The sequence below is a fragment of the Dreissena polymorpha genome, chromosome 5 (assembly GCF_020536995.1).
Source record: "Dreissena polymorpha isolate Duluth1 chromosome 5, UMN_Dpol_1.0, whole genome shotgun sequence".
Lineage (NCBI taxonomy): Eukaryota > Metazoa > Mollusca > Bivalvia > Myida > Dreissenidae > Dreissena > Dreissena polymorpha.
Window position 1 is genome coordinate 120462566 of NC_068359.1, and position 251882 is coordinate 120714447.

The window sequence follows — 251882 nt, forward strand, 5'->3', positions numbered from 1 at the left end:
ACAGTTTGGATCCTGATGAGACGCCACAGAACGTGGCGTCTCATCAGGATCCAAACTGTTTGCTATTCTGATAGTATTCTTTGAAAAAAATCGAAGAATATGCTTATTTTAGAAATTCGGCAGACAACATTTTAGCAGATGACAAATTTCCCAGCATTCAAATGGTTAACTGACCAGCAACACAGATGATGAAGAAGTCCTCAAACTCCTGCCGTATAAGCCTCACAAGGTCCGAGGAATAGTTGAGGCCGCCCGTCTGGAATGTCCAGTTGCCCTTCCCATCTGGGGGGTCTGTGGGGACAGGAGACATAAACATGGTATAAACAAATGTGTCACACAAAAACAGTGATTGACCATTTTGTTTTCTTCACCATTTCGAAAATTGGGAGTTGCAGGGCTCAACATTAACCTAAAAACCAACTCGCCCTGCCGTTCAAGTACTTAGAAAATCTACTTGCCCTGAATGTAAAGCCACTTGCCCAAACATGAAATATCACATTAACTGTAACCCTCATATTTTTAAATAAAGATCAAAATCATACACCATAAAACCTTTTTTATTTTTGCACATTCAACAAAATAATTACAGCAATTTAAGTCTATTTTAAGTCTAAATTAAATGCTCTTTGTTCTTTTTTTGCACTTGCCCCGGGGAGACAACTAGATTATAAAATAACTTGCCCAGACCCAACTTTTACTAGCCAGGGGCAATAGGACAACTGTTAATGTTGAGCCCTGTGTTGTGTTGTTGTTTTTGCTAACATGTACTTAAAAATTGAGAACAAAAGTGTTTTCAAATACTATATTTGTTAAGGTTCAACTTACTGAGCTCATTAGACATATGAACTACTTTTGCAATTAATTTAAAAAAGAAACAGATGGAGGAGCTAGGTATTAAAAGTGCAGCACACACATGATCAAGACATCTGCAGATTGCAACACACATTGTGATAGATCTGTCAAAAAATAATACCAAAATAGCCACTGGCACCCAAAAATTACTTGTTGCTAGCTAGAGTTTTCACCATTGAACGTGACTTATACCCCCACATAACATGTTCATCGAGGGATAAAATATATATTGTCTGCAGCTCATTGGTATGAAGGCTTTATGGTGATATCATATTTGAAGTTTCCATTTAATCGCCTGTGAAATGTGGACATGTTTGCAACACGACATTTTACAGAGTGACCAACCAAAAAAGTGCCGCAGTGGCATGACACTTCACATTTCTGTAATATATGAGATGCGTTCTGAAAAAAACTGGGCTTAATGCATGAGGGTAAAGTGCCATCCAAGATAAGCCTGTGACACACAGGCTAATAAGGGACAACAATTTCCACCTTCACTGGATTTTCTTTCAATGGAAACATCTTGTACACGAAATTCGTTAAAAAGACAGAAAATGTTGTCCCTGATTAGCCTGTGTGGACTGCACACGCTAATCTTCGGCAACACATTATGCATAAGCATTAAGCTGAATTTTTTCCACAACATGGCTCATAAAATTGACCATGTCTGACCTCCTCTAAGGGCCAAAAGATTCCTGATGCCCAAATCCTTGGCCTTCTGCAGATTGGCCTTCAGCTGCTCCACAGACTGGTCGGCACACGTGATGTGGAGCATAGTCTCCAGTCCACAGTAGTTGAGCATGGTCGACGCCATGCACAGGGAGCTGGTGGGCTTTGAGACGTTGCCTGGGTCACCTGCTGGGTGCCATGTGATGTCACAGAACAGCGGCTTACCTGCTCCCATGCTCTCAAACCTGTGAATTATAGCTCTGTGATCTCAAAGTGACATTGTCTTTCGTTCCAATCCCATTCAAACATGTTCATACAATTAATTTTGTATGTAATTCAATGTATAAACAAGGGCAATTCTTAAAACATGCATGCCCCCCTATATGGGCTATAAGTTGTAGTAGCAGCCATTGTGTGAATACGTTTTTTGTCAATGTGAACGATGGTGGTGGTGGTGGTGGTGGTGGCGGTGGTGGTGGGGGGGGGGAATAAAATTTAAATATATTACAAGGGAGGCAAATGCTGCAACAAAAAGAACATGCATAAACAGTAGTTGTTTCCCTTGTTTGAACCATGCTAAATCCTTTAAATGCCTATTTCCAGTAACTGTGACCTTCACCTGTGACCTTGACCTAGTGACCTAAAATTCAATAGGGGTCATCTGCGAGTCATGATCAATGTACCTATGAAGTTTCATGATCCTATGCCCAAGTGATCATCTGACAACCACCTGGTGGACGGACAGACAGACTGACAGACCGACTGACAGTCCGACCGACATGAGCAAAACAATATACCTCCTCTGCTTCGAAGGGGGGCATAATAATATTATTTGTTTCAAATGAATATGTTTAACGAACTTGAAAGAACTTTCATTGATAAACAAAGTTTTGGAATAAAAACAGCTACATTTAATGTACAACACAAACAACCAATTCAATTTGTTTCAGTACACTTTTTACAAATATTTTATGTAAAATCATAATTATTGAATAATATCATGATTTAATGATTGAACAGAATTCCCATTCTGATGTTAATTTTCGTGTCATGTAAGGACCAGCCATCTTCCCCTTAAAATTAAACCCGACATAAAACTTTATTTTTGTTATTAGCAATAGCATATATTTAAGTCTAAACTGCAACAAACACTCAAATTCAGGAAAATGTCAACAATCTACAAAAATAATTCCAATTTTTGCACGCTAAAAGTGGGTCAAATATTGTCGGTTTTTTCTCTGTGCTATATTTAGACCCATGTGTTGATTCTAAAAATAGACGTTCACGCTATTACCACCATTTTGGATTACAAATTAATAGTCCATGCGAGATTGCACGAAAAATGCAAATGCACTGACCTTGCAAGTAAATTAACGGCTCCATTTACTGTTCTAGCTGGAAAGTATTCCAAAGAGAAAAACTTTGAACCGTTGTTGATTCGTTTGTTAATGCGATCTATCAGCCGCTTGTAGCGAGGCCCCTTAGGGGAATGTGATTTTCCGTTAGTTTTCTCTGCATGTATAGTCGCTAAGACATTACATGCGTTTGAATCTGCACATTCTTCCGATCCCGGCATGACTATCGGTGTTTATCTCTGCAATCAAATGCAATAACATACACGTATCGTATTGTGAATTTGTTAACTGATTTTTAAAACGCAATAATTATTTTAACACATGCCGGTGAAGTATTGCAACTGAGGATAAATCGGTGAATTTATTTTCACTTGAGCATGAATGACACATGAATGACACACGAGTGTCAATCCGTCAGTTGTGGACAAGATAATGAAGAAGTATTCAGTTTGTATATGTATATTATAACACATGTAAGTTATTAAAAACATTGCATTTACAGTTCATATTAAACACAAGGTACAATACACAGACAATAACAATTAAGTGACAATTTTATACGTTGATGTAAGAGTAACATTAATTGCAAATATTTTCAAAATAAAAACATCTTTATTTTTAATGATGTTTACAACAGAAAACAGCTGATTAATGTCAAACACTATACTTGCGTGAAGTTACTTATTTATCCAATAAATCGACATCAAAATCTATATTGCATAGAGAATTACGTTTACAAGTGGCATACTTCACGAGTGTGGAGCACTGCTGGACTTTAATTTCCGTACACAACACGATGATGACACTGATATACAGATTCATTCAGCATGCACGGAAATAAAGCATAGCCTTCTCGTTGCTGTTTTGCAAAGCTGAGAGACTGAAACTTTGTAAATACCGGCTTATATAAGAACGGTTGACCAATCAAAACGAGCCAATCATTTGGACGGTCCAATAGTAGGGGTGTACAGAGTGAATACAGTGTCTTTGTTATAGCAGCGATTCTTCGCATTTTGATGTACAGGAGTAACACATATTTATATACATATTTTAATAATGCATCTGCATTTAAATGTTCGTTTGGTATCAAAAACTTTGGAAACACAATTAACAAGCTTTCATCGGTCGAGTTCATATTTTACAAAAATAACTACAATAGGGGGTGTATGAGGGATAATCGCCGAGCGTAGTGTAAGTGCACGATCACAACGGATGAATCAATTTAAATGATATTTGTTTTCATTAATCGGGCTTATATAATCCTATAAATAAATAATTCATCAAAACAAAACGGTTATAGTCTAATATATTTTCGGATCTTTAAAATGCATCGTAATTTATTTAACTCGTGAACACAAATGAAACAAAATTAACTGAATTAAAATAATGAAAAGCGTTTTCAAATACTCACGCACGGGTTTGTCAGCTATGAACATGGGCATATAACTCGGGAACACATCTGTATTACTGGACATAGAACACCTTTTTATGCTACTGTCGTGCACATGACTGAGTTCAAGTTCACATAACCCAGGAATGTGCGGAAAATTGGTAACGACAATTTGTGTACATCGAAAGCCTTGGAACTCTATCGAGTCCGTTTCACGAGGAGAGCCATTACTTCGTGTTTTAAAAATCTTGATAACGTTTCTGGAGAGAGGATCGAACCTGCCTCTTAAAGCACAAGTCTCACTATTGCCGGTAGATTTGCTAACGCCGGTCGCCCGGCGAGAACCGGGATGATTCGAAGAATTTTTTTAACGCGGTCTCACTATTTCCCGGTTCCGCCCCGGTTGAAGCCGGTCAACAGCCCGGCAGAGTCCCGGCAACCCCGAACTGAATACGGTTTATCCCGATTAAGCCCCGGCAGAGCCCCGGTTGTCGCCCGTAATGCCCCGGTTGAGCCCCGGTGAAAGCCGGCAGCGTACCGGCAGAACCCCGGTATACCGTATCTCCACCGGCACTCACTGGGGCTATACCGGCATCAGGCCCCGGCAGAACTACGGCAACGCCCAGGTTTAACCCCGGTCGTCGCCGGTAATGCCCCGGTGAATGCCGGTGGCGTCCCGGCAGAGCGCCGGTTTACTTATGTAACGTAGCTATACCGGGTCTCTGTCGGCATTCGCCGGGGCTCCACCGGGGCGTTGCCGTAGCTCTGCCGGAGTCTGTATGGGCCCCGTTGGAGCTTCGGTGCCGTCCCGGTTGTTCCCGGTGCCGTCCCGGTTGTTTCCGGTGCCGAAGGTATTAAACATTTTAATACTTTCCCGGTGGAGCACCGGTTGTCCCGGTTCATCCCGGTTGTCCCTGGTGGAGCCCCGGTTCATTCCGCCGGCATCATAGAGACTGGGCCGTAAGGTAAGCACCATTATGACGGTATTGCAACCCATTTTATTTTGCGTTTAACGAAGATTAAATATTTAAAAAAAAACATGGATCTATTTTATTTATTTTTGAGAACACATTTTGGTTATAAGATGAGTGAAGGGGTAAAGAATCCATGTGTATGACAACTGACTTAATAAAGCAGATGCTGTCCGTATTATGCCCATCGAGCACGTTGGCAATGAATGCTGTATTCAAAACGACACAGTGTGATCGGCGCCTATCCGCGCAACACGTTCACTCAACATGGGAAACATGTTACATGTATCAATGCATGTTATTTTACCAAACAGAGAAAATGTGTTCTTATTTTTGGCAAACCTGCAACATGCTGAACATGTGCGGCACGTTAAAAACAATAGTCCAATGACGGATACTATTGCAGTTTGGTCAATGTATATGACGTTTTTGACCGTTTGCCCCTACGCGAGAACGTGGCCATTGGATAAGAGACAATGGTCTTTCATGTGACCCGTCATCCCCACGTACATCGTGAACATGCAGTTGCGACAAAGGGAATGATGAAAATACTGTCTGAAAAAGCACTGCTATGCCCTAAATTGATTCCGATATCCAAGTGTTAAGCTTAAACCTATTTAATTTAGCTAGATTACATAGAACGCCTAAGGCTCATTTGAAACCATCGCGCGTCCGTTTCATCCAAAGAACGCTCCCACAGTTGAGATCGAACCCGTGACCCCCCGATCACTAGTGTTACTTTGACCTTATGCTCGAACGGTTAAACGCAATCGTCGAGCGGACAATTTCAAACTTCGAAACAAAGGAAACATTAATTAACGAAATTGAAAATCGATAAGTATTGATAAGTTATGTGTTTAGTCAGAAATCTGACTGAACATACTAAATATATTCATCTAAATTGTGTTTTGAGTTATTTACGAATGAGTAAGTGTCCTTTAAAGTTGTATCTTGTTTTATCAGAGATTGTATTTGTTACATATTCTAAACATGGAAATAAGTGTAAGCAATTAGATATATTGGCCTGTGTAAACAGTTATTGATTGGCTGTACCGTGAAACTTATTTAACCTTAAATCACAAAGTATATGTGACCTGACCTTAAAGTACGGGAAACAGGTCTTGCGCGAACCGCAATCTTTACATGCTGAGAATATGCGGTACCTTTATGACAAATATTGTTGCAGTTTGGTCAATTTATATGACGCCTTATTTGACCGTTTACCCCTAATCGTGAACTTGACCTTTTGAGAAGGTCAGTGGTCGTTCACACGAAAGGCCATCTCCACATCGGGAACATTTTGTAGAAAATATGCAAGATGAGATTAGATTCATGAAAAGGTGCTAGGCCCGTACGCAGGGAGGGGCCCGCCCCCACCCCCAGTTGGCTGTCAAGTTAGTTTTTTTTAAATAATGGACCTTCACCAATTTTTCTCTCATGAATGGGCGTACAGTATACTTCCCCTCCATACAAAGAGATGTGTTTTATTGTCCCTGATAAACAAGAGGATTAGCGCTATTTTACTCGCCAGTGGAGATAAGCCCCGAGGCAATATTTTCTTATGGCCTTGTACGTAAATCCCCTATCAGTCCCCTTGTGATCCTGAATGCTTCATCTATCGATGGCTGATGTAACACTTTTTTGATTGGCCAAGGAAAGAGAAGCAGCGAGTGGAAGCAACAAATACAGGAGGTCGTAGGTCTGAATATTGCTGACGTTAATAATTTGTGGAAAAAAAACAAATAATGTTGGAAGCAATTAGAGAGGAAAATTATTCATTACTTTGAATTAGCAAGTTTCTTTGTCAAAGTCCAAGGCCCATAACTTCGCCAAAACTCAATGGACCGGAACGAAAGTCATACTTCATCCGAAAGTCCTGTAGGTAGACTCCCACACCAAATATCAGGTCAATATCTTAAAGCGTTCATGATGAAATGCCGGACAGACGGACGGACAGTCCAACTGCCATATGACAGACAGACAGACAGACAGACAGACATAGTTTATTCAGACTTATACAATAGTACATCGTCTTAATACTAAAAATACACATCATATTCTGTCACGTGAATGCGAATAATAACATAACATTATATAACATAAAATCAATACAAATAAACATAATATATGGTAAGAACACATAAGTTCTAACTAGGGGTGGTAAAAACTATTCAACAGTATTATTTAGGATTGTATTTCTTACAACTAGAGCTTCTTTTATATATTTGCATACATTGGAAATTACTAATCTATCACAAGAAACTAATAATTTGTGAAATTTATACACAGATGGATTAATATAATATGTATTACTTATATATTTTTTTCTTAAATCGATGTAACATCGGCATATACATATAAAATGATATTCGTCTTCTAAATCAGTGTCATTACAACATAAACAATAACGTTCATTGCGTGGAATATTGTGTTGGGCATATCTGCCAGTTTGAATTCTCAACGGGTGTGCAGAGACTCTTATTCTTACAAAAAATAAACGCAGACGTCTAGGAAGTAAGTCCAAATATTCTTCATATTCAAAAGAGGTTTTAAAAACTTTATACATATCTAATACAGGACTGCTATTCAGTTTACCATACCACTCTTGTCTAAAATTGTCAGCAAGTCTACATTTGAATTCTCTAATAAAACTATTTATTTGCACAACATTTGGATTTTCAAATACATAACCAAATCCATAATTATTTAACATGTTTTTTACATGTGAGACCCAATTTGTAAAACCTTTATTACAATCGTTTAAAGCTTGTTTGTAAACAATTTGCATAATAATATTTTCACTGGTTAAAATTTTAAACCAATATTTTATAATTTTTACAAACCTGTTTACATACAATGGATATCTACCTAATTCTCCATAAACAGCAACATTACATGTATTTATTTTAACTTGAAGTAATCGTTTGCAAAATTTTAAATGTATGCGTTCAATGCCATCTGACTTGTTAAAACCCCATACTTCTGCGGAATAATTTAATATGGAACCCACAAAGGAGTCAAACAACTGACATAATATTTTTGGTTTAATATCGAAGTCATGACATTTTATCAACAATGTATTCATGGCTTTAAGGGCTTTACCAATCAAATGTTCTTGGTTTGATTTAAAACTTCCAGTATAATTTAGTACTGTGCCTAAATAATTAAAGTTATCAACAACTTCAATATCATTACCATTGTATGCCCATTTTTCATTTTGTTTTAAACCTCCTCTCTTCCGAAACACCATAATTTTTGTTTTAGCAGTGTTTACATTTAAACCCCAAGAATTGCAGTATAAATACAATCTATCTAAATGTGACTGGACTTCAGCAGGTGACTTGCCTAAAATGGCCATGTCATCAGCAAATAATAGTAAAATCATCGTAATATCATCTATACTCAAACCAGAATTAATGTTGTCTTGTAGGTACAATTCAAGATCTTCAACAAATAAAGAAAACAAAATCGGCGACATAACTTCACCTTGCCTCAGTCCAACCGCATAACTAAAATAATCTGAATAAGATGAACATGATTTAACACGCGATTTAACATTTGCATACATATCCTTCACTATTCTAAGCAATTTACCTTGTATACCAGACTTAAACATTTTCAACCATAATGCATTGCGGTATATACTATCAAAACATTTTAACATATCGACGTATATAACATACAAACGTTTATTTTCATTTAAATAATTTTGAACAATCGACATCAAGATATAAATAGCATCAACAGTTGAATATCCTTTCCTAAATCCGAACTGAGCATCCGAAATAATAGTGTTTTCGTTGCAAAACGTTTCAATGCGTTTGTTTAGGATAGTAGTAAATAATTTTGAAAAGCAACTAACTAAAGTAATGCCTCTATAGTTATTTACATCATTAACAGCACCTTTTTTATGCAAAGGGATTATAACACCTTCTGTCCATTTATCGGGAAAAAAGCCCGATACAAGAATACCGTTAAAAACATCGCACAAATGTGCTGACAATATATCACTGCATTCAAGAAAATATTCATTCAAAATACAATCAATACCTGACGATTTATTTCGTTTTAAACGTTTTATTGCATTGTTAACTTCTTCGACAGATATAGGTACGTCAAGTTCTGGAAATACAGAATTTTCTAAGTTAAAATTATTATTTAAACAAAAATCTTCTGCTTCATAATTACAAAAATCAGACTCATTGTTACTAAGCTTTTCGAAAAAATTTGTAAATTCTTCTAAGGATATTTTATTTTTTGTGGAATTATTTTTTGATTTGAAAAATTTCCAAAAATCTCTTGGTTTGTGTTGTCTTAAATTTTCTATCTCCAACATTTTTTGCCGATAGCAACATGCTTTCTTCTTGCGGATTAAGTCTTTATAATACCTCTTACTTGTGCATAAACGTTCTCTGTTTATATCTGATTTACTTGAGTTAAAAATACGTAAAGCGTCATTGTACAAATGTTGTGCATTAATACATTCGTGATCAAACCAATCAGCATTCTTTACACCGCTATTTGCACGGAAACTAGGATTAGTTTTGTAAACACATGTTTGAGAGAATAACGGATCAGCAACACTGCGGATTGTTTCAGTAAATCTATTTAAAATGTCATTAATTGACGCTCTACTTGAACAATCAATATTTTCTACAATAGAATTAAATACAGGTAACATACAAATAATACCTGAACGAAATTGGCTGCGTAACGCATCGTTCCACTTATATTTAACATCGGTGTAAGACTTATACTCAGACGATGCGTTATTACATAATAATGAAAACTGTAATGGGGCGTGATCACTAAATACGTTAAAATCATGCACGGTAAAATCTGAAATACTTGTAAAGCTGTATTCATTTGCCAATAAATAATCGATTACAGAAGTACCGTTAGTTGAATAAAAAGTTAGCTTACAGCTATTCCCAACTCTACCATTAACAATACGCATACATGTGGATTTACATAAATCTAGTAATTTTACTCCATGATTATTTAATGAACTATCTACTGAGGCCCTTACAGAGGCGTTGTCTGGGTGGTAATCTACATCATCATTAACAGTATTAATTCTATCATGTACAATATAATCACATTTATTACCAACTCTACTATTGAGATCGCCAGCAACAAAAACTTTACCAAATTCAGAATAATAAGAGATATCATTTTCTAAAATTTCAAATAAATCCACATTAAATGTGTTATATACTGGAGAGTCGTGTCCCCATATGCCACCCTACCAGGAGCATAATAATCAGCCTTAATATCTGAAGGAGTTGCGAAAAACTCCTCAGGAAAACGGTTATTATAGTGAACATTTATTTAGTGAAAAGGCCCTTAACTTCGCAAAATATCAATGGGCCGGAACGATTTTCACACTTTAATCTTTCGGTCATGTAGGTAGATTCGCATACCAAAATCAGCTCAATATCTGAAATAGTTCCGTAAAAAAACTACGGAAAACGATTATTATAGAAAAAGTGCCAAGGTCCAATCTAGTGTCAAATTTGTTGACAATTTTGATGGTTTATTTGTGTTGATGGTAAGAAAGTAAAACTGTGTAGTAGATGATAAACATGTTTTTATTAATTTACTTTGAAACTTTAGAGGAGGCTTGTATTCAAAGAGAAAATAGTATTATGGTTATATGTCAGTCATATTTTATGATACATTTCTTCAAAGGTTTTTGATTTTCAAAGTTTGCTTTTCTTCTTCATCAAATATAATGCATTTCTGGAAATGCCCTCACACCAATAATTAAAGCTTTAGACTTCAGAAAGATGCTGATTTACTTGTTATATTCCATAAATTTGTATTACAATATAAGTTTTGCGAAGCATTAAAACTCGCCTTGAAAAATGCGAAATTGAAAAAAAAATAGGAAGGGAAGACCCCTCCCGCACGGGAAGACCCCTTCAGCACCCACCCTAGTCAAAAATTCCTGCGTACGGCCCTGGCTGCATTGTGCCTAACTTTGGCTCTGATATCCAAGTGTGACCATTCCCTTTGAGGAGTGGACACGTTTATAAGACCCGACACACCATCTCAAAATCGTGAACATTTGTGGTACTGTGATTTACTTAAAATCGCATATATAAATGGCAAAGGTACATTCTGGACAGGCTCGGAAGGACGGACACACTCAAATATACCGACAATATTGTGGCATAATGTTTGTACATGGATACGATTGTGCACATGTGTATGTTACAAATACAGTTATAGTGCACGTGCAAGTGACTTTAATTACATGTGTTAATTGTATGAATATGCAATTCAAGTCTAGCATAGTATTCCGTTTATGTTATATTCAAACATAAATATGTTCATATGTGTTAAAATAAACTAGTAAGAATTACACTGTATAAATAATTCCGTCAAATGCCTGAATGTATGCACACCAAATGTTAGCGTTAAGTAGGTTTAAAAACATATACTAATAAAAATAATAATAAAATAATTAATAAAAAATATAATTCTTTATCTCTAAAGAAAATTTTTTCCTAAACATTCGCACTTATACGGAAATCATTTACGACAGTTCTTTCGTGTAAAACCTTCTAACAAAGGTCGGATTGCCATTTGAAAGTCAGGTCCCAACATATGCTTAAAAGGAATTCATTTCCAAAAAGGGGAAATAAGTTAAATATCAGACATGAAACGGCGTCCGGAAAATAAAATAATCGTGATTTATGTTATATTTTACTGTACACGTGCGTTAATACTGTGCTTATATTAAAAAATTATATGTGTAAATCCAATTATTCGAACGTCACGTAAGAAGACAACAAATGTGTTGTCGGTTTTCATTCAATAACTTTTTTATGCCGACGTCTACGACCCTTAAACCGAGGGAAGCACAAGCACCGTAGAGCCGAGAGGACGTATTTAATTAAAAGAAATACACATATGAAGTACTAGTAGCTTACCGGATGAAAATATCCGCTACTCCTTCACGAAAAACACGAAAACGACTCCATCTTGGAAGTAAGTTCCAACTAACCCCACTTAAACCCAGTATGCTCCAGTTTATGCATGCCCTCCCCACCGCCCCCTGTTGAATCCAGATCATTGACCTGTATGCATTAACAGTTCTTGACTTGATGTAACGTATCCGCTTTCCCTTATATCACAAAGAGTGACCCTGACCTTAAGGTGCTACGAACACAAGTCCAGTGTTAACCTCCATCTCTTCATGATAAATATTCGCGATACGTTAATATTATTATAAAGTTGTCCAGGGACCTATACAAACAAATGTTTGTATAGGTTCCTGAGTCGTCTGATGACGGATAATGTTGTTGATGGTCAATGTATGTTCTTTTACCCATAAGTACAACCTTTACCCCTAGCTTGAATTCGACATTTTGGAAGGGTCAGTTGTCTTTTAAGCGAAATGTCATCTTTTCATCGTGAACATTTGTGGTAAATATGCAAATTTGACTCTGATATTCAAGTTTACAGTTTGTGGTACTGTAAGTTACGTCAGAATTGCCCGATGAATAGAGAAATGAATGCCCGGACGGACGAACAAACGCACATACACCGACCAGCCATAGTGAAAGCTTCACTTATAATCTTTTGTTTTGACAATGTAAAATTGTGATTTTGTACAGTTTTTTTATGTACATGCATTATTGTCTGAGAAAAACAAATGATTTACAGAAAAAAAGGATTCACTATTTACCCGGTAATTCATACATAATTATGCAATATACATCGAGTTCTATAATCAGATGTACATCCTTTATACTCCTGGCAATAAGCGCAAGCTTTTGAATTTTGCGTTATTTCGTTTTTATACTTTTGAGAACATGTTTTTATTTTATGCTTTCCGGTGGTTTATAGAGAAATATCAGTGAATTAAAACTGATAATTTCACTGTTTCAAACAGTGAAAATTATCAGTGAGAATTATCGATAATTTTCATTGTTTACTGTGAAATGACGTCATTTTTTTGACGAAATGACGTCATTATCCCAGCAAAATTCGTTAGTTAAACTCTTGAACAATGTATATAAACTGTGAAAAATGCATTAAATAAAAAGAAAATTTGTTGGATTCGGTGGATTATCAACTTTAATTCACTCGTGATCATAGAAAACATATATTTTCACTCGTGGCTGCGCCACTCGTGAAAATATTATTTTCTATGATCACTCGTGAATTAAAATCGATAATCCACCGGATCCAACAAATATCCTCTATTTATTTTATGCTTTCCGGTGGTTTATAGAGAAATATCAGTGAATTAAAACTGATAATTTCACTGTTTCAAACAAAACAAATTATCAGTGAAAATTATCGATAATTTTCACTGTTTATGTTAAATGACGTCATTTTTTGACGAAATGACGTCATTTTCCCAGCGAAATTCTTTAGTTAAACTCTTTAACAATGTATATAAACTGTGAAAAAAAAGCATAAAATAAAAAGAAAATTTGTTGGGTTAGGTGGATTATCGATTTTAATTCACTCGTGATCATATAAAATATATTATTTTCTATGATCACTCGTGAATTAAAATCGATAATCCACCGAATCCAGCAAATATCCTAGAGCTATATAATTAAGTACTAATGTATACGTATACGTGACGTTAGTACTCGTGTAAAGATACAAACTAATAAAGTACTAGTGATTTGGTTTTTAACGAGGTGATTGTAAACTTCGAGACAAATGAAACTTATGTGCACGCTAATGAATTTCGACAAGTTTGATTCGGGACTAAAATAAAAAGTATATTCATCGTTATAGTGTTTTGATATTTTGATGTACAGGGGTCAATGACCAATACATTATTGTATCCGAGACTAAGCATGCAAAGAAGTTGTGATCAATATGCTTGTAAAGCCGAGTTCACTGACATGTGGGCGTTAAAGGGGCGTTTTCACAGATTTTGTCAGGTTTTGAAGTTTGTCATTAAATGCTTTATATTGATAAATGTAAACATTTGATACAAAAAGCTCCAGTAAAAAATCAAGAATAAAATTTAAAAAAAAAATAAAAAAAAGGTAACCCTCAGCAGGGCTCGAACCACTTACCCCTGGAGTCCTGGAGTAAAAAGTCTATGACTAAGACCACTCGGCCATTCTTCCAAATACAATGCCAGATGTATTTAATACTTTATATAAGCAATCCTCGTAGTTTCACAAAATATAACGCCAACAACAGAACTCGCCAAAATTTCGCGTTGCAACGCTTTATAATTTTCGGGTTTTTAAATCGTCAAAAGATACATATAATTGCTATTTTATAGCATGGTAAATGTTCAGTATTACTGTCTCCTCACAAATATCATAACTAAAACGAAAATTTGCGAATCTGAAACAACTTTTTTCAATTTTGTCAATTTACCCAAACGTAAAAAAGGTCCCGATAAAGACTATGCAATCAATAAGAGGGATTAGTCGAGGTCACTAACCTTTAAATAGCATAAAACGTTATTGACTTCAGGTAACAGGAGGTTCTCTTATCAGGGCCGTACCCAGGAAATGTTGACTGGGGGGCCCAAACGGGGAGTGTGCGGGAGGGGTTGCCCCTCCCGAATAGATTTTTTTTTATTAGGCACTGTTCAAGGTGAATTTGAATGCATATAGAAACATATGTTGTGTTATAAATTTATGGATATATAACAAGTAAATCAGCACCTATCTGAAGTCTAAAGCTTTGACCATTACGGGCCGTCCATAAAGTATGTCACGCTCCAGGTGGGGGAGGGTGAGTAAGAAAGTGACAGTTTGTGACATGGGGGAGGGGAGTCGGGCCATGTGTGATGTCACACATTTATTTAAAAATATTGTATAATTTATTTATTATTTCTTAAGTAGAATTTAAAAATAATTTTCAAAAATTTCTGAAACACTTGAATTAGTTTTATGTGAAAGTAAGACGCATTGCGTATCTCATGATTCTGTTGTTCGAATGTTTAATGGGCAACTTGGCTGGGCCGGCTTATTCAATAGGCACAACCTCTACACAGATTTCAATGACGAAATAATTGGACTGTTCCATTTTTAGTTAGTAAAGGGTTGAAAGAAAATCTTAATTATAATTTCGTTTTTATTAGAGGTTAACTAGTGGATAAATATTCATACTGCTCATCGTAACAACCCTACAGTTATACAAGCCTGTAATGTGAAAGTTCTTTTACCGGTAAGTGAAATTTTAATACGGTTTTATAGTGAACTGAGTTTTAGGTTAAATTTAAATTAAGTATTAATTTTAAAAAAATGTTCGAAAGTGTGAGTTTGTGACGTACTTTAGGGAAGGGGGTCCAACAGTTTGTGACATGCCGGGGTAAAAATGGTAAAAAAAGCGTGACATGCTTTATTAACGACCCCTTGGTGTGAAATTCACACACATGTTTAAAGCTTTAGATTTCAGAAATGTGTTACACTTTATAAAGAAGTAAAAGCAACCTTTGAAACTAAAAAACCTTTGTTATGAAATGTAACATAACGTATGACTGTAGAGGAGGTTTGATTTCAAAGAGAAAATACTACTATGGTTATATGTCAGTAACTACAAGACAAGATTTCACAGAAATGTTTAATAAGCTATGACTCTAGAGGAGGTTTGAATTCAAAAGAGAAAACACTATTATCGTTCAAACCTTCGACCTTCTGTATCAGTTCCATCCATTCGCTGTTTCTCTTTCCTTGTCCAATCAAAAGACGTGTTACACCCACCATCAAAAGATGGGGCATTGATCACAATGGGTAATTGACAGATCGGGGATGTGTGTACAAGGTGATAAGAAAACAATGCCTAGGGGCTTATCTCCACTGGCGAGTAAATTAGCGCTGATTCCCTTGTGTATCAGGGGCAATAAAACACATCTACACATTTGTATTGCAGGAAAGTGTACTGTGGGACCTATTATGTGAGAAAATTTGCAGTAGGCCCATCATTAAAAAATCATAACTCGACAGCCAGCTGGGGGGGCCCGGGCCACTGGGCCCAGTGCCTGGGTACGGGCCTGCTTATTTATATATTTTATAAACAGTATTTATGTATGTTATCCTTATTTATTAAAAACAAACAAACACTTTTTGTGTATTTTATCCTTTTTTAAAGAATATTTATTTATTTTATTTTTTATACATTTTTTACAGACACTATTTATGTATGTAATCATAATTATGTAGTTATTCAGTTAGCTGTCTGACAGCCTAAACTCTGGTTTACAATTCCTTTCTTGATATTAATGCCTCGGTCACACTGTCACGAATCAGAGCTACGAATGAGCCACGATTCAATCGGCTACGAATGACTACGAAATTGTCAAAATTCGTAGGCCGTTACGATTTCAGTACGGAGCACAACGAATCTACCACGAAAATGTTGGAAAACGAACAAGGAAAGGTACGGACTGCTACTGATCGACGCGATTTAGTACGGAGCGCCACGAATCAGTACGATCAAACTACGAATCCGCTACGGTCTTTTACGATTAAGTACGATGCTACGCGAATCAGTACGATCTAACTACTGATCCGTTACGGTCTAGTACGGGTAGGTACGAACCAGAACGGTCCGCTACGAAGCATTGGGAATTGCGACGGACTGGTACGGACAGGTAGGAACGAACTACGATTGAACATTGCACCCACAGCCTCTTGTATTGTCATAACACATAATGCCTCCCAAAAAGACAACATGCAAGCGGCAGCAACAGCGCGTAATAGAAATAATGGAATCAGTCGTGTCTGGGGAAGAGTCTATACCTCCTCCATCTAAATCCAAGAGCCGAGTCTTAAAAGCCAATCTCTTATCCACCACCTCATTTTTCTTCTCTGATCTGATAAAGTATGTAATTATTGAAGTAGAAATATAGAGTATGCTTAGGAAAGTATGATTAATTTTGTATTTTATTATGTCGGCTATTTATTTAACAATAATTATTAAATCACGCAAAAGAAAGAGCAGGATTCAAAAGGCATTTGAGGCAGAAACTTACCTGCAAATAAAAAAAATGTATTACTAGTAAGTTCTAATTCTTATATTTTAAAAATACGTAACATTTAGCACAAAGCTATACTAGTTATACGATATTGAATCATTATTGCCTCTGTGCATATCGTCAAGCAGCTCGACTACGGCCTCTGCATGTTGTGCCATTTCAATATCCAAGTGTAACAAATTTATCACAAACGCAATATGCTGGCGGTTCATGATTGTGAACTCAACACATTGGTTGCTTTATAATTTCGATGATGTATTTCAGTAGCAATTTAATGTAGTGGACCGTGCATTTCCGTACTGTTTCGTGCTGAAATGTAGTACATCGTACACTGTACACGATCGTGAAAATTGCTGCCTATCCGTAGTAGAACGTACTAGAACCGTGGCTTTCCTTAGTACTGTATATCCGTGGAATAATCGTAGCTAATACGTAACGTAACCGTACCGCTCCGTAATTCTTCGTATCAATCCGTAGAAGTCCTTGAAAATCTTTGGGCAAAGGTAAGGACGACTTCGGTGTCGTTACGAACTAGTACGAATCAGTACGGTTTAGTACGGACTGTTACGGTCGAGAAATTCGTAGCAATTCTTTAAACATGTTCAAAATTTGTCAAGAGTCGCTACGTACATCCAAAAGCTACTACGACTGATCACGGATCAAGTACAGAGATCCACGGTCCAGAAGGGTTAGCTACGAACTGTGCCGAAAAGTATTCGTAGCTCGTTCGTAGCTCTGATTCGTGACAGTGTGACCGAGGCATTAACTTTAGCATACATACCAAATAAATAAATTGCGTTAGCTTTGTAGTCATGCATTCTTATACATAAAAGAAACCGGTCTAAAGAATTTCTTACCATTAGTGTCGCGTATTGTCTGATACTGTCGTATCTCAAGGCATAGCGTTTTACATAATATCACAAATTGAGATATAATGTTGCATATGTCACTTATCAACACATAATTATACATACTGCGATATATCTAGACATAGCATCGAATATTGTCGATGTATATCAAGACCAGGAACGCTCATTGGCACATATGTACACAACAGAACAACAAAGTTAATTACACATAAACCTAAAAGTCTCTAGCGTCAAACAACTTGATAGCAGAAAATGTACTAACACTCTATGTGAAGTTTTGCAGAAATACTGTAAAAAGATGAACTTAGCATTTTGTGATATGTCATGCAGACATGTCTTATATACAAAAATAGTGTAACATATCCAGACATAGTGTTATTTAATATAAATAAATCCTGACATCGTATTACATACTTCACATATTCAGTGTTACCTACTGTAAACTAATTATTCACATATATAGTGTAACATAATGCAACATATCCAGACAGAGTGTAGCATTCAGTCAAATATCCATGGATAATAATGTAAACTGTTACATATCCCGACATAGCATCGCAAACTGTCACATAAACTCCGTACATTCAAGTGTTAGACAAATATTTTATCTTAATTACGCGAAAATGGAATTATAGCAGAAATATTATAAATCTAGTAATATACTAACTGTAAAATATCAAGGGATAATAATACGTACTGTCACATATCCTGAGTTTTATATACCGTCACATATGAGCAGAACATAACATAACCGAATTTTATCGCATATAAACTTCTCAGATTCGAACGTAAAATAAATAATAACAAAATCTATGAATATAGATTATGATTATTGCAGACATATTATAAATCCAATAATAGATCAACGTTTCACATATATTTTTCATGCAAACATTTTTCATATACAGACACAGTGTTACATGCTGGTACACATACAGAAGTACTATAACATTTTGTTATACCCTGTCATATTGACGCATACCGTCAAATATCAGGTGCATATCTGGTTATACTGTTACATCCTGCCACATATCTGGTTATTCTGTTACATCCTGTCACATATCTGGTTATACTATTACATACTGCCACATATCTGGTTATACTATTACATACTGCCACATATCTGGTTATACTATTACATATATACTGACACATATCTGGTTATTCTGTTACATCCTGTTACATCTCTGGTTATACTATTACATACTGCCACATATCTGGTTATTCTTTTACATATATACTGCCACATATCTGGTTAAACTGTTACATACTGCCACAGTATTTCTACTCAAGAAATATTGATGCTGACTGTTAATATTGTATCCATTTTTAACATGCTTTCACCAATCAAAGTGAAACCAGTGTTACACGTTTTCGCATATCAAGACAAATGATTGCATACTGATTTATATTCTGAATTATTGTTACATGCTATCAACTATCAAGAAGGTTGTCAGCTTTCGCATGTCAAGACATTCTTTCATTTGCATGCGTTCACAAATCCATACACATAACTACATGCCGGTTACATATAGTAATTGAGCCATGATATGCAAAAATGTCTCTAAAGTACGGAATCCGGAAAGGGCCAAGTTGAGTGTCGCGTGTCGACCTTTGAGGTCGACACACGACATTCTCGTGACATTCTCTCGACGCTCAATACGACGCGCGACAATCATGCGACAATCAATATTTGAGTGTCGCATATCGCGCTGGATTTTAGAAAAAAAATCGCAGAAAATCTTGACTTTCGACTGATTTATCGCGCGTCGTATTGAGCGTCAAGAGAATGTCGCGAGAATGTCGTGTGTCGACCTTCGAGCGCGACACTCGACATTCTCGCGACATTCTCTCGACGCACGACAAATCAGTCGACAGTCAATATGATATATCGCGAGAATGTCGCCTGTTGACTTAAAAATCACACGACAGTCTCTCGACGCACGACATTCTCTCGACGCTTAATACGATATATCGAGCCAATATCGCGCAATTGTCGCTTGCCGACCTAAAAACCCCTAGGTCGACACACGACCTTCTCTCGACGCGCGACAAATCAGTCGACAGTCAATATTTGAGTGTCGCATATCGCGCTGGGTTTTAGAAAAAAAATCGCAGAAAATCTTGACTGTCGACGGATTTGTCGCGCGTCGTATTGAGCGTCGAGAGAAGGTCGTGTGTCAACCTAGTGATTTTAGGTCGACAGGCGACATTCTCGCGATATATCTTATTGACTGTCGACTGATTTGTCGTTTGTCAAGAGAATGTCGCGAGAATGTCGAGTGTCGCGCTCGAAGGTCGACACACGACATTCTCGCGACATTCTCGCGACGTTCAATACGACGCGCGACAAATCCGTCGACAGTCAAGATTTTCTGCGATTTTTTTTTTCTAAAATCCAGCGCGATATGCGACACTAAAATATTGACTGTCGACTGATTTGTCGCGCGTCGAGAGAATGCCGTAGGTCGACAAGCGACAATTGAACGATATTGGCTCGATATATCGTATTGAGCGTCGAGAGAATGTCGTGCGTCGAGAGAATGTCGTGTGATTTTTAGGTCGACAGGCGACATTCTCGCGATATATCATATTGACTGTCGACTGATTTTTCGTGCGTCGAGAGAATGTCGCGAGAATGTCGAGTGTCGCGCTCGAAGGTCGACAAACGACATTCTCGCGACGCTCAATACGACGCGCGACAAATCAGTCGACAGTCAAGATTTTCTGCCATTTTTTTTTTCTAAAACCCAGCGCGATATGCGACTCTCAAATATTAACTGTCGACTGATTTGTCGCGCGTCGAGAGAGCGTCGAGAGAATGTCGCTTGATTGTCGTGTGTCGACCTTGAAGGTCGACACGCGACACTCAACTTGGCCCTATTCGGATTCCGTACTAATGTCATATGCACAAGCGAATGTTTGGGGAGCGTAGGAGTTATCCTGTCCGCTATTAAGTCACGCAAAGTTTCGTCGCGGACAGGATAACTCAAGACCAAACTCCAGAAATGTGCAGGCTGCTCTGAAGCTACTGGTCGCGTATGACATATGACATAAAACCCATTTTCGCATTTCGAGACTCGTATTTTCTATTAGCTAAAACTGGCGAGCTATAGATCTACAGACTCATCGATCACGCGTGACCTGTCGTATGACCTGACAAGTTTGTAAACCAATAAATTATCATTTTCAAGATACAAGTTTCTTAAATTTCTCTTTTAAGCGTAGATCTATAAATTACATATCCCAATGTCCAAAATCATAGACCCAGTGGGACTTGCTACAAATATTTGTCGCCGGTCGTTGTGCATGTGTCACATTTAACCCTTTGCATGCTGGGAAATTTGTCGTCTGCTAAAATGTCGTCTGCTGAATTTCTTAAATTGGCATTTTCTTCGATTTTTTTCAAAGAATACTATCAGAATAGCAAACAGTTTGGATCCTGATGAGACGCCACGTTCTGTGGCGTCTCATCTGGATCCAAACTGTTTGCAAAGGCCTTAAAAATTCGGTTCCCGCATTGTAAGGGTTAAGATCTATCAATGAAGAGAGAAAACATTAATGCAATTTAGCAAACAAATATATTCTAGAAACTCTATCAAGAGAATTATTCTTGTTTTCATCCTCTATAATTATATAACAGACCAACAAGTGAAACCTTACAGTGATGTTAACACTTCGGGAGATCTAGCGGCTGTCTGCTAATCTGGCGTTATCACGCATGACTTCAGCGTCTCATCTCTTCTTCATCTTAGCCTGAAGTCTGGGACACAGGCCACAAAAAACAACATCGTTGAAATTCTAAGGTTCTCCAGGTGTACCCGCGTCTTTCTCATGTACACTCGTTGTATTCAAATAAACATGTTTTATGACTAATCACCGATGAATCGAAAACAAGTGAAACACTACAATTAAGTATATTTAAAACGCGATTCATTAGTAAAACTGATATCAGAACAATACAAAACTTATGTATCTGCATCAATGTGAAGAGCACAAATATTAAAAAAACAATAAAAAAACATCTTAAATTATTTTAAAAAAAAGAAAGACTTTATAATTGTTATGTGTTGTTAAAAATGTAAAAATGTAGTGAACAGATGTTTTCCGAAGTTTTAATGAAGGCGAAGTGTCGAGACATTAATAAAAGGAGGATATTCGGAGAATTCTGGAGAAATCATTGAGCGAGACTGTTTGAGATTTCATGCCGAGACACATTTTATAACTGAAAAGTACAGATCTAATCATCATCAGTCCATTGACACGAGTCTAGGCGTTGGAGTGGGTGTGGAGGAAGATGGGATGGGGGACGACGACAAATAGATCCTCCTCTAGTCAAAATCGAGTAGTTCATCCGTGAGGAGGGACGTCCGCTCTTTCAGATTTTCCATCCAGCTTTTCTTCTGACGGCCTCGACGGCGACCTTATAGCTTGCCCTGGAGCACATTGCACAGAGTCGTTCCGTGACGTGTCCAAATCAAGCCAGATTATGTGTTCGCCAGGAGGGGTTATTGTGGGTCAACAAGTATTGCAGTCATGTTCCGGACGTATCCGTTGGTCTTGTTCTCAATGTGGGAGCTGTGGAGCAGTATCACCTGGGCTCAAAGGCCTGTATTATGCGCTCTGTGTCCGCGAAAAGCGTCCAGGTCTCGCGGCTGTACAGTCGGATGGAGATTTAGAGTGACTTAAAGAGTCTGTAATTGCATGGGAAGCTAATGGAGCTGCTTGTCCACAACCTGTTCAGCCTGGTTAGCGCTACAGTCGCCATGGCAATTCCTACTGCACCTTCTTGGACAGGGTTGCTTCCAAGTACTTGCAGCTAGTCACTTCATTTTGTGTTCACCTTGTTGATGCTTGACTTGAACCGTTGCGGCGCCAGTATGAAATCGATCTGCTTGTGTACTTGCCCATATATGGGAATGCCAGTTCGCTGCTCTGGACGGTTTTTTTAGGGGATCAGCGTGTTGGCCAGGGTGAGTGGCAACTGGCGAACTCAAAAAAGTCACTTTTATCTCCTTAGCCAAATCTACCTACTGTCCCTGACCAGTATTGGCTGGCGTGTGGTCCACCTTGGCGATCCAGTCTCCTTGGACGATGAGGTGGTCTCTCTTCGGATCCTTGGCTATAATAGGCTTCAGTTCTTCACAGAATTGTTTAATATACTCGTCTTCGTAGTCTGATGTTGGTGCGTAGACCTGGATGTTGATGATGTTGTAAAGTCTAGCTGAGATACGGATGGAAATGAGACTGGGGTGCAACTGATGACTACGTTACCTCGGCTAGTTCTTTGATGTCCCAGCGGTAGCGCTTCAGCTCGTGCGTCAGTTCATGGACCTCGCCGCACGCATGGAGTATAAGAACGTTGAACGTTCCACGTTCCTATGGTTGATCCCTTTATCGTTAACTTGATCGATGGATTAGCTCAAGTTGTCGCATCCGCCATGGAGTCCGGCAGTAGAGTTCGCGGTCGTTGTTGTTACGGGAACCGACCGATCCGGCTTGATATTCTATTGTTTTGTCCTCATTTCTTTCTTTCAGTGAGCTTAACTCAATCTTTCGGCGCCCTTCTTCTCTCCAAGAACTTGTAAAATGTCGCGATAAACGTGGCGGTTACCAGGGTGTCGTTGGGTCAATGCCCTCGAACCAGAAGTGAGAGTTGAGTATCAGGTGAGAAAAAGGCGTGTTCTACATTTGCGATGGAGCTGGTGCCAAGCGACAAAGTACTGTCTGTTTGTCTCTACTCTGGGCATCCCATACAAAACTGATATGTTAAAGCTTTTAAATGGAATATAATTGTCATTGTAAAAATTCTTCAGCGAATTATTTTTTTTTAAATTAAATCAATAAAAGTTGAGCAATTAGTCGGAGACCTGTTCGGCCTGGTAAACAAGAAATGTACTTACATTGACGTCTTTATTCAGTTTCTTGAAATGTTATACTAATGTAATCACGGAATTACGGAGATGTGTGTGTGCTCAATTTAATAAAGATTGCAGTGCACATCTGTCTTTGTCTGAAACCGTATCATTTCTTACGTAACATTTTTGATAAGTAATTAAGTATCATGTAAAATGTTATATACACATCTATAGCTAGAAGTGAACGTAATTTAACTGAAACGTTTCTGAGTCGGACGGGTTAACGGTACGTACGATTTTATCGAAGCCGGCATTCAGCTGGTGCAGGATTGTGGTATTATATCTTACGATCTTTTTTTTAAAAACCTACTTAATTTTATATAAAAAATAATTGATTATCAAAACCAACTAAATTCGCCCGTCGAACATCACCATAAAGATCGCGGTGGTGTAGTGGATGAGGTGTCCGCCTAGCGATCGGGAGTTCGTGGGTTCGCTCCCCACTCGGGGAGCATTCTCATTATCTCTTCCATAGACACCTAGTACTGGTACTTCCCAGGAAACGGACTCGATAATGTCCCTCTGCCTTTAATGCTCTAAAGGGCGCCTGGCAGTATATATAGATAGATAGATGGATAGATATTCGCCATAACTATAAGGAATTAACATTAATGCCAATAAGGATAATGCTAATCTAGAGATAATAGGAATGCTGCAAAAACCATTTTGATAAAAGGCAAACCACTACATAATCCATTAAAAAAAAAAAAAAAAAAAAAGCATCTAGTCACATTAAGGTCTCATTGGCCATCGTGCCATGATGTATAATATGACCTTATTTTCTCCCCTGAAGGGTCACAGGGGCAGGTCGATACATCTGTAGTCGAGAAGACGCTGGACGACCTGTAAATAAATCTCAAATACACACACACACTAGATATTCGCCATTAACACGAACACATATTTGTCTTAAGTACTGCTTACATTATCAATCCCTTACATGTATAACATTTCCATTATTCAAAGTTAAAATCATGTACATAATTTATAGGTTTATTTAATGTAGATCTACCAACATGATGACAGAAATAAGTTTATAAGAAATTGACATGGTCACTTATAGTGTCTATCCGAAGTTAACAATATTGTAACAGAACTATTTGTAGCCATTGGGGTGACACAGAACACAGAAAATGACGCAAAGATAAAACATAATGTGATTCTTATTGTTTGTTAGCTTAGGTATTCTTTATAGCTTGAGTCATATTTATACGTGACTTATTATCAATGTATGCCTCTGCCAGTAAGTAAACTCGTGTCCGTCATAAATGCGAGTGATTGGTGAATGCTTTAAAATGCATCTGGTCAAAATGCCGATTGTTTGAAGCTGATACATGAATGACAATTATGAATTTATTTAAACCACTTTTAATTTATAAACTAAACAATCAGCGAAATAAAAAGTCCTTATATTTTGACTTGGTAATCATTATTTACTTGAAATTTCTCTGTAATGGAATTTTTTCAACATGAATCGTATTTTTTGTTTTGAATTTAGCGCCTCCTTTCGGTCTCGTTTTCGATCAGCCAATCGCCAGCTCCGTTGCTGGTCACGTGACCACGCCTTCCTCCTTTGGCTCCGGCGGACCTCGTGAAAAACTGACATTTTGTTGTGCTTGTTTGCGCGCTGTTAACACTGAAAGTAAAGCTCAAAATGGCAAGTCCGAAACCCGAAATCGCTCATGATGGACCAACACAGGTAAATGCAAAGACTGGTATGAAATCGCCGCTTTTTCAACGAGAAATTTGAAACGAAACTTTCCGTTTTTTGTCTTGCAGCGTAATGGTGTGTTTTTGCAAATATGATGACCTAGAGGACAAATTACCGCTATAATATAACCATTATGTCATAGAATTTTCAATCGTTTGTCTTTTCAAATGATGTTCAAATATTGATTATCGTTATTATCATATCAATTGACGTAAAGCTTATCCGTCTGTGAGGTGAAATCCAGTTTAAATTGCACATTGTGTGTGTAATAATGCTTTCAATATGGCTGCCTCATATGTAATAAGATGAATGAGATCAAAGCACATTACAATTGTCTGATACATAAAAGTTCAAAAGTCAGTTTTGTTTATTGACCAAGTTGTCAAATGAAGTTTGAACACTCTGTTTGAAGTATTAAGTATGTAATTAACTAAAATAAAAGAATTACACAATATTCAATACCATGCCCCTTCACTTTAGGATATGTTAAGCACAAAGGCTTCTAACTATCCTTCTCTCCTATGGTTTCATCTATTCCTGCAGATTCAACCAACCCCATATCTCGGAAGTTATGTTGTATTTCTCGTTAAAACTAATGATTTATCTTTATTTAGAAAATTCTATTAAATAGCATTTAAAAAATAAAAGTGAGTTTAAGATTTACCTTGAACAGATGTAGGTAAAAATATTAAAATGTGCTTCACATGTTGTGGAAATGCAAACACACCGTTATTTCGAACACCGATAATCCGAAGTCATTGTTATTTCGAAGTATATAAAAGGTCACGATTTTGATTCTTGTTTGTTTAAAGGGGCCTTTTCACAGATTTTGGCATTTTTTTTAACTTATTCATTAAATGCTTTATATTGATAAATGTAAACATTGGATCATAAAAGCTCCAGTAAAAAATCAAGAAAAAAATTAAAAAAAGGAAAAGAACATTGCCCGGAGCAGGTTTCAAACCAGTGACCCCTGGAGTCCTGCCAGAGTCCTGAAGTAAAAACGCTTTAGCCTACTGAGCTATTCCGCCGAGTACACATTTTTGACGTATTTTATATCTTATATAAGCAATCTTCGTAGTTTCACAAAATTTAAGGACAAAAACAGAACTCTCCAAATTATTCGATCGTTTCGCGTTGCAACGCTTTATAATTTTTAGGTTTTAAAATCGTCAAAAGATGCATATAATGGCTATATTAGAGCATGGTTAATGTTCAGTATTACTGTTTCCTCACAAATATCATAACTAAAACGAAAAATTACGAATCTGAAACAACTTTTTTCAATTTTGTCAATTTACCAAAGCGTGAAAAGATCCCTTTAATGTAAAATTTCATTGTTAACCCGAACTTCGTTAAACCGAAGAAATCGTTAATTCCAAGTGATTCTGTTGGTCCCAACACTATAATTTGCACTTATTATCAATCTTTAATCCGAAGTCAAAACTGCAAAATACTGAGAGTAATTTCACACCTTTGTAGTGGCGCGTCAAAAGCTGATAATTACACCTTTGTTGTCTGCGCGAATGCCGGTGTTCAGAGAGACATCGCGTATTATTAAAAAAAGGTTAATTCATTTCCGAAAATGTATTCATATGTATGTATGTCTAATAATTTGTGCTATTCGTTTTATTTTATATGATCTGTAATTAGAGAAAAATAAAGACAAGAAAAAGAATTGTTTTATTCCCCCGTTTGTTACGAGTGGAAATCTATTGCTATCTGACTAGATAAAGTTTTTAAGTAAGCGTGTAAGTAAGCGAACCATAGGAATTCCACAACGTTTTATTTTTAAGGAATCAAAGAAGTCTGTCAAATGTTTATTTCGAATTATCATTAATCCGAAGTTTTTTTAACGGTCCCGAAGTCTTCGAAATAACGGTGTTGAAGTGTAATTGTATAAGTATTTACTTTTCTGCTATTCTACTTTACTTCTAAAAACCTTAATTATTTGTAGTTACTTAATTACTGTGTGACCTTGTTTATTGCATGGTTTGATTCATGTATATAAAAGTAAAACGATTTAATGATGTAAAAGGACTTGTTCATAGATTTTGGCATGTTTTGAACTTCTTTAAATTGGTAAATGTGAATAACGGATAAATAAATAAAGCTCCAACTTAAAACAAGAAAAAACAAGAGCGCCGCATGACGGAGCAATATACGCCCGATTCGTGTGCCATTGGAGATACTGATGATTGATGTATTTGTTTTGGAAATACGCAAAAAAAACAACAACAACTTATATAACTGATATATTCATATATATGCATTGATATCAATAAGTGTACACTTGACCCTATGACCTAGTTTTTGACCCGGCATGACCCATATTCGAACTTGGCCTATATATCAACTAGATGCAACTGCTGACCAAGTTTGGTGAAGATCGGATGAATACAATTTGAAATAGAGTCCGGACAAAGTGGCCCCTTTGAAAATGCACTTATTGACCCTATGACCTAGTTTTTGACCCGGCATGACCCATATTCGAACTTGGCCTAGATATCAACTAGATGCAACTACTGACCAAGTTTGGTGAAGATCGGATGAATACAATTTGAATTAGAGTCCGGACAAAGTGGCGCCGTTGAAAATGCACTAATTGACCCTATGACCTAGTTTTTGACCCGGCATGACCCATATTCGAACTTGGCCTATATATCAACTAGATGCAACTGCTGACCAAGTTTGGTGAAGATCGGATGAATACAATTTGAAATAGAGTCCGGACAAAGTGGCCCCTTTGAAAATGCACTTATTGACCCTATGACCTAGTTTTTGACCCGGCATGACCCATATTCGAACTTGGCCTAGATATCAACTAGATGCAACTGCTGACCAAGTTTGGTGAAGATCGGATGAATACAATTTGAATTAGAGTCCGGACAAAGTGATGCCTTCCGCCCGCCGCCCGCCCGCCAAGGGGTTTCACATAATACGTCCCGTATTTTATACGGGCGTATAAAAACAGCGATTTTCCTTGTCCAATTGGGAAAAGTACCCGTACCGGTCCGATTGGGAAAAATTGAGTCGTGAAAACCTCAAAATTGGGAAAAATCGAGTCGTGAAATCCTGAAATTGGGAAAATCGCGTCGTGAAGTTTGGGTCTTATTGAATACATCATACAGTTCATACTTAATTGAACATACCCATTTAAATAATCATTTGCAGGCATGCCTTAATGACCATTAAGTTATAAAGTTTATATAAATAACAAAATATTATAAAGAACACACCAAATCAATTACTAGTTGTTTTAATCTCTTTTAAAGCAATGTCTCTCTCTTTCATTTTTGTGAAATTTCAACAATCTTTGATGTTTAATCATCACTCAGTTGCTTGCATCCCTCCCTGCACAGCATCATTATTGCTGTCAATGTGTCCTGTGATTGATGGTTCCGATTGGTTTTTTGGCATAATATTTGCTATTATGACTCATTTCAAACTACGATAAGGTTACAAACCGACGTAAAACAGTACGCTGGCTGCCTGGCAAAAGAACCGGAAACAGTAACAACTCTATTGATTGAATGCGCTGAATAATAAAACCCGAAATTAATCGAGCGCGTGGTTACACACAACTATACGATTTTCTTTGTTCCCTCGCCGAAAGTTGGTTTTTTTACGAAACTTTCTATCGTTTTGAGAAAAAATTCGGACGCTGATTGGGATTTTTCCAGATGCCGATTGGGAATTTGGGAATTTTCGCTCGATTGGGAAAGTACCGTTTTGGGAATTTGGGAATTTTCGTTCGATTGGGAAAGTACCGTTTACCGGTACTTTATAAAGAAGGAGGAAAATCGCTGAAAAAGAAAAAAAGATCTCCAAACCGTGGCTTGAGAACCACTGGCCCTTTCAGTAAAAGACAATCACTTATACCACTTGGCCATCTGTGCTAGTACTGTATGTCCTCTATTTTATACTCTTTATAAGAAATCCAGTTAGTTGCACGAAGTTACTTCTTGGGTTATATTTTGTGGTTCAAACGCAAGACAGCGAACACTTAAAATATTGAGTTCATTAATGTTCTTATATATACAGATGACTGTAATAATATTCAATGAAGACATCCAATGTAGATGTTGAGTTCGATACAAGGAACAGGGCTTCCCCTGGCCCAAAAATTTCTGTAGCCAACATTTTAGCCAACTGGATTTTTTTGTAGCCAAATTTTAGAAACTGTAGCCAAAGTATTAGCAAAGCATTCGGAACCGCCTGTTGTATCTAGGCTACAGTAGTGTTAAAGAAGAAACTAAACAAAGAAGCTTTAATATGTTTATTACTATAATCATCATGTGTGCATAACAAAAAAAACACAGTTGTGCAGCAAAGTACACATTAGTCATAGCCGACACACAGCCGCTTCACTTTTGGATATTGCTGCAGCCTGCGCATTTGTCATAGATGTTTTCAGACTATAGACGCTTGTGAGGCCTCTTTGCGATCTGAAATAAACAAAATCAAATATGCTTAATTTCAAAACAAAAAGCTCATTTTGAAAAGTGTCAATATATATTTATTATGAACATAAATTATTATTGGTATTTTTAATATATTATTAATAATATAAACAATATTCATGTATATACATTTTAATATTAATGATTGTCATTCTTTTTTATTACCTTTTGATTTTTCGTGTTTTGAAATGTTGTCTTTTTTCAACATACTACACCCAGGTGTGAATGAATTAGATTTTTGAAACTGTATGCATATTTTGCAAAACATCGTTTTTGATTTTGCGTTATAATCTAACCACATGAATTCCGAAAGCCAAATATCTTTGAACGATCTATTGTCAGATTTGATTTTTTTTAGACCGATTCAATACATTCGTCAGCGTCCAAAGGACGCTTATTGCCTAAGGTTGCCATAGTGGAAAACGCAATTCTGACAATGTTTAGGCTTATATTCCCATAAACCTGTCGTCATTCACAATTGCAACACATTAAGACTATGATCTTTAACAAACATTGCAAACAATTAACAAACTACTTGAAATCAAAATCAATTATCAATTTCTTTACTTGCGCTCATTGTGTGACTTAGTTGATAATTCGCTAACTGCTATTACTCAAATTGATTGGAATCGGTAGCAGTCTTTAATCAGTGTTTATTGTTTATCTTAGCCGATAAGATGTACGATAACACCTTTTGTTTTCACACCAGCAAGCGTTCTATACATAGATGGTGACGTCACTGCCAGTACACAATGCACCAGCAAGTTTGCTTTGTTTCGATGACCGGTTCTGACCGGTGTTGCAGCAGACTGCGTATCAAATTTTCTGGTTAATAACACGATGATGTATTGACGCACAGTTGACGGTTAAAGAGTTTACTATCTGGGATGGTACTTGACAGGCAAAAAACGTTTCGCAGAGCATTTTCGCCAACCGAGAATTTCATTCGCCGAATTTTAAAAACGTTTCGCCGAGCATTTTCGCCAACCGAGAATTTTATTCGCCGAAATTGCGAAACTTTCGCCAACGGCGAATTTGGCGAACGACAGCGGAAGCCCTGAAGGAATACATGTAACACTTAACACTTATATAACAGAATAGTAGAGCAATATAACTCTTTCAAGAAGAATACATTAGACATGTAGTGTTTTTCCCAGGAGGGCAAAGGGCAGGGTTTTTTTTCCACTTTTTGGGAAGATAGCCCATGGCTTTGGAATTGGGAATTTTATCGGCATTTTCATGAAATTGGGAAAATAAATTCATTAGCCTTTTTTTCCACACGAAAAGTCCACTAATTAGGGAAATACTAAATTTGATTTAACTCTTTACAATCATTCAAATTAAAAGAAAAAAAATCATATAAAACTTTGTTAGATGTAATTGAATTAAAATTGAGATACAATACACATAAGACTATTTTGTAAAAAAAAAAAATTATTATTATTTTTTTTTTTTTTTGAAATTGGGAATTTTTTGCCACATTTTGGGAAAAAAGTATACTTTTTGGGATTGGGAACATAGCCGAATTTCGGCTTTAAAATCGGGCCAAAAAAAACCCTGAAGGGGCATGGCGCATTACTTTCAAAAAGGGCATTTTAGCGCGCAGTTTAGGCCAAAAAGGGCAAAAACGTTCCCTGAATACCTAATTACAGGGCAACATGTAATCGCATCTGAAGTAGTTGTGGAAAAAATAACATATAAACAAGCACATTTAATGGTAATTGATGTATTTAACTTACTATGATTTATATTAATATATTTACCTTGCAATGTACATTTTAGTTCCATGCTGTTTCAATAAACTGTACAGAACGACAAACATAATAAAGCAATATATGCATATGAATCTGATTATACACAGATCCGATAACATATAAATTAAACCATGTTTATCTTATCCCATTTTCTAACAATAATCTTGCCAGATGTTTAAAATAACATTGCGAGTAAATTGATCGCTAACAATATGCAGACACTAGTTTCCGTGACATACATCCACCAAGTAGATTACAAATAAATAAATAATGTTGTTGCTATCTAAAACATTTTTATGCATCGTTGATTATCACAGACATTTCATTAATTCCTTCTTAATGTATAATCTCCATCGTTAATTCGATCGTTTACGACGTTATTTGCCATTTTTGCCGAGTCGCAATTTAATTCTATATAGTCCGCCATGTTGTTCAAATGTCAAATGATGTAAGCGACAGGTGCGCACAGCAACGTTAAATCGTATACGCGATTCGCATTTTGTTAAATTAGTATACGTCTCGGTAATTTTTCAATAATTAGATCTAGTTATCTTAATGACGAAAGCGATAAAGAATAAATTTGTTTGTGTTTTTAAATGTTATTATGCGTAAAAATATATGTTTTGATTTAACTGAATAATGCATGTAATGCACAATTGCCACGAGAATAAAATCGAGTTTTTCATCAAAAGTCTTCGAAGTAACGATATCGTGGAGGAGTACACATTGCTGACCGAAAAGTGCGCTTTTTATAACAGCCTCTGGCATTATCGATTGATACTGACACGGGGTTATTCACGCATGACTAATTCACAGCTTTGGAGCAGTCTACCTATAAATCGAGCACTGTAATAGATTAAATCTGCATAATATAGTCGATTAGACGTTGACGCCTCTCGAGTAAATCAAGCACAGTTGGAGCGTCACAGACAATCAAGGACGCTGATTTTGCGGACCAAGTTAGATCGTAAGGCAATAAAGATGTTATCGATTAGGGCGGGTGGCGAAATTTGCCTTTGAAAAGAAGGGCGCGTGGCGAAATTTGCCTTTGAAAAGGGCAGCGTGGCGATCCGGGAGGGCGGCGTGGCTTTTCGCCACGCTAAAATGGCCTGGGAAAAACACTAACATGTTATAATAAATTGCAATATCAATGGCTGATACTAGTGGCCAATACATATTCACAATTTAACAATAAGAAATTATATTAATTAAGCAATCATTCAATACATACATAAAAATAACTTAGACAATTATACATTGTACAAAACATATAACACTTCAATTTACATCCTCATATTGACATGAACACCTATCTTACCAAATTGTGGATTCGGCTCACACATACATCTCTATGACAATCTCTCCCAGGTGTTGTAATATGAAATTAGAAAGTAGTAAAAGTTAGAATTAAGTGTAAATATATGCATCAAGTGATTGTTACAAAAGTAAGTAAGGGCAAGTTGCCATTTTCCCTCGGACTGAATTAATCTCGATCTCCAAATTGAAATATAGTCAGCATATGTAGAAATCGATGCATGGATAGTCCAATTACATGACGGAGTTTTCCCATATCCAATTGACCCATCTGTCATTTCTTATATTTGTGTAAAATCTCTAACAATTTTTTTGGTTAGAATCAATTCTACTGCATATTTCATAAGACATTCAAACATTCTGATTTTTTCTGCGTAGCTGTATAATTTCCATTTTGACCTTTAATCATCATTAATAAAAATGCACGCAGCTAGACACAGATAAATACACTTCATTTAGTCCATTGGCTGATTGGAGAAAACCACTAGAACATTGGCAACATGACCGCGTCTTTCTAACACTGTTTTACTGCGTGTTCAGCATGAACATAAGCATTATCTCTTATGAAAAGGCATGATAGATAGAATAGTTTTACACTCAACTGTTCACATCAATACAGTTTGTGCATACACCTTCTTCTTACAAGCAACACGATATTTCATGAAATAAACGAGTAAATGCGTGTTCAGCATGAATTTACTTTATCTCTTATACAAAGGCGTGAGGGATATAACAGTTTCACACGCAATTAACTAAATCAACACAGTTAACATTTAGAAGATTGTCAGCGCCATAGCGTTTGTACTTCTCATATTACCGTATTGCATTCTGTGATCACGTATATTTTAGATCATATAAATATTGATGTTTCCTATCCTGATTTTAGTTTTGATCAAAATATGTTAATTGTTTTCTAAACACCTGTAAAAACGTGTAAAAGTATAAAGCTTTGAACAATCCTTCTTTCCAGCAGTGAAATTGTTACCCCACTTCAATGCATAGCATTCCATCTCGCAAGGCATAAAGTTCAGTTTGGGGTCAGTTCAAGACTCATTACATAAATTCTATCGCATTAACCCGGTGAACATGGCCGGAAATATCTTAACTGCAGACGGCGATATAATTACGGTATGTCAATAAAAGATTATGTTCAATAATTCCATGATAAGATTTTAATTAATTTAATAAGAATTATTCCGCCATAGTGACCAATTTGTTAAGCATGAGCAAGATGATTCAAGATACTATTTACAAAAGAATCCGAACTATGTCCGAAACCCCACTTCAACATGTCTGTTCTAAGAACGCGCACATTAATATTTCAAATATGTACTAGGGGTTGCTGAATTGTTCCAGACCCACTCGCCCTGCAGGGGGAGTAAGCCTTACAATCCACTCGCCCTTCACTTTAATCTACTCGCCCTGCATTAAAAAAATAGATATCTATATTTATAGTTATGATCAACCAGAACCTTCTAAACCTACTTAACATAGTGACACTTAACTGCAATCAAATTATCTACATTATCTGATGGATTATATTTGCTTTCCTTACGTTTTCTGCACCTCTTTCCTGTTCTCAATTCTTTCCGCTTCTCGTTTTGACGACCTTTCTAATTCTTTCTGTTCCCTGTCGCCACCACCTTGCAGATATTTTTAAAAAGAACCCTTTTCCATTTTAGTATTTCAGACGAACTTTTACTGAAAGACACGCATGATTGACAAACGGTTACAATATGGTAAATTTTGCCTAAGGCTTCTGATCACGAAATCAGAATTATTCTGTTTATTAATAATTATTTTTTTCTGTTTATTTTTAATTAAATATCAGAAGTATTATAATTAACCAGTGCTGTATTACTGTTTTATTGATATTTACATTAAAATTCACGGAAAGACCAATATATTTAACAGTTTTGTTTCACTTTCAATCGATTAGCTAAGAGCACTGACAACGAAGAAAAGAGCGCAGCTGATTTCGAGAATTATTTTACTGTGGACGTGACGTCATTTTTCATTGTCAAAACGAAAGTGCAGTTTCTTTGTGTACTTAACGTATGTTTTGTTTGTTCGAAAAATTGTTCGCAAATTGTATCGACATGAAAAGAGTTCTGGAATTGAATTTATATTTCTCAACTTGAAAAACAGCACTTGCCCGGTCGGTTGAGTATTTAACAAATTTTACTCGTCCGACCGTCAACTTCACTCGCATATGCGAGCGGTCTTGCATATGCGAGCGGTGGAGTGGATTCTTCAACCCCTGTGTACGGTTGATTGTTGTGTGGCCATTGACTCGTATATTTTCATTTAATTTTCATTCTTCTTGTGTATTTCTGTTATATATATATATATATATGTATAGATATATGGTCAATGATATCTAATAATGCGAAATAAGCCACGAAATCTGGCGGAATGCGATATTTGCATGTGATACTTCTAAGAACTGCGCAGAAAAAGGCATTTGCTATCTCATTGATGCAACTCTTTATATTTCATCAACCAAAACCACAATATACACCGTATATCTTTTAAAAAGATATTTCTTGTTTAACCTATTGGCTGATTGGACAGGCTCTTATTCTGCAGGAAGGGGACGTTGTTGCTGAGAAACCAGCTGTGAAGAAGGAGGGAACCATGGCAGCCACTGCCAAGGTGAGTGAAAGGGTGCAGAGATTGGAGTTGCACTGAAGTAAAATGGTTGGTCAATCTTTACTTTTTAATATTATATATTTCTGGTTTTGAACCATTTTTAAGCTTGATTAAATTGCAAGTGTTAGGCTTATTGAATCACTCTTGGGTATTGCATATTTATGTCCTGGGTGTCCACTGTTATTTTTCGTACTTCTTAATTCAAGCATTGACCTACATCACAACAATTTGTCCAGATCTGTGTAAAAAAATGAGGGTTTTTGTACTCATAAGTTTCTCTTAATGACTTATCTTTTAATTTGAGCTGTGTGTTTTAGGCACTTCAAAATAGGTTTTACTAGCTTGAATAAGTAAATTTGCAGCGCCCTCACACTACTTTGGGGGAATGGGTCCGCAGCCCTTAGGAGGGGGAATTTTTGCGGTGTTTCCCTTTTTGGGGGATTTTTTTACTTTCTCTCTCATTATTTCATTTGTACAAATGTTCCCCTTTCCCCAAAACGGGAAAGAAAGTATACTATTCAGGTGGGGGAATTTCGGCGGCAGATTTAAATTTAAATAGATTGAGGGCCCTGATTTGGTCTTCGGAAAATATTTTCTGACATGTTCTCAGAGCTGAGGACATCCAAGTTGCATATTTGAGAGGGGTAGCCATAGCACTGTTTTTACACCATTTTTGGAATGGGGCTGGGTCCGTTTGGATTGGGAAAATTTGTGGCGTTTACACTTAAATTTGGAAATTAGTGTTGTTTTGCTAAATAAATGCTTAAAATTGAAAATACAAGTGTTTTCATTATTTTATTTAATAAGGTTGAACTGATATGGATGGGAAATGAACAGAATATGGAGATTTTCTTTTCTTTTTAAACCTTCCACTGGGAATTTTTAGCTCCCATTTAGGAAAAAGTGTGCTCATGGATTGTGCTCATGGTGAGCTTTTGTGATCGTCTTTTGTCCATCGTGTGTTGTGCGGTGTCAACATTTGCCTTGTTAACTCCTTAGAGGCCACATTTATTGTCCAATCTGAATGCAGTGCTCACTCTGGCCTTCAGAAAATAATAGCCATAATTTTTTTCCTTAAAAAAATAATAGCCAAAACATATGCGGACTTTTCTGCAAAACGGTACTGAAGGCAAAAAAAAAAGAAAAACAATGAATCTCATTTTATCTATGTTTTATGAAATGTATTTCTATTGGTTTTAAGTTATAATATAAATATATACTTAAAAACAAGCATAATATCAGTGTGTCATTTTCTTATAAAATATTATCATGGCTTTACAATAAAGAATACATTCAATGTTGTGGGTGTGACTTAACAAACCAGATCTAAGCTCCAGTTACATACACATAAGAATTAAGGGCAGATGCCCCAACCCACCCAGAGCCCTGGGCTATACTATTTTTTATAGTTTTTCCAATTGCAATTTTTGGTGAATACAACTCGAAATATTATCAACCACACCTTCCGTATCACCGCATGTGTATTTGTCATTCTATTTTTGCTATTATGAACTTCGAAAATAAATCATAATCGATGAAAAAATACAGAATCCGAAAACGGTAATCCGAAAAATTGTACGCGTTTTGCACATGAAAAATGCATAATATAAAATATTAATATGCATAATCTAAAATGTGCATATCGTTCGAGTACTTTATCTCTTTATACGACGTTTGCCATCGGCCGCAATATTGTAGGCAGAGGCCAATATCAATTGTAAATGATTTATTCCATCAATTAACGTCACAGCGCGTGAGTTAAAATACACCACCTCAGTGTAATTCCAAACACATGTTTGCTGGCCATGGAATATGCCGGGTCCCTTTGAATTGGAAAAACCAGGTTACTTGGTTAAAAATTGAAATCATTATGTTAAAGCAGACGACAACAGCGGTAATTACGGGGATAATTAGTTGATGGTGATTAAATAATTATTTCATCAAGCAATGTTCAACGTAATCTAATTGCAGAAAAAACGGCGTGAAAAACTAAACCAGCCGACAATATAAGCGGCGATTTCATGACGATTAAATAATAATTGGCGAAAATTTATCAAAGATCTAACAGTTACCGATAATTGGTAAAGCACGGGGAGATTAAAAACGTTTTTTCCGAAATATATCACTGCTGTCGGACACTGATTGAGAAAAACGCTCCAGGCCACAATGTCGCAAAAGTTATTGACTCGTGTATGACAATACACAGGGTCGAGTGTGTACACAGGTAATCTCGTTTATCGATTTTCCTGCTTGATGGCCCGATTTGCAGGCGTTTCGCATTCGCCGAACAACATTAAGAGGCAATTGTTTTTTGATACACAGGGTCGAGTGTGTACACAGGTAATCTCGTTTATCGATTTTTCCTGCTTGATGGCCCAATTTGCAGGCGTTTCGCATTCGCCGGACAACATGAAGAGGCAATTATTTTTTATGATGTAGGAGGATAAAATAATCGCCATTTTTTCTAGACAATTTTAAGAAATAATAGCCAGTTGGATAAAATAATCGCCATTGGCGATAATGTCTGGCAGCAGCGTGAGCACTGTGAATGAAATATGGTCAAAAGATTTGTCTTATTGATATGTTGGATGAGTTCGAAAATGGTTACGTTTGCTTGAAAAACATGGCTGCCAAGGGGCGGGGCATTTTTCCTTATTAGGCTATATATATTTATAGTAAAATCTTGTTAACACTCTAGAGGCCACATTTATAGTCCGATCTTCATGAAACTTGGGCAGAACATTATCCCAATAATATCATGGACGAGATCAAAAAATGATGCTAGTTGGTTGAAAAACATGGCCACCACGGGGGCTGGGCATTTTTCCTTATATGGCTATAGTAAAACCTTGTTAACACTGAAGAGGTCACATTTATTTTCCGATCATCATGAAACTTGGTCAGAAGATTTGTCCAAGTGATATCTTGGATGAGTTCGAAAATGGTTTTAGTTGCTTAAAAACATGACCACCAGGGGCGGGGCATTTTTCCTTATATGGCTATATATGGCTATTGCAGGGGGTTTTCTGCCTATTTTGGGAAAAGTAGTCTGACCAAATTGGGAATTTTTTATCGACAAAATTGTCCATTTTGGGAAACTTTGCTTCGATGAAACGGATCATTTTGGGAAACATTGTGAATTTATCATGCTTAAATAAGTCAGAGGTTTAACAAATAAATGTGTTTTCAGTGTTTTTTTTATGGTAATTTCGGGGCTGATGTACGGCCCCTCCAAAAATAGTATATATTTTCCCCCATTAAAAAAAAAAAATCCCCTCCAAAAGTAAAAAAAAAATGTTTTTTTTTTAGAAACAACTGCCCCATGATAGATATATATTTCAAATTCATTTTATAAACATCTAACAAGGTATATAACTATAATTTATGTGATTTTTTATTATTATAAAGAGTTATATTAAATTAGATTTTCCCAAATCAGTGGACTTCATGAATTAATTTTTTTTCCAAAATGGCCAAGAAAAGGCCTGATGTATCTATATTGTGTCAATATTTGTTGATAAAAACATTCCAATTTGGCCCATTTTATTGAAAAAAAATGCTTAAATTTGCCATGTTATTGATTATAAAAATCCCAATTAGACTAAATTGGCTTGGAAAACTGATACTGTGCATGACGGCTAAACTGACTGAAACTAATGTTGAACAAATCATTAATATATATAAGAAAAAGAACAGAGACATTCAGCTGTGAATATTACATTCATACAAACATGTGTATTCATATAATAAATATCATTACATATAAAAGAATGACTTCTTAATCAGGGCTAGCGCTGGCCCAAAATAACTTTGAGCCACCCAGATCTAAGGGGGGGGGGCCGAGGCCCCCCCCCCCCCCACCCCCCCCAAAAATAAATAAATAATTGGATCCTAGATTGTCTGTGGTGCGTTTTGGGCCTATTGCCAACCAGTTTTCGTTTGTTTCAAATAACAATATATACAGTATACTATAGATTGTTCATATTTCTTTTGATGACAACAAGCACATGTCACATATCATAATATACATCACATCACAATTTTCATAGTAATAGAGATATTTTCATACAACACATTTTTTAACAACATGATGAATGGGCATGTAAAATATAAGCATACATTTCATTCACAAAATGCATTGCAAACAAATCCTGCTATATACAGAGAACAAAGTCATGACATGTATCATTATTATTTCATTATTATTCTGCGCTGTTTTTTATCAGCCCACAGTTTGTAGATCACTTTAAAGTCAACATCTTTGCAGTCTGTTCCTTCAATTGAGATTTTCATGAGATGTTCCAAATTTTTTACAGTCAAACAATTTCTTAGATCAGTTTTGATTACATTCTGCCTACTGAACCCTCGTTCACAATCAACTGTAGACAATGGGGATACAAACAACCTTTAATTAAACTTTAATTGCAATTAAACCGCGCGTGTTTTTCACGTTTTGCTTTGATTACAATACGCTGCTGTTAGTTTGCATACTGTGTGAGTAAAACCATCAAATTAATTAATTATCATCTTTTCATTTCAATCGAAAATCGGCAGAAAGTTGTAACATCAACGACATAGAACTAATTATTTAATTATCACTCTTTAATTTAGATCGATAGTCAGCTTGGAAAAAATTAATTTATTGTCACGCTTATTTTCATTTTTAATCTTATAATACGACATTTGCGTCCGGCCGCTATTTTGTTTGCAGACGACAATATTAACGGTGTATTCGAAGCTCCACCCATTTTTACGTTTCATTCAACGTCATTTCATGTGTAAGCGAGCTCAGTTTTGATTGGCCAGCTACCATGTGCACTTCAATAATAATAAGGTCAAGCTATGTCTCGATACAGGTGAAGACCGGTTTTCATTCACTGTTCAAATTGCGAATACTTTCATTGAAACAAAGAGAAAAATATTGAAAACCAGTTTCGGGTTAAAATGGCGGCTGTTTTCAATGAAATTTTACGAGATTTAAGCATTTTCGCAAATCGGATTTTTCTTGAGCCAAATTCTCAATATTTTCGCAAATGGCTCAAGTGGCGAACGACAGCGCAAGCCCTGCTTTTATTTATTTCCCATCTTCCTAAAAATATATATTATTTTTTTTGGAAATTGGGAATTTTTGTTATAATTTCGGTTTGGGATCAGGTTTGTTTGCAGGGGTGGTGAAATCAAATGTCCGAGTTGCCAGAGTCGTACATTTGCTTGTCTGGGCAACTGATTTGTTTCAATTAAGTTGTCCGTGGACAACAAGTTTGTTAAAAGTCGGGTCCAAGTATACAAAAAAATACACTGTATTAAAGCCGTAATTAAGTTTTACAAAACCGATGTTGACATGCGATTACATTGTCAGTGCTATTTGCGGAGCAATCAAGCTAAAATACGGGCACTCGACTGCGCATTGATCTCCCTTATTCTATAAGAGACCAGGAGCATGCCGCATTTTAAACATTCGGCCCGACTGTTAGACAGTGTACAGACTGCTTTCTTTATTTTTACAATCAGACAGAAATAAAAAGTATCAAAGTAAGATAATCAAAACACGGTCTACCTTGTTATTTAAGACCACTTTAATGTTAAAAATGGAACATTTAGTTTTTTTAAATCTTCAACAACGGAGCAAAAGCCCGAAGCTTTGAGCAGTCCACCTCCCAAAAAAACTAAGAAAGATTATGATAAAAAAAATGATCTAAGTAAACGCACCAGAACTTTTCAAGAAACTTGGCTCACAGATTTTCAATGGTTACCAGTTGATGATAATCAAATTGCTACCAGTAGCGGCGCAGAGCCTCAGTCTGATGAGGTCGACATATTGGACTAGTTTAATTTGTTAAGATTACGATGTACTTATGTTCAACACATGTTATAACACTAGCTTTGCAAGATTAAAAGTTTTAGAAAGTCTTTATATTGTTTATAATATACTGCTATAATGAATGTACTATTGAAATACAACTATAAACAAAACTAGCAAATCATACTCATTTTGGTATATTCCACATTGTTTTACATTAATCAATAAATGTGTTTATAATTTATATAAACATTAACGGACAAGTGTAGTTCAGCAACAAACAAGTTAAATTTCCTAAATGGTTGTCCGTAGACTAGTATAGTTTTTTGAGATTTCGCCACCCCTGGTTTGCATTGGGAATGCTTCCGTTTTCCGGAGGCGCAGACAGTGCTGAAAAATCCCTGTATTGTAAATCTTGTTAACACTCTAGAGGCCACATTTATTGTCCAATCTTCATGAAATTTGGTCAGAAGATTGGTCTCAATAGTATCTTGGATGAGTTCGAAAATAATTACCTGTTTGCTTGAAAAACATGGCTTTCAAGGGGCGGGGCATTTTTCCTTATATGGCTATAGTAAAATCTTGTTAACACTCTAGAGGCCACATTTACTGTCCGATCTTCATGAAATTTTGTCAGGAGATTCATCCCGATAATATCCTGGACGAGTTCAAAAATAATGCCGGTTGGTTGAAAAACATGGCTGCCAGGGGGGGGGGGGGCGGGGCATTTTTCCTTATATGGCTATAGTAAAATCTTGTTAACACTCTAGAGGCCACATTTACTGTCCGATCTTCATGAAATTTTGTCAGGAGATTCATCCCGATAATATCCTGGACGAGTTCAAAAATGATGCCGGTTGGTTGAAAAACATGGCTGCCAGGGGGGGGGGGGGCGGGGCATTTTTCCTTATATGGCTATAGTAAAACCTTATGTACACTGTAGAGGCCACATTTATTTTCCGATCTTCATGAAACGTGGTCAGAAGATTTGGCCTAATAATATCTTGTTATCTCAGGTGAGCGACTTTGGGCCTTTCAGGCCCTTTTGTTTCCATTGGGAATTAGCAATAAAGCTAATGTTTTTTTAAGAACAGTTGTGTTAAACTTCAAAGCAGTTTTTTGTCTGGATATATTTTAGGAGGGCCAGAGTCTGCTTGAAGGAACCAGTATTGACCCTGATGCCACGACTCGCGGCCAACAAAAGAAACTCGATGAGATAGCAGAGGAAGCAGCTGCCTCACCCGCCAAGAAACCCCGCATTTCAAAAAGCACCACCATGGTTAATACTGCCAAGGTCAGTGATGCTGTTATCATGCATGGTCGCTTTCACAAATTTTCATAACATTAAATTCGTATGCCATAATATCCAATCATAGGACATTGATAGCACATGTATAGCGGTTCAATTATTTTTTTATACAGCCAAAATGCATAGGAAAACAAGAATAGCAGGCGCCATATTGAGATCCCGGTGGTGTAGTGGATGAGGTGTCCGCCTAGCGATCGGGAGTTCATGGGTTCGCTCCCCACTCGAGGAGTTGTCATTATCTCCTCCATAGGCACCTAGTACTGGTTCTTCCCAGGAAACGGACTCAATAATGTCCCTCTGCCTATGATACTCGAAAGAGCGGTTGGCAGTATACAGAGATAGATAGATAGATAGATAGATAGATAGATAGATAGATAGATAGATAGATAGATAGATAGATAGATAGATAGATAGATAGATAGATAGATAGATAGATAGATAGATAGATAGAAAGATATTGTCAACGTGTGCACATTTGCATGCTTCTGTCCACAAACCCTCTTACATTTTGGTTGAAATGTTTATCAAAAATTAACAGAATATTTCTTATCACTACAGTAAATGAGTGATTTCCCTTCTATTCAAATTACATATACATGCTTCTTTGCAAAACTGTTTTTATTTTGCTTTAACTATCTGCAAGTGCTGTGGCCCACACTGTCAAGGTTGCATGATTGGGTTACTTTAAATTAGTTGTTGCTCTTGGTTAAAAATGATATTGTTTCTTAATTTTTTTATCTCAACTTCTTTATGTATGCTTTTGGTATAATAAACGATGCACCCATGGTGAAAGGTGCACTGTCTGTGACAGCTTCTTATTGACTTAGGAACGCATGCATTTTTAAAGCACAAATGTAAATGTTTTTGTTCTGAAATAAATGGGTATTTATAGTAAAAATAAAGAACAGTTTAAAACCCATCAATCCTTAACAAAAGCATAGGGTTAACAACTTAAGTTGTTTAGTCAAGATTCTTTCTATTAGGTCACATTGTAATAATATAACTGTAATTTATGTATGTTTGTACATTCTCAGAGGACCACGTGTAATATTCAACAACATATATTACATTTCTACCTAAATGTTCCATGCCCCCCCCCCAAATATCTTTAATATTTTCATTAGCTGACATCAGCAGGTTACTGCACTCTTCCCTTTGCATTTACTAATTGATCACCACTGATAGGGTAGGATTGCCTTAACAAAGGTAGAATACAATCATTTCGGAAGGGGCTGTCAAATTAAGAAAGCTCAAACTTGACCTTACAATGCAACCTGTATCCCAATATCCAGGAAGCTAAGACTATCCTTGGTAAGGATGCGCCCGATGCAGACGCCCTCACTAGGGGTCAGCAGAAGAAACTTGAGGATATCCAGGCTGAGAAGCCATCTCCAAAGAAACCCAAACTATCCAAACATACAACAATGGCTGCTACAGCCAAGGTATCAAATCATTTCTGTCAGATGCCCGCTTTCTTCCACTGTTTTCCCAGTCAGAAATTTTTCACTTTTCCCAAAGCATATTGTAGCTTTTTTCCAATACTTTGACGAATTTCTTCTTTACTATTCCACCAGTCATAATATTTTACCCTTTCCCAAACCAAAATGTAGCATTTTTTCCAATTATTTTAAGGGGCCTTTTCACGTTTTCCTAAATTGACAAAATTGAAAAAGTTGTTTAATATTTGCAAATTTTCGTTTTAGTTATGATATTTGTGAGGAAACCTTAATACTGAACATTTACCATGCTCTTAAATAGCATTTATATGCATCTTTTGATGATTTAAAAACTTGAAAATTATAAAGCGTCGCAATGCGAAACGATTGAATAATTTGGAGAGTTCTGTTGTTGTCATTATATTTGTGAAACTACAAGGATCGCTTATATTAAGTATAAAATTCATCTGACATTGTATAAGGAAGGATGGCCGAGTTGTAACATGCGCAGACTTTTTACTCCAGGGGTCAGTGGTTCAAGTCCTACTGCGGGTTACCTTTTTTTATAAATTTTATTCTTGAATGTTTACTGGAGCGTTTTAGATCAAATGTTTTCATTTATCAATTTAAAGCATTTAATGACAAACTTCAAAACATTCCAAAATCTGTGAAAAGGCCCCTTTAACAAAAAAAAACAAAATCCAAATAAAAATGACTGAACATAATTAAAAAAAAAGTTCTTTCTTAATGAAATGTCATATAAACCTATAAACCCACATTTTAGCTAGATACTTGTACTTGGAAATAAAAATGTCAGAGATAGGCCTACTTGCTTCCCAGAATGGTGATAAATACTTTGAACTTTGCAGATCCAGAAAATTCAAATTCTAGTTATTGTCTCAACAGATAGAAACCATAATGCACTTATTCAGTTTTTACATTTTAAATCCCCCAAAACTATTGTTCATGGCTTATTTTCCATTCATTTAGAATCAATATAAGGCTGGCCTTAATAAATTGTTCATTTGGAGTTGCTCGACCGACTCACTCCAAAACTTCTGTTGGTGCAATTTCTGTTAAAAATTCCCTAATTGTCAAAGGGCCTGTATTTGTCTTCTGCTAAAGAAGGAAAAACTGATGTTGCTGAACAACTGTATAATACAGTGCACAACTTCAGTCAAGCAAACAATTGGTAAATTTAAACAACTACCTGTTACAGGAAGGAGCTGCCCTGCTAGAAGGCGAGAAACTGGGGGACACACGCCAGGAAACCAAGAAAGCTGCCAAACCTGCTGGTCCCAAACGTAATGCCACCATCCAAAAAACACTTGAAGAAGGTATGCTTTATTTAGCTTGAATTACATCGAAAGCTTAAGGCTTATATAGAACGCCACCATTCAGAAGACATCTAAAAAAGGTGTGCCACTGGTGCTGATTATATTTGAATGTATACCTTTATTTATTATACCCCCACTAAACGAAGTTTAGGGGGTAAATAGGAGAGTGAGCTTGTCTGTCAGTCGGTCCGTCCGTGTCCGCTCTTTTATTCAAGTAGTTTTGATCCAATCTTCACCTTACTTGGTCAGAAGTTGTATCTACATGATGTCTAGGCCAAGTTCGAACATGGGCCTTGCCAGGTCAAAAACTGGGTCACGGGGTCACTTAGTGCGTTTTAAACATTCAGCATGTTGTCCGCTCTCTAATTCAAGTAGTTTTCATCAGATCTTCAACAAACTTGGTCAGAAGTTGTAACTAGATGATGTCTAGGCTAAGTTCGAACATGGGTCATGGCAGGTCAAAAACCAGGTCATGGGGGTCACTTAGTGAGTTTTAAACATTGAGCATGGTGTCCGCCCTCTAAGTAAAGTAGTTTTCATCTGATCTTCACCAAACTTGGTCAGAAGTTGTATCTAGATGATGTCTAGGTCAAGTTCGAATATGGGTCATGCCTGGTCAAAAACTAGGTCACAGGGTCACTTAGTAAGTTTTACTTGTTCAGCATGGTGTCTGCTCTCTATTTCAAGTAGTTTTCATCCGATCTTCACCACACTTGGTCAGAAGTTGTATCTAAATGATGTGTAGGTCAAGTTCAAACATGGGCAATGCAGGGTCAAAAACCAGGTCACTGGGTCACTTAGTGTGTTTTAAACATTGAGCATGGTGTCCGCTGTTTTTTGTGAAGACAACATGCAAAATATTCTGTGTCAATGCGGCATTTGGGGGTATTCGTCACGTCTGTGACAAAGCTCTAGTTGACATTGAAAGATTTTGGCTTGTAAAAACTTGTGTGTATGTTTTCTGAGAAGAACCAGTTCGTAGTGTCTTGAGAAACTGAGAATGCTCCCTTAGGTGAGATTGAATCGGGATCCTTTCAGTTGCAAGGTTAACATCATCTTCTCAACAGTTTCGCCATCTTTTCTTATCCCCTCCCTTCCCCCTCTAGCTCTTTTTGTATTAAAAATACGAAATATGAAAGAGACCTTTGGGCCATGTGGTTTCCTTGTTGCTACTTGGAAAATATCTCCTTTTATGTCTACTGTTTAAAGACAAGTTTAAGTTACTCTAGAAACAATTAAAGCTGACACTTCTTTTTAGCTCACCTGTCACAAAGTATTATGGTGAGCTTATGTGACCATGTGATGTCCGGCGTGTGTGCGTGCATCTGTCAACAATTTGTTTGTGTAGATAGGAGAGGTCACAGTTTTCATCCAATCTTTATGAAATTTGGTCAGAATATTCATCTTGATGAAATCTGGGTTGGGATTGTATTTGGGTCATCTGGGGTCAAAAACTAGGTCACTAGGTCAAAAACTAATTCACATAATAGGTCAAATAATAGAAAAACCTTGTGTAGACAATAGAGGTCGAGATTTTCATCCAATCTTTATGAAATTTGGTCAGAATGTTTATCTTGATGAAATCTGGTTTAGGATTGTTTCAGGGTCATCTGGGGTCAAAAACTAGGTCACTAGGTCAAAAACTAGGTCAAATAATAGAAAAACCTTGTGTAGACAGTAGAGGTCACAGTTTTCATCCAATCTTTCTGAAATTAGGTCTGAATGTTTATCTTGATGAAATCTGGGTTGGGATTGTATTTGGGTCATCTGGGGTCAAAAACTAGGTCACTAGGTCAAAAACAAGGTCAAACAATAGAAAAACCTTTTGTAGACAGTAGAGGTCACAGTTTTCATCCGATCTTTATGAAATTTGGTCAGAATGTTTATCTTCATAAAATCTGGGTTGGGATTGTATTTGGGTCATCTGGGGTCGAAAACTAGGTCACTAGGTCAAAAACTAGGTCAAATAATAGAAAAACCTTGTGTAGACAATAGAGGTCGCAGTTTTCATCCAATCTTTATGAAATTTGGTCAGAATGTTTATCTTAATGAAATCTGTGTTGGGATTGTATTTGGGTCATCTGAGGTAAAAATCTAGGTCACTAGGTCATATAATAGAAAAATCGTCAACAATTTGTTTGTGTAGACAGTAGAGGTCAGAGTTTCATCCAATCTTTATGAAATTCGGTCCGAATGTTTATCTTGATGAAATCTGGGTCGGGATTGTATTTTGATGATCTGGGGTCAAAAACAAGGTCACTTTGTAAAAAACTAGGTCACACGGGCAAATAATATAAAAGCTATTCACAGTTTTCATCCAATCTTTATGAAATTTGGTCAGAATGTTTATCTTGATGAAATCTGGGTTGGGATTGTATTTGGGTCATCTTGGGTCAAAAACAAGGTCACTAGGTAATATAATAGAAAAAACTTTCGTAGACAATAGAGGTCACAGTTTTCATCCAATCTTTAAAAAATTTGATCAGAATGTTTATCTTGATGAAATCCGAGTGGGGATTGTATTTAGGTCACCTGGGGTCAAAAACTAGGTCACTAGGTCAAATAATAGAAAAACCTTGTGTAGTCATTAGAGGTCACAGTTTTCATCTAATCTTTATGAAATTTGGTCAGAATGTTTATCTTGATGAAATCTGGGTTGGGATTGTATTTGGTTAGTCCTGTGAGCAATTCAGGGCCATCATGGCCCTTGTGTTCATTGTATATCTTTACGTATATTGTCATGACTTTTTCTTCCGATTAAAGTTCTTCAAGAGAATCTTTTGTAGATGCATAGGTCTCAGAACATGCAATAATTTTGATGATTTATTTTTCTTGGACATGAAATTTACTTATTTTTCCAAAGAAGACTTGCGTGTGTTTGAATAAATACAAAGAATTGTAATCTTAATTGCTGCTTTTACTCATCTGAAAATGAGATATTTGCTTTTACAAAGTGTGAATTCTGTCTGTTGCAGCAAAACATTTTGTAGATGTTGATGTCAATGAAGGTCGCCGCACACGCTCAGCGGGAAAACCCAAGCCAGAACCCCCGAAGCCTGCGATGAAGAAAGCAGGAACCATGCAGAAAACAGCCAAAGAAGGGAAGGAATTCCTCAAGCGAGGAAAGAAGTCAAAGAAAGCTGAGGAAGAGGAAAAAGTAGAAGAAGAAGATGAAGAAGAAGAAAAAAAAGAAGAGGCCGAAGAAGACGCAGAATAAACAATCTTATTGTTAGGCCAAAGTGAAAATAATGTGTGTCCGAGGTGACAGGCTCCAGAAAGTTCCGTTCTGTAGAGATTGCTCCCATTTAAAGTTCATTGACTGCATTTCAATCGTTACAATGGCGGGATTTTTTTTCCATTTATTTAGCAGAAATCAAGATAATTTGATGCATAACAGATCATGCTTGTTTATCACAATCAACTCACTTAAAACAAAATCACACAATTTAAAATTTGGTCGTTAATATAATTTCAGGGTTGGATGTTATTTTCCTAAATACTAGTGATTTGCCTTGAGCACAGAAGATTTTTTCTTTGGCCTTATTGAATGTTCATAGCAGGCCTGACCAGGTGTAATATTGAGTAAACTTGTGTATGTACATAACTGAAATTCGTTTTTGTTAGTCATGATTGGGACTTTTGTCAAAGTGTAGCTGTTTTGTCTGTGTATTAATTGTGGATTTAGGTTTGATATGATCAATGAGAGCAACTATAAATAGCATAATTTTAATTGTTTGAAAGCCGTATTACTACCATGCTTCTTGTTTGTTCAGGCTGTATAAGGACATTGCGGCTTTTTTTTTTAATTACATACATTTTTAAACATTTAACTTTGTGTGAAAATTGTACAGTGATATTTTTTACAATGACTTGTCTTGCACATTGCCAAGTAATCGTTGTGTACTACAAAATTGCAGATGTTTTTACTCTGTAAACAGATGACTTATCAAATAGACACATGAAACGTTGTCAAGCGGTTAATTGATTTTACACAGTAAAGTTTGCATGTATATTTTGGGGATTTTAGCATTTATAAATATTTATCACGCTTTTTAGCACTATTTTCTTACATATCGAGCACTGTGCATACCTCTTTCAAAATAATAAAATCTCTAGCACTTGAACAATATCTTTGTAATGTAATTTGGCATCTTAAACATTCAGATGGATTCAACTTAATTCAATGCCATTCATTTCACAAACCTCGTCAGGTATATATATTTTATGAGTATTGTAGAGCACAATTTTTAAGTGAACTATAAGGTGCTGGTTAAAAAAATGTATAATTTACTTTTGTATGCTTCCTTAAGAATAAACAACTCTTTGATGGCTATATATTTTTCTAGGGATCCAAGCTATAGCGTTAAGAAGTACAAAGTGAAATTTGCTAATGAAGGTTGTAATTTACCATTAAGGTTATTAAGTACCACACAGTACTAACATTTTAGCACCAACCTTCTTTAGGTTATTTGAATCCCATTCAAAGTATGAATCTATCTGATGTTAATAAAGATATTATGAATAAAGCTTCTGGTACGAGTGTTAATTTGTAATGTATCTGATTTGTTTTTTTAATTGAATATTTGTGGGTGCTGCCACTTGATTCTGCATGCCTCGTTGTAAAAAGTGCAATGTGGATTTACTTGTCATTAGGAACTAGCATTCAAATTGATACAATTGTTGCCTGTTTCTTACATTCTTACAAGAGTGAATCTGCAAGCCTAGACTATTTGGAAAGCATATTGACAACTTGACCAATATAATTCAGATCATGAGTTTAAAAAGCTTTCAAACAATCACTTTGAAGTTTCAAATATCTGATTATGGTAATTATGTTATTTTATAACTGAAATGTGCTTTGAAAACATCTCAAGTGCATTTTTCTGATTGTATCTGCTTGTTCTGAAATGTTGTACAGTTTCAATACGCGTCTTCTAATGTGTTGTCTGTATTTTTAAGGTGGAGCATGTTGGTTGATTTTAATGTACCATGATTTTACCTAAATTGTTCAGCATAATTAATTTTGATTACTAATTCTATAACATACACAAAATAATTACATAAAATTTGAATCTTGTAAAAAGATTACATTCCAACAGTCAGACCTTTTTAATTTAATGAATGTTCTGGATTGTACAGAAGGAGTGATATGTGTTATAAGCTATATTACAATCAAATAATCAAACCATCACAATATTAATGGAATTATTGCAAAGTAAACAAATGACAGCGCTATGAAATGTGCTTGTTTACTAATGTGTTTTTATCATGTTTGAATGGATGGTGGCATTATTTTTAAACTCAACTTCAATGTGTTCCATATTATTAATGTTCTATTTTGTTTTTCATCATAACGCGTCTTACAGGTATATGTTTTTCTTCTTTGTTCACATGTACATTTTGATGTACATATTTTAACGGGCAGCATGTTTTTGTCATTTTACAGATGTATGTGTAAGCATGTACATTTTTTGAGAATAATATGAATATTTAGTCATTTTCATAGCAATCATGTTCTTCAAAATAAATAGTATGTCAGTTGTAATGAAGTGAATCAAATGTGTGTAATGAATGTGACTAGGCTACAGAAACAGCGAGTTGATAATGATTGTCATTGTTTTAAAGCAGCATTATGGTTACCATGGAGTTTAATTGTTAAATATAATTTTTCTTTTTCAAATACTAGTTTAACGCTTATATTTGTGGTAATTCTATTCTTTCTTGTGAACCTTTTTATTCTGCGTTTTAATCATACAACATTCTGTGTAAACAAACGTTCTGTCTTGTACAACAATTTTAATTTTCATTATGTACAACATTGCCATATGTAGATGATTCATTTTCATGTAAGTAACAAATAAAATGTACTTGTTGACAACTGGTTTTTGGTTTTACGTTATACATGTAACAAGAAAACAAAACACAGCATATGCACGAGTTATTATTTATAAATATTCAAATTTGTAATGCTTAAGATATGCTTGTTTAATATACATGTTTGCTTTAAAATATCAAAGGGGCTATATGTAATTGTGTGCATATACTTCGGGGATAAGGCTGTGGATTGTACTAGATTATGTATGTGACTGGGGCAATTACCGGTAGTTGGATACATTAAAATCATGTATATTTGCGTTCAAAAGCAATATTTACATCACATTTTGATCGGTATTGCATCAAAACTGTTTTCATAGACCGCAGAAAGCAGGCCTATTAGTCAATTGAAATACAAATGATCAATACGGGGGATCAATATATTAACAGTGAAATGTTACGAATATTTTATGCCATTATCTTGAATTTTTGATACCAAATTCAATTTTGACCATTCGATGACCATACTTAAACAATTCAGTTGCATTACGAGAACTTTTACTTAAATATCAAACTTCGAGATGCAGCTTCTGACTACCCTCCACCAAGCAGGTTCCCATTACTCTCACATGTATTAAGTTTAAGGTACCTTATGATATCACTTTGATCTATCAACATATGCTTTTCAAAATTTGTAAGTGCTCTGTGTCGTTATACAATTAACTATTTACTAATGTTTCAAATGCGTAATCGATAGTGACAACACAAGGGACTTTAAGCAGTTGCATTTATATATTCATTTAGACTTTCAAATTGGTAATTAAGATAACTAAGACTAAAAATGTCCGAAACTGCTTCTAAGTGATAGAGCATGGAATTGTCTCTATAAGACAAAATCAAACTGACTAAAGAGTCGGAGATATTGCCAAAACCTACACTCAAGATGCTCTCAGCGAAATATCGGGTAGGAAAGTCGACGATCGGGGATATCGTGCGAAAACAGTCGGCGTACATGTTTTTCAGTGTGAAAAGGAACTAAATTCACCTAACACGTGCATGCATGTATAAATTTTTTTGGTTTTCCAGGGTGCACTGTTTGATCTATTTTGTGACTGATATTGCTTTCGAATCAACAGATTAAGCTACGTGTTTTTCTTATGTGATGCAATATGAATGAAAGTTTGATATAAATAAACTATGAACATATGCTGAAAGTGGTTTTTTCCACAGTAGGCTATGTAATTGACCTTCTGAAAGTAAAAAAAAAAGTCAATGTCCCCTCTAAACCGGAATCCTCTCTAAACCGGAATTTCCTCTCGATTCCGGGGGGTGTCCGGTTTAGAGGGGTTCCACTGTAGATAGACTACATGTCCATAGCCCTTCAGGATGGATACCTTGAGTACAAGTAGATAGACTACATGTCCATAGCCATTCATGACTGATACATAGAGTACAGGTAGATAGACCACATGTCCATAGCCATTCAGGACTTATACCTTGATTACAGGTAGATAGACAACATGTCCATAGCCCATCAGGACAGATACCTTGAGTACAGTTAGATAGACCACATCTCCATAGCTCTTCAGGACTGATACCTTGAATATAGGTAGATAGACTACATGTCCATAGCCCTTCAGGATAGATACCTTGAGTACAGGTAGATAGACTACATGTCCATAGCCATTCAGAATGGATACCTTGAGTACAGGTAGATAGACTACATGTCCATAGCCCTTCAGGACTGATACCTTGAGTATAGGTAGATAGACTACATGTCCATAGCCCTTCAGGATAGATACCTTGAGTACAGGTAGATAGACCACATTTCCATTGCTCTTCAGGACAGATACCTTGAGTACAGGTAGATAGACTACATGTCCATAGCCATTCAGAATGGATACCTTGAGTACAGGTAGATAGATTACATGTTCATAGCCTTCCAGGAAGGATACCTGGAGTACAGGTAGATAGACTACATGTCCATAGCCCTTCAGGACTGATACCTTTAGTGCAGGTAGATAGCATAAATGTCCATAGCCCATCAGGACTGATACCTTGAGTAAAGGTAGATAGACTACATGTCCATAGCCCTTCAGGACAGAAACCTTGAGTACAGGTAGATAGACCACATGTCCATTGCTCTTCAGGATATATACCTTGAATACAGGTAGACAGACTACATGTCCATAGCCCTTCAGGACAGATACCTGAAGTACAGGAAGATAGACTACATGTCCATAGCCTTTCAGGACAGATACCTTGAGTACAGGTAGATAGACCACATGTCCATAACCCTTCAGGACAGATACCTGAAGTACAGGTAGATAGACTTCATGTCCATAGCCTTTCAGGACAGATACCTGGAGTACAGGTAAATAGAGTAGAGATACGCCTTCATATCTGGATTTGGTAATTGATTATCTAACATAGGTCTTTTTAGAAGATTTCCATTTCTTAATCCGACAGTTTTTACTGAAAATTTATGAAGGTGTTTGTGGACACAATATAAGCCAATTATGACTTATCACATAAGGCATATTTCAGTTGCGACCTTTAAATTATATAACATTAGCTGTTTCAGCTGTTTTTCTCTCTCCCTTTCCCAACAGTTTTTATTGGATTGTCACCAAAAATGGGCACACATTTGCATTTTTTGTACACATAAGGCTAGAAACTACAAGGTTATGACTTTTAATTCATTTAGAATGTTCCTGTTGAGCTCACTTAAAGCGGTTATATACGATTTTGTCAAATATTTATGAATTTATATAAAATGTGTAAAAAACTAATTATATATATATTTCAATATAAATTAAAATAAAATCTAAGAAGAACATGTGTCGAAAAATGCGAAATAAGCCAGATATTTAATTCTCAAATTGAAAACGGCTGTACAGCCGAATTCGCCAGCATGTATATCATACATGTACAATGTGAATCTAAACTTAGTTTAACGGTTTATTTGAATTTCTGCAACGATATCTATTCATACGACACACGAACTCCAATCCTAATACAAAGACGAATGCTTCGGTTATTGTAGGAAAATATGTTCGTCACAATCGGCTCGGGCCGCTAATTTGTCTTTGCTGCATTTTATGAAATTCGGCTTTAATGTATAATTTTTCTTGTCTATTTTGTGTAATTGTAACATATTTTATCAATATATTACAAATAAACACATATAAAAAATCGTATATACCCGCTTTAAGCATGACATGCATTGTCAACTTTAGATTGTTGCCACTGTAAAAGCCACACATTCATGAAACTTGGTCAGAATCTTGGTCACATGTGTCAAATATTTGGTAACCAATTCAAATCTTAGGAAAACAATATTTCCACTCCATAGGCCACATAAACTTGATAAAAATGGTCAGAATGTATATCTTGACAATATCAACCCATGTTTAAATCTGGGTCAAGTTGGGTCTAACACTAGGTTACCAGCTTTAAACTGTTGACCTTGAACCTACACCAGCGCTTCAGGGCCTTCTTGTTAGTACTTAACGTTTAGTATGTCCAACAATACTATCATATGGCAAAAAACATTGGACCTTTAGGCCCTCTTGTCTTTTTAGCTCACCTGATTGCTCAGATGAGCTTTTGTGACCGGTCTTTGTCCGTCGTCCGTCCGTCCGTTCACATTTGTTCGTAAACACTATAGAGGCCACATTTATTGTCCGATCTTCATGAAACTTGGTCAGAAGCTTTGTCCCAATGAAATCTCGGTCGAGTTCGAAACTGGGTCGTGCAGGGTCAAAAACTAGGTCACTATGTCAAAAAAAAGAAAAAACTTGTTAACACTGTAGAAGTCACATTTTATGCCCAATCTTCATGTTACTTTGTCGAAATGTTTGTCTGAATGATATGATGGTTGAGTTCAAAAGTGGTTCCGGTCCGTTGAAAAACATGGCCGCCAGTGGGCGGGGCAGTTTTCCTTATTTGGCTATAGAGAAACCTTGTAAACACTCTAGAAGTCACAATTTTTGCCCAATCATCATGAAAGTTGGTTAACACATTGGTTTTATTGATATCTCGGACGAGTTCGAAAATGGTCCAGATTGGTGAAAAAACATGGCCGCCAGTGGGCGGGGCATTTTTCTCTATATGTATATAGTGAAAACATATGAACTCTAGAAGTCACATTTTTGGGCCAATTTTCATGAAATTTAGTCAGAACATTGGTTTCCTTGATATGAGAGTTGAGTTCGAAAATGGTTCCGGTCAGTTGAATATCATGGCTGCGGGTGGGGGGGGGGGCAGTTTTCTTATAATATTGATATAGTAAAAAAAGCTTGTGAACAAGCTCTAGAAGTCACAATTTTTGCCCAATCAAAATGAAACTTGGTGAAAAGATTGGTATTATATATATATCTCAGATGAGTTTGCAAATGGTCCCGATCGGTCAAAAAACAAGGCTGCCAGGGGGGTGGGGCAGTTTTCATTATGTGACTAGAGAGAAACCTTGTGATCGATCACTATAGAAGTCACATTTTTTGCCTAATCATCGTGAAACTTAATCAATACATTGGTTTTATTGATTTCTCGGACAAGTTGGAAAATTGCTCAGATCGGTGAAACACACTTTTTAGCTCACCTGATTGCTCAGGTGAGGTTTTAGGAATGGTCTTTGTCCCTCGTCCGCCCGTCCACATTTGGTTTGTAAACACTCTAGCATTCACATTTCTCAAGCATTCTTTATCAAAGTTGCTGAAAGATCTCAGTCCAGTTTGATAATGAGCAAAATCAAATAATTAATGCCATAATTATTGGCCTTAGATTGTCCAAATTTTCATTATATTATACAAAATCCTTGTAAACACTCTAGAGGTCACAATTTTGTTTCAGATTTTATGAATCTTGGTCACAATAATTATTTTTCTAAGCAAAGTTTGATGTTTGGTAAGGGGGTCAACTCAAAATATAGGTTACCATTTTAAATCTTACAAAAACAAAAACACTCCATACGCCAGAGTTTTGGTTCAATAATTATGAAACTTGACCAGGATGTTTGTCTGGACAATATCTAGGTCTAGTTTGACGTTTGGTAAATATTGAATGAACCGACTCCTCTCAGGTGAGCGAACTTGGGCCATCTTGGCCCTCTTGTTATTAATTTTTTCTGGTCTTGAAACATGATTAAATTGACAGAACAGTTATTTAGGTAGCTTTTGAATTAATTAGCAAACTGTGTTAAGAATGGTTATCAGTACATAATCAGTACCCATGTCGGCCATGTGCCAGTGTATTACTTGAAAGGAATGCTGTCTAGAGTGCTTCCTATTATGGACTTAACATCCATTGTGGATGCAAACTCCTGGCCTAATTGGTAACAATTGGCACCAAAATTCTTTTAGTATAGACCTTTCCTCTACAAGATGGTGTGTAATTAATAGTTTAGCTAGACATTGGTACTGGTCTGTACTCTACAATGTGGTGCGTTATGTATGGTTTAGATTTGACATTTGTACTGGTCAGTAAGTGGACTCTACAATGTGGTGCGTTCAGGTTTGACATGGGTATCAGTCTACAATGTCATGTGTTATGTTTAGTTGAGGTTTGACCTCGGTACCAGTCTACAATGTGGTGTGTTATGTATGGTTCAGGTTTGACATTTGTACTGGTCCTTAAGTGTACTCTACAATGTGTTGCGTTATGTATGGTTCAGGTTGGACAGGGGTACCAGTCTATAATGTGATGTGTTATGTATGGTTCAGGTTTGACATGGATGTATTATGTATGGTTCAGGTTTGACATTGGTGTGTTATTTATGTTTAAGGGTTGACACAGATGTGCAATGTATGGTTCAGGTTTGACATAGGTGTGTTATGTATGGTTCAGGTTGGACATGGATGTGTTATGTATGGTTCAGGTTTGACATGGCTGTGTTTTGTATGGTTCAGGTTTGACATGGGTACCCGTCCGGCCGTACTGAAGTCCCGTTCTCGGGTCAATGATGGCTCTCAGCACCGGGTGGTGGTGGACAGACTGGGACGGGCTGGCTCCATTAGCGTGGATAGGGACGAGACTGTGCATGTAACATCACAGGGACCCTTGCAGATGCTCAACGTTAATGGAGACATCTACTTTGGTCATTTAGTTCAGTCCTTGAGATGTTCCACATATCTCTGCATTTTACCAGTTCAAGATGCTTAATGTTTGCGGAATGTATCAGATAATACGATCAAAAAAGCAGGTCGCCGTGGTGTGATGGATATGGTGTCCGCCTAGCGACCGGGAGGTCACGGGTCCGATCCCCAACGTGGGAGCGTTCTTTAGATTTCCCCCAAAGACACCAAGTACTGGTTCTAGGTCCAGGAAACGGACTCGAGAGAGTTTATATAAGCCTGAGGCTTTCGATGCAATCGAACTTTAATAAATAGGTTTAAACTAGTGAAGAAAATATTTTTCTTTTGTAAATGAATTATTTGTTGGTTTTTGTGTTATTTATCAGTACATATATATAATAACTGCTTACTCATTTGACTTTTACAAACCCTAGATTATTGAAACAAACTTTCCATCGCAAATTTACTTTTTCAGGAGGACTTTCAAACCTGGCCTTTATGACAGACAATGCTCACAGTAAGAACCTGTTAATAATACCCGCAAGGGAAGTTAGACAGTATAGATAGATAGATAGAACTTTGAGGGCTGTATAGGGAACATAAGTATCACTGGGAGGAGAATTCTCTTGAAAGAGGACGCAGTAGGAGCATATAACTTGAAGGCATGTTCACCGTAGGACATGCAAGTCATAGGTTGATAGTGTACAACAATTTACAGTTACATTGTGTACAATTGCGCAAATAGAAATAGTGAACTCATTAAGATTGTTAATGCATAATTAGGCTTCTCTTCAAGACAGTGAAGACCACCTGAAATGGGTCGTCACAAAGCTACAGTGAAGTAAATATCATGCAGAAAACATAAACATAGTTAGTAGTCTGGCATTTGTTTTAATTGGAAAATTGTAAAACTGTTGAACTTTTAATATGGTCATTTGAGATTGTATTCAGAGATGTTTGCTGTCAGCACCAGTGCTGCATGTTGCTGTGGTAACCATGGGTGGGTGGTGTGCTTCGGTAGACAGCTAGCAATGTTGTCATAGCTCGCGTGTCAGTGGGTGTGGAAGTCTGATGTATTGCTTATTTACATAGTCTTTTTAAATCTGTAAAAACTGAACATGTAATAGATAATAGATTGTATTGTGTCTGTATTGGATCTGAAGATCATTTAATGTAAGAAACAAGGTGTGCAAGTACAAATTATTCTATATAAATATTGTCATATTATGTTATGTTAAGCATTCACTAATGTATTTAAGATCATAGAACACTTTTGAATAAGTTCAATACATTTTTACAGTAATCCCAACGCACAAACTAACAAAATGTTAAACAGGTTGCAAGTGATTTATTCATGTGTATATAGTCCTAACAAAGAACACCGGTTAACAATGAAATGTAATGTACCGGTAGTTATTCTGAGATTGAAGTGTGTGTGAGTGTTTGCTATCTATGTATACTTTCCATACCTATGTGTAACGCTTACTATACTGTCAAACTGACTGTCATGATAATTATGTATGTTTTGTTAGTTGTGTCAATCCTACATTGAAATCCTACATACATTTTGTGTATTTGCCAAAAACTAATCAAAGAATTATTGAATTATATGAAAGTTAATTAAAAAGAAACGACACAGAACCGACAATGCTGTTTGTTTTACGGATAGATATTTTCAACATTACTTTTGTTATGGAGGTAGATAAGTTAATCAAACTTAAATGATCATTTAATAAGTATTTTATACATCTGTTTTAAACTGGATCTGTTTCAATGTCAGTGGTTTAAATGGGAATATATGCTTCCACTTCACGACCAGTATGTACAGACAGTTTATGCATGAAACCTTAGGCTTTTTGCCTACCAATGTGACCTTGTTGCTCCTATATTGAAACTATTTGGCCAGTGCAGTTTAATCATTTAGTTCAGTCCTTGAGATGTTCCACATATCTCTGCATAGTTCAAGATGCTTAATGTTTACGGAATGTTTCAGATAATAGGATCAAAAAAGTAAATTACTGTGCACATTTGTCAAGCTTTTTTGTTGAAAATTGTTAAGCATATATCCAGATTAATGTGAATATACATACCGTTGACACCCGTACACTCAGCTTATTTTAACAAAAGCATTATGCCTTACAAATGTTTTAATATATATGATAGCCAAAGAAGAAATGAATAGAAGCAACGTTCTATTTACTGCCTATAGTGTTTTGTATTTTTAATTTAATGATTTACGTTTTTACTCATGAATACAATTTTGTAATTAAATTAATTTCTTTGTGTTTGTTGTTTCAAACAATCCAACTGTTCTTTGACAAAGTGCGGTATAAGGAACAATCCCTCACAACCCCTTTCTTCAGTGATCAGTTATGGACCGACAGCTCTGTATCAAGGATAAATTTTCTATATTGCTGCTGTGGGAAATGCAATACTAGTAAATAGAAAGGGACGGACTCGATGGGGTGATTGAAGATACATGTATCTTTATGTGTGATACCCAAATGCGCGGACAACTGTATATACATGTATACCGGTACATCCAGTTGAGACCCTTTTATACGTAAGAGTCTGCTCAGTTAGTACAAAATAAATATATGTGTCTTGCTGAATACCTGTGCTTTTATAAGAAGCGTATGCATTCCTGTTGACGGGGTTTATAAATACACAAATTCGTAAAACCGTACATAGTAGGGGTTAGACTTTGCTAGATAAGGTCGGGTGACTTTAATACCTATATCATATAACCTATTACTTGTTTTGTGTCTTCGAGAACGAAGCGAGTGTAGGAAAAGCATATTTTTCAATCTATTTTTTTTTACCTACATGCTTTTGATATGCGAACACAAATGTTCACATGTATCCATTTCGGAGAAGTTAACTTATGTCAATGCGATGTGATGGGTTGGGTCGCCTTGATACGCTAGCGGTACTTCTAATAGATCCCCTTTATGAAATAAGTACCCACTGCATATACAGTTTTATGTTAGCACACAACTTATAACATTGAATTCATGTATTAAAATTAATACATCAACAAAAGAAACTAAACGACACACACAACCATAACGAAGTTACCAATACGGATGCGCTCACTCAGGAAGGTGAATCATACATACAATAGAAACTGTAATTATAATGTAAACAACACTTTCGTCGTCGTGTGGCGTTTGTTATGCGAGAGAGGCGCCAGTCGCTGAGCTCATTGTCTTCTGCCCCTGTAAACCAGTAGAGCCACGAGTGTCAATGCAAGAACGGCTGCCGTACAGCCCACAATCTTCGCTGCTCCATCAAAGGTGAACCGAGCACGGGGCTTGTACCACTGTGGTCGGAACTCATTGCCGTTGGGTTTCCCATCCGTAAAGTCAAAGCGAATTACACCAGAAATTAGTTTAGCTTCTCTGGTTTTTGCTATATCCGGCAGTTCTTTAGGGTACTCTACATCCTGTTTGGTGTATGAAGGGATATGTGTGTTGAAGAAGCGAATTCCTTGGGAAGACCAATGCGTGGTCATTGAAATACTTTCATAGGCTTCTTGTTTATCTCGAAAATCGTTTGCAGTGGCCCAAATAGCAGGCGTCATGGAAACAAAGACACAGAAACGCCACCTACCTGTGTGTTTGCGACCCTGCACTGGGCGAGTGTTTGCATGTATAAGTCTTGAATCCCAGAGTACCATACCGCCTTTTGGAACTGGGACGCGTTTTTCAATACATCCCTTTTGTTTCATAGCAACTATCTCCTCCTTTAGAAACGAATAAAAATTGTTAGTTATCGAGCGTATTCGTGCGCGAGGGTTGTTATTGTAGAAGTCTTCTAGGAGCAGGTGCGATCCCTGCAGCACTAAGAGTGTCCAGTCGTCCTCCGCCGCCTCCTCAAGGTACACGGCTCCCTGGTAGGCATGGAGACCGACACGTGCTGCACTCTGGTCAACGTGCAGCCAGTGAGTCCCCGGCACGTGAAATTCTTCCACGCCATCTTCTGGCGGACGTCCGATGGCGATCGCATCGAAACTTGAAAGTAATTTATCCGTGTTCCATAACTGAGCAAAAACTTTCTTGGATTTCATTCGGACGTTCCATGTTGGCTGCATATGCCCAGTGTTGTAGCGCTGAATAAGCGAGTGTGTGCTGTGCGGCCATTCGCCCGTCCGAAACTGCGACAGCCAGGCTCTGTACTGAATAATCGCAGCATCGCACTCTCCGGCATTGAGCACATCCTCCACCACAGTGAACCCCTGCCTACTCAGCTCCCCAAAGTGCGCTTCGCTTAGCATCGGCCTGAAGGAAACAGGTCGCACTTCTATAAGCTTACCTTGCAATTATAAATGTCTGATTATATATTGCATGACCCGTAAGTCTAGCAAAGTGCTGCGAGGCACAAGATTACATATGTGTACATGTGAATATACAAGGTATCAGGCCCTAATGGTGAACCCAAATTTGCTATCAGTAAAAGTTCATGTTTTTGAATGTAAAAAGTCGAACTTTTTAAGTGACTGTTAGTCGTGACAAGTCAGCAAATCCATATATATTTGATTTTTAAGCCAACATTGAGAAGACGGCCTAGTCTGTCATTTTATTTGAAGAACAAAAATAGCGCATTAAGTTGTGAAATTACACAAAATATACGTGTTTAATTTTTAAATTGGGCAATCGGTCTTAATAATCAGTAATAATTGGAAACCATGTATATTAGTATATTTCAAGTTTTTATTTCATTTAATTCGCGTCAAATGAGACGCTTGAAGCGAAAAAAGTGGTTCGCAGAATCGGCTGTAAAACAAAAGTTCGTTGTCATGAATATTTAAGAGCCGTTATCCCTTATGAAATCGCACGCTATATTAAATTCTAATGGTATGCGCTCTTGTAAAGAAGACAACTCTTTATCCACCGTTGCATTTTACGACCAAGTTTTTAATAGTACGTCAATCCATTGGTTGAATTTCCGAACAGAAGTGCTCGCGGAACCAATTAGTAATCTCATACATATTTTATGACTAAGATGTTTGATAGCCTTATTACCAATCCACGGGCGACCAAAAACCACAACTTAGCGAACGCGAGTTGCAACGAATGACCTGTGAAGTAAGTTGGTTCCTTTTTCCTAGTTCCTTTTTCCTTAAGTATTCGGTATTCTTATCATCCGAATTCGACGATTTAGCATCCCTGATCATTTTGCATTCTAAATCGTCGAATTCGGATGATAAACATTACTGACCAATCGTGAATACAAGTAAGCTCGTGACAGTTAATTCCTTAAAGTTTTAGAGTATCGGATACTGTTATGGTATTGATAGGTTCAAGCCATGGTATAAAAACAAATAAAGAAAAAGTGCCTACCTTTACGGTTTCCTATCCGATAGGAAGTATTGAATCGAGTGTGAACTCCATGTTTATACTCAACTAAATACCTGACACGTCTAAATATGATTGATAGCTCAATGTTCAATGTTCAATGTCATGTCTATATTTAAACAAAAGACCAACTGAAATTATTATAAGTTGGTAGTTACTGAGCCCCCCCCCCCCCCTGCGAATAATTATTATTTTCTGACACTGACTCATTAATACATGAAAAAAATATCACCAACGTGTAAAGTTTTAGTCCTGGAATTGAATCGAATCGAACAGACGAACTACGTACATGTTCTACTGTTTCATTAAACTTGTGTAACACGTAGAGTAACGACTACCGGAATAACTTTGCAAAACCGAAATTTCGCAATCTCAAGTACATTTTTCCTTTAAGGTATTCATGTTTTAGAGTTTGCAAAAATGCTTCTATGTGATCATTTATTGATATTTTTTTTAATATAATATTTCGATTTCTTTTGCCAACTTTTTTTTGTTTGAAATATCCTTTCCCGTGGGATTTTTTCTCATTGGAATTTTTTCCAACATAGAAATGGGAACGTTTTTATTTCAAAGAAAATTGAACAAAAATCTGCACAAACACTGGTAGAATGCTTAAAATCGATAACTTAGAATAAACAATCTTATAAAAAATTCGAAAATCCCATGCAGAAAAAGTGACAAAATAAATCCGATGTGAAAACATGAAAAATCCCCTTGGCAAATGAAAAATCCAATGGGAAAATGCAAAAATCACATGAAAAGACCGATTTCGCTCACAAATTTCATTGTAAAAATAAGCTCATTTTAAAGCAAACATAATTGATTATTAATCAACGATTTTATTTATCGCATACTTGATATAAAAGAGGCAACTTTTAAAGAAAATGGGTACTTTAATTTTCGAAATTTCGATTTCCCAAATTGTTTCCGGTGACCATTGATAACGACAACCGAATGTAACTATAGGACTCAATTCAAGCATATAATTGATGCTAATGGATTTCACGTGTATCTCACTTATGTTTTCCAGCTATACTGCAATACGTTTGAGAAGCCGTACCCAGAACTTACTAGAGTGCGCTCCGAACAGAAGTTCTATGCAGATTGAGATCAGTTGAAGCGAGTTATTTCTACTATATGCCAACAATAACAGAGTATTTTTGCGAACTTTTCCAAATAACAGACCATACCGAAACCGCATAGTCAGGCCTCACATCCAACTGTAACACGTGGAAAGGACTGCGTGGCAGTAATCACGTTGACACATTTGTTATCAAATACATATATGTATATCGACCCATATGCGACATTTTATTTCGCAAACGTATAATAAATGTACAACTTGTATATGGTCGCAACTGTATGAAGGTCGGTTATCAGCTGATTGAAGGAAACATAAGTACAGTTGCAGATAAACATTAAACACCAATTGTGTAAGATATTAAAGAAGTGGTTTTATCATCGTTCGCATGTGATTGTATGACAATGAGTCAGAATTACAAGCCAAGAGTCAGAACAAAGATTGGCCAATAAACAACGATACTGGTAACATAATATCGAGTCTATCGTGATCTAAACGATAGACGTATTTTTGCGGCTTAACTTTCTAACCCATATTTTCACCTTAATTTACCTTTACAAGATATAGAAATTTCCCGCCAGTAGGCTCAAATAAATAGCTGTATTTTTCAAATTTGTTTAAAAAAAACACACTTGGTAAATATATAACTTTTTGACTAAAGACCCAGTCACACGGCGCATTGCGGCTTAATCACGTACACAACGTTTAGAACATCTGGTGGACGAGATCGTTAGTGGAAATTCTGGTCAACATTTGCTTGGCCGTGCTTTGGACATTTTTTGTACTTGGTCTGGCCGTCGGCGGCTGTTCCACTGCTGAAACAATTCCTATGCACGGCTAACCATTTCCAGTCGCGTGGAAGGTCTGAAATAGGTTCGCGCGTGTTTCAACGCGGGAAAATAAAATGCAAGTTATCACGGCTAGCCGCGGCCTTATCGCGTCTGGAGCAATGCTGATCACGTGTAGAGCACGATCGTAAAACGGGAACTCTACTGCCATAGAACTATCCAATCACGACTCAAAACCAAACCAAGTTTATTTATTTCAAGCTCATTTCATGCATAACATGACAATGTGAGCAAAAGTTACACAAACATAAATTAAAAAGTACATAGTTGAAGGGGCCATTACATAGCAAACTAAACACACAAAAAACATTTAAAGCGGGTATATACGATCTTATCAAATATTTAGTAATAAATATAAAATGTGTAAAAAACTTATTATACATATATTTCAATATAAACTAAAATAAAAGTTAAGAAGAACATGTGTCAAAAAATGCTAAATAAGCCAGATATTTAATTCTGAAATCGAAAAAGGCTGTACAGCCGAATTCGCCAGCATGTATATCATGCATGTACGATGTGAATCTAAATTTAGTTTAACGGTTCATTTGAAATTCCTGCAGCGATATCGATTCATACGACACATGAACACTTACAAAAAAGACGAATGCATCGGTTATTGTAGGAAAATAATTACGAATTATCTTCGTCACAATCGGCTCGGTGCGCTAATTTGTATTTAAAGCGGGTATATACGATTTTTATATGTTCTGAATTGTAAAATATTGATACAAATATGTTATAATAACACACAATTTGCAAGAAAAATGATACATTTAAGACGAATTTCATAAAATACAGCAAATACAAATTAGCGCACCGAGCCGATTGTGACGAAGATAATTCGTAATTATTTTCCTACAATAACCGATGCATTCGTCTTTTTTGTAAGTGTTCATGTGTCGTATGAATCGATATCGCTGCAGGAATTTCAAATGAACCGTTAAACTAAATTTAGATTCACATCGTACATGCATGATATACATGCTGGCGAATTCGGCTGTACAGCCTTTTTCGATTTCAGAATTAAATATCTGGCTTATTTAGCATTTTTTGACACATGTTCTTCTTAACTTTTATTTTAGTTTATATTGAAATATATGTATAATAAGTTTTTTACACATTTTATATTTATTACTAAATATTTGATAAGATCGTATATACCCGCTTTAAAGGGAGAGAATGTTTAGAAGTTAAGCATCAATCACAAGGGGGTAACAACATACACTATTTGATTGTATAGAAAAACAACACCAGAAAAATATAAGTTCTAAATTAAAACTGTTTCAATATTTCCTTAATGAACATACATAGTTTTCTGTAATTACTGTTAGTATGATAATCGATAGACATTAACAATTTAAATTTAATAGTATTAGGTCTTGTGTAATATTTTTTATCAATAAAACGTTTTCTTAGATCTTTAAGGGCATTACATTCAAGTAAATAATGGAATTCATCACCAATGTGATTATTGGAGTTACATAAATTACACAGTCTTTGGTTCGATTCTATTCCGTACCAACTTCCAGTTTCGACAGGTAACCTGTTATTTCTTGTCCGAATTTGTATAATGTATTTTAAAAATTTATCTGGAGTTTTAACAAGGTATGATTCGAACCCAAATGTGTCTTTAATTAGCCTATAATTACTGCATTTACTAGAATTATGTATATCTGAGTACCATTCATTAATAAACAGATCTGAAAGTTTTTGTTTCACGCTTTGAATGAGCCAAGTGCAATTCGGAAAATCATGAGACTGCCAAATATTCATCATTCCGCATTTAACAAAAATGTTTCGGATGCACTCTATCCAGTCAAATTTAGCATTTTCTATTGCATGTATATTAAATAAGGTGTTGTAGATTTGATATGACAATTTAAAACACAATGGATGGACCAATTTAGACCAAAAGGAAATCATTCTAGTTTCAATGTCAATTTGGAGGGGCTTTACTCCAGTTTCTCCGTATATAATGCAAGATGCCGTACTGGCTTTAACCCCTAATATAATTTTCAGAAACTTCAACTGAACTTTTTTCGGCGTAAGCTGCATTAAGCCAGCTTTTCACCCTGACTTGACCTTTGTAAGTGTCCAATAAAATTCAAATAAAATTTCCCGCGGCTAGGTACGAATGAATACACTTCATTTATTCCATTGGCTGATTTGAGTGTACCACCAGAACATTGGAAACATATCCGCGTCTTTGTAACACTGTTTTACTGTATGAAACAATTTTATCTCTAATGAAAAGGCTTAATAGATAGAACAGTTTTACACTCAATTCTCGACATCAATACAGTTTGTGCGTACACCTTTTATTTTCAGAGTATTACCAGCGCAAAAGCGTTTATACTTAAAAGGCTATGTTCTCATATTTAGTACTTACTTCCATATTCCTGTCAACATGTTAACATGTAAAAGTATAAAGAGCAGTGGAAGCGAGGCCTCACTTTAAAGAAATGCATTTCAACCCGCGAGGTTTCGGGTCAAGTCGCGGACATTCAGAGTTTATATACAGGTCATCACCGGAGTTCGCGGTCAGTAAAATAATCGTTATATAATAAAGACGCTATCCGTGAACTAGGTGACCTGGCATTTTCTTTAGACCAGAAATATGTTAAAAGAAGATATTCAGCAATATAATTATGGTATGTCAATAATAGATTCTTAATGTGTTTTCAACAATACAATGATAAAAATTATTTTTAATAAATTTAACAATAATTATTCCACCATATTGCCTAATGTACTAAAGTGATATTATGAGCATGTAACAGTTTATAGGTGTCTATCGCAACCGTTGATTATTTTTAATGTTTCTACTTCATATACACTTATAGTAATTAATGCAGCATCAACATACTAAAACAATATACCAGAAAGAGAAAAATAATGCATTTGAATATCAACCGTACTTTCGTTTGACAACTGATCATGCGTTTACGAGTTGAACCTAAATTTAGTTTTAGTGCAGATACGACACAAAGACACAATATTGTTTTACGGATCATTTCGGCTTACAGGACTGGGTGGGTCACGTAAGAATATCGAATATAAAATATATTTTTATAAACAACTGGTAGCAAGGTGAGTTGCAGATAATTGATCAGTAACAACATTTTAACTAACTATTTTGACCTGTTAATTCTTTTCAGCTCAATTCAACAGTGCAAAATGCCCATAATATCACTTTAAGCATGAGCACGATGATTCTCGATACTGTTAATAATCGAATCAAATAGCAATGCCCGACAGACCACTAAAACAGGTTTGTTCTCGTGTGGCCGGTTGACTCATATGTTTAAATTTCACTTCCATTCTTCTTTTGGTTTTCTGTTTTGTATCTATAGGTTTATGACCAGCAATATGTTATAATGTAAAATAAGCCGCGAAAACTCCCCGTAACATCCCGTACTGCGAGTGATGCAGCTAAGAACTGTACAGAAAAAGACGTTCGCTATCCTTGATCTCATTCATTAAACTATTTACGCCGTATATCTTTTTTAAAGATATTTCTTGTCTAATATATAATTATTTCCAAACCCCCAACATTCACAACCGTACACACGAATAGGTTTAATCATCTTATTCGGCCTCGTCGAAAGCGCGCGGCTGGTCCTCACAGTTTCCGATCTTCTGCAGTCAAAGTTCGTTCACTGTCCTCAATTTAATAATGCCCAAATTGAAGGGCTCCCCTGCAAAAAAGAAGAAGCCAACTAAGTATACGGAGATGAAGACCAAGGCCCCAGCTGAGGATGAGGCTCTTTGAACCTCACACACCCATGTAACAATTCATGTCTATGCCGAAGTCAATGCTTCTCCTGCTGATGCTAAATATAAATGATGATATAATTTAATCATGCCCAGATTGAATTTCAACGCGGGAAAATAAGAGTCGTGCCGGGTCAAAAACTAGGTCACTAGGTCAAAAAAAAGAAAAAACTTGTAAACACTGTAGAAGTAAAAAAAAGTGGAAAAAAAACACTTTCAGCATATTTTCATAGTTTATTTATATCTAACTTTCATTCATATTGCATCACATAAGAAATTGTGTGCACGTGGTCCTGGCAATGTCACGATGACATCAGAACTAAAAATAGAATGTTCGAAAACATTTAAAGGGAAGTCACTCTTAAATGTAAACAGTAAACTTGTCAATATTAACTGTGCACAAACACACGACGAAATACACACGAAACGTGCATTAAATGGATATGATGAGGTTAGTATGAAATTTATTAACATGCTAAAGTTAGTTTGAGTTGATAAATATCGTAAATGCGTACGAGACTTCGTTAGTTATGATGAAGTACATGTATATTCCGGAAAGTAGATGTTCGGATATTTTGATGCTTACAATTTTAGTTCTTCGTGAATACTTTGAGTCAATCAGTACATCAATGTTCTATTAGAGGGTCCTTCAGCAATAAATTAAAATATTGAAAATTATATCCTAAAGAGTCCTGTGTCTGTGTAAGATTCCTTACAGGTGTTCAATTGCATGTCACTTTTTTGTCAGCAAATTTAATACATATTCAAACTTTTCTTTGTCACTTTGAATAATAACTTCTTACATGGACTTATAAGATTTATTTTTGATAAGTAAAGATACATATTAAAACAATGTATTTATTTCCATTGTTCACACATACATGTATGTAGATTAGTACTTGTAGTTCTAAAACTAATGAGTAACAATGCTACATTATTTTACCGCTACTTAGATGACATAGCTCTTCATGTAATTTAATTCTTTACTACCTGTATACTTCATACTGTTAAAGATACTCAATACCTGCACTAACACCCGGGACAACATTTCATAGTCATCAAATACTGGAAATATACTTACACATACCCGGACAATTTTGACTGTACATGAGTTCTATTTGGCAAAACAATCAGATGTCTTAAAACGTGCTACGGAATCGGAAAAAAATCTCTGAACAAAACCTCAACCTGCTTTTAAGTAGGAATTTAAAATTGAGGCCATTTTACAGTATATAGACATAAATTAAACATAAAAAATTTGAAAGCATAAGCTGACAAGGACCAATTTAGCGTTTGAATTCCCGGGTACATTTCAGTATATTTTCTGTACGCTGTGTACATTTCAGTATACATGTACTTAAGAGTACCCTGGGTACATTTAAGAAGTACCCGAGTTGACAATGCCCAATCGAGCATTGCTGTCATAAGTATGCTGACTTAGTATTGATGGACTGGTTACCCAGGAAAAGTGTGAGCAGTTTACATGTAACTGACTGTTTTGACATGATGATGATGTAAATACTGTTGAAAATGGCTAAAACAAACTGTTCATTGAAGTGTTATCTTTCCAGAGGCTGTCATCAAATTGTGATTTATAGGGATCAGGTTACACAGGAATCATGTTTGTGATACTGGCCATACAGGGGGTGTTGCTACTCTTGCTTGTTTGCAACACTCCGTGGATCAGTCTAGTGTACTGTGGGCTATTTCTGGGTAAGTACAATCGTGCAATCCGAAGTCAATACTTAGCAGAAGTACATGTGGCTAAAAACTGCATTACTGGTAATAAATAATTTTTTGTGTTCCAAAAAAAGCCAGCCCAAAACAGATTTATCTACAAAGTTTCATTTGTGAACATGTAAGTTTTTAAGGGAATACGTAAGATTTGCATACATTGTATACAACAGTTTTATGTTGTTCTTTCAGAATACAAGCCAATGATTTGCTATATATTCTTATTAATTGAAGAAAAGATTACATTAAGTTGATTAACTTTATTTCATACCTTGGCTGATACCTATTTATTTGAACCTTTTATTTAGGATCATTTCTTTTGCCACCGTTCCTGGAAAGAAGTAAAACAGATGCAGCTAAGACGAACAAACCTCTGAAGACCAAAGAGATTCTGAAGAAACTGTATCCACCAATATCAAACGATGAAAAAGTGCAACTTGTGACGGACAGAGTTATTGGCCTTGTGTTGTATGACCCTGAAAACACAGCAAGTTTGGCCAATTTTGAGATTGTTAAGAGTCATTCGAACTGTGTTTTTGCAAGAAAGGCCAGAATATGGGGAAGTCCAGAATGGAAGGATATTCTTTCTCTAGGTGATGATGCTGTAAAATGAATTTGGTACATCTTGTTCATGTATATTGTTTGTTATATATTGCATATTAAAAAAGGGCTCGTTTCATACATTTATGGAGGGTTCAGAAAACAAATTGCCTAAATAATATGCTTTAAAATAGATGACATAAATATTACATAAAGCCAATCTTCTTATCATAGAAGGACTGCTGTTAACACAAACATTTTTGTTCATGTGTATCAATTTTATTTTACTGTGTATTTTCAGAGGGGAATATCATAAGGTGAGTTAACACCAATTTAATAAAATATTAATTTTTATGACCCTGGCATCTTATGCCAAGAGGCAGTTAGTGATTGGTCTGTCTGGTATTCTGTCGCAGCCCGTCCATTTGATTTTGCAAGGTTAACCCTAGATATAACAGTAATGTCTCATATAAATTGTACCAACTGTTACCTTTGAATAGGTAAGTAGATATTATTTAGAGTATGTGCAGTACATATAATATCTTACTCTCTTATCTTTAGATCTACCGCCACTTGTAAAGTGTTGGCTTGAGCATAGTTCAAAATGTAAAACAGGAGGTGGGGTATTTTTTCTTATATGGCTTTAGCAAAACCTTGTGAGCACTAAAAGTAACCATCAAGAAATCTGATCAGAACATTTTTATTCCCCCCACCCCTATAGTGGGGTCCATATTGTTTTTGCCCTGTCTGTTGGTCTGTTTGGTCAAACTTTAACATTTGCCATAACTTTTGCAATATTGAAGATAGCAACTTCATATTTGGCACGCATGTGTATCTCATGGAGCTGCACATTTTGAGTGGTGGAAGGTCAAGGTCATCCTTCAAGGTAAAAAAAAAAGTCAAAGCGGCGCAAACTGGGACATAGTGTTTCTGACAAACACATTTCTAGTGTCTAATGATAGTTTTAGTCCTCTGGTATTCTGTATATACAAGCCCTTACCTTTTCATAGACTCGTCTATATGTCGATGTTATGGTGCCATGTTCCTATATTTGTAGAATGCTTCCCCAGTTCCTGAAGTTCTCGTTGCTGTGTCCCACTGAGAAACAAGACGGCTTTCTTCTTGAGTTACCTGGGAAACCGTATGGAACTTCTGTACAGGTGTGTTCTTACAATATAATAGTCAAATATCAGTCGAAAGCGAAACACTCAGCATATTTATGTGTTGAAATGACTGATAGTCCCTTCTGGCTTTCTGTGGACTTTGTAGCATGAACAGATAACTCTTGTAATCCCAAGATTTTTTATGCCCCCAAAAAGATCGGGAGCATATTGTTTTTGGCCTGTCTGTCTGTCATTCATTGTGTGTGTCCCAAAAACTTTAACCATGGTTAAAGTTTGGTCATAACTTTTTGAATATTGAAGATAGCAACTTGATATATGGCATGCATGTGTACCTCGTGAAGCTGCACATTTTGAGTGGTGAAAGGTCAAGGTCATCCTTTAAGGACAAAAGTAAAAAAATACAATCCAAGGGAAGTAATAAGCTTTAAAAGGGAGATAATTTCTAAACCTGCCAAATGATATATTGAAATTTTATTTCAAAGCGGCGTAATAGGGGGTATTGTGTTTCTGACAAACACATCTCTTGTTTAATCATTGAACTAATGGAGTGCCTCAATCTGGACACGTTAAATTTCTTAAGATTACAGCATCAAACAAAACAAAAAGTGTAACACAACTAGTTGGGTTCAACTTATTTCATGAGCATGAGCATGTCACAAAATATTAGATAAATTAAGCCAATTAAAATTAACTTAACCATTAGTTTATTATAGCCATGTAACATGTACAGAAATATAATAAAAGATTACCTACATCCGAACACATTAAAAACAGATGTAATTATTATTATATAATATATAATAATATATATAATATAATTATTTACATGTGTACTGGTAAATAGAAATATACAGTAAACTGCACTGTATTAGAAAGATTCCTGTATTATATTCTTGTATTTATTTGCAACATTTTATCAGCAATGATTGATTTGCCAAAGGAAGTTTGTGTTCAACCTTGTGTATAATTGTTCAGGGATAATTATAGCAATGGTAAGTAACTCAAATAAAGGCAATCGGTTGTTGAAATTGCTGTGGAAACATGAATTGGCTTTAAACAATACCATTGAATGATTGGACTTGATCTTGATTTTTTAAGAATGTCCAGACTTAAGTACTGTGTGTATTCAGGTCCAGACTTAAGTACTGTGTGGATTCAGGTCCAGACTTAAGTACTGTGTGGATTCAGGTCCTGACTTAAGTACTGTGTGGATTCAGGTCCTGACTTAAGTACTGTGTGGATTCAGGTCCTGACTTAAGTACTGTGTGGATTCAGGTCCTGACTTAAGTACTGTGTGGATTCAGGTCCTGACTTAAGTACTGTGTGGATTCAGGTCCTGACTTAAGTACTGTGTGGATTCAGGTCCTGACTTAAGTACTGTGTGGATTCAGGTCCTGACTTAAGTACTGTGTGGATTCAGGTCCTGACTTAAGTACTGTGTGGATTCAGGTCCTGACTTAAGTACTGTGTGGATTCAGGTCCTGACTTAAGTACTGTGTGGATTCAGGTCCAGACTTAAGTACTGTGTGGATTCAGGTCCTGACTTAAGTACTGTGTGGATTCAGGTCCTGACTTAAGTACTGTGTGGATTCAGGTCCTGACTTAAGTACTGTGTGGATTCAGGTCCTGACTTAAGTACTGTGTGGATTCAGGTCCAGACTTAAGTACTGTGTGTATTCAGGTCCAGACTTAAGTACTGTGTGGATTCAGGTCCAGACTTAAGTACTGTGTGGATTCAGGTCCTGACTTAAGTACTGTGTGGATTCAGGTCCTGACTTAAGTACTGTGTGGATTCAGGTCCTGACTTAAGTACTGTGTGGATTCAGGTCCTGACTTAAGTACTGTGTGGATTCAGGTCCTGACTTAAGTACTGTGTGGATTCAGGTCCTGACTTAAGTACTGTGTGGATTCAGGTCCTGACTTAAGTACTGTGTGGATTCAGGTCCAGACTTAAGTACTGTGTGGATTCAGGTCCTGACTTAAGTACTGTGTGGATTCAGTTACTGAGCAAGACTAGATGCATTATTGAATTTAATGTTGAAAGTTGTAAGTGATTTTTCTACAAAGGAATATGTTATGGTTAATGCAAGCTGTGGAAGTTAGCTTTGACTATTTTTTGTTTGGAAGCAAATAAAATTTCCTAGATACTAGTAATATTATTGCAAACTAACAAAATGTAAGTTCTCAAGATATTCAGAAGCTTTCTTTTACCAGTCCGATGATATTTCTAAATATCGGATTGTTCAACAAATTTAAGCCTAAATCGTTATTGACCAAGTAATACAAAATTATATATATTTGTTTTTCGCTATAAAATATTCAGAAATATTTAAACTCAAACTAAACAATGCACAAAAAAGTGAAGCATAAAAGTCAAATTTTCCAGACAGGATTAAAGTTTTGTTTTGTGATGTTTAGAATTTGAGACTTCCGTTATGTCTGTTATGTGTGCTTTATAAATATATATAGCTAGGTGTGTCATATTATTATCCCCCGCCATACACAGAGGAATGTTGTTTTGGCGTTGTCCGTCCGTCCGTCTTTCCGTCCGTCCGTCTTTCCGTCCGTCCGGCACTTTTGTGTCCGGAGCCATATCTAGGAAGTGCTTTGGCGGATTTCATTGAAACTTGATGTGAGTATATATATGGATAAGAGGCTGATGCACGCCGAATGGCATTGTACACCATCTGTTAATAACGGAGTTATGGCCCTTTGTATCTTGAAAAAAGGCTTTTTGTGTGTCCGGAGCCATATCTTGGAAGTGCTTTGTCGGATTTCATTGAAACTTGGTATGAGTATATATATGGATAAGAGGATGATGCACGCTGAATGGCATTGTACACCATTGGATAATAACGGAGTTATGGCCTTTTGTATCTTCTTGTTGTGTGTGTTCGGAGCCATATCTTTGAAGTGCTTTGACGGATTTCATTGAAACTTGGTATGAGTATGTAAATGGATAAGAGGATGATGCATGCTGGCGTTGTCCAACCGTCCAGAAATATTTGTGTCCAGAAGTATATTGGCGGGGGATATCAATTCAACTAATTTCATTGTTTTTTTAATTTTTTTCTGTCTGATTTTAATTTTTGATTGTCATAGGCAAACCCCTTTTTGTAGTTTTTTTTTTCAATTTATTGCCCCCCCCCAATCATTTTTTCCCTGCAGGAATGTTTTTATAGACTCACAGTTTTGCCATGTTGTCTTGTTTCAGTCATCAGCATAAACTGTTCAAAATGGTCTGTTTTCAGTCGTTTGGTGATGCCCTCTACACTGTCCTGAAGATTCTGTCTGACTTTGACCCAGCCGGCTTCCACTGCATGGACAAGTCCTATGTCCACCGCAGTGGCTGGGTATTTAGGTTTAACAAGGTCACGTTCTTCATTACGACCTTTGCCCCTTTTTACCCAGAAAACCACGCCAGGTATTGTTTTGGGGCAGAGAATTGTTACATCCTGTTTCAACCGGAACTGTCCTTTGCTCATCATGATTTGCCTTCGGATACGCTGGAAACCAATTGGGAAAATCCGGAAACTGTACGAGATAGGATCCGGGTTGCGTTCAAAATGGCGGGGCGGCAATATAAGATTCCAAACACATTGTCCAGCCCTATGGTTTTAGATATGATACCGCCTGTGTCTGCTGATGAGCCTGTTTATGAGTGGTGGAAGCCTAGACATAGCAAAGATATGAGTAATGGAAAAGATACTGTGACTTAGTAGGCCAATATGTTCAGGCCGGTCTAGAGCTAAGCTTGCCACATATGACACAAGACCCATTTCTGATGTTCCTATGCCATACTGCCATGCATAGCTAGACTACTTAATCTGTCCAACGACATCTCGTATGGTGTATTCTAATAGTCTTTGTGCCAGAATGCAGTTGAATAATGTCAGGCAAAGACCACTGAAAGTAGTTAGGATTTACACACATATGCAAACAAATACAAATAATACTGAAGGATGCAATTCAAATGCACAATGCATTTATATATAGTTATACGCTAAACAGTGTAAAAAGTGGATGCTGGAGATCTGACTTTATCAAAATGTTGTTAATGCAATGATTTGTGTGTGTGTGCCAGCAATCATGTTGTCAGACAAAGCTAATTTAAGACATACAAATATGACGAAAGTTTTATAAATCTAATTCAAGACATACAAATATAATGGAAGTTTTATAAATCTAATTCAAGACATACAAATATGATGAAAGTTTTATGAATACTAATTGTTGTTATCAAACTGAAAATACATTTGTAAAGCAAGCTTGCAGACATCTCAATAGATCTGTCTGATTGGCAGGACAGTGTATGTCTGTCTGCACATATAGTACTCGATCTGATCTTGACAAGACTATAAGTTTCCATATTTATCCATTTACTACTAAGATACGTATTTTGACGCTTGGAAAGTTACAATTAATTAAAGACCGTTCTTTCTAGATTTAAGTTTTAAAGGCTTCGTTTCCAACCCAGAATTACTTGCATACTGTTCTGGTTTTATGCTGTTTGCAGATAGCCATTTCACTTTGCTTCTGAGTGGGAAAGTGTTATTTTGCAATTTCAAAACAACTTCACACAAGTGATCACCATGTGGAGACAGAGTGTGGGACACAACAGCTGTGCCCACTGCTAAAATGTAAATGTCACATGTCAAGATCTACCGGTAATGTCAAGATCTACCGGTAATGTCAAATATTGGGATTAAATAGCTGTCTATACTGTTATGTCATCTTTTATATTACAAGTATTAAACACATAAATTCATTGAAAAATAGTTTATTATTACTATTGAAAAGGCAATAGCTCTCTGCAAATGTATTGGCCCACAATTATTTCATAATCATGCATGTCCACCCTTTAGGCATGTTTCCGGTATAGCTTCATAAAATTCCGATCATTAGTGTTTGAGATCTTGCCTCAAACAGTTTGACTGACAGAAGGATCACAGACACCAAGTAAGATCGAGACGGTTATTGGGGTAAATTTGTTTCAGACCTCTACACACTCAATTCAATCAAATTTAGAATTCGGATGGATGGACGGACAGCGGCTGTAGTATGCGCTCTTTTGTTTGAAGCTTCAATTAGCTTGGTATGAATGAATAAAAAATAATAGTTATAATGTACATGCCGGATTACTAGAGAGGCATTACTATGTATTGCCAATAGGCAATTACAAAAATCTGATTTGTGTGTTTATCTGCAGTTTCTGCACTTTGAATTGTTTTTACTTATTTCTAATACTTACTAAATGAGCTTGATTTGATATCTGTGATATTCTGTTTTGTAGTAGTGTTGTATAACGTCACAATAAAACATACAACTAGGTTGCAAGTATGTTCAAGGTTAGGTTTAACGTTATTTGTACATACAAATTTACAATATTTGACATTTGTCAAACAAAACATGTTGTACTTCCAAGTGAGTTGTTACTAATTCATATCAATTCGCTATGAAAATGTTAATGAATTTTCGTTTAGAAATAAAAATGAAATACAAAATACGACTATATAAATTTCTAGTTTTTCTGCATTTTATCCAGAGACTTACGTAGAGAATATGTAATTGGCAGAAAATTGTATTTGATTACCATTGATTCAATTTTTTATTGACAAGCTATCATGAGAAAGACAACATTCATCATTGCTGAAACCATAAGTATAGGATCATAAAGACGATACATTAAACATTTAAGATATTGGCTGTTTTGGTTTATATATTACATTTTATTTTTAGTTAAAAACTTGTTTTATTATCAGGTGTAGTGTTGTTGTTTAGGAATGAACCAGATGCAACACACATTTAGTTTACTCCAAATATTTCCCTAATACATGTTTCCGTTTCTACCTGACAAACAAACATTTGTAAAATAGAGCATTGTCACACATGTTACCAATACCCCCTGCATCGCTTTATCAGCTCCGTTCAATGGAAAATTACTGGCGAATGTGTAGATCAATGGGCAAGATGCCTTCAACATCTACACTTATGCTGATGACCAATACAAAGTTTCAATTCATTAGCCTCAGAGTTCTGGAAGAAGCTCGCTCAATTAACGTGTTTATTAGAACTGACAAACTAACAAGCTCTTACAATATAACCCCTAAAACGTTTGTGTGGTATAAAAACAAAACAGTTGGGTACATTAAGCAGTGAACACTAGACGAAGAATACTACTTAACGCAGCATGTCATAATACATGGCATGATATTGTAGAATTTGAATGTTGAACAAGGGGCATAAATCTCGCAATATTTAATGATAACAGTTGCCCAAGCACTACTACATAAATTTCCTAAGGAAAAATGCCTGCAAGTTTGAATGTTGTAGGTTAAGTATTTCGCACATCTGTGTCTACAGACAGACACACGGAAAACAGACGGATATTCACGATGATTCTTTGGAACAGGGATGTAAAAATAACAACACAATGGGTGTTCCACATTTCAAATTTAATCTTTTATTCATAGTCTGACCATTAGAAACATAGTCTGACCATTAGAAACTAGTCTGACCATTAGAAACGTGAAATTGAACAGGCTTATTGGTGTGTTTTGTAAAATCTGTTAAATATGTTGTCTTGTCAGCTTACAAATCACTTATATATTTAATTACACATATTATCTTTATTATAATTATCATTACTTCATGGTACCTTAGAAAGGAAAATATTAGCAGAGAAACATAATACTTGTAAAATGAACTAAAATAAGGTATGAAAAATAATGAACTGACTAGCTAAAAAGGGTAAAAAAACATGCAAATAAAATACTTAAAATTGCATAAAGTGCAAAAACCAAAACGATTACTTACATACAACATAGCTTAATGGAAAAAAAAATGCTGAAAGTAATTTTAAGTAAGGCAATCAGTTAGCAGCAAATGGATATAATAGTGATGAAAGGAAATCAAACAAAATAAAGTTAACTATTTTACACATTTGTACACAAAACTTAAACCACTTCTTTAAAGCAAACCCATATCAACAAGATGTTCACGCAGAATTGCTTTTCTTTACATCTACCATAGGCAAACATTAATTTGTTAAACAACTATAAGAGAAAAAACATCACTGGATTATATAACTGTAATTTAGGATTTCGTCAGTGATTCTAATATGAATAAAATTAACAAGTTTCTAATATAAATACTATTAACAAGGTAATAATTCACCCAATAGAAATGGTTATACTTTTTTTACTTAAAAAAAAATCAATTATGTACATGCATGTGTTCATTGTCTTAATACATTAATATAAAAAACAAATAGAAATAATTTATTAAAATCGTAATTCACTTCAAAAATGTAATTGAAAACTTGGATTTAGTTTAAGTCAGTGGTACATTATAACTCAAACACAATTTATATACATATCTTGTTCAATGAGACATCTCAGTAAGCTTTAGCAAGAACACATATGGTTAAGAATTACAAGGAAGGAAAACAAACTTAATAAAATGGCATTTTCTTATAAGAAACCTGATTTTGTATTACAAAAACATAAACAACGTAATTTATAAGAAAACATTTGTGAGAAATGATGACTAACACTTCCATATTCAATTATGATGTGAAAATGTGCTTAAATGTTATAGGTTAAGGCTGAGATATTGAATCCACAATCGTAACATTAGTTACAAAAATGAATATCTGGACCCAAAGCCATAATGCTCCTTTGGTGATTTTTTTTAAATTCCTAAAATGCCTAAAATCCCTGGCCATTTAGTGCTTTTACTTTAGCCTATTGTAACCAGAAAAAATTGGCTTTCAATTTTTTTTTATCTTATCTATTACAATGACTACAACAAGTTATCTCAACCATTTTCTCATTTTTCTTCATTTCCATTATTTACCGGTATATATATATTACATTGAGGATTATATTGAACCGATGTCAGTACCGGTATGTAGTTGTGGGACCTGAACTTTTAACTTAGCAGAGTAAATTGTTCATAGGAGTTCTCTTAAGCACTAAGTGGGAACTAGCCTCTTTAGTGCAAAATATGTTATCAGTTCACCAATGTACAGGATACTTAAAGTAAATAAGTCTCACTCAGTGAAAAATAGCTAAATGCATGTGCATAAAGTGTCATTTTTAGGGATGACACTTTTTGCCTCAACTGGATTTTGCTAAAAAGAGACTTCTAATAAATGAAAAAAATTCCATTAAAAGCAGAAAATGTCAGGCCTGATAAGCCTATGCCAATTGCCCTGGCCCATATGGGACGACACTTTGGGCACATGCATTAAGCCTTGTCCTGGTCCATATGGGACGACACTTTCGGCACATGCATTAAGCCTTGTTTTGCCAGATGGAGGCTTGTACAGATAAAGCCTCAACATGAAATGAGTATTGCAGACAGACAGTAGAGATCCATGTAAATTGATCCCAGCAATTGTTTAAAAGGTATAAACATAATCATGACATACAAGCGGTAAACTGTGATAAACATGAGTCACAAAGATATTTCAGACATCACAAGAATGAAATAAAATGTATCAGCATTTGAATTCAAACATCACATGTTAGGTTTCTCAAGTCATTTAAAGTACTAAACTCATATTGACTATATAATAACAACTTTATCGTAACATGCTTAAAGCTAATGCAAAAGTAAAAGCATGGGCTAGAATAGTAACATAAACATATTCTTAGGCGCAAATCTAGCTACAAAAAAGGGAAGTTGTTTGCATTTCATGTTTGAAGAACCAATCAAATATATAGTAAGCTATAAGTTGTTCTTTTAGTACCAAAAATGTAAACCAGTACATTTGTTTTCAAACAATACAACAATAAACAATAATACAATTCTATTGTATCTATAGTACTCCATCAAATTTAACAATCCGATAAATTTCCTTGTCTTTACTATATTCATCGTGATTTAGTGCATTATAACAATATTAACACTACAAATGACAACACACAACTAGATAATATTACTTTGTAACAGCAGTTCACAGTACATGAATAAAACAACAGCACACAAAATAAAACATGCCTTGAAGACAACAAAATTCACGTCACTACATGCTAAACACTACACATTGAACAAACAATTCAAAAACTTAAAACTTTAGAGTGAATTAAACTAAGTTTATATTTATAATTCACAGTTGTTGAATACATAGTCTAACTAGTGGAAAATCTATGAAAAAAGTACACATGTCTGCTTAAAACACAAAACATGTTTGAAATCTCTTATACATTTATTTCCTAATGGATATAATTTAAACCTTTCCCACTCTAAAGCAAAGTGAAAATGGCTATGTGCAAACAGCATAAACCAAGAACAGCATGCAAGTAACTCGCACTCTGTTCATGTTTTATGCTGTTTGCTGCTCATTATTATCTAAGGGTTGGCAATGAAGCCTTGAAAACTTGAATCTAGAAAGAAATGTCTTAAGTTATATTTATAAGGGAATACAAACGCGTACAAATACATTTCTAAGTGGAAAGGGTGATATAAATGTTTTAGAAGAGCAGAGACTTTTCTTACCCTGATGGTTCCAGAATAATTGCCAGGTAAAATCTGGAGGATTTATAACGAAAGATAGATATATTAATCACTCACATGAACAAATAATAGGAAAAAAACAACATGTTATCTTTTCTGTGGGAATGGTTTCTGGTAATGCATAATCAGGATAGTAATACTTTTCAATTCATAAACAATTTCTGTAACGATGTCAATGTGATAACTGTACAATTTTTCAAGAAGATATGTTATAAATTTGATAACTTTAGGGAAATCTTAGCTACATTTCTGTTAAAATAAGATATTTGGAATAAAATCAAAAGCAAAGCTGCATGCATTTAGTTTGCAAAATAAATACAATTTCTGTATACGTGTACAGATATGTAATGTATTAGTATTGTTACACTTAGGAATACATGGACACAAAATATAAGTTCTCATGCAGTAAAATATACATATTTTAAATAAAACACAGAAAACCGAAGGCCAAAGTATGCAGAAGTTGGACAGATACAAACACAGAATGAAAGCTCTAGAATAGTTTAGGTACCAACAATATCACAATTGTATATCAATAACAAACACTTGCCATAGACTTTATGACACGTACATTGTACTTTCAACCGGCAAAAAAGTCACTTTTTATTTGTGCAGTCATAAAATGGTGACCATGCGCATTTTGTGCATCATGTTTTCAAGATTTTACAGGGTTATATATTTTCTAAATTCTTACACTTAGAAAGTCAAGGTAAATCTTAACAGACTTAGCTGAAGTACACTTTTTTTCATAATCCCAATAAGTGTGCAAAAGTAGACTTGTAAAACTTAAAATGAAGTTACACGTTAATTAAACAAAAATAATATTATGTAAAACTCCATCAAATTGAAACATTTCTGTTTTATAAACACCATGAGCTAAAGTGGAACTTTTATAACACACTGTCATGGTAAATGGTGAGCAGGGCGAGAAAAAGTCGCAAGAAATGCTTTGGGTATTCAAAAACACTACAACTAAAAAATTATCCCAAATTTGATCCATCAAATGTATGTACTAGTAATAAAAGAGAATGCTATGCATCACAATAATTTAACTGGTGCGAAAGACTCACCATAGCTTATTCCTTTCAGATGTACAACATTCCATGTAAATCTTGTATATCTGTCATTTCTTATCAACCATATTTACATTTTTTTGAGCTGGTGTCTGGTAAAACTGGCCTTAATGCAAATGTGTAACGTATCGTCACTGATGAGTTTGTGCAGTCAACATGATTTTATGGAATTTTACATTTGACAGAAGTTTTCATTTTATTTTTTCAAATCCAGACAGAAAGTGATTATCCTGTCGGCACTGCACAGGCTAAACTGGGACAGTCCTAAACACAATAATCCAGTCTAGACAGAAAGTGTAGGGACTGCACAGTCTAAACTGGGACAATACTAAACACATATTAATAGCACTAAGTTTTCTCAGAGACAGGCTCAATTGTTTATAGAAACTCAGTATCTTTCAGGTTCTCAACAAAATGATTTAAGGTGTTGCATGAAATAGGAATAAGATTGACACAGACACCATGTTAAATGACAAAGCAAAGCATGATAGCAAATATCTTGAGTATATTTTCAGGCTTCTTTTAGTCTACATCAACAAAACAGGCTAAAAGTAACAAAATGTGTACATCACCTCTGAGCAATCTATAAAGGCAGTGCATGTAGGCATATTGGCGCAAGACTGCAAGCTATTATAGCAAGCATTGCTTTCGATGGTTCAAGAAATGAGCAGATAGAAAGATGTGATTTCTTGCCACAAAAAGGAATTCTGGGGCCATATCCATAGAAATTCTTCAAGAATTGCTCTTTGAGGCCCTCACATGATACATTCATGGAACATTAAGGCAAGTGTCACAGGTAAGTACTAGTAGGAAATATTTACAGAACTTTTTGATCTATATCACTGATTTCCAGAAATGAAACGGTTACATCACAATTGTCAATGGTTATACAAACAAATAATACATTTTACATAGAAACAATACAAGCTAAGAATTTCCTAGACAACCTACAGTATAGTCATCCTTAGGATCTCATAAGATATTTACTTCACTACAGAATGGGATGCATGCAAATTCATACAACATTTTCAAGGGACAAGCAGTTGGATATACAAAAAGCAAATTGTGTTGGGTGTTTTTGTACCGCAATCACATTTCTAAAGCGTTGTAGGCTAGGAGCATGTTATGGGGTACTTTAACTTTGCAACATTATGTTGGCTTGATTAAGAGAGAAAACTCTTTCGATACTGGTATTATACCAAGCAAACATTGTAAGGTGTTCTCTTTCTCCAACAATTTTCCCAATGAAGGCGATCAAGTGTTTTGAACTTTATTTTTAAGACAACACAGTCCTTTCTAGACGCCTTGAACATTTTAGAACTTTCATCACCAAAGTTTTTGTCTAGAAGCTTGAAACATTTTTTCACTTTCACCAGCATTTTTCCAAAAGCTTGAAACAACTTAGAACAACTTAGAACAACTTAGAACAACTTAGAACTTTCAACATCAACATTTTCTAGAAGATCCATCTCTTTTTGTGCCATCATAAACTTAACTTATTAACTTCTTGACCATACAAGGCAGACAAGTTGAACACAATCATCAGTTTCTTTTATGTTCCACGGGAATGTTACTTTAATATCAGATTAGATGACTTTTTTTTTTAAATACTGTAAAATCATTTATATTTATTGACATGAAATTCCTGTTTTTTCCCCAACAAATTACTCCTCTATGATGCATTAATTTGTGGATTTCTGGATATGTGAAAAAAGAGAGGAATTCACTCAATTTATGTCCAACTAAATAGTAATATTTCAGTAAACAGTATGATGGAATCTTGCAAAGACTTTCTTTCACAGACTGGTTGCAAACATTTTTCTTTCTGCATGCGTCATCAAGACACCACTAAGAATATAAAGGCCACATGAAAGCTACAGGATGGCACTCTATGTCTTCACTACTTTTATCCTCCACCGGTGTGCTATTTGTTTCGTTTCAGTTTCTCTGGATTGTTGGACGCCATATTGGTGAAGTCTCTAAACACGTCATTGAATGTCTCGTCACCTGAAATGACAAAACCCAGCATCAAGACTATTTACAATAAGTTTGTGTATTTAGAAAAGTACGAGGCTTTATGATGTGTTGATCCGGAGTGTGCCCCCTCCATGCTGACCGAACTATTTTACCAGATTTGCAAAATTTTGGAAGAATTTTATTCGATGTTGTCTTGTGTATGTGTGTGGTGTGGGGGGGGGGGCGGGTATACCGGAGTTCCAGGAGGAAACCCTGCCTGTCCTGTATGGTGAACACCAACCAAACTCCCATCATTTTGCAAACCGGGATATTAACCCAGGTCACCTAGGTAACAAGCTTGTGTGCCGGTAACAAGCGTGTGTGCCAACCAGGTCACCTAGGTAACAAGCTTGTAATCCAACCACTGCGCTAGCAAGACAATGCCTCTTGAAGATCATTTTGATTCATTATAAAAACTTAAGCTATAATTTCAGTTTAATAATATCCCCACATAACACTTTGACACAGATGTAGACGTATAACAGTAATTACCATATTGATTTGTTGTTGATACTTATAAGTATCTCAATATTAAAGGTGGATTATGTGAATTAACACAAGCGAAATTCCTTCTCATATTGAATAAAAGAGTGTACATTTAGTAATAGTTATTAAAAATCCTCCATTTCGTTTTCAAATGCAGATTTATTTATTGAAGCACAAACATTAATTCAAGATGGTTGTCATTCTTGATTCTGATTTAAACAAGAGGGCCTCAAAGGCCGAAAGTCGCTCACCTGAGATAACAAGATATTATTGGGACAAATCTTCTGACCAAGTTTCACGAAGATCGGATATTAAATGTAGCCTCTAGAGTGTTAACAAGGTTTTACTATAGCCATATTAGGAAAAATGCCCCGCCCCCTGGCAGCCATGTTTTTCAACCAACCGTTATCATTTTTTAATTCGTCCAAGATATTATCGGGATAAATCTTCTGACCAAGTTTCATGAAGATCGGAATGTAAATGTAGCCTCTAGAGTGTTAACAAGATTTTACTAAAGCCATATTAAGAAAAATGCCCCGCCCTTGGAAGCCATTTTTTTCAAGCAAACATAATTATTTTTGAACTCATCCAAGATATCATTGAGACCAATCTTCTGACCAAATTTCATGAAGATTGGACAACAAATGTGGCCTCTAGAGTGTTAACAAAGTTTTACTATAGCCATATATAGCCATATAAGGAAAAATGCCCCTCCCCTGGTAGCCATGTTTTTAAAGCAACCAAAACAATTTTCGAACTCATCCAAGATATCATTGGGACTAATCTTCTGACCAAGTCTCATGATGATCGGAAAATAAATGTGACCTCTAGATTGTTAACAAAGTTTTATTATAGCCATATAAGGAAAATAGCCCCGCCCCCGTGGTGGCCATGTTTTTCAACCAACCGGCATCATTTTCTAACTCGTCCAAGATATTATTCGGATTAATCTTCTGACCAAGTTTCATGAAGATTGGACAATAAATGTGGCCTCTAGAGTGTTAACAAGATTTTACTATAGCCATATAAGGAAAAATGCCCCTACCCTGGTAGCCATGTTTTTAAAGCAACCAAAACCATTTTCGAACTCATCCAAGATATCATTGGGACAAATCTTCTGACCAAGTTTCATGATGATCGGAAAATACATGTTACCTCTAGATTGTTAACAAGGTTTTATTATAGCCATATAAGGAAAATAGCCCCGCCCCCGTGGTGGCCATGTTTTTCAACCAACCAGCATCATTTTCTAACTCGTCCAAGATATTATTCGGATGAATCTTCTGACCAAGTTTCATGAAGATTGGACAATAAATGTGGCCTCTAGAGTGTTAACAAGATTTTACTATAGCCATATATAGCCATATAAGGAAAAATGCCCCGCCCCTTGGAAGCCATGCTTTTCAACCTTGATTACCATTTTTGAACTCATCCAAGATATCATTGGGACAATTCTTCTAAGCAGGTTTCTAAAGATCGGAAAATAAATGTGGCCTCTAGAGTATAAACAAGGTTTTACAATAGCCATATAAGGAAAAGTGCCCCGCCCCCAGGCAGCCATGTTTTTCAACCTATCCGGCATCATTTTCGAACTCGTCCAAGATATTATTGGGATGAATCTTCTGAACAAATTTTATGAATATCAGACAATAAATGTGGCCTCTCGAGTATTCATAAGATTTAACTATAGCCATATAAGGAAAAATGCCCCGCCCCTTGGCAGCCATGTTTTTCAAGCAAACGTAACCATTTTGGAACTCATCCAAGATATCATTGAAACCAATCTTCTGACAAAAGTTCATGAAGATTGGACAATAAATGTGGCCTTAAGAGAGTTAACAAGGCAAATATTGACTCCGCACAACGGACAACTGACAAAAAGCAATCACAGAAGCTCACCATGAGCACGTTGTGCTCAGGTCAGCTAAAAATAGTGTCACACTACTTCACACACTCCTTCACACACGTATACACATGAAAAGTGAAGAGTTTCATGTAAATCATTGTGTTTTCCCCTAAAAACAAAAATATGACTTTTGTATTTTCTTCATTAACAGTAATCTTCAACCTTTCCAATGACTCAAAATATCACAGCTGATACTTTTTTTCCTACTGACTCTGTATGTATTGATTTGATTACTTCACCCACCTGGATTAGAACCAAGATAGTCGTCAGATTCTCTCATCTCCTCGTTGAGTTTGGCCAGACGCAGCCTGTAAAACAAGCACATTGTGATGTTCTGGAAACTGGGCTTAATGCATGTGCATAAAGTATTGCCTTAGGTAAGTGTGTGTTTAGTTATGGATTTTGTTTGTTTAATGGAAGTCTCATCTAAACAAAAATCCAGTCTAGGAAGAAAATGTCATCTCTGATAAGCCTGTAAAGACTGCACAGGCTTATCTGATATGAAACTTTTCGCACTCGCATTAAGCTAATAATTTATATGGGTGTATACATATTTTCTTTCCAGAAGACAACAGCCTAACTCAATAACTGTACAGTCAATCCTTATTTCTTCAAAGCAAATTAGACTGAACAACACATATTGCAATTAGGATTCATGAAGTCAAATAAGTTAAACACGAAGCGACAAACTCAAACCACTTTAGAGGAATTGTCAATCACTCTATAGGCATTGTCAATAACTCTATATGAAGTGCTAACCACGCATTAGGAGTTGTCACTCACTCTATAGGAATTGCCAGCCACTCTATAGTAATTGTCAACCACTCTATAGGAATTTCCAACCACTCTATAGGAATTGTCAATCACTCTCTAGAAATTGCCAACCACTCTATAGGAATTGTCAATCACTCTCTAGGAATAGTAAATCACTATAGGAATTGTCAATCTCTCAATAGGAATTGTCAACCACTCTATAGGAATTGTCAACCACTCTATAGGAATTGTCAACTGCTCTATAGGAATTATCAACCACTCTATAGGTATGGTGACTCACTCTATAGGAATTGACAACCACTCTATAGGAATTGCCAACCACTCTTCAGGAATTGTCAATCACTCTATTGGAAATGTCAATGTCTCTATAGGAATTGTTAACCACTATAGGATTGTCAATCACTATCGGAATTGCCAACTACTCTATAGGAATTGTCGATCACTCTATGGGAATTGTCAACCACTCTATAGAAATTGTAAACCACTCTTTAAGAATTGTCAATCACTCTGTAGGAAATGTCAATCACTCTATAGCAATTGTCAATCACTCTAAAGGAATTGTCAATCACTCCATAAGAAGTGTCAATCACTCCATAGCAATTACCAATCACTATATAGGAATTGTCAATCACTCTATAGAAATAGTTAATCACTCTATAAAAATTGTCAATCACTCTATAGGAATTATCAATCATTCTATAGGAATAGTCATTCACTCTATAGGAAGTGTCAATCACTCTATATGAATAGTCAATCACTCTATATGAATAGTCAATCACTCTATAGGAATTGTCAAACACTTTTTAGGAATAGTCAATCACCATAGGAATTGTCAATCACTCTATAGGAATTGCAATCACTATAGGAATTGCCAACTACTCTATAGGAATTGTTAATCACTCTATAGAATTGTCAATCACATTATAGGATTTGCAAATCACTCTATAGGAATTACCAATCACTCAAGAGGAATTGCCAACCACTGCAGCCTGGCGATGGTACTTACAGTGTAACAATGTCAGCATTTGCAGCAGAAACAGCTATGGACAGTGCATCCTACAACATTGAAATATTCAATGCATAAATTTGAATCTGAAGCAAGGGCTTCAAAAACAAAAGCACTTATAAGGGATTTTACTTTGATATATAACCTAGAAAAATCTGTATTATTTCCTTTTTCGCTCAATGATTATTCTTAGATAGTGTTTTGCATAAAAAATATCTACTTGAATTCAAATGAATACAACAACAACCTTTTTTGTGCAGTATTAAACAATTTTTCTGAAATTTCTTTTTAATCTTATTAACAGCTTATATTCAAGTACAAAATTATCAAGTTATTAATTACTGATAAACGTTATCACACAGCAACGACAAGCATGAAACATTTGAACATCTTGATTTGATAATTTTAAACAATCTTGTCTTTTGGTATATAAAATCACTTACTTGCAGATTTAAGTTCATTTCATAGCTCTTATAAATAGGCCGAATTTTACATATTAAGAAAACCATAACCAATCAATTTGTTCTGAATCTGTTTGAGATGGCATAAGTAAGTTGATATTTATACAATTTAATGCATCCATGTGCATGGAAGGTTCAAACAATAGTCACGCATTCATATAAAAAAGTGAACGTACCTGTCCTTCGTTATCTTTAGCTTTTATATCAGAGCCTCTTTTCAAGAACTGACACACTTGACTGAAATAAGATGGGAATATTAATAAAACTAAAATAATGACAACTTACAAATGATAATAAAAATGATTAAAATTACCTAAACAAAAATAGCAATTTGAGAATCATAATTATCCTTACAGACCAAAGAATTACTAAAACCACAAAATAACCTGAAAACCGACTTTTATTAAGAGTGATGTCTAATGTAGAATGCAGTGTAGCACCATGACCATGTTTTGATCTATTGTGCGCTAAAATTGTAAGCCAATTTGTACCCAGTTTGTTATACAGTTGTTAGCAAGTTCTTATTGGTATTTAAAAGCACTGTACCCAAAGTTTTACAGGTTTCTTAACACTGTATCGTTTAACACTGTATCGTTTAACACTGTATCGTTTAACACTGTACCGTTTAACACTGTATCGTTTAACACTGTATCATTTAACACTGTATCATTTAACACTGTATCGTTTAACACTGTACCGTTTAACACTGTATCGTTTAACACTGTATCATTTAACACTGTATCGTTTAACACTGTATCGTTTAACACTGTATCTTTTAACACTGTATCGTTTAACACTGTATCGTTTGAGTCTCGCTCTGAGAGAACTGGGCATAATGCTTGTGCGTAAAGTGTCGTTCCAAATTAGCTTTTATGTCATTTTTCGTTTAAATGAAGTCTCTCCTTAGCAAAAATCCAATTTAGGCAGAAAGTGTCGTCCCTGATTAGCCAGTGCATCCCAACATTGTTACCCATTTGACAGTCAGTGTTTTTAAAGAGAAAGAATAAATCATCTCCCTGTTTTTGCGTGCATTAGTAACAAAGTTTTGCCCAAGAGTTGCCTAGCATTGTAACAGCCATTTCACTTTTTTTTTAAGACTTCAACAAAAATCCCACACACAAAGTTCCAACCAGTTTTTTTCCTCAAAATTTTAACAACATTTTCTAAAGTTGTATCCTGGTGCTTGCATCAACATACCTCAAAGGGCATCATGGTTTTTCCCTGCGATATTCAGTCATTGTAACCAAGTTTTTACCTGCAGATTTTTGCATGTTAAGTTCGCATTCACACCCAGTTTTCCTGGCTGACCCCATTCTTACCCAGTGTTTCCCAGCATGGTAGCCAATAGCAAGGGTGTTCGCCCTTGTTTATCACGCCGGTCCAATTTTGCACCATTCAGTAACAGGAATTCACAGGCTGACAAGGAACCCTGAAAATGTTATCTTTGATTATTAAAAAAATCGGATTATCATCATTAATAATGTACATGAACTTTTTAAATATTTCAGCATGAACAAAAAATCAAACAGTTACTGTGAACATCGTAAATGTAACAACACATGTTTCCTAAGCAAATGGATGCTACCATATTCCGCTTTTGTCTCAAATCTCCACTTATGTCATAAACAAGCCTTTTAGAAATGACAATTTTGAGTTTCGATCTGTTGGTTTGACCATCACCTTTGACAAAGGAAGATGGGCGATACATGTTACACATCTTCACAGTGTCAATTTTAACATTTCCTGTGTTATATTTGACTTGAGAATGATTCAAATAAAAATACTTTTTTGTTACTTAGAAACCCAATGACTGCGTAACCCTATAAACCCCCCCTAAACGTGGCTGCTATCCGTACCGTTTCCACTGTCTTCATGATGGGCGTCTTATCATCCTCGCGAGTGTTTACCCAGTTGGTGTCCGCCCCATTAGCCAGGGCCTCTAGCATGACAGCAACGTTGCGAGCCTGCGCAGCCTTGTACAGTAGCATGTTTGGATCAAGAGACGACATGTCCTCCCAGCTAGATGTGGACCGAGCGTCCTCCTCTGTGCCAGACGACTCAGATGAGACATCCAGCTCAAAGTCTGTGGGACAAGATAGCAGGGAGTAACCATTTACCACTCAGAAGCAAAGTAAATACAGCTATGTGCAAACAGCATAAAACCAGAACAGCCTGCGAGTAACTCGCAGTCTCTTCAGATTAACTGCTGTTTGCTGCTCATCAGTATCTAAGGGTTGGAAATGAAGCCTTTAAAACTTGAATCTAGTAAGAAAGGTCTTTAATTAAATTTAACTTTCAATGGGACTACAAATGCGTGAAAATACGTTTCTAAGTGGTAAAGAGTTCAGCAATTGAGCCTTTCTGGTTATGAGAGTTATCTCTTATACCAGGTTTGTTATGATTATATTTATATGAGCATTGTCCTTTATCTCTTATACCAGGTTTGTTATGATTATGTTTATATGAACATTGTCCTTTATCTCTTATACCAGGTTTGTTATGATTATGTTTATATGAGCATTGTCCTTTATCCCTTATACCAGGTTTGTTTTGATTATGTTTATATGAACATTGTCCTTTATCTCTTTATCTCTTTTACCAGGTTTGTTATGATTATGTTTATATGAACATTGTCCTTTATCTTTTATACCAGGTTTGTTATGATTATGTTTATATGAGCATTGTCCTTTATCTCTTATACCAGGTTTGTTATGATTATGTTTATATGAGCATTGTCCTTTATCCCTTATACCAGGTTTGTTATGATTATGTTTATATGAACACTGTCCTTTATCTCTTATACCAGGTTTGTTATGATTATGTTTATATGAACATTGTCCTTTATCTCTTTTACCAGGTTTGTTATGATTATGTTTATATGAACATTGTCCTTTATCTTTTATACCAGGTTTGTTATGATTATGTTTATATGAGCATTGTCCTTTATCTCTTATACCAGGTTTCTTATGATTATGTTTATATGAGCATTGTCCTTTATCTCTTATACCAGGCTTGTTATGATTATGTTTATATGAGCATTGTCCTTTATCTCTTATACCAGGTTTCTTATGCTTATGTTTACATGAGCATTGTCCTTTATCTCTTATACCAGGTTTCGCTATGATTATGTTTATATGAACATTGTCCTTTATCTCTTATACCAGGTTTGTTATGATTATGTTTATATGAACATTGTCCTCTATTTTTTATACCAGGTTTGTTATGATTATGTTTAAATGAGCATTGTCCTTTATCTCTTGTAGACCGTTCCATAATTTAGTCATTACATAATTACCTCCCCTGAATTCTCTCCGCGTCCGCCATTACACTGCTGCTTAACAATCGGTAACATATATAAGAGAGCACCGATTATTCAACGGATGAATTTCTAAATTCTAAGGCCGTCATTACATGGTCTTGGTTGTCTTGGAAAACTAACACATTGACACATTAAAAAAAGCATTTAATTAAATTAAATGCATTATTTTCCATTTGATTATTTGCATCAATCTTTAAATCGTGTATGCCTTTGCATTCCAGTGTTTAATTGCCCCTTTGTTCTGCATAATCCGATTATCTCGTTTTGATCAGATATTGTCCAGACTTAACTTACCACATGGTGTCATAAACCACACTGGGTGGCAGATGACAGTCTGGTCATTAAACACAATTGATGATGCCGCCATGTCTCATCTTCCTGGTAGTATTAAGCAGTTATTTGGTAAGATAATTTACCTCCGACATACTTTACAGTTGCGTAAATTACATATGTTACATATTTTACAAATTAAAAGTTATGTCCAATATAGAATATCAGAAATTGTACACCGTAAAGATACTAGCCCGTTTAATTTATGAAAAAATAAAGTATTTAAAAAACAAAAAACAAAAAACATTTAACGTATTTAGCGGGTATAGGTTAATTAAAACTACGTCATTCCGTATGAAGATTTGATGTTACGGCAATGCACGAACGATATCATAAAAACAAGAAATTACATTTGACACCAAACAGAGGTAAAAAATATTTAAAAATACATATATGTATATAAATATATGTGTGTTAAAATGTTCGATATGTGTCACTCATACTCACTAGTAACGAGTTTTCAATATACATGAGTACACAGTTCAATTTGCATCATATGAAGTTGTGTTTTTTCAGTTGTATGTTAATATTCCTCAATAGCGTCATTCTTTGTACAAAACCCATCAAATTAAAATTACATGTAAATATTGTCATGTCCTTTCCTTTTAATATGGCTTTGTAGTATGTTTATTTTCAAAGCACTCCTTACACTTTCTAACACTCATTTATTTATCACACTTACGTACTCATGCCATTGATAATTATATTTTTATAATTAGATGTATTACTTTTGTAATTTATTGAAGCTTTTCTGCAAAAAAATATTACGGCTTATGCATAGAGCTCTTTGTTGTGTCAAATTGTCGGCCTTTCAGTCTTCAGATAATCTTTAATTTGATGCTTATGCCGCGTTTTGAAAGTTGCAAATAAATGTATTAATAAATTCGTTTGGCGCTTAATAATATATTTTTGAAACATTATTTAGGTGTTGTTTTTTTTTCGGAGTTTTTTTGTGTGTGGATTAATTGACTAAACATTTGGTGTCGTTATCCATATGTTTTGCGTTACTTCAAAGACCTATAAAATACATTTTTTAGTATTTAAGCTTTATAGCTGTTAAATGATTCAAAGATGAAAATATAGATATATCACATAGATCACATTCTCTTCATCTTCCGAATAATCACATAAAAGATCGTCAAGATCAATATCACTCTCTCATGATAAAAAGCTCGTTTTTTAACGTGACAAAATTCCATATAAAAAAATAAATAAATCCAAACCAAATTTTGTTATCTCTGATATCAGTTAGAACAAGAACAATAATGGAAGGCGTATCAAAAACAACATACTTACAAGAGTTCCGCGGTCGGAGATGACCGCATTGAAGCCGGATTTTTGATTTAAATGACAGGAAAGTACCTTTCGTGTTTTTGTCAATGCAATACTTAAATTACTGAAATATTGTTCAAAGGTCAAAATGAAATGTAAGTACTTTTCAAGGCATGAGCAAAGTTTGAGATTCTAGGTCCAAGCATACCAAAGTTACAACAATTTTAACATTTTAACATTTAAGTTCACAGTGACCTTGACCTTCAAATGAATGACATTGAAATGAATGACCTTGAAATGACCAGTGGTCATCTAAGTGTGCTTGCAAACCTTTACGTCAAGTTTGAGATTCTAGGTCCAAGCATACCAAAGTTATAACAATTTTAACATTTTAACATTGAAGGTCACAGTGACCTTGACCTTCAAATGAATGACATTGAAATGACCAGTGGTCATCTTCTAGTACTGGCCAATCTTTATTTCAAGTTTGAAGACTCTAGGTACAAGCATACCAAAGTTATAACATGAAATAAGAACTTTAACATTTTTACATTCAAGGTCACAGTGACCTTGACCTTCAAATGAATGACCTTGAAATGTCCAGTGGTTACTTACTAGTTCTGGCCAACCTTCATGTCAAGTTTCAAGACTCTAGGTCCAAGCATACCAAAGTTATAACAACTTTAACATTTTTACATTCAAGGTCACAGTGACCTTGACCTTCAAATGAATGACCTTGAAATGTCCAGTGGTTACTTACTAGTTCTGGCCAACCTTCATGTCAAGTTTCAAGACTCTAGGTCCAAGCATACCAAAGTTATAACAACTTTAACATTTTTATATTGAAGGTCACAGTGACCTTCACCTTCAAATGAATGACCTTGAAATGACCAGTGGTCATCTGTTAATCCTGGCCAACCTTCATGTCAAGTTTGAAGACTCTAGGTCCAAGCATACCAAAGTTATACCATGAAATAAGAACTTTAACATTTTTACATTCAAGGTCACAGTGACCTTGACCTTCAAATGAATGACCTTGAAATGACCAGTGGTTACTAACTAGTTATGGCCAACCTTCATGTCAAGTTTCAAGACTCTAGGTCCAAGCATACCAAAGTTATAAGAACTTTAACATTTTTTATATTGAAGGTCACAGTGACCTTGACCTTCAAATGAATGACCTTGAAATGACCAGTGGTCATCTGTTAATCCTGGCCAACCTTCATGTCAAGTTTGAAGACTCTAGGTCCAAGCATACCAAAGTTATACCATGAAATAAGAACTTTAACATTTTCGAGCACGCCGCCAACCCGCCCGCCCGCCCGCCCGCCCGACAACATCAATCTATAAGCCGAGATTTTTTCGAAAAAAATCCGGCTAAATATAATATGTTATGATTTTGGAATGTAGATTTTTACCAAATGAGACCAATTACAAACAATTAGTAATTAATTGCGCGAGAATCTTTTATAAGTTTTAATTAAAATATAATCTGCTTGATGTTGCGGCTATTAAAATCAACACAACAATACATGCGTGAATTGTTTGTGAAACGTTAAAAGTAACAAGTCTAATCAAAGACATAGTATGAGCGACTGAACCGGCAAATTTTCGCCGATGATTACCACTTGATTACAGATAAAAAAACAAATACACGAAAGCATTTTAAACATTTTATTTGTAACAATCAAATGTCAACTTCAAACAATCATTTAAACAACAAAAATGTGATAATCGCCTCACATTAATTCATTAAGTAATTTATTTATTCGACAACGGCGAAGCGGGTATTCTCTACGTCTTTGACTTTTGGAATCGCAGACTCGGACAAGTTAGCAGCAGTGTAATGGCGGACAGTCACGTGACTGACAATATGGCGGCGGTCAATTTATCGATTATGGAACGGTCTATACCAGGTTTGTTATGATTGTGTTTATATGAGCATTGTCCTTTATCTCTTATACCAGGTTTGTTATGATTATGTTTATATGAGAATTGTCCTTGGAAAACTTGGCTTATTGCACATGCTTAAGTTGTCATCTCAGATTAACCTGCAAAAGGCTAATTAAGGCGGACACTTTACCTGAACTGCATTTTTCTTTTAGAAGAAACTTTCTTGAATTCAAAAATACCAATACAGTAGACTCTCTGTAAACCGGACGGTCTCGGGGCCGGCCTGATCGTCCGGTTTTCAGAGAGTTCCGGTTTACCAAGAGTTTGCATATTGCCGAAATATACATGGTATGCATTGTGTACAGAATCACATAAAAATAAAACAAACCATATGCATTTACATGTACCATGTGATAACTGTACGCAGGTACTGATGATGTTAATTGCATTCTTAAAAAATGTGTTTTTAATCGATTAAAAGCAAAAAATATTCCATACCAACTTGTTTTGATTAATCCAAAAGTGAGCGTGGTGCTTTATACATGTACGTACGTGGCATTTGTCATATAGGCGAGTGACGACACAAATAAGATTGTTGTAGATACATCATTATACATACACACAAGCAAACAACAGCGCCATAATTATTTTTTTAAGATATTTTTTAAGATATTCATAATCTCAAAACCTACTAATTCTTGAAGTTTACGATTTCATGAAAAAGTCCAAGATCACTCTTTGCTTGAAAGCGCATTTCTCCTTTATGTTAAAAACATAGCTATAAGATCTTTTAAAATAACTGAGAAGATCACACGAAAGTGATCGTCGCAACGGCGTGATCGTCGCAACGGCATGCATTATTTTTTTTATTAAATTGTTTATCATAGGCGATAATAAATAATTAATAAAACGATCGAATCAATCACTTTTTGGTGTTACCGCGAGTCTATTATAGACATTCACAGTTTGTTTTACATTACTTAATCGGACTCCCATAGCGCAGTAACGACTTGACACCTTTATGGTATGTTTAATCCGCTTATCGATAATTGCGCGAGCAAAATGTGTGACACCGCACTCGCTGTCCTGACTAGGTATTGTTATTTTCACGCCTCGGGCATCTTGAGAATTTAGACCGTCCGGTATACTCAATGTATTTTACGTTGAAAATGACCAAATTTACGGAGATACCCGTCCGGTTTCCGGTTTTCAGAGAGTTCGGTTTATTCAACATTTTTTAACAAAGAAATAGAAGGAGAAAATTCTGGACTGGCCCGACCGTCCGGAATCGGGAGAGTTCGGGTATTCAGAGAGTCCGGTATTGGCAGAGTCTACTGTACAATGGAAAGTGTCATAACTGATTAGCCTATGCAGACTACACAGGCTTATCTAGGATGACACAAACATGTGTAAAGTCTCATTTTCCGAGGGTAAGGCTCACATGTATCCCTCCCCCCCTCCACTTTCTCACCTGGCAGCTCTACATCGGTTCCAAACTCCAGGACCTCGGGCAGGTCAGTCTGGGAGGCTGCAGGTGGGATCTCCATGGTGACCATGCTGTCCTCTGACGTGCTGGGTACCACACCAGAGTCTGTGTCCCGGCCTGCTGACAGAACAGCTGTAAAAGAATGGGTTGGGATTAATGGATGACGCAATTTATGGTTAGTAAACAATAGTTTTCAAGAATGCTGCACCTAGCAACCGAGAGCTCCCGGTTGGATTCCCACTGTGAGAGCATTCTTTAGATTTCACCAAAGACACAAAGCACTGGTTATACCCAGGAAACAGACTTAATAAGGTTTCAATGAGCCTTCGGGTGCTTATGCAACTGTGCTTAAATAAATAGGTTTAAACTAATCAGTTTTTATGTAAATGCGATAAAATTCTACTGAGCTGTTCTTTATAAGTTAACAAAATAAATTCTGTGCTTGTTTGAGAGAAATTTCATCAAGCTAAAATATGTATCATACAAAAGGTGATTAATTAATTAACTTAAAGTATATTGCATTTTAAATGTTATAATTGTGAAAATTGGAAATGTTCTTGTTATTGTTGTTTTCAATACAACAACAAAAAGCAATCATATCAAGTAATAGAAACATTCCAAAATACATATTACAATTTTCAATTAAACAAGTAAATTTGTTGAATTGATATCCCCCGCCAATATGCTTCTGGACACACAAGTGTTATATTTGACATTCAAAAAAGCATTTTTTCAAGATACAAAGGGCCATAACTCAGTTATTAACAGATGGTGTACAATGCCATTTGGCGTGCATCATCCTCTTATCCATATTTATATACTCATACTAAGTTTCAATGAAATCTGCCAAAGCAGTTTGGAAAGACCGAAAGAAAGACAACACCAAAACAATATCCTGATGGCGGGGGATAATGAAGCTACGTTTTAATGACTCGTATAGGCTTAATATGAGATATTATTAATGATATAATGCAAGTAATATTTGTGTATATTTGCAATCTGTATAGGAAATATGTGGTACAACATCTACTGGAAGACAATACAGATACTAGACCAATTATGGGCACTTATTATTGAAGTACATAATGAAGGATTAAGCTGGTCTACAAAAAGCAAAGGTGGTGTGGGAGGGGGGTGCTGGAAATGGGCCAAGAGACCTCTTTAGTGAAAAATTGTGGTAAATATTGTGCTGTCTCTACCCTAGTAATATTTCATCATACATTCAGCGAAAACAAAGTTAATATCTATGAGACTATATAAAATTGATGTTTATGTCTGCATACATAAATATTACCAAATGAAAACAGGACACAAATATTTTGAAAGGGTATGTCATACAATTGGAAGCTCCCCCCCTGCAATTCAATTTCAGCTAATTACCTACATGAACATAATAATTTTATACTTTATGTTTAACAGTTGGAAAAATACTTTATAACAATAAACATTGGAACTCAGCAACTGGATATGTTGCCAGTCAAGCCAAACTTTTCTTTTCTTTTTAAATTAAATTATAAGAAAACAAAACTAAAAAGTCCATAAATGGAAAATAACATGTATATTTATTTGGATATAGAAGGGCACAACAACTTATCCACATTTTAAATGAACAATTTTCATTTTTTGACTTTTCAAAAAGTGATAACATAAGAACTTTCTAATCTCATTGACAATACAGAAATATTGAGCGCAGTAAAACTAAATCACCGGATTAATGGTTAAAGAAAGATTGGAGAGAAGATTTAGGAGAACATTATATTTTTACCACTTTGCTAGTAAAATTAATATTGACCATGTCACTTGATGGGCGTTGCTCATTCTACTACCAGCTGAACATGAGATAAACAAAACAGACTTTGTGGTTTTTAAACTGAATACCTGTATACATACATATGTTTGTGGATAGATAGTCATATATAAATATCGGTTTACACATAGTGCCAATACAAATGCTACAAAGTCAGTGCACACAAGTTTGGATAAGCATACCAGCCTCACAATGGAAAAAACAGGCTTCATGCCCCTGTGAGTTAAGTGTTGTCACAGATTAGCCCGTGCAGTCAGTACAGGCTTCATGCCTGTGAGTTAAGTGTTGTCCCAGATTAGCCTGTGTAGTCTGTACAGGCTTCATGCTCCTGTGAGTTAAGTGTTGTCCCAGATTAGCCTGTGTAGTCTGTACAGGCTTCATGCCCCTGTGAGTTAAGTGTTGTCCCAGATTAGCCTGTGTAGTCTGTACAGGCTTCATGCCCCTGTGAGTTAAGTGTTGTCCCAGATTAGCCTGTGAAGTCTTTACAGGCTTCATGCCCCTGTGAGTTAAGTGTTGTCCCAGATTAGCCCGTGTAGTCTGTACAGGCTTCATGCCCCTGTGAGTTAAGTGTTGCCACATATTAGCCTGTGTAGTCTGTACAGGCTTCATGCCCCTGTGAGTTAAGTGTTGTCCCAATTAGCCCGTGTAGTCTGTACAGCTTGCTTCAAGCCTGTGCTTTAAGTGTTGCCACATATTAGCCTGTGTAGTCTGTACAGGCTTCAAGCCTGTGCTTTAAGTGTTGCCACATATTAGCTTGTGTAGTCTGTACAGGCTTCATGCCCCTGTGAGTTAAGTGTTGTCCCAGATTAGCCTGTGTAGTCTGTACAGGCTTCATGCCCCTGTGAGTTAAGTGTTGTCCCAGATTAGCCTGTGTAGTCTGTACAGGCTTCATGCCTCTGTGAGTTAAGTGTTGTCCCAGATTAGCCTGTGTAGTCTGTACAGGCTTCAAGCCTGTGCTTTAAGTGTTGCCACCTATTAGCCTGTGTAGTCTGTACAGGCTTCATGCCCCTGTGAGTTAAGTGTTGTCCCTGATTAGCCTGTGTAGTCTGTACAGGATTCAAGCCCCTGTGAGTTAAGTGTTGTCCCAGATTAGCCTGTGTAGTCTGTACAGGCTTCATGCCCCTGTGAGTTAAGTGTTGTCCCAGATTAGCCTGTGTAGTCTGTACAGGCTTCATACCCCTGTGAGTTAAGTGTTGTCCCAGAAAAGCCTGTGTAGTCTGTACAGGCTTCATACCCCTGTGAGTTAAGTGTTGTCCCAGATTAGCCTGTGTAGTCTGTACAGGCTTCATGCCCCTGTGAGTTAAGTGTTGTCCCAGATTAGCCTGTGTAGTCTGTACAGGCTTCAAGCCTGTGCTTTAAGTGTTGCCACATATTAACCTGTGTAGTCTGTACAGGCTTCAAGCCCCTGTGAGTTAAGTGTTGTCCCAGATTAGCTTGTGTAGTCTGTACAGGCTTCATGCCCCTGTGAGTTAAGTGTTGTCCCTGATTAGCCAAGGTAGTCTGTACAGGCTTCATGCCCCTTTGAGTTAAGTGTTGTCCCAGATAAGCCTGTGTAGTCTGTACAGGCTTCAAGCCTGTGCTTTAAGTGTTGCCACGTATTAGCCTGTGTAGTCTGTACAGGCTTCAAGCCTGTGCTTTAAGTGTTGCCACATATTAGCCTGTGTAGTCTGTACAGGCTTCATGCCCCTCTGAGTTAAGTGTTGTCTCAGATTAGCCTGTGTAGTCTGTACAGGCTTCATGCCCCTGTGAGTTAAGTGTTATCCCAGATTAGCCTGTGTAGTCTGTACAGGCTTCATGCCCCTGTGAGTTAAGTGTTGTCCCAGATTAGCCTGTGTAGTCTGTACAGGCTTCATGCCCCTGTGAGTTAAGTGTTGTCCCAGATAAGCCTGTGCAGTCTGTACAGGCTTCAAGCCCGTGCTTTAAGTGTTGCCACATATTAGCCTGTGTAGTCTGTACAGGCTTCATGCCCCTGTGAGTTAAGTGTTGTCCCAGATAAGCCCGTGCAGTCTGTAAATGATTATAAAGAAAAAAAAATTGTAATCTTTTTTCAGTTTAAAGGAGGTCAGTCCAGTCCAGTTAAAGTTGACAACAATTTACGCACAGGAATTGAACCCTATTTTTACCAGAGCAAGGCTTCCATCTACAATCACGTGTGAATACATACGCTACATGTCCGGTGTACAAAAGCCCCACAACAGTGGTACAACACTGTTGAAGAAAATTAAAATCATAATAAATACCCTCCAACAGACCACTAGTTACGTCCGAATCCGGCGAAGAATTCTCGCCAGAATTTCCCCTGTCTGGTTCTTTCGATGTCGACCGGCGGGTTTTTCTCTTGACCCGCCAACCTTTGATTTGGGTGTCCTGATTTGGTGACTTCAGGGATTGCAGCTTTGACACAAACAGTCTCTGGACATACTTTGCCTTGATCCATGTTTCTTTTATATTTCTAAAATACTGACAATTTTAAGTATAACATGTTGGAAGGCTTTTTACAAACATACTCTAAACTCATCCATTTCAAAGCATAATTGTACTAGCATTCTTAAACACAATAAATGAGCCCCTTAATGTGAGAATTGCTCTGGTACCATAAGCCTAGCTCACAATAAGCCTGCACAGTCACGCAGTCTGATCAAGAGTTATCCTATGTGCTTATGAGAAAACATAATTTTGCATGACTTAAAAGTGCACTGGGAAGCTCCTGACCACTGTGCTACATTGCAGGCTGGTCTGTAGATATACTGACTGCATATTGCATAAGACATATTTTCGTAAACGCTGCTCAAATGTGGATTAAAAACATTGATTGACAAACGCTTTACTTTATATGATCGGTGATAACATAATCAACTTGCCTGAGGTAATTGAACTAGAGCTTTGTCACAGACGTGACGAATACCCCCACATACCGCCTTGACACATAATATTTTGCATGTCGTCTCTACAAAAAACAGCGGCCACCATGCTCAATTTTTAAAAAGCACTTAGTGACCCCTTGACCTAGTTTTGGACACAGAAAGGCCCATGTTCTAACTTGGCCTTAAGATCATCTCCATAAAACTTCTGACCAAGTTTGGTGAAGATCGGATGTAAACTACTTGAATTAGAGAGCGGACACCATGCTGAATGTTAAAAAACGCACTAAGTGACCCCATGACCTAGTTTTAGGCCCGGAATGGCCCATGTTCAAACTTGTCCTAGAGATCATTTAGATAAAGCTTGTGACCAAGTTTGGTGAGGATTGGATAAAAACTACTTGAATAAGAGAGCGGACAACATGGTGAGGTTTAAAACGCACTAAGATACCCCGTGACCTAGTTTTTTGACCCGGCATGACCCATATTCAAACTTTACCTAGACATCATCTAGATACAACTTCTGACCAAGTTTAGTGAAGATTGGATGAAAACTACTTGAATTAGAGAGCGGACAACATTGTGATGTTTAAAACGCACTAAGTGACCCCGTGACCATGTTTTTGACCCGGCATGACCCATATTCAAACTTGCCCTAGACATTATCAAGATACAGCTTCTGACAAATTTTGGTGATGATTGGATAAAAACTACTTCAATTAGAGAGCAGACATGGTGAGGTTTAAAACACACTAAGTGACCCCGTGACCTAGTTTTTGACCCGGCATGGCCCATGTTCAAACTTGACCTACACATCATCTAGTTACAACTTCTGCCCAAGTGTGGTGAAGATCGAATTTAACTACTTGAATTAGAGAGCGGACACCATGCTCAATGTGTAAAATGTACTTAGTGACCCCGTGACCTAGTTTTTGACCCGGCAAGGCCCATGTTCAAATTTGGCCTAGACATCATGTAGATACAACTTCTGACCAAGTTTGGTGAAGATCGGATGAAAACTACTTGAATTAGAGAACGGACCGACAGACAGACCGACAGACAAGTTCACTCCTATATACCCCCCTAAACTTCGTTTGTGGGAGTATAATAAACATTTAAACAGAATTTCTTATAAGGACAATTTCAAAGCAAGTTTTAAACAAGAAATGTGCTTGTCAGAAGCACTATGTCCCCTTCTGCGCCGCTTTGACATTTTTGTGTTTTTTTTACCTTTGACCTTGAATGATGACCTTGACCTTCCACCACTCAAAATGTTTAGCTCCATGAGATACACATGCATGCCAAATATGAAGTTGCTATCTTCAATATTGCAAAAGTTATGGCAAATGTTAAAATTTGACCAAACAGACAGGGCAAAAACAATATGTTCCCCACTATAGTGGTGGGGGACATAAAAATTATTCATGGATAAAATAATTAGTACATACAGCTTAAGTATTTACCTGGTCATTGTTTATCAGAGGATTATTACAGTATAAAACACAATACAATTTAAAATGAACCTTTTATATTAGGTTCTCCAACAAATTTCAATGACATCAAAATTAATCCACAAAACTATACTTATAACTCTTTTCATCATATGGTTAGCTGATCATCTATTTCATTCACAGGAACATTATAATTATATTTGTGATATTCAAAACACAATGTGGTAATGTATGTGATATTAGATGATGAACATTAATAATTTAAGAAGTCTGTTTGTAACAAACCTGATTGGATGAAATGCTCGAGGTCTTTGATGAATAGAATTCATTTATTTAACAAAAGTTTAAAAAAAGACAAGAGGGCCATGATGGCCCTGAATCGCTCACCTGACTAACCTTGCTTCATGAACTTAAATTTTATTAGACCCATATACAATCCCAAGCCAAATTTCATTAATTAATACATTCTGACAAAATTTCATTAAGACGTGATGAAAACTGTGACCTCTTTCACCTACACAAGGTTTTACTAGAATTTGCCCGGTGACCTAATTTTTGACCCCAGATGACCCATATACGATCCAAAATCAGATATTATCAAGATAAACATTCTAACCATATTTCATTAAGATCATATGAAAACTATGACCTCTATTGTCTTCACAAAGTTTTTCTATGATTTGACCTAGTTTTTGACCCCAGATGACCCTAATACAATCCCAACCCAGATTTCATCAAGATTAATATTCTGGCCAAATTTCATAAAGATTTAATAAAAACTGTGACCTCTACTGTCTACAAAAGTTTTTTTTTTAATCTGACCTAGTTTTTGACCCTAGATGACCCAAAGTCAATCCCAAACCAGATTTTAACAAGACAAACATTCTGACTATATTTCAATAAAATCTGATGAAAACTGTGACCTCTATAGTCTACACAAGGTTTTTCTATTATTTGATCTAGTGCCTAGTTGCTGACCCCAGATGACCCAAATACAATCCAAACAGGGCTCCTCTTGCCCAAAAATTTCTGTGGCCAACATTTAAGCCAAATGGAATTTTGTGTAGCCAAATTTTAGAAACTGTAGCCAAAGTTTTAGCAAAGCATTTGCAGGGGTCAAAGTTGGATATTTTGAAAATCCTGAACTTAAAGCTGGGGGCCAGGGGGCCGCAGGGCCCTCGGTGGGTCCAGGGGACAAGGGGGCCAGAGGCCCCCAGAAGCTCCTGGATTCGACACATTTAAAGGGTGCCTGTACCTGTTCTGGTGATTCTATTTTCTTAAAAAAACAACATACACATATATTTAAAAATCTTCATGTATTTGATAAAGAACACAAAGTTAGTCAAAAGGCAATTCATTCACATGCACCCTCTGTCTGGCATGGACTCGACTGCAGGTGTTGCTTTTGAAGAACCAGATAAAACCTGTAACAGTGGTTACAAATTATATTTTTCACACATACTTTAAAAAAGTCAATAATACATGTTTAATTAATGCAGAATCAAATGTCACCATTTATATTCACAGAATCATGCTGCCAGAAGCCTCCACATACACCTAAGAAAATTGGGTATGGTGGCTTCTGCTTAACAGTTAAAATTGAAAATTTCAGCATGGGTTCCCCTAGTTTTTATCCCAATCGTTGTTTGAATGCTAAATAATTGTATCCTGGTGTGACCCAAATTTGACGATGTAACGGTTACATGAAGCAATATTTAGCCAATAATTTAAGAAATAATGAATGTTTAATAGCACAAAATAATAATTTTAAACTAGGCTGTATTACTTTGAAATGATTCCAAGACAATAATCATCCATTTAATCGATAAAAATAGAACATTGTCGAATTAAGGTGTCGGCGAATTTGGATTACGGTAGGTTGCCCATATTTGTTTTACAAAAAGTAAAAAAAACAACATTTCTTGCTGCTGGGCTCATATCTTGGGGACAATAAAACATTTTTTTAACTAAAAAAGACCTGTCCCAGTCAGCAAAAATGGCGTATTTGATCGTATTTTCAATTACTGTTAAAATTCTTTTCCTTATTTATGCTTTATTCAAAGGTCAAAATGTTTTAAAAGCTCACAATCAATGAATCATACGTTATAAATAAAAAAAAATTGGCAAATTTGCTAGATCTATCTTGCCGATTTTTGATGCAAAACAACCTAAACAGTAAACTTTAGCAACAGAAAATACGACCAAATTCGGGGTGTTAGTTAAAAAAAATAAAAACCCTACCTGGTTGGTCTTGATGGTTCTTATATTCTTTATGTGATAAGGGCCCTCTGCGTGGAGACGCAATGCCTTCTTCCCACAAGACTGATAATTCAGGGTTTTCTTACAAACTTCTCAAACCGCTTTTCCACAATGCTTCCACTTTTCTCAACCAGTTCACTACCCGCCCGTAGACTACAGCGGGGAATGGCCACCCATTATAAACTGTACGCTGAAGTTTCTTTAGCTACCAACAGGCAAGTATCTCGTTGCCATTTTTCTCAACTTAAGTCTAAACACAGCTTCCCATTCGGCATCAAATATACGCAAAAAGTACTCAAATTGATTTAAATCGGCAGCAATCTTTAATCAGATGTAATTGTTTATTTAATCCTCTACGATGTACGATTTGTTTTCACATCAGTAATTTGTCTCGATGACCGGTGTTAATGCCGACTGCGTATGAATTTTTCAGGTCAATAACACGGCGATGTATTGATGCACAGTCTACAGCTGAAAGCGGTTAATATCTGGGACGGCATGTCAGGAAAAAAATCAATACCGACTAGAAATGGCGCGGCAGAGGCGGACGCGTATCCCCACGCCGAATGTTTGACCTAGGTGTGCCCCAGGGTTGGTAATGGGGCCATGCATAGCTGAGATTGACCGTATTGTCATAAGAGAAGTTCATCATCAATTAGAAGTGAATTGGTGTAGAAATGAAGAAGTTATAGTAAAAGGCAATTTTGGGTGGGTGTGACATATGTGGGCAGGGCGCCCCAGGGTTGGTAATGGGGCCATGCATAGTTGAGATTGACCGTATTGTCATAAGAGAGGTTCAGTATCAATTTGAAGTGAATCGGTGTAGAAATGAAGAAATTATAGTAAAAGGCAATTTTGGGTGGGTGTGGTCTATGTGGGCGGGGCGCCCCAGGGTTGGTAATGGGGCCATGCATAGTTGAGATTGACTGTATTGTCATAAGAGAAGTTCAATATCAATTTGAAGTGAATCGGTGTAGAAATGAAGAAATTATAGTAAAGGCAATTTTGGGTGGGTGTGGTCTATGTGGGCGGGGCCCCAGGGTTGGTTATGGGGCCATGCATAGTTGAGATTGACCCTAATGTCATAAGAGAAGTTCAGTATCAATTTGAAGTGAATCCGTGTAGAAATGAAAAAATTATAGTAAATGGAATTTTTTGGTGGGTGTGGCCTATGTGGGCGGGCGCCCCAGGGTTGGGATTGGGGCCATGCATAGTTGAGATTGACCCTAATGTCATAACAAAAGTTCAGTATCAATTTGAAGTGAATCCGTGTAGAAATGAAAAAATTATAGTAAATGGAAATTTTTGGTGGGTGTGGCCTATGTGGGCGGGGCGCCCCAGGGTTGGGAATGGGGCCATGCATGGTTGAGATTGACCGTATTGTCATAGGTGAGGTCCAGTATCAATTTGAAGTGAATCGGTGTAGAAATAAAGAAGTAAATGTAAAATAACCTAAAAAAATGAGTGATAATTTCTGACGCGGCCCCACCCCAACCCCTATAACTTTTGACCCAGGGGTCAGATCAAAATTCCAAATAGTGCAGGGTCGCACATATGCTCATAGCTACCATGTGTGTAAATTTCAAGGTTCTAGTGCTTTTAGTGTAGGAGGAGATAGTGGCCAGGACGGACGGACAGACGGACGGACGGACGGACGGCGGAGATCACCACAATATCCCCACCTTTTTTTCAAAAAGCGTGGGGATAATAATTCGCATTGTTCATTAATTAAGCAACGATTAATAACACTTATCCTTTATGGATTTTCATGAAAGAAAAACCATAATAAAGAAAATTTTATTCTCTTTAATCTGATATATAAACAAGTTTGGAAAGAATTGGATGAAAAATTTGGACTTTATTGCATAAACACCATTTTCTCAATTCAAGGGGAGGTAATTCTGTACTTCATGGACCAATAATGCTCATTTTTTGTAGGGTTCGTGTCCTCATAGATATAAAGACACTGTGCAAATTTGGAAAGGATCGGACAAAAAATGTGGAAGATTTTTGAAAGTTTTCACAAAATAGACAAAAACGAATAAACATGCAAAGTTCAACGAGCTCCTGCGACCATGTTTTTTGACGAATCAAATTTCTTTGAACAACTTTTTCAGGGGAGCCTTCAAAGGTCATCCCTGTGAAATTTTTTGAAAATCTGATGAGCGGTTTCTGACAAGAAGATTTTTAAGGTTTTTACCATATATGGTCATGGCGGCCATCTTGGTTATGTGATCAAATTTTTTTTAACAATTCTTTTGTCCAATGACCTAGGGATGCTCCACATGAAATTTAGTTGAAATTGGCTCAATGGTTTAGTAGAAGAAGATGTTTACAAATTGTTTACAGACAGACGGACGGACGCCGGACGCTGATTGATCACAATAGCTCACTCCGAGCTATCGCTCAGGTGAGCTAAAAAGTGTACACATATTCCTGGCACAACTGTGCTAATTCTTACATACCTATTGCTCTCAGGTGTTGGACATGTAAAGGACTGGTCTACTTTGACTAGATATATCCGGTTGACGACATCATTTCCCAGCTCAGACATAACCTTGAACAGCTCTGGTTCCCAGGTATCCAGCGTGATTGATCGCACCTTTGACACATGGACCCCAAAACCCCTACAACAAATAACATAAGTGATTGCACCTTGAACACATGAACCCAAAACCCCTGCAAAAAGTACAGTGAGTCAAACATATAGACTGACTACTTACTTAGAAAGAATTATCTAGAAGTATCCAGTTTTACAGAGGTAAGACCATGTTTTCAATTAGATGAAACATCTAAGATAATGTGGAATTACACACTTCATTGAGATCATTTAACTTAATAAAATTGAATGACCTATTAACTTTGTATCCCAGAGCAATCTATACACATACACGTCTTTCCCAGAGTTATCTATAAACATACCTGTGTATGCCAAAGCACTCTATACAATTACCTGCGTATCCCAGAGCACTCTATAAACAGGGTGATGTCCTTACCTGTGTATGCCGAAGCACTATATAATGTACCTGTGTATCCCAGAGCACTATATACACGTACCTGTTTATCCAAGAGCACTCTATACACATACCTGTGTATCCCAGAGCACTCTATACACATACCTGTGTATCCCAGAGCACTATATACACATACCTGTTTATCCAAGAGCACTCTATACACATACCTGTGTATCCCAGAGCACTCTATACACATACCTGTGTATCCCTGAGCACTCTATACACGTACCTGTGTATCCCAGAGCACTCTATACAAGTCCTGTGTATCCCAGCGCACTCTTGCATGTACCTGTGTACCCCAGAGCACTTTATACACCTACCTGTGTATCCCAGAGCATTCTATACACGTACCTGTGTATCCCAGAGCACTCTATACATGTACCTGTGTATCCCAGAGCACTCTATACACATATCTATGTATCCCAGAGCACTCTATACACATACATGTGTATCCAAGAGCACTTTATACACATACCTATGTATCCCAGAGCACTCTATACACGTACCTATGTATCCCAGGGCATTCTATACACGTACCTGTGTATCCCAGAGCACTCTATACACATACCTGTGTATCCCAGAGCACTCTATACATGTACCTGTGTATCCCAGAGCACTCTATACACATACATGTGTATCCCAGAGCACTCTATACACATACCTGTGTATCCCAGAGCACTCTATACATGTACCTGTGTATCCCAGAGCACTCTATACACATACATGTGTATCCCAGAGCACTCTATACACGTACCTGTGTATCCCAGAACACTCCATACATGTACCTGTGTATCCCAGAGCACTCTATACACATACATGTGTATCCCAGAACACTCCATACATGTACCTGTGTATCCCAGAGCACTCTATACACATACATGTGTATCCCAGAGCACTCTATACACATACCTGTGTATCCCAGAGCACTCTATACACATACATGTGTATCCCAGAGCACTCTATATACGTACCTGTGTATCCCAGAGCACTCTATACACGTACCTGTGTATCCCAGAGCACTCTATACACAGGGTGATGCCCAGGTTGATGCTGGTCCAGGCTGGGTCTGGGGCTCCACAGTCACAGCATTTGGAGTTGCCAGGTATCTTGTAAAGCTGCTCTCGCTGACTGAAACAGAATGAGCACAGGTAATGACAGGACTCATGAAAGTTGTACCAGAAAATCTGTTAAAATCATGCAAAAATGTAGTACAGCATTTGAACATTACGGTCTCTGAAATAATAAAAAAATATTTTTAATTTTGATTTTCAATGTTTTCAACAGTATTATAGTCGAATCAATGCCTTTAGTAAACAGTCCTACTCACATTTTTTCTGGATACGCCTATTTAGCTTTACTAAGTTCACATTCCTATGCCTATTACTCACAAGTTCTCGAGAAGTATCAGAGCCAGGGGAAGAATGGCCATAGAACTATCCAAACACAAGTAATGAAGTTTGACAGTGAATAACACTTGGGAAACATAGTACAGAACTCTACAGCTACGCTATGAGCACCAAAATATTATGCAATGTATACCAAGCAACAAAAACAAACACAACACCACAATTGTTGGCCAAGAGCCACTTACAGCTGTCCTTTGCTCTTCTTGGGTGGTGCAGGGGCAGGGCTCTCTGTGGAGACAGTGGCCAGCTCTGTTGATGAGTTGGTTCGGGTCGTGCTCCTACTGCTGCTGTCATCATCCTACACGGAAGGGGAAAGTCAAGCATAAGTCAACGGTAAAACACCTTAAAGTTTTTTATTCATAAATTCTTCATATAAGCCTTGCTTAACTCATTTATGGGTAGCGTCTAGAAAAAAGACCTTGGCAAACAGCATAGACCTAGATGAGACGCTGAATGATGCAGCGTCTCATCAGGGTCTGCGCTGTTTGCTTAAAGGAATTTCTGTAAGAAATATTGTTTGTTCAAAGTAAGTTTCCCACCTCTTTCTCCATCTGCTTTCTCTCAGCCTCTCTGAACGCCCTTGTGACCCCGGACTGTATTGCACTGACCCACGCCTGGAACTCCTCCTCCGTGTGAGCTTGTAACATGTGGCTCCTGTGGGATAAACATTTCTCTTGGCCAGGAGTGTTATTAGTTTAAACTGATATATATTAGCTGGATTGCATAGAAAGCATAAGGCTTGTTTAAAACGCTCTCGAGTCCATTTCCTGGGCCTAGAACCAGTACTTGGTGTCTATGGGAAGATCTGAAGAATGCTCCCACAGTGGGGATCGAACCTTTGGGCTACCGGTAGCTAGGCAGACACCATAACCTCTATGCCACAACCAGAGTGTTATAATGTATAAATTCTTTTTTGAATACATGATAATTACTTTATAAATTGCCATTTCAACACACTGTGAACAAGTCCCTTTACATGTTTGCTAGGCACAGTATGCTATACCATTCAAGATATACACAATAACTTGTATTGCCTTGTATAAGATCCATATTGGACTCAATATGAATAATCTTCTTAACACCTATGTAACATCGAATACAAGTTAGTGTTTTTCCCTGTTTTTGCGTGGCGCTGTGCCATGCCGCCTTTCTTAAGCACTACTCTGCCCTTTTCAAAGGCAAAAACTGCCATTTGCCCTTATTAATAACATCTTAATTGCCCCTTGACCAAACTTCTTAGCCGACTAGTATCAGAGAATGCCCCCAAAAGCAGCAAAGATTCACGCGGTTTTGAATAAGTCATGCGTGAATAACTCCGTGTCAATATCCATCGATAATTTCAGTGTGTTTATTATACCAAGCACACAAATCGGTCCTCCTGGGTCAAGAGTTTTGCACTTTACCAGGGCAACAAACATTTTGACTGCATCAAATACCCCTACTCACCTGGTTGTTCACAGCATCAAATACACCTACTGACCTGGTTGGTGATAGGACCTCGAAGCAGAACCTTCTATCTATGTCATAGGCAGGTTTCACGGTGCACAATCTCAGGTCCTCCTCCATCACTGTGACCTCCTTGTCCTTGGAGCGCTTCTGGTAGCGGAGCTGGTTGTCCTCCACTGTGAACCAGCGCCTGAAGTGGGTACAATGATACAGTGTATGCACCATGAAAATTGAATTAGTATCATGGTCATGGATAAGTTAAAATGCTTACAGATTTGTTAACATGGTTAGAGAATATTTATTATAGTTACACAGATCTATACAGAGTATTTACCTTGTTAACATTGTTGGTAGCATGGTTCTGTTGTATTTAGCATACAGATTTGTAACCATGGTAACAAGTAAGTACAAACATAACATGTGGATACCATGGAAGCAAGAACCAACAAGAGAGGCAACTCTTGACGTTACATTATGAGTTGTAAACAAAAAGTTGCTCTTTATTACCTCGCTTTACATGGGTCTAAATAACGTTAAAGAGCTCTTAAAGTGCTCTTTTTTTTATAGATTAAACAGTCCCAAATCACCAAATCAAGAAAGTTCAAACACTAATCTACCAGAAGATTCAATATCATGCTGCATGAAAGTTATGTACAACATGCAAATTATAAACCAAAAAGTTTGGAATATTTGTTTTCGCGATTATAAACAGTGTTCCTGACTGAAATCAATGATCTCTTACTTGAACATCATTTATTAATTGGTATACTAGTATACCAAGAAACAGGTAGAATATTTGCGGAAAACATACACATTTTGTGTCTGCTTACATTTACCAAGCGGTTATGGAAATCAAGAACTGTGCAGATATATTGCCAGCAATAGTCAGTAACATTAAAATCTTTGGGTGCAGTCATATTGTTTGTCGAAAACCGTGACATGTTGTTTTCTCCGAAACCGACGATCTGTGATTTCCGTAACCACTTGGAAAATTTCACCAGACAAGTTTTTGTCAAAATTCTTATATTTTCCTCAGCTATTCTGTCACTTTCTTGTTGTACACCAATACGTTAATGATTTTAAATTATTACCTTGCTTTTGGTCAGGAACTCCTTATAATTGCTTAAGAAGACGCCTCAAATTTAGCACAAACAATATTTAAAAATAATATTTCAGTTCATCCTTCTTTTTGATAGTTTCAATTCCTAAAACTTCAACCGCCCACTTATTTTTAAAATTCTGACCAATATCTGATATTTTCTTTTTCTTTTTCTTTAAAAAAAATAATCTTTTTGGTTAAAAAATGTTAATTTTATAGGTAGTTTGAAAAAAGGGTAAAGATTTAGCTAAATTTGCTACATATGTAAAATAAAATGCCAACAATTATCAAAATATCAACTTTAAATAAAAAATCCATATATAAATTTTATTGAATTATTAAAAAATATTACAAACATTTAAGGTATTCTTAGAAAACATTATGACATAACAGATAGATAGGAAGATATGAACTAATCAAAAGGTTGCTAGGGTGCCTTCATAGAATTGTAATGATCACAGAGTGGTGGCTATGGTTAGAGTGATTTACAGGTATATACAATGAGAGGTTACCTGGAACACAAAAGGAGAGTTTATATTCATATCTACTTCTTATAATGGTGAACTTGTCCTTGACTCAACTGGCATCAAGGTAATAGCAACCAAGGTCTTAATGTTAGATACCTACACACAGAATGCAAGTGCAAATCCTGTGGGTGATGGACGTTTCGTGCCACTACCAATTCGTGCCAATGATATTTGTGTACGAAGGCATTCGACGTTTGGTCCCACTGATAATATATAGGCTGATAGGTGTGAAAATACCGTATATTAGGTGTGCATTAATATAATGGGAAACTTTCGCACCTTTGATAGTCACCTCTGTGCAAGGCAAAAACAACATTGTTTTATTTCATGATTATTTTAAGGTTAAATGTATTCTTTACACGCATTTCAAGCGATTTCAAGATTTATATTTAAATATAATACATAAACAAAATGTAATTCAGTTTTAGACTTTAAATGTTTTACATAATTCATTAACAATAACAAAAGTGATTACATACAATATTTACAATAAAAGGAACTGAAAGAGACGTCTTCTTTCATTTTAAGATTTATAATACCTTTTTATTTTATACATTAAACACTATCGAAAGTGAATACATAAATATATTTCAAAATGTTTCTATACACATATAGACACAAGTACACAAACATATACAAAAATTACAACAGCACAAACTTTGGTAAAGCTGGTGTTTGCAAATCACTTAAGGAATATGTTGCAAATTGATCGTTTGCCAGTCGCTTGTAAAGCATAAGCTTTCTAAAAGTAAATTACCAACGTCATTTTATTATATCTTTATTGGATAAATTGTTATACTGTTCATTCATTCTTTAAAACTATGTTTAAAAATAGTTAATACACATAATGAATAAAATAAAACAACACTTCATGTTTGATATTTATTGAACATAATGAACTATGCATTTCAATTTTAATTATATATAATTATAACAGTGTTGTCTTGAAATTTACTACATTAATATACATCCCCTAAAGATTCACACCTATACAGAATTATTAACACCTATCCGCCTATATATTATCAGTGGGACAAAACGTCTATCCCTTTTCAACACAAATATTAGTGGCACGAACTGGTAGTGGCCCGAAACGTCCATAAACCAATCCTGTCAAAATTTTGAGTGGAAAACATCTTCCTATTTTAAGTAACAGTGACCGTGACCTTGACCAAAATGAAATGAAATCCCAACCTGGTGAGACTGCCTGTAATCTATATACACTGTAACTCCAATATAACGCGCTCCGTTATAACGCTGAATCCAATATAACGCGGGGGGTGCTTGGATCCCATTTTTTCTCCAACCTTCCATTTGATTTCTGATTCAAATCAGTATTATGCAACTTCATGTATTTTCAGACAATTCAAAGATGGCGGCAATCACATGTTGATTGCTTTATTCAACCTTCCGTTGAACCGATTTTAATCGCCTCGAGGTTAAACAACACCGACAGCCAATTGGTGTTAATCTAATGTATAATGTCAACAAAGGTGTGAAAAACTCGCGTGTCAGTGTTTATTACATGTATTCCTCATCAGAGCGGTTCAGTGCAATAATTTCAATAAGTTAAGTGCAAGCGGGATAGTTATACAATTAAAGTAATTCAAAATGATTGAAACATTCTTACTTTGATATGGTTGTAGTTTGACTATATTAAATGAGCGGCTGTGAAATATACTGCGCACAGTATAAAACAACTTTTTCTGTCATTCCATTATCATTCTAGTATTATCTCATTTAATCTTTCAGTTCGTGTTTAAGAAATTAAATAATGCAGACGATTTATTTACATGCGAACGCAGTGTACCGGTAATTGTTAACAGAGTTTCACTTTCATTTTCGCGCGGTATCAGAAAGTCCCCGGGAAACACGTTTTTTGCATGCGTATAACGCAATAAAACAATTTTTTGTACATGAGTCGTATTGCATTCAATCTAAATTTAAAGTCGCTCGTCAAATGAAAGCTCTGCCCCATAATGCACTGTACTCTTAACACTTCTGAAAATGGCATTTATGCGTACGGTTGTGTTTACGAATTTCTTAAACATATATCGTCATTAATGTACAAGATTATTATTTTTTAAGTGATGTTGCAATTTTATTGGATGATCGGATAAATGTGCACATAAGAAAAGCGGTATGTATACTGTTATCGTTACGATTCGGTTTATATGCATGTATTTGCGTCAACACAGCATGGCAATACACATGACCTATATTATAGGCTATTCTATACCTGTTTTTTTATAGCGCCCTGCAGTAAATGAGCTCAAAACTTATAACGCGGATCCGTTATAACGCTGTTTCGCAGCTTGGACCCCACTGACCGCGCTATATTGGAGTTACAGTGTACATACACACACTTCTAATCAATGTCTTTTACATTACTAAAGTTATTGAGCAGAAACTATTTTTCTACTTTGAGAAACAGTGACATTGGCCCATCTTACCCTGTCATCCCAACTTGTTCCTGCATGTTAAATACTTACACATAGAATTACAATCTAATACCAGCAACCTAACTTAACCTATTGTGCAGAAATCATGTTTCTACAATTTGTAACCATGGCCTTGAACTTGAATAGCCCCACATGGAATCACAAGCTAGGTCTGAGACTCATTGAAAGCCAGCTATTCCAAGGTTTCATCAAGAATGGTTTATGCAAACTACAGTCATGGATTGGTTTTGACCACAAACACATCCAACATACCATGATCTAAAAAGACTGTTGCCAAGCAATATATGTCCCCTACCGGCTCCACCATTGTCAGAAATTCCACCATTGTCGGATTTTTTTGTTGTTGCCATAGCAACCAGAATTTTTGACGTAGGAACAAAATGAAATGATGTGCATAATGTCCATATTGCCATCTATCCATGCTTCAAGTTTCATGAAAAAATATGAAGAACTTTTAAAGTGATTGCAGGATCCAGAAAAACACTATTTTCAGCAGCATCTAGTCTATATGTTGCCATAGCAACCAGAATTTTTGATGAAGGAACACAATTAAATGACGTGCATAATTTCCATATTGCAATATATCCATGTTTCAAGTTTCATGAAAAAATATGAAGAACTTTTAAAGTTATCGTAGGATCCAGAAAAGTGTGACAGACAGACAGACTCACAGACAGACAGACAGACAGACAGACAGACACACAGAGCACAAACCATGAGTCCCCTCCGGTGAAACCGGTAGGGGTCAATAACAAGAGGGCCAAAATGGCCCTTGTTCGCTCACCTGAGAGGAGTCGGTTCATTCAATCTTTACCTAATGTCAAACATGATCTAGATATTGACCAGACAAACATCCTGGTCAAGTTTCATCATTATTGAACCAAAACTCTGGCGTAGGGAGTGTTTTTGTTTTTGTAAGATTTGAAATGGTGACCTATATTTTGAGTTGATCCCCAAAACATCAAACTTACTTGCTTGCAAGGATTTTGTATAATATAATGAAAATTTGGACAATCTAAGGGCAATAATTATGGCATTAATTATGTGATTTTGCTCATCATCAAACTTGACTGAGATCTTTCAGCAACTTTGATAAAGAATGCTTGAGAAATGTGAGTGTTTACAAACCAAATGTGGACGGACGGACAGCGGACAAAGACCAATCCTAAAACCTCACCTGAGCAATCAGGTGAGCTAAAAAGTGTTTCACCCATCTGAGCCATTTTCCACTTTGTCCAAGAAATCAATAAAACCAATGTATTGACTAAGTTTCACGATGATAAGGCAAAAAATGTGACTTCTATAGTGTTCGATCACAAGGTTTCTCTCTATATAGTCACATAAGGAAAACTGCCCCACCCCTCTGGCAGCCATGTTTATTGACCTATCTGGACCATTTGCAAACTCATCTGAGATATATATAAAACAAATCTATTCACCAAGTTTCATGACGATTGGGCAAAAAATGTGACTTTTAGAGTGTTCACAAGCCTTTTTTTACTATATAAATATAAGAAAACTGCCCCCCCCGGCAGCCATGTAATTCAACTGACCTGAACCATTTTCCAACTCAACTCTCGTATCAAGGAAACAAATGTTCTGACCAAATTTCATGAAAATTGGGCAAAAAAAGTGACTTCTAGAGTGTTCACATGTTTTCACTAAATACATATAGAGAAAAAAGAAAAATGCCCCGCCCACTGGCGGCCATGTTTTTTCACCGATCTGGACCATTTTTGAACTCGTCCGACATATCAATAAAACCAATGTTTTGATTAACTTTCATGATGATTGGGCAAAAATTGTGACTTCTAGAGTGTTTACAAGGTTTCTCTATAGCCATATAAGGAAAACTGCCCCGCCCACTGGCGGCCATGTTTTTCAATGGACTGGAACCACTTTTGAACTCAACCAACATATCATTAACACAGACATATAGACAAAGTTACATGAAGATTGGGCACTAAATGTGACTTCTACAGTGTTTACAAGCTTTTTCTCTTTTTTTGACCTAGTGACCTAGTTTTTGACCCAACATGACCCAGTTTCAAACTCGATCAAGATTTCATTCATTCATGAGCAATCAGGTGAGCTAAAAAGGTATTTCGGCCTACCTGACCCATGCCTTGAAGGCGTGCTTGGTTTTCTTGAATAGGTAGCCTTGCATTTGCGCCCCATCTGCATCATCAGGCTGGATTGTGAAACCTACCACCTGCAACAGTACAAGGGAACTGTTCTGTTAGCCATTTCCAGCTCAGAAGCAAATTTAAAATGGCTAAAAAACCAGAACTGTCTATGACTTACACACAGGCTGTTCAGGTCTTATGCTGTTTGCTGCTCATTAATTAACAGAGAAGCAAACGAAATATACCTTTTATAATTCTAGTATAATTCACTTGATGTGAAGAAGCCTTTAAGTACCCATGTAAGCATGCTATTCAAAAGGAATCAGCTATGTAAAATGTGCTTGTCTTGATTGATGGCAGTAGTTTTGTTGGGGCAAAAAAGTAATGGGCAAAATGAGTGCAGCAATTGAAACTCTAATGTACACATTTCTTAATGGATATTAAATTTCACTATGCTTGCAAAACATTAACACTCATGGTGATGGTATTTAAATACATATTGCACACAAGTGAGAAAAGGCCTTTAACATCCAAAATAGGGATTGTTAGCACTGTCAAAATTTTATAAAATAAGCAGCAAACTTGTTATAAAAAAAGTAAGCTGAAAAATCATCATGTAAACAAAATCACATATATCAACATTGAACTTCAAAGAAATGTAATTATGGCTGTATAAAAATAATGATAATTTATTGTAGAGCCTTAGAAAAGCCAGACACTAGGATCCATTTAAAAAAAATTCTTTGGTCTGTTTTAAGAATAACTCATACTTCAATAGCTTATTTAATAAAGTTGAATAACTTATTTCAAGAAGATGGCTAGGAAAAATGAGCTTAATGTATTGGCATAGACTGTTGTTCCAAATAACCCGACTCCACAGGCTATAGGAAAACAGGGCTTAATGCATTGGCATAGACTGTTGTCCCTAATAAGCCGACTCCACAGGCTATAGGAAAACAGGGCTTAATGAATTGGCATAGACTGTTGTCCCAAATAAGCCGACTCCAATGGCTATAGGAAAACAGGGCGTAATGTATTGGCATTGACTGTTGTCCCAAATAACCCGACTCCACAGGCTATAGGAAAACAGGGCTTAATGCATTGGCATAGACTGTTGTCCCAAATAAGCCAACTCCACAGACTATAGAAAAACAGGGCTTAATAAATTAGCATAAACTGTTGTCCCAAATAAGCCTACTCCACAGGCTATAGGAAAACAGGGCTAAATGAATTGGCATAGACTGTTGTCCCAAATAAGCCTACTCCACAGGCTATAGGAAAACAGGGCTTAATAAATTAGCATAAACTGTTGTCCCAAATAAACCGACTCCACAGGCTATAGGAAAACAGGGCTTAATGCATTGGCATAGACTGTTGTCCCAAATGAGCCGACTCCACAGACTATAGATAAACAGAGCTTTATGAATTAGCAAAAACTGTTGTCCCAAATAAGTCGACTCCACAGGCTATTGGAAAACAGGGCTTAATGTATAAGCATAAACTGTTGTCCCAAATAAGCCGACTTCACAGGCTAATATGAGATGACACTTCATGCAGATTTCCCAGAAAAATTCTCAATTTTTGGTAATATTTTATAGAGTTACCATAAGAATAATTGAGTGTGTTATATGTGTGGTGGTATTGAGGTAAATAGAGTCAGAGCTTCAATAAACCATCATTGGAAGTGTTAGATTAACCCATTTATGCCTAGTGGACTCTCCCATCCTTCTAAATTGGATCACTTTATTTCCAAAATTAGGGATGTCTAGTATATTTATTTCTATATTAAAAATATTTCTTTCAGAAATTCCTTTAAGCAAACAGCGCAGACCCTGATGAGACGCCGCATCTGGGTCTACCCTGTTTGCCAAGGCCTTTTTCTAGACGCTAGGCATAAATGGGTTAAAATGAGACATGGGATCTATGAGACATTAAGAAGGTGAATAACTTTTGACAATTGAAGTCTACATATATTGTCATGGTAAACAAGTTAAAGTCACTACATTGCTTATTTTCCTTGTTAATTAACCCTTTACCACTAAGATACGTATTTTGATGCATTTGTAAACCCTTAGAAACTTACATTTAATTAAATACCTTTCTTACTAAATTCAAGTTTTAAAGGCTTTATTTCCTACCCTTAGTTTCTGATGAGCAGAAAACAGCATAAAACCTGAACAGAGTGCGAGTTACACAGGCTCTTCTGGTTTTATGCTGGTTGCAAAAGCCATTTTCACTTTGCTTCATATGAGTGAAAGGGTTAAGTTTGTCAGTCCCTGATGAGAACAGAACATTTTAATGGGTATGAACAATAAAGTCAATACATTCAATAAAAGCAGACAGCTCATTTCATGATTTTGAAGTACCAATATACCAACATAAAGTCTTAATTTAGTTACCTTTTTCTAACAATTTATAATCCCCCTATGTCTACAAATTTGTAAAGAGTTATAAATGGCTGCATAAAGTAAAATAATAACCTTTGATATTAAACACAGTTCAGTGTAATATAAAACAATCTATTCTTGGCAAAAACAACAAACATAAAACAATCAAATACATCAGTTAACTTACTATTGGGATAAAATTGTTTATACTTAAAGAACATTAAAATGCAGGTACTACCATGAAATTTTGATTGTGTTCTGTATTAATGTGATAAAAGAATATAAAAAGGTGCGCACCCTAAGCAATTAGCCATAGGCAATACTTTGAAATGCCATAACAAAATCATAATATTTAGTAATAAAGGAGACCTCAAAATAAACAACCTCCTTACAGAGATATGATTGGTGCCCAGAATAGCTCTAAATAAATCTCATAACATCTAATTATCATTACAAGCCATTTCATGTCATAATATAGGGATAATACACGTTTTCGAGGGCATGATCATCTGCGGACGCTCGAAAAATCTTGAGAGCGCCCGCAGATGATCATGTCCGAGAAAATGTGTATTTTCGCTATTATTGCATAAACAAATCACACATACCAAAATAATTTTAAATAACATTGAAAACAATATGTTTTGTTCATTCGACATGGACAAAATAATTTGATTATTTCAATACAGTTCAAGGTTGTGTTTAACATATGCCTCACTCGGTCATCATCCGAAATGACGAGGCTTTACCTTCGGAAAGGCAGTTTTCGATTTAAAATGTGTTTAAACAGTGGATTAATGCAAAGTTGAAATGCAGCCGCGCAAAGTAAGAAATGAGGAATTTTTTTGGAATTTACAGCAGGAACGTTGAAGGTACATAAACACTTACATTTACAGCATAGTCTTTTAAAAGTGTTGAGTAAAAAACTTGAACTTCATTGACGTTGCCAATAAAATAAAGCTGTTGCCAAGAGAGTGCAGATGGTATAACTTGAAAAGTGGATTAGAATAGTCATTATCCCTGCATGCATGAGGAAACTGGTGCTTATTCAGTTCCCCATTTATGCTTGGAAAGTCGTCGAAGGCTGGAAAAGGGAAGTAACTGCGCGTGGACCAGATTATGGATATGAAAAACACATAACAGGGCTTGAACAGCACGTGAATCGCATTGTTAATACACGATTTCTCCCGTTCAAGCCCTCCTTTTGTCAAGTTTCTGCACCCCGCCAGAGGGCATTATAGATAGAGTTTATGCAATAATTATTACAGAAATCTTGTAATGTAATTATTTTAGGTATGTTTACTGTAAACTAACCAGCTGAATAGATAATTGCCATGAAATGAATACAACTATAGCTATCTAATAACCCCACCCCAGCATCACATTTAATTTGTTTATATATTAAACATGTAATAGAAATTTGGAAGTTTAACATGAGCATAATTATTAACTTTCCTAGTTATCAACATTGATCCTACTTTCACTGATAACAGTAACTTTACAGTCTCAAAATTGTGTTGCACCTTACCTACAATCATAAGCATGATGACGAATTGTGAAATATACGTGTTTATGTGTCTGTCATTTGCAAAATGCTTTTAAAAGTTGAAAGCATATCAAATGGTTGCTTGAATGATTATCATGTTCCTATATACCATTATTTATTTAAGATATAAAGTGAACTGAATAAACAAAAATAAACACACAAAGATGCTGGTTCTGTAATATTATATAACCACATTCAGGTAAAATAATTAACAACAATAGATCATCATGAACATGCAAATTGCAGAATAAATTACTAGTTAAGTGTTGCATACTTTCATTTATATTGTGTTCCTAAGCCAAGAAAACTGTGCAGACATTAATAAGCAAAAAGCAAAGCCATTATGTGGTAACAAAATCTGAATGTGTGCTTCCTGCATTTGCACCATCAAATACAGTGATCTAAAGAAGCATTTCCCTAGGCGTCCTCTGTTAAAAGTTTTGTGAAAAGAATACACACTTTAATAGCTTCTACATCTGTAACAAAACAAGATGTGTTTGTGAAACACAATGCCCCCCCCCCCCCCCCCCTATATGACATTTGACCTTGAAGGATGACCTTGACCTTTCACCACTCAAAATGTGCAGCTCCATGAGATACACATGCGTTTCAAATATAAAATTACTAGCTTCAATATTGCAGAAGTGACATTACATGAGCAATTTTGACTCATATATTTGACCTTGAAGGATGACCTTGACCTTTCACCACTCAAAATGTGCAGCTCCATGAGATACACATGCATGCCAAATATCAAGTTGCTATCTTCAATATTGCAAAAGTATTCATAAAATAAGCGATTTGGGCCACATATATTTGACCTCTGACCTTGAAGGATGACCTTGACCTTTCACCACTCAAAATGTGCAGCTCCATGAGATACACATGCATGCCAAATATCAAGATGCTATCTTCAATATTGCAAAAGTATTCATAAAATAAGCGATTTGGGCCACATATATTTGACCTGTGACCTTGAAGGATGACCTTGACCTTTCACCACTCAAAATGTGCAGCTCTATGAGATACACATGCATGCCAAATATCAAGTTGCTATCTTCAATATTGCAAAAGTATACATAAAATGAGCGATTTTGGCCACATATATTTGACTTCTGACCTTGAATGATGACCTTGACCTTTCACCACTCAAAATGTGCAGCTCCATGAGATACACATGCATGCCAAATATCAAGCTGCTTAATTCAATACAGCAAAAGTATAAAACAGAGATAATTTAAAACCAAGAACATTTTCAACATTGACCAATGCCCTGTATGATGTTAAACCACAATTGCAGCAAGAGCTGTCACCATAGGATGACTTATGCCCCCTATAAACGCTTGGTAGAAGTTATGAGCTTTTTTCGAAACCTAAACGCAGATTTTGAAACCTAAACGCGGACCCTAAGTTCAAGGTCAAGGTCACAGGGGTCAAAATTTGTGTGCGTATGGAAAGGCCTTGTCCATATACACATGCATGCCAAATATGAAATTGCTATCTGAAGCGACATAGAAGTTATGAGCATTTTTCAAATTTTAAATGCAAAGTGTGACGGACAGACGGACAGACAGTCCGATCACTATATGCCCTCCTTCAAGGGCATAAAAATGTCTTAGAATATCAAAATAAATCAGAAAGCCACATAAACTAGAGAGCGAACACCATGCTAAATCCTTGAAATGCACTAAGTGACCACGTGACCTAGTTTTTGACCCCGCATGACCCATATTCGAACTTGACCTAGATATTGTCTTGATACAACTTCTGACCAAGTTAGGTAAAGATCAGATGAAAACTACTTCAATTAGAGAGCAGACACCATGCTAAATCCTTGAAATGCACTAAGTGACCCCGTGACCTAGGTCTTGACCCGGCATGACCCATATTGGAACTTGACCTAGATATTGTCTAGATACAACTTCTGACAAAGTTTGGTAAAGATCGGATGAAAACCGACTGACAGACGGACAGTGCGAAAACTATATACCCCCTTTTCTTCAAAAGGGGGCATAGAAATGATGTTAAACCACAATTGCAAAGATTTCATTTGAAATTGCCAATTGCCTACAGCCATTGGCAACACATTTGCTACAAAACATATAAACACCTATAATCTTAAGCATGCTTGATTGTTTTTCCTGTGTTCACAGTTGTTTATTTATTTCCTGTCATTTCAAAGGATATCTTGTAAACATCCAATAGCTTAAGGCACATTAACCTGTAATTTGTACATTTGGGGCTTTACAAAAATCCTGAACTGTCTTTTTTTATCTAAAGTTGTTGTCAAGGTAGGGGCTGAACAGAAAGTGATTACCATTTTCACCGATTGCCTGAGAAGCAATTAGTGTTCCACCCTTTAATATTATGGCGCAAGAATGTTTTTGGGTTGGGTAGTTGGTTTTTGGAAATCAGTGAAAACCAGTTTGCACACCAGTTACAAAAGATATTTCTTTGAATTCACAAGGCTTTGAAATGTAATTTAAACTAAAGTGACCTTAAATCTAATGCAAATATGTGCACATATTCATATGACATAAAAAAACATACAATTAATAGAAAATCATTTCTACCTATGAATTAGTTAAGACCTTCAAGATATGTATCACGTTACTGAGAGCATTTTGATTGTGCCATAAGAGATGAATTTACCCTATGTGTTAAACTAAGGAAAATTGCAATTTTGATAAATATTTTCTAAACCCACTCATAAGACCAGACATAGGACTTTTTAAAAGTGGCCATAATACCTGGTTATATTAATATAGAGGTTGAGCTAAGTACATGTACCTTTATATAATAAATTATTTCATTTTTTAATAATTTTGATGGAAGATGTAGTGTCTTTTATATTTGTCATGTGCATTTTGTGAACAAAAACATTTTTAATGTATCTTCGTGCAAGCAATAGCCTTTCATTCTTATATAAACACTCGCACTATGCAAAACAAAACATAGGTATCATTTCATGATGATGTTTAACATTATCGGTAATATCAGAAAAGTTTTGACATGCTCAAGAACTTATTTCTGCAGGGGGGGGGGGGGGCATCTGAAACAAGCCATAGTACCTGCTTCAGAAACAGCCCTCACCAATGGTGCTTTCCCTTCCATCCTCCCAGTCATCATCATAACAAGTGACATGCAGATTACCTGATAGGCCAGCCAGCAAACAGTAGCTGGATGTGCCACAGGGTTGATCATACAGGCATTGACAAAGGATAGGTACAGCAAGTGTGTGGTGTTCAGAACAACCATCAGAGGCAAAAGTGCATCATACTTTGTGAATACATATCTGGAATATTGCCTGCATAGGGTAAGAATATTTTGACAATAACTACTGTTTTATATTGTTGATTGTATTATTATGTGGCTTTAATTAGCATTATTCCATATTCTTTTTTAACTTAATATTGATAATCAAAATACAAAAAACTGTTCATACAGCCTTAATAATATTGTCAAAATAAATTATGACAAAGATATGAAAAATATTATTAATATACTTTGTTTGAAATCTACATCATACAGATTGAATAGATTTCTTTTTTACAATGTAATGATACTTGTCTGATATAATCTGCTTTAAAGGTAAAAAATATACTTTTAAAAGCTGGATTTATTATGTTTCAACAAAATTTAACAAATGAAACAAATAATTTTTTTATTGTTTATTAAAAAAATTCTTTGAATTTTCACTAACATTAATTATTCACAAACATTAACAATAATATAAACATTTTACTGTTTGCAGCTAATTCCCTTTAAAATGGTAACAGGCTTTCTTAACAGACCTAAAATATGCAAGCCAGTGATTTCAATGTAATCAAGCAAAGTCGTTGAATTGATATCCCCCGCCAATATGCTTCTGGACACAAAAGTGTTATATTTGACACTCAAAAAAGCATTTTTTCAAGATACAAAGGGCCATAACTCCGTTATTAACAGATGGTAACAATGCCATTTGGCGTGCATCATCCTCTTATCCATATATATACTCATACCAAGTTTCAATGAAATTCGCCAAAGCACTTCCAAGATATGGCTCCGGACCGACGGAAAGACGAACGGATGGAAAGACGGATTTACGGACAACGCCAAAACAATAAATAAAATTGTTCATACATTTTATAAAACAAAATTGATAGAATATGTAAATAAAAACAATGAAAACTAGAGCTTTATCACAGACGTGACGAATACCCCCACATGCCGCATTGACACATAATATTTTGCATGTCGTCTTCACAACAAACAGCGGACACCATGCTCAATTTTTAAAACGCACTAAGTGACCCCTTGACCTAGTTTTTGACCCAAATATGCCCATGTTCTAACTTGGCCTTAGGATCATCTCCATAAAACTTCTGACCAAGTTTGGTGAAGATCGGATGTAAACTACTTGAATTAGAGAGCGGACACCATGCTGAATGTTAAAAAACGCACTAAGTGACACCGTGACCTAGTTTTTGACCCGGCAAGGCCCATGTTCGAACTTGGCCTTTAGATCATCAAGATACAACTTCTGACCAAGTTTGGTGAAGATCGGATGAAAACTACTTGAATTGGAGAGCGGACAACATGCTGAATGTTTAAAACGCACTAAGTGACCCCATGACCTATTTATTGACCCGGCAAGGCCGATGTTCGAACTTGGCCTAGACATCATGTAGATACAACTTCTGACCAAGTTTGGTGAAGATCGGATGAAAACTACTTGAATTAGAGAGCGGACACTTAATACGGACCGACAGACCGACCGACCGACCGACTGACAGACATGTTAACTCCTATATACCCCCCTAAACTTCGTTTGTGGGGTATAATTAATAATATAAAGTACTTTAAAATATCCAATTATTTTTTAAAGATATATCTACGTATAAATTGTATAGTTATTACCATCATTATTACAATAATGTAATACAAATAGAGTTAGGCCCCGCTTAAGAAAATATAACATAAGTAACAAGAGATGACTGTTAGTCAGAAACACAATGCCCCCTACTGCGCCGCTTTGATTTATTAATTTATTTTTTTGATTATATCCCTTTAATTTTTTTTACTTCCCTTGTAAAAATGATCTGTACCTGCCAAATGATAAATATAAATTATCTCCCTTTAAAGTTTGTTACTTCCCTTGGATTTGTTTTTTACCTTTGACCTTGAAGGATGACCTTGACCTTTCACCACTTCAAATGTGCAGCTCAATGAGATACACATGCATGCCAAATATCAAGTTGTTATCTTCAAATTGCAAAAGTTATGGCCAATGTTAATGTTTTCGGACTGACGGACGGACGGACGGACGGACGGACAGTTCACATGCTATATGCCACCCTTCCGGGGGCATAAATACAAACTTTGTTAGAATTGTGACATATAGCTGGTCTCTGTTTATTTGTCAAATGCACAGCACAATTAACATTAAATATATACAGAAAAATGATGTGAATATAAAACATCCTTCAGGTTATGTTGGCAATCCATTGAATAACTTAAAAAAGAAGACCATGATAACACTATAGCGGCCACCTGAGTTCAAGTGAAACAACAAACATTGAAGATTTGACCTTGTGACCTAGTTCTTGACCTTTTGTGACCAAGGTTTCAACTTGGTCAAGATATTGTCACTGATACATGTGTTCATATGGTTTTTCAAAGAGTATTGTTTGGCCTTTTGATTGTAAAAGTGTTTTTTAAGCTTTAACCTGATTTCCAAGTTTTTGATTCCACTTGTTACAGATTAAAACTTTAATCTAGATAAATAATAATCAAGATAAACATTCAAATTAACTTGTGAACAATAAAATAACATTTGTGACTGATAGAACAGTAATTAGGTTTTTAATTCACTTTGACGTAATTACCAAAGTTTTAGATCCCATTTGACCCAGATCCAAACTAGGTCTAGATAGTCCATATTAACATTCTGACCAAGTTTCATTAAGATTGAGCTAAAAATGTGACCTCTAGAGTGATAATGATATAAAAGTTGTCTAAAACAAGTTTTTTTTAATTTGACCTGGTGACCTTGTAGTTGACCACACTTGATCCAGATGTATTTATGGCCTAGCCATTGTCAATCAACATCCTCACCAATTTTCATCAATATTGGGTCATAAATGCAGCTTCTAGAGTGGTGACATACAAGCTTCTTCTTAAATTTCATCTTGTGGCCTGGTGTTTGACCCAGCCTCAAACTAAGATGTCATATAATTGAGACAAATTTTCTTGCCAAGTTCAAAGGAGTGAGGGCAATACAAGTATTACAAGTCAGGCAAACACCTGACAAAAAAGCTCATCATAATCACTGTGGTTTTTTAGCCTTTGAAGGCCATTTACAAGTTAACAATTAAAATTCAGAAACAAAAGTAAAATAAAATCAACACAGAGTATCTCCTCCCCTAATATTAAATAGTATGTAACTAATATGTTGATTTGTGGTTTTTACTTCTTTATTCTTCTTAATGTGGAACTTTCTTGGAATATTATTTCTGGAAAACAGTCTCAGGTGAAATAATTTAAAAACATGGCACACTTATGGATATTTTATTAAAAATAAAGTTTTATTTCTTAAATGTTAATGGACGGGGGAAATTTTTTTTACAAATATAAAATCAATAGCCACCTACCACGTTAAGTATATTTATTGGTATAATGTAGCCTACAGGCGATAACAATCATAGGAACAGTATCTGGATAAGCTATCATTGCAATACATCACCACTGGTACAAGTTCAATCTGTCAAGAGAACTCACCTGCAACAAGTACATTCAGCAATTAGTCAGATATACCACAGAGGTCTGGCAGTATCAGGTGGATGATACATGGAACCAGAATGTGGCCTTGACTGGCTCACGCTATAGCCAATACTAACAGTTTCCTCTGTGTCTCATAAAGATTGAGTGATTTTAAAGTAAATATGATGTATATTCATCACCATAATCATCAGCACCCTCTTGCACCACCAGCTGCTAGCACTATCCTCATAAAATCCAACCAGCATCTATATTATCTGCCATCTGTGTTAAAATGATATTATTAACCTAAATTAGAATATAATTGGCATAATCTGCATCAATTAACAATATCATCATCTAAATCATGATAAATAAAATGATGTAATAGCCTTGTTAATATACAATCAACACAAGACATTATTTTCCCATTAACACAAGTGTAATCAAAACCACATTTGTCCTCCCTCCCCCCCCCCCCCCCCCCCCCCAAAAAAAAAGAAGATATATTTGACTATTATGACAAGAATTGAAATGTCTACAAAACCATTAAGCCCTAATACCTTGTATAACAGCAGTCTAATCAACCACTGAAGGGAATTAAATGCTACAGTATTAAGAAGATTTAAACAATATTTTTTCTGTTTTTATCTCTGATACATTCATAAACAAATGACACTTAAAAAACATATTTTAATAAACTAATCATGTTTCTTTCATTTCATCCTACAAAGTAACATTTCCTTGAGATTGTTTTCAAGAAGCTACACACCTAGTAATATATTTATGATGTTTATGAAGATAAGTTGTATGAATACAAGTAAGATGTTTCCATTTTTTTCTAAACAATCACCGTTTATACTGATTATATTACTTGGCCTTGATATATTGCTTTGCAACATTTTTCAACAAGTTGGTGAAAATCAAGTGCAGAATATTGAACCTTAAGAAATAGAAACAAAAGTCATCTTCCCGCTAACCGACTGAATAACATCTGCAACCTAATCATCTTTGACAGCATTAATGATCTAAACAATCTTGAGAAGTTTTTCTCTTTTCACTCAAAATTCTTCTTGCAATGTCCAATTTTTCTTTCAGTTTTCAGAGCATGTTTTGAGTCTTCAATTTAGACTCAGACCAGCCAATCATGAGGCAGCACACAGTATTTATCACAGCCCTCCTTCTCACAGTGACCGCCCACCTGTCAATCACATGTCCCAGTCAGTGCCAATCATGTGCCAGTGGGCGGGTCAGGTGTCCAGGGGTGGGGCTCACAAAGGTCAGTGCACTTTTGTTTGTGCTTTTGAACGTATGTTTGTACTGAATATCAGAAACAACTTATTTCTTCAGTGAAAAAATATCCCCTACATATTTTTTAATTTCTTTTCATGCTAATGGTTCCTTTGAAACAGTGAGACTTAGTAATTTTTTTATAACAATTACTTTTTATGACTTTTTATAAGTAAATATTTGTGATATATATTAGTTATGCTTTAATGTATTTGGAACAGTTTGTAGAAGACAAGTGTTCACTTAAAAACATAAGATAACTATATTAGTCATGATTGATGACTGACTTTTTGTTGTTTTCCTAGTTTGATAAAAGTGTAAACAGCCACATACGTCTGATTTACAATCATAAAGAAGTGCATTGTTTTATACCAGCAACAGAGATAAAAAAGATTAAGCCATTCCTTTATTGAAATCGTGCTTTTTTTGCCATATCAAATGGCCTCCTTTTATGAAGCAAAAGTTGCCACAAAACTTCATGTAAAATAATTTGGTCAGACAAATTTTGCTAATTTGAAGCAATTGACTTATTTGGTCGATGTCAGAGTTAGCACTGCAGTGCTCAAGCTGTGAATTGAAAAGGGCAGGATGATCTTTTGTCAAAAGGGCACTAAAGCTCAAATAGTCATATCATCCCTTAGGCACGTCTTCAATATAGTGAGTGTTATACATATATATATTTCAAAATATTTTTCCCCATAAAAAACTATTATTTTATCATTCATATATCTTACTTATGTATTTTCATTCAAAACAATGTTTGTATACTTTACAAAATTACTTTCAAAGGGAAAATTAAGTTAATTTATTGGTTCCTCAGTTAAACATTTCTGTTGTAAACGTGATCAGATTTATAGAAGTAGAAGGGCCCAGTGACAGGTGTGACCTTGGTTGGGCAGGGAGCTGAGCCCTACTGTTTAGGCCTAGCTGGAGCACTGCCCTGCACATATTTTTTACACAAATATTAGACATTTACTTTTACCCCAAACAATTCTCCTACAAGTTCTTTCAGCCTTACCACAAGATAAAATATCCGTTGACCTCATCCAGCCTTTACCCCAAACAATTCTCCTACAGGTTCCTTCAGCCTTTCCACAAGATACAATATCCGTTGACCTCACCCAGAACAACATACAAGAGTTGGATGCCCTACCTTCCCTGGCTGACTTGCAGTCATTTAGAATATCCATGAACAAGCTTGATGTCATTAAAGGTACGGGCAAAGACGTAGAGTGAAGTCATTATCTAATTAAAGGTACGGGCAAAGATGTAATGTCAAGTGATGAACTGATTAAAGGTTTAGGCAAATAAGTAATTTTAAGTCATGATCTGATTAAAGGTGTAGGCAAACATGTAGTTTAAAGCCAGGATCTGATTAAAGGTGCAGGCAAAGAAGTAGCTTAAGTCATGATCTGATTAAAGGTTTATGCAAAGAAGTAATTTTAAGTCATAATCTGATTAAAGGTAGTTTTAAGTCATGATCTGATTAAAGGTACAGGCAAAGAAGTAGTTTTAAGCCCTGATCTGATTAAAGGCATGGGTCATTTGATTTTAAGAAATTATGCCAATATAATGTACTGAATGTTTAATGTTTGCATAAGTTTTGACATAACTATCTCAGTTTCATCTGACTTATTATGGAAATCTCCAGGGTCGAGCCTTTTAATTGAAATTTAAAGAGATACAGAACTAAAGTGACTGTCCTTCATTACATTATTGTTATTAAAAAACTAAAAAATAATAAATATATATTTACAGGTGGTGTTTTTGAGAACACACCTAACCTAATGAGTCTGGACCTCTCCATGAATACCATCAAGAAGGTATACAAGCATGGTTTCAAAGAACTGTCCCAGCTAATGACCATTTCACTAAATGGTAACCAGCTAAAAGAGGTTGCCCTGATATTCCAAAACACACCGATGATAACATCTGTTCGTCTTGGAAACAACGAAATCGCAGAAATTGATGATGAGGCTTTCAAAAACAACACCATGATCAAAATGATTGACCTCAGCAACAACCAGATTTCAAGAATCCATAGCAACTGCCTTCAAAAATCTTGACATGCTACGCATTTTGCTCCTTAGCAACAATCCCTTGACAACGCTCTCTGATCTCACATTTTCAACGCCTATGTTATCTTTGGCAGACTTTACAGACTGTCGTCTTACATCTGTACCAAGAGTAATGCCGCCAGAGGTGGGTGACTTTCGTCTTGGTCAAAACAACCTTACACGAATAACTCTGGAGGATTTCCAAAACATAACCAGTCTTACACTTTTGACGATGAACGACAACAAGATTAACTTTGTTGAACACAGGTCTTTTGAAGGTCTTGAAGACTTGAAAGAGCTCTGGATGAGCAGAAATGAGCTGGTGTATATTCCTAGAGGACTGCCGAAGACTCTACAGAAGCTCTACATGGACAGTAACCAAGTCGTTGAGTTGGAACAAATGCTTTTCAAGCCTGATTCAGCTCTCAATGTCTTGAATCTTGAAGGAAACAAGGTGTTTAAAATTCACTCAGAGGCACTGAAGGATGCTCCACAGCTTACCACTCTCAACTTGCAGGGGAATGCAATAACCAGGATTGAATCTGGAACTTTTACACATTCACCGAATCTGGAAAGCCTGACATTTACAAACAATCCAATTGATGTTTTCAAAAGTGGTGCTTTCAAAAACTTGGGAATGCTTACCGAGATATCACTGTCCTACATTGACTCAAAGACAACAGATGTGGAGAACCTACTGCCAGATTTTTTTTTTCAAGAAATGCCGAATGTCACAGAGATTGATCTTATGAGCAGCGTGAAGCTAACAAGAGCCTTTCTTGATAAAATCAAGGATGGAACAGCTCAACCCTTTACGGAAGTGAAACTGTTGAACCTTCAGTACAATGAACTGAAGACCTTGCCACAAAACATCAGGAGCGTTTTCCCAAATATCAAACAGCTGCTTCTGGATGGAAACATGCTTGTTTGTGACAAAAACCTGCTGTGGCTGTATGACTGGATGAAAACCACTGAGGTGTCCTTCCACCAGTATGACCTTCCAACATGTGACTTGCCAAAATCTCTCTATGGCCAAGTAATTGCTACACTCTCCAGGGGGGACTTCGTAGACACAGTGGACAATATTCAAGAGACGAGAAACGAACAAAAACCGCAAAACCCACCACAACAGGAAACGGCACCAGTAGACCCAATTCAGCAAGCATCAAATCAAGGAAATGACATCACTCCTCCCTCAACTGCAAACAATTCTCCTCAGCCAACCAATAGAAATCCTGAGCCTGCTGTAACAAGGTCCACTGGTATGGCCGGAACCCGGGTCATAATAAGACCACCAAAAAGCCAGCCTCAAGTTCCGACAGACAAATCATCAGCTAAAGCTTCCTACTCAGAACTTGCCAGAAAGGCAGCAAGAAAAGCTGAAAAGGAACGCAAGAAGGGAGAGCAGTTTGAGAGGAGGCGAAGCCGAAGGGAAAGGAATGAGAGAAATAAGAACGAGAACGACAAGAGGAGTGAGAAGAGAAAGATCAGGAACAAGAAAGAGAAGCAAGGCAGGAAATGCGAAAAGGATGAGAATGGGAACATCATCAAATGCGCAAGGAAACAAAGGGACAAAAAGAAGTGTGAGGTTCTGGCTGATGGTACTGTCAGGTGTAAAAAGTCCAGAGGCAATAAGGACAAAACCATAGCCACACCAGAGGCACAACGAGCCTAACTCTTAATAAGAAATTAAGTATCAAGGAGGACAATGTTTCAAGTTAAACATTTACAGAACTGTTTGAAAATTGTTATGTAATGTACATTTTTAAACAATAGGCCAAAATGTACAATGTATATGAGTTGTTATGTTCTGCATCAATTAGTATAATATAGCTTACATTACTATTAAAATCATAACATTTTATGACAGCCATGTTTGATTTACATGTACAATGCAATTTTGTTTAATACACACCTTATCATTCTAACAGTAATCTTTTGCAATTTTAAATGCAACAGTTATTATGCTCTTGTTTTTCATAATACACAGCACACAAGGCTGCTTAACAAAACAAGTTCCATTGAAACCTAAGAGAGAACGGGGCATTTGCCATTTATCCTATCCATCTCAATGCACATTAAATGCATTTTTCAAGAAGGGTACTCACACTAAAGCACTAAATTACTTTGCTGCTCTAATCAATAATTCAGATCCCCATATTACGGATGCATAATTCCCAATGATGTTTAACCAAATTACTCTGTAATAGTCCATAAAAGTTGATAAGCCATGAAGACAACACGTATTTCAGGAGCAGGCTTATCAAACAATTGTGCATTCAATGATGCATCTGCTGGAAAAACTCAAGAAAGTGCAAGTTAAGTGCAACTTAAAATCATGCACATCCCAGTTTATGATGGTAACAGGTGCAAAATGTACAGTAACAAAGCTAAAATACTGTTTGTGTTAATAAAATATTCTAAGAAAAATTAAGCAATAACATTTTGAGATATGCTTTTTTCGGTCAAAAACAGTTTTGCTCTATGAAAGAAATTGTATCATTTGGATAAATGGTTGTATTTTAGCATACATTTGAGAGCTGCAACAATTCATTTATGTCTGGATTCAATTTTACTTTTTTCGGTCAAAAACAGTTTTGCTCTATGAAAGAAATGTATCATTTGGATAAATGGTTGTATTTTAGCATACATTTGAGAGCTGCAACATGTACAGTAACAAAGCTAAAATACTGTTTGTGTTAATAAAATATTCTAAGAAAAATTAAGCAATAACATTTTGAGATATGCTTTTTTCGGTCAAAAACAGTTTTGCTCTATGAAAGAAATTGTATCATTTGGATAAATGGTTGTATTTTAGCATACATTTGAGAGCTGCAACAATTCATTTATGTCTGGATTCAATTTTACTTTTTATAAGTAATTTCATTTGATTGATAAGTTTACATATATCAATTTTCCTTTATTGGTATATGTACTTGATTTTGCATATTTATCAGTTCTTGCAGTGTAGTAAGATTAATATGCAATACAAAAAATCTTTGTGTTTTTGTTTTGTCAATATGGACATGTCTATTTTATATAATCCAAGTTCATGCAAACTGTGAATGACAATAGCAACTAAGTATAACAGCAACGAAAATGGCATGATCAATATATGTGACTTCTCTACAATAAAAACTTATATGGAAATTATCAGTCTTCTGACAAATCTCATAGAAATACATAAGTTAGTAATGTTGATAATCATTGTTCAGGTCAGTTCACAATAAATCATGCAATCAATGCATTGAAGAATCTTTAAAGCTGTAACACTGTTGTCAATTTTTGAAAGAACTGTTCAACTCATAATTGGTTCCTAATTGTGTTTCTGTAGCTTACTGCTAACAGCTTACTTTATAGACTATATTTATGTGCAATGTCAATATGATTGAAAATGTACTAAACTTTAAACATATATAAATGATTATTGTGAGACACAGAACGAAATCAACAAAAGATTTTTATTTTAAGTGAATTACAAAAGTCTTTGATTTTTGCAAAGGAAATTAACTGGTCTTTTTCAAACTTGATGGAGGTATAAAGTACAGCCCTAATTTAGGTTCAGTATGTAAAGAATGTAAATGGTTTAGAAAACCAAAAAAATCATTTATTTTTGTTCACATAAAATGTCATGGTTTTTAAAAATGACTACCGTAGGTTTCCACGTATAGCGCGCAGTGTTTTACCTCCAAAATTCAAATTAAAAAGCTGGTGCGCTCTATACATTGATACAACGCTATCCTGGCTGCTAAATTAGTAAAAAATGTGTTGTGTAATCGTAAATAATAAAAATGACCGCCATGTTTTTTTCCAGAAAACTACCACCCTTTAATCAGGGCTCGCGCTGTCATTCGCCACTTGAGCCATTTGTGAAAATATTGAGAATTTGGCTCAAGAAAAATCCGATTTGCGAAAATGCTAAAATCTCGCAAAATTTCATTGAAAACAGCCGCCATTTTAAACTGAAACTGGTTTTCTACATTTTCTCTTTGTTTCAATGAAAGTATTCGCAATTTGAACACTGAACGAAAACCGGTCTGCACCTGTATCGAGACATCGCTTGACCTTATTGTTATTGAAGTGCACATGGTAGGTGGCCAATCAAAACTGAGCTCGCTTACACATGAAATGACGTTGTTGAATGAAACGTAAAAATGGGTCTAGCTATGAATACACAGTTAATATTGTCGACTGCCAACAAAATAGCGGCCGGTCGCAAATGTCGTATTTTAAGATTAAAAATGAAAATAAGCGTGGCAATAAATTAATTATGTCCAAGCTGACTATCGATCTAAATTAAAGAGTGATAATTAAATAATTAATTCTATGTCGTCGATGTTACAACTTTCTGTCGATTTTCGATTGAAATGAAAAGGTGATAATAAATTAATTTGATCGTTTTACTCACACACTATGCTAACTAACAGCAGCGTATTTTAATCAAAGGAAAACGTGACAAACATGCGCGGTTTAATTTAAGTATAGTATAATCGTACAGACTGAGGGGCCATTGTCGAAACAACAAGAAGTCGCTACTGGTAGATATGAATGCGGTAGAAGTTTTGGTCGAAAATAAATTTGTTTGAATAAACTTGCGGACATTTCTTTGTTTGTGTTTTTACACTTCTTTATTGATGAATTCCGATGGGGATTGTTGTCGACAGTCCGGAGAGGAATTCCGATGGGGATTGTTGTCGACAGTCCGGAGAGCAGGCAAGGGTAGGTGCGAACGAGGTCTTTTTTGCGGGTAACGGTAGGTGTGAAAGGGGGTCATTTTGCACTTCGTAATTGGCAGATGTTATTGAGTAATATGTGCCATGACTTGTTAAGACGCTTATTGACATTTGAGACACTAATTGACACTTGAGAACGTGAAGATATGCAATTGCATTTTGTGTGTATAAATATTGAACATCAACAGTGGTGTACCTCAACAATTGTATCCCTGTCTCCCATGCGACATTCAAATTTACCGGTAATGCCCATGCTTTCCCCGAGGAAAATCACACCATGTACACTAATTCTAATTTTCTCACGTTTTTACGAAATGCACGTGGACTGTTAATCTTTTGCTAGAAAATTACAAAATTGTCAGAAAAGTATAGTGCTATGCAACCCATGCTCCTAATCATAATGACGCTACCCTAGAATTTTGAATGCTTAATTAAGCTTTCCAATGCCCCGAATTATTGGATTGTGCAATAGTAAAATGGCGGCCATTTTCGGTCCGATTTGGTGGTTTTATTGTCTTTAAATATTTTTTTCTCCATTTTTGCATTTAAATAAACAGCCTGCGCGCTTTACATGGGAGCGCGCTATATGTGGAAACCTACGGTATTTTTGTAGACAAATAGATTTAGGGATTCCTGATTTTGGAAAAAAAAACACAGGAATTTTCCTCCATTTTCTTGAGTTAATGCCATGACTGGTCAAATAAAAAATCCACAAAATTAATGTTGATGCAAAATAATTATTTTACAGTACCTCTTATTTTATTGTATTTTATTTTGTTATTTTTGTACGTAAATAGTTGATGTTGTTAATTGTTTGAAAAATAAAAAAAATGTATACAGTTCAATAATTGATTTTTTTAGTTACATAATGAAAATGATATTCAACAGATACGATTTTTGTAGCATACGTATGTAAACATGATATAATAAAGCCTTAGTTAAAATCATGGACTTATCATGGAATATGTTTCTTCCATACCTTTATGTATTCGTCAGATATAAAAAAAAAGAAAACTGCCTTCAGCATTCAACGTTTTCATCAAGGAAAACATAATATCATTCCAAACTCAACACTTGTGTATAGTTACAGGGCAGCACAAAAAAGACAGATGCAATATATTTATGTCTTGAAAAATTTCTTTTTCTTTGCATATAATGTATGCATTGCTGGTCGCTATGTGTTAGGTTGTTACAGACGTAATGACAAAATTTGCTTTACAATTTATTTTGATATCAGGAAAGCTAGGACTTATTTGACAGATATTTCTTGTAAAATCATGGGTACAATGTTTACAATGTTTGATAGGCTGTTCCACAATTATGTAGTTATTACAGACAAATCTCACCATTTGTAACATAATTATAATTCAATAGTGTCCAAAATAAGTCACAAACATTAAATCTTGGCTGCAGTTGATATGATTTTCAAGGTAGTGTATTTCACACAGGGTTAAACAAAATAAAACAATTTTATCCCAAAATAATTTCAAACAAGGGTTTCAGTCAGAAAGGTACCGATTTGCTTTAAAGGGGCCTTTTAACGCTTTGTAAATAGACAAAATTGAAAAAATTTGATGCAGATTCGCAAATTTTCCTTGAAGTAATGATGTTTGTGAGGAAACAGTAATACTGAACATTTACCATGCTCTCAAATATCCAATATGTGCATCTTTTGAAGATTTAAAAAAAAACGGAAAATTATAAAGCGTTGCAACGCAAAACGATTGAATAATTTGGAGAATTCTTTTGTTGTCGTTGTATTTTTTGATACTATGAGGATTGCATATATAAAGTAAAAAAAACATCGGACATATTATGAGAGTGGATGGTCTAGTGGATAGAGCGGTAGACTTTTGCTCCATGGCTCCAGGGGTCAGTGGTTCGAGCCCCGTTACGAGTTACTTTGAAAAAAATTCTTTAATTGTATTCTTGTCGTTTTACTGGAGATTTGTAAACCCAATGTTAACATTTATCAATATAAAGCATTTAATGACAAACTTCAATACATGCCAAAATCTGTGAAAAGGCCCCTTAAAAAGGATAAAGATGAAGCAATTAAATGGTCAAGTTTGCTAATGGTTATTTGTTTCATTGTTTACAAAAATGAAAACATACAGTACAGGCACCGTGTACTTCAACAAACGCCACTTTCCGCTTACCAATATGAACCAAGCGATGGGTGTTTAGATCAAATGTGGCGGGGGCCATTTGCCATAAGACAAACACCGCGAATCACCGCGGACCCATAATATCTACCGCGGTGTTCATCGTGTTCGCTTAAAATAAAACAATGGCTGTTTGTAAAACATGCATGCCCCCCATATGGGCTGTCCATTGTAGTGGCAGCCATTGTGTGAATACAATTTTTGTCACTGTGACCTTGACCTATGACCTAGTGACCTGAAAATCAATAGGGGTCATCTGCGAGTCACGATCAATGTACCTATGAAGTGTCATGATCCTAGGCAAAAGCGTTCTTGAGTTATCATCCAAAAATCATTTAACTATTTCGGGTCACCGTGACCTTGACCTTTGACCTTGTGACCTCAAAATCAATAGGGGTCATCTGCAAGTCATGATCAATCTACCTATGAAGTATCATGATCCTTGGCGTATGCATTCTCGAGTTATCATCCGAAAACCATTTTACTATTTTGGGTCACCGTGACCTTGACCTTTGACCTAGTGACCTCAAAATCAATAGGGGTCATCTGCGAGTTATGATCAATCTACCCATGAAGTTTCATGATCCTAGGCGTATGCATTCTTGAGTTATCATCCGGAAACCATTTTACTATTTCGGGTCACCGTGACCTTGACCTTTGACCTAGTGACCTCAAAATCGATAGGGGTCATCTGCAAGTCATGATCAATCTACCCATGAAGTTTCATGATCCTAGGCATATGCGTTCTTGAGTTATCATTCAAAAACCATTTTACTATTTCGGGTCACCGTGACCTTGACCCTTGACCTAGTGACCTCAAAATCTATAGGGGTCATCTGTGAGTCATGATCAATGTACATATGAAGTTTCATGATCCTAGGCCCAAGCGTTCTTGAGTTATCGTCTGACAACCATCTGGTGGACGGACCGACAGACCGACCGACAGACCGACATGAGCAAAGCAATATACCCCCTCTTCTTCGAAGGGGGGCATAATAATTGAACATAAACGTATTGCATTGATCCCTTTCATGTAAAAGTGATAATGAATTATGTATTTCACACCCATGCCCATGACAGTGTTTTCTGTCTTTTTAAACGCAGAGTATAAAAGAAAATTGCGTTTGCACCTAGCTGTAGGATACCGCACCCGAAGGAGTGTTAATTGAGTGTTTGACTATTCAATTAACAGTTTGAAGCCATGAAGAACTCATAAATGATTGTACATGTAGTAAAAGTATTAACCCAAGTCTCTGGATTCCCCGATACATACGTGTCAACTGTCTCAATCGCATACATGCAACTTCTCCCATCTTTATCCATTACTCGATAATCCAATATATGCCTGATTTCCATTTTTAAAATCAAATCATGGGTGGGTAATTCGAAAGTATCAAATGAATTTCGGCATATTCTATTTAAAGATGTGATGAAATAAGCGCCCAATCAGGACAGTTGTATTGCAACATGCGTAAATTTAACCTGACACAGTTCGCACGCGTCATGTACAGCTATTTTAGGTTACAAATTCTACATGAAATAAATAATTTATTCTGTTAAAAAGGGCGCGAAAATTGGCGTGGGTGTATTTATTTGTAAATAAAAGTTTCGTAGCAGATACAACATTGAGATCATCTAATTCCCGTTAAAAGTTTCGTTGTGAATTTCAACTAAAGTACCGGGGTATTTCGCGAATAATTTGGCATTGACATTTCCTCTTAATAAAATATAATTTAAACACGCTGTATCGTTACCGTTACGCTGTATCAGTTCCTTCATTATTGAAAAAATTATTGTATTGTATACTGACTGCACACAAGTGTCGTAACATACGGATGCAATACGTAAATTCTGACAGTACTGAAAGTCGGACACAAGTATATAAATGCTTTAATACTCTCTTGATTTCTTTGAAACTCGGTATTTGTTGTTAAAAAGGGCAATTGCTTTAATTGATTAACACCACAAGAGTTAATAGCATTGATAATCTAAACGCTTTATTTACGTTTCCGACTTTATGTACTGTCAGAATTTAATTACGCATACATGTGCACATACATGTAATATCTACATGTAGTATATGATTTTTTTTTGCACATTTACATTTAAAACACGTGAATGACTCTTGCAGACAGGTGTTTACGGTGGCTGTGCAGCATCGCGGTGATCACGGGTGTTTGATAGCGTGAAATCGCAGCGATTTCGGGTGTTCGCCAAACACCGCGGTCAGTAGCGTGTCCGCCCCCTACGAAATGTCACCCATCGGGAAAAGTGAACACCGCGGACACGCGTTTTTGTTTAAGTACACGGTGCCTGTACTGTAAGACCTTTATTTCATTACCACATATAGATAAAAAACCCTTCAACATGCCATGCATATGATTGCTTCTTTGCAAGATCATCTGGAAAGGCCAATCATTTCATTAGCTATCATCTGCAATATCAATATGCTCCATGAAATGCAGAAGACATTCACTGCTGTCAAACAATTAAAATCCCCATGTGGCTAATGCAATACAACATAGCTTAGCACACTATTTATTTGGTCCACAATCTAGGCAAACAGAATGGAAAACAGTTATTTAGGTCAGCAATTTAGGCAAACAGAATGGCACACATTTATTTAGGTCGAATAGAAGGAATCAGAGTAAGGGCACACAGAATGATACACATTGATTGAGGTAAGCAATTAAGGCAAACAGAACAATAAAAAGTTAAATATGTAAACAATAGCAGAAACAGAAAGGTACACAGTATACCACATAATTTTGATTTTTTATTGTTATTTTTTTCATGACTTTTAATTGTGTCTGTTAATTCTAAATGAATTTATGGAACATCTCTAAACAAGAGGCCCCAAAGGGCCCTGGGTCACTCACCTGAGAGACTAAGATGGAAAGAAACAAAGATTAAAATTCTTCAGCAAATATTTCAAATTATTGGTATGAGAAGACTGACTTTAAAAATAAGGTGTTCCAAAGTATTCACAATAGGCCTATATAGAAAATTACCCAACCCACCCTGGCGGCCATGTTTTTAATACCCAGATTTTTTTAAATATATATATAAGGAAAATGCTTCTTACATACATATAGAGAACACTGCCCCATCCCCTGACGGCCATGTCTTTCCACTGATCACGACCATTTTCAAACTCATCCAACATATCAATAAAACCAATTTTTTGACCAAGTTTCATGATGATTGGCCAAAAAATGTGACTTTGAGAGAATTCACAAGCTTTTTTGGTATATAAATTTAAGGAAAATTACCCCCCCCCCCCCCCCCCTGGCATTCATATTACTAGATAGATCAAAACCATTTTTGAACTCAACCGTCGTATCCAGGAAAAAATCTTCTGACCAAATGTCATGAAGATTGGGCAAAAAATGTGTCTTCTAGACTGTTCACATGTTTTCTTATATACATATAGAGAAAACTGCCCCACCCCTTGGGGGCCATGTTTTTTCACTGATCATGACTATTTTCAAACTCTACCAAGAATTAGATATAAATAAAACCAATATTTTGACCAAGTTTCATGATGATTGGACAAAAAATGTGACTTCTAGAGTGTTCACAAGCTTTTTTTACTATTTAAATATAAGGAAAAAGACCCCCCTTCCTGGCGGCCATGTTTTTTTACCGATTCGAAACCCTTGTCAAACTCAACCGTCATATCCAGGAAAATGCTCTGACCATATTTCATGAAGATTGGGCAAAAATGTGTCTTCTAGACTGTTCACATGTTTTCACTATATACATATAGAGAAAAGTGCCCCGCCCCCTGGCGGCCATGTTTTTTTACTAATCATGACTATTTTTAAACTTGTCCGAGATATCAATGAAACCAATGTTTTGACCAAGTTTCATGATGATTGGGCAAAAATTGTGACTTCTTGAGTGTTCACAAGGTTTCTCTATAGCCATATAAGGAATACTGCCCCGCCCCCTGGCGGCCATGTTATTCAATGGACCGAAACCATTTTGAACTCAACCAACATATCATTAAGACAAACATTTTGACAAAGTTACGTGAAGATTGGTCATCAAATGTGACTTCTACAGAGTTCACAAGGTTTTTCTTTTTTTTGACCTAGTGTCCTAGTTTTTGACCCAGCATGACACGCTTTCGAACTTGGTTGAGGTATCATTAGGACAAAATGTTCTGACCAAGTTTCATGAAGATCGGACAATAAATAAGGCCTCTAGAGTGTTCACAAGGCAAATGTTGACGACGGACGGACGACAACGACTGACAAAAGGCGATCACAAAAGCTCACCATGAGCACGTTGACTGCTCAAGTGAGCTAAAATGTAAGTCTATGCTTTTCCATCTTATCAAGCCTAACAACATTCAAAGTTTCCAAGGCTAACTTACAAATAAATAAATATAAAAAAGTGCCAACAATGGACACATGATAGCAATTCCAGATTGTTTATTGCTCTCAAAATGTAGAAAGCATCTGACCCTTAAAAGCTCATGTTTATTTGTAACAATTAAGGATGTAAAGTTATTGCTGCATACAACATAAAATGAAACTCATGATATGAATCTGATGTACAAAACAGAATTGGAACTCACTTCACAGTTGAATGAAAACTTTTATAACCAGTATCTAATGCTGAAAACAGATCTTATGACCTTTTTGTCATTGACTGGATGGATAAATTCTTGACACCCTTAACTACCGGTAATATAATCTAAAAAGAAATAGTTATATGTATGATAATTAAAATAAAGTTGTTTTTTATTCCGGAAAAAGGACATTTAAATCAGCTTTATTATCATTTAAAAAAAAATTAGAGTCAATTTCATCAACAAGAAATCTGTATACAAAAATATCTTCTTCCAGCAAAGATTTCAAAGCAATATATTAATCATAAATCAAATAATAACAAATTGAAATTATAGCAAAGAAAAACAAGAACTAGACAAGGGCTGTTTGTAAAACATGCATGCCCCCCATATGGGCTGTCAGTTGTAGTGCCAGCCATTGTGTGAATACCTTTTTTGGCACTGTGACCTTGACCTTTGACCTAGTGACCTGAAAATCAATAGGGGTCATCTGCGAGTCATGATCAATGTACCTATGAAGTTTCATGATCCTAGGCGTAAGCTTTCTTGTGTTATCATCCGGAAACCATTTTACTGTGTCAAGTCACCGTGACCTTTACCTTTGACCTAGTGACCTGAAAGTCTATAGGGGTCATCTGCCAGTCATGATCAATGTTCCTATGAAGTTTTAAGATCCTAGGCGTAAGCGTTCTTGAGTTATCATCAGGAAACCATTTTTCTAAGTTGAGTCACTGTGACCTTGACCTTTGACCTAGTGGCCTGAAAATCATAAGGGGTCATCTGCGAGTCATGATAAATGTACCTATGAAGTTTCATGATCCTAGGCATAAGCGTTCTTGAGTTATCATCCGGAATCCAATTTGCTATTTCGGTTCACTGTGACCTTGACCTTTGACCTAGTGACCTCAAAAACAATAGGGCTCATCTGCGAGTCATGATCAATGTACCTATGAAGTTTCATGATCCTAGGCCTAAACGTTCTTGAGTTATCATCGTGAACCATCTGGTGGACGGACATACATACCGACGGACTGACCGACATCAGCAAAACAATATACCCCCTCTTCTTCGAAGGGGGGCATAAAAATAGTATTGTGCAAAAATATAAAGAAATTTAACCAAAACCATGGTAAAGAAAAGTGTGTCTGTTTTCTTACGAAAATGTCCAGGAATATTTTAGCTGCAACATTTGGAAAAACTGGGCTCAATGCATGTTCTTTATGTGCAATCCAAGATTAGTCTGTGCAGTCAGTGACACTTTCAATTTTATGGAATATTTTGATGACAGGAAGTCTCGTCAAGATGAAAATCCTGTCTAGGATGGAAGTGTTGTCCCTGCTAAGCCTGCGCAGACTGTGCCGACCAACACTGGGACCACACTTTACCCACATGCATTACCAGTGCTCCAGCTAGGCCTAAATTGAAGGGCGCCTTGCCCTCATGAAGCCCCGCCCTGCCCTTTAGTTGCCCTGCACTGCCCTTTTATTATTTAAAAAAAAAATTTTTTATTTATATTTTTTTAAAGACATATTATAATTTATAAATCTCTATAGCATTGTTATAAATTTATTTCTTGTTGTACACATTTTATTTGCAGGGTTTAATAATAATGGAAATTATGCATTCTATTTACATAACAAGAGGGCCATGATGGCCCTGAATCGCTCACCTGACTAACCAAATACAATCCCAACCCAGATTTCATCAAGATTAACATTCTGACCATATTTTATAAAGATTGGATGAAAACTGTGACCTCTATTGTCTACACAAGGTTTTTCTAATATTTGACCTATTGACCTAGTTTTTGACCCTAGGTGACCCAAATACAATCCTAACCCAGATTTCACCAAGATAAACATTATGATCAAATTTTATAAAGATTGGATGAAAACTGTGACCTCTATTGCCTACACAAGGTTTTTCTATTATTTGACCTAGTTTTTTACCTAGTGACTTAGTTTTTGATCCCAGATGACCCAAATACAATCCCAACCCAGTTTTTATCAAGATAAACATTCTGACCAAATTTCATAAAGATTGGATGAAAACTGTGACCTCTACTGTCTACACAAACAAATTGTTGACGGTTTTTCTATTATTTGACCTAGTGACCTAGTTTTTGACCTCAGATGACCCAAATACAATCCCAACCCAGATTTCATCAAGATAAACAATCTGACCAAAGTTCATAAAGATTGGATGAGAACTGCGACCTCTATTGTCTACACAAGGTTTTTCTATTATTTTACCTAGTTTTTGACCTATTGACCTAGTTTTTGACCCCAGATGACCCAAATACAATCCCAACCCAGATTTCATCAAGATAAAGATTCTGACCAAATTTCATAAAGATTGGATGAAAACTGCGACCTCTATTGTCTATACAAGGTTTTTCTATTAATTGACCTAGTTTTTTACCTAGTGACCTAGTTTTTGACCCCAGATGACCCAAATACAACCCCAACCCAGATTCCATCAAGATAAACATTCTGACTAAATTTCATAAAGATTGGATGAAAACTGCGACCTCTATTGTCTATACAAGGTTTTTCTCTTATTTGACCTAGTTTTTTACCTAGTGACCTAGTTTTTGACCCCAGATGACCCAAATTCAATCCCAACCCAGATTTCATCAAGATAAACATTCTGACCAAATTTCATAAAGATTGGATGAAAACTGTGACCTCTACTGTCTACACAAGCAAATTGTTGACGGACGCACACACGCACACACACACACACGCACATACAGACGCCGGACATCACACGGTCACATAAGCTCACCATGTCACTTTGTGACAGGTGAGCTAAAAATAAATATGCAACAGGGAGCATTTCAGATACGACCGCGCGCTTGAAATTCTGTGTGTTGAAAGTGCCCTTTTGACAAAATAGCCCCACCCTGCCCTTTTGACAAAATAGCCCCCCCTGCCCTTTTGACAAAAAAGCCCCCCCTGCCCTTTTGACAAAATAGCCCCCCCCTGCCCTTTTCAAATCCTAGCTAGAGCAGTGCATTACTACCAGTTTTCCCAGAACAGGGCTCATTTTTGAAGTTTATTCATCTGACAGAACAGAACCTCACTGAAGTACACAAGTGAGTAATCCTTGAAGTCAGCATTTTCCATCCACAAAAAAGCACCTGTATAAACTATAGGCACTGAGGGATGAGATGAAGAATCAAACTCAGGTATTTACACCACTATCACATAAACAAACCAGGCTCTGGTAAGTTGGTGCTTAAAGAAATGCAATTTCCTTGATGACTGATGACTTAAATAAGACTGATTGAATGGAATGAGAGAGGATAATGAATTCTTTTCTAGAATAAATTCAATATCAACATGATTGAAGGTATTCAATTGGTTAAAACAATATCTTGTAAACCAGTAAAAAAAAAATGTTCATTAATTGCGAGTATGATCCTTTACACCAAAAAAGTTTGGAGGTTGTTCATATTAATGGGAATCAACCATCAAGTTATCATTTTTGTTAAAATAGAATCAGATTCAACAGGACAAACAATTTGATACCAAGATGCCCTCTATATATATTTATACACAAACAGCAACATAAACAGCACAAAACACATTTTACAAATATTAAGCCCAATTACTCATGACGTCATCAAACGTCAAAAATCATATTCATTCCCGAAAAGAATGCAGCGTCAAAGCGATTATGTTTCACTATTTCTTATAAAATTGGGGACGAAGAGGCATGATAAACAGAACAAGAGATGTGTTCGTCAGAAACACAATGCCCCCTATTGCACTGCTTTTTTAGCACAGGCTAATCAGGGACAAAACTTTCTGCCAAAATTCGATTTTTGCCAAGAAGAGACTTCATTTTAACGAAAAAACAAGCGGAAAGTGTCGTCACTGATTAGCCTGTGGGCACTGCACAGGCTAATCTGGGACGACAATTTATGCACATGCATTATGCCCAGATTTCTCAGAACACGACTCATTTGAAAAACAATCAATCAGCGTATCACTATTATGCAGTTGGTTTACATGCTAATTGTTTAGTGCTAACTGAACTTTTTAAATGAAACAAACTTATATTGATTGAAGCTTAAATAGTGATTCAAGTACCGAAACCAATATTGTCATCACATTAAAATACATTAAATTTAATGATCATTTCATTAGATAACAATTTTAGGTAGCCATGGCTTCCAAATGTTGAAATCACCGTAATCATTTCAGATATGAAAATATATAATCATACATGCCAGAATTGTTCATGTCCAAATCGGGACTTTCCATAAAACATTGTCTGGAAATTTGACCAAAAAACGGGACACCTAAAACGATCAATCATTCCACCTTTTCTTTAGTCAGTAGTCAGTATATTACTTACAACAAGAGATGTGGTTGTCAGAAACACAATGCCCCCTATTGCGCCGCTTTGAAGCCATTTATGGACCTTTGCCCTTAAAGGATGACCTTGTCCTTTCACCAGTCAAAATGTGCAGCTCCACAAGAAGTAAGTAAGAGATTGAATGGAGAAATGAATTTTTTTATTTTTTATTTTTTACCTTTGACCTTGAAGGATGACCTTGACCTTTCACCATTCAAAATGTGCGGCTCCATGAGATACACAAGCATGCCACATATCAAGTTTCTATGTTCAATATTAAAAAAGTTATAACCCAACTTTAACGAAGGTTAAAGTTTTAGGAAAGAAAAAAACAATGATATTTGACCTTTGACCTTGAAGGATGACCTTGACCTTTATTTTTCACCACTTAAAATGTGCAGCTCCATGAGATACACATGCATGCTAAATATGAAGTTGCTATCTTCAATATTGAAAAAATTATAAAAGTTTAACCAAGGTTAAAGTTTTGTGACTCACACATACAATGACTGACTGACAGACAGACAGACAGGCCAAAAACAATATACCCCGATGTTTCGATCTGGGGGCATAAAAACTCTTAATTTCTGCCCAATATTGACGATAAATGTGTGCTCAAAATTTCGTGAACACAGACGTTCTCCATTTTCCGGAAGTAAACACACTCCATAAACTGAAAAGTGGGGTTTCCCTGTATGCCTAGATTTGACATCCAATTGGTACAGGGATATCCCCTTGGATATATGTTAATTGTGTGACACGATGTGAGCGCATTGAGCACTGTTCTTATTCAACCAATCGTAAATTAACCCTAAATTTAGATTGAAGCAATATGTACAAACTATTTTCTGAAAATCAGTCGAAAATGAAAGGTAATTTGTGAGAGACATTTGTATTGGTCAGCATTCAATTTGTTTGATGTACAAAATCGGTGTTTTGACAGGTTCTATAACCTTAGGTTGTATAATACACAGGATAATAACTTCTCGTTGGACTTGATTGGGCCATGAAATACCATAGTCTATATATTATATATCATATATGATTTTTTTGTGCCGAGTCCCTATGTGAAATAAAAACGCAGGTGGCGTTTATTTCTGTACGATACATCTTTCGATAGCATTTAGCGACCCTCATCATAAAAACACCATGGTGTGAATGCTGATTAAATCAATAAGTTGCCGATAAATCGCTGATAAGGTGTCAAAAACAACACTGGTGCACTCGAGTAGTAGAAGTGGGTTGTTAATTGGGGGCAATAAAGGGATTAGCGATGGTAAGTTTAAGCCAGAAAGAGTTTGAAAAGCGAATTTTATTAGGAGCTTATAGACCTACATCGTTGTTAACGAATGTCGTGACAAATTGTCTCATATCAGGATGCCGGGACAAAGAGCCCAAAAGCAGAGCTGTCCCGCTGAGATCGGGACGTCTGGCATGTATGTATATAATACATGATCATGCATATAGACTTGATGTCCGTTCAAATAAAGAACTGTGGCAGGACATGCTGCAGGATTATTTATTCCAATTTGTCACAGTTATGGACTGGTTGATTAACCTGCACAATACAATGAAAATTAACCCTTTACCAGATAGATATGTATGTTCACGCATTTGTAGTCACTTAGAAAGTTACATTTAATTAAAGACCTTTCTTACTGAATTCAAGTTTTAAAGGGTTCATCTCAAACCCTTAACTAGAAATGGCGCGACTACGGCCGACGCGCATCCCCACGCCGCAACTTTTGACCCAGAGGTCAGATCGAAATTCCAATGTGACACATATGCTCATAGCTACCATGTGCTTGAGTTTCAAGGTTCTAGTGCCAATAGTGTAGGAGGAGATAGTGGCCAGGACAGACGGCAGAGATAACCACATAATCCCCCCGCTCCAATTAGGAGCATGCGGATAATTACTGTTGAGCAGCAAAAGCCATTTACATTTTGTTTCTATACTAGTCACAGAAATATGTGCTTGCACACAAACCTCATCCTGAAAAGTCTGATAAAATGCTGGTCACAGTTATGGCTCTCAGCAAGTTAACATTACAGGGACCTTTTCGCAGATTTTGGTATGCATTGAAGTTTCGTCATTAAAAGCTTTAAATTGATAAATGTAAACAATGGAACTAAATAGCCCCAGTAAAAACAAGACTACAATTAAATAAAGAAAGAAAAGTAATCTTGAACCGGTCTCGAACCACTAACCCTTGGAGTAACAGTAAAGCATTTAAACCAGTCTCCCATATGTGTGCATATAGTCGTTAGGTCACAAAATATAACGATAACAACAAAAATCTCCAAATTATTCAATCATTTCAAATAACTCTTAATAATTGTCAGGTTTTTAAATCCCCAAAATAAACATATAATGAATATTTTAAAACATAGTAAATATTCATTATTACCCATTCCTTGTAAATATCATAACTACATTGAAAGTTTGCAAATCTGAAACAGTTTTTTTCATTTTTTTTCAATTTACCAAAATGTGAAAAGGTCCCTTTAAAATTGGGAAGTGAAGTAATTCAAGTTTAGTATCTGCAGTGGATATTGAGATATTTACTTTGTGCAACAAAACCATAATCATAGCATCAAGCCAATATTCAAATCAGGTCTCTTCCAATCCTGTAACACACTAAAGTAAGTAAGACACTGACCTTGTTTTGAACTAAATGATGTCTTTCCTCCATTTCTTTCCATTCCACCCTGGCCTTAGCATGCAAGTCACGGACCTGAAAAATTGCATTCAGAATTAATGAAAACTTTTGAAAAGGTTTCATTTAAACAAGAGAACCTAGAAACAGTTCAAGTATAAAAACTTTAAACATTATAACTTTTAAGTGTCGTAAGAAAACCTGTCTGATTGAAAGTACACAATAATAAAGCTAATTAAGCAATACAGCAGCCAAGATGACCAAAAGTTCAATGTCTTCATAATGACCAAAAATTGTTTTTAAATTTTTCCTCTAGAAATTAGCTATTTAAATTACATAGTTATTCACATCTGCCACATTTCCATTTTGATATTGAGATTATATCTTTAACTCAGATACAGGCATGAAATTTATAGGATGTGCTCGTAAAAAAAGGTTATTTCTTCAAAACCCAAGTTTTTTTTAACATTATTATTTTTCAGATCTACCGATCTAACTTTAATGTGCATGAGCTCTGGAAACAAACACTATTTGAGCCTCCGCACAGGCTAATCAGGGACGACACTTTCCGCATAAACTTAATATTTGGTAAGGAGGGACTTCCTTGAAACTAACAAGGGCTGTTTGTAAAACATGCATGCCCCCCATATGGGCTGTCAGTTGTAGTGGCAGCCATTGTGTGAATATGTTTTTTGTCACTGTGACCTTGACCTTTGACCTAGTGACCTGAAAATCAATAGGGGTCATCTGCCAGTCATGATCAATGTACCTATGAAGTTTCATGATCCTAGGCCTAATTATTCTTGAGTTATCATCAGGAAACCATTTAAATGTTTCGAGTCACTGTGACCACGACCTTTGACCTAGTGACCTGAAAATTAATGAACCTATGAAGTTTCATGATCTTAGGTGTAAGCATTCTTGAGTTATTATCCGGAAACCATTTTACTATTTTGAGTCACTGTGACCTTGACCTTTGACCTAGTGACCTAAAAATCAATAGGGGTCATCTGCCAGTCATGATCAATGTTCCTATGAAGTTTCATGATCCTAGGCATAAGCATTCTTGAGTTATTATCCAGAAACCATTTTACTATTTCGAGTCACTGTGACCTTGACCTTTGACCTAGTGACCTGAAAATCAATAGGGGTCATCTCCAAGTCATGATCAATGTACCTATGAAGTTTCATGATCCTAGGCCTTAGCATTCTTGAGTTATCATCCGGAAACCATTTTACTATTTTGAGTCGCTGTGACCTTGACCTTTGACCTAGTGACCTGAAAATCAATAGGGGTCATCTGACAGTCATGATCAATGTACCTATGAAGATTCATGATCCTAGGCCTAAGCGTTCTTGAGTTATCATTTGGAAACCATCTGGTGGATGGACAGACGGACCGACATGAGCAAAATAATATACCCCCTCTTCTTCGAAGGGTGGCATAAAAATACCATAATAGCAGAAAGTGTCGTCCCTGATAAGCCTGTGCGGACTGCACAATCTAACCTGGGATGACACTTTACGCACTCATTTATATTTCAGCCGTAAGTACAAAGTACACTGACCTGGTCTTTGGTGCTGGACATGTAGTCCCCACAGTCATGAAAAAGCTCATGACCTTGATGGAAAAACGTTGCCTGCGCTTGCATGAACGACAGCATCTGGAAGATATCTCATAAATGAGAAGGAAACAAAAACAAGAGGGTCATAGAAGCCCTAAATGGTTCACCTTAGTTGAAAGTACATATATTGTTATAGACTTGACCTGATAACCTAGTTTTATACCATACTAAAGCCATTTTTAAACATGGCATTGATTTAGAAAAAATAAACATTCTCATTATGTTTCATCACAATTTAGTAAAAATGTGGTTTCAAGAATGGAAACCTATTATTTCGAAGCACAAAACACGCTGCAAACTTGACCTACATGTTGACAAGATAAACATTGTGACCAAGTTTCAGCAAAAATTAGTAATAATAAATATGGCCTCCAGAGTGCTAACATTTTTTTACGCGTTGTTCAGTGGCCATATTGAATCTTTGAGCTTTATATGTGAGCTTTATCTTTGAGATACTCATCATAAACAGGTATTACACAAGACAGCAAGAGCTGTCACCATAGGATGACATATGCCCCCTATAAACGCTTTGATAGAAGTTATGAGCATTTTTCGAAACCTAAACGCAGATTTCGAAACCTAAACGCGGACCCTAAGTTCAAGGTCAAGGTCACAGGGGTAAAAACTTTTGTGCCTATGGAAAGGCCTTGTCCATATACACATGCATACCAAATATGAAGGTTACATCAGAAGCGACATAGAAGTTATTAGCATTTTTCGAAACCTAAACGCAAAGTGTGACAGACAGACGGACAGTTCGATCACTATATGCCCTCCTTCAGGGCCATAAAAAGTGTCAAAACATGGTGAACTTTTGTAGTAAATAATTTAAAAAGTGCCTTAAAGGGACCTTTTCATGTTTGGTAAATTGACAAAACTGAAAAAACAAGAGCTGTCTCCATAGGATGACATATGCCCCCAATAAACGCTTTGATAGAAATTATGAGCATTTTTCGAAACCTAAACGTGGACCCTAAGTTAAAGGCCAAGGTCAAAGGGGTCAAAATTTGTATGCGTATAAAAAGGCCTTGTCCATATACACATGCATACCAAATGTGAATGTTACATATGAAGGGTCATAGAATTAATGAGCATTTTTCAAAACCTAAACGCAAAGTGTGATGGACAGACAGACGGACAGTGCGATCACTATATGCCCTCCTTCGAGGGCATAAAAATTGATTCAGATTTGCAAATTTTTCAAGTAGTTATGATATTTGCAAGGAATTGGTTATAATGAACATATACTATGCTTGAAAATATCAATAATAAGCATCTTTTGACTTTTAAAAAATATGAAAATTTTAAAGGGTTACAAATGCGAAACAATTGATTTATTTGGAGAGTTCTGTTGTTATTGTTATATTTTGTAACATTATGAGGATTTCCTTCATAAAAAGTATAAAATACACCAAGTACTATAAGAGCATGGATGGCCAATTGTTTAAGCGCTCGACTTTAACTCCACTGGTCAGTGGTTCAAGCCCAGTTTAGGATTACTTTAATTTCTTTATTTTTATTCTTGTTTTTTACTGGAGCAATTAAGTTCCAATGTTTACATTTATGAATTTAAAGCATTTAACCTTCCTAACTAGATTCACGTTTTAAAGGCTCCATTTCAAACCCTTAGATACTGATGAGTAGCAAACAGCATAAAACCTTACTTGCAGGCTGTTTTGGTTTTATGCTGTTTGCACATTTGCCATTTTCATTTTCCTTGTGAGTTGGAAAGGTTTAATGGTTAAATTTGTGGAAAATTATTTTAAAATTGCAAGATGAATAATAAAATTCCAATACATAAAAGCTCAAATTCACTCATGCACACGTACTTCTAACTGCTATGTCAAGCTTTAGAAAAATGGGCAGGATAAAAATTATATAAATATTGTTGCAATGTTACATGGAAAAAAGATGAATTCCCTGTGCAAAAATTGGCATGCAGATGATAAATACCATGTTATAATTCATTCAGCATTAATTAATTAAGATTGTTTTAAGTGGTGAAATTGTGACTTTTACAACTGACTGGTTTGAAAGTCCCACATTTCATCCATATGCATAAAAACATTTGAGAGTCTGTTTGATCCTGTGTCGTTCTTTCACTCATACTTTAAATTTAAAACAAGAGCTGTCACCATAGGATGACATATGCCCCAGATAAACGCTTTGATAGAAGTTATGAGCAAATGTATGTCAAAAATATGAAATATATATATATATATATATACCGAAGCTATTTGTTGTTGTTTTTATATAGTTATATAATTTTAGTGGTTTTCTCTGTGACTGAAAACACTAACAATGTTATTTGTAACTGAATAGTCAAGAAAAAGATTAACACAATAGCATCTGAAAGCCTATGTTTGAATTCCCAAGTCATTTACGGCGTTTCTAAAAACAAGAGCACCGCATAACAGGTGCCACACTCGGCTGCGAAAGCTTGTCTGAGTGACCTTGAACTTTGACCTAGTGACCCAAAATGGTTGTGGCGTGTAAAATTCATTAAGGTGCATCGACATATGAAGTGTCAAAGTTGTAGGTGGAAGCATTTTGATTTTAGAGCCAATGTTAAGGTTTTAGCACGACGCCGGCGGACGGCTGACGACGAACAGGCTATGACAATACCTCAGGTTTTCTCCGAAAAACAGCCTCCCTAATAAGTTTGGAAATGCATGCCAACCATATGTATTTAGTTCGGACTTCCGCAAACAACAATTGCCGAGGTAAATTCGAACATTAGGCAAATCGCTTGTGATTCTTTGTACAACTGAACCACAGAAACACACGTTTTTCTTTGTTCTTTTTTTCACTTGCCCGGGCGGACCACTAGATTATAAAATAACTTGCCCGGACCCAACTTTTACTTGCCAGGGGCAATCGGTCAACCATTTATGTTGAGCCCTGGAGTGCCATGTAAAGCTTGCATGTAGAAGACAAAAAGACTAGTAACACAAATATTGAAAGTAACCATATTAAAAAAAACTGTTGAGAGTTGATGATTTTTGACATATTACTTTCATGCTTAAGTTATTTTCAGGTATATAATCGACACATTTGAAAAATACCACAAACACTTCAGATTATACTTACAGTTTCTAAAACATCAAACCGCTTTTTGGACTGGAGTATATTAACCTGAAAGAACAACACCATATACATATGAAACAGAACAATGGTCTCAAAACAACAACGCATGTACTGAGAGCATGACAGATGGATACCATCCAGCTATATAGGAAACAAATTAGAAATTTCTTCCCAATACTATTTAAAAAAATAATTTAGGAAGAATTTTAGGGTTTTCTCAGCACAAAGACATTGCGATTCAACTTAAAACTGACAGTGTCGTTACTGAAATACTGCCAAGACAGTTTTGCTTAAATAATATAGTCTACATTTTCTGTAAATAACCTGATATACAATGACCACAAAGACATATTTGAATTTGAAAAAACTAGTATTTACATAGTGTGTGTAAATGATATCAAAAAATAAGAACAATAAAAGAATAAAAGAAACTAGATTTGTAAACTGTTCACCCATTAATTTATGTTAATTTAATAAACTTGGCAATCAAGATCTGCATTTAACCCTTCACTGCTTAGATACATGTACGTATTTTGATGCATTTGTAGTCACTTAGAAAGTTTAATTTAATTCAAGACCTTCTTTTACTGAATTAAAGTTTAAAGGCTTCATTTTCAACCCGTATAGATACTGATGAGCAGCAAACAGCATAAAACCTGAACAGACTGCGAGTAACTTGCAGGCTGTCCTGGTTTTATGCTGTTTGCACATAGCCATTTTCACTTTGCCTTTGAGTTGGAAAGGGATAAGCAAAGAAAAAAAACAACGGTAAATAACAACACAATACCTTCAATAAAACTAAAAGTTATTGTGCAGAAACCCATTCTCTAATTATAGTAACCATGACTTTGATACGTCTTGTTCCTAATGCAATACCACGCTAGGTCTTCATTCATGCGACGTTCATTCCAAATACCTATACTTAGGTTAGGGAGCTGGCCGAGCAGATACTCATTTTCTTTTTTAGCCTTTTCCTCCCCTTAACTCTTTGCATGCTGGGAAATTTGTCGTCTGCTAAAATGTTGTCTGCTAAATTTCTAAAATTAGCATTTTCTTTGATTTTTTTTCATACAATACTATCAGAATAGCAAACAGTTTGGATCCTGATGAGACGCCATGTTCTGTGGCGTCTCATCTGGATCCAAACTGTTTGCAAAGGCCTTCAAAATCCGGTTCCAGCGCTCAAAAAGTTAAAACTTTCTTGTAGTGGTAGTTTAACTAAATAATTGGGACCAATTTCAAGGAGTGTTACATAATCACCACATGGCAACAATGCAAGCACAGGTATAAATGAGTTATATACACAGTAGGAATCTAGGATAAGTGAATGAAAAGTCAAATAAGATTTATATGTAACAATTCTTGTTGTTTTATTGGCTTTACCACTATGTCAAATTTCTGCAAAAATATAGATAACAAACTGAAGTGATGGCTATAATTAACTTGATTAATGCAATAATTGTTATTAGATATTTGGGTTGTGGTTAATTTTTCTGAATCCATTACCAGTATCATCATAACCATCACCATCACCATCACCACCACCTTCATCACCATCATCATCATCATCATCATCATCATCAGCAGCATCATCATCATCATCATCATCATCATCATCATAATAATAATCATCATCATCATTGTGCACCAACAACTGCATTACAACTAGAGTGTTAACATGGTTTTTATATAGTCATAATAGGAAAACTGCTGCTACCTTGGTGGCCATGTTTTTCAACGAATCATAACCATTTTCGAACTTAGCCAGGCTATCATTAGAACAAATCTTCTGACCACTTCCATGAAGATTGGACTATAAATGTGACTTCTAGAGTGTTAACAAGGTAATACTTTAGCCATATAAGGAAAACTGCCCTGCCCCCTGGCGGCCATATTTTTCAACAGACCAGAACCATCTTCAAACTCAACCAAGCTATCATCGAGACAAATAATATGACCAAGTTTCTAGACAAATAATATGACCAAGTTTCATGAAGATTGGACTATAAATGTGACTTCTAGAGTGTTAACAAGGTTTTACTATAGCCATATAAGCATAACTGCCCCACCCCCTGGTGGCCATGTTTTTCAAGAACCGGAATCATTTAAGTACTCAGCAGAGATATCATCAGAACAAAAGTTCTGACTAAGTTTCATGAAAATTGGACAATAAATGTGACTTCTAGAGTGTTAACAAGCTTTTTCTTTAATTTGACCTAGTGACCTAGTTTTTGACCTCACATGACCCAGTTTTGAACTCGACCAAGTGATCTTTGGGACAAATCTTTTGACAAGTTTCATGAAGATCAGACAATAAAAGTGGCCTCTAGAGTGTTAACAAGGCAAAATGTTGACGACGGATGACGCACAACTGACAAAAGGTGATCCCAAAAGCTCACCAGAAGCACGTTGTGCTCAGATGAGCTAAAAAAAGCAAATAATAACCCAGCAAAAGAATGGAATATGGTTTGCCAGTGGGATGTCCTCAGTAAGATTCATATCTTGCAAACTTTATAATAATAATTTTTTTCTCAGCAGACACAAAGCACTGGATCCAACCACTACAAGTACTCGACTCTAAAGCGTCTTAATTGACACAACAGAGTCTAATAATCAGCAATTTGTTTGCCCAAAGGGAAAAGTGCCTATACCACATCATGTGGGAAAAATTAGCACGAAAAAAAACTGAAATTGGGAAAATTTTCATCTAAAATCTTCTAATTGGGAATTATTGGTCTTTTCAATTGCTTAGTATAAATTACACAAACAAATTCAAATATTCATTTACAGGTATATTGGCTGAAGATATTCAGTTTCAGTGCTCATTTTATCTTTTCACTTGCAGATAATGCACTTTGGGAACCAAATTGACGGAACTTTCCTAAATTTGGGGATTTTTTCAGACGGCCATTGGGAATTTTGTAGTTTTCCCTCAATTGGGAAAGTACATTTTTACAGGTAGTTTATAAAGAAGGAAAACAATGGCTGCTGACAACACCCTACCTGGTAGACATAATCCAGAGCAGTGTGAGCGAAGCAAGACTTGTTGGCCATCATCAGATTGTGAGCATCCTCGCATTCCTACAACAGACAGTCACCTTTGCATACTGGGAAATTTGTCTTCTGCTAAAATGTCTTCTGCTGAATTTCTTAAATTAGCATTTTCTTCGATTTTTTTCAAAGAACACTATCAGAATAGCAAACAGTTTGGATCCTGATGAGACGCCACGTTCTGTGGCGTCTCATCTGGATCCAAACTGTTTGCAAAGGCCTTAGGAAAAGCATGATGAAATTCATTAAATTATTTAACATATCTGGTTGATTGAGAGAATTTGTATATTTAAATGTCTTCAACAATTAGTATCCTTGAAATGGTTAAGTAATATATTACTAGTATCAACAGGGTTCGACAAATCCACTCGCCCGCTCGTAATTACGAGTAGAAATTGGCTCAGGACGAGTGAATATTACGGCAGCGCTCATACTGCAGGGCGAGTGGCATTTCTGGCCGAAAAGATTAAAATTTCAAGTTTTAGCACATCTTTACTTAACAAAACAACGTTAAAGCGGCGATTTAAAATTAACCGGATGTTGATTTCTCCACACTGCGATAAAATAAGTCCTGTTCCCGTTGATACCGGTATGTTCCGTTAATGTATCTTATACAGTACGGTATACGGTCTTTTAATACTGCTAAAAAATTCGTCTAAATTCTTCACATCTTTAGATTGAAAGAGTGGCTATTGGCAAGTTTAAATGGACCAAAATGACAAAGAGAAAACTGCCTTTTGTACACACAGAGGCTTGTTTGAGTTTAACAAAATGCCTTTCGGACTCTTCAATGCTCCTAAAGTGTAATCATAATGATTGTGACCATGATGACAAAATGAAAAACAAACAAGTGAAAAGTGTGTTAAACAGTTTATTAGCTTTATTGAAGTTCGTGAGTTAACAGTTCTATATGATAACCAATAGAAAATCACGATAAATCATATTAGTTACTGTGTTATTGCAGTTTTTGAATAAATTGCAGGGCAAGTACATATTAAGCCAGGGCAAGTGAAAATTATTAGCTACTTGCCCTGCAGGGCAAGTTGCTGAAAACAATTTAGTCGACCCCTGATCAATTATGCAATATGCAGAAACCATAGGATTCCACATATAATTTTATTTTTCTCAAAAAAAAAGGAACTAACAATAAACCTAGTATGGTATGTTCCTGTTAAGTTGTGGGTAGTTTTTGAGTTGTGGTTATAGATATCAAGTGAAATCCCTGGATAGAATGTTTGCATATGATGTGATTCTTTACAGACAAAAGTTTTGACACAGTGACCATCATTTTGCTAATAAAAAATACAACAAAACAGTTCAATTTTGTAATTTATATTAACATGATACAAACATTATTTCTTCCATTATATTGGTTGTAACACACAACCATTTATTTATGAGTTTTGTCAATGCTAAATTTTTTGTTGACATTTTTCCATAAAAAATAAACTGACTCCACAATGTCAGTTTCCAGGCTATTTAAAGTATGCAAATCTTGCAATTGGAACAGCCAATAAGAATTGGAACAGCAAATAAGAATTGGAACAGCCAATAAGAACTGGAACAGCAAATAAGAATTGGAACAGCCAATAAGAATTGGAACAGCAAATAAGAATTGGAACAGCCAATAAGAATTGGAACAGCAAATAAGAATTGGAACAGCCAATAAGAATTGGAACAGCAAATAAGAATTGGAACAGCAAATAAGAATTGGAACAGCCAATAAGAATTGGAACAGCCAATAAGAATGTACAACTCAAAAAGAACCTAATTTTCAAGATTAACAAAATCAACACAATAGATTATAAAAAAACAACAAATATAACGACTTAAGGTCAATAATTATGTTCATAATAATTGATAATTATAGATTTGTCAAATATTTGTGCTGTTACATCTTTATGAAAATTATCAATAGGAATTGCGCATACTCTGTTTGTCCTGTTGTGTAAAAACTGCTAGTTCTGTTGTGTAAAAACTTGTTGTTCTGTTGTTCTTTAAAATGTTTGTTCAGTTGTGTACAACTGTTTGATCTGATGATAGTGTTTTTAAATTTGTTCTGCAGTGCAAAACAATATGTTAACTTGTGTAAACTCTGGTTTTTTCCTGTTGTGTAAAAAAAGCTGTTTGTTTTGTTGTGTTAAAACTTTTTTTTGTAAAAACATTTGTTCTGTTGTTTTTTTCTGTTATGTAACATTCTGTTTGTAGCCTTTTTCCATACTTGTGGTTTACTGCGAGGTGACTGGGAGCTCCTGTTGCAGGCGTTGTCCATGTCATCACTGATCTTCTCAAAGTGCTTCCTCGTCTCCTTCACTTTCTTAATCTCACTGAAATCACATAGAGAAAATACAGGTCAGTTTTCACACTGATTTCCCATACAGAATATGAGCATAGTGCTGAATAGAGGTCTTTTCACAGATATACTACACAGAATATGAGCTTAGTGCTGAATAGAGGTCTTTTCACAGATATACTACACAGAATACGAGCTTAGTGCTGAATAGAGGTCTTTTCACAGATATACTACACAGAATATGAGCTTAGTGCTGAATAGAGGTCTTTTCACAGATATACTACACAGAATACGAGCTTAGTGCTGAATAGAGGTCTTTTCACAGATATACTACACAGAATATGAGCTTAGTGCTGAATAGAGGTCTTTTCACAGATATACTACACAGAATACGAGCTTAGTGCTGAATAGAGGTCTTTTCACAGATATACTACACAGAATATGAGCTTAGTGCTGAATAGAGGTCTTTTCACAGATATACTACACAGAATACGAGCTTAGTGCTGAATAGAGGTCTTTTCACAGATATACTACACAGAATACGAGCTTAGTGCTGAATAGAGGTCTTTTCACAGATATACTACACAGAATATGAGCTTAGTGCTGAATAGAGGTCTTTTCACAGATATACTACACAGAATATGAGCTTAGTGGCTGCTCTGGTCAGCTTACTCATTGAAATCCCACACAGAATATGAGTTAAGAATAGGAGCTGACTTTAAGTCAGTTTTCTCATTGATTTCCCATATAAAATATGAGCTTAATGCTGAATATAGGTAAGTTTTGTCAATGATTTCCCATACAGAATACAAGCTTAGTGGTGAATATAAGTCAGTTTTCTCAATAATTTCCTATACAGAATATGAGCTTAGTGCTGAATTTAGGTCATGTCTTTCACTGATTTTCCATACAGAATACAAGCTTAGTGATGAATATAGGTACATGTAAGTTTTTCTCACTGATATCCCATACATAATTTGAGGTTAGTGTTGAATACAGGTCAGCTTTCTCACTGATTTCCCATGAAGAATTTGAGCTTAGAGCAGAATACAGGTCAGTTTTCTCACTTATTTCCTATACAGAATACGAGCTTAGTGCTTACTTAAGGTCATGTTTCTCACTGATTTCAAATAGAGAATACAAGCTTAGCTGTGAATATAGGTCTGTTTTCTCACTGATTTCCATATAAAATATGAGCTTAGTGCTGAATATAGGTCAGCGTTCTCATTGATTTGCCATACAGAATATGAGCTTAGTGCTGACTATAGGTCGGTTTCCTCACTGATTTCCATATAAAGTATAAGCTTAGTGCTGACTATATGTCAGTTTTCTCACTGATCTCCCATACAGAATATGAGTTAAGTGGTGAATACACGTCAGCTTTCTAACTGATTTTTGCACATGTGCCGAAACAAACAAGCTATCACCTGAGTATTATGATTCCAGATAATTGTATTTTATTCCATCAACATTGTTAGTCATGGACAGATGGACATCTTGTTTTAAAACCTGTTGAAAGCTCTGGAGCCTACAACTTGACTAAGTACTATCCTACAGGAACTTACGTCTTAATAAAAGTGTTGAGATTCTTGCACACAGACCTCTGGCCCTGGTCCATTAATACCTGGAAAGAATGGGGACATCTTTTGAGCCTCATTTACAGAAAACCAGGCTTTATGCACGTGCTTTTAGTGTAAGACCTGATTAGTCTGCGCAGTCCACACAGGCTTATCAGAGACAACACTTTTACTGGTTTTTTGCTCAGAAGACACTTTCTTTGAACAAAAAATACCATAAAGACGGAAAGGGGCATCCTTGATTAGCCTGTGCACACAGCACAGGCTTATCTGGGACAACACTTAACGCACATGCACCAAGCCCAGTTTCTTGATACATATAGATCAGTATGTTTCAATAAATGTTCAAAAAGAAATCAAACATTCTTTTTTCAAATAAGCAATGAAATACTAGGGAGGAATGTAAACTCTGTGTCAATCAGAGCTAAGAAAACTGACACTAGAGCTGTGTGAAATTTTTTGCTCAAAGTACCCTTACGGCTGTTGAAGGAATAGCATCCAATAGCCATGGAAATTTTTAAAGGCATAAAACGAAAAAATAAATGCATCACTTGTCTTAACAAGAGCACCGCATAACGGGTGCCACGCTCGGCTGCGAAAGCTTGTCAGAATTTTTTTTTTTTCAAGAGGTCACAGTGACCTTGACCTTTGACCTAGTGACCCAAAATGGGTGTGGCGTGTAGAACTCATAAAGGTGCATCTACATATGAAGTTTCAAAGTTGTAGGTGGAAGCACTTTGATTTTAGAGCCAATGAAAAGGATTTTACATGCCTACGGCGTACGACACAACGAGCTTGCTATGACAATAGCTCGGGTTTTTCTTCGAAAACAGCCTCGCTAAAAATTGTGTCTTGCACCCATACACTTCATGGTCCAGACATATTTCATCTTTAAACTCAATTGCTTGAAAAATGTGGAGATATCTCTCTTTAAAAACTTAGAACAAATAATGCTGCTGCCATAAAATGGCTAAGTTTAAGGGCACATGCCTGTTCACTTAATGGTTATGACATATTTCAAGTTTCAATTCAATCACTTGAAAGCTGTGGAATTAGTTCACTTTACAAGCTTATAACATGTGAAGCTTCCTCCATAAAGATAGCTTAGTTCAAGGGCACATAACTCAGAAACATGCAGGTCACAGTGCACTAAAAAGTGTATAACGCATCTTCACTTCATGATGAATACATATGTGTAACGTTCTGAGAAAACTAGGCATAATGCATGTGTGTAAAGTGTCGTCCCAGATTAGACTGCACAGTCCACACAGGCTAATCAGGGATGACTCCACTTAAACTAGACAAAAGAGTCATGTTCTGAGAAAACTAGGCTGAATGCATGTGCGTAAAGTGTCGTCCGAGATTAGCCTGTGCAGTCTAAGCAGGGACGACTCTTTCCGCTCCCACGATATTTTTCGTTTAAAGGAAGTCCCTTCTTATGGAAAATCTTCTTTAGGCGGAAAATGTTGTCCCTGGTTAGCCTGTGCTGACTGCACAGGCTAATCTGGGACGACACTTTATGCACATGAATTATGCCCAGTTTTCTCAGAACGCGACACATTTTAAGGTTTCAAAACCCTTCACCACTTAGATACGCATTTTGACACATTTTAAGTCTTTTAAAAAATCAAATCAAATTTAAGTCCTTTCTTAATATATTCAAGTTTGAAAAACTTCATTTCCAACTCTAAGATACTGATGAGTAGCAAACAGCATAAAACCTCAACAGACTGCGAGTTACTCGCAGGCTGTTCTGCTTTTATGCTAGTTGCAAAAGCAATTTTTACTTTGCTTCTAATGGGGGAAAGGGTTTAATCTCTTGAGAAATGTAAAAATTAGTTTTCTCAGTTAATGAAACAACAAAATATTATGCTTCTGCCATAAAAAATAGCTTAGTTCAAGGGCACAAAAATAAGGAACACAGGTATCACTGCACATGAAAATTTAGTCTTGCAGATCTACACTTCATGGTGATGACAAAGTAAAGTTTAAATTCAATCGCTTAAGAAATGCAGAAATAGTTTGCCATACAAACTTATTACAATTTTTGAGGACACACCAACAAATCAATCAACAAAGCAATCCATCAACCAACCGACCAACAGCATGATTTCTACATGCCCCCCCTGTTAAACTTCATTTGAGGAGGGTACAATGAACACTGTCTATATTTGTAGACATTAAGGTTTAGTATTCACAAAGCCCCTTCAAGAAATGTTTAATTTTTTATTACATAAAAGCTGTATTTATTTAATACTTTTTATTCCAATAAAATAGTTTAAGATAGTAATAATTGCCTTGTGCTGCATATTGTACTTATTTTAAACAGAACAATTTTAACATCAAATATAAAATATGACCTGATATCATTTTCTAGATGATATTTAATACAGCTTCATTTAAACATTTCACCCGTCTTACCAGGCACTTTCTGCACTGGACCAAAACCCCAAATTTCTTTTTGACAAAAGCGTAATTTTGTGACTTACATTGAAAAACTTCAGAACTTCTGACATTGTCTGGCAAAAATGACTCAGGTAGCTCTGAAATGAAATAAAACACAAACAGATGGTACCAATCAAAGTGGCCGCCTAGTACATGTACATGTATTATCAATGATTTTGATACAAGTTAGGACTAAATCGTGAACATTGATATTTTTTTATTCATTCAGGGGTCTCTCTCTCCTTTGAGGGAAGAGTACCTGTACCCTCAGGTGGGGGAATTTAAGCGTCGTTTGTCATTACACAAGCCAAAACATTCTTTTAAATTATATCAATTATATAAAAAATTTCTTGGTATATCAGCAAATGTAATTTGTATGTCATTATACAATTTATCTTTTATTTATCAAAACATTTCATGCCTGAAAAAACTAAATCTCAAAATACACAAAAGTCTGTTTATGGTTTTAATCATTCTCTGGGGGAATTTTTGTCTTAACTGGGGGAAAAATAATAAGATACGTTTTCACAGGGGGAATGGGGCCTAAAATTGGAGATCGAGACCCCTGTCATTTGTTCCTCAAATAAAGGACAAATGAAAAATACATTATAGCCATGTCCAGATGGTCAGATGATGAACTGAAGCCAGAATTATCCCCCATTGCCAAGGTAATGTGCAGCATGGAGTGGATGCTAAGAGCACGGACATTTTCGAGACAAGATTTTGGACAAAATTAAATTTATTTATGTATTGGTATTCAAAATGAAATGACAATATTAACACAAACTCAAAAGAATACTATATACCTATTTTGGCAAAAGAATGGGAAAGTGTGAATCAAAATATCTATAATAGCATTGCGTAAAGATATTAAGATTAATTCATTCAGGAAAAAGAATAATATATTCAGGACATATCGATACTTGGTGCAGGACTGGTTATTTTTTGCCATAAATACTATAATTTAATTGTTAAAAACTGGTAGTGTTTCATAAAAGCAGCATTTTATATCCAATATATAATATAAATGATATTCCACTAAAACAAAATTGTTCAAACTAACATTAATCCCTTTACACATATAGTTTGCAACAGTTTAAACATCTTCAAAATGTTAAAAGAAAAGTAGTCACCAACATATATAATTTTTTCTGTTTTTAAGTTTTTTTCTGGTGTTAAACATACAAGCTTATTGGTAGTAATAACTGTTTGGTATATCTACCATCCATGCAAAACACAATGCAGGCTGCAGAACGGACCATTTGGCACAGGAAATAATCCCCAAAATAAACCCTACCATAACCACCAAAACACTATTGGACTTTCTGAGATAAAAATAAATGCAGCAAGAACTCAATTAGGTTTTTGTTAATAGCAGAGCATTATAAAAACCACTAATTGGGTTCTTTCAAAAGAAATAATTAGTTTACATGAGACTGAACAGTATTTTCAGAAAAGTAATCAAACAGCAAACTGGTTTAAATCATTTACATGTAGGTACAATTTTAAATTGACATTTTTTTTAATGTAAGGATGTTACAATATATAGACAAAAATGCATAAATGTAGTGAATTATACATGGAGATTGTGCAGAACAACATTTATAAATGAGTGGTGTTCTGTGAAAACTGGGTTACTGAGCTTTATGAATATGCTCAAAGTTTAGTCCCAGATTAGCCTAATAAGGCTATGCAATCTGCACAGGCAAATCAGGGATGACAATTGCTGCCAATTTTCATTCATAAGAGACCTCCTTTTAACAAAAAACAACAACAACTTAAAGTGGAAAATGTTGTCCCTGAATATCCTCTGAGAACTGCACTGGCCAATCTTGGAAAACACTTAACCCTTTGCATGCTGGGAAATTCGTCGTCTGCAAAAATGTCGTCTGCTGAATTTCTAAAAGTAGCATTTTCTTTGATTTTTTTCAAAGAATACTATCAGAATAGCAAACAGTTTGGATCCTGATGAGACGCCACGTTCTGTGGCGTCTCATCTGGATCCAAACTGTTTGCAAAGGCCTTCAAAATTCGGTTCCAGCACTGAAAGGGTTAAGACAGATGCACCAATCCCAGTTTTCCCAGAGTGAGGCTCAAATAGTCTTGCTATGGAAAAGTATTTAATTCTGCCTTAACTGGCAACACCCACATGTATATTAGTGAATACATGTACAAACTCAGGTCCAAGAATTTGTAAACATTTTCTCTGGCAAAAATGCCTTCACATGTAATCTAATAGATTCAAGCTATTAATTTTTTTTAAATTTTTTACTACTACAAGTATGTCCCAGAATATAAAATACTGTTCCTTCAAATCACCATAATTTTTAATCAATTCTGTCGAATCTAAAACCCATTTAAATCTACATTAAGTACAATTTTAAGTATATGGTCTAAAAACATGTTGTGTATGTTCATCAGTAAAAATGCATTTTGACTTTTCTTGTGACTTCCACATTCCATATAGCATTCATGCATCAACTTGTAACATCTACCATGCATGTCAAATCATTGGAACAATCCAAACAAAAATGTTAAATAAATGAAAGTATATATGCAAAAAATAAAAATAAATAAATTTAACAAAATTTTCAGCAAGACAGGGTTCGTGAAAATTTGGATAATGAATACTACTTACTCCAACTTTTCTGTCATCCTTTTAAGCAAATACAGATGTAAAGATTGGTTTGAGAATATGACATAAGTGGCTGTAGGAAATGAGAGAGAAACAAATGTGAACAAGAGATGTGTTCGTCAGAAACACAATGCCCCCTATTGCGTCGCTTTCAAAAATAATATTGATTTTTTTTTTACCTTTGACCTTGAAGGATGACCTTGACCTTGAACTTCCACCACTCAAAATGTGCAGCTTCATGAGAACGCCGCTTTGAAAATAAATAAATATTTGTTTGACCTTTGACCTTGAAGAATGACCTTGACCTTGAACCCCCACTCAAAATGTGCAGTTTCATGAGAATGCCGCTTTGATAAAATTATTTTTACCTTTGACCTTGAAGGATGACCTTGACCTTGATATTCCACCACTCAAAATGTGCAGCTTCATGAGATACACATGCATGCCAAATATCAAGTTGCTATTTTCAATAGTGAAAAAGTTATGGCCAATGTTAAAGTTTTTGGACGGACAGACACCATATATTTGACATTTTACCTTGAAGGATGACCTTGACCTTTCACCACTCAAAATGTGCAGCTCCGTGAGATGCACATGTATGCCAAATATCAAGTTGCTATCTTCAATATTGAAAAAGTTATGGCCATTAAAGATTTCGGACGGACGGACAGACTGACAGACTAACATACTGACTGACACACTGATGGACAGTTCAACTGCTATATGCCAACCTACCGGGGGCATAAAAAGTTATGGCCATTAAAGTTTTCGGACGAACGGACAGACTGACATACACACATACTGACATACTGACACACTGACGGACAGTTCAACTGCTATATGCCACCCTACCGGGGGCATAAAAATGTGTGTTACTGATTCAAAGTTGTAGACAAAATATTATCTATAAGGTTATTCATTTGATATGAATTTTTTTGTTTACAAGGTGCTTTATTTTTTTCATTGAAATCTTCGATTCTTCTTTGAACTTTGTTAGTTACTTCATTGACAATATACGTTTAATACTAATAACAAGAGATCTCAGCTGAGTTCAAGTGACACCAAATTTTTCAAGACTTTACTTATTGTCCTAGTTTTAAACTCCACTTGATACAGATTGAAACATGGCCTTGATATTTTCAATATTTAGGCTTCTAAAAGAGTGGTCAATATTTATTTTAAGAATGACCAGGTGGGTAAGTGACTCCACTTGAAGCAGATTTGAATTAAACCTAAATATTATTGAAATAAAAATTCTAATCAAGTGTCAGCAAGATTGATTAACAAATGTGGCTCAAATTTAGAATCTAATAAGTTTTATAATTTTTATGGTGGCATGGAGAACAATTACTGTTTTAGCCCATCCATGGACTTTGCCTGTACTTACCGTAATCATGGGGTCATCGTAGAAAAAAGTTGCTAAGTCCTTCACTCCATTGAGAAAACCTCTGCAATATCAAGACATGTTCATGCATCAAAAAATTTAATTTTTTATACATAAACAAAACTGGATACTTGGGTAAACATAATTTAAAAAAAGCTAATTTTTGAGGTACTTAAATTCTCTCAATGTTTTTCACTCATGTTTGTTTTACATGATTCCACTCCAGTATTAATTTATATAAATCTTCCATATTTATTTAGAACACAGCCTTAAGTAAGCTTAGCACGCTGTATTTTTACCTTTAACCTCTACATCAACAAGAGCAATTAGTATGGCCTTCAAGGTGGCATTTAAAGGTAAACTAGCCACGTACCCGTTCTTGACACACACTTTGACAGGGAAGAGGACAACCAATGAGCGAGGCATGGCAGTGCTCCAGCTAGGATTTGAAAAGGGCAGGGGGGCTTTTTTGTCAAAAGGGCACATTGGACGCGCAGTATTTTGTCAAAAGGGCACTTTCGAGCGCGGGGGTGTTTCTGGAACGCTTCCTCTTGCATGTTAATTTATATGTTATTAATAATTGTACGAATATTTTATTCCCATTTTCATTAAACAATTCAAATACAATGTCTACAATAAGAAATATATTATTTACAATGTATTGTAATAAAAGATTTATTAATCATCATATATAAAAAATAAAAAATAATTATTTTTTTTGTTTTTTTAAGGGCAGGGGGGCCCTTAGAAGGGCAGGGCGGAGGTTCAGGAGGGCAGGGCGGAGGTTCGGGAGGGCAGCCTCAGGGCGGGGCGCCCTTCAATTTAGGCCTCGCTGGAGCACTGCATGGTGTAGGGGTGATAACCCTGGGTTATGGTTAGGGTTAAGGTTAGGGTTAAGGCTAACCCTAACCCAAACCCGACCCCTTAACCTCTTACCCCCCCCATGCACATTAAAATACCATGCCTCGCTCGTTGTCGTTGTCCTTTACCCTATTGCATTGAGGGCATCTTTTCTACCAATTAATTACAAAATGTGTTCCTATATAGCAGCGTAAGGCTGTTTACAGGCATGGAAATTTCGTGAGCAACAGATGGATGTATCAACAAACAAAATAAAATCCTAGGTTCTTGTACTGTTGTATTCAGACAATAGTGAATTAAAAGTAACATTTTGTTTAGGCAGTATGACCGTAGGTTTCCATCTATAGCGCGCAGTGTTTTACCTCCAAAATTCAAATTAAAAAGCTGGTGCGCGCTATACATTGATACAACGCTATCCTGGCTGCTAAATTGGTAAAAAATATGTTGTGTAATCTTAAATAATCAATATGGCCGCCATGTTTTTTCCCAGAAAACTACCACCCTATAATTGTACAGACTGAGGGGCCATTGTCGAAACAACAAGAAGTCGCTACTGGTAGATATGAATGCGGTAGAAGAAGTTTTGGTCAAAAATAAATTTGTTTGAATAAACTTGCGGACATTTCTTTGTTTGTGTTTCTACACTTCTTTATTGATGAATTCCGATGGGGATTGTTGTCGACATTCCGGAGAGCAGGCAAGGGTAGGTGCGAACGAGGTCTTTTTTGCGGGTAATGGTAGGTGTGAAAGGAGGTCATTTTGCACTTAGTAATTGGTAGATGTTATTGAGTTATATGTGCCACGACTTGTTAAGACGCTAATTGACATTTGAGACACTAATTGACACTTTAGAACGTGAAGATATGCAATTGCATTTTGTGTGTATAAATATTGAACGTTCAACAGTGGTGTACCTCAACAACTGTATCCCTGTCTCCCATGCGACATTCATATTTACCGGTAATGCCCATGCTTTCCCCGAGGAAAAATCACATGATGTACACTTATTCTTATATTTTCTCACGCTTTTCACGAAAGGCACGTGGACTATTAATCTTTTGCTAGAAAATTACAAAATTGTCAGAAAAGAATAGTGCTATGCAACCCATGCTCCTAATCATAATAACGCTTCCTATTTTGAATGCTTAATTAAGCTTTCCAATGCCCGGGATTATTGGATTGTGCAATAGTAAAATGGCGGTCATTTTCGGTCCCATTTGGTGGTTTTATTGTCTTTAAATAATTGTTTCTCCATTTTTGCATTTAAAAAACAGCCTGCGCGCTATACACGGGAGCGCGCTATAAGTGGAAACCTACGGTAGTTCAGTCAGTTACTTACGATCCAGCATTGTTAAATGATTTCCCAGCATCTAACATGGTATTGCACAAACGAACAACCTGAAAGAACAAAAATGGTCCCCAGTAACTTTTGCAAATTTGATTATTTAATTGCCAGTTATCCTTAATGATCTCATTTGGCAACAAGAGACATATGCAAATGGATAAAAGAAAAAAAAATTAGCTACAACTTTTTATTGACAAAACCTCATAACATCATGTCCATAATGACAGGTGTTCTGACAGAAAAAGCTTCTTTTGGCAAAATAAAACTTTGAGCCAGATGGAGTCCTGGTCTGGACAATGTCGGCATTAATAAATTAAATGTTGATCATAAAGTCAGAAAAGAATTAAGGCGACTTACTCTTTCCAATTTGGCTTCCAGTTGCTCAATATCATTTTCTGCATTTTCAAGAGTTAACCTGCAACAAATCAATACACGGTATTGTTCAATCTGAAGATAAAATTTATAAGCATCAGCCATCACAGACCTTCCATCATTTTTTCTCTAAGGAACACATGCATTACCATACCAGACAAGCATAAGCTTGCAGGTCGCCTAGCGACCGGGAGGTCACGGAATCAATCCCCACCGTGGGAGCGTTCTTTAGATCTCCCCCAAAGACACCAAGTACTGGTTCTAGGCCCAGGAAATGGACTCAAGAGTGTTTACATGTATATAAGCCTTAGGCTTTAGATGCAATCGTGCTAAAATAAATAGGTTTTAACTAAAATAAATAGGTTTAAACTAAAATAAATAGGTTTAAACTTAAATAAATAGGTTTAAACTTAAATAAATAGGTTTAAACTAAAATAAATAGGTTCAAACTAAAATAAATAGGTTTAAACTATAATTAATAGGTTTAAACTAAAATAAATAGGTTTAAACTAAAATAAATAGGTTTAAACTAAAATAAATAGGTTTAAACTTTAAAGTAAGCATAAGCTTCAAAATCAAAACAGTCAAAGAGCTGACAGATATGAAAATGGGAACAATCAATTGGGTATTTCAAAAATTGTACTTGCAAAGAGATAAGTCCAAAATTGTACTAACCAAGAGAAAAAATAAATTTTCCGATGCGAGATGGGAGAATAATATTTATCACTACCTGAATGTGTGAATAACTTTGCTTCAATATTTGGTATATGTTTTCTGGAGATATCTTAAGATCAATTTCTATGGCAATCATTTATCTTTTGATAATCAAGCTCAATTGTCAAGATCCAACTTCTTTAAAAAATAAATTAATTAATTAGTCATAAATTGTGTCCTTTAAAAACAAAATCAACAAAATGCTATTTAAATTTACCAATTATTATTAACATAAGCCAGCCAGTCTCATATGAAAAATGTACAGGGCTACAAAAACATTTTCATTGTAACTTGAATAGTTTCAGAGATATTCATAAGCGAATCTTTGTTATATTTCAGGCCGATTCAGATTTTTTTATTGAAAAGTATCCGCCTGTGCCTAAAATGGTATTGTTTCTTTATAAATACTTCTGATTTACGTATCATATTAAATGTAATCTAAAAATGAACACAGATAAAAAACCTTTTGATTTTAACGTGAATAGTCTCAGTTATATTCATTATAAGCGAATCTTTGTAAAATTTCAGGTGTACACGGATTTTCTTACTGTAAATTAATTACATATCCGCCATTTCCTAAAACTGTTTTGTGTATTTATAAAAACTTCTGAGTTAGGTATCATTTTAAAGTAAAAATAAACTTATACACGGCTATGAAAACTTTTTGATTTTAACGTAAATAGTTTCGGAGATATTTATCAAGAATCATCGTAGCTTTTCAGGCCGATGCATATTTTGTTATTGAGAAATACATATCTGCCTTTTCCCTCAACTTAACAATGTATAAATTAGATTTCATGTTTAATGATACATTCGAATATTCAAATTACTCGAATACGGCTGTGGACGAATCGTATTCGCTATTCGCCACCTCCTGTACCGAATATGTGACGAATACAAACAACGTGGTTTCGAGTTTGAAAGTTTAATCATCTAATCTTTCCTTACAAATGAAGGTTCATACAATAAACCCCTATATTTAAATTTCTTCTCCTTATTCTGGCGTTTTTCATCATGTTAACCCCACCCACTATGTTACACAGTGAGATTATCAACAAAAATGTTGGGCACCGGTTAAATATTTACGACATTGAATTGAAAAATCTTTTGATGGTTGTTTAATGTTTATTTAGGTAAATACGAGTGATTTGATGATCAAACATACACACAAAGGATTAAAGGATTAACAGATGGAATTTCTTTTTTTTTTATCTTTACGACCATGATTGTGCAACTTATATCAACAAACATGGAACCTAGCATGTCAAGTTCCTTAGTTGTTCTACTCAAGGATTTTATTGGTCCTAGTAATGTTTTTTTTAAACTGTGTTAAAAGTTTAAGCTCTTCTAGTCAAGTGTTTTGTTATTTCAAAGTGTTATATTTCATATTTTCAGTATGCAATGATACTTAATTAATCAAATTGACAAATACTCATAGTTTCATACTACATAATGTCATGCCAAGTTGTCAGTATTACTTTTGTTCATTGAAATTCATATTCGCGAATTAATATTCGTATTCGCCACCCTGTATTCGTGATACGTATCATATTCGTCACCTAGTGTATTCATTACAGCCCTAATAAAAATCTATAGCTGAAAATAAATTAAGGGATTTTAATTGAAGTAGTTCAGAAGATATTCAGTGGAGAAACTCTGAAAAATTTCAGGATGTGGCATACTTTTTTATTGAAAAGTTAATACATGCCTGTGCTGTAAACCGTAATTTTATTTAAGTTCTTAATCAAATTTTTTTTTTAAATTAATATAAAACACTAATGGCTGAAATAAAATGGATGAAATTATATAAAACTGTTCTGGCAATGTTCTATATATAGAGTGTTCACGCGGCATTGGAGAGCGAGGTGAACTCGATAAAACGCTCGGCGTTACGCCACGTTCGCTAATTCCCGCGGCGTGTATTACTTTAGCCTAGTTGGTAAATGCAGACAATTTCCGTTCTTATCAGTGACCGCCGCGTTAGCAGTGTGCCACTGGGCATGCCAAAAAAATAAAAACATTGTAATAATAAATTGTTTAAATACTGTAGTACATGTATAAAAAAGAAAATTGTATAGAAAATTAATATATGTTTTAATTCACAGGTACGTCTACAATATGAATTAATACGCCAGGTGATCGTTTAAAGTTTATAAGGATAAATGTTCCGTAAAATTTCCAAATGAGAATAATAGTTAGTAATCCAAAACACACTACAATTTTAAATGTTTACACGACGTTTACAAATGCTTCCAATATACAGTCATCATGTATATTTCCCGACAAAAGCGCACGAAAATTAATGTTGCAATGTACAAGGTCAAGGTATACTCCTGCAAAGCGTGCGTGTATTGATTTTTTGATACAAACCTTGTAGTGCAGAGAACACTTTATTCTGTTGATTTCGGTTAAACGCTTCTTTGGTATTTTTTAACAAAATTATATAGCGAATAAGTTGATATTTCCTCCAAAATAATTTCAAATCGAGCACACAAAATCTTTATTGTTACGGTATTTTAGTAGAGTAATTATTTTAACAGTAATTGTACTGTAAACTGATTAAAGAAGACATCTGGGCGGAACTGGATTAAGTGTTCGACGTTATGAAAACACGCAAAGCTTGTCTACTGACCTATTGTGTAGACTGCTGTCTGCGGTGTTTTGACAAAAGGGATTAACATGTGTGAATGTCACTCTGCCGATTTGGTTCATAATTACTGGTAAAAATTGTTTTGAATGTCGACGCAATTAGAATACAACTGTGAATATTTAATGCAACTATCAACTCAATAGTTACCACCTTCTTTTAGCAATCAATGGAATAACCTACCTACAAAGAGAAAATAAATGCATTAGTGAGCAGAGAATCGACTTTGTTCCAACAATTAAAACCATTCCTTATGCATTCGTTGAACGTGTTTACTTGAGTAAGTTATGCTTTCAGACAGGAAGCGGCTTTCCTTGATAACTTCAAACTGTCAATCCACACAGATTTGCAAGACTTTTTGGGTCCTTGGTCATTTGTTTACATGTTCAGTATAGAAAAAACACCTGCTTACATGAAAACTTTGGATGAAATTTGGATGAAATTATCAAAATAAAAACAATGTTGCAAACTGTGATTATATATTAATTGGTAAGTATCAGTTTAAAGACAACATTTTGTTTGTCGTAAATCAACGAGTTTTCTATACAACTACTTCTACAACCACGTGGGGATCGATCTATCTTGGTTATTTTTGTAATGGTAAATTATATATATATCAATAAATATATATACAGTACAGGCAAAGTGTACTTTGACAAAAACGCGTGTCCGCGGTGTTCAATTTTCCCGATGGGTGACATTTCGCGGGGGCGGACACGCTACTGACCGCGGTGTTCGGTGAACACCCGTAATTGCCCCGATTGCACGCTATCGTTAACGGGAACACCCGCGATCACCGCGATGCTGCGCAGCCACCGTAAACACCTGTCTGCGAGGGTCATTAACACGTTTTAAATGTACATGTACATGTACAAAATAAAATCATATACTTCATGTACATGTAGATACATGTATTATGTGCACATTTTTATATGTACTTAGATTCGGGCAGTAAGTTAAGTGGGAAACTAAAAATAAGCGTTTAGATGATCAAAACAATTAACTTGTATGGTGTTAATCAATGCAATTGCCCTTTTTGTTTTCACAAAATTGGGTTTCATTTTTCCCGATTTCCAGAAAATGACTTGTACATGAAATCTAAATATAGTGTGTTACAGCATGTTTGATTTTTATTTTATTCAGATGAAATGTCAATTCCAAATCATTAGCGAGCTACCCCGGTACTTGAGAAGAAATTCACTACGAAACTTTAAATCGAAATTGAAAGATCCCAATGTTGTCTGCGCTACGAAGATTTTGTGTCAAAAATAAATACACCCACGCCAATTTTCGCGCGCTTTTTACGATTCAGAACAAAGAAAATGAAAATATCATGGGCATATATACATGTATTTATTTGTGGCTACAATTTGTAACAGAACATGAACTCTACACAACGCGCATATTAGGCGTCAGGTGATTAACGAATGTTGGAATACACCTGTTCTGATTGGGCGCTTATTTTATCAAATCTTTAAATAGAAACATATGCAGAAATTCATTTGATAGTTTAGAGATATGGCGAACGTTTGTGATTTTTGCATTTCTATCACACTTTTATCGTCAACATTGACCAGAATTTGCATGAAATCGGAAATCTCGGGTTTATCGGGTAATGGACAGAGACGGGAATTTTTGCATGTATGCGGTAATCGATTGTGATTGTTCGTAATCGTTGTTAATTTTTTAGACACCAAATGACACCTATAACATTCAAACGCACAGTAGATTCTTTCTGCAAATTGCTACTGACCTATATGTTTATGTTTAATTATTTTATTTCTAGCGAACACGATGAACACTGCGGTAGATATTATGGGTCCGCGTTGATTCGCGGTGTCCACCTTATGGAAAACAGCCCCAGCGAATATTTGATCTGAACACCCATCGCGGGGGTCGTTTGGTAAGCGAACACCGTAAAATGAACACCGCAACGAGTGGCGTTTGTCAAAGTACACGTTGCCACTACTGTATGTACTTGTAATACATGTAAATGGAATTTTATTTGAAAATAGGGAAGTCAAACAAAGTTAAATTGATCGTTATCTGGTAAAACGCGGAGTTTCCCCCGAGTTGCCAACGCCGAGGACCGCCGCGTCGGCTTATCAGTTTTGCCGATCGTTAACTGCCGCGTTCAAAATCATGCAAACGTCGCGTATTGTGGGACTTTCTTAATCTCCCTCCAGGTCAATCCCCGCGAAGTAGCGAGGGAAATTAGGGAAAACGCGTGGAGTGTACTGTAAGTGTGAAAACAATATCGCTAATTAAAATATACAATTTGAATGTGATAGCAATGCCGTACATTGATCTATTCACACCTATTAAGTAGTTATGTAAAGGTGTAATCAACTATAAATCATTTCGCCGAACCGGTTTAACTCCTACTATTTATAATCAATTCGCCGAACTGGGGTTGTTGAAACCTCCATAAACAAAAAACACATTGAAAGTGGAATAATTTTCTCCTTCTTAACCTTAACATATATGTTAACTGTTAAATCTGTTTCTGTTAATGCTTTTCCTATTACAATTAATAAATATCCATGACATAGCATGTAACCACAAATATCATAACAAATGTAAACAAAATCATGACACTCATCAGCTGACAAATCCAATCATCAACAAACCTGAACTTTGGCGAGTCCTTCAGGCACTCTTGAAAATCAAGGTTACACTTCATCTTAGCTTAATAAACAGCATTTAATGTGTTCTCATTTTTAGAATACGATACGCAGGAAATTCGTAATTAAATAAATATTTCAAGAATTTTACAAAATTAGTAATAACGGAAGTGATCCTCCTCCATCATTGATACAGTAAAATAACGTTCGACTTCTTCGATCGTCGTCATCATAGGCTTCACATAACTATCTAAAGCTTGTTGCAACGCTTCTCACAATGTTTACATTTTGCTTGGTACGTATAATTTCATTGGTCTATGCTGACGTTAAATGTTAAATATACTTCCTGAAAAAAACATGTGATATGTGGATGGACAGACGGGGAGATTTTGTTACGCAACCCAAGATATTTACATATATGCAAAACACCATTAACTACTTGACAAGGTTCCGCGTAACTCCTCCGCTGATCGGACTGAGCCCGGATATAGGATTTTAGAGAGTGGTGTCATTTGTGCAGCAGATAATTAGGGCGCCAATACTCTTTTACGTGGTACTGTTTTTTAATAGTGACGGGAACACTCACTTCTGACTTTAGCAGCCGGGATTAAATTTTGGCTCCTAGCGCATGTATTTTGTCGGTGATCAGCATACCTAGCTGAGAGGTGAGATATGTTTTGGGTATGCGGGCTTCGCCACACAACAAACAACGAAATAAAATTGAATATCTTTTCATTAAACCTTTTTGGGCCAGTTCAAATTTGAACAGAAACCCTTGTGTAGGTCCCTGGTTTGAATTGGCCTAATCGTTGACACGTGTTCAACAGTTGAACAATTATCAAACTTAGCACACGTCATCATCTTCACTTTCGAGAGCTTCTTTATGCTTATGTTTTTCGGCTGAGGCTAGCTGAATAAAAGACGACATTAAAAGTGTAACACATCTTACCATTCATTTACAAAGTTTATTGTTACACGTTAATGAAATATACACAAAGTGAAACTTAAGCTGCACGAACAGAAAATAACCGATATTATATTATGTGATATGATATTTATAAATCAAGAACACGATTTGAAAACAGAACGACACAGAACATAAGCAATAGAGACAACGCAGAAATCCACAACAACACACGCACATGGCTGGCGCCACCAACCTGGAATGGAATAGGCAAAGCATATGGGGGGGGGGGGCAATGTTTTTCAAATATTTCATAATTGGCACAATTTAAGTTAAAAGGCAATCACTCTGTTAATTTACTGAACTGGGGAGGGTGTAGGAGGGGTGTCCCCTCCTGTCGTTGATTTTTTTAAAAATGGCATCTTGAAATGACGCAATTTCATGCTATCTTATCAGCATTTTGCATGATAAAAGTGCATGTAAAACAAACAAGAACTTTAGTTCAGACATCAAGTGTGACAGACATACAGACACACAGGGGTAAATCAAATGTCTCTCACACCACTAAAGTGGTGTGAATCATAATCTTTATCCAGAAATGTTTACAGTGTTAGATGGGTGGACCTCTTAATTAACCATGTTGTCGAATGGGGGAGGGGGGAGGGTGCGGGAGGGGGCCCCCTCCTGTCGTCGATTTTTTTTAATGGCACCTTGAAATGACGCAATTTTATGCTATCTAATCAGCATTTTGCATGATAAAAGTGCATGTAAGACAAACAAGAACTTTAGATCAGACATCAAGTGTGACAGAAAAACAGACACACAGGGGTAATTAAAAAGTCATTGATAAACCTTTTTTACAAATTATAAAAATAACATTTTAACAACACTCTTTATTTCAAGTTCTATCAATGCGGGTCGAATGATGATAGAGCGGTAGACTTTTGCTCCATGGCTCCAGGGGTCAGTGGTTCGAGTCCCATTGAGGTTTATTTTTTTTTAAGTCTTTAATTATATTCTTGTTTTTTTATTGGAGATTTTTAGACCCAATGTTAACATTTATCAATATAACGCATTTAATGACAAACTTCAATACATGCCAAAATCTGTGAAAAGGCCCCTTTAAATTCATCAAAGAAACTTACCGAAAAATTAATGAGCCATTTGTAAACATTTACCTATAGCTAATCAAATAGAGAAGCTTATCACTTACAGTCAGTGAAGCGTGCAGTTTAGCTGGCGAAGGTTAGATCGTCTGTACACATGCCTGGGGGCTGATCACACAAATTGACAGCTGTTTATGGCTTAATTAGGGGCATATGACAGGAAATACACAAGTGGATTGAAACTATATGGGGCTCGTTTAAAAAACAAAAATCGTATCTTCCCAGCCAGCTGGGGGGGGGGGGGCTTTAGCCCCCTAGCCCCCCACCTAAATACGCCTCTGAATTACTGTCTAACTCCTCTTCCGGGTATTATTTACAGGAAATAGATGTAGATATTTGACAAAAAGGAAAAACACAATTATTCTGTGTATTTTAATGTTAGCGACGGTATAATACGAATAATTTATTACAATAATATGTTATACGAGGAGAGAGAGAACAAGAAATATGTTAAAAAAAGATATACGGCGTTAAATTGTTGTTGAAGTCAAAAATAATATTTATCATGGTATTGTTGAAAACACATTAAGAATCTATTATTGACATACCGTATCGCTTAATATCTTCATTTAACATATTTCTGGTCTAAAGAAAATTCCAGTTCACATAAAGCGCCTATATTATATAACGATTATTGTACTGGCCGCGAACTGACCCAGATACCTTGTGGGTTGAAATGCAATGCATTTAAGATAGGCCACGCTTCCACTGCTGAAACGACAGCTTGTTTAAACCTTTTTACTTTTAATGTTCATGTTCAATTTCGAAAACAATTAAAAATGTTTTGGCCAAAACGAATATCAGGATTTGGAAAAACGATACTTTTATGAACTTAAATATACTAGTACAAAGACAGGAATATGGAAGTAATAACTAAATATGAGAACATAGCCTTTAAGTACAAACGCTCTGGCGCTGGCAATCCTCTGAAAATAAAAGAACAGAACAGAACTGTTCTGTTCTGTTCTGTTCTGAAAATAAAAGGTGCACGCACAAACTGCATTGATGTCGAGAGTTGAGTGTAAAACTGTTCTATCTATCAAGCCTTTTCATTAGAGATAAAATTGTTTCATGCTGAACACGCAGTAAAACAGTGTTACAAAGACGCGGTCATGTTTCCAATGTTCTGGTGGTATGTTCAAATCAGCCAATTGAATAAATGAAGTGTATTCATTCGTATCTAGCCGCGGGAAATTTTATTTAAATTTTATTGGACACTTACAAAGGTCAGGTAAGGTGAAAAGCTGTCTTATACAGCTACGTCGAAAAATAACTTCTTACGCCGACTAAGGGAAGCAACCGATATGTAAAGTACGACCTATACGTAGCTTCAGTAATCTCCCCTGAAATATAAGATATACTTTGACACGGTAGGTAAAGGGGGCGTAATCACGTCGTTATGAATGATATCAACATCAAACATTTTCAGTAAAACAATCGAATTATCGAGCCATAAACTACACGATAATTACCAGCTAACAGCTGTGTAAAACACGTCAGGCTTCCCGAGTATTTGTGTACACGTTGTTAGAGGAAGTAAAACAGATTCTCCACTGATGGACACCGCTTTCGATTAATTAGCCATCAACATTACAGGTACGTTACCTAACTTACCTTTATTGACTTGTAACAATGTATTGACAGTTGAGGGTAGGTCTAAATTGCATGTATTATAATATACAGTTTCCTTTGTATTATTTATGCAACGACTTCAGAAGTTTAAATCGCCCATAGTTGGATAACATCAACACGTGTTATGTACACATGCTTATATTTAGACTTTAGTTTCAATGAACATGAATAGTATCGACTCTATCATTCGCGCAGTCAGAACATATAAAGCGTGGCATTATAAGGTATCGAAGTAATAATTACTTATTACTGTTATATTATACCGTTTTCTTTTAGGTATATTGCATGTGTATCCGTACTTATCGGACCTCTAAATGCATTCAACTCAATATTTGAAGTGAAACCATTAAAAACCGCTCATTTTTTATATGCCAATATATAGCTAAATATGTATTTTTGCCATCCTATGCACGAACTGAGCTTATTACTAAATAAACTTGGAAACTGGGACATAACAACAAAAACTTAATTCAAATTAGTATCATGTACAAAGTTTCTCATGAAATCGGCCCGTCTAAATGGTTGTTACGGTTTTTACTATGCACATCTATGTGGTATTTACAATTCATAGTGTCAACCTGGGGTGAACATGAAATGAATACTTGTCACTAATAAACAGTAAATATATGAAAACTTGTAAAAAATGAAAAAATAACTGTCTTGCACTTTTTTTAGGGTTTTTCAAGTGGAGTCATTTATTAAAGGCACGATGCAATGAGGAGGGAAACTACTACGAGAATATTAAGGGATATAATTATATGTATGCAAAGTTTACGAAAGATCATTATGTACACGCTTTCAATAATCAGTCTGTATTGCTGTACTATATTTATAAGTGAGTAAAGCAGCTAAATTGGTCTGACAATCAAAACTATGCGATACCGCCTTAAAATCAATAATTACACAAGTAAGAAATAATTGCCCTCATTCGAAACCGGGATTTCGGAATCAAAAATCAAATCGTTTCTACTTTACCGTTCAGGCTTTTCAATTAAACGGCATATTTAAAACACAATGTAGGCACTACACTTATTTGGCAAATCCAAATCGATGAAAAGCGTTACAAACGCTTTATTATTTTACAGATTTACCAATTTATATTGGCTATTATCAATAAACATACATACATTTTAATATGTTCCTTTGTCAGAACTGTTATGTGCTTGTTTGATAATAATGCATAGATTATTTTCCGAATCTATGACTTAAAATGTCAATTTGTCAAGCTACGAGCGAGTCTCTTTAACAGTATACGAAACTAGAGACGACAACCAGTGTGTTTATTTGCAATAACACACACATGCCTTCCGCACTAGAAGCGACAGTCGCGCAAATGCGTGCATTAACATGGGGCTCCGACAATTTAATATTTACATCTTGCTATCACGCGCAGCATTCGTGTCGCTTTGAACACGTTAAAGTAAACTTCAGTCGCTACGTATTAAAACTCCCAGTTATACAGACTGCGTTCGAGCGGTTCATTTTGTGTACATACTGCTCAATACATCCAGGAAGAGCTAGAGGCCACTTGTGGTTATAGGTTTTAGGTTTATTTCAAAATACATTAGGCTTGAAGCCCATGAGTACACATACATTTAACAGTGTAGTCAACAGTGGTCAATGACATACAGGCATATGCATATATAATTTGTTTGCAATATAAATTAAGATTTAACAATAAAAGGAATTTGTAACACTAAAGACATGCATATTGAAAATAAACAGATATTTTTAACAGGTATATATATATATATATATATATATATATACATGTATATATATATATATATATATATATATATATATATATATATATATATATATATATATATATATATATATATATATATATATATATATATATATATATATATATATATATATATATATATAACAGTGTTTACCGTTACAAACTAATTTATGGTAAGTATATAATATGCATATTGTAGAGTCGTATCTTATTCAAATAAACGTGAGTGTTGCACGAAAATGTATACATAAAGCGTTTATTGCTATGTCAGACTACAAATAGACAGTAGTATATGTAGAGAAACTATTGATAAGGTAATTCTGTTCTAAGTTTAGCTGCTTTAAATATAAATGTTGAAAAAAAATAAATAGTTTTTGCGTTGTCAGTTTGTAAGAGTTCGATAAATTTTAACATATTTTTGTGATTCCAATAGTATCTATGAATATATTGTTTTCTAAGACTATACAAAACTGGACATTCGAGTTAAAAAATATTATATAAAGAAGTTGTTCATTGAATGGTCTTATCAGATAGACTGTACAATTTGCTTATTTGCTTTTAAATGATGATGCTAATATCAGCGTTCAAATGTCGATCTTTAATTGCTCTCATGTTGCAATGCAAGTACCACACCCATGATGCAACTTAAAGGGATCTTTTCACGGTTTGGTAAATTGACAAAATTGAAAAAAGTTGATTCAGATTCGCAAATTTTCGTTTTAGTTATGATATTTGTGAGGAAACAGTATTACTGAACATTTGCCATAGCCCAATAGAGCCATTATTTGTATCTTGACGATTTGAATACCTAAAAATTATAAAGCGTTGCAACGCGAATTGATTGAATAATTTGGAGAGTTCTGTTGTCTTCGGTTATATTTACGAAACTACGAAGATTGCTTATATAAGGTATAAAATACCTACACTGTGTAGCCCCGGCGGAATTGTCGAGAGGGCTAATGCGTTATTACTTCAGACTGAATCCAGGACTCCGGGGGTCACTGGGTCGAGCCCTGGTACCGGCTACTTTTTTTTCTTTTTTTTTGAAATGTTATTCTTGATTTTTTACTGGATATTTTAAGATCCAATGTTTACATTTATCAATATAAAGCATTTAATGACAAACTTCAAAATATGCCAAGATCTGTGAAAAGGCCCCTTTAAACGAAGGTTTAAAGGTAATTCCTAAATGGGCGATACGACTAAGTAACACACATTATTTTGAGCTAAGCAAACATGTATGATTAAGAAAACGTTTGTTATATTTTTGTGTATATTTATAAATAATCAATAAGAATATGTTCATGTTTAAAGGGACCTTTTTGACGTTTCGTCAAATTGACAAAATAAAAAAAATGTTTCAGATTCGAAAATTTTCTTTGAAGTTGTGCTGTTTGTGAGGAAAAGTAATACTGGACATTTACCATGCTCTAAAATATCCATTATTATGCATCCTTTGACGATTTAAAAACCTGAAAAGTATAAAGCCTTGCAACGCGAAACGATGGAATAATTTAGAGAGTTCTGTTGTTGTCGTTCTATTTTTATGTCCCCCACCACAATAGTGGGGACATATTGTTTTTGCCCTGTCTGTTGTTTTGTTGGTTTGTGTGTTTGTTTGTTCCAACTTTGCATTTTGCCATAACTTTTGCAATATTGAAGATAGCAACTTCATATTTGCTATGCATGTGTATCTCATGGAGCTGCACATTTTGAGTGGTTCAAGGTCAAGGTCATCCGTCAAGGTCAAATGTAAAAAATATAGCTTCAAAGCGGCGCAGTTTAATAAATTAAGCAATCATCGTAGTGTCAAACAAGATATGTGTTTGTCAGAAACACTAAGTATAAAATACTACACTCATTGTATGAACACGGATGGCCGAGTTGTCTACGCATTAGCCTTTTACTCCAGGGGTCAGTGGTTCGAGCACAGCTGAGGGTTTCTTTTTTCTTTCTTTAATTGTATTCTTGTCTTTTACTGGAGCCTTTTAGGTTCAATGTTTACATTTATCAATGTTAAGCATTTAATGACAAACTTCAATACATGCCAAAACTGTGAAAAGGTCCCTTTACAGCCTTTATAACGTTTTTCGCGTCGATAATAAATACCATCATTTTTGTTTCATATGTATTTGTCCATGCTATACTACTAAACGGAGGAGATTTCTCGATAGAAGATTTCACATTAGACCTTCTTTATATGAATTCAGTTCTTTAATGGGACCTGTTAACGCAAATGTTCTTAAAAATGTTTCAAACTATATATAAAATATGCACTAGATATAAGACAATCTGTTACCGTGTAATACATGTACAAGTGTATGTTACGCAGTCTGCACACTGTATTTGAATCAATATTTGTCTTTTACTGTAAAATAACAATACCATAACAAACTGACCACTGATATTTTGTATTTAATCACATTTCTTTCTATACTATGTACTCTGTACTGATCTCGAATAAAACGCTTGTCTTGTCTTAAAGGGGCGGTCAACCAGATTGCTATATATCACGAAGAAAAGTTCTAAAATACCGTATTTTTGCAATTATTATTTTATATTGATTAAGATATCACGACTGATATATTACATTACTTGAAAAATGTTGTTTAGACTTGAACAATGTTGTTAAGTTTTCATATTTTCAGTTTATTCGGTAATAAAATTTTACTGTGTATGTCTATCAAGGTAATTTGGAGAGTTTTGTTGTTGTCGTTATATTTTGTGAAACTACGAGGATTGCTTATATAAAGTATAAAATACAACTCTCATTGTATGAGCTTGGATGGCCGAGTGATCTGAATTGGAGACTTTTTACTCCAGGACTCCAGGGGTCAGTGGTTCGAGCCCTGTTGAGGGTTACATTTTTTTTAAAATTTTATTCTGGAGGTCTACTGGCGATTTTTAGATCTAATGTTGAAATTTATCAATATAAAGCATTAAATGACGGTATTTAAGATTTTTTTTCTTTTTTTCGTGCAGTTGACCGCCCCTTTAATATAGCGTCAGATTGTGATTCACGTTATATACAAGCTCATTATTAATATTGGACATTAATAGAAACACGTGCCTGTATATCATTGCTTCTGAGGCAAAACGCACATCGATTACAATAATAAAAATGTATAGGTATGTGGCTCGCTAGTTTCCAGGCTATACTTTCCAGAAACACGTGTTGACCGTATTTTATTGTTGTGCACCTATGAAGACCTTAACGTTGGTTTTTAACAGTAAACACGGCCAATTTAGTTGGATATTTTTAATTAATAATATCGTATACGTTACGAATTTCCATTTGGTACATGTTAATTTTATATACTTATTTATAATAATGCTCTGACTTTGTTGTTTTATTATTACAAATCTTAGTCTTTTTATGATAATATATACTGAATTTTATTATCTTTATCATTAGTTATAAGACATGGTTTTTGTTAAAGCATGTGAACGTTTTGGTTCTTATTTGCGTCACAGTTGTGTTGACGTTTGACGTCATTCACTATGTGTTTACATTTTGACGTCATTATACAATTGTTTTGTTTAGTTACATAAAAGAAATGCATTAAATTTTTAAAACATAATTTGAAAACGCCGATTACAGCTAAATATATCTGGAAACCTTTATAACGGCTAGATTGAACTTTACCGGTACGCAGTTGTTTACCACTATCGACAAAGCGGGGATTTGGGGGCGGTAGCCGGGAAGCCCCCGATACTAAGGAAATATATAGGATACAAAGGATTATTAGGTGTTGCGTTAGGTGTTAGGTGTTGCGCGCTTAGCAACGATAACATTATACGCTTTTACATTCTTTTTAACGTACCGGAAACGTTCAATAGTCCCTTTATTCCTTTTTGGTGCCTAAACTATTGATGATTGCTGTTGTACCAGTTAAGTGATACTTTTAGGAATGAACATTTTTCTCGATACTTTTCTGACTAAACGGTTCTGTTAGTACTGTCCTGACTAAACAATTATGTTGGAACATTCAGTACTTAACTTTTTTTTCTTGATACTTTAAGGACGGAACAGTTAAGTCGATACAACTTGACAGTTATTCTATACTTTCAGATTCCCGCTATGAAATGCGGAGAAGAAAAAAGCTGGGATTGAAGTTGCTGTTATTGGTGAGCTTATTTGCAGTTACGTGTAAGTACGAGCACCTTGCCTAGTTACGTGTAAGTACGAGCACCTTGCCTAGTTACGTGTAAGTACGAGCACCTTGCCTAGCTACGTGTAAGTACGAGCACCTTGCCTAGTTACGTGTAAGTACGAGCACCTTGCCTAGTTACGTGTAAGTACGAGCACCTTGCCTAGTTACGTGTAAGTACGAGCACCTTGCCTAGTTACGTGTAAGTACGAGCACCTTGCCTAGTTACGTGTAAGTACGAGCACCTTGCCTAGTTACGTGTAAGTACGAGCACCTTGCCTAGTTACGTGTAAGTACGAGCACCTTGCCTAGTTACGTGTAAGTACGAGCACCTTGCCTAGTTACGTGTAAGTACGAGCACCTTGCCTAGTTACGTGTAAGTACGAGCACCTTGCCTAGTTACGTGTAAGTACGAGCACCTTGCCTAGTTACGTGTAAGTACGAGCACCTTGCCTAGTTACGTGTAAGTACGAGCACCTTGCCTAGTTACGTGTAAGTACGAGCACCTTGCCTAGTAAAGGTATTGGAATGTTGAATTGTACTATTTTACTTAAAGTGTGAATACTTGGTGCTAACGTGATTGGATGTAGCTGATTTAATTGATTTATATCAGACAGAAATGGAATGTTTAATAATCTCTACCATAGTTTATCGTGAAACTGAAAACCTACCAGTGTCCACAGTTAAAAGTAAAATAGCTAACGGTTGTTAAGCAATTACGTGTAAATAAACATCGCGAAGAAAAAAGCCGGCGAGCAAACATAAATGTACTATATATGATTCAAAACTAGTTAAACATCACCTTTGAAGAGCCTTTTTTCCATCTTGGTGCGTACACACCGGTATATCGTCACTACTGGCAATTGATAAGAAGTTAATGATTTAGATTACAAACAATAAGGTCTGTACATCAGTTTTATCCTATCATGTGCCTCATTAGACACTTAATGACGAGAAATTCGCGCATTTGAAAACCTTTTGGAAACAGAAACGTTGCTGTTATTTATGTTATTTAGGTCAAATGGTCCGTGTAGTTTATTTATGGTAAATCTGACAATGAGCTCTTTTATACTTCAGTAGATCCTCCCAGAGGATAAGCATTTTAATGACACGACCAGCAGCAAACGTAACACTTTTGCACTTGATATACATGTATTCTCATATATGCCCTCGTTAAAACGCTGTACACGTCAATTTTACGTTTTAGCAATATTCGTCCTGAAGATATGGAGAGAAGGAACGACAACCTCATCGAATCTCCCTCGAAGTCTTTTGACAAAATTACCGCCCCAGAATTTCAGCCTCTCCGACACAACTTTGCTGACACGAAAACTTGATCAAATGACCAAACAACGCGCCATCGCCTATAACTATGCAGTGGAAACCCGAATACAGGAGAAGGAAGACTTCTTATCAAAATACTGCAACTCACCGTTTGTGCGGACTACAGGGTCGGAAGGTTGGCTTATTTTATTCTGAAAGTATAATTGAGCCATGCTCTTTAAAAAAGGGGTTAAATTAATGTGCGTAGTGTCGTCCCAGGTTTGCCTGTGCAATCCGTTTCTTTAAACGACAAGTATTATTAAAGCGGACAGTGTCGTCCCTGATTAGCCTGTGCGATCTGCACAGGCGAATCTGGGGCGACACTTTACGCACATGCATTAAACCCCCTTTTCGCAGAGCACTGTCTTTATATTTTCAGACACAGGGATCGATAACGTTTTTAAAATATACCTTTTCCTCGTATTGTATTATACACCTTTGTAAATATTGAATTTTTGGAAAGAATATTACTTGACAAACATTGGTCGATTATCTGTTTATTGTGTTATAACAAATGCACTTCTTTAGGAAGTTTTAACACGAACACTGGAAAAGCTCCATGTACATTTAAATAATTATATTTGTAAATAGACGTATCAGCACAAACATTCTTTTTTATATAAAGTGTTGCGGAACATGAGCAAACTTTGGCCAAAGAATGTTAATACTGATTGTACTTGTTGACATATCTCGCATCAAATGGTCGGTGAGCAATTTTATGCCCATTTGGATCAGTAGACCATTTTGACAGGACTGAAAATCGCCACCAATAAAGCAGTCCGTTACTTTCTTGACTGTCTCTGGGCATTGGACATTGCATTGATATCAATATCTGCTATGTAACATCATATAAATAAATTAAACTTACTATTGTCAACGGTCATTTATTAAGGTTGCACACGTTTTATTGGTGACCCTTTGCGACAACAGCAATGTCACATTTCATTTTATATATTCGCATATGAGGCCTGCCGTTCACAAATTGCTCTTTACATTAACTTTTTAAATAAATTAATGTTTGAGCTACACATTTCTATTGTTTCAGGTTCACTTCCGGTCGGTTTCACATTGAGGCTCGTGCACGTGTTCACCCGTCATGGTGACCGCACATCAATGCATAAGCTACACGGCACTAATACTCAAAACTACAGCTGCAGTTTTCCACAGTGGTATAAAGATAGCGACGATGTGGCAAAATATTTCCCGTACAGTATGACCAGATTAGCCGGGAAGCACTCAGTTGAAGGCCATTTCCGAAATTGGGCTTTATATCCGGATAAACCAGTCTGTTCCGACTCTGAGCTGACCAGTCGTGGAGCATTGCAGCATATTAACTTGGGGAAGCATCTGAACGATCGATATATCAAAAGACATTCGCTTATTGATGCTAATGAAACTTTTGAGGAAAAACTTATACTGAAAAGCACAGGGTACTCACGCACCTACCAGAGTGCGACTGCGCTGATATACGGGTTATTATCTCAGTTTGATTTGTCAAAAATCCGAATAGAGCATTCCCGTAGCTTGCTTTTCTGCTCAGAAAGTCAACATTCCAATTTAAAATGTAAATGCCCAAGGGCTAGCGATTATAAAGAAAGAATTAGTAGAATTTCATCGAATATCAGCTCGAACAGGAAACAAAATACAGCTCTTAGGCGTAAAGTAGCCAGCGCACTCGGACTTGACCGCAGTGCCATTCCGTGGCTGTCGGCGATATTCGACGCACTGACGCCCGCGTTCTGCCACGGACTCCGCGAGCCTTTTCACTGTGGTGGCGATACAAGTAATACAGAGTGCATTGATTATTCGCTTATTAACGCGCTTTTTAAGGAAGTGTCGCAACAAGAAAAGATACGAATACGTGACCCTGAAAACGAGAACGTGGATCTCAAATATGCGTTATTAAGTACATACCCAGTTTTATTGGAAGTTCTTCGGCGCGTTCAACTGATCTCGAAAGATCTTATTTACGATGGACCGAAATTCGTTATTTATTCCGGACACGATGTTACACTGACGCCATTACTGGTTGCCCTAGGTATCTATGACAACAAATGGCCGCCATACGCATCGCGATTGGTTATTGAAGCAGTGACACGTGACAGCGATGGCGGCGTGTTTCTTAGATTTGTGTATAACGGCAAAGATAAAACGGATAGGGTGTCGTTTTGCAAAGACATTGTAGCGAAGAGATTGTGTCCACTGAAGGCAATCGTTGAATTTGTTAGTGCCGATATGCTCGGACAGTTTAACACAACGGGATATGAACAAGCATGCAGATATTAAGAGGAAAATAACTATTTCTACTTTTTGAATATAACGCGCCCTGCAAGATTTATATTAATTCTGATTGTTATACCGGGTCGTTGTGGTATGTATTTATCGTTAATGTTTGAATGACTATTGCTGTTATTTACGCCACGTTGTTTTATGAATTTTGAAATACTTTTTGAAATGAGATAAGGACAAACATACAGTGGTTCTTATACAACTATACAAAGTTTGTTGTTATTTCTTCTCTGAGGAACAACTTTGTATTGTTGATCCCGCTTTCAGAACACCATATGCAAGTATCAGTCACAATTTGTCAGTGAATGATGACAACAATGTGCGCCACTTTGTGTATGCGTCCGTTCAAGCATCTCTGTGCTATTACACCCTCATTTTTCATGCAGTTTAACCCATTTATACTTATGGACTTTCCCATCCTGCTAAATTGGATCAATTTATTTCCAAAATTAGAGATGTCTAGTTTTTTTTTCTATATTTATAATATTTCTTACAGAAATTACTGTAAGCAAACAGCGCATCATGCGGCGTCTCATCCGGGTCTACGCTGTTTGCCAAGGTCTTTTTTATGCTCCCCCCCCCAAAAAAAATTTTTTTGGGGGGAGCATATAGTCGCCGCTTCGTCTGTCCGTGCGTGTGTCCGTCCGTCCGTGCACAATTTTTGTCCGGGCTATTTCTCAGCAATTATTGACCGGAATTCAATTAAACTTTATGGGAAGCTTCACTACCAAGAGGAGATGTGCATATTATCAGCCGGTTCTGGTCGGATGATTTTTCACAGAGTTATGGCCTTCGAAAATTTCCATTAACTGTACATTTAGTGCAATTCTTGTCCGGGCTATTTCTCAGCAACTAATGACTGGAATTCAATGAAACTTTTTGGGAAGCTTCACTACCAACAGGAGATGTGCATATTATCAGCTGGTTATGGTCGGCTGATTTTTAACAGAGTGATAGCCCTTTGAAATTTTATATAAACTGTACATAAAGTGCAATTCTTGTCCGGGCTATTTCTCCCTAACTACTGACTGGAATTCAATGACGCTTTATGGGAAGCTTAACTACCTTGAGGAGATGCGCATGTTATTTGTGGGTTCTGGTTAGATGAATATTTAGAGAGTTATGGCCCTTTGACATTTTTAAGTTGCTAAACGATCCATCGTTTTATTTTGTCCAAAGTTATGCCCCTCAAGACGTTGCCTTTTATCTGAATATAAAGTGCAATATTCACGCTGGGTATGCGCATACTTTGATAACAGATGGCACTTCGATACCAGATAACAACAAAAGTCAAGCGCGAAAGGTAAGTTCATCAGTTTCTTGTAAAGTTATATCATAAAGATAAGTTTTTTAGACAAGGCGCATGGTCGAGTTTATAAATTGTTTATTATTTTCTATTGCAAAGAACACCACCACCGAAGAATGGTAGATTTTTCCCCCAAAAATAGAAAATTCGGTCGGAAATCAGCATAAACTGGATGAATAGTAAACATTTCAACAAAATAAAACTACTTAGAAATATCGCAAGAAATTGTTTGATATTCCAGCATGTAGAGTATTCAATGTGCTTCAAATACTGAAATTTTGATAGAATTCAATGAAATATAAACGAAGATAGAGCATGTTTTAATAGGTGGTATTCATGAAGTTGCGGGTACTTTGATTCCCAATATTGGGCACTTTGGTTAACAGAAACTTTCAACAAATTGGGCACTCTGATAACGGAGTTTTATCTTCTACCTGAAATGCATTTATGTATATTATGGCTATTCTTATCAAACAACTTGTAGTACGAATCAATTTGCATTGTCAGGCCCGACACATTTGGAACCTATGCATAACGTAATTTCATACACATGTAAAATATTACCGATGGCGTTGTTCGTTTTCAAAAATCTTATAACTATTAATTTATATTATTAATATTATAAGTGCAAATTTTAAATAAGATTCAAATGCTTAGTTCTGAAGTAATATATTTCAAGTGACGACCGAAAATAATTGTTTAAATAATAAACTTGTTTTTAAGTAGTAAATTGAGATTAAGAGAATGGAAAATACAACGGAACATGTGGATCAACACGACTGTGTACAATTGAACTTATAGCAGAACTCTAGATAAGGGTAGCAAGGGGTCTTTAAGCGGCCTCATATAATCCTTTGTCATTGGTGCTCATTAGAATCGCATCATGAAGACGATACTAATGCGTAGCCACAAAATTTAACAGAGATTGGAAAACTCCTTGTATACTGAGGTTTACATTTCCCTTTCCCTTTTATTAAAATATTCCAAAGGGATAAGAACATGTTTCGGTAATTCGTTTTTAGCTCATCTATTTTTTGAAAAAAAAATATGAGCTATTGTCATCACCTTGGCGTCGGCGTCGGCGTTGGCGTCGGCGTCCGGTTAAGTTTTGCGTTTAGGTCCACTTTTCTCAGAAAGTATCAATGCTATTGCATTCAAACTTGGTACACTTACTTACTATCATGAGAGGACTGGGCAGGCAAAGTTAGATAACTATGGCGTGCATTTTGACAGAATTATGTGCCCTTTTTATACTTAGAAAATTGAAAATTTTGGTTAAGTTTTGTGTTTAGGTACATTTTATTCCTTAAGTATCAAAGCTATTGCTTTCATACTTGCAACACTTACTAACTATCATAAGGGGACTGTGCAGGCAAAGTTATGTAACTCTGACTGGCATTTTGACAGAATTATGTGCCCTTTTTATACTTAGAAAATTGAAAATTTGGTTAAGTTTTGTGTTTAGGTCCACTTTATTCCTACAGTATCAAAGCTATTGCTTTCATACTTGCAACACTTATTAAGTATCATAAGGGGACTGTGCAGGCAAAGTTATGTAACTCTGACTGGCATTTGGACGGAATTATGGGCCCTTTATACTTAGCAAATTGAAAATTTGGTTAAGTTTTGTGTTTTGGTCCACTTTACCCCTAAAGTATCATAGATATTGCTTTCATACTTGGAACACTCGCAAACTATCATAAGGGTACAGTAAAAGGACAAGTTGCATAACTCTGATTGTCATTTTTACGGAATTATGGCCCTTTTTTGACTTAGTAACTTTGAATATATGGTTAAATTCTGTGTTTCGATCCACTTTACTTATAAATTATCAAGGATATCGCTTTCAAACTTCAAATACTTTCATTCTATCATGAGGTTACTGTACCTGGCAAGTTGAATTTTACCTTGACCTTTGAATGACCTTGACTCTCAAGGTCAAACTATTGAATTTTGCTAAAATTGCCATAACTTCTTCACGCCGGGTATGCGAATACTTCGTTGACGGATGGCACTTCACTAACAGAGAACAACAAAAGCCACGCGCGAGAGGTGAGTTCTTCAGCTTTTTTGTATTTATGTTGTGTTTATTTGGTTTTTAGACACAGCACATTGTTTGGGTGATTAATGGTATAGCACTTCGTATTGCGAAGAAAGAAATTCGCGGAAAAACGGTGAATATTAAAAAAAAAACGATAAAATTCCATCGTTAATCAGCATGAATTGAATGATCAGTACATATTTTAACAAAATATACATACTTGGAAATAGATCAAGAACGTGCTTACTATTCGAAATAAAAGATCAATACATCCAGTAATGTTACAACATGTTACATTTTAGTTTACTACTGTATTTGAGAAAATTCAAATGTTTTAAGAGTCGCATGCACATTTTTCATCTGCACTTCGTTTACCGATCATCTAAAAAACAATGGCACTTCCTTACCCGACATCTAGACACTTTTTTCCAGATATAACACATTCGTTTTTTGTGAATCAAAAATGCAGAATTCGCTGTGGAATACTGTTAAAGTAAGCAGGCAATAAATAAAAATGTATGCACTTAGTACGCAAATAAAAAACGAATTACCGAAGCATGTTCTTATCCCTTTGAAATATGATTATGATTTGGTATAAATGTGGAAGATAAATGTTAAACAAATTGGATATGTCTAATGAGTAAAATCTATATGACCATATATTTTAAATTACGTTCTAAACGGTTGATCTAAAGCATTTATCTTTATGTCCAAATGAAGGTACTAAGGCTATTTACTTATATATTAGATAGCATGTCATGAATAATCACCGTCATGACCAATATTCAAACTTGACATAGACATCATCTAGATACCACTTCTGACCAAGTTTGGTGAAGATCGGATGAAAACCGAGAGAGCGGACACTTTATACGGACCGACCGACTGACAGACCGACAGACAGACAAGTTCTATCCTATATAGCACCCTAAACTTCGTTTGTGGGGGTATACTAAGTACTATCTCCATAATATTACATTTAAACATTTTATGTACGCATTCCTTTTTTCCAGAATCAGTTGTTTTTACGATTTAATTTTACCCGTGTTTCTTTAAACTCAACCAATACAGTGATTTAGGGTCAGGTGAATCGCACTTCGAGCAAACGTTAGCGTTGCGTAAAGGGAAGTGCTCCCTACAAGCAGGGCTCAAAATTAAGGGAGTTTGACCATTCTCTTTTTAATTTTGTTGCTACGCATAAGTATCGTCTTGATGATGCGATTCAAATAAGCACAACCGACATAGGATTTTATGAAGAACAAATGTGCATTTGCCTCATAAAGACCCCTTCACTACCGTTATCTAGAGCCCTGCTATAAGTAAAATTAAACGCGATTGTGTTGATCCGCATTATCCGTTGTATTTTCATTTCTCTGAATCTCAAGTTACCAATAAAAAACAAGTTCATTATGTACACATTTATTTAATAATAAATATTATCTTATTTGAAAATTGCAATTATAATAAACATAGTATAAATTAATAGTAATGTGATTTTTGAAAAATATATTTTCAAAATGTTTCGTATGAATAGCCATAATATAAATAAATGCATCTAAGGTAGAAGATAAAACTCAGTTATTAGAGTGCCCGCTTTGTTGAAAGTCTCCGTAATCTGAAGTGCCTTTTATCGGTAAACAAAGTGCCTGCAACTTTATTATGCCACCTATTACAACATGCACTATCTTTGTTTATATTTCATTGACTACTATCAAAATTTCATTATTTGAAGCACAGTGATTACTCTACATGCTGGAATAGCAAACAATTTCTTGCAATAATTCTAAGTAGTTTTATTTTGTTAGAATGTTTACTGTTCATCCAGTTTATGCTGTTTTCCGATCGAATTTTCTATTTTTTGGGCAAAACTGTACCATTCTTCCGTGAAATTGTGTATTCCCAATACAAAAGGATACACTATTTATCAACTCGACCATGTGTCTTGTCTTAAAAACTAATCTTTAGGATATAACTTTAAATAAAACAGAAAAAACTTACCTCTCGCGCGTGGCGTTTGTTGTTCTCTGTTAGTGAAGTGCCATCCGTCAACGAAGTATTCGCATACCCGGCGTGTTCTTTATTTATGATTAGATTTGATTGATACTTTGACAAAACTACTCTTACCTGACACACCACAATAGACTCCACCCAAACCATCCCTTGTGCCCCCCCCGAACCCCCCCTATTTTTTTTTTAAGATCATCTCACAAATGACCACCACACCTTCACACTTTAACCCCCCCCCCCCCCCAAAAAAAAAAAAAAATTTTTTTTTTTGAAACGGTTAAAAAACACAAATATTTATTTTTATTATTTTATTTTTGAAATACCGTCCAACCATCGCACCCAAGAATCCCAGCCCCCCCCCCCCCCCCCCCCCCACCCCCGATTTTTTATTTTTTTTTTTCATTTTTTTCCGCATTTTTGGAAGATAATGTAATAAATGTCCACACCCCCACACTATACACCCCTCTTCACTCCACCCCTCCCTCCTTTGTGATTGAAATTGAGAGTCCATTCACATTTAAAAAGAAAATAGATGAGCGGTCTGCACCCGCAAGGCGGTGCTCTTGTTAATTTACGTCAGTACAGTCATTTTTATGTATTGCCTGCAAAATATAGCAGTATTCCACAGTGAATTCTGCATTTCTGATTCACTAAATAGAGTGTGTTATATCTGGTAAAAGTGTCGAGTTAAGTGTCGAATTGTTAACTTGCCACACAAGTTCATCATTTGGCATCGACTTGTTTTGCACTCTGATACTGTGGCCGTTGTGCAAAGCTCTCGGTCATATCTTATGATCAATGCGCCATAGGTCTGAACATAATTAACCCATTTATGCCTAGTGGACTCTCCCATCCTTCTAAATTGGATCAATTTATTTCCAAAATTAGGGATGTCTTGTAATTTTCTTTCTATATTTAGAATATTTCAAAGAGAAATTTCTTTAAGAAAACAGCGCAGACCCTGATGAGACGCGGCGTCTCATCAGGGTCTGCGCTGTTTGCCAAGGCCTTTTTTTCTAGACGCTTGGCATAAATGGGTTAAGGTAGGGAACTCCTAATGATTTCCCGCGATTTCTTTGAAGGTTGAAGAGCCTAATATTAGGTGCCGTAGCCTAGTGGTTAAGGCGATAGACTAGAAATTTTTGGGATATTCCCGCGCAGGTTCGAATCCTGCCGACGACATATACTTGTTTGCGACGCGTTTTATTTCTTTTCTAACCTAATTTGATTTAATATGGCATATACACTATGTTTATTGTTAAATAGGTTGCAATTTTTAGGCACATTCTTCAATTTTTGCTCACCTGATTGCTCAGGTGAGCTTTTGTGACCGGTCTTTGTCCGTCGTCCGTCCGTCCGTCCGTTAACATTTGTTCGTAAACACTCTAGAGGCCACATTTCTTGTCCGATCTTCATAAAACTTGGTCAGAAGCTTTGTCCCAATGAAATCTCGGTCGAGTTCGAAACTGGGTCGTGCCGGGTCAAAAACTAGGTCACTAGGTCAAAAAACAAACAAGCTTGTAAACACTGTAGAAGTTACATTTCATGCCCAATCTTCATGTAACTTTGTCAAAATGTTTGTCCTAATGATATGTTGGTTGAGTTCAAAAGTGGTTTCGGTCCGTTGAAAAACATGGCCGCCAGTGGGCGGGGCAGTTTTCCTTATTTGGCTATATAGAAACCTTGTAAATACTCTAGAAGTCACAATGTTTGCCCAATCATCATGAAAGTTGGTCAAAACATTTGTTTTATTGATATCTCGGACGAGTTCGAAAGGTAGCGGGTGCGCTACCTTAAGTGTTAATGTGCAACATACAAGCATTATACAGGCTGTAACATAATTTTTCATAAAAGCGCTTTACTGGTTCATACTGTTGAGAGGACATTTTGCGTGTTATGCATCTTTCTGTGTTCAAAAGTCAAGGTCAGAGTCATTTTTTAACAATCACAAATGGCTGACATCTAGTGTCAATAGTTCCTGTATATAAGAAGTTGCATACTGAATAAGGTTAATGTAAATTATCGTTATTATGTGCTCTCTTACTTTAGCGAGACTGTTAGCTAATAGACTATATATTAAGTACTTCCACCCGTGTGTTTTTCTGACGTTTTTTGTCTCGCGGGTAACTAAAATTATTGTTGTGGCTAAAAGGATGCGCCAAGAAAACACCACATGGTTTTATCACCTGGCTATATTAGTGCAGCATTTTCAAAAAGTTATAGCCCTTATCATAAAAACGAAACAAACAACAAATAATAAAAACGCACTTAAACGACAATTATGTTGTTGTGTAGGGTATAACTCAAAACGTATTGCTGCATAAACGAAAACTATTTAAGGAGAAAGAACATATTAGTTATAAAATGAAACTGTGTCCTTGCTTATTGGTTGCAATTTTCAGCTCAACTGATTACAACGTACTGACAGTGAGCTTTTTGTGATCGCCTTTTTTCCGTCGTGCGTCACCCGTCGAGAACATTTACATTGTTTACACTCTAGAGGCCACATTTATAGTACAATCTTTATGAAACTTTTCCATTTCCTGATCGATATGGTGTCCGCCTAGCGATAAGGTGGTCACGGGTTCGATCTCCACTCGGGGATTGTTCGCACAGGCTAATCAGGGACGACACTTTCCGTTTTAACTAGATTTTCGGTAAAAAGGCACTTCCTTTAAACGAAAAATACCATTAAAGCGGAAATTGTCGTCTATGATTAGCCTGTGTGGACTGCACAGGCTAATCTGGGACGACACTGTACGCACATGCATTTGACCCAAGTTTCACAGAACAGGACACATTTGTATTCTGCTTCCGCTATAATCATAGGCAAGCGAAAAATAAAATACATAGTTAATCCATATTTGTAGAAAATTAGTGCCAAAATATTCAACGCTTCTACATGTATACTGCCAGGAATGATTAATTATATAATCGGGCCCAGATTTGACTTAAAAACTATCAATGAATTGTTTAAATAGGCAGTTTCTATTGGCACTCATGATGACAAAATAAGGGTATAGTACGTAGTTTTTGAAGCAGTTCAGTGTCCTTTGGCAAAACGTGCGACGTTTTCATATTAAGATTTATCTTTGTATGTCTCGCCAAATGTGCCGCATCACATGGTCCAGCACCAAACACATAAAGAGAGCGAAGTTTTTAAAGGTAATTTAGCAAAAACATATTGAGAATACACGGGCAATAACGTTCCCTTTGAAGAGATCTGCTCTAAAGATTAAATTTATTTTAAATTTCTTTGCACCGGAGCGCAGCGGCTCGCATCGTGGTTTTATTGGCATTTAAAACAAGTGATTGAAACAAATGAAATGACTTCAATTAGCTACCGAAGTTTAAAGTGTTACAAACTGCATTATAAATGTTTTTAATACATAAATCCTGAAATTGTTTATCGTTCTTCTATCATAAAATGAACAGTTAATATTACTTCCATACTCGCACTCTGTTTGAGGTACAATCGATTCTTTATATTAAAAATTTAAAACCCACCAATCTTAAATATGCTATGTTAAAAACGATTAATTTAAATGCTGTTTTAAAACTATCTAATATAAAACTTCTAAAAAACTCTTTTGATAACAAATCCTGCACGTGATTTATATCAGTTATTCCTTTTATCATCGACTCGGTGCTTGAATACGTTAATCCTTTGCATGCTGGGAAATTTGTCGTCTGCTAAAATGTCGTCTGCTGAATTGCTGAAATTAGCATTTTCTTCCATTTCTTTCAAAGAATACTATAAGAATAGCTAACAGTTTGGATCCTGGTGAGACGCAACGTTCTGTGGCGTCTCATCTGGATCCAAACTGTTTGCAAAGGCCTTCAAAATTCGGTTCCAGCACTGAAACTGTTATGCTAGCTCATATACGTCACACGATTACTTATTGTTCATTTACAGCTTTGTAATTTACATTTCTCCGAAGAAAGTTGGATATCAAAGGATAACAGATGACGAATCTTCCTGTATTTTGAAGCAAGCAAATTGAAATAAAATATTTTTTCACCGCACATTGTTTAATTGCTTTCTCTATTTTTACCGAACGAAATCCTCACCGGCAAGTCAAGATCAATCATACACATCACAAGTGCCATGGCAATGACCAAGTCATGCGTCTAATTGACACCACACATGTGTATTTAGAACACCCTCTATCGATTGATCCCCGGGATGTCAATTATCTTATCTCATTCATGTCATTTTCATAAATGTTTCATAACATGGGAAAAGCATAATTACAATACATTTAACTATTCACATCGATTTTGATGTTTCGATCCTTTGATTTGATAAAGTTGAGTGGAAATAACGTGCGTGGAATTATTAATGTATACAATCTTTGTGGAACTCTTAAAGTTTCAAAAGCTCAAAAATGATATTAACCGCCCAAGAGAATTAATTGACGTCAAAGGGACCCGATCAAATTACTGCATGAATTGGAATACAAATATGTTCATGTTTTTAGTTAAATTTCAAACAAATATCAATATAATACTTTAGATATCTCGGATTATTATGGTTTTAACCATTTTATCTGACATTACAAATAAATGAGCACCTTATTTTGTAATAAATGCCTTGTATAACTCAACGTGCACGTGCCGTTTCCGGAAATTTAATGTTTAACCCTTTGCATGCTGGGAAATTTGTCGTCTGCAAAAATGTTGTCTGCTGAATTTCTAAAATTAGCATTTTCTTCGATTTTTCTTCAAAGAATACTATCAGAATAGCAAACAGTTTGGATCCAGATGAGACGCCACGTTCTGTGGCGTCTCATCTGGATCCAAACTGTTTGCAAAGGCCTTCACAACTCGGTTCCCGCACTGTAAGGGTTAACCCGTTGGATTGCTTTCACTACGTGTTTTTATTTACTCTTAAAGCATGTATTCAAAATAACGCCATTATCGAAAGAGCATCAAACTTTCAGTACGGTACAGGTCTTAAATTTAGTTCTTCTGAAATGTCATTTACATCGTAATACAGGATCGTTAGGCAGCAGACGAGAAATATTAATGGTTTGCTAATAGTTTATTAATATTTATTTCTTAGCAATCACATTTGCAATTCGAAAACCGAATTCTTTTTAGACATAAGGATCATTATCATAGGATCCCATGTGTGTAAAACAAACACATGATGCATTTATTACATGTGTCAAGATTGAAGGCGGAGTAATTTGTTTGAGAGCCGTATAATGAACTTGCATGTTTTTCTGTGCCACGTTTTAAAGGTTCACGTATATGTTAAATAAACACTAAATACACGCGTCTAAATAATACTAAGCTCATGATTATGTTTCCAATTTTTTTTTCATTATCACTGATGGATTGAAAAAATGTCTTGATCTAAACCTTTCTGTTTAAGCGCAAATGAGCACATAGTGCTCATTGGGATCGTTTATAATTACTAGATCATTTCCGTCGCCCGTAAGTCCGATATCATTGATCATATCCGTCGTCTGTAAGTCCGATATCATTGATCATTTCCGTCGTCCGTGAGTTCGATATCATTGATCATTTCCGCCGTCCGTGAGTTCGATATCATTGATCATTTCCGCCTTCCGTAAGTCCGATATCATTGATCATATCCGTCGTCTGTAAGTCCGATATCATTGATCATTTCCGTCGTCCGTGAAGTCGATATCATTGATCATTTCCGCCGTCCGTAAGTCCGATATCATTGATCATTACCGTTGTCCGTAAGTCCGATATCATTGATCATTTCCGTCGTCTGATAGTCCGATATCATTGATCATTACCGTCGTCCGTAAGTCCCATAGCATTGATCCATGCCGTCGTCTGTAAGTCCGATATCATTGATCATTTCCGCCGTCAGTAAGTCCGATATCATTGATCACTTCCGTCGTCCGTAAGTCCGATATCATTGATCATTTCCGTCGTCCGTAAGTCCGATATCATTGATCATTTTCGTCGTCCGTAAGTCGGATATCATTGATCATTTCCGCCGTCAGTAAGTCCGATATCATTGATCACTTCCGTCGTCCGTAAGTCCGATATCATTGATCATTTCCGTCGTCCGTAAGTCCGATATCATTGATCATTTCCGTCGTCCGTTAGTCCGATATCATTGATCATTTCCGTCGTCCGTAAGTCCGATATCATTGATCATTTCCGTCGTCCGTAAGTCCGATATCATTGATCATTTCCGTCGTCCGTAAGTCCGATATCATTGATCATTTCCGTCGTCCATAAGTCCGATATCATTGATCATTTTCGTCGTCCGTAAGTCCGATATCATTGATCATTATCGCTGTCCGTAAGTCTGATATCATTGATCATTTCCGCCGTCCGTAAGTCCGATATCATTGATCATTTTCGTCGTCCGTAAGTCCGATATCATTGATCACTTCCGTCGTCCGTAAGTCCGATATCATTGATCATTTCCGCCGTCAGTAAGTCCGATATCATTGATCATTTCCGCCGTTCGTAAGTTCGATGTCATTGATAATTTCGGTCGTCCGTAAGTCCGATAACAATTTGTTTTAACAAAGTCTCCCACATAATTGATGGGTATCTTTTTTGTATGGTGGTACAAAAAAAACGCTTATGGGGTAAAAATTGGCCCCGCCTTAGGCGTTAATAGATTTACTTGCAGGTACAAATGGATAATTATAGACAAATATTCTGTTGAACCTCACGGTCCCGATGTTTGATGCTACACGTAGGCACGTAACATTGTATGGTATGCATCTCATTTTTTTGGTATGGTATATATTTTAAATCAAGCCCCAGGAAACACAAATATCAACGTCCAGGATTTATATAGACTAACATAGTAATTAACTCTAAATCTCCTCTGAAACCACGTTGTATAAAATGGAAGATTTGTATGAATAATTATATTATAATCTTGAATTTAACCCATTTATGCCTAGCGTCTAGAAAAAAGGCCTAGGCAAACAGCGTAGACCCAGATGAGACGCCGCATGATGCGGCGTCTCATCATGGTCTGCGCTGTTTGCTTAAATGAATTTCAGTAAGAAATATTATAAAAATAGAAATAAATATACATATACAAAACATCCCTTATTTTGAAAATAAATTGATCCAATTTAGAAGAATGGGAGAGTCCACAAGGAATAAATGGGTTAAAAATATCAGGCGTGTCTGAAAGATATCGTGCTAAACATAAACGCAAATCGTCTATTGTAATCCCATGGTTTGTATCTGTAAGCGAGTGCCAGTGTCCGATACTCATTGCGTTATACGATGAACCCTTTAAAATAAGTTTGATTACATGTTCTAAGTTAAATGAAGTTATAATTATACATTATCTCCAACATTACATGCAACCGGAAGTTCCTATTGAATCGGGTATGCGCTTGTTGAATTGAGTTACATTACTTTATTCATGGTTACAATCGTACACATAAACCGATGTTACCGGACAACTAAATCTAGAAACGTTTCGTCCTTTGTCTTAGGAGAATTGAGAACAATAACACGAATTCTTGCTTAAAAATAAATCTATAGTTAGTGTCTGCATGTCATTGAATGTAAGAATGCACAAAGTATCTTATAGAAATCTTCATCATGAATCAATAGATCGAGAATAAGCAACAATACATCAAATACATAATTGAACGGCATTCCTGGAAAACTGGGCTTACTGCATGTGCGTAAAGTGTCTTCCAAAATTAGCCTGTTCATTCACTGGATTCGTGTAGGGCAAGTAAATAAGACAAGTGCGAGTATTACTGTAATACTGCACACGAACACATAGACAAACAGACACCAAAATACGACGAGGATAGTTTTTTAGATAATAAAAACTATTAAAAAGGAATTACTTTATTAGTGCGTGATTTTATGGTATGAACACAGTGTTGTAAAAGACATTAATTATAAAAATCTGTAAATTTACTTTTCACGCAATCGTCTCCAATCTTACAAGCTTTCATTACATGTTTTATCCACTCGAACTACTTGTTATTGATATCCCAAAATGAATATGTAGCAGCGGCGGTATGGGTATAATAAGCCTGTATAAGAATGTCTATCTGGACACTTAATTATTTTACTAAAGCCATTCCCTTTCGCAAAGCACTTTTTATTATTGAAACTCTGTTAAGATTTAAGTAAAAGGCTGATTTTGTTATTGGTACTCCCGTTGATGTCGATGCAAGTTCATGTTTAAGCTTTGTTAAGATGTCACATTTCTGCTCACGTGATTTGTGTGTCGCGTTCGAGATAATCAAATGCTAGACTTACATACACGTTAATATAAAGACACATACTTTAATAAAAGTATGCCCAATTAAAATACAAATGGTGTAAAACAACTATAACATTAAACGTTCTTAATTGTTGTAAATATGATACAATTAAGTGTTGAGACATCTATCTAGGAGGCAGTCACTTACATAAACGTGTGTGCTCGGGTGTTCACTAGCGTGTGAAATATGTATGCGTAGCAAACAATGTCGGCATGAAGGATCAACAGTTTAGTTGCTAGGTACATCATAATGGCAAGCAATTACCAACGAATCATCATTGTTTCATGTTGTTCATAGAGTTCAGAGAGCTATTATGATGTAGAGATTCCTGGTTATTGTTGGCAGTTAGCGACAGTTCAACGCATGCGCTGTTTAGTATTTATTTGTGCCACACCTTGGAATCGTATGCTACTTTTAAAATGATAGCTATTTAAAAAGCATTAAGTTGAATTAGAATGGTACTAAATAATACAAAATTAGGTTAAACTCAAACTATCAAGTAGAAGCTGTAGTTACCATATAACAAAATTGGACCCTTATCGAGCGGTTGTTTAAAACTTTCAATATTTGTTTTATCTTGATCATATACCTACTCAAAGGAATGATGGAGGACGACACCGTCAATCTTCAATGTGTGAATATCAGCGGTCAGCGTTTTGAGATGTCCGAAACAACATGGTTGCGATTTGTCAGGTCGGTTCCAGAACATTTTCATCATCAACTTAAGCGTACAGGAAGCGAAATCTTTGTTGAACGACACCCGGCCGCATTTCAGTGCATCCTATATTATCATCAGGGCGGACAGTTGCATTTACCCGCTGACCTTTGTCCTTCGTCATTCAAGGCCGAACTTCAGTTCTGGGGAATACCTTACTCGTGCCTTGCGAAATGCTGCTTCACGAAATACACGGGATTTTTTGACGATGAGTCCACGCTCAAGGTAAAACTTGTTTTATATAAAGTGCTTGTTTGTGTCATTAGAATATTTTTTATATTAAAATCATTATTATATATTCTCATTTTGTTCAAGTTGTTAAATAGTTTTGTTACCGTGAAATCCGAATCTATTTAATATATTGCGCATTTTGACGTACACGATGTTCCAGTCATTTCCTTTAAAATGTGTCGCAGATAAAACATATCGACACGGGTTTTACTGTATTTAATTATTTAATTATTATTTTTTAATTAATTATTTAATTTGTGTTTGAATATGAAAGTAACTTGATATATAAATGTAAATATTCACTTATAATCAAAATGTAATTTCTACGCTAACCTTATTTAAATCCCTTCTGTGTGGAACATTATCATGATGAATATGTCTTAACCCATTTATGCCTAGCGTCTAGAAAAAAAATTTGGCAAACAGCGTAGACCCAGATGAGACGCCGCATGATGCGGCGTCTCATCAGGGTCTGTGCTGTTTGCTTAAAGGAATTTCTGTAAGAAATATTCAAAATATAAAAAATAAACTTGACATCCCTAATTTGAGAAATAAATTGATCCAATTTATAGGAAGGGAGAATCCACTAGGCATAAATGAGTTAATTATATCATCTCTACAAAGTTTACAGGGGGAAGGGTATACTGGAATCACCATGGATGTCTATATGGCTGCCACTCCGTAGACGCAATATTGTCTTACGAACTACTTCTATACTTTTCAACTTACAGCATTTAAACGTGCATATACAATTGTTAGTTTTGATTTCCTATTTAAAATTTGTTACAACTCGCTACAAGTGCTATGTAAATCATATGAAAAAACTGGCACGGTTAACAAATCATATCTAATGTAAAACACGTTTTTACGTTGTTGAATATTCTGTTCACATACGCGCATGATTTTTGATGGTGATGTAACAAGGCGAACGTGATTATGTTTTGAGTTGAATAAATGAAAATTTAGCATGAAGGAGATGACACGTTTTGGTACATATGTTGCAGTTGTCTAAACCGTTAACCCATTTATACCTAGCGTCTAGAAAAAAGGCCTTGGCAAACAGCGTAGACCCAGATGAGACGCCGCGTGATGCGGCGTCTCATCAGGGTTTGCGCTGTTTGCTAAAGGAATTTCTGTAAGAAATATTCTAAATATAGAAATAAATATACTTGACATCCCTAATTTTGGAAATAAATTGATCCAATTTAAAAGGATGGGAGAGTCAACTCGGCTTAAATGGGTTACGTTAAGGTCATGTCGTGTCATTTTCACCTACAGATTCTTGAAGAAGATGACGAGGCTCGCAAGAACAACGTTGAGTATTTGCAGGAATTGGCTCACTCTCGCGGCTGGAAGTCGGCTCAGGGAGGCATGTGGCTGGTCCTTACAACGCCATCATCATCTGTCATTGCCAAGGTAAGCATCACTGTCTTCCTTTGCTTCATACAATGTTTGGAACGACAACGTTGGGCTTAATAATGCGTTATCATGTTACGAAACTCCGTCGTCTAAGCGATATAATGTGTGGGAATTTTCTTTTGCGCATTGCCGTTGCTGATCCGCATAGTTGCCATTTCTCGTTCTAAACCTATTTATGCCTAGTGAACTCTCTCTATACGGGATGTTTAGTATATGTATTTCTATATTTAGAATATTTCTTACATAAATTCCTTTAAGCAAACAGCGTAGACACTGATGAGATACCGCATCATGCGACGTCTCATCTGGGTCTATGCTGTTTGCCAATCCCTTTTTCTATAAATGGGTTAATATGTCGCTAGAATGTATGTAAGTATTGAAATGACAGCCATCACTGCGTAACATCCTCGGTAATTGAAATGGTTCGTGACACGACACACCATATTATTTTAAAAAGATGGACCTATACATTATTTTCGCCGATACACTATTTGATGTGAAGAGATCGATTTTTAATTTATTTCCTCTGAATGGTCATTCTTTGCAAATTGTAAAGAACAATAATTGTATCGGCCACTAGAATGTATGGCTCGCAGACAATAAATACTTAAGCATTTCTCTGTGAAAAGGACGTTTAATGTGCGTAAAGTTTCTTCCTCGATTAGCCTGTGCAGCCCGCGCATGTTAATCAATGACGACACATTCCACCAAAACTAGATTTTTTCTAATAAAAGACTTTCTTTAAACGAAAATATTATGCAAGCTGAAAGTGTCGTCCCTGATTAGCCTGTGAGGACTGCACATGTTAATCTGGGTCGAAACTTTGCGCACATGCATTAAGCCCCATTTTCCCAGAGCACGGCTCATTTATACTCATGTGTACACATCGGTTTCATTTCACTCTGATATTTACTATGATATGTTAAGAAAACAAAGGTGATGTATTCTTTTAGAAATCTCACAAGAGTAAAAAAATGCAGGCATTGCCAGAGAAGCATTTTAAAGATATGGTGAAAATGTGTACATAATGTATATCATTACACAGTGAATCGTTGGGTATCAAAATTGCGACGTTTGATAGTGATGTGGCTTGAAAACATAAATGTGAAGGGTACTTAGTCAACATCCAAACTTTGCCACGTCTCTCAGCCATTTAACCCATTTTTGCCTAGTGGACTCTCCCATCCTTATGAATTGGATCAATTTATTTTCAAAATTAGGAATGTCTAGTATATTTATTTCTATATTTAGAATATTTCTTACATAAATTACTTTAAGCAAACTGCGTAGACCCTGATTAGACGCCGCATCATGCGACGTCTCATATGGCTCTACGCTGTTTGCCAAGGCCTTTATTCTAGACGCTAGGCATAAATGGGTTAACTGGAAACACAACTTTGTCTAACACACGGCTTTTATAATTGTGTGTAGATCTAGATATCTGAATTGTAAAAAACTTAAAATAATTATACGAAGGTGTTCTCGACATAGTCCATGTAATATCGCTTCTTTACCACATACACTGGTATTGCTTCAAACATCTTTGTATATCAAGTACGTTATAAGGCTTAAACTCGACGCCCTCATTTAAAATTTAGAATACTTACGTTTTCTTAAATCTTGCAAATTCCGGATTGACGTTTGAAGACCACATGCAATTATGATCATTATGCCCATTTTAATGTTGCAACTTGTATTTAGAATATTCCCCATATATGATACAGACTTTGCGTTGGTCTAGAAATGGAAATTGACTATTTTTGTGAAGATAACCATGTCGGCAAGAAAATGAATCGAGCTATGCCCATTATATGTACAAATATTATCACTCTTGTAATGTTCGAGAAATACTTTGACTGTTGTCGTTTGCATCGCTACTCAACAAGGCACGCTTAGAGTATGGCCCCTACTGGTTGAATTTCATTAAACATATATGCCCACATGCTAACATCAATGAACCTTTTGCTTTTGCGTCAGACTTCTCATTATTGTGTTTTCAACAATCTTCGTTTCTCTTCGACCTTGAAGTTCAGCTATTGTAGAGTTGGCGTTTCCCATTTTGGAGTCATGATAAATTAATAGCGAAGAGCCTTCACATTCATTCAAATGTCTTACCTTAACAAAAGGCATGCTTTGAAAATCAACAACACATAAAAATTTATTATTTAAATGTCTAAAATACTACTACTACTACTACTACTACTACTACTACTGCTACTACTACTACTACTACTACTACTACTACTACTACTACTACTACTACTACTACTACTACTACTACTACTACTACTACGACGACGACGACGACGACGACGACGACGACGACGACGACGACGACGACGACGACGACGACGACGACGACGACTACTACTACTACTACTACTACTACTACTACTACTACTACTACTACTACTACTACTACTACTACTACTACTACTACTACTACTACTACTACTACTACTACTACTACTACTACTACTACTACTTCTACTACTACTACTACTACTACTACTACTACTACTACTACTACTACTACTACTACTACTACTACTACTACTACTACTACTACTACTACTACTACTACTACTACTTCTTCTACTACTACTACTACTTCTACTACTACTACTACTACTACTACTACTACTACTACTACTACTACTACTACTTCTACTACTACTACTACTTCTACTACTACTACTACTACTACTTTTAATAATAATAATAATATATTTCATATTTGAATTTTCAATAAGATGCGAATTAGTGTCTGACAATTCATGAAATATATAAAAGAATGCATGATGAATCTGAAAATAATTTTCTACGATTTTAACAAATGTACATATCGCCCTATTAGAACAAAAAAGTACCATGTGCATTCTTACTTTAATGTCACATGGTTCCTTTTTTGAACCAAGGGGGCGATTTGTTTCCATATTTCAATTATTTCCAGATCTACTTTATCGTGAGTACCCTCGTGGTTCTGGCGTCTCTATTCGCTCTCATTGCTGGAACCCATCACGACTTTCAAAGGGACCTGACTGTCAACGAGTGGGAGGAATACTTCGGGAACGACTGGTCGAAATACAAACACCAATTTACCAGTTCCGCCTTACCGGAAGGTACAGCAGAATCGGAAAGCAACCCGGAACCAGAAAGCAACCCGGAACCGGAAATTACATCATCAGCGGAACCGGATGCACACGAACCTATTCCAATACCAGAAAACGCCTTTGTGCGATATTTCTTTTTGGATGTGATTGAATATTCATGCATGGCTTTCTTCACTGTCGATTTGCTTGTTCGATACTTGTTCTGTCCATACCGATTGAAACTCCTGATGTCGTTCTTTCACTGGGTGGACGTGTTTTCGCTGTTAGTAATGTTTTTGAAATATATTGTTGAAGAATTGTCCCCAAAACTTAAATACGAAGTGTCAGTTCTGAATATTATACATTGCCTTCAAGTTGTACGCGTGTTTCGCCTCTTTAGGATGGTGCAACACACAGCCGGGTTCCGTGTCCTGATATTCTCTTTCAAAGCCAGCATATGGGATATGCTTTTGATGAGCATGTTTTTACTTTCAGCCGTGCTACTTTTCTCGACGTTTGCTTACTTCTCTGGCGACAGCACGTTTCCCAACATTCCAGAATCGTTCTGGTGGGTCATCGTTACTATGACGACAGTGGGGTATGGAGATGTTGTTCCCAAGATACTCCTGTCAAAGATTATAGGTGCCTTCTGCGCCATTGCAGGCGTCTGTCTCCTGTCTATAATTATTCCGATATTTGTGAATAATTTCATGCTCTTTTACGCATATTCCAAGATATGGGGACGACGGACAGTACCGGCAGTAAAACGCGCATATCTGGCAAAGGTATTGCCAACACCTGATGATATTGATGATGCAAGATTAAAAAACGACGTGTCGACGATATCATAGTAGTTTATGTATTTGTGTTTTTCGTTAAGGACACACGTTGCTACACGCGTTTTTCACCAAGTTTATCAAGACTTAATTCCATATCATTCAGATAAAGATTCTGTTTCATCGGAATAATGGTATAATGTCTATAATGGCAACCGAAGCGAAAGAGCAAATTTAATACATTTCAAAAAGATCTGAAACATTTTGCCGCTTAAATTAAAACATCGTCCAAAATGTTTGAGTGTAACAAGTCTAGAAAAGAGTGCTGGGACACACTCCGGATCCTTACATGATGCAGCTTCAGGCGAGGGAGTACCTCTGGGACACACTCCGTATCCTTACATGATGCAGCTTCAGGCGAGGGAGTACCTCTGGGACACACTCCGGATCCTTACATGATGCAGCTTCAGGCGAGGGAGTACCTCTGGGACACACTCCGGATCCTTACATGATGCAGCTTCAGGCGAGGGAGTACCTCTGGGACACACTCCGGATCCTTACATGATGCAGCTTCAGGCGAGGGAGTACCTCTGGGACACACTCCGGATCCTTACACGATGCAGCTTCAGACGAGGGAGTACCTCTGGGACACACTCTGGATCCTTACATGATGCAGCTTCAGGCGAGGGAGTACCTCTGGGACACACTCTGGATCCTTACATGATGCAGCTTCAGGCGAGGGAGTACCTCTGGGACACACTCCGGATCCTTACATGATGCAGCTTCAGGCGAGGGAGTACCTCTGGGACACACTCCGGATCCTTACATGATGCAGCTTCAGGCGAGGGAGTACCTCTGGGACACACTCTGGATCCTTACATGATGCAGCTTCAGGCGAGGGAGTACCTCTGGGACACACTCTGGATCCTTACATGATGCAGCTTCAGGCGAGGAAGTACCTCTGGGACACACTCCGGATCCTTACATGATGCAGCTTCAGGCGAGGGAGTACCTCTGGGACACACTCTGGATCCTTCCATGATGCAGCTTCAGGCGAGGGAGTACCTCTGGGACACACTCTGGATCCTTACATGATGCAGCTTCAGGCGAGGGAGTACCTCTGGGACACACTCCGGATCCTTACATAATGCAGCTTCAGGCGAGGGAGTACCTCTGGGACACACTCCGGATCCTTTACATGATGCAGCTTCAGGCGAGGGAGTACCTCAATCAACACCCTTTGTGTAGGCGAAAGGTCATATAAATGCGATTTTATACACTGCATACCCATGCCATTTTTAAAAGCTTCTTACAAGGCAGAAAAGAACAAACAAATAACGGATGAATTAACTAGTTTAAAACTATTTGAAATAAGTAGCAACAACCAAGAAACATTTTTGTCGTCCACTTTCAGAGTATTAATATTCTCAATTTTTTTATTGGTTTTAGGCATAAAAAACTACCCTCCCTGGGTTACTGAAGCAAATACATTTAATGTTAATGTTGTTCATTGAAATATAATGCATCTGACTCGACTGATAATGATGCGTTAAATCAATGGTCTGTTGTACTATTCAAATAAAGCATTTTCTTCAATTTAAGATAAATATTTGTTGACAACTACACTACCAAATGCCTTATCAAAAGAGAGGGTAATCATACGCACATTTGTTTGCTGTGTCTTGTCCAATCTAGGCATCCACATAGGCAAAATGAGCCTCGTTCTGAGAAAACTGGGCTTCATGCTTGTGCTTAAAGTGTTATCCTCGATTTACCTGTTTAAGTCCGCACAGGCTAATCAGGGACGACACTTTCCGCATAAACTTGATTTTCGGTAAGGAGGGACTTCCTTGAAACAAAAACAAAAATGTCATAAAAGCGGAAAGTGTTCTCCCTGATTAGCATGTGCGGACTGCACAGGATAATCTGGGGCGACACTTTACGCACATGCATTAAGCCCAGTTTTCTCAGAACGCGTCTAAATTACAAACCATCACCAAAATATGAGAACAGTAAAAAAAAGTATCATTAATTCATAAATTTTAAACTTCCTTAACGAGTTATTAAACAAATCCAAGTCATTACAAATGATATAAACAGCATATGTATTAAAATAAAAAAACAACAAACGAAGCCTTATGTAACTTTAATATGTGAGGCAAAACGTCAAACAAACATAAGTAGTTTATTCTTTGCAAGTTAACAGTTAATATAGTTTGATGTATTATTATTTTATAAATCGTTTCATATGTAAATTATTCCGAAAATAACAAATCGGCGTATCTGCTCATATCAACTTGTAGATAAAGTCATGTGAACATAAAGTTAGCACCATATAGAACACAACGCATATTATTTGTTTTGCTGCATAATCGACACACATAATATTACTTTTGTGTATAAAACTTCAGTGTAATTTCTGATATACACGTTTAAAGATATTATTTCTGTTATATCACGTGCACGATTGCCCACGTCGACACACGTTTGGACGCAGACAATAAGTTTGTCACGTACAACAAGGGTCGGAAAACAGGAGGCATTTTATTTCTTTGCAATAATTAAAGAATGCTATTTCACGACCCTATAATAAATTATTTTATTGTTTAATCTATGTTGTCGATTTTTCATTTTCCTTTTAAGTGTTAATTAATGGAATACGTTTGAGGTCAAGATTGCCTTTAAACCGGTTTAAGCCCACAAATGGTTTGTTTTGACCTTTCCAGGGCGGCAAACCCAAACTTTTATCATGATTTTATATTTTTTTCAGATCGTAGTTGTATATTGTATTTTATTGTACATTATATGAAATGGCAATGTATTTAAATAAATGTTTACTGTTATGAATATATTTTATTATTTAATTTGGATATGTTAACAGACATGATTTTTTCCGATAAATATCAATACAACCACTGTCATTTACTCTTCGTGTACTTTGCTAATAAATATACGTTGGCTTCGTTTTTCTCACAGCTAAATTTGTATTGCATATAAACGTCCAATGTTCGTTTTATTGAAAATGAAGGTTATATTATGGTATTATCTATTTGTAATTTGCCTTATAGAAAAGACCACATGATTTTCACTCCTGATAATGTTCCTGGAATTTTAATGTTTCCTAGTCGGTGTAAATTGCGCCGATAGTGGACAAATGGCTTGTGTTAATTTTACACTCATCTAGGGACACATTTATTGCGCGGGAATTGACATTAAAAACTATCGTTTACAATTTATTAAATGAGTGATAAAGTAAAAACGTGTGCAAGTTGAATTGTGGCTTAGTTAGGCCTTTATCGATGACACAGAACTATGAGGCGGTGTCACATGTATCGCGGGCGCGTTACGCGAATTTTCAGTAAAAGTGATTTAAAAAGAAATTCTCAATAAAAATACGTCCTCGCACGGACACTGTATCGCTTGGGACTACTTCCATGTCTACTTCCACATACGTATTTTACAGCTTTATATGATATAGCCTTACATGTAAGCTCATGGAATTTACTGTTTTATAAGTTATTTACATCAATTAAAAAGATAAACCGAAGTACATACAAGTCCATAGTTTCATTGAAATGATTGGCGACCACATTGGAATGTAGTTAATCGTTATGCATCATGTATGTTCAAGCGCCAAGCTACTTAATTCTGCCTTTAGGTAGAAAGTATGTATGTAAATGGTATTTGTTGCAAGTCCCGATATTACCGTTTCTCACTGTCATTGAACCGGAACTTAAAGTATGTTGGGCATAAATAATAAATTCATTCGTTTCATTAAAATTATATGTGATCATGGACGCATCGCTGGTTATACAAATTACTAGTACCTTAAGGGATTGTCAACTACGTTTTTGCCACATGAAAGTTCTGTGATTTGATTAGAAATTTATGGCCGACTAGACGCGTTTTTAGTGTCTCTCCATAAATCGTTGATTAGTTTTAAATATTTAAAAAAGTGACGCCACATTGCAACGCCTGGCCATATTTCGTTTTTTTTGCAATTAGGTATCACGGCAATTATAGTATTTGTAAAAAGGTTTAAAATTTGTTTGACATTTAGACCAGCAATGTATGACATTTTTTATTTTATGGTTTTACTCGTCAATAATACAATTTTCTGGTATATTTGAACACAAAGATATCCAACAATTGTCGCCGTGGTGTAGTGCATATGATGTCAGCCTAGCAATCGGAGGTCACGGTGCGATCCCCACTGTGGGGTCGTTCTTTAGATTACCCCATAGACACCAAGTACTGGTTCCTGTCCCAGGAAACGGACTCGAGAGTGTTTCAAATAAGTCTTAGGCTCTCTATGAAATCGAGCTAAAATAAATAGGTTTAAAATAAATATTAAACAACAATAACATGATTATATCACAACGATGCATTTTTTTGTATATTGTTATGATGTTTGTTTACATCTAATTTGCTATAAGCACCCTCGTGATCTATCTATTCGCACAATTTGCTAGAATAATCCGCGATCTTCACAGGACCTGACTGTCAATAAGGGGAAAAAACGTAATTCTGCGACATCTGGTCTAAAGCGAGCCACACTTTTACTGATGCAACATTAGCGGAAGGACAGGATGATCCGGATAGCAATCCAGAACCTCAATATACGTCATCAGCGTAAACAGAAACAGACGAACATATTTCAGTGCTAGAAAACGCCTTTGTACGATATTCCTTTCGTAATGTAATTGAATATTATGAATTACTTTATTTACTGCTTATTTTGTCGCTGGTTACACGTTCTGTCCATATCGTTTAGAACTCCTAGTTGCGTTTCTTTCACTGAGTAGACTTGTTTCCCCCTTATAGGTAATGTATTTGAAGTACCTTATTACAGATTTTTTTCCAAACACAACAATACGAAACGACATATAGAAAACATACAGTGGGTAAACAAGAGCGACACAGATTGCTTATTTATGTGCTATATGTATAGAATTTTAAAAATCTTCTTCATATCATTACAAATGCTATAATATCATGACCGAACAAACAGCTGAATAATGACGCTATTTGAAAAATAAAGTGATATTGTGAACTCAGAGACATAATATGACTGAAGAATTTCGTCAACTTTGGAAAATCAAAAATCATATTCAATAACTGACATACATATTTAACGTGTGTTCATTTTATTTCATCTATCGTATGCATTGTTGCAAACAATACCACATGATTGGGCGCGTACAAATTGTGTGTCGTCAACATAACACTCATTGACTTAATACTTTATTATGTCTTGAAAGTGCATATTAAATACTGTGTTATATACTAATTTGGCATATGAACTGTAAATGTGGTATCGACCGTCGATGATCGCACACCTGTATGGAACGCAAATGCTGCCTTCTGATAGCACTGGTCATTATGTTCATATGTGCATTTACTAAGTTGTTTTGTTTAAACTACATTTTGACCTGTAGAAACATCATTTTGTTCTGTACATTTTTCAGTATGCTATGTGCATTTGCAATATCGTTTTGTACTAACGACATTTTGTTAGGTGCATATATTATTTCGTTCTGTGCATTCGTCATTATGTTGTGTGCATTTACCAACCCGTTTTGTACTAACGACATTTTGTTAGGTGCATGCATCATTTCGTTGTGTGCATTTGTCATTATGTTGTGTGCATTTACACGTTCTGTATTAACGACATTTCATTTAGTGCATACATTATTTCGTTGTGTGCATTTGTCATTATGTTGTGTGCATTTGTGAGTCATTATGTTGTGTGCATTTGTCATTATGTTGTGTGCATTTGTCATTATGTTGTATGCATGTGTCATTATGTTGTGTGCATTTGTCATTATGTTGTATGCATTTGTCATTATGTTGTGTGCATTTGTCATTATGTTGTGTGCATTTGTCAATATGTTGTGTGCATTTGTCATTATGGTGTGTGCATTTGTCATTATGTTGTGTGCATTTATCATTATGTTGTGTGCATTTGTTATTATGTTCTGTGCATTTGTCTTTATGTTGTGTGCATTTGTCATTATGTTATGATCATTTAGTAACTTGTTCTGTACTAACGACAGTTTGTTCTGTGAATTTGTCATTGTGTTATGTGCATTTACTAATTCTTTCTGTACATACGACATTATGTTTTTGCATACATCATTTAATTATGTGCCAACGTCGTTATCATGTTCGGATGCATTACACTGGGCAATAAAAGAGATAACACCGGTGCGAAAAAAATGCGGAAAATGTTACCACGTTGGAAGGCGCTCTCGCAGCTGTTGGCCTTAGCGCCATTTTACCGAGATTTATAAGCGAAAAGATTGATTTCAAGCTATTGAAAGAAATGTGTTAAGATTTTTTTTTCAATAATTATAATGTCTAAAGATCAAATTTAAATGTTTTTCGCATAATTTAACTTGATTACAATTACCTGTTGCTGATGGTTCTGGTGTGCTACTGTGGCTTGTATGAACTGTATCACTACCATCAGTTGCTATTTGTCGCAACCTTAAAGGGGACGTCCAACAGATTTTTGCATGTATTGAAGCATGCTATTAAATGCTTTATATTTATAATTTTAAACATTTAACTCAAAATTCTCCAGAAAAAAGCAAGCATACAATTTTAAAAAAGGAAAAAAAACACCTTCAACAGGGCTCGAACAACTAACCACTGGAGTCCTGGAGTAAAAAGTTTCCCGCCTAGACCACTCGATCATCCATGCTCATGCTTAAAGCAGATGTATTTTTTACCTATATAAGCAATCCTCGTAGTTTCCCAAAATATAACTAGAACAACAGAATTTTCCAAATTATTCAATCGTTTCGCGTCGCACGTCGCTTTATAATTTGTCAGGTTTTCAAATCGTCACAAGATGCATATAATGGGTATTTAAGAGCATGGTAAATGGTCAGTATTACTATTTCCTCAAAAATTTCATAACAAAAACGAAAATTTGCGAATCTAAAATAACTTTTTTTTAACTTTGTCTATTTACCAATCTGTTGGACGGCCCCTTTAAGCGATCCCCAATCGTCTCCAGTCCGATTCACGATCAGACATTTTTTTTCATTATCTTAAAATCAATCTTTTCGCTTATCAATCTCGGTAAAATGGCGCTTAGGCCAACAGCTCCGAGAGCGCCAGCCAGGTTTTAATATACTAAATAGTTTCCCTATATAATTCAATGCAAAAGCGACAACTTAAAGCGAAATAAAATGCAACATTTTGCACATATAGACCCCATAACCATACCTTTTCTTAAAGGCCATTCTAAGCGGAATCGATTTATGCAATATAAAAGATATGTCATGTTCAAACCAAGAAAGAACTTGACACGAATCAAAATCGTCTGTTTTTGCAACCTTTTTTCAGCCGTTTCTTAGTGAAATATAACCTTTGTCAGTGCAATGCTTTACTATAGTCTTCAAGTTTATCATATTTCAGGGATTCAGTATCTCCGAAAGATAAACCCCGAACAATAGTTTAATGAGTAAAACATGCCTTCCTGTCAACTATGATATTTATTTAGATAGTTCAGCCCTACATGAAACGATTATTAAGTAAACTCAACGTGGTTACATTTTCCGCATTTTTGTATGCACCGGTGTTATCTCTTTTATTGCCCAGTGTAATTTATCCGAACATGATAACGACGTAGGCACATAACGAAATTATGTATGCACATAACATAATGTCGTTAGTACAGAACGATTTAGTAAATGCACATAGCATAATGAAAATGCACAAAAGGAAATAATTTCATGTTTGCAAAAAATATAATGTCGTTTGTACAGAACGAATTAGTAAATGCACATAACACATTGACAAATTCACAGAACGAACTGTCGTTAGTACAGAACAAGTTACTAAATGCACATAACATAATGACAAATACACACAACATAATGACAAATGCACACAACATAAAGACAAATGCAAACAACATAATGACAAATGCACACAACATAATGGCAAATGCACACAACATAATGCCAAATGCACACAACATAAAGACAAATGCACACAAGATAATGACAAAGGCACACAACATAATGACAAATGCACATAAAATAATGACAAATGCACACAACACAATGACAAATGCACACAACATAATGACACATGCACACAACGAAATGATGTATGCACTAAATGAAATGTCGTCAATACAGAACGAGTAAGTAAATGCACACAACATAGAGTTTAGAATTTATTTCAACATTCATTAGGCTTTAAGCCCTTGAGTACACAAATATCAAAACAAGGTATATATACATATGGTCAATGGCGTACAGAGAAAGTCTTAATACAAACAATTTGTATACACTTTATAGTTTTTTGTATCTTAATATTAAAAAGACAAATAAATGTTTTTGTATCTTAATATTAAATAGATAAATAAATGTTAGTACATGGGCAGAAACTTTTGATAACATAAATCAGCTATCAATTTAAAAGCTTTAAAAATAAAAATAGATAGATTTCGTGCACTTTTTCATCGCCAGTCTGTAAAATGTCAATAAACTTGATCATGTTTGCGTTCTTCCAATTATATTTATTAACATACTTCTAACGTCAAGACATACACATTGGACATTCCAGAAAAAAATGAAATTCGTCCTCAAGGACGTTACAGTGTTTGCATTTTCTGTTTTGAAACAGTATTTTTTTCAGGCTTGTGCCGTCTCCCTGCTTCCACTTCAAGTCTGTGGGCAGATACTCTTAAACGAGTTAACGCAATTCTAAATTTTGAAATATTTACTACATTTAAATTAAGGGTGTCACGGTACTCCGTTGGACGGTATATCGTATTAGTCTTCCCTCGGTACGGTTCACGATACACCTCCGGGTCCGTACGGTACGGTACAGTACGGCATTTTCTATGACGCATTTCAAGGGAAGTTACTGTAATGCGCCCCCAAAAAATGGCGTAAGTTAAATTGAAATCACCTCCAGCGTGCTTCTAATAATAAATATGGAAGCATTTTGTGTTATCAGTAAGAAAGCGGTGGGCGTTTATTTCGTATAAACATTTTGCTTTATATCAAGACTTTAGTCGCTACGTATTTCCTAAGCATGAGCTGTAATTCCGCTGAGAATTTTGCAAATTCTTTGAAACCATTAACATTAAATTTCAACCACTCAAAAATGTGCTGTGTCGCCTACGTCACGAAACAATGTGCACTATTTGACTGGTTCTAAGAATTGCACTTGGAGATTTTTACGGCACAAGCAAAGATAGCCAGTTTGACTAGTTGGTAAACACGTTTTATTTTTAAGTTACGTTATCCATCGAAGTAAAAGAAACATAAAACGGTCCGTATTTTGTAAGCATATTTATAATTTTGTGTTCATATTTAATCAAAGTTTTAGATTTGTAAATAATAATAATAACTTATTGTCAATTCGTGTACTTTCACGACATTGTAATTTATATGGTATTTTGTATATTGTATGACACATATGAAGAGGTCTTTAAATAAAATTGAAAAATGGTTTTAAATGGTTTGCATGTTGTTTCCATCTGACAATACGTATCGCGATACGTATTGTATCGTACACACTGTACCGTGATACGTATCGTAGCGTAAGGTGAGCGTATCGTGACACCCTTAATATCAATATGGTTGGAACTTAAAGCTACTGTAAAGGCTAAAACTTCTACCTCTGGTTGTGGTTTGCATTTCACTTGACCAGGTTTGCAAAAACATATCAGAAATTTTTTGCTTAGCTATGGATAAACATATATTGATATCTCGTACACCTTGAAGAAACCATACTTCACTAAATTCTTATCCATCTAATAGTTCTTTGAGAGATTTAACCCAAGATTTTGTTCTGGAGATATATCATGATAATGCAATAACATATCATAAACGATTTTTATGTACTTGACATCATAAGATTGTAATATTTTAAACCAGTACTTTAAAACACTGATGATACGTTTATTTATTAATGGCACACGTCCAAGTTCCCCATAAACGAAATTATTTTGTATTTGCAACCTCACACCTAACACTTGTTTACAGTATCGTATATGAATTCTTTCGATCTGAACACTATTATTTAACCACCATACTTCACAGCCATAGCTTAGAATAGGCTCAATAAGTTTATTAAAAAGCTCAAGTCTATGCTGAACTAATATATCTGGATATTTAACCAAATCTGCTTTCGGCTTGTATATTGCTTTAAGAACCTGTCCTGAGAGTGCGTCATATGTTAGTGAAAAAAAACCCAGTGGTAAATACTATGCCTAGGTATGTTACACTATTCACTATTTCTACAATGTTGCCTTTGTTATAAAAAATTAAATTTCGTCTATTCTGTCCGCCTTTTTAAAAAATCAGTATTTTTGTTTTTAAGACATAATAAAGTATTAATTGATTTTATTTTGCCTCTATAAGAAGTATTTATTGTTCAATTCATATATCTTCACAATATTGGAAGAAATACCGATTGTGTTAAAACACATTTGTAAGTTTTTAAAATAATTTACATGCCATTTGGTTCTTATGCGTTTAGAAAAACAAATTTTGCTTAGCCGAAATGTGTTTATTTTGAACATTTATTTCCCAGTAGGGGGCTGGCTCCTTACGCATCAGTAAGATCGAGAACCACATTTTTATTGAAAGCAAGTCTAATATGTCACACCTTAAACCCTCCTTCAAAATGTGAAACCGGCAACACAACAACGCTGCAATCGATGGAAAGGATTCAATTTAAATATGATGTTTGACACTATTGTTTAAAAAAAAACATAATTGACTATAATAAGGTTGTAGTTTGTCAGATTTGGTCTAATTAAAACGACGTGGTAATCGATTTTATCACAATCACCGAAATCCTGAGTAGGTACAATGCTATTTATTGTAAATAAAATATATTTTCCAACATACATGTTTTATTATGTTTTAATATGTGTAATAGTCTCTTATAATTCTTATAGAATGGCTGTATACATGTATTTCTTAATATGTGTATATGGATGAGACTGGAATAAATAAAATATATACGGTGTTTATGTCGGTGCCAATTTTCAAAACTGTCTATCTAGTACATGTATAAAAATCAATTCATTTTGCTCAAACTGATGCTTAAATCATTTGTCAAGTTTTCCAGTACCGTTAAAATAAAATACGTTTTTTGGCGAGAACCAATGGTCACGCCTAATTATGTTGTATTTTTGACGCAAAACAAACTTATAAATGGCACCCATTTGAAGCTTCGTACCAATGGCTTTGGTTTGTGGATAAAATAATGCCAATACGTTATTGAATAATTAAAGTTTTAAGTATATTTGCACCAAACTGGTACAACAGCAAGTTTATAATTTAATATATAACATTTTAATAAAATTCTCAACATCGAACGTATGACATCACATCACCGCAGTGATCAAAGGCTTACACATTGTAAATATTAATGATAATGAAACCAAATTTTCAAGAATTTTTTATTCGACTTTTCGAATAATGGCCGACTCTCTCTTCTTTATTTGAGTTGCGTGATTGATTTGAAGTTGGTGGTGTTTAATTAAATTATACTTTGAATATATGATGTTCAGTTAAAGCCTGAGTAACCTTTTCAGTTATTTATTGCACACTTGCTAATAAATTCTTAAAATTTAGGTATTTTTTTTAATGTGCATGAGCCAATTCTAGTAAAACTGATCTTACATATTCGAGAAATTGGGGACTGATACATTCAAACACATGTTTTCATGAATCTTTATTTTTCTTTTGCAGAATGAAGATTGATAGAGAGAATCAACTTGGATAATAAGGCACCTGCGTTCATACAGTTAGGGAACTAGCCTACGGTTAATAAAACTATTTGCCGCAGTTACCTCCCCTCGGGCGTCGCAAATAGACCGTCTAGATCTGATAGGACAACGTGTCTTATTTTTGTGTATGTCGACATATGTGCCATTTCACAGTGTCCTATATATATTTCATTAACGGTTAATAAAGAAACCACTTTCAAATTATAGAAAACGATTTAAAAAGCATGTTTATCTGTAACACAAATATTACGTTCAGAACAACGAATTTCTGCTATCTATGCAAACAACAATGTATAGTTGTTTTTAAGAACCTAACTTTACATGCATTTAATACACAACTTTGCACAGTGAATTATTAAACTTGACACGCATGCACGCACGAACGCACACGCACGCATTTCTATACGCAAACACACGCATGCACGTGCGCACGCACACAGGCACGCACGAAACCCCGACTCACTGTGTTCAAATGTATTTCACCCATTACTTTAATTTCATTCACTCAATCCAGTTTTCATACAAGATAATATGTTAGATTGCTAGGAACCAATAATTATAAACGTCGGCACGAAAGGTTATTACCATGAACGTTCAAGGTCATGACAATCTACTTACAGCGTATTGCTTAACACAGTCTACAAGCTAATTTTCTAAAAAGCAAGACAGTTTCGCTGGTAGCATTTTATTTAGGTCAAGTGCGCAAGTGTGTGTATGGACAGATAAGTCAGTAGATTGTCTGGATATGTCATGAATTAACGACGTGTTTACAAGTTTCGATGAACTCTTTGAACACTTCATTTGATCTGCATATCACTGTTAAGCACTGGTAAATATAGATTTTCATAGTTTTGGTTATATTTGCCATATTTAATATGCTTTTTGATGCTTTATTTTGAGATGATTCCTTCCTTGCTCAAATTGCCTCTGACTTTAAGACATGAACGTCCTGCGATTGTGTGTTAACAACGAACTAGTCAAGATAACAAACTAATGCGTTGTATTTTACTTTTCTCTTTCGTTAAGTGATGGATCAAATAGAAGGTAGAGACGAGGAAACGGCGAAAGTAACAGCTACGGGTACTTTAAACAAATGTGATAATCAACAAGAGACTGAATTTGAAACAAGTAAGGATGTTAAATGCAAGAAATATGAAATGACCTTGAATATTTTTGTAGATCACATTTTACATTTTAGCAACGTCTATTCCAGTAGGCTATACCGATGTGTTTCTCTGTTTGGCGTCCGCGTACGTGTAGGTTTCCTAATGCGTATCTTAAATAATGATAATAACAACAACAAAAACAATAACAGCAGCAAACATTTCGTCAATATGGACAATAAAGTTATGCAAAGTATATACAATCTTTATCACACAAATATGGTTTAATAAAAACTGTATTCAATAGTTGGTATACTCAGACGGTATAAAATCAATCCAAAAGTCAATCTAAAGTTGTACCAATCAGAAACGTTGCACCGCCATATTCATTGTTAATCAAAATATACGACTAGTACAAATAGTATATACTAATGCTAAAAGCTCAGAGAGGTGATTCAAAGGACCTCATGCGTCTATTTCGTCAAAGAAATTAGGAGTTGTTTAAGAGCAGAAACCTTTGTGTATTGCCATAATGAAACATTTTATGCAACAACTATACTGTTAGGCAACAACAACGTGTTCGAAGGATTATTTAGCAAGCGATCGAAATAAAAATAGAGCGTTTTTTCTTTTTCTACATAATAAAAAGGCTAGCAAATAAAGCAATACTTTTTTGTCTGTATTAATTAAAATGTCTGCAAGCCACATCCAAATATTTTTAAATTGCAGAAATTAGACTTCATGGCGCAATAAATGAGCAATAATTCTGCCTTTTTGTAAGAGAGTTTTGTCAACGAGTTCAAACTTATTTCTTATTACTTTGAAACGATGCGTCTGTTGCTCCTCGCGGTTTAGTGGCCATTAAACATGCAAAGCGACATTTATGCGTTACTGAAAATATCATTGCTAGTAAATTATTTATGTAACATCGAGCTTAATAACCAGATTATCGAGATAATGTCATATAATACTTAGATACACTAAGTTTGACCTTACATTATCTGGATTGTCATTAAAATTATTCAGGGTTTCTCATGTGGTGGGGTTATGTTCTGTAACAGCGCTTTAAAGTGGTTTATGAAGTACATATAACATTTGTGTTATATGTTTCCACAAAATGAACTCTTCAAAGCAAATCATTATTTTAAGAAAAAAAGAATCTGCATTTACTGAATTTGATAAATAGACAATATATCAAGCTATGAGAGTGAAAGAATTGCCATTTAATGATATATAGTAAAAGCTACATGTAAAATTAACTTGGAACCAGTAGACTCATCCAATGACAGCCATAACTCAGTTATCAGCCCTAAAATAGGTTTTGGTAATTTGCTACTAGCGACTAACTAGGATGAAGTCAGGTTCTTTTTAAATATATCTTCAAATACTAACCATGTGAACTTAGATCAAGTGGTTTAAATATTAGCATACTTATTTACAAAGCGAATCATTCATTAAACAAGACCACTTTAAAATCTAAAATATTTGCGGACCGCTCCATCGAAATTTCAAGGAAATAATACAAGAAATGCAAGAAGGCATTTAATATATGTTACATATTTTGCGAGATTTTTTATTCGCTAATCATTCAGAGACCAAGTCTGTTAAGGTATGTGAGAAATGTTGCCATACGTATTGTGTTTTAATATTTTCAGTCTAAGGCATTTTCTAACGTATATATGGTTTGAAGTTAATGGCTTGTATTTCTGATACTCATTTTAATGTTTAACTATAATACGAATTTACGAATATTGTGCGCTACGCACTTGCCATGGCAATATCTTTTTATTTTCTTGATCGTAAACATCTTTTTACGGCAGACAAAAAACATAGAAGAATAGCAAAAGTAAAGGCATAGATAAAGACAAAGATTATGGGTATCGCTTAACACGGTAAAGTCGAATGTGTACCGTTTTGGAAGTCACTTTATTGTGCAATTGAAAAATACGTAAATTGTACTCAAATGTAAAAACAAGTATCCCAAGTTGTGAAATGTTTCCGAGGTGTATTGCCTCGACTATTATGCATGCTGTTTCGTGATTAAACCTCATTTACATAAATATTTTTAAACAACTTGGCTGTTTTGTTAAAGAAAAACATTAAGACCAAAATACAAAGAAAGTAACGCATTGACATTGTTAGATAACATCGATTTGGTAATTGTAGATCGTGCATTATCTATACACGCAATGTCTTGTGATACCAATGGAAGAGCAAGAGTACGCTAAGTGCAAAGCAAACATTAAATTGAATAAAGCGTTTAACATTTTGAACGTTGTGATTTAAGTACTGATCAATTATGTTTTCAAACTTTTCCGCTGTAAAGTATCACAAATAAAGATTTGCTCTTTCATTTTTCTTGCGAAATAAAAAATACTATTCAACATGATTTATCGTAAACAATGACAGATGAAAGCACTTGATAAAAAAATATCGGGTTAAAAATAAAACTGAACAAAATGGTAAACTTATTGACGTTTATAAGTGGTAAATAACACATAAAAGCATGCACTGCTTTACAGTGTTTACTACAATTTTAAGTTTTGAATGAAGTTAAAACAGTGTGAACTACACTTTTAAGTTTTGAATGAAGTTATATAAATCTCTTTTTAAGGAGTTATACCATTCAAGGCTGTGGAAGTTCAACGAGCATGGACTTAGGGTTTGAATCGAATGCAATCCTGAATACACGCGGTAACATTTAAATATTTAAACTAATACTATGTTTTGATGACATGGATTTTCTAATGTCCCGATTTTGTATCCTTATCAACTTTTTACAATTTCAAAATATATTATTCTTTACACGTATTAACACACTTTTATTTTTATCATAATAACGAAAACATGGATTTATATTTTGAAACACTTAATTATAATAAGTTAATTATAATAAGTGATTTAAATAATTGTGACTTCGATTTTTTTAACAACTTTAACATAACACTGGCTAGCATGTTTATAGCAATTACTTAAGTGACAAGTATTACATTTGCAATGAATACACATAACGCATATGTGATAGGAACACGTCAGGGCTTCAAAGATTGGCAATTTCCTCAAATCGTCTGAAAGTCGCATATCAATCAAAAACATATTGACACTTAAAACAAAATTAACAGATGAAACTATAGCGTTCTTGTTTGTAAAGTGTTTCTTCTTGTGATTTTGATAGGAATAACGTTGTCACATTATTCGTTAAGTCGCTATTTACTTCCGTTTTTTGCAACAATCCCTCATCCTTACTTCGATTGTTAAGTGGTGTGTTCTTTTATAGATAGATAGATAGTTTTATTCCGGAGATAGCATGCATACACACAATGCATTGAAACAACATGTACATAAAATAATTTGAAGTAAAAAACATAATTGAAAAGTACATGCATAGAATGCACTATGGCATGCACACTAACGCCAAGGATTACACAAAAAGAGCAATACCCCTTATTTCCATTGTGGCCCTTGTTGTTGGTGGCACGACATAGAGAGGTACTAGTAATAAATGAATACTAAATACTTAGTTAATCATAATAAAAACATGAAATATAATACTGAGATTCAGATCAATGAACACAAATGTATCAATTATGATCGTCATATCACAGATTAAATTTAGATGGATTAAAAATGTAAAGGTTACTACAACAAACAAAAATTAAAAAGTCACACTAAGTATGCATGTATTATTAATCCGAAATGATAAGACATTGGGTAAAGGAAAATGTAAAATTTAACATCATAGCATAGCAACTTAAGATAGATTAAACTACTCTTTTTAAAAGATGTTGTTTTACTGCAAATTTAAAACTGGACAATACTGTCATCTGGGTTATAAACGATGGTAGTTTATTCCACAATGTGCAACCCAAGTAACGGAAGGACTTCTTCCCATTTCCTTTAACCTTTGGTACAGAGAAAGCACCTTCATTACTTAATCTGGTATTATGGTAATGGACGGAGTTCCGGGGAATAAACTGGTCTGACAAGTAATCAGGAGATATACCATTTTTAAAAACATGGGAGAGCATTATTTGCTCGACACGTTTGTCAACTGGCTACCATTCCGGTTTAACTGATGGTTTTCACGGTATGAGAAAGTTCAAGCTACACCGGAAACAAAGCAACAATGCGATCAATATGAAGGGCACCATTCGGGTTTTGTTGTTCATTGACTATAATAATGTTGTGCTTGGGCAGATTTGATTTAAATAAAAAATTAAGTGATAGTCGATTTTTATGAGTGGAATTGTATTCATTGTCTCGCTTAAAGAAGCGATACAATGATATTGCCAAGCCCGTTACAATCACCCAAACCTTGAGTATGCAAAGTGATGCTAAATTGTATATAAAATACTTTTCAAAACATGCTGTGTTTGGTTCTGCACCTATTTTAAAAACATTATTAGACCATGGGTTGGAATCAAATGCTTTGGCGAAAATTGTTGTAAAATCATCTTTCGAGGTCAGATTTTCGGAAACAATTGTTGTCTTTATTCCGAAAACTGTCTAGCCCCGTTAAAATAATGCACGCGTTATGTGGCGAGATGCAATAGTCACGCCTAATATTGTTGTACATTTGACGCAAAACCAACATATAAATGGCGCCCAATTGGTGCTTCGCTCAAATGGTGTTATTGTAAGAATTAAATAGTGCGAATGAGTTATTGTATTATTTAAGTTTGAAGTATATTTGCACAAAACAGATAAAACATCAAGTTTATAATTAAACATGCAAAATTCAATGACACTCTCAGCATTCAAAATAATAAAAAAAAACTGTTCTCGATCTTATGACATCCCGTTGATAAACCCCATAGTTATCAAATGTTTCAAAATTGTAAATAGTCATATTACTGAACCCAACATTTCTTCATTCGGTTATTTGAATAATTGAACTATTTTCTTTGTTGATGGTGATTATTTAAATTAAATTTATTACATATTATGTTCAGTTAATGATTTGAAAACGTTTAGCCATTAAATGGTTGAACACTTCATTGTTATTGTTTAAAAAGGGGACTTTAGCTAGTTCTGTTAAAGGTGGCCTCAATATTTGAACATTGGGATACTGCTACATTGGGGCAAATGATTCAATGCGGTTTTTTTTCTTTTTGACAATAACGATCGATGTGTAATGTTTTAAGATCCTGGTCAAATTTTCAAAAAATAAAGAACATCCTTTCATAAAGTGAATGAAGTGAATGACCTAGCCAAAGATATATGAAAATCCTTGCCGCAGTGATTCCCGCACGGCAGTTGAATAAATACAACCGTCTAAATCTATTAGAATTTACTGTGTTGATGTTTTCATATATAAAGTAGATGTTTTACGGCGTCATCTGTAATATATTCCGTTTGAAGTTATAAAAAAACCCTTCAAAACACAGAGGATTGAATACGATTTTAAAGGCTGTTTACTCTGATAAACGCAGTGTTTAAAACTGTTTACCAGCTGATTTTCTATAAAGCAATACTTCGTCGCTGGTATCAGTCTATTTAGGTCAAGTGTGCAAGTATGTGCATGTATAGATGAGTCAGTCGATATTTTGGATATTGCATAAATATACGCCATGTTTAAACGTTTCTAATAACGCTGTTAACACTTTATTTATCTGGATATCTCCGCTAAGTACTAGTAAGTCGTAATTATACATAGCATGGATTATATCTGACAGATTTAAGATGCATTCGGATGATTTATTCAGTGATGACTAGGTCATTTCACGAACAGTTTCTGACTTCAGATTATCAAGCGTATTAACAAATGTATTGTATTTCACTTTTTCTCACGTTTAGGGATTTATCGAACAGAAGATATGGACGAACAAACACCGAAAATAACAGAAACGGGCACTTCAAAAGAATGTGATAAACAACCTGAGACCGAAACTGAAACAAGTAAGGATTCACATTTAATGAAATCTGACCCGCATTACATACGATTGTAATGTCCTTTAATGCATGTGTAGATCTCGCTGTACATTTCGGTAAGCTTAATGCCGTTAGGCTGTACCAATTTGGTTCTCGGTTAAGCGTCAGCGGGCGGTTGGGCTTTTGCTGATGCACGTCGAAATTATTTTACAACAAGTTTGTTTTTTCGATTGTCAAAATACTAAGTATAAAAAGTATAAAAACATATAAACTAACCATATGCCAAACACATCACTTTGTTTTGATAAAAACATATATTCGATAATTATTACACTCAGGTGGTATACATATTTCGAAATGTCAATCGAAACTGCTAATTAAAGTGATAGTATGCGCATTTTCATTGTTGAATTGAGCTGAAAACAATTAACAGGTCAAAAGAGTTTGTTAAAATGTGGTAACTGGTCAATTATCTACAACTCATCTTGCTACCAGTTGTTTATAAAAATATATATTATATTTGATATTTTACATGACTGTACAGTCCTCTAAGCCGAAATGATCCGTAAAACAAAATTGTGTCTTTGTGTCGTATGAAAGAATCTGCACTAAAACTAAATTTAGATTCACATCGTACATTGAATCATTTCTGTCGTCAGTTGTCAAACCGAAAGTACGGTTGATATTCAAATGCATTATTTTTCTCTTTCCGGGATATTTTTTAGTATTCTAATGATGCATTAACAAATATATGAGTATATGAACTGAAACCACCAAAAATAAACAACGGTTGCGATAGACACCTATACACATAGCATATACTGTTAGATGCTCATATCACTTTAAAGGGGCCTTTTCACAGATTTTGGCATTTTTTAACTTATTCATTAAATGCTTTATATCGATAAATGTAAACATTGGATCGTAAAAGCGCCAGTAAAAAATCAAGAATAAAATTAAAAAAAGGAAAAGAACATAGCCCGGACCAGGTTTCGAACCAGTGACCCCTGGAGTCCTGCCAGAGTCCTGAAGTAAAAACGCTTTAGCCTACTGAGCTATTTTGCCGAGTACACATGTTGCATGTATTTTATACCTTATATAAGCAATCTTCGTAGTTTCACAAAATTTAACGACAAAAACAGAACTCTCCAAATTATTCAATCGTTTCGCGTTGCAACGCTTTATAATTTTTAGGTTTTAAAATCGTCAAAAGATGCATATAATGGCTATATTAGACCATGGTAAATGTTCAGTATTACTGTTTCCTCACAAATATCATAACTAAAACGAAAATTTGCGAATCTGAAACAACTTTTTTCAATGTTGTCAATTTACCAAAGCGTGAAAAGATCCCTTTAACAAGGAGCGGGTATTCAGTATACGCAAGCAAGATTTAGTAACTTTCTTTGATATCATGTCGAATTTTGAGGTCGCCGTGGCGTAGTGATTATGGTGTCCACCTATCCACCGGGGGGTCACGGGTTCGATCCCCATTGTATTAGCGTTCTTTCGATCCCTCATAGACACAAAGTATGGTGCGGTACGCGCCTGAAACGGTAGTTCTTTTTTCGATCCCCTATTTGGTCTTTTCGTAACTAAGAAGTTGTCTCCCATTCGGGTAGGTATGTGAGTCATATACGCATTTTAGACGGACCGCTTTTTACCCGGGATACTCGTGAAACCTATTCGAATGGGAGATAACTTCTTAGTTACGAAAATCCCGAATACACGGTGTAGATGTATATCGGTGGCCTTTCTGTCAAAATGCTGCCTCTCTGTTCATTCTTCGATGCCTCTCAGTCATAAACAAGAAAATGAATGATTGACATTTTCGTGCCACAACGAAAGCGAAAGAAGGAATATTTAAGTAAAATTGATGAACATTACTAAATAGCGTACATTGATCGAGATTTGATCATAAAGATGATATCAATGACACTATATATTTTACATATTACGGAAAAGCTATGTTAAAAAGTCATCAAAGTGGCTTGTATGCACGATTGTTCCACCACCCTTGTCATCATTCCATCTTCGATAGAGTCTGTGATGATAAGTGTTTAGACCTGCGGAATACTGTGAACCTGTAGCTGGATATATGCTTCAACTCATGGACCACCTCTTTTTATGCAAAAATGTGTTTACGGGTTTTAATTTTAGACTTTCTTACATGTTTTGTGAACGTCGATCATCCATTTTCTTGTTTATGACAGAGAGGCAGCCAAGACTGAACATAGAGGCAGCATTTTGACAGAAAGGCCACCGATATGCAAATACACCTTGCTTTAGCTCAAGAAAAGTAGTTCTTGATTTGCGTATTGCATGTATCAAGTTTCAGAACACTTACACAATATATGTAAGAATTGAATTTTTTTGGTGCCAAACACTAATCAGTGTACGCCATGAATTTGTTGTTTTGCTTTCAGTAGTATTATTTTGTTCTGCCGTTTAGGATAACTTACAAAATATGTATCCAACCTTTTAGATAAAAATAGTACGTGAAATTATGGTTTGAAAACAGCGGTACTTAAAACGATTTGGCAGCTTGTAAATGGACATCTTACCAAATTAAATGCATTACAATGGTATTTTTTTTTATCGATTTGGAAATGATTAACCGTGCAGTATCTATTTACGCAATTACACGACATTACATTCACGATTCGTTATTAACTGTAACTGTTGAAGTACCTTTCTTTCCATCGACATTTTGTTTAGAAATATCATTGCATATTGAAGGATTACAATCATGGAGTCTTCTGTCATTAAATGTCATCAAGCCGGTCTTGTAATTAAACATTGTTCTCATTATATTATAGTTTTTATACTGACATTTTACGTTCATATAAATCTTGCCCTGTATTGTTGTACGTCTATGTATTGTCTATGCTCGATGTAAATCAAAATATTAAACTAAATTTGCGATACGTTGCGAGAGATTCATGCTGATATTTCAGCAATATTGCCAGCATGCGAACTTGCCTTCCTTGTTTTTTTTGCGTGACATGACCGGGTTTTTGAGACATAAAGGGTATTTTCGAACTTGAACAGCATTTTAATTTGAGCTACTGTGTATTTTCCACGTAAGCGGAATAAAACCCCTGTTTGCAAACCGTTGCATAACTGTTTGTAAAATTCATTTAATGTCCATGTGTAGTTGGCTATTTTGGTACTGTCGCCTGATATAAACTGAGTGTTGTTACGAAAATGTAATGAGTAAGCATCAATGCCCATGCGGAACATGTCTGTGTATTAACACATTTGGCAAATTTGTCCTTTTCGAACGTAATATTTGAAGTGTTTAATGATGTATTTATTGTAAATGTCTTAATTAAGCGCAGTTTATACGATGACATATTAATGTATAGTAAAAGATTATTTACATTTTAATGCATAGGTCCGTTAACATGCGCTGGTGAATCAAGTTTTGGGCCTCGAGACTTCGAAAAAACAGTTTTCATTCACCCAGCAATCTTATCCAAGGGATTTGGAGAGAGCAGTAAGTTTATGTTTGTTTGTTTTGATTTACGTCTACATATAATTATGGTGTTTGTAAGAACACAGGTTTTTGTCGTTTGCAACAGTTTTTTTAGTCATCAAGACGCTCACTTATGGTGTTTGTTCGAACACAGGTTTTTATCGTTTGCAACAATTTGTTAGTCATTAAGACGCTCACTTAACCTACTCGCGCGTTCCTGGCTTATCTGGTTGACCAGTACTGAAGTACTAAGTGCACACAATTATTCCCAGACAAATTCAGTATGTGGATCATAGATGAACGGCAAAGAATAGCCGCATAAATGATATCGGGGCCAATACCCACATCCCTCAATTCCGGGCAGGTGATCAAGTATTTGGTATTTGATACCAGAAAATGAAGAGAAACTCTTATTAATTAAGCTGGCCTGCCAAACGGACATAAAACTATGCATCTTTCCCAATACATGGTCTTGCTTGACTGATTTAAGCTATTCATCAGTAGTCCTGCATTAAGCGCAGATACAAAAAATAGCTGCGACTTTTTTATAGTGGATCTGTTAACACATAAAGCGAACATTCTGTTTCCTTTTTCAGTTGATGCTGCATACCCGTGCGATGGCACCGGCTTTGTGCTCCTTATAAACTACTCACATAACAGACCAGGTACTGTTAGTAAAACATATTTCAGCATCTTTCTTAAGAATCATGGAGTGAATAAACACACAAGTGTCGAGGGATGACAGCTGTTGACTTGTAATGTTATTGTATAAATACTGGTATTTTTTTTATAAAAAATCTTATATCTTTAACATATAGCTGGAGCTTATGAGCACAATTTACTTTCCATACAATCTCGATATATCGAAGGATGGTGTTTTAAATACAAATACTCGAATCGGTTTTGTTATATTAAGCAAAAACTTTGATTTTCATATAAATTAACAGAGACGGTGACCCAACCTCTGCAAAATTCAAAACTTTTATTGGACTAGAATTGAGATGTATAGTAACAGGTTTTCATAAAATAGCTTACATAGTTATTGAGTAATTTAGCAAGACTCATTTTATTGATTAAAATACCCATTAATGAAACTTCAGCTGTATCAGCAGGAGATATATTGTAAATGCAGTCTATTATCTATGGGAAGGAAACAATTGCCAAACAATGAGGCACAGAACAAATTTACTAGATAAGTCACATATGTACACTATACACGCACACACTTGAACAGAAGAACTGGGGTAGCCGCCTAAGAACGGTCAATATTAAAGCTCTGGGGTTGTAAATCGGTTTAAAGGAGCTCGAAACCTCGCATGCGACCCGGAACAATTCATTAAAATAATATGTGTGTATATATTATCATTAATCAATTTAAGTTTGAAAAAAATACTTTTAACATTTAAAATTTAAAATCTGTTGACCTAACAAATGGTTTATTTGCGGACCAGAAAAAGAACCAAAACTTTCTGGGGCACGATGAATTGAAATAAAAGCAAGTGTCAACTACGTCGTCTTTTTTGAAAAGCGTGATATACACACAGGATCATATAGTTTTTACATTCACATCATTGTCATTCAATACAGAAGAAGCCGCAATAAGTTCGTTAATAGCCAAATAAGAAAACTTGATTGTGTATGTCAATGAGCAACTAAGACGCTCTCGCTGGGAAAAATATTTACTTGTATTTTCTTGAAAAATCACGCTTATAACAAGACTGAACATTAATCTTTAAATCAGCAATACCAACATCAACTACCGGGTTGGTTAAGTAACAAGAGCGAACACAACTTCTATTTCATCGAGAGATGTTTAAACAGTTGACATTAATTCGGCAGTCAAATTTACATTGTCATTTAGCAAGGCCGTCATTTAGATAAATTATATATTAACAAATACATCATATATATGATGATAAGTTTTGCTTATTCTGTATTTTGAAAATGTTGATAGTTTGAATGTATTTGTAAATCGGACTGTTCACGGGTTTATATTTTAAACTTTCGACATCCTTAAATCTATTCATATAGTGTCGTGAATGTTTGGACACAATGTTGACATACATATGAACCAACCGTGTTTAATATAACAATTTAGAAGTCATTGGTATTTTCTATATTTAATGACGTGTTTTTGTCATTAACTAAAAGTAATGTCTTGATTCAATCATATTAACAGTCGATGCAATATAGCTGTTTTGCGAATGTGATATTCAATTACACATTTATACAGTTTATAAGGTTACATATGTCATATGGATTTGTGGATCTTTCATAACTGTTATCCCTCCGTGCAAGGGATGATAGTTTGAACTGTCGCCATCGGTCTCTAGTCATAACTTATTAGATAAACCACTGACAGTATGTCGACAGTAATGATGTACTGTCGACAAAAACCCTTGAACTTACTCTGCAGCTGATCATTGTATGCCCATGCGCGATCAAACTTTCGTCAGCCAACGGAAAAAGCAGACAATTAGGTTAATATAAACTAATATTTTATGGCGGACACACGCACATATATCAAGTCGCAACTAATACTATTATGCATATCTTTAAATATTTGAAGGGTCAGAAAAAGATGTGAACAAATTGACGGGATTTTTTCGTGATGAACTTGGTTATGAACTTGAAGTCGCCCAGGACAATATGACAAGACATCAACTGAGAAACTGTTTAGAGAACGCGAGGACAAAAATTGACACCCGTTTCTACTGTTTTATCTGCATTGTTATGGCACACGGAGATGAGGTGAGTATAGATGTGTCGCATATATTCACATTAGCGTAACTGTATATATATTTCCTTATATTATATTTTCATTTTAAATTCCGATTGTATAGTTAGCGTTAAAAATGATCAAATTGGTGTGGTGCACCTAGCATTAATTCATAATGTATGCATATATATTTCTGGATACCCATTAATTTATCTAAATATATTTTATTTTAAAATACTGTTATAGAAAACATTGCTTCTAGATTTATTTTGCAAAATATTAAACACTTAAAACACATATCAATGTTTGTTCCATCGTTATATTTTAGACTGGAATAATGACATCCGACGACAAAGTGCAACCATACAACGAAATTTTGGAAACATTCGATAACAAAAGCATGCAGAACTTTGCAGGTAATCAATACATTCAATGTATGCATAAATATGTTTTTTCCCAATTAATAACTTTCAATATTAACTATCGAATAACATAAATGAATAATCATTAGTATAGTATAATAAGATACAGTGATTTTAGTAATGCATATGTTTATAAAAGGAACATGTATGCCATCGAAAAGAAGACTCATTAATGAACGGACCAAGTGATATGGCTTACCACAATTCATTTTCATTTTTAGGACGACCCAAGCTTTTTTTTATCAATGCGTGTAGGGGAAATAGGTTGCAGACGAGCGTTCCGCTTGTGAATCTTGACCACACTGAGGCTGATGCAAAACCGTTTACACCACCCAAATTGGTTGCCGAAACAGCCGACATATTTGCAGTGTATTCGACAGTCTCTGGTAATACACAATTAAACGTGCTTGCGTGCGTTGAACTATGCACTCATTTGACAAGCCAATACAAATAGTTAAAAATCTTTTATAACTGGGCTTCTGGTTTATTAACACAGATCATAGCATGGCCAATTTAAAATTGAAAACTAAAATGAAATGCCAAAGAATCACCCGCAATTTTATCTCTCATTGTAGCTTTCTTTACATATACTAAATTGTTATTTTACGAATATATGTTTATACAATTATTAACGCACTATATCTCTTTTTGAGGTTTCGCTTCAATAAGAGACACGGAAGAAGGATCTGTGTTTATCCAGTCTTGTGTAGATGTTTTCAAGAAATACTACGACAGGAAAACTGTTATCGAAATGACAACAGCCATTCAAAGAAAAGTACAAGACAGAGAATCTTGTCAAGTTTCAGAAGTTAAAACTACGCTTACAAAACAATTGTATCTCAAGAACGTGAAATGGTCATCACTTGATCAGTTTGCACAACTAGAGTTGAAAGAAATCTAGTACAATCTATGTAAACTGGTTTTGCCATGAACATCATTATATGACTGTTTCGAATGTTTCGTTTGATTTGTAAAACTGTGCATGACTAAGAATTATCGCACCTTAGTTATTTTACGATACAAAGACTTTTTTCTAAAAGCAATTTATGTGAATTATCGACCACCATTTTTAGTATATTATGAATTGGAGAATTGTCGGTAGTTGCTAATATTTCATTTTGTTTTGCTGCCTTTACACTATATTTAAACGCATTCTAAAGCCAGTGATTTTTTTATGTAACATAACCCTTGTAACAAATACTGTTGCTAAGAAAAAAGCGTACACTTATGTGCCAGAGCTTGGCGATTTCACACGTGGCGTTGTTCTTAATATCGCATGGGATCGAGAAATGGACGTAAGGTAGACAATAACTTGCGTATCCGTGTTTTGTAAAATAAGTCAAAATCCTCGGTAAATGTTTTCGTCACCTTAATTGTGTTTAAATAACTTTGAATCTGCAAACGGCAATATCATTTAATCGACTTCAAAAGGCAAGATGTAGCAAATTTAACAATTATTTATATTGCCAGATTGATAGAAACTGTTTTTGAAGTGTTTGTTTTCATATACAAATTATATGTTACTTTTGAAAAGGCTAAGCCATATAAAATGCCCCGCATACAATATTATACTCATACTTTTATTTGAATATCCGTTCTATGTTGATTTCGTGAACTTATATTCGTTTATTTTCAGTCTTTGATTATGCTCTATGCATACCATAGTTTGCCATTTTTTATTCTTGCTGTTCCTATCTATACATATATGTAGTGTGCCTAAGACGCAGCTGAAAATACACGGTCAAGAAGTACAAAATAATATAAAATTGCATAAGTATATGATGACTTTGTTTTACGAAATGTCATACGTTTTAAAACACAAGTTGTTACATGGATTTCGTAAACAAAAAACCGTTCCAGACGAGCTCTACTAACGGAGAAAGAGCACTTAATGTCTTAACAACATATTTAAATGCACCATATTCTGGATGAATGTCGATAAAAAGGAAGAAGCAGTCCTATGGTTGCAATGTGAAACAATTATTGTCTAATTACAGATACACACTTTGTTTGTTTTTTGTTGTTCCGATGTTGTAAATTTAGGAAGGATCACAGTTTTCTTACAATTTTTTTTTATTGTTAAGTCGCTATTGTATTAGTATTAGCATGCGTGTGCGTACATGCTGTGTACGCATTTGTGAACCACACATAAACACGAGCTTCAGCTTGATGAAATGCCGTGCTTCGCCTTACATAAAGATAACTGAATGTGAGTTATATATTTTTTATGAAAAACAAGAATAAATACATACTTAACTGAAGTCATTTCCAAGGAAATTATCCTGCAAAAGATAATTATGATTTCAAACCGTCAGTTGTGTTCACTTAAATTTATAAGTGCACATATAGCTACATTATCATTTGGGATGAATAATATCCAAATCGAAAATAATTAAAACATCTCGGATTCAGTGGATAATTGTATGTTGTATGTGTTAACAAATACAGTTATATTTATTATGTATTGTATTATGTATTGATCTCAGTCTGTTTGGATGTATTTACACATGCCCTTATGGCCTTTTGCTTAAAGGGTTACTTTATTTGGTTAATAAATGGACATTATATCACACTCTCATTAACATAATTCCGTATCAAATCGAGGGTATTTCAACAGTTAGATGAGAATATGTTTTTGTAATGATGCCTCATTAGACAGCACACATTCATTCAAGAATAACACATATGGCTTCATTTATCAAGACGCACAACAATTCCAAGACTTAACCTTTGACTACCGAATCGAACTTTGTTGATTACAAATGAACACAATTTATGCATAGGAAAAAATAAAACGTTTTAATTGACACTGGAGTTCTCAATTTAACATATTACTAGTGTTTTATCAGTTGTATTGATGTTAAATCATACTGTTTTATTTTCCCCATTTCCCACTCTTATATGTCTCGGAATATCAGCCCAGTGGTCAGTATGTCTTCGATGTGTGGCTACCAAAATATTTTAATGGTCATTAAGCACGGTGCCCCTTCCTTGTCAGGAATGACCATTTTTCTTTTCGGAAGATTGCTCTGGCAATACTGAGGCTACTGCTTTGAAATTGTAAATGTCTTCACACAGTGGTATAACGGTATAACGAATTTCACAGGTGCATTATAGTTTTAATCACCATGCCTTTTAATATGTATTGTTCTTAAGAAGTATAACTTTACTTGAAAACGGTAGGTTATCAAACGTATAAATATTTAACATATTAACTTAACTGTATTGTAAGCATGTATATCAATTTAATATAAAGTAAAGTACTGGATTGTTATTTTAAATCAGAATAATATTTAGGATTTAAGTTACATAGAGGATCAGTAAATTTCTGTGCGACATAATCGGTACACTAGAACGTGTGATGTCATCCTGCTCTACAGCACTGACACAGGGGAGGTACCGATGGAGGCACGACTCAGTACTCAGAGAGCTGGCTGACCTGCTGGAAGGAGAGCGCACGAAGGAACGAGGGAACCACCCTTCTCATAAGCTAATATCCTTCGTGAAGACGGATGATACCAGTAAAACGCAAAAGACACACAGGTGGTCAATCTAAGATGGCACAACTGGCTGGAACATGGTGGTGGATTTGGGGAAGAGACTTGTATTCCCGGGCGTGGTCCAGACGACCCTACGACTATATGTCGTACTGTTGTCCGAGACAGGGAAGACGCTCATCGTCATCGAGCTGACAGTACCATGGGAGACAAGGTGTGAAGAGGCTTACGAAAGGAAAGCGAAGTACACAGAGCTCCTAGATCTCTGTAAGCAACGAGGCTGGCGTACTTGGCTGTTCCCGGTAGAAGTCGGCGCAAGAGGTTTCTGTTCCCAGTCAGTGTGCAGACTGATGACAACACTTGGGGCTACTGGCAGAGACAGAAGAGGGGCTATCGAGAGACTGAGCCAAGCAGCTGAGAGGGCGTTAAGTTGGCTGTGGCTTAAACGAGAGGAGAAGAGCTGGAAGCATCAACCGACACACAGTGATTGATCACCACTGTGGGCCCACCGCCGCCAGAGTGTTCATGCAATAAAGGACAGAAACACTCCATGACGGCGGCATCCATGCTGATGATGTTGGTTGAGAGAATTCCATTATCAACTCATGATAATGGTATGTGTACTTCACACTGTGAATACCACAATTAAGCAATTAAAATATTTTTCATATTACAATGAGTTAAAAATTAGTGTGCTAAACGCCGGTACTGATTATCTTTTCCTCTTTCGAGACAATCCAGAGCAAGATTGTCTCGTTTGATTTCTGGAGGAACGCCACTATATACAGTCCGTCTCCATTGGGACAACATACACCGAAAACGAGGACTTAACAAAAGGACATTGATTTTGTAAATGTGTTATAAAGCGTACATTTAAGCCTCATTAATATACTCCTAATATTTTCAGTTTTGTTGCTTGTTTTTTTCAAAACATTAAAACACGCGCACATTTTTCAAAAGGGGCTCTCCTATATTGGTTAACAGTCTGCTTCCAAAGTAAAATCATCCAGCCTTTGTCAGTTTAATAAAATCGAATACATGTATTTGCATTATAATATATTTTCTCGATTGTATAAAGGTTATCTATTGTTTGCAGTGAAATATATTAAAGCAAAACAAAATTCAAAACCCAAACGACAACACATTCAATATAAAAAAGTGAAACTCCAGCTGCTGGAGCAGTATTGAATTCTTATTAGAAACAATTAGTTGGCCCTTTATTTAAGGCAAGTGACCGATTGCCCAAACAGAACAAAACAGCACAATACAAAACAACATAAACATATATAAGAATAAAGCCGGGGTCACCGCCTTGGAACGGTCAATGCAAAGCATTGGGGGTTTAAAACGGTTTTAGAGCGCTCAATCCACACTCGGCCCAGCAATATTCATGATACATTTAAGTGTAATTTAAATTTAACCTCATAGCATTGTAACTCACATTAAGCAATAATAAAAAGGAATAAAAACGCATTCAATTGTATTACCATTTAATGGTACTCAATTGTTTTACTCAATGGTAGGAAAGATACAAGAGCAACAGAGTTACATCTTTTTAAGGAACGATGAAATGAAACTACGAACAAGTGTCAACTACATTCATTCTTTATAGAAAAAGATTTAAGAATATAGCGTCATGAAGGTAATATTTCAGATAATGCAAATACAGGAAGAAGCAGCAATAATGGGTGTAAAAGATCCATATTACATAGCTTGGTTGTTTATAAGACTGCTAAAATATAAATCAAACAAGAAACGCCTGTCAGAGAAAAAATATTAATAAAATTGAAGCTTTAAACCCAATGATCTATGCATGTAGATTAAAACAGTAAAAGTATGTGGTATGAAGCAATATAAAAGCGATGACGTCACAAAAATCAATGTAGCCAGGAACAGAGAAAGAGTATCGTATGACGTAATTGATAAGCGAAGACACGATGACGTGAACAAACTCCAGGGGCAGTACTGTAACATAAAAATTAAAATATTAAAAGGGCGGTACTGTAAAATTGAATTACCAATAAAACCAGCTTAGATGATTAAATATTTAAGAATCAAGCGTTCAAAATGGTAATTATATTAATGATTCCAAATTGTAAGAGAAAAAAGATATATTGAATCGAAAACAAAAAGCACGTGTTGTTAAGTACGTTAACATCATATCCTTTTGATAAAAATGAGTTTATTAAATTGAAAAGTTTCATATAAACATTTCCTTTTGGATATTTTAATTTGCGAACACGCTTCAAAACATCTCCATAAAATGAGTCATACATTATAAGTAAAATACAATTTTACTCGGTTGTCTTTACGCGCATTAGTACAACATAAGGGATGTATACCACTTAAAAGTTGTACGATTTCCAAATCATATGCAACTGAATTAAGTTTAACGGTTATTTGATGCCTTTAATTCCAATGGTGCTGTTTTGTTTTTGCTCGTAGGACGCAATAGTCTTAGAATTCAATGTATAAATCAAAACGAGGATCATGATTATAAGAGGAATGTTTTCAGATAAAATGAACAACGCTATACAAAGCTAACAAAAAAACAAACAAACAAACGAAAATGGCCTGATTTTTTCTTTATTATATCGCATCGAAATTTTCTATCACTAATAAATCCGTTATAAATATAGTATCTCGTGTTGGTCATCCGTTTTTAAAACAATTAATAAGTATACTTTGTCTCGAGAGACAAACACTCGAAATATGTTTATGCCCTAAACATACCGGAATAATGTATTAATACAACTTCAGTTTTTTGTCACCTTCACGAAAAATGCCGGAGAGTCATATATGAGCATACAGTAATATTTTCTGGAATAAGTGAATTACTAAAAGTGGGGTAAAATGTGTACATGATAGTTTATGTTTTAAAGCATTTTCTGTTTCTGTGAAGTTCCCACTGATGAAACACAAATTATACCTTTTTGTCTCAAGATGTATTCATCGTCATTATGATGGCGAACATATATATTTTCGCCTTTTGAAACCTGCAAGTGACCCCTTGATCGTTTATTCTGATTATGACTAATTTATGTGGACTTATTTATGACATGAAAGACTTATGACACACTGCGTTTTATATTGAAAACCTTAACGCAGACCTGCATGTAGATGAATGGTAGACGATACTGATAGCGAATAACATACCGATTCTTAGCACAAACATACCTACTATGGGCAAGTAAAATACAATGTTAAAGCTAAGTTTACTGTTGCTATATATCGTGAGTTTTTTTCACGCGAATTATATGTATTTATTAGACCAAACTAGACAACTGACGTCATCGGTTTCATAGCAATCGATGACAGCCGTTAGTTTGAATATCCGATGGACGAAAAGTGGAACGCCACGTGATTATGCACCAGGTGGTCATCAACAATATTTAAGATTAAAAACAATTTGAACTTATATTGTTTCAAAAATAGATTGTTTAAATCATTACATAGACCTTTGTGTTTTAAAAACCCGGATCGAAAGTATACTTAGTTAGTGCTTAATAATCGCAAATAACATAAAGATATGCATTGGGCATATGGTCGGTAATAATTTCATTAGGTAGCTATTGTATCACAATGATGTAGTTTGTGAAAGTTCTTGTGAAATAGTTTGAACATAAAACACTCGTCATATTATGATAACATTATTAGCAGCCTTATCAGCAGGAACTAAGACGAATTTAGATTTTAAGTCTTCAAGCAATTTACAGAGATTTTGTTTATTAAATTTAGGTGAATGTGGTAGGGCCAAAGGATGTGTATCATAAAAACATATTTTATTCATGGCCATACTAAATATTTTTGTTTTCCAATCATTGAGTGCAGTAATTTCAGCATTTTCCTTCCTGCACCATTTAGTGCAATAATTATGTAAGGAAGTTACGATATTCTTAATGCAGTCATCAGCAGAATTGAGTTTGTCTCTGTAATTGTCAGTTGTGGTTAATCATATCCAATACAACCATGAATGTCACATGCTTTTCAGATCCAGTGGACAACTGTATGTTGCATGTCTTTTTTAATAAATAAATAACGATCATCATTTTCATGTCTGTATGATTGACATACATGCTCGCAAATCTTTATGCTAGTTTCGTTGGACTGCAATCTGATTTAATTAATTAATATAATATTACAAAATGTAAGTAATGTTAAGTCAAAAATGTATATGAACAGTGTGACTCAGTACTTAATCAACATTTTTATTCAATACATTTATTTGCAAATTTGTGTTATTTGACTGTTAAAATGTGTTTGTAAATATGAACATTTTGCTCATGCAAATATCTCTAATCAATTGATTTTTTTTACTTAGAATATAAAGGAAAATTTCCACATATATTTATAATTTTACAGCAAAAAGCTACGTCATTTTAACTTAAGTTAAAGGAATAATAGTTGATAATATCTAGTGATGAGCATGTTTTTACTTGCAGCCGTGCTTCTTTTCTCGACATTTGCTTACTTCTCTGGCGACAGCACGTTTCCCAACATTCCAGAATCGTTCTGGTGGGTAATCGTTACTATGACGACAGTGGGATAAGAAGATGTTGTTCCTAAGATACTCTTGTGAAATATTATAGGTGCCTCCTGCCCCATTGCAGGCGTCTGTCTCCTGTCGATAATTATTCCAATATTTGTAAATAATTGCATGCTCTTTTACGCATATTCCAAGATATGGGGACGACGGACAGTACCGGCAGTAAAACGGGCAAATTTGACAAAGGCATTGCCAACACCTGATGATATTGATGATGCAAGATTAAAAAACGACGCGTCGACGATATCATAGTAGTTAATGTTTTAGTGTTGTTCGTTAAGGGCACAAGCTGCTACACTCGCTTTTTACCAAGGTTATCAAGACCTAATTCCATACCATTCAGATAAAGATTTAGTGATATCGGAATAATGGTATTATGGCTATGATGGTATTCAACAAAGAAAATTTAATACATTTCACTGAGAGCTAAAACATTTGGCCAATTTCATTAAAATTTCGTTCAAAATGTTTGAGTGCAGTAAGTCTAAAAAAGTGCTAGGACACTTCGGGTCCTTACATGAAGCAGCCGCAAGCGAGGGAGTACCTCAAATGACACCGTTTGTGTAGGCGAAAGGTCATATTAATGCGATTTTATACTTTGCATACCTATGTCATTTTTCAAAGCTTAGACGAACAAACAAATAACGGATGAATTAACTAGTTTAAAACTATTTGAAATAAGTAGCAACAACCAAGAAACATTTTTGTCGTCCACTTTTAGACTATTAATATTATAATTGTGTTATTTGTTATAAGGTTTAAGGCATTAAAAAGCTACAATTCATGGGTTACTGAAGCAAATTCATTTAATGTTAATGTTGTTCATTGAAACTTAATGCATCTGAATCGACTGATAATGCTGCTTCAAATTTCGTAAGCGTTAAAAACAATGGTTTGCTGTACTGTTCAAATATAGAATTTTCTTGAAGTTAAGATAAATATTTGTTGACAACTACACTGCCAAATGCCTTATCAACAAAGGGTAATCATACGCACATCTTGTTGCTGTGTCTCCTCCAAAGTGGGGATCCACATAGGCAAATAACAAACCATCACCAAAACATGAGTACAGTAAAGTTTTTTGTAAACTTCCGTAACGAGCTATTAACCGATTTATGCCTAGTGGACTCTCCCATCCTTCTAAATTGGATCAATTTATTTCCAAAATTAGGGATGTCTAGTATATTTATTTCTATATAAAGAATATTTCTTACAGAAATTCCTTTAAGCAAACAGCACAGACCCTGATGAGACGCCTTTTTGTACACTCTAGGCATAAATGCGTCATTACACATTATATAAACATCATATCTATTGAAATAAAAACAAACAAACGAAGCCTTATGTAACTTTAACATGTGAGGAAAAAAGTCAAACAAAGAAGTAGTTTATACTTTGCAAGTTTACATTTAATATAGTTTGATATATATTTTTATTCAATTATTTCATATGTAAATTATTCTGAAAATAACAAATCGGCGTATCTGCTCAAAACAAAATTGTAGATTAAGTCATGTTAACATAAACTTAGCACCATATAGACGACAAACCACAATATTTGTTTTACTGCATAATCGACACACAGAATATTACTTTTGTGTATAAAACTTCAGTGTTATTTCTGATAAAAACGTTCAAAGATATTATTTCTGTTATATCACGAGCACGATTGCCCACGTCGACATACGTTTGGACGCAGACAATAAGTTTGTCGCGTACAACAAGGGTCGGAAAACAGGCGGCCTTCTATTTTTAAAGAATGTTATTTCACGACCCCAGAATACATGATTTCTGGTAACTGTGCATATGTTCATTAATCTATGTTGTCAATTTTTCAATTTTCTTTCTAAGTGATACTTGCAGGGATATGTGTGAGGTCAAGATTAATTGTACATTATTTGAAATGTCAATGCAATTAAATATATGGTTACTGATATCAATATTTTTAATATTTAAGTAATTAAATTAAGAATTGATAAATATCAATACAACCACTTCGTGTACTTTCCTAATAAATATGCATTGGTTTTGTTTTTCTCACAGCTATATTTGCATTTACTATAAACGTAAAATGTGAGTTTTATTGAAAATGAAGTTTATATTATGGTATTATCTATTTGTAATTTGCCTTAAAGAAAAAGACCAGAGGTATTTTAGTCCTATTAATGTTCAGGGAATTTTAATGTTTCATAGTCGATGTAAATTGCGCCGATAGTGGACAATAGGCTTGTTAATTTTACAATAAGCTAGGGACACATATATTTTTCGGGACTTGCCATTTTTTAAAATATTATTTTTACAATTTATTTACAAACGTGATGAAGCAATAATTATGTGCAAGTTGTATTGTGGCTAAGTAGGGCCTTTTTCGATGACATTGACTTATGAGGCAGTGTCACACGTATCGCAGGCGTGTTACGCGCATTTTCAGTAAATGAGATTTTTTAATTTTCTCAATAAAAATACGTCCTCGTATGGACAATAAATAACAAAAGGATGCGCGAACAAACGGAAAAATTTGAGTCGAATAATAATGAAACATTGTGCTGTAGCGCTTGTGACTCTGAAATTATGCACTGAGGGACATATTGTTTTTGCCCTGTATGTTTGTTTTTTGGTTTGTTTGCGCTAAAATTTAAGATTGGCCATATCGTTTGCAATATTGAAGATAGCAACCTGATATTTGGCATGCATGTGCATTTCATGTAGCTGCATATTTTGAGTGGTGAAAGGTCAAGGTCAAGATCATCATTCAAGGTCAACGATCAAATATATGGGGGGACATAGTGTTTCACAAACACAATTGCTTGATTTAGGAATTTACTAATATAAAAGTCCGAACAACAACAAGCACGGAAGCCACGCGCGCCGTCTACTTCCGGATACATATTTAACAGCTTTACATGATATAACGTTACATATAAACTCATGGATTGTACTGTTTTATAAGTTATTTTCATCACTTGCAAAAATAAACAGAAGTATGTCCATCATTTCATTGAAATGATGGACGACCACAGTATAATGCAGTTAATCGTAATACATAATATATGTTTAAGCGCCAAGCTACTTAATTCTGCCCTTAGGTAAAAAGTATGTATGTAAATGGCTATTTGTTGCTAGTCCCGAGATTACCGTTTCTCACTGTCATTGAACCGGAACTTAAAGTATGTCGGGCATATGACTGCGTCATATGAATAAGTAATTCATTAATTAAAATTAACTGTGATCATGGACGCATTGCAGGTTATAAAAATTACCTTAAGGGATTGTCAACTACGTTTTGCCATATGAAAGTGCTGTGATTTCATTAGAAATGTATGGCCAACTAGACGCGTTTTGAGTCTCTCTCCATATAAAGTTGATTACTTTTAAATATATTTAAAAGTGACGTCACATTGCGACGCCTGGCAATATTTCGTTTTGGAATTAGGTATAATGACAATTATTTGTAAAAAGCTTGTTTCAAATTTGTTTGACATTTAGACCAGCAATGAATGACATTTTTTATTTTTTGTTTTAAATAGTGAATAACACAATTTTCTGGTATATTTGAATACAAAGATAATGGAATATTCAACAATGATCGCAGACCCCCAGTGGAGTGGTGGATATGGTGTCCTCCTAGCGATCGGAGGTAACGATCTCAACTGTGGAAGCGTTCTTTAGATTCCCTCATAGACACAAGTACTGGTTCCAGTCACAGGGAAACAGAGCGTTTCAAGTAAGACTTGGGCTTTCAATGTAATCGAGCTAAAATAAATAGGTTTAAACTAAGTATTGAACAACAATAAAATTCTAATATCACAACGATCAAACAATTATGTATAGTTTCATGATGTTTTTTTTTTACATAAGATCTTATTTGCCATAAGCACCATTGTGATCTATCTATTCTATTCGCACAATTTGCTAGAAAATTCCACGACCTTCACAGAACATGATTGTGAATAAGGGAAAAAAGACGTAATTCGGTGACGCCTGGTGACGCCTGGTGACGCCTGGTGACGCCTGGTCTTAATTGCGCCACCATTTTACTGCTGCCACATGAGCGGATGGACTGGATGATCCGGATAGCAATCCAGAACCTGAAAATACACGACAACAGCAACAGACGAAGATATTTCAGTACTAGAAAACGCCTTTGCACGATATTCAGTTCGTAAAGTCATTGAATTGAAGAAATTACTTTCTTTACTGCTTATTTTGTCGCTATGTACATATTCTGTCCATTTCGTTTTTAACTCCTAGTTAGTTTTTTTTCACTGAGTAGACTTTTTCCCCTTATAGTAATGTATTTGAAGTACCTTGTTAAAGATTTATTTCCAAAAACGACAATACGAAACGTCTGCAAAAAATATAAATTGGGTAAACAAGAGAAAACAGCCTATTTCTGTGATATATGTATAACATTTTAAACATTGTATTCACATACTTACAAATGCTTTAAGATCATGACCAAACAGACAACTAATAACGAGGCTTATTTAAAATTTAGAAATATTGTTAACTCTCAGAGATAATGGTGGCTAAACAATTTGGTCAACTTTGGAAAATGAAACGTGAAATACAATTACTAACATACATATTTAAATTGTGTTAATTATATTTCATGTATCATATGCATTGTGCAAACAATTCAACATGTTTGTACACGTACACATCGTGTATCTTCAACACAACACTCAGTATCTGAATCTTTTTTTGATGTCTTAAAAGCGAATATTAAAAACCGTGTTTTATACCAATTTAAAATATGACCTGTAAATCTAGTATCGACCGTCGATGATCGCACATATGTGTAAACGTAAGATTATCATTTGTTGCATTCTATTTATTAAGGAACCTGATAAACAATGCAGATTAATTCAGGAGAAGCTGTTTTGTTGCATATTTCAAAATCGACCTGTTTTACGCGCGACAGGAAATCTCTACCAATGTGATATTTTTGTTGAAATATTTTCTCCAACATAGGGTGTTTGTTTCTGTACCGATTTTCAAAATTGTCTATCTAGTACATGGATTGCAATCAAATGCTTTTGCTCCAATTGTAGCGAAAATTATTATTTTGAGGTCAGATTTTCGAAAACAATATTTGTCTTAATTCTAAAAACTCTCCAGCCCCGTTAAAATTATTCACGTGTTATGGCGAGATGAGAGGGTACGCCTAATATTGTTGTTCGTTTGACTCAAAACCAACCTGGTGCTTCTCTCCAATGGCTTTATAGATAATCCCAGAATCGATAAATTGACCGCCGCCATATTGTCTATCACGTGACCCGCTGATCCTGACGGTACTGAAGAATTTGGCGGATTACAGCGTAATCATAGTTAACACCCACTTTATTCCAATAAATAGTACTTTATGACTTCGCACAGTAGGATTGAAAACAATTGAAACATGAAACCAAGTGTCATATGTATCACATCGTTAATCAATATAAGTTAAATAAGAAATATACACGATAGATTTATAAAATATGTGCACAGTCTCTGCAACAATATTCAGTGACAACACGTTATGTTTAAGGCCGAGTTTGCTTTTTACGCATAACTTTCAGTTATGCCTTTGTATAAAATTTAATTATTTATTTATGGAATAAAATTATACAATGAAAATTATAAAGGTTATAGAAATATCTTAATTCCGAAGTAAACGTTGTGATTTGCAAAAATCTGTGAAAAGGCCCCTTTAACATGTCATATAAAAGTTTATAGTCTGAAATCAACTGTTTTGGGCTGTTCTCAATATTTTCTAAACTGATTTCATTATTTATTAAATCTTCTTAATAACATCTAAATTCACGATAAACATGTTCAACATGAAAAATATGGAGCCTTAAATAAACTTGAATAGTTCCAATTGTGTTCTCTAGTTTCCTAAACGTTTGTCTTGATTCAATTTTCGTTATAAAGTCTAAATTTACGATTAAAAAATAAAAACACGAAAAAAAGTGATTATTTCTTCGTTTATTATGGATGATTAATTTCATCGAGATGAAGGTCTTGAAAAAAAAACATCAGCGATAAAGGAGCGAACGAATGGAATGTTTAATGTGTTTTACGCTTCAACATACTCAAATGAAATATGCGAAAAGCGATAGCTTAAAATAAGCGTCAATAAAATAAAAAAATGAATTTATTGTGCAAGAGACGTTGATATTATCAGCGACACTGTACACTTTTCTCTCTGGCGGATTTTGTATCATCGCATTACGTCACATCCGGCTAAGGGACATAACTCTTACACTAGTAAATGCGAATAACTGAAATGGTCTATTCGCTCAATGGGAGGTGATGTCCCAAGTGTGTATTAGCGTTTATGGGTATGCCCGTGCCACCACATATATGCACATGTGTAGACACCGTAATGAAGATTACATAACACGTGTCACCTTCAAATAACATGTTAAATGACAATCAAGACCTTATTTTCGCCAGGGACCAATACAAATAGGTCCCTGTTCACACTGAGTTTTATTACTCTTAATTGAATGCAGATAAACCTTATTTCTTCTAATTACGTAATAACTGATATTAAAAAAACACATATTATGTTATTATCAGATCGATAACAGAAACTTTTAAAATCTTCAAATATATTTGATAAAATCGTTTCGCCTTCTTGCTTTGTTAAGGGACCTATACAAACATATATGTCCCTGTTGTTTTCTTCAGTACCGTTTTGGAGGCGCGCGCGGGTATTCAGGGGCGGTAATCCGGGAGTTATCAATATTTGGGATTGACAATGCGAATGAGTAATTGTATGATTTAAGTTGGAAGTAAATTTGCATCAAACGGAAAAAAACTTCAAGTGTATAATTAAATATGTAAAATTTAATGAAATTTTCATCTTTCCAAATAATTAAAAACCTGTGCTCGAACTTATCACTTCCTATTAAAAAACTCCGCAGTGATGAAAGGCTTAGAAATTGAAAAAAAGTTATGATAATGAAACAAACTTTTCAAGGATTCAGCATTCGACATATTGTATAAATGCTCTTATATATTTGAGTCGCGTGATTGATTTGAAGTTGGTGTTGTTTAATAAAATTATATCGTGAATATATGATGTTCAGTTAAATCGTTGTTAGCCTTTACAGTCACATGTTTGAACACTTAACAGGATTTTTGTATATGTGCATCAGCCAATTCTATTATAACTGATCTTACATATTCACGAAATCAGGAATTGATACATTCAAGTAATTGTTTTCATGAATCTGGATTTTTCCTATGTAGAATGAAGATTGATGAGTAAAATAATTGAGACCCCGTGGAACATGGAAAAATAAGGCACCTGCATTCATAAAGTGAGGGAACAAGCATATGGTTTATCAAATTCTTTTCTGCAGTTACTTCCCCATGGCCGTCACAAATCAACCGTCTAGATACGAGAGGACGTTTCTTATGTCTTTATATTAAGTCACTATTTTACGGTGTAATATATATATATATATAAACATACATTTGATTTACAGTTAAGAAAGAAAACAATATCAACAGACATATTATAGAGAACGATTTAAACAAGACTGTTTACCTGTAATACAAAATACTAAATTCTGAACTATGAATTCGTGTTATCTATGAACCCAACAATTTAATGTTGTGTTTAAGAATCTAACTATACCGACATAAAGAACATAACTTTGCACAGTAAATTATTAAACTTGACACGCAGTTACGCTTGAACGCATGAATGCACGCTCGAACGAACTCACGCACGCTGAACGCATGAATGCACGCTCGAACGAACTCACGCACGCTGAACGCATGAATGCACGCTCGAACGAACTCACGCACGCTGAACGCATGAATGCACGCTCGAACGAACTCACGCACGCTGAACGCATGAATGCACGCTCGAACGAACTCACGCACGCTGAACGCATGAATGCACGCTCGAACGAACTCACGCACGCTGAACGCATGAATGCACGCTCGAACGAACTCACGCACGCTGAACGCATGAATGCACGCTCGAACGAACTCACGCACGCTGAACGCATGAATGCACGCTCGAACGAACTCACGCACGCTGAACGCATGAATGCACGCTCGAACGAACTCACGCACGCTGAACGCATGAATGCACGCTCGAACGAACTCACGCA

General features: G+C 35.7%; 9 protein-coding genes and 3 long non-coding RNA genes across 24 annotated transcripts in view; 8 read left to right on the forward strand and 4 right to left on the reverse strand.

The window, feature by feature from the left end:
• The window catches only part of LOC127881221 (methylenetetrahydrofolate reductase-like), a 25207-nt gene extending 21440 nt beyond the window's left edge, over positions 1–3767 (reverse strand). The window contains exons 1-4 of the mRNA XM_052428952.1: positions 3625–3767; positions 2880–3115; positions 1525–1766; positions 175–291 (exon numbers count right to left, since the gene is read on the reverse strand). Of these exons, the coding sequence (XP_052284912.1) occupies positions 175–291; positions 1525–1766; positions 2880–3097 (577 nt within the window). The 5' untranslated portion in view covers positions 3098–3115; positions 3625–3767. The remainder of the gene's footprint in view (positions 1–174; positions 292–1524; positions 1767–2879; positions 3116–3624) is intronic.
• A 21763-nt stretch (positions 3768–25530) lies between these two features.
• LOC127881383 (ABC transporter F family member 4-like) lies at positions 25531–51652 on the forward strand. 2 transcript variants are annotated; one of them, XM_052429166.1, is made up of 6 exons: positions 25531–25697; positions 35830–35895; positions 42831–42986; positions 44294–44443; positions 45657–45774; positions 48750–51652. In XM_052429166.1, exons 1-6 carry the CDS (start codon positions 25653–25655, stop codon positions 48989–48991), a joined length of 777 nt encoding a protein of 258 aa, XP_052285126.1. In that variant the 5' UTR covers positions 25531–25652; the 3' UTR covers positions 48992–51652. The 2 variants fall into 2 exon arrangements, with proteins under 2 accessions (XP_052285126.1, XP_052285127.1); XM_052429167.1 differs by lacking the exon at positions 44294–44443.
• Positions 51653–60629: 8977 nt separating this feature from the next.
• On the reverse strand, positions 60630–63152 carry LOC127831674 (uncharacterized). Its single transcript, XM_052356694.1, has 2 exons — positions 63005–63152; positions 60630–61942 (listed from the first exon to the last, which is right to left on the reverse strand). The coding sequence occupies exon 2, from the start codon at positions 61936–61938 to the stop codon at positions 60865–60867; it is 1074 nt and encodes a 357-aa protein (XP_052212654.1). The 5' UTR covers positions 61939–61942; positions 63005–63152; the 3' UTR covers positions 60630–60864.
• Positions 63153–69069: 5917 nt separating this feature from the next.
• On the forward strand, positions 69070–76899 carry LOC127882414 (uncharacterized). The gene is made up of 6 exons (XM_052431046.1): positions 69070–69176; positions 70297–70438; positions 70768–71052; positions 71301–71316; positions 72057–72159; positions 75375–76899. Exons 2-6 carry the CDS (start codon positions 70345–70347, stop codon positions 75840–75842), a joined length of 966 nt encoding a protein of 321 aa, XP_052287006.1. The 5' UTR covers positions 69070–69176; positions 70297–70344; the 3' UTR covers positions 75843–76899.
• LOC127882415 (uncharacterized) lies at positions 73302–75295 on the forward strand. The gene is made up of 3 exons (XR_008050528.1): positions 73302–73601; positions 73660–73775; positions 73863–75295. It is a non-coding gene; the product is annotated as an uncharacterized LOC127882415 (long non-coding RNA).
• A 1664-nt stretch (positions 76900–78563) lies between the features above and the next one.
• On the reverse strand, positions 78564–182309 carry LOC127880733 (arf-GAP with coiled-coil, ANK repeat and PH domain-containing protein 2-like). 5 transcript variants are annotated; one of them, XM_052428102.1, is made up of 27 exons: positions 182132–182309; positions 171303–171360; positions 170940–170998; positions 168743–168803; positions 167359–167376; positions 164765–164818; positions 162264–162322; positions 160627–160732; positions 158358–158435; positions 155358–155402; positions 152211–152306; positions 150646–150720; positions 118114–118211; positions 113817–113831; positions 111946–112101; positions 111005–111119; positions 110651–110763; positions 110062–110187; positions 108511–108672; positions 101715–101926; positions 97653–97799; positions 91224–91450; positions 90687–90796; positions 89544–89604; positions 88907–88956; positions 87370–87434; positions 78564–84725 (listed from the first exon to the last, which is right to left on the reverse strand). In XM_052428102.1, coding segments are annotated over exons 1-27 (2451 nt in total). In that variant the 5' UTR covers positions 182134–182309; the 3' UTR covers positions 78564–84642. The 5 variants fall into 5 exon arrangements, with proteins under 5 accessions (XP_052284062.1, XP_052284058.1, XP_052284057.1 ...); XM_052428098.1 differs by lacking the exon at positions 182132–182309 and adding an exon at positions 177309–177488 and having other exon boundaries at positions 101727–101926; XM_052428097.1 differs by lacking the exon at positions 182132–182309 and adding an exon at positions 177309–177488.
• On the forward strand, positions 91467–92619 carry LOC127880736 (uncharacterized). 2 transcript variants are annotated; one of them, XR_008049719.1, is made up of 4 exons: positions 91467–91859; positions 92021–92122; positions 92276–92326; positions 92583–92619. It is a non-coding gene; the product is annotated as an uncharacterized LOC127880736 (long non-coding RNA). The 2 variants fall into 2 exon arrangements; XR_008049718.1 differs by lacking the exon at positions 92583–92619 and having other exon boundaries at positions 92276–92442.
• Positions 125171–137823, forward strand: LOC127880734 (leucine-rich repeat-containing protein 15-like). Its single transcript, XM_052428103.1, has 4 exons — positions 125171–125371; positions 129895–130075; positions 131164–131299; positions 131845–137823. Exon 4 carries the CDS (start codon positions 132154–132156, stop codon positions 133816–133818), a length of 1665 nt encoding a protein of 554 aa, XP_052284063.1. The 5' UTR covers positions 125171–125371; positions 129895–130075; positions 131164–131299; positions 131845–132153; the 3' UTR covers positions 133819–137823.
• LOC127880735 (2-phosphoxylose phosphatase 1-like) lies at positions 180731–190731 on the forward strand. 2 transcript variants are annotated; one of them, XM_052428104.1, is made up of 4 exons: positions 180731–180968; positions 186827–186904; positions 188113–188364; positions 189274–190731. In XM_052428104.1, the coding sequence occupies exons 2-4, from the start codon at positions 186841–186843 to the stop codon at positions 190512–190514; spliced, it is 1557 nt and encodes a 518-aa protein (XP_052284064.1). In that variant the 5' UTR covers positions 180731–180968; positions 186827–186840; the 3' UTR covers positions 190515–190731. The 2 variants fall into 2 exon arrangements, with proteins under 2 accessions (XP_052284064.1, XP_052284065.1); XM_052428105.1 differs by lacking the exon at positions 180731–180968 and adding an exon at positions 186246–186402.
• A 13976-nt stretch (positions 190732–204707) lies between these two features.
• LOC127831677 (potassium voltage-gated channel subfamily C member 1-like) lies at positions 204708–210942 on the forward strand. The gene is made up of 2 exons (XM_052356696.1): positions 204708–205063; positions 209442–210942. Exons 1-2 carry the CDS (start codon positions 204725–204727, stop codon positions 210429–210431), a joined length of 1329 nt encoding a protein of 442 aa, XP_052212656.1. The 5' UTR covers positions 204708–204724; the 3' UTR covers positions 210432–210942.
• Positions 210856–211636, reverse strand: LOC127831678 (uncharacterized). The gene is made up of 3 exons (XR_008026453.1): positions 211582–211636; positions 211104–211209; positions 210856–210944 (listed from the first exon to the last, which is right to left on the reverse strand). It is a non-coding gene; the product is annotated as an uncharacterized LOC127831678 (long non-coding RNA).
• Positions 211637–222775: 11139 nt separating this feature from the next.
• On the forward strand, positions 222776–238529 carry LOC127882282 (caspase-14-like). 6 transcript variants are annotated; one of them, XM_052430838.1, is made up of 9 exons: positions 222776–222958; positions 223156–223257; positions 229029–229130; positions 232501–232602; positions 233178–233246; positions 235151–235332; positions 235629–235716; positions 235944–236108; positions 236376–238529. In XM_052430838.1, the coding sequence occupies exons 2-9, from the start codon at positions 223158–223160 to the stop codon at positions 236621–236623; spliced, it is 1056 nt and encodes a 351-aa protein (XP_052286798.1). In that variant the 5' UTR covers positions 222776–222958; positions 223156–223157; the 3' UTR covers positions 236624–238529. The 6 variants fall into 6 exon arrangements, with proteins under 6 accessions (XP_052286798.1, XP_052286799.1, XP_052286801.1 ...); XM_052430839.1 differs by having other exon boundaries at positions 222777–222958; positions 223156–223209; XM_052430841.1 differs by lacking the exon at positions 223156–223257 and having other exon boundaries at positions 222779–222958.
• Positions 238530–251882: the final 13353 nt, after the last annotated feature.

Excerpts from the sequence above, each read along its gene's own strand:
- LOC127881383 (XM_052429166.1), top strand. The coding sequence starts at position 25,653 with ATGGCAAGTCCGAAACCCGAAATCGCTCATGATGGACCAACACAG. Across the intron at positions 44,444-45,656 it reads CAATGGCTGCTACAGCCAAG|GAAGGAGCTGCCCTGCTAGA; the intron begins GTATCAAATCAT and ends TACCTGTTACAG. Across the intron at positions 45,775-48,749 it reads CCAAAAAACACTTGAAGAAG|CAAAACATTTTGTAGATGTT; the intron begins GTATGCTTTATT and ends TGTCTGTTGCAG.
- LOC127831674 (XM_052356694.1), bottom strand. The coding sequence starts at position 61,938 with ATGCTAAGCGAAGCGCACTTTGGGGAGCTGAGTAGGCAGGGGTTCACT.
- LOC127882414 (XM_052431046.1), top strand. The coding sequence starts at position 70,345 with ATGTTTGTGATACTGGCCATACAGGGGGTGTTGCTACTCTTGCTTGTT. Across the intron at positions 70,439-70,767 it reads GTACTGTGGGCTATTTCTGG|GATCATTTCTTTTGCCACCG; the intron begins GTAAGTACAATC and ends CCTTTTATTTAG. Across the intron at positions 72,160-75,374 it reads CGTATGGAACTTCTGTACAG|TCGTTTGGTGATGCCCTCTA; the intron begins GTGTGTTCTTAC and ends GTCTGTTTTCAG.
- LOC127880734 (XM_052428103.1), top strand. The coding sequence starts at position 132,154 with ATGCTACGCATTTTGCTCCTTAGCAACAATCCCTTGACAACGCTCTCT.
- LOC127880733 (XM_052428097.1), bottom strand. The coding sequence starts at position 177,361 with ATGAAGTGTAACCTTGATTTTCAAGAGTGCCTGAAGGACTCGCCAAAG. Across the intron at positions 162,323-164,764 it reads AAGTTCTGAAGTTTTTCAAT|GTATTAATGGACCAGGGCCA; the intron begins GTAAGTCACAAA and ends CATTCTTTCCAG. Across the intron at positions 97,800-101,714 it reads AACTAGTGGTCTGTTGGAGG|CTGTTCTGTCAGCAGGCCGG; the intron begins GTATTTATTATG and ends ATTCTTTTACAG.
- LOC127880735 (XM_052428104.1), top strand. The coding sequence starts at position 186,841 with ATGCGGAGAAGAAAAAAGCTGGGATTGAAGTTGCTGTTATTGGTGAGC. Across the intron at positions 186,905-188,112 it reads GAGCTTATTTGCAGTTACGT|CAATATTCGTCCTGAAGATA; the intron begins GTAAGTACGAGC and ends TTTACGTTTTAG. Across the intron at positions 188,365-189,273 it reads GCGGACTACAGGGTCGGAAG|GTTCACTTCCGGTCGGTTTC; the intron begins GTTGGCTTATTT and ends CTATTGTTTCAG.
- LOC127831677 (XM_052356696.1), top strand. The coding sequence starts at position 204,725 with ATGATGGAGGACGACACCGTCAATCTTCAATGTGTGAATATCAGCGGT. Across the intron at positions 205,064-209,441 it reads ACGATGAGTCCACGCTCAAG|ATCTACTTTATCGTGAGTAC; the intron begins GTAAAACTTGTT and ends AATTATTTCCAG.
- LOC127882282 (XM_052430837.1), top strand. The coding sequence starts at position 228,762 with ATGAGTCAGTCGATATTTTGGATATTGCATAAATATACGCCATGTTTA. Across the intron at positions 228,868-229,028 it reads GATATCTCCGCTAAGTACTA|GGATTTATCGAACAGAAGAT; the intron begins GTAAGTCGTAAT and ends TCTCACGTTTAG. Across the intron at positions 236,109-236,375 it reads AGTGTATTCGACAGTCTCTG|GTTTCGCTTCAATAAGAGAC; the intron begins GTAATACACAAT and ends TCTCTTTTTGAG.